The 226,704-nt window shown below is 40.8% G+C and overlaps 8 protein-coding genes across 18 annotated transcripts in view; 4 read left to right on the top strand and 4 right to left on the bottom strand.

The window, feature by feature from the left end:
- The first annotated feature begins 1,000 nt into the window (after positions 1-1,000).
- mrps18b (mitochondrial ribosomal protein S18B) lies at positions 1,001-7,665 on the top strand. Its single transcript, XM_077743999.1, has 7 exons — positions 1,001-1,156; positions 2,726-2,882; positions 2,953-3,050; positions 3,130-3,198; positions 4,393-4,459; positions 5,064-5,123; positions 7,375-7,665. The coding sequence occupies exons 1-7, from the start codon at positions 1,076-1,078 to the stop codon at positions 7,575-7,577; spliced, it is 735 nt and encodes a 244-aa protein (XP_077600125.1). The 5' UTR covers positions 1,001-1,075; the 3' UTR covers positions 7,578-7,665.
- On the bottom strand, positions 7,662-29,284 carry abcf1 (ATP-binding cassette, sub-family F (GCN20), member 1). Its single transcript, XM_077743997.1, has 25 exons — positions 29,078-29,284; positions 26,716-26,762; positions 26,552-26,620; positions 21,756-21,873; positions 21,644-21,678; positions 21,473-21,562; positions 20,581-20,628; positions 20,239-20,319; positions 20,070-20,168; positions 19,326-19,448; positions 19,131-19,231; positions 16,396-16,481; positions 16,182-16,321; positions 15,862-16,010; positions 14,843-14,926; positions 14,046-14,170; positions 13,711-13,823; positions 13,007-13,181; positions 11,738-11,812; positions 11,159-11,229; positions 11,048-11,080; positions 10,785-10,953; positions 10,611-10,675; positions 8,255-8,327; positions 7,662-8,036 (listed from the first exon to the last, which is right to left on the bottom strand). Exons 1-25 carry the CDS (start codon positions 29,136-29,138, stop codon positions 7,870-7,872), a joined length of 2,397 nt encoding a protein of 798 aa, XP_077600123.1. The 5' UTR covers positions 29,139-29,284; the 3' UTR covers positions 7,662-7,869.
- On the top strand, positions 29,277-42,071 carry c21h6orf136 (chromosome 21 C6orf136 homolog). Its single transcript, XM_077743998.1, has 8 exons — positions 29,277-29,365; positions 29,832-29,916; positions 32,570-32,724; positions 36,426-37,106; positions 38,064-38,152; positions 38,230-38,430; positions 40,170-40,239; positions 41,313-42,071. The coding sequence occupies exons 3-8, from the start codon at positions 32,626-32,628 to the stop codon at positions 41,454-41,456; spliced, it is 1,284 nt and encodes a 427-aa protein (XP_077600124.1). The 5' UTR covers positions 29,277-29,365; positions 29,832-29,916; positions 32,570-32,625; the 3' UTR covers positions 41,457-42,071.
- A 6,377-nt stretch (positions 42,072-48,448) lies between these two features.
- On the top strand, positions 48,449-61,993 carry LOC144215104 (regulator of G-protein signaling 5). 2 transcript variants are annotated; one of them, XM_077743898.1, is made up of 7 exons: positions 48,449-48,905; positions 51,562-51,848; positions 51,984-52,049; positions 56,503-56,552; positions 56,707-56,840; positions 58,994-59,160; positions 60,193-61,993. In XM_077743898.1, exons 2-7 carry the CDS (start codon positions 51,597-51,599, stop codon positions 60,361-60,363), a joined length of 840 nt encoding a protein of 279 aa, XP_077600024.1. In that variant the 5' UTR covers positions 48,449-48,905; positions 51,562-51,596; the 3' UTR covers positions 60,364-61,993. The 2 variants fall into 2 exon arrangements, with proteins under 2 accessions (XP_077600024.1, XP_077600022.1); XM_077743896.1 differs by having other exon boundaries at positions 48,453-48,905; positions 51,562-52,049.
- Positions 61,994-69,704: 7,711 nt separating this feature from the next.
- atat1 (alpha tubulin acetyltransferase 1) lies at positions 69,705-97,129 on the bottom strand. Of its 8 annotated transcripts, XM_077743403.1 has the most exons (14): positions 97,004-97,109; positions 96,715-96,765; positions 94,778-94,838; positions 93,732-93,823; positions 89,308-89,365; positions 89,094-89,207; positions 88,919-89,020; positions 85,108-85,153; positions 82,180-82,225; positions 76,500-76,574; positions 76,025-76,232; positions 71,913-71,991; positions 70,682-70,766; positions 69,705-70,498 (listed from the first exon to the last, which is right to left on the bottom strand). In XM_077743403.1, the coding sequence occupies exons 4-14, from the start codon at positions 93,752-93,754 to the stop codon at positions 70,222-70,224; spliced, it is 1,113 nt and encodes a 370-aa protein (XP_077599529.1). In that variant the 5' UTR covers positions 93,755-93,823; positions 94,778-94,838; positions 96,715-96,765; positions 97,004-97,109; the 3' UTR covers positions 69,705-70,221. The 8 variants fall into 8 exon arrangements, 6 of the variants coding, with proteins under 6 accessions (XP_077599529.1, XP_077599527.1, XP_077599530.1 ...); XM_077743401.1 differs by having other exon boundaries at positions 96,715-97,129; XM_077743404.1 differs by lacking the exon at positions 96,715-96,765 and having other exon boundaries at positions 97,004-97,116.
- Positions 97,130-100,756: 3,627 nt separating this feature from the next.
- tnfa (tumor necrosis factor a (TNF superfamily, member 2)) lies at positions 100,757-111,333 on the top strand. 2 transcript variants are annotated; one of them, XM_077744072.1, is made up of 5 exons: positions 100,757-101,116; positions 108,592-108,834; positions 108,959-108,986; positions 109,076-109,132; positions 110,788-111,333. In XM_077744072.1, the coding sequence occupies exons 2-5, from the start codon at positions 108,664-108,666 to the stop codon at positions 111,246-111,248; spliced, it is 717 nt and encodes a 238-aa protein (XP_077600198.1). In that variant the 5' UTR covers positions 100,757-101,116; positions 108,592-108,663; the 3' UTR covers positions 111,249-111,333. The 2 variants fall into 2 exon arrangements, with proteins under 2 accessions (XP_077600198.1, XP_077600199.1); XM_077744073.1 differs by lacking the exon at positions 100,757-101,116 and adding an exon at positions 107,513-107,595.
- Positions 111,334-120,661: 9,328 nt separating this feature from the next.
- On the bottom strand, positions 120,662-204,260 carry gabbr1b (gamma-aminobutyric acid (GABA) B receptor, 1b). 2 transcript variants are annotated; one of them, XM_077744075.1, is made up of 18 exons: positions 203,357-204,260; positions 181,386-181,520; positions 179,264-179,434; positions 176,986-177,087; positions 173,650-173,715; positions 171,737-171,928; positions 168,949-169,194; positions 168,730-168,793; positions 159,343-159,420; positions 143,710-143,860; positions 140,985-141,117; positions 136,446-136,562; positions 133,451-133,558; positions 131,630-131,723; positions 127,294-127,421; positions 122,923-123,051; positions 121,849-121,992; positions 120,662-121,206 (listed from the first exon to the last, which is right to left on the bottom strand). In XM_077744075.1, the coding sequence occupies exons 1-18, from the start codon at positions 203,618-203,620 to the stop codon at positions 120,919-120,921; spliced, it is 2,610 nt and encodes an 869-aa protein (XP_077600201.1). In that variant the 5' UTR covers positions 203,621-204,260; the 3' UTR covers positions 120,662-120,918. The 2 variants fall into 2 exon arrangements, with proteins under 2 accessions (XP_077600201.1, XP_077600200.1); XM_077744074.1 differs by lacking the exons at positions 120,662-121,206; positions 127,294-127,421.
- Positions 204,261-212,415: 8,155 nt separating this feature from the next.
- The window catches only part of sh3bp5lb (SH3-binding domain protein 5-like, b), a 22,722-nt gene continuing 8,433 nt past the window's right edge, over positions 212,416-226,704 (bottom strand). Inside the window, exons 2-6 of the mRNA XM_077743676.1 lie at positions 226,324-226,386; positions 226,065-226,193; positions 224,536-224,697; positions 219,405-219,578; positions 212,416-214,015 (exon numbers count right to left, since the gene is read on the bottom strand). Of these exons, the coding sequence (XP_077599802.1) occupies positions 213,437-214,015; positions 219,405-219,578; positions 224,536-224,697; positions 226,065-226,193; positions 226,324-226,386 (1,107 nt within the window). The 3' untranslated portion in view covers positions 212,416-213,436. The remainder of the gene's footprint in view (positions 214,016-219,404; positions 219,579-224,535; positions 224,698-226,064; positions 226,194-226,323; positions 226,387-226,704) is intronic.

Genomic DNA, 226,704 nt, shown 5'->3' with positions numbered 1-226,704 from the left:
CGCATATTCTTACTAGGAAAACAATAAAATAGACATATGAGCAGCACTTTTAAACTTTTCTTGGTATTTAAAGGCTTTTTAACATCCACATTGCTGGTTTCCCTATTGTTCAAAATGGCGGTTGATTTTAAAAGGACAAGCTTTACCCTAAAGCCCTCCCATCAGTGACCCATCCGCCCCTCCCATTCTTATCTTTTGATAAATACTATTCATAAAGAACGTGCCTTTAAAACTTTGAAAATAAAATTATTGATATGGGATGTGGTATTAAAAAAAATTGTGCATATGCTGGTTTCTGTGCAAGCAAGATCAATACAAAAATTAATACAAAATTCACACAAATTCCACTATGGATTAGTTGTGTTCAGGTACCCTTTTGCCTTCAGGGACCAGCTCATTCTGGAGTTTCATTTTCCTCTCACTAATGACTAGTAAATTAGAACAGTCACAGTTAATGATCTAATAAAATATCTGTTAATTATACATAACGGCAGGATTCTGGGGATCGGGGGTTTAAGTAAATCAGGGGTAGCCAACTAACAAAGAAAAACTCATGTCTGCATGCCAATTTTAAACATGTTTTTCTCATGCACATCACCAACTACGATCACTTTGTGGAATACTTTTCATGTGAAATAAAATATTTAGAGTAAAAATTATAAGATTTACAGGTAGGAATCTAACAAAACAGATAAAGGACAAAGGGTGGGGTGTAAGGAGCTGTGCACGATGTTTGAAAATGTTAAGTAAGGACAGTAATATAGTAATATACAATTAAATCCAATTATAATGTGTAAAAATATCAGAAAATTTAATTATTATTATTATTATTAAAATTGTTATTGTCGTCGTCATTAACATTATTATTAATATGATGATTAAAGTGAGTAAGTGAGAGTTAAATCATTCCATATTTATTGGAATTTCTAATATCAGGATGGAACGATGAACAGTTTGGCTTTTTAAACAATGCAGTAACAAAAATCAATCAGTAGAGGCAGCAAAGAGCTACCAAATTTGTAATAATGTTACATTGACGAAGAAGAATAGGTTTTCGTCATCATCTGCGTTCAAAATGGCAGCCTCCTTCCGAAGCGTCGTGAGGACAGTATTTCGCTTTACCCCCTCAATTTTATATACGCCTCGACAATATCAGGTAATACCTTACATATGCCACTCAAGCCACAAGCCGTCTTTTTTTTGTCATTCATCATAAGGTGCATTAAAGTAAACGACGATTCTTTGGTTGCCAATCGTCCCTTGAAATTGGCATCCTCACATTCAGAAACATTTGTACATATAGTGCTAATTTAGCTGTATTAACGTGGAATTGAAATTTAGTGTTCGCATTGCAGAACGAGCGAATACTGGCAGAGATAGTTTTAAGATTATGAAAGCCAATGTATTCCCCGCCTCTCTCTCTGTGGCCAATGAGCATACGACTATGAAAACGATTTACAAAATCCTGCTTATCTCATTGGTCGAGGTTACGGAAGACAACACGTCTCCATAGCTGTTAAACTTATAGGAAACAAAATAATAACCAAAACAAAACAGGAGTAAGGGTTATATTATACATTTTAAATTGAGCAGGGCAGGTATTTTCATTTTATTCATTTATAAAATAAGTATTGTGCTAAAATACATGACTGAAATTTATAGTTTGTCCACATAGTGATACGGAACACATATGTACCAGGTTTGAGTCAAATAAATAAAAAAAGGTGACAGTTGTTGAGTCGGTCAGCTCTACTGATGACATGTGCCTCATTATTTTTTCGAGGACTTGGAACCCCTTTTTATTTAGCTGTGGACCTGACAATAATAGTTCGGGCATTATTTTGTGTACCGTATTTACTCGCATATAAACTGCATTTGTCTGACATAAAATTATGACTGAATCAAGGGTACACCTGATATGTGCATAAAAAGACATGCACAAAACTGCAAGGTGACAAAGACGAAATGCCATAACGCTAGACAATGCGGCCAATACGGTAATTTAGTTCAAAGTGGAGAAAAGATAAACAGATAAAACTATTTACGAATTACCTTAGCATTACAGTGTTCGTTGATAGCGCTGGGATACCTCATCTACACAGATACTCCGTTCAGACAGTGAGACGAAGAGACAGATGATTTATCAGCTCCCTTTATATGGATTCTAATGAATTCATATAAATCACAGTCAACTTTTAGACAAACATTGAAAAGTTCGGTAAAAACGTTCGCGGTACTCCGTGCAAAAGAACTACAACTATAGGACCCCATACTGCCTAAACAACATTGCATGAAAACGTAAGGACCCTGAGCTCCCCCCCCCCCACTTAAGTGCCTGAATGAAAAGAAACAATATACTAACTTGCCTTCTAATGAAAACACAACGGAAAACAGGAAATGTACTACATTGTGAAATTGTAATTTCTGTCATTAAAAAGCACCAGGTTCTCATCAAGATGGACTTATTTCCCTTTTAAAATTGAATAATTTGATATTTTGCATTTACAAAGACAGGCATATTGACTTCTTTATAATGTTGACCCTAATAATATGCTTTTGATTCATACAGTATATCAGAAATACCCTTATATGCGAGTAAATACGGTAGTTGTTTCCTTCCCCATAATTTATTTAATATATGAGGGGAACTGTTTGGATATTTAGATGCAACGCTGTTTTGATTGTTTGAAACAACACTGATTGTTTAACTAAAACTATTTTACAGGTGACATCATTAAGATTGTGTCCAGCACTTCAGCAATTTGCCCTTCCAAGCCACTCTTTCTGCCAAGCAGTGACTCTCCAAGACAATTCTACGATTCAGGCTGCTGAGGCACTCTCCCGCTACAAAGATAAACCATGGGAATATCTGGAAAGTGAAGGTATCTCATATGAGGACAAACGTATTGCATAGAGACTTTTATTTACGTAAGAATTAAAACTTCTTGGCAGAGTACATTGAGCGCTATGGTGCCAATCCAGTGTGGCTTGGTTACAGGAGGAACCACAAAGGAGGAATTCCTCCACAGAAGACTCGCAAGACCTGCATCGTAAAGTGGTTTTCATGTCATTTGTAAATGTCTTGACATACACTCGGAATCTAATTCCCTAAAAATACTGTTTCTTTAGAGAGGAGACAAGATATGTGGAAACCCATGCCCAATTTGTAGAGATGCAAACATTATGATTCATCATCAGGTATGTAGTTGTTCATTTTGATGAAATTAACACTTTTAGATATTACCAAATTGCAATGGCATTCTGCAGTGGTTAAAATCCAACTGATCAAAAGCTTAAAACAAAGAAGTACAGTCATACCTCTACTTATGAATCCCTCAAGGTCAATCTTTTTCAAGTTACAACATTTTTCCTATGCAAATGAGTGACTCGAGATAAGAAAAAGATCCATGTTATGAAATCCCCGCTAAAATTAAATATATTTCCTTATCTTGTCACATATGCATTGATTCTCACTTTAGAGACCTCGCTACCCTCCACTGGGCTCTCATTTCATCGCTCTCATTCTATCTTATGTAATGACAATAAAAGCATTCAATTCAATTGGCTGTCTCACAACTACCACTATCCTAATTCAAGATTCTCTCTTAGATTACCTGTCCACCTCAGCTAAATGCTTCCCTTATTAATGATTGCAATTGCCCTTATTAAGCGATTAAAAGCCGTACAAATAAAACACGGCAAATTTTCAAACACATATATAAGGCACACTAAAAAGTCTAAAATGTACATAGTACTACAAAGTGGACGGCTTTCGGCCCTGGTTGGACGGGCTCTTGCTGCTATCTGGCGGCCCAAAATAACGGCTGCGTAGGGAAACTATTTCAGTGGCGCAGGGCACATTTTTACAGGGATTTTTGGCCATTATATTAATTTTAAGACATTACTAAATCATTTTTTAAAAATAATTGTCTCTCATTTTTGTGTGGTTCTCACATCTTCCATACAAAATTGGGACACTTTAGGACCAATTTGAAATAGTTTAGTTGGTAGTTATGTGAAGACCGTGGAACGAATTAGAGAATTTACATAATCTGGAACCAATTAAGCACTGTACAGTAAATGTGTCACAATTTTCAGACAACAGTTGCTGATTGTATATATATATAGTTCTCAAACCCCAATTGTGGTTGAGTAGGATATTTTTAAAATTTGTTTCATAATCTTGTTTATATATCACTTGATTTGTACAAATGTTGTGTGAATTGTGAGTTGTAATCCTAAAATCATTTAGTGCTTTGTCCAGGTTAAAAAAAAAAAAAAAACATGGATGATTGCCTGCGAATCCCCAGACGATTGGACTTTAGACATGTCTGTTATAAAGGTTGAGCTGTGTGTTATTGTTTTAACACCAATCTCGCCCCCTCCTTCCAGAATGTGAAGCTATTGCAGCAGTTTATAAGCCCCCATACTGGTATGGTGCATGATCCAACTCGAACTGGTAAGCCCTACCGTATCATGCATTTAGCTTTAATAGTTAAGCAGAGCTGCCAAATAATAGGAATCTTCTGTAGTTTGCTTAGACAGTTTTGATCATAGTACCAAATACACATTTTGGATCAAAACAAGCATTCTTTTTTTGTTGCAAAAAGTTTAAATGTTTTAAATTTTCATTTTTGGCTCGCCATTTAAACTTACTCCGATAGTTTCAAAACACAATTTTATTCTAAATAAATTTGTATTTTGCACATTGTCTCAAAGGTCAAATTATTTTGAAAGTTAGTGTGCTCACTTCTTTTTCATCGACACTGACAGTTGTTTTAAACTGTATAGACAAGTTTGCTATATCCACAAAATGAAAATGTGAGTAATAATTGATTTGCTGTTTTTTATTCCTTTAATATGCTACGATTAACTATAAAAAGGAAGCGATTAGAAAAGCATTAGAAAATTAGATAATATTAAGCTTTATTTTGGTAAAAGCCACCAGGAAAAGGTCACAAAATCTAAAAATTCTCTTTTCACCACGAAAGATGCCTTTGATATTTGGCAGATCTGGCATAGTGATCATCCCAGTTGACTCACTATTTATATTTTTTCCACAGGAGTGTGTATGAAACAGCAAAAGAAACTGAGTGAAACAATCAACACAGCACGAGATCATGGTATGGCAGTTGCATTTTGGGACTAAATGCTATAAAAGTCAGGAAAAATATGACAGATAAATTCAAAGGACATTAAAAACAAAGGAGAAAACAAAATACAGTGGTACCTCAAATATGCATTTAATTGGTTCCGGGACGGAGCTCGTAACTCAAATGAACGTTTCCCATAAAAATGAACTAAAATCCAATACATTTGTTCCAACCGTCTGAAAAAACACCCAAAACAGGATATTGGATTGGGAAAATCATTTTTATTTGTTCTAATTCACCATCTATTAACAAAGTAACAAATAACTAGTGGTCTAATAGTACTAAAATTAGACAAATTTAGTGTAGTGGAGAGAAGGGGGACTTTTTGCACGGCAACGTGCTCGCAACATAACAAACAAATTTAAATGAACTTGGGTTATAATGCAGACACTCAAAAATAAATTTAATCTAACCTTACACTAAACTTAATTCAAATTTTGTTTTAAATTTGTATACTTGTATTTTCCCGGGTTGGCTCTATTTGCCCCGCCACCACCCTGACTTTCAGGTGCAACCTATTGAGAGTTGTTTGCTTTTGTTGTCCCTTCAAAATATTCCCAAAATGATGCACACAATTTCCTCACAATAGGATAACGCATGACCACTTCCCAACAGGAAGTGGTATATACGCCATTCGCACTGACAAATGGGAAAATAAACATTGAAAAAATGCAACGCTCCGTCCAGTGCTCGTAGAGACATTACACGAGGGAGTTGCGACCAGAGAAATTACATGAGGGAGCTGCGGGGAGGGAGACAGTCTCTCGTGTCCGCTGTATGCTCGTATATCAAAATTTGTCTCGTATCTCAACATAAATATTTGCCCAGAATTTGTCTTGTATCTCAACTATTCCCAAAATGATGCACACAAATGTCCTCACAATAGGATAACGCACGACCACTTCCAGCGAGAAGTAGTATATACGCCATTTGTACTGACAAACGGAGGAAAAAAAACATGCAGAAAAAAATGCTCCGCCCAGTGCTCGTACAGACAATACACGAGGTAGTTGCGGCCAGAAAGACTTTGCCCATGATGTTTGAGCAGCCTCTTGCGTCCGTTGTATGTTCGTATATCAAAATTTGTCTCGTATCTCAAGATAAACATTTGCCCGAAATTTTACTCATATCTCAAATTGCTCAATGTCGGGGCACTTATATGTCGAGGTACCACCAATGTTCCCTCTAAGGTGCGCTTGTGCGCAATTGCGCACTACTCTCGTCTTCTCTGCGCAGCAATCCTATGGCACGCAGTAAATAAAATCTAAACTTTTTATTTGAATTTTTTTTTTTTTACCCCTTTCCCCATGATGGCGCCGTTTACACGTGTGCCCAGCGAGCAATGATGTCGCTCACGCTGGTACTGAAAGCGTTCAGGGAGGTTGTCTTTCTGCCCAGAACAACGAAAAAATTGTGGGAACATTGGGTACCACTGTAATTAAAAACAAAAAATATAATTTTTGTTTTGTTCTGAACAAGGGCGGCTGTGAAATATATTTGTATTCTTACATTTAATCTTGCACCCTTTTCACTATGATGTATTAAAAGTTACTAGAATAGAATTTAATTTACACCTATTGGTTAAAATGTGCACTACACCTTTTGCACTCCACCTCCTTCATTTGTATTAACGCCTCCCATTTTTTTGACTTGTCTTATCTCAAATAAAACCACCGTTGAAGCAGCTTTTCGGCAGGATATAGCTTCGAGGAGCTTGGAGAGTAGTCACACTCTCGGGGCTCAAATTGTCCACTTCCCTGCCTCTGCAGACGCAGCCTTAACTTTCATTCTATCTGCCTCAGTGTGTGTTTCTGTGTTCGAGTTTATTTAAGTGTTGGCCAGTAGCCCCAACAGCGGCCCAGTGGAGCGAGCGGTTAGCGTGTCGGGCTCACAGCTCTTGGGTGCTAGGTTCATATTCAAATCCTTAAGTACTTAGAACAGCTGTCTCCCACACAGTCATTTACACCAGGTGTTCTTTCCCTTTTAAGATTGTGAGAAAACCATTATATATTGTCTCCTAAATTGAAGTTTTGTTTGACTAGTTTTCTGGATCACCAGCTAATTTCTCAATACACAGATGGTCCTCAACCAATTTAAGTACAAATTTTGCAAAGAAATGCTGCATCTTTCTTTGATCCTAAAACACAAGGGTTGAATAGTAGATTTTGCAGAGAGAATTGCAGCTCAACACTAAAACAAGAATTCACTTTTGTTATTTCAGGCTTTCTTCCCTCTCAGATTCCCCACGTTGACTTTTCAGGTGAAGATTACTCCAATTGTCATGATGCTGTGGGTTTGACGCCACCTGCTCCATTAACATCTGGTGATGACTGGTATAAATGGTATGGAACAATAACTCCTGATGAAAATGAAGTGGCTAAAGTCAGGAAAACCTATAAAGCTTATTTGAAGCCAGGTTTATGATGACACCAATTTTATAACATGTCATTGAAATCTATTACATCATTTTCATGGATGAATATAAAAAAATAAATTGGGAAAACAGTGGAAAATGTGTTTCATTTATTTTTTAATCTTAGCCAACATACCATGATTTAAAGCATTTTATCTACTATATTTATAAGCAGTGGATGGCCAGGTTTACACCATTATCTGACCCAAATGTGTGATAAAGTCCAGAAAAAAATGGTTAGAAAGCAGTCCAGAAGAAGGGTATAGCACGGCATCCTGTTTCTCCCACCAGTGTTCTGGGGAATCATGGGTTAACCTTATTGACCATAGTCTCTCCGAGGGACTCCAGAACTTCCCGCTTGTAGTCGTCGAAGTCTCCATCAATGTGATTGATTGATCTATCCTCCACTACCCACAGCTGGCACTGAGTTTCAGTGATTAAACGGGCATCATGGCTCACTATTATCACAGCTAAACAGGACAAGAACAACACACTGATAGTTATGAAGATATAGTTGATGTTTTCAAGTAGGAATGTGCTTCCTGTTTCACATAAGGCACAAAACTGAATTGTTCAAGCAGTTTGAGTAGGTCAAAAAATATAAATTGACATGTAAGAACTCAATTAAGTAATGTTCCATAATACAACTCGTCAAAGTGAACAAGTATTTTCGACATATAACACATACCTCCTTTATATTCGTTGATGGCCTCTGATAATGCATCAATTGACTCAATATCTAGATTGTTAGTGGGTTCATCCTGAAAGAGCACATACATACATATGTTTGTATTACCACTACAGATTTCAAAAGATCTCAATTATGTGGTTGTAACTAGTGTCGCAGCGGGTGCTGGAGCCTATCCCAGGTGACCTCGGGCCAGAGGTGGGGGACACCCTGAATTGGTGACCAGCCAATCGCAGGGCAGAAGGAGACAAACAACTGTTCACGCTCTCAGTCATTCCTAGGGGCAATTCAGAGTGTCCAATCAGCCTACCATGCATGTCTTAGGAAAGAGGTAGGAAATCGGTGTATCTGAAGACAACAGGGAGAACATGCAAACTCCACACAGAAAGGTTTGAAGCTGGATTTGAACCCAGGTCCCCCCACTGTGAGGCCGACGCACTAATCACTCATCTACCGGGCCGCCGGTTGAAATGATGAAGACTAAAATGAGTCTTTAGTGTGTGTGAAGTAGATGTCAATTATCAACTTAGTCAAGTACTGAACCTATATGATTTTGTCGCAAGTTATTTTTGCAATCGGGCAGCCAGGTGGCGTGAGTAGTTCGCACTTCGGCCTCACAGTGGGAGACCTGGGTTCAAATCCAGCTCGGTCAACCCGTGTGGAGTTTGCATGTTCTACCCGGGCCTGCGTGGGTTTTCTCCAGGTACTCCAGTTTCCAAAGACATGCATAGTAGGTTGATTGGACACTAAATTGCCACTAGGTATGGGTGTGAGTATGCATGGTTGTTTGTCTCCTCGTGCTCTGCGATTGGCTGGCCACCAATTCAGGGTGTCCCCCGCCTCTGGCCCGAAGTCAGCTCGGATAGGTCTCAGCACCCCCTGTGACCAATGTGAGGATAAAGTGGTTCAGAAAATGTAATGAGAGATTTTGGCATACCGATGACTGGTGGATGTTATGTACAATTAGCCTAAATATATCAGCCAATTATGAAGAATCACCATCCTCTTTTATATGAACACATTGAAATTGTCCTTGTTCAGGGACAAAATACAGACCTTGTGGTGTGGACTGAATGTAGGAAATTACTTGATCTAGAAATGTGTGTACAGTCGTACCTCTACTTACAAAATTGACTGGTTCCAGAACTTGACGTGACTTGATAATTTCATAAGTACAGGTGTACTTTTATGTAAATTCTCTAATTCGTTCCACAGTCCTCACAAAACTACCAACTAAACCAGGGGTAGGGAACGTATGGCTCGGGAGCCATATGTGGCTCTTGATAGGTGCATACGGCTCTCCGCTAAATTGTGAATTAGGAACCGCTTTTGAGAGAGCTCAGTCCTGAATGCATCAATAGGAGCGTTACGTGATCATTGTGACACTACCTCTAATGCGGCTTTAAAAAAAATCCATTAGATTCTTCTGCATGCATACTCTCATTGATTATTACTGATGAGCAACAGCACGGCAATGTTGTTAAAAGATCTCAGAGATCATTTGCACTTTAAAAGTGGTGACACTACAAATGGCACACATTTTTTTATTGTATTTTTCCTTTCAAATTTTGAGTATGACCCTCAAGGAATAACATTAAAAAATATGAATTGTTTCTGGCTCTCTGAAGATCTAGAAACATGGATAGTGGTTGCTCTGAGATAGCCAATTGAATTGAATGCTTTTATTGTCATGATATGAGATAGAATGAGAGCAATGAAATGAGAACCCAGTAGAGGGTTGCGATGTCTTAAGTAAGGGTGTCAGACTCGGGTTGGTTCGCGGGCCACTTTAATTTCAACTTGATTTCACGTGGGCCGGACCATTTTAGATATATATTTAGATTTTTTTTTTATAAGTGGATTAAAAGAACTGGATAAAAGCCCTGAAAATTCAGTTTATTTTAGCTTTTTTAAATATATTTTTAAGCTTAAAAATGATTTTTGAACAAAATAAAATGGATTAAAAAATGACAATTATTGATTTAAAAGGGGGAAAATCAGGAAATCTAATATCCTTAATTTGATCCTACAACAGAAAGTCAGCACTCAAGTTTTACTTTCCCGGGCCACACAGAATGATGCGGCGTGCCAGATTTGGCCCCGGGCCGCCACTTTGAAACGTGTGTTCTAAAGTGAGAATCAATGCATTTGCGACAATATTTTCAAAATAAAATAACGGATAAGGAAATGCATTTACTTTTTGAGGGATGTCATAACTTGGATATTTTTTGTATCGCGAGTGACTCATTTGCATATACAATTTTTAGTAACGTAAAAATTTCACACCCAGAAGCATTCGTAAGTAGAGATATGACCGTACCACACTATATATTGCCCAAAAGTATTAGCCACTTACCAAAATCAGTACATCCGGCTGGCGGCAGGAGAGCTCAGCAAACACAACTCTAGCTTTCTGACCACCTATTGGATAACAACAAATCATTGGAGTACTTATATTTTAGTAGGTGCTCATATAAATTAAAGTGTTTGTTTTTCAACGTAAAATGCAAACAATGTTGCACGTTCATACCAGACAGTTTGGAAATCTGAATAGTGTGTGCATGGCTCTCCAACCCAAAACGTCCCAAACACTTTCTGCCATCTTGGTACGGGAGGTTAAAGTTCCTCATCAGATACTCTGTTGGGTTCTCCTCCATATTCAACTGATCTGCATACTGTTGGTTGAAGAAGCCAATTTTCTGTAAAGAACACACATTGATACTGTTAAAATGGATGACTGCAAAACAGTTACGAAAGACTAAGTATGGAATGCTCGATTTACTAATCACTCACCAGTCGATGATTTTTCCTCATCTCACCCTTGGTCTGAAAAACAAAGGTTTCACCCATTGTTGAAATGAAACTTCTAGTATGATCTAATTAAATTTAAATTGATATACGTACAGGATTTAGTTTTCCAATAAAAAGCAATAGCAATGTACTCTTTCCAACACCGTTTGGGCCAACTATACAAACTTGAAGGAGAGAAAAAAAAACAAGAGAAATTTTGTAGTTAATGCTAAAATGCAATAAACTGTTATGCTTTCGACATGCCTCTTCTGTCTCATAGTATTACTAAGGTCATTAAAGAAACCTACTTAAGCACCCCTTCCACAAATTCAAATTTCAAAGTTATTTTCAACTGCAAGTGTGTACAGAAAGCATTAGCAACACTATTAGCAAATGCTGAAAATATACATTTTATGTGTGCATACAAAAAAAATCAAATTTGCAACCATTCGCCAACACATGTGGGAACACTAATTCAGAATGCACATTTAAGGTTGGACCTACTCATTTTAATATTGAGGATTCAATTTTGCTGCTTTTTCAAAGTAAAACCAAATGGGTGTCCCCCACATCTGACTTGAACTCAGCTGGGATAGGCTCCAGCACCCCCCCCCCCCCACCCAACACACGTAATGAGGATAAAGCGGTCCAGAAATGAGATGAGATGTATCATTAACTTTCAAGCTTTCTTACTTCTAGAATCCATGTCAATTCCAAAGTCCACATTCTTGAAGAGTGGCTTCTGACTGTCGTAGCAGAAATCAACACCTGGAAAAACAGAAGAAAAAAATATATACTCACTTCGTAATGATGTCCCAATTAAATACTCATTTGATGGTTATGGGACATTCAAATTTGGTCACAAGTTCGGATATGATTCAGTATTCACGTGTTATCAGGAACATCACTTTTTGGCTGCTTTAAATCAAACCAAATATCTCTGTGGGACCACCGCATTTACTCGCATATAAGCCACACCCTTAAAATTGTTGAATTTTTCAACTTTTTATATGAAATCCCCCCGCCCCCCTACACAATTGACAATGTTAACCTCCATATTCTTGGTTTTAACAGGGAGTACAAATGTGTTACTTTGAAGGGAGATATGGAAAACAGACCGGATAACAACTCTCAAGGAGAGTTGGCAACCCCTGCCCTAGCATATTTAAAAAATCAATTTGAAGCTTTTCCACAACTCACTCTTACCGGTGCGTGTTTGTCTTTTCAGTGCTATTGTCTTTAGTTTATCCTTAAGTTGCTTCTCCAGCAGAAGATTATTAATAGGGCGGCGTTCAGGTGACGTGCACAGAGCATACTCTGGCTCTGTGCCTCCGCATCCAATTGCAATTACATTACAGCGCCTTGTCTATCCAAGTTATTTATTTAATAACAAGTATTCCTTAGTTTAGTATCCACACATAATTGTGTAAACATTGTTTTTCAGGGAGAGAGAAGTCCGGTGCGACCTGAACCCGAAGTAATGATTGATTGATTTTCGGCCCATCCCAACCCGAATTTCGGGTCGGGCTAAAAATCTCACCTCTATGCCAGAGACCTCAAGCAACTAATTCCACAAACAGCTGCACTGGCTGCAGTTTTTCATTCCAACCTATTGATTACAGACAGTTGGACCAAAGGGTATGTGAGAGTAGCACCTGAATGCAATCAACTGAGTACAATTGTATATTACAAGATAGGTGAAAAGTTGTTCTGTTGATAGCGGTGAATAAAAATCTGCACCCACTGCGGGTCTTTCTGGAATTGGTAGAGGCACCCTTGACATAAAAAAATAAGGATTTCAGCTTTTAAAGAACAAAAAAAAAAACCCCGAAATAAGCATAAAAAAATGCAGGCAAAACAAAGTATATAGTTATGGTGGACCCTGTAAAGTCAGGCTGATAATTGGATTTTGCAAACAGAAATATATGTATGACGTGTGATATGGAGCCAAAGGTATCTTACTGTGCAGCCCCAGAATAGGTGGTGAAAGAGGAGGAGGGTTTGGAAAGGTGAACTTCACAGTGTACTCTTTGGGTCTTTTCAGTAGCTCTGTGCTCTCCTGGGTATGCTCCTCTTGACCTCCTTTCTTCTTGCCTTTTTGTTGTTTTCTGGTCAGCGCTTCTTTAGTTTGCTTCTCCTGAGAACAACATTTGAAGAAATATGTAAGACAGGCGAACAGAGCGTTGAGAGCTTTGGTGACATTTTTTTCAATCATTCGTTTTCTGAACCGCTTTATCCTCACTAGTGCCGCAGGGGGTGCTGGAGCTGATCCCAGCTGACTAGCCAGTGGCGGGGGGGACACACCCTATACCGGTGGCCAGCCGATCGCAGGGCACAAACATTCGCACTCACACCCATACCTAGGGGTAATTTAGAGTGTCCAATAAGCCTACCACGCATGTCTTTGGAACGTAGGAGGAAACCGGAGTACCTGGAGAAAACCCATGGAGGCTCAGGAACAACATGCAAACTCCACACAGGTGGACCGACCTGGATTTGAACCCAGGTCAGCCAGAGCTGTAAGGCCGACGTGCTAACCACTCAAGCTGCCGTGCCTGCCGCTTTGGTCACATTTAAATCAAATATGTTCCAAATTCTACAGTTAAAACTTTGGGTTTAACGAGTCAAATCAAAAGGATCAAGTAATGTGGGTAACCCAAACTCACAGCTTGTTTGGTGGACTTGCCACCAGCCTTCAGGTCCTTTAGTTTCTTCTCCTGCTTGTCATACATTTTCTGAAGCTCTTTTTGTTTCTGGACATACATTTTTTTGAAGGTCACTGTTGGAAAAAATAAAAAGGAATTAAATAATGTTATGCAAGACCTTTTCCGACATTGGGGCTGTCACTGATACCAATTCAACTGTGTCTCTGATATCTACTGAACTTTCCATTTCCTTTTCTGTTAAGACGGCCCCTTTTAATTGTAGATTGAACCCAATATGTAAAAGAAATCATGTTTTAATGCACATTTCAGGTGAGATAAGAGTATGGAATACTTACAGTAGTTCCCTCTGTAATAGTATAGTTTCTGGTTGTCTAAATGCATGATGTCTGTACACACGTCATCAAGGAAACTTTGGTCATGAGAAACTATGAGCAGTGTCTTCTTCCAGCCTTGAAGGTAACTGCAAAAGGTAAAAGACATGATAAGCTGTATGAAGAGAACTGATGAAAAAAAAACTAGCCGTCGCAATGCGCATACATTTTTCAAGAAATTTTTGCAGTATTTTATTTTGAAAAAAATTATAATTTTGGTATTCCTGATTGAACAGGAGAGATTTACTCTTATTTTACTTCAGACAGTGAGATACAAAATGCAGTGTATGTCAACTCCTGACTTCAAATACAAATTGAATATTACACAAAGTATAATTTTACCTTGTAACAGTTGCAATCTGTCCAAATATAATTGTTTAATTCCGCTGATAATACTGTACAATAATGATTTTAAATTTAAACCCATTTGGATAATTTAGGAAATTCATCTGTTCAAACTATTATTTACAACTTTAAACGTCAATGCAAATGATGAACAAAATTGATAATTTACTACATTTAGTGGCTCACACATTCATATTTGTATATTTAGTTGTCCAACTGGTTGTAGTAATGAAAATAATTGTGTTCGGTGGTAAAACAATCTATGACGCCTAAGGTGGAGTCTGAAACCACTGTTTTACCTGAATAACCTGTAACTTTAAGCAACAAAAAAAATCATCTGTGAAAAACATAAGCTGGCAATTCTTAAAAAAATAAAGAAAACATTAAAAAGAGGGCAACATGTCTGTTTTGTGTACTTGTTAAGCCAGATGACAGCATTCAGGTCTAGATGGTTGGTGGGTTCATCAAGCATCAGTAAGGTGGGTTCCATGAATAGAGCCCTGTGGATGTGATGAGATGAATGAACAAAAACTCTATGACACATCAGTTTTATACATAAGGCTTACCGTTCCACTATTATCATTTTTATTTAGACTAAGCAATAGTGTGTAAAAGTACGTATTAAAAATAGTTTAAGGACTCACAGAGGTGTATGTATAGTTAGTTTAAACACTAAACAATATAACTGACATTTAATAGTGTTCCCTCGCTTATCGCGGTTAATGGGGACCGGACCCCCCCCCCCCCCCCCCCCCCGCAATAGCTGCGTATCCGCGAAGTAGGCGGGCCCCTTCAAAAATGCTTTAAGAAACGTGTAACACGTGCACAAAAGCACCACCAAGCAAAAACATCATGGTAGTCCGGATGGAGGATCTTCTGCAGTTTTTTTGCACGTAAGAAACATCGTTATTGGGAGTTGTGAACATGTTTTTTTTTTGGGCGGTGAAGATGCGCCTGTAAACAGCCATGACGTCATCAATGAAATTCATGAACTCTCACCATGTTATTGACCATTTCTTTGGCCTTTTTTTGATGCAATTACTAATTCTTATTGAATATTTTGTTTCCACCTCTTGTAAAATGATGTAATTTAGAATTTTAATTTAATATCTTTACATTTTTTTATTTATTTTTTTCCTGAAAAAAATCTGCGAAGCTCTGAGTCCGCGATAGCTGAAGCGCGAAGTAGCGAGGGAACACTGTATTACACTTCTTTATATTGTACAGACGAGAAAAGATGTATGATATATAGATTTAATAGAGGTGTTTCCTCTTCGCGGTTTGTCTAGTCTACATTAACTGTTCTATTTAAATGTCACTCAAATCTTGAGTTTTTATGTTATGATCAAAATGACTGGGGATTGTGGGTCAGTGAAGTCAAATCTATTTGATTCAATAATGAACTCTAACAGAATAATTGCATTTTAAAATCTACCTGGCAAGAGAGACTCTCATTCTCCAGCCTCCTGAGAACCTTCTGGTGGCTCTATTCTGCATCTCGGGAGTAAATGACAAACCAGCTAAAATTCTTCTTGCCTTCGCCTCAGCTGCTGCAGCTCCAATCACTCTAAGCTCCTCATACACCTAATAGGAAGGAATAGCCAGATCAGTCAATAGATATTGGCACAACGCAAATTAAAATTAATTTCGTCGCCAGCGAATACAAATCAGAAAAAAAATGTCTGACTACCTCAATGCACTTTTTCTCAAACCCAGATTTGAATGTATATCATCCTCACTAAGGAACTGAATTACCTTTTCTAATCTTTCTGTCACACTGTCCTCTCCCTTCTCCAGAAGGGCCTGAAGTTGCTTCTCCTCCTCCAGGAGCTTCAAGCGGCGGGTGTCAGCTTTTAGCACAGCCTGTACTGCTGGTGTGTCGTCAGCCACAACCTCTGATTGCACACAAACACATTGCTACGTGTGAGTGGGACAAAGCTCACTGCCATAATGACGGCAATGCTCTTACCTTGCTCACAAAGCAGCACATCAATGTTGGGGGGAATGCTCAGAGCTCTGTTGGCTATGTGCTTCAGCAATGTGGTCTTACCTTTCCTGAAGGAAAACCATAAAAAAAGGGTTATTAATAAGCTAAACTCTGGCATAGTACTCATTGATGAAAATGAAATAAAATGACTTTTTGTAATTTTACATTGGGGGGATGTTGCCAAATGGGTATTGGAGGTGCTTTATTCAGATAAAGTAAATTCAACTGTTGTTTAACTCATTGTTAAGTTATTTTTAAAAAAAACAACAATACACTATACAATTATAGTACAGTGTTACCTCGCTTATCGCGGTTTATGGGGACACTTGCACAAAAGCACCACCAAGCAAAAACATCATGGTAGTCCGGATGGAGGATCTTCTGCAGTTTTTTTGCACGTAAGAAACATCGTTATTGGGAGTTGTGAACATTGTTTTTTTGGGCGGTGAAGTTGCGCCTGTAAACAGCCATGACGTCATCAATGCGATTCCTGAACTCTCACCATGTTATTGACCATTTATTTGGCCTTTTTTCGATGCAATTACTAATTCTTATTGAATATTTTGTTTCCACCTCTTGTAAAATGATGTGAGTTATAATTTTAACTTAATATCTTTACATTTTTAATTTTTCCTGAAAAAAATCCGCGAAACTCTGAGTCCGCGATAGCTGAAGCGAGAAGTAGCGAGGAAACACTAATACCTTGACATACGAGCAATGTTCCCTCTAAGCTACGCGTGTGCGCAATTGCGCACTACTCTCTCGCATTCTCTGTGCACATGCAGCGCACAAAATCAAATTGAATTCAATGCTTTTATTGAATTGTAAAAAAAATAAAAAGACATTACACCTTTTTTCTGTGTCATTTTGAGTCGCACCTCAGAGGATGGCAGCCTGTCACCGACCGACAAACGACAACAAAAGGTCATTTCGGATGAAACTGACAAACACTGTGTCCAGCTAATGATATGATGCGGTTCAGGTCACGTCGCGTGTGTTTACTTCCGCGGCATGAGTTCATTTTGAAGGTTAGCATATAGCCAACAACATGGTGGAGCTGCTGCCAAGCCTTTTTCATGGCCAAACGAGTCAAAGTAAAAAATAAATGTGGTTCTTCTAAGATGGAATGGCTGTCGGAGCAAATAGAAGAATAAGCGGTGAAATTAGGTGAGAACTGTCGAAAACTTTGCCAAGTGTCCATGTGTGTGTGTGTGTGTGTTGTATATGTCATTGTTTGTCTTCAATTTACACGATGGACTATAGATGGAAATTAGCCCATGGCTGCAGTCTTACATATTTACATATGTATGTTCATGAATATGTGCTGTCCCTTATGAAATAAATCAAATCAAAAGAAAGTTCTCTGCAAAACATACAGCGAAGCTAAAGTTGTAAGCGAGTTTTACGATGGAAAAATATTGCACATAAATGGACGCTTCACGATCTCGAGTGACACACTCAGAATGAGAAATGAGAAGAACAGATGTGAAAAATGAGGTCAACTTAAAGTCAGATTCTAGTGTCATTTATCTAGATATTTTATCCACAGATATGAATCATTACATTTTATTAGGACTAGATCATTTATGGCTAGTAGACACATACCTGTAAAGGTATGTTTTTTGATCATTTCAAATTGTGTACGCTGTATACAGTGTTCCCTCGCTACTTCGCGCTTCAGCTATCGCGGACTCAGAGCTTCGCAGATTTTTTTCAGGAAAAAAAAAAATAAAAAAATGTAAAGATATTAAATTAAAATTCTAAATTACATCATTTTACAAGAGGTGGAAACAAAATATTCAATAAGAATTAGTAATTGCATCAAAAAAAGGCCAAAGAAATGGTCAATAACATGGTGAGAGTTCATGAATTTCATTGATGACGTCATGGCTGTTTACAGGCGCATCTTCACCGCCCAAAAAAAAAACATGTTCACAACTCCCAATAACGATGTTTCTTACGTGCAAAAAACTGCAGAAGATCCTCCATCCAGACTACTATGATGTTTTTGCTTAGTGGTGCTTTTGTGCACGTGTTACACGTTTCTTTAAGCATTTCTTGAAGGGGCACGCCTACTTCGCGGAAACGCAGCCATTGCGGGGGGTCCCGGTCCCCATTAACCGCGATGAGCGAGGGGACACTGTAACAACCTTTATATGGGAGAAAACGGTTTCCTTTTTTAAATAAGTTTTTACAATCTCGTTTTTCCCATTTCAGCTGTAATGCGGAACGTTTCTGTTGCCGGTAGCAGAGGAAAACAGCATCGTCAATTGCTAATATTGTCAAGCAGGATATGCGCATGTGCATTCCCCTTCTTATTTAGTTCATTTCTAAGGTAAACGTTGACTTGAGATACGACCAAATCGACATACAAACGTATCGTATTTCAAGGTACCACTGTACTTGTGCAGTGCCAGTGCAAACCAATTGTAAAAGTGGTTTAAAACTAAGCACAAAAAAATGACCGTTTAAAAAATTAACCCTAACCCACATAAAAATGAATAAAGAAAAAATAAACACATTTTACTGCCCACAAGCACAATGTCCACTTTGTTTTCAATGGCTTATTTGAAACCGAGAACAGTGTGGGATTTGTGTACGTAATAGGGTAATTTGCGATGTTTCATAAGGGAAACCTTGGGCTGAGGTTGACAAGTATGTAATTGGCTACAGCTTATTTCATTCCACTAATTTTCATCCAAAAGAAAAATATTTACCCATTTGGTCCAACTAAACCATATCTTCTTCCTGCCACAATTAGGAGGTCCGCATTGACAAAAAGCTCTTTGCCATGAGCAGAAATACTGAACCTTTCCAGCTATGTAACAGAGAACAGGACTTAATGTGAGCAAGTGAAATTAGAATTTGATTAAAAAGTCAGCCCTTCCAGACGTCATAAAGTAAAAGTTAACCTTGATATCAGAAGCATTCTCAAGCATGGCCTGTCTGGAGGACATTTCAGCTTGGGAAACTGAGAAATCTCCTTCCATTGCACTTTGAGCACGGAGGCTTGCCACCTGACGCTCATACTCCATCTATAAACAAATGTAAAGGACATAGTAGTCTCATTAGAATCAAACAAAACAAATTTAAGCAAAGACATAAAAAACATCAGAGTGATATTTTGTTTTCTTTTCATTATAGTATTGACGAAAGCTTCTTTGAAGCTGTCTAGAAGATGGTCTCCATGGCCAAACTACTTTTTGACCACTTTTTGAGCCTCATTGCCCAACAGAGCAATGTGCCAATTGGCCAGCTGGTAGCCGTCAGCCAACAATCCCAGAACCTGCTGGTCGACACCGGCTGTAAGTGATGCCGTCAGGCTGAAAAATTAAATTGAATTGCTTTGTGGAACAGGATAAAGGCGTTCAACCATGTTCCACAGGTAGTTTTGTGGGGGGTACTCAGGGAATATGGTGTTCCAGAACACCTGATAAGCGGGGTCCGGTCCCCATATGACTGGTGTCAGTGTCTGGTCCGCGTAGACAGCAGTAAGTCGGATCCGTTTCACCAATTTATTTAATAGTTTAAGTTAATCTGCTCCCAGATACAAAGTTAGTCTGGAGCCCTGTGCCTTTTTATGGTTAAGTAGCTATCTATTTGTCGATAATGAAGTACAAATCTTTCCCCTTGGAAAACAATGTAACTAAATTTACCATTTTTTTCTTCTTCTTTTTTTCCTTCTTACTGAGATTAGAAAAGGGGTCATCGTCTAGTTGCTCCTTATTCTGCTCTGCGATTCCATCCTCCGCACTCTGCTTAAACAGACAATTTTTAAAAACATATAACTAGGGAGAAAAAAAGGCACAAATATAGCGTACAAACCATCATCATCTCATTGCCGTCACTTTTGTCCCCTTCGTCTTCATCATCATCATCTTCATACGATTGATAAGGTTTCTTGTTCTACATGGATTTTGAAATCAGCATTATAGAGAAAAAAAAATTCACACAATGCAGGAGGGGTGGGATGTTTTTTTTGTTAAGCAGTGTTTTTCTCCTTTGGCTTATCATTATTTTATGGTGAGCTAAAAGGAATAAAAGTTTTAAAAAATGTAATAGATTAAAGAAAAAAAATTAAAAACCAGTGGCATGAAATACACAATAGAAGTGATAGCTGTGCGTGCATTTTTTTAAACAATAAACAGTACAGAATTAACCACCCACCTTCACTTTAGGATTAGCTTTATCTTGTTTCTTCCCCACCTCAGACTCCTGAAAGATGCATAAACTATACCATTATAATCAGAAAAGGAAAGTTGAGTAGTTTGTTATACATCTAGAAAACATATATGGTAATATAATGTAAAGGCCAGTAAAAAATATATAGAAAAAACAAAACAAGAACAGTTGCTTTCCTTATCGAGATGACTTTTATTTTTAACTTCACCCCTGAAAAGGTGTACAAATATTCCTTTAATTTCTAGAGGTTGGAGGTGAAATTGAAGTACCGTATTTTCACGACTATAAGGCGCACTTAAAAGTTTTAAATTTTCTTCAAAACAGACAGTGCGCCTTATATATGGAAAAAACTCAAAATCAAAAACGAAAAACCACCAGTCGGATATTTAAAAAACACAAACGCCTGAACTGAAACAATACTGTTAAATATGCAGATGCCATCTTAGTTTACAACATCTTCCATCATATAGCTCCTCCCCCACTTCAAGATTTTATACAAAAACATCCAAAACATCAACAATGGCGGGCTTTAGAGCTGACTGTGTAGCGAGTGCTTTATACCTGAAGGTCAATAGAAATTACCGTATTTTCACGACTATAAGGCACACTTAAAAGTCTTAAATTTTCCCCAAAATAGACAGTGCGCCTTAAAATACAGTGCGCCTTGTAATACAGTGCGCCTTATATATGGAAAAAATGTAATTCATTGAGGGTGCGCCTTATAATGCGGTGCGTCTTATAGTAGTGAAAATACGGTATATCAATGTCTAAGCCTCACTAAAGATCTACATCTTCAATATTTCTCCGATCTATTTGACTACTTCCATATTACTGCAATGCATGTACTAAAACTAAATTGAAGCAAAGGAATTTGTACCTTTCTTTCTTGTCCGTCTTCCTCATCCAAGTTGGAGTTGTTGTCCTCATCACTCATACCCTGGCTGAGAGCTGCAAAAATGTTTCCTCCCTAAACAACATTATCAATACTTTACCCAACAAGATTAAAAATATTTTTTGACAACAGTATTGCTAAAAGATGATTGCACACCTTGCTCTTCTTGTTTCCTTTCTTGGGGGTGATAACTGGTGGGAAGAAAAGGAAGCTTTAATTACAGTGATAAGTTCATTTGAAACAACAATTACGCATGCATTCTTCCTACTATCATCGTCTTCCTGATCACTAGCTTGTAATGACAGCTTTTTTAACTTCAGCATCTCATCTTCATCGCTGTCATCTCCAGCCTTTCCTTTCCGCCGATCCTTTTTCTTTTTATGAGTCTGGAAAGATGAAATCAAATACTTATTATAGCTATTAAAATTCAAGAACTCAACACATGAACTTCTACAAAACAAAGACCCGTACCATAATATGCATAAAAACATAACAGATCGCTCTCCCTCTTGCCACTTTGTGAGTAGGTGGTGAATTAGAACAAAAAAAGAGATGTTTTTCCGTTGTAACCTCCTGTTTTTTGGGCTTTTTCAGAGGGTGGGAACGGATTAATTTGGATTTAGTCGTTTTATCTATGGGAAAAATGGATTCGAGATACGAGTATATTGACATACGAGCCCGGCCCCGGAACGCATTATCCGGAAATAAAGCTCCCAGAGGGGACTGGACGGCCGGGAGCCCCGGTGAGGATGGATTTTTCCAGAAATGCAAGCTACGGGCGACCTTACCTTAGAGCCCTCTGAGCAGACAGGATTCCTGGGAGCCTCGGGGTATCAGAACTGAGGGTGGATATTCCCACAAATTCAAAAAAGAGCTTAAGTCGTCTTCATCCAAAAATAGAGCACTCCTAGCTGACTAGATGGCCGAGAGCTTAACACGGAAGTAAGTTCTTAATTACTTTGCGCGCTAAATCACCATTTTCAGCATCTTCAAATCACCTTAATCATACTGCACAGGTCTTTCATCATTTTTTTTATTAAGATTAAGCAGAAAATTGAATATTGATAGAGAGATTGTCAGAGGTGCGTACAGTATTTACACGTCTATTACAAATACATTGTATTTATGAAGATTATTACATTACAGTATTATATGCATATAATTTGTAACATTTATTCGCATATAAGCTACTTTTGTCGGACAAAAAATGATGACGATTCGAGGGTACGTCATGACATAAGCGAATGCGGCCGCTACGGACATTTATTTCAAAATGGAGAAAAAATAAACGGATAAAACGCTAAACAAAATGTATTTTGACATCTATGAATGAAAATTCGAGAAAAAAAAACATATGTATCTCGCATAAAACGAGAAAGAAATTGACATTCCCGTCACTGCTCGCTCAGGACACAGCCATCTTACCTAGGGTAAGCCATGTGGGGGACATAGCAAAAATGCAACGCTACGCTCAGTGCTCGCGAAGACGTTACAATAAGGTAGTTGCTGTAATATATTGATACTAGAACAGTAAATTACATCAGGTTATACAAGTGGGCTTAACCATCGCCACCCGAGGGTCATTATGTATTACCGAGTAACCCGGATGTTGATGTGTTATAAGGGTGTCTGTGAGTGTCAATAAATAGCCTACGGCACGCATGCAAGTTGGCTCTGTCGTCTGTACTGCAAAGTTATCACAGTGGCAATGAGGATGGGATCCCTTTCAAGCCGGTAGGGATTACCAGTTTCAGTATGCGGAAACTAAGGCGTTACACGGGGGTAACGGGACTTTGCAAAGTTGCCTTAGAAAGAGTTGTCAAGGTAACGGCGGCGGGGCACCATGGCCAGGTTCATTGGAAATCTCGGCAAATACAAAGAAGGTCAAGAAGACTTGGAGTCCTACTTAGAGAGGTTTGAGCAATGGATGATTGTAAACGAAGTGGAGCAAGCCAACGTTTTCCTGGCGGTAATACGTGCAGAAGCTTACGGCCTGCTAAAAAACCTCTGCATTCCAGAGAATCCAGGAAGCCTCTTGTATTATGTATTAAACGGAAAATTATCATCACATTACAAACTGAAACCGCTGGTGATCGTGGAGCGATTCAAATTTCAAAAAAGGAATCAGAAGGAGTCTGTGTCAGATTATGTTGTGGCGTTAAAGCAGTTGTTCACCCACTGTGAATTTGGTCCTCATTTAGATGAAGCACTGAGAGACAGATTTGTTAGTGGATTGAGCGTGGAGGCTATTCAGAGAAGGTTACTTGCAGAGCAAGATCTGACATTTAGAAAAACATGCGAACTGTCGCGATTGATGTAAATGGCATCAAAATGTACATTGGAGTTTGCCAACAAAATGGAAGGACCTGCTACAGTGAATAGGATCAACAAGGAGAAAACGAGCAAAGTTGCGTGAAATACTAACCAACCACCAGCAAATGGAAGAGTAAAACCACAAGTGAAAATTTCGGAGCAGAAAATCACCAACCATGTTACCGATGTAGCGGTAGCAACCACACAGCTAAACTATGCCGATTTAAAACAGAGACATGCTACAAGTGTTCCAAAGTAGGGCACATTGCAAGGATGTGTAAAATGAAAAAATATAGGCATGAGAAGCACAAACTTAGAATATTACCAACACCTTGGAAATAGCTGTAACCAGCTGTTTTGAGGTCTTTGACGTAGTCATTACTCATAGTTCTGGCCTCATTCTCAATTTTCTTACGGTCATTGAGAGTCAAAGAGATGATATCTTCCGCAGAACAATTGGTTTATATTGACTGTCACGTTTAGCTTCTTCCATTTTAAATTGATTGCTCCAAGAGTTCACCATTTTTCACCAAACCACATGGCAATTTCTCCATAACCCTTTGCCTTGTGAAAGTGTAAAATTTTGTCCTTCTTGTTTTTGAACAGCTCGTTGGTCTTGGCCATGTTACAGGTTTGAGTCTTATGGATTGTATGGGGTAGACAGGTGTTTGCTGTTCGCAGAACTTGGTGCCCAAACACATTACAACACAGGAGAAGGGACAAAAAAAAGGTGTACAAGCTGTAGGGATAACCATACCCTGGAGAGAATTGAGAAACAAAACCAATTAACAAATGTGGGTGAGATTCACAAAGAGTGGACTTCAGTTGGAGTCAGCACTTCAATAAAGAAGCACAGAAACCATGGTGCATGAAGTCAAGTGTAATGTTTCCACCCACAGTGATGGTGAGGGGTGCTAAGTCATCAGCGGGTTCTGGCCTACTGTTTTTTAAGGTCCAAGGTCAACGCAGCTATCTACCAGGACAGTTTAGAAAACGTCAATTCTTTTTGTGGCTGACCAACTTAATGAAGATGCAGATTTTACAGATTTCCAACAGAACTTGGCACCCACACATAGTGCCAATGTCACCAATACCTGGTTTAAGGACCATGGTATCCTGTCCTTGATTGACGATAAAACTCATTTGACCTTAACCCAATCGAAAAACTATGGGGTATTCTGAAGAAGGTGCTATACTGTAGACCAGGGGTTCTTATCCTTGATAGAGCTAGCGAACTCCACCAGTTTCATATGGCCATTCACCGAACTCGATTTTAATGTAAAATAAAATGTGATTTTTTTTTCAAATTCAAAATATATAAATTCCCTGTAACACTGATTGGCCAAGGAATGACACAAGAACATCTGCAGCCAATGATGGTCAAGCGAGGCATGTTTATTGCGAATAGACATGACGAGTTGATGTGTCTTGACCTCTACGGCAGACGCTCCACCGAACCCCCAAGACCTACTCACCAAACCACTAGGGTTCGATCGAACCCAGGTTAAGAACCACAGCTCTAGACCAAACAATGCAGAGGAATAGAAGGACTACCAGAGGAACCTCGGCACTCATAACACATGAACAATACTACAGACTGATCGACTCCCACGCCTTTTTACAGTAATACAGTAATTGCTCATAAAATGAGCACAATATATTGGACGCAAATAAACATCCAAAAAGGGGGTGCCAATCATAGAGGGAGGCTACTTGTTAGATTAGTTTTATGCAAGAAGCAGAGTACATGGCGTGAACGTATGATAAAAAACAAAGCAATGTGCTGCTTTGGCACATTCTTTTTGAGGCAGGGACAGAAACCCTGACTCCATTGTTACGCCTCTGGTGTACCAATTTACTAAGAATGCAACACAAAGAGAACACTAATTGTCATTTACAACTAGTAATGGTCAAATAAATGTATTATTTTCATTATTGTTCCCTGCAACAATCTATCATCCCATCCTGCCTGAAATCTGCCACCACTATGCCTGTCCCTAAAAAGCCAACCATTGACAGCCTGAATGTTGTTGCACTTATGCATGTGATCATGAAGTGCTTTGAAAAGTTGGTCGCGCACCACATCAGGGATACAATCCCTCCCTCAGTTGACCCTCACCAGTTTGCTTATAGAGCAAATAGGTCCACTGAGGACGCCATCACTGTAGCTCTACACACAGCACTGAGCCACCTGGAGCACCATGGGAACAACTTGAAGATGCTTTTCATTGAGTATAGCTCAGCCTTCAACACTGTAATACCGGACATTCTGGCAGAAACTCTCCGACCTTTGTATGATGACAATAAAGGCTTTTGATTTGAGGATTTTGTGCAATTGATTGTTTATTCTGCTCTTGAAGGAATGGGCACATATCTAGTCAAGTATTTAAGAAAAATCTTCAAATTTTGTGGCCTCTTCTAGAAAAAAAAACCCTAAAGGCAATCAAACACTTCTCATAATTTATCTTGAAATCCAAAATGCTAAAATATTGTTAAGACAGAAAGTCGTAATACATTTTGTCAAATGCCCAATCCAAAATCTCCCCAAAATGGAGTCCTTCTTGTCCTGAATTAGATTGTTTTCAACCTTAGTCAGGTCGTTTTTACCATGTAAACAATGGAAAAGTATTTCCGTTAAATGTTATTTCCATCAAGGAGATAAATGGTCTGATGGGCAATAAGATCCACAGATGAAATTAAAGGACATTCAGAAGAATCCATGAGGAAGATTTTAGGGCAAGCCGTGATTACCTGTTTGCCATCTTTTACTGGAATTTCCTCTCCTTTTTCGGGTACTTCTGTCTGGAGTTCCTCAAAAAACTAGTGAAACAATTCACAGCAAATCAAATAGGTTATAAATGTCAACAACTGAACTATAAACCAGATAAAATGGACACAGTGATGCAAGTACTCACATTCTTTTTTCCCTTTTTATCTTTCTTTCCCTTTTTCACAGCTTTTTCTGTGGGTTGAAAAAAATTAAATTTCAAAACGGGCACACATTTGTGAAAAATTTGGTTAATGTGAAGATAGTGGAATGAAATTTTAAAACAATTGTATCAATATCTTAGAAGATATTCTAACAGCTGGCATCTTTTCAGACAAAAGATTTGTACAGTCATGTGTACAGGCATGGCCAAAAGTATTGACAATGACACAAATATTGGATTTTCACAGTCTGTTCATTCAGGGTTTTTAGGTGTATGGCATATGTTTTTATGGTATGATGACATACATTCAGAATCATTTCACAAGTATCAAAAGCTTTAATTGAGAATTACATGCAATAGGTCAATATTTGCAGTGTTCACCCTTCTTTTTCAAGACTTCTGTAATTCTCCCTGACATGATGTCAATTAACTTCTGAACCAAATCCTGAGTGATGGCTGTCCATTCTTACATAACCAATGCTTGGAGTTTGTCAGAATTTCGGGTTTCTGATTGTCCACCCGCCTCTTGAGAATTGACCACAAGTTCCCAATGAGATTAAAGTCTGGAGAGTTTCCTGCCGAAGGGCCCAAAATATTAATGTTTTGTTCCCTAAGCAATTTTGTTATGACCTTTGCTTTATGGCAGGGCACTCTATCATGCTGGAAAAGGCATTCTTCATCACCAAATTTCCTCTGGATAGTTGGGAGAGAGTCAATTGATGGCAAATAGGCACAAGGGCGCCCAAGAGAGTCCAGCAAGCGACAAAACCGTCTGCTGAAGTTGTTTCAGCTACGGGATCGGGCAACGACCAGTACTGATCTTGCACAGAAATGGGAGGAGGCAAGTGTGATTGCATCTGCAGCTCAGTAAGGCAAAGAGTTTTGGAGGAAGCCCTGGTGCCAACAAGCCACTTCTCTCCAGAAGTTTGGTGATGAAGAATGCCTTTTGCAGCATGATGGAGCACCTTGCCATAGAGCAAAGGTCATAACAAAATGTCTTAGGGAACAAAACATTAAGATTTTAGGCCCTTGGCCAGAAAACTCTCTAGAACTTAAATCTCAAGAGGCGGGTGGCATGGCAGGCGCAAGAACATGTAGTATGTAGTATGTAGTAATAATAGGGGTGATTCTACTTTCCGATCTTTCAATTATTGCGGCCAAATGTGATCTACATTCTCTACGATATTTGAGGGATTACTCTATTTCCAATTTTGCAGTGGAAAGGTTTTCATTAAAAAGTACCAAAAAAAGAAGAAAAATATGAAAAAACACATAGAACAGGGTAAAAATAATCTGTATAAGGCCCTCTCTAAAAATTACATCAAATTTAAAAATAAAAATTGTAGAAAATAAATCAAATTATTTACAAATGCCCTTTATGAATATTTTCAGTGATGTAGTGTTAGGTCTGACGAGCCCGAAAAGAAAAAAAAACTTTCTGGTGCTAAAAAAACACCCAGAAGCAACATCATAATCACAACAATTCGACTGTGAATTGAACTTTATAACCCATATTCATATTATCTATTTTAGATATATTAGAAAGACATTAATTATGCAATTTAGGCCATTGAATTAGTGTTAAATAAGACTACTTGCAATGACATGAAGATCCGCCAGGCGTCCCTATTAGATACCAGAATACCTACTATAATACTAACATATGCGTCAGTACATTCGACTCGTGTCGCGATGCTTCCTGGCTAGGTAATTGATGATCAGGATACGTTAAAACTTGTTTTAGGGGTCTTCAAAGACAGACTGAAATGAGTTCAGTCAACATTTATACTGTCAATGCAAGTGTCATTATCCATGCTTACAACTGGATTGCATCATTTTCATGATTCGATAGACGTGTTACTGTTGACGATAGGTTTGTTTAGCTCACTTTCGTAATATTATATGGAATGACATCTTATTCAATGCAAATCATTATTACCATCAAATTGGCTCAAAGTAAATATGTTGGTATAGGTACAGCTTTGGGCTACCCCTGACTTAAAACATACATAACTGAATTGTTTTGTTGAGTAAATAATAGTATTTCATATACATATATATATTTAAGGTATGTGAAATACTATCTAGCCTATTTATAAGCTTTTGTTATTTTTACTAACTTTTAAGCAAATAAAAAAAAACAGGATAGTTTAAATACACCAATGATGATTTTATCGAGTTAAGGCCAAACTTCCCAATAAAATTATAATCATTGTACGATGAAAATATCACTACTTCGGAAATTCCAGAGGTAATATTCTACTATATTGTTTTTCCAGTAGTAGTTTGAGCTACAGACACTGGCTGCTAGTTTGGCTATTTAGCCACCCTAAGCATATTTTCTAACCTGTTGTCGGGGTATCTTCATCACCCACCCACTCTGCCTCTTCTTTCGCTTTCTTGGGCATTTCGTTTCGTATTCAGAAAGTTGGATAAAAAGGGTAGTTTCTTAAACCGGCATTAAAGCCTGAATTGACATGCGGCCCTTCGGCGTGAAGATACTTCTTCTACGCTTTCTGCCTTTTTCTTCTTCGGCGTTTTTTTACTGGGGTTAAAAAAAAGATTGGTGGTGCTTGGTCGCCTCCAGTTTCATTTTTGTCCCAGGAAATTAAACATGGATCGATCATTTTAATCTGTGAGCATTTTTAAAACGTACTTTCAAAAAAAAAAAAAAACCTCGCTAAATTACATCATTTAGAAAATATGTAATCATTTTACTTGCCACATAATGTTCCTAACGTTTCATTAATTTCGCTTCATTTACTCTTTGAAATATTGGATAGACAGATATGACAAATCGGAAATAATTAGTATATTATGCAGTCATTACCATTGAAGTGCTCGGTTTTTTTTGCTTTTGTAACGACCGGAAAATGCAGGTACGTCGAGTGCGTATTTTCCAATTTGCCAGAATAAACACCCTTGTTTTCGTCCTGACCATAGACTGTAAAGACTAAGTAAAGAAGACACGCTGTATTGACGTCAATGACATGAAAGACGTTTCAGTGAAATTGGAAATTTAAAAACAGTCACGACATAGCTCTCGCACATCCTCCGCCATGCTCTAATTTTAACTGATAGGCATTGCAATTCTCCCACAGTCCCTAAAGCTAGCATTACGCCTTCCTGTCAGAGGCGTGCTTATGTTTGGACGGGCAAGGACACACAGGACCGGGAGACACTTGTGTAAGTCAGATGAAATTAAAATGTATGACTTCTATTTACGATGATTTGTCCGTGAATGCTGATAGCATGCGATCAGTAAAAACTCTGCGGAAATTATAAAATTCTGGCGGTTTACTTGGTTGTCGCGACTATGACCGGGACGTTTGTCTGTCAGGACAAGCTTGCTGCTAGTTAGCCTAGCATTTGACTGTCCCGGTAGTCTGCTAAAGCTATGATTTATATAAACAATTTATGATAGTTTAAAGCGAAAACATAAAACATATTCGATTCGCTTGCATGTGTTTTTGCTCGTTAATGTAATTATTGACGAATCCTATTCTAAATAACGGCATTTATGTTATCCCATAACCATGTCATCACATGTTCCAATGACAGCACATGAATTTTGTCACTTAGGACAATGTATAAAACTATATAACAATAGTTTTACTTAGCATCTTTCTGATGTGATAGAGCGATATAAATGTATTGTAAATATTTTACTCTGGTAAGTATTTCCCAACAAAATAGGACATGCCCTTCAAGATACCAAAATAATCACAAATCAGATTTTTGTGTGTTACTAGGGTTGTCCCCATACTCACTTTTTTTATCAACATAGGTTGCCGATTCGGATCCAATGCCCATATTTTTAAACCAGTGAAAATAAGGCAATATACAATGTAACCGGTAAATTGATAAATCGTTTGTTTGTATTAAAGTCAAGATATGTTTTGTTTCTGATAATATACGATGATCCTTTATTGTCATTAGTTTCTAATGCTTCCCCAGTGTTCTGATTTTCAGCAACCTAAAAATACAATAGTTTTGAAAACGTGCAACTCCTGGATCGTAACCGATCTTGTGACCAAATGTGATACTCTCCGATACTTCAAAATAGCCATATTGGGCTTTGATACCAATACTGAGTATCACATCGGCACATCAGTATCGTTTACTTTCCAAGAGTTAAAATATAATCAAAGTATTTTGGGCAAATTTCCCAATTTTCCTCATATTTAAAAGATGCTGCATGTAAATCAACTAGTTGTAGTTTGCTCCTGGCTAGCTAATTCAATTGTAGCTACCATTACTGGTTCTTATTATAAGCTTGTGGTCTGCCCCAAGTCATGTGTTAGTTGTATTTGAAATGGCAGTGCAATAGTGTATACAAATCTTAGGGAATTTTTTTTAACCTTTCCCATGATTTACCTAGTTGTCAGAACCTTTCAATTTGCATATGATTTTTTGTATTGTACTGTATTAACCTTCCATACTGTATCGAGGGTACGGTTTATATGTGCACAAATTACACTTGACTGGCACGAAACTGCAATGTGACAAAGATGAAACGCCATAATGCAAGACAATGCTGCCGATCCGGTCATTTATTTCAAAATAAACAAAAGATCAACAGATAAAACAAAAAAAAAAAATATTTTCACGTCTATGGATGAAATTCAAGAAAAACATAAACGGTGTCTTGCAAGAAACGTGTAAAAACTTACCTCCGTTGCTCGCTCAGGGCGCCGCCATCTTACTAGTCTGCGATGAACACACTTCCTGGTTGTACTGCTCACTTGACTTCCTTTTTGAATTTGTCTACCCGCAGGCAACACCTGTTGGAATGTGCGCATTCTATTCATACAATTTCTCATAAATAGAACATGCGATGATTTTTCCTTAAGATTTTCTCTTCAAAGGAACACATTTGTACTCCCTATTAAAACCTTCAAAATGGAAATTAAAATTGTGAATGAGTGAGCGTCTTATACGAGAATAATTGTAAAATTCAGCGATTTTGAGGCAATTTTTCACCTCCATATTCATGGTTTTAATAAGGAGTACAAATATGTTACTATGAAGGGAAAATCTTAAGAAAAATCATCGCACGTGGTATTTCTGAGATAATGTGTGAATCGAAAGGTTCATCTGCTGGATTGCACATTCCGAAATGGTGTTGTCTGGTTGTGGATGAATTAAAAAAAGGAAGTCACGTGAGCAGTTCAACTAGGAGGTGTACCCCTAGCGGTTTTAGTTTTCACCAAGTCTCTGAGTGCAATAATAGCATGAGATACACATAACGCAGGTATCAAGGCTGATTTTTTAATGATCGACCGCAAGACTTTCGATCAGCCTCAACAACTATTGGGATGTGCTGACATGGTAAACACTGCAAACACATGCATCAAGGCTAATCGTGTCTGTCCAGTCAGAGCACGTTTCATTACGGTAAGATGGCGGTGCCCAGAGCGAGCAATGGCAGGCACAAGTACCATATTTACTCGCATATAAGCCGACAGTGCATATAAGCCGCACCCTTAAAATCGGCTTAAAATGTTTGAATTTTACAATTTCTCGCGTATGAGCCGCCCTCTGATTCCCAATCTTTTACTGTATGAATCAAAATCACACCATTAGGGTCAATATCATAAGGAAGTTAATATGCCTCTTTCTCAATGCAAAATATAAAATTATTTAATTCAACCCTCAATCTCAGAACTGTGAGAAGGACGTAATAATCATTCACTCACCGTGCTGCTTAATCATAAGTCAATTCATTTTATTGTTTCACTTTTTTTCTGTTCTTCAGTTCATCTAGCAAGAAATTAAGACACTGGTACAAATAGTGCAATCAAGCAATGAGCTCATTCTAAAGCATGTGGCTTTGCAGACTCTCCGTGGGTGATGGTGACATACTGACTGGGGTTGCTTTGGCCCTTGTGGTGAATGGCTGTAAGCAGAAGAGGCGTTGCCTTCTGGGTGGGTTGTGTCCGCATTCATGGAAGACGCCCACCCACCAACAAGCACATTGCAAGTCTCAGTAAGGTAATCTTGAGTATCTCTTTTAGTCTGGAAACAACATGTGTAAAATGAATGAATTGTTCATTAATTCATTTTCTGAACCACAAGACAGTTGCGGGGGTGCTGGAACCCATCCCAACTAACTATGGGCACATGGCAGGGGAAACCCTGAATCAGTGTCCAGCCATTTGCAGGGCACAAAGAGATGGACAAACATTCATGCTCACACTCATATCTAGGGGCAATTTAAAGTTTTCAACCAGCCTGCTCTGCATGTTTTTGGGATGTGGGAGGAAACTTGGGTAACCGGAGACAACCCATGCAAAACCGGGGAGACCATGCAAATTCCACACAGTGAAGACCCACTTGCGTATTAAACACTTGACCCCAGAACTGCGCGGGCCAACGCGCTAGCCACTCACCCACCGGGTAATTAATTAATTTTGTTATTTTGATAGTCATTATAGTACAGTGGTACCTCGACATACGAGTGCCCTGACATATGAGCAATATGAGATACGAGTACAATTTCGGGCAAATATTTATCTTGAGATATGAGACAAATTTTGATATACGAGCATTCAGCGGATGCGAGAGGCTGTTCATAAGTACATGAATTATTTGTTCAGACAGACAACTATTCATGCTCACACATAACTAGGGGCAATTTAGAATTTTCAACCAGCCTATCATGCATGTGTTCGGGATAGGTACGAAAACTGGAGTACCCCGGAGGACCCCCCCCCCCCCCCCCCCAAGCCCCAAAAGGGAGAACATGCAAATTCTTATTGTTTATATCTTTATCATACAGTTAAGTGCTTACTGTATTTACTCGCATATAAACCGCTTTTGTTTGAAAAAAAATGATTACTTAATCGAGGGGACGGCTTACATGCACATAAAAAGACGCCAAGATACAATGACATCACGGCGCAATTGCATTGCGTCATGATAAGGTATGCAGACAAAACTCTAAACAAAATGTATTTTGACGTTTGTTTATTATTCAAGGAAAAAATAAAAGGTATCTTGCATAAAATGTGAAAAAAACTTGCTTGTGCCAGTCACTACACGCTCAGGGTGTCGCCATCTTACCTTAGTTTAAGGTGCTCTGACTGGCCAGACGAGAGTACACTTACTTGTGCTTGCTATTGCTCGCTTGGTGCGCCGCCATCATACCGTAGTTAAACGTGCTCTGACCGTAGCGTTTACTATGTCAGCACATCACAACCGTTAAGGCTGAATTTGGTCATTATCACTCTTCTAGCATGCAGAGGGAGAGAAAGGAAAAATGGCAGAATAAAATCCTACAGGTAAATTTACCTAATGGCAGTGTCTTGGTATCAAATCAAGATTTAAATATTTCTACCGAGGAGGATATTCAAAATTTCCTTAGTGTGTCATTTAATGGAGCCCTGAAAATACTCTTTAACTTGTGAACTTGTCTTTTCCCATTGACATCATCAAAAGACATGTAGATTTTGGGAAGAACCATGGCAACATTAAGTCGACAATGCAAGTACATAGCAAAACCTTAAAATTGCAACCATATTTGACTGGACACAATCACAGTATAGGAGTAACGTGATCAAACTGTTTTGCCCTCATTAAGAGTCTCTACGGCAGTGCTTCTCAATTACTTTTCTGTTGCTCTGTGTTTCTATCCCTACAATACACATTTCCATGATGTTTGTTCTTCGTCGGTACTGTACTCCTGAAATGACCTCTGACAGTTAGCGCGACACTACCATCCACCGAGTGAATGTGGAATTACACTTTATTCTAGTCCAACAAAAAAGTTTCTTAAATCACAATCTCTCAGGTAATGTTGCATCTGAAACAGTTAGTACTAGTTTGCTCCTAGCTTCCCTTTGGTAGGGTGCACACTCCACTATTTGAGAAGCACTGTTCTATCTCATTTTGTAGCAATTGCTGGTTTTTATTAATAGACAAGAAAGCAACAGGGCATAATTGTCAAGTAAGGCAGCAAAAACGAATCGATGAAATCGAGGATTTTGTTGCCAACGAATTTCATGATCATTTATTGTCGGCAACTATTTGCAGGTGTACTCGATATACTCGAGTGCACAGGTTGAAATCAAGGTAGAGGAATGGGTGGTACACACTCTTTTACACTAGGTGTCAGTATGCACCTAATTCTTGGGTCTAATCCAGTGTTTTTCAACCTTTTTTGAGCCACGGCACATTTTTTACATTGGAAAAATTTGTGGCACACCACTAACCAAAAATTTTACAAAATGACACTCTGTATAGTATATTTACTACAGCACGGACACTGGACAATTACATCATATTTGCAGAAAACTATTAATAAATATTAATTTAAAAAAAAAGGATATTGGATAATTTCTCACGACACACCTGACAATCTCTCACGGCACACTAGTGTGCACGGCACAGTGGTTGAAAATCACTGGTCTAATCTACCACTAATCATTTATCCAGTAGGTGGAAGTATTCACTTAATTGTTGCTTCACATCTGCAATAAATCAAAATGTGAAGATGCTAAGTTCCTGCTTGAATACATTTTGCAAGACATCCGATTGGTGAGGACGACAGATCTGGCCTGGTTTGGTTGGAATGAATCTTGCATCCACATTGTGTGGAATTGTTCGGAGATCTTTTCTCTAGGGAAACATTGATATTATTTACACGGTGTGTTCGGATCAATTGTTTCACTGGCGATGTAATGAGGCATGATCTGAAAAGTCATCCAGTTTTTTGGGAGATCCATTTTTATGGAAATATTCAGTGTAAATAAACTGAAGTCTTGCACATAGAACACTGAAGTACAGGACCTTACTATTGCTAAAACAAATCATTAGTCACTATTACATGGGCCTTCAGGAGAGAGATCTGCCCTCAACCCTGATTGCAAAAGTACTAAAAGATTTATCTTTTTAGATACCAGAGACTAGGCACTGGACTATAATTGCTACAATTCACTGGGGTTTATGTTAGGTAGTTTGGGGAAGGTTCGACTAACGACTTAAAAGCTACAAGTACAATTTTATAGAATACTAGTAATATATTTCAAATTTAATATCTGAAAAAAAACATTGAAAATACCTCTTTTGTAAGTGTTCCAACAATAGGGCGCAGTTAGGAAGTTGGCTTTCAGAAGTACTTCCATAAAACATGACAGTAAAGTAGTGTGTATATGGCTGAGTGTTCATATTAGGCTAGGTTATCTATAAAAAGGCAACTGTCAGCTCTTGTATTGTATCTCATTGTTTGAGTGGTTAACTGACACCGAATATTAGCTCATTATCAAATCAAAAGCCTTTATTGTCATCATACACAGCTGCATATAAGGAAGTTGGTGGTGCTACTCCACAAGGTGCGTTTTCCCAAGAAAAAAAATAGTAGTATTAAAAAGTCACATCCCGGCTAGGTGAATTCTAAAATATTCCACAGTTTAAGATATTGCACATTGTTGTTGCACACCCCAAAGTTATTGTAAAGAAGGGATTGTGTGTCGTGCTAACGCCAGTTCAGAGTCCTGATGTCTGTGGGAAAAAACTGTTCTTAAGTCTATTAAGAAACATTACTAGTGTGGAACAGAAAAAGAGCGTAGACATGCTAAATCTTTTCATGTTCAAATGCACATCAACAATTTATACAGCATATCGAGGCATGCCAAGGCCGTTTTAAAATGTGTTCATTTTATATTCAAGATAAAAGGAGTTTGTGTGTCTTTCAGCCAGTTGACTTGCAGTGGATCAACCCCACACATCCTCTCAGCAGTGCATCTTGTGCCCTGGCTCCCCCCAACAGCTTGAGATATCAGTCAGCCAAGCAAGTGATTCCGTCCCACCCTTTACATCATGCCAACTGGTCGCAGAGGGTTGCTTACCATGAAGAGTACTGGGAGGACTCACTCAGCATGTGTGTGTTAGTGAGACCTAAAGAACTAAGTGGTGAACACACCACAGTGGAGTTCCCATTCTTCACTCAGACTAAACTAGCAGAGCTACTTGCTCCAGGGAACCATAACTCCTCTGAACTTTCCTTCCTAACAACCACTGTTGATGGCAGCAGAGAGGATGACATCAGCATCAACAGCTTCAATAGAAACAATGTACACTCACAAAATAGACAGCATGGCTGTTTTCGAAGCCTGTTTGAAGCAGAGCGGTGCCCAGCACCCTACATTTATGGCTCCCAGTTTTATTGTTTCCATTCCCCGGGAACAGAACTGATTGCCCATCGCCGACTGAACTCTAAGGAGGATAATGGACTTAAAAACCAAAAGATGATGAAGTCCCAACTGCCTCCCACCTCTCTCTGTAGCTACGAAGCAAGAACTATGGGGACAGTCAGTGATGGAGACAGTGAAGGAGAGCAGAAATTGGCCTTGGCGTATGAAAGACTGAGGACTGAGGTATGTAGACACCGTCTTTTATTTCAAGTTCAAATCACGAATGAAGTACTGAATCAAATTGCATGTTTGACTTTGTTTTTGTTACCATCCTGTAATATTTGACATGCAAAATTATGGCTGTCTAATTAAATGTTAGATGGACTTTTACTAGCATTTAGAAACAAGACCTTCACACCTCAAGACGGATAATCTGGTTGTTCCAACTTTTACTGAAAGAACAAAACAAAATAAACACTGCAATGATTTTCACATCAAATTTCAACGCATAATCATCTGAATACACTACAGAGATATGTTTGATGTTCAAACAGATGCCTGTTTTGTTCATTCATTTTCCATACCACTTATCCTCACAAGGGTTGTTGGGGTTACTGGAGCCTATTCCAGCCAACCACAGTCATCAGGCAGGGGACACCCTGAATTTGTTCCCAACCAATTGCAGGGCACTGGGAAAGAGACAACCAATCACGGTCACCCTCCCAGACAGCCCGCACCAAAGTCAGGCATCATGGGGTGGTGATGTTTTTTTAATTTTTTTTAATTTGTTTTAGTTCTCGAAAATGTATATTCATTCATTTCTTGAGACGCTTATCCTCACAAAAGTGGCGAGGGTGCCAGAGCCTATCCCAGCTAACACTAGACAGAGAGGACACTGAATTTTTTGCCAACCAATCACAAAGCTCAACCAGACGAACGACCAGTTTAAGAATATATAGCTTTTCAATTCAATTTCAAAATTGCTACAGATTCCAAACAATGCATTTAAAAACGACATTCAAAGATTGAATTGATAAAATTTAACTGGAAGTTGAACAGCTGCGCTCCACTTCAGCACTGAATCTGGATCAAATTAATCAAATCATCTTATCAATGTGTGTCTAGCTAGCTCCAGGCAGATCAGATAAAGTACCAAATACATAGTATATGAGAATTGTAATTACCTACTATATTTTGCAGCTTCCGAATTTCTTCCGTGGGAACCATGACTACACTATGTACACCCATGATCTAGAATTTATTAATGGACTTCTCAATATGAAGACAAGGTATACTTACATATTCATGTTTGAGACTACTTCATATGGTTAAACTTTTCATATATTTTCTGACCATCACACTGTAGAGGCCGTGTGATGTACCAGCTAACTCTTTCGCTGTGGCGCCTCATGTGTCTCTTCTACTTCGCTGATGCCCGACTGGAGGTGCTTAAACTGACAAAGCACATGGAAGACAGGACCATTAAGGCTCGATGGAGGCTTAATGGTCTTCCCTTCTTCACTCTGATGCTACGCTTCTACCGCAAAGACAAATCACACCTGTACAGGTAAACATCCATGTATTCATTGCAGCTATTTTCCATAGGTTTCATTTTCCTTGTGTTAATGTTAATCTATTTTCAATTACATTTACAGTTAAATACAATTGGGATGCTGGTCTACTCTGATGTAAATAAATTATGATATTACCGATACTATTTTTTTCCCCACCGTCACAATGACAACAGAGGGAGGGCGACAACTCCACCAACTTCAGAAGTATAAGGCAACTTCTGAAGTTGGTGAAGTCGTAATTGTAAAGGTAAGAGTAGAAACTTAGTTTTTTTGGTGGAGCCTCTAATCCTAAATTACAACTACCATAATTTCTCGCATATAAGCCGTTTAGTGGTACCTCGACATACGAGCACCCCGACTTATGAGCATTTCGAAATACGAGTAAAATTTCAAGCAAATAATTATTTCTAGATACGAGAAAAATTTTGAGATACGAGAAAGCCAGGTAGCCAAGACATGAGAGGCTGTTTATCATTGTAGCGTCTTTTTTCCTGCCTCTCTTTCGTGTACAGTGGTACCTCGACATACGATCGTAATCCATTCCGAGACTGAGATCACATGTCGAGCTTTTCGTATGTCGAGCTTTTCCTATGTCGAGCTTTTCGTGTGTCGAGCTTTTCGTATGTCGAGCTTTTCGTAACTCGGACGAACGTTTCCCATTGAAATGAATTGAAAACAAATTAATTTGTTCCAACCCTCTGAAAAAACACCGGGGGGACTTTATCCACGGCACTCCTAAATGGACAAACAAATTTAAATTAACTTCCATGCAGGTCAACGCCCAACGTCTTCATGTTACCTCACCCCGAAGTTATTACACAGAAGGGATTGTGTGTTGTGCTACCGCAAGTTTAGAGGTTAAGGGTCGTGCTAACGTTAGCATCCGCTGGAATATAGACAGCCATTACAATGACAACCGTTAGGTCCCTGTGTAGATAGAAGGGCCTGTACCGTATCGCCAATAGCTCTAAATCCGGGGAGCAGTGAGTGCTAATGATCCTATTGTGGCAACACCATTCGTTGTGTATGAACACGCAAAGTCCCCCTCCTTTGCTTTTTCCTGTTAATTCTTTTGAACGATCGTGTCAAAATAGCGTCCAGTTAGGTAGAGATACCGCGTCGTCGGGGATTTGTGGGTGTAGCCACGTTTCCGTGATGAGAATAATATTGCAGTTCATGACAAAGCTGTTGGTAGCAATCTGAAGTTCCAACTCATCCATTTTGTGGGTGATGGATCTGGCGTTGGTCAAAAAGTTACTCTGAAGCGGTGCCCGATGTGGTTGCCGCCTTAGCTTAGGAGCTTGGTCCGCCCGGCATCGCCACCTTTGCTTTCTTTCCCTTCGCCGCCTCCTACGTACTCTGAGTGGGCTGACTATCCACGGGGATCCTGGAGGTCTCGAGATGTCCTCTGGGATATCGTAGGTCCGTTGGCAGTCTGTTGTGATGCATCTATCGCATCTCCTTCCGAGAATAATTAAATCCTGGCGACAGGAGGAAAAAAATTGCCTCGCAGATGTTAGTAAATAACGAACGACACCAAACTGGAGAGCATTGAGCCGCTGCTCCCGTGCGTACCGCCATCTTGCATTTACAAATATGTATGATATATGATATGATATATACATGACATATGAAATATGATTTACGATGTACTGAAGCAAGGAATGCTCAAGCCGCAAAGTGGTGAAGGATCACAATCTGCTTTATTCTGAACGAATGGAATCTTTTACAGGTCCTATGATGCTTTCTCCACTTTCTACATAGGAAATGATGGACTTATTCACTGTCATAAAGTGGAAAAGGTAAAAAAAAAAGTTGTACATAGCCTGATACTTTTAAGACTTTTACTCTCATTCATGTTTGTACACAAGTCAAACTAGACGTGTAATAAATCAATAATGGTAATTATCGTCAAATCATTTTTGTCAACCATGAATAACTTTTGCTAAAGTTCGGTAAATAGGACCTGCAATTACACCACAAAAAAACCCATTTTAATTCACTGGCCTCATTTGAGGACAGCATGTAATTCTTTTCTTGATATTAAGAAGCTTCCCCATTTTATGCAAATGTTATGAAAACGTCGCAAAAATCTTAGACTTGTTAATATGGGTTAATTTCATCCAACTTTTAAATTGTTTTTAACCACCTGTGAGGTAAATTTACATTGTTTCTTTTTGGGAGGCTGCTTGCCAATGGTGATATCTTTAGCTGATTATTTAATTTACTTCATAGCAAGTTTTGGTTTGAAGACAAAATTATAGAAATAAAGATTCCTGTCAAAGTTTTATTATTCATTAATTTTCATTGAGGGAGTTGTCTTCTCTTTATTGCAGAATGACAAAAACCTTTTTTTTAAAAAAGGTAACATAGTTACTTTCATAATTGAATAACAAGTAATGAATTTATTACTCATACAAGTTTGAAGTTTCAGATAATTAGTTATGATAATATCAATACAGTGTTCCCTCGCTTATCGGGGTTAATGGGGACCGGGACCACCCGCGATAAGTGCATTTCCGCGAAGTAGGGATTCCCCTTCCAAAATGCTTAATTTGAATTTAATTCCAATTATTATTTTTTTTTACCCCCCTGTATACAGTACACCATATAGAATACGGGTAGAGAGAGTGAAATTCATGTTATAACAAAAAAAACTAAAATATGTTGTTTCAATGTAATATATTTTTTCCCCAAAAAAATCTGCGAACCTCTGCGTCCGCGTTAACTGAAGCGCGAAGTAGCGGGGGAACACTGTACCAACATTTATTTTTTTATCATGATAACACTTTTTGTCATATCGCCCACGCCTATGTCAAATACTTCACATGTATCATAAAGGCAAAGTATACTTTCATTGCAACGATCTGTGCAGGTCATGCCAGCGCAGCCTCCAGTTGTCACTAGAGTCACCTCCCTCCTGGCCAGCACTTTAGTGGCTCTGGGTTTGCAGGACAACCGACCTGCTCTCAATCTGCTGCCACTGCTCCTTTCCTCGCTGCGGCAGGTCCGAGACTGACGGCGGTTGGAAGAACAATTGCGTTGCAATCATAGGAACTACTAACGAATTCACAAACTCATTGTTGCTCCTGTATGTTCAGGTTTTTGTCGGAATAAGAACAATGTCAGGTGTAGAAAGTTTAGGTCTTCTTAGTCCTGTGAACATCTGAAATCATTCTACAAAATGTGGTTTTGGATATTTTTGCCAAATTATTTAAATAAGATTAACTCGAAGGATCATGAGTATTGAATACATAAAAAAAGTAAATACATAAAATGCTCCAAGAAAATCAATTTTCAGTGTCAATTTAGATGTTTAAAGCTTAAAAGCCTGTACATGTGCAATATGACCGCAATGAAGTAAATTAAATAGACTGAAAAAAGGTGTAAATATTTCAAATATACCTGCAATTAGCTTCACTATTTACTCCTCTGTAGTCAAAGATGTTGGTTAATTTTTAAAAGATTAACATCGTTTAATTAAGAGTGCACCACTGAATTTGCATTTATTTTTCCTGTGTTTTCTGCATGATCTTTCCCGTTGAGCCAACTGTTGCAGGAATTGTCACTTTCATCCACCCTCATGTGTAATGTTTGTCCTAAATAAAGTTCACAATAATGAAAACCAGAATAACATTTGTAAACTTTATTTCCTGTAATGTGCACAGAAATGATGAAAATTTGCTCAAATATGCATTCTGCACATTTGGACCATAATACTCTACAGTATGCCAAAGAAGGAGGTGAGACAAAAAACTAGCTCAAAATTATGTTTTTCTGTCAGTCTATCACTGTCATGTGTCCTAATGATGCCCAAAACTAGGAAGTTTTCCCTTTTGGAACAACGTTATGCTAGGCCTCTCGCACTTTATTCTTTTCTTTTCATTTTTAAAAATTAGAAGTCAAACGTCATTGGATTGATATTTCACGTAACAATTTTAAGTTGTAAATTTTAAGTGTCAGTACAGATTCCAAACGATTAGAACCGCCTGCCCATCCACCCTAATACCGTCGCACTTAATTCTTTGCTTTTCATTATAGGCCCAAGAAAGTATGGTGCGAAATTTAGTGTGCTGTTAGAAAAGTCTTGATATCGTCTAGTTGGATGAAGAATGCCCTTTTTTTAAATTAGAAAAAGTAAAATGTTTGATTGATATTTCACGTAACAGTTTTAAGTTAAGTTGTGTGTCAACGTTCAGATTGCAAACGACTAGAGCAGGGGTGTCAAACTCCTTTGGTCTGCGGGCCGAATAGAGCTTAATTTGAGATCAAGTGGGCCGGACCAGTAAACTCATTGCAAATTTACATAGAACTAACAATAAGCCCACTTTTTTTCCTTTGTATTAGTCACTAATACTAATAATTAGTGCAAAGAACGAGTAATTTATCAAAATGTTTATTAACAGAATTTTCCTTTTACATTATGAACAATATATTATGAACAAGAGAATAACATAAGAACATAAATAAATGTCAATTCATGATGTCTGCACGTACTAAAACACTGCGCCCCCTAGCGGATAATACACGAACTACAAATTTTAAAGAAAATTCCTATTTTTTTTATACAATGCAGCTATCTTCCCCAGGCCGTACCAAACCACCAGACGGGCCGGATCTGGCCCGCGGGCCGTATGTTTGACACCCCTTCTAATGTCCTTGTTTTAGAAAAGGCTGCTTCAAATTATAAATCATTTGTGAATATAAATCACTCGTTCCAAAAAAATTGACAAATTAAAAAAAATTTAAAAAAACATCCAATTTCTACCAGACTGTGTCGCTCAAGTATTAGACGCACCCAGTAATCTACGCCAAAAAAATGTTAATTGTACGGAGAGCAATTCTTCATTATGGGTTTGTAAGGTGTTTTTTTCTGATTATAACAAAAACTAAATTAATGTTCCTAAGGCTTGATTTATAATGACAGAATCTTGTGGTTATAGTATAACAACAGAAAGTGGTATCTTAGGTAATTCATTCATTCCCAATGTGGTTTTATAACTTACTTAGTAGATGCATTTTAAATTGAAACACGGTAATTCCTTCCAACACTTCTATGATCCGTAATAGTACCCCAAAAAAACTTTAATAACAATAAAAGTACAACGATTTTGTATAAAAAACAATAACAGTACACCGATTTTGTATAAAAAAAAAAATAATAAAAGTACACTATGCTAGAAAATATGGCAATACGGATTAGCAGGTCGATGATTATTCGTGACTCAAATTCATTTGTCAGCTGCATTCATAGGAAGAACATGACGTGAATGTCGTGAAAGCTTTGTTTAAAATAACCAACGGGCTTTGAAGAAAGCCAGACACTCCAGCTAAAGTCACAGTGATGGATGGTGCTGCTCTGGAATCAGAACTTCCTGCCAGCAGAGCGTTCAAAACCAGTTTATCTTCTGCATTACCCCTTACCGGTTGATGCTCAGACACACCAGACCTGTGTGTCGCTTGAATACGAATATGTGGCATCTCCTCGACAGTAATGAAAATTAATAATAATAATAATGAAATGAAATAATTCTATAATAATGTTTTATACAAAAATAAATTCATGCTGACTACATGCATGCACAAATCTCCCCTATTTAAAACAATGACGTTTAGGTAGACCTAAAAAAATAATAGACCTTTTTTGATTAATTTTAATGTCAGCTTCAGAAGAAGACAGTGCTTTATCGTAGATTATAAAATAATAGATAACTGCAAAAATATGATATGTATTTTCACGACTATAAGGCGCACCGCATTATAAGGCGCACCCTCAATGAATGACATTTTTTCCATATATAAGGCGCACTGTATTATAAGGCGCACCCCCAATAAATGATATTTTTTCCATATATAAGGCGCACTGTATTATAAGGCGCACTGTCCATTTTGGAGAAAATTTAAGACATTTAATTGCGCCTAATAGTCGTGAAAATACAGTAAGTCAGTGGCGATTATACAATGGCAACCCTTTGTAAAGAAGAGCAGCATACCTGCAGCCTGTGGATCAGAGCCTGAGTTTTCCGAAGCAGGTTCTCAGCCAGATGAAACTACATTCGAACCCCAGATAGTCATTAACTTAACAGGATAAAAAGTTTGGGGACAATAATGGACCTTTACCCCTGCGCTAAGCTAAATCTTGAATTTCTTCCAGACTCACGTACTCTAGACAGAACAGGTATCTAAAATGAACTTCAGGACACAAAGGCACATATAAGTACCTAGCACCACACTTAATATAACATGTTGTAAAATTTTATGGACCCATGTTGACTCCACAGATGACAAAGATTAGTTATGTCAACAACAACTATCTGTTGAAGTTCTATGGTGTTAATTGGGAGAATCATGTAACTGCTGCCATCTTGGGTTGTCACTGAAGAGATGATAATGTGGCGTCGGAAGTCATCTACACTCTTTACTAGATATGTTAGCACCCCCTGAATCAGACATGGTGATTTGAGGTGGGGCATGATCCACCAAATGAATGACCTTTCCATCTACATCTGAGAGATTAAGTAAACACAGCGACAGGACGGACCTATTAAATCAGTCTGACCTTTCAGAGTAAGGTAGGGTAGTTATGAGAATACACTTTGCTTCAGTCCAATAAACGTTCATATTGCTTTTGCATTTCATCTCATTTTATGGTTTGATTTACTGTATATAGTCAGTGTTCTGTCATCTTGTAGCACTCTACCCTGGTAGATGAGCCTCTGCTTGTCAACTGGGATTTGCACTGATGATGCTAAATGCTCCTTCAACTGCTTCACTGTCAACTATGGCTGACGAAGGGAACAATGCGCCATGTGAAGGTGTCATAAGCTTGGATGAATTAGAACACTATTTCAGTGTTTCCCAACTGTTTTTGAGCTGCGGCACACTTTTTGCATTGAAAAAAACTCAAGGAACACCACCATGCAAAAATCTTTTAATTTAAATCCATGCCTCCTATATGTAACAATGGTCATTCTCATCAAAGTTTTTATCCGCACATAAACCTCCTAAATTATTCTAAAATCTAATTTTTCACAATGACCTAATTTCACCAAAAGTTGATGTCTGCGGACCTTGAACAACCTCGGGTTGTAATGTCATGTTTTTAATCGCATTTAATGACTTTTCTCCAAATATTAAATCTCCTAATAGTGAACAAAAAAAAATTGTGCTCACACAGACTTTATGTCGCCAAAAGTTGATGCCCTAGAAACCAACTTCAAGTTTAAAGCAGTTGGGAAACAATGAAATATTTAATCTATGTTTTGACATTACCTTGCTTCTGACTACAGAAGCGCAATTGGCCTTTACTTTAAAAATAAAATCAAAATGAAAAATAAATCTTATTAATTTATTTTTGCATCGTTTTTTAATTATTTTACAAAATTATTTTTTTTCTCATTTATTTTCTGGGATTTTTTTTATTTAATTTTTTCTCATTTATTTTTGGGGAATTTTTTTATTTAATTTTTCCCCCAATTCTGGCTTTCTAATTATTTATTTTTATTTAATTTTTATTTTTTTCCCTAACTCCTTTTTCTCTGAATAATTTATTTTAAGGTTTTTTTTTTTTAATTCGTTTTTTTTTAGGGTTGTTTTTTGAATTCTCATATTTTTTAAATAAGAAATAAATGCATAAAACAAGACAGCAGCAGGTGTAAGATTCTTGGAAGTCTCCCAAAAGCTGCTTTTCGCAAATTTTAGACAGGCACCTGCTCGCGTACACACTTGGTTCCTATTAATAGTCTTCTATTCAGCGCAAATCAAGTTTTATTTAGATATGGGGCTAAGACAGTGGAAGATAGCCCAGCCATTAAATCACATTAAGGAGATATTTCTTATAGTTTGTCGACCTTACGCAGACAACCTGCGCATATGCGTATCTTGACGAGAAAGGGTCATTCATATCTACCAGAACCACATGTTGCAATGTTTGCCCAAGGATAGTTGAAATCATTCAGCTTTGTCAATGGATACCAGATGATGCATTTTAAATGCATTCATGTTGGTTACGTTGTGACTCAACAGACGACTCGGGGCTGTTGAAAATACATACTGTGCCCACACGGCATGCAACTGAGAAGCTGGACTTTAAGTATGCCAACGGTTCATCTTGATTTACAGTACACTGGTCCCTCGCTACTTTGCGGTTCAGCCACCGCGGATTCAGAGCTTCACGTTTTTCGGGGGGAAAAATAAATCAATAAAAAATACCACTATTACATTGAGACAACATATTTTACAGTTTGTTTTTGTCATAACATGAATTTCACTCTCTCTAAAAATAAAAAAATGAATTAAATTAAAATTAAGCATTTTTGAAGGGGCATCCCTACGTTGCGGAAATTCACTTATCGCGGGTGGTCCCGGTCCCCATTAACCGCAATAACGGAGGGATCACTGTATATAGTAATACGTTGACATACGAGGAATTTAAAATTCTGAGAAAATATTTACCGAGATATAAGACACATTTTGAGATACGAGCATATGAGACAGCCCAGTGGCCGAGACATGAGAGGCTGCATATAATTTATTTCTTGCCACATCTGCCCCGTGTACAGATCTCTACGAGCACTGGGTGGAGCATTGCATTTTTTTCCATGTTTTTTTTACGTTGGTCAGTGCAGAATTAAGGGAAACACAATGGGTCTAGGGCAGCCCAATGGCACGAGTCCTTAGTTCTAGAGTCCTGGGTTCAAATCCAGGTCACGTTCATTTGCATGGAGTTTGCATGTTCTCCCCGGGCCTGCATGGGTTTTCTCCAGGTACTCCAGTTTCCTCCCACATTCCAAAGACATGCATCGTCAGCTGATTGGACACTCTAAATTGCCCCTAGGTATGTGTGTGAGTGTGCTTGGTTGTCTGTCTCCTTGTGCCCTACGATCGTTTGGCCACTGATTCAGGGTGTCCCCCCACCTCTGGCCTGGACTGAACTGGGGTAGGCTCCAGCCCCCCATAGTGGTCATTTCTACAGCAGGTTTTTTTTGTCTTTTTTTACAGTGTAATGAGCATCAGGGTTTTTTTTGTTGTTGCATGCAACCCCTATTACGACGGGATCACCTTTAAAGATCATCTTAAACATGCACAAATCGTTTTTGAGTCAATTTAATAATAATAATAATAATCGGACATAGGCTTTGTCATCATCATTGACTCGACAAAAGCATAATTGTCACTACAGTGTTCCCTCGCTACCTCGCAGTTCAGCTACCGCGGACTCAGAGCTTCGCAGATTTTTTTGGATAAAAAATACAAATATTACATTGAAACAACATATTTTACAGTTTTTTGTTATAACATGAATTTCACTCTCTCTACCCATATTCTATATGGTGTACTGTATACAGGGGGGTAAAAATAAAAAAATAAAAAAAAATAAAAATAAAAATAATAAAAAATAATAATAAATTTTTGAATTAAACTCAAATTAAGCATTTTTGAAGGGGAATCCCTACTTTGCGGAAATTCACTTATTGCGGGCGGTCCCAGTCCCCATTAACCGCGATAACCGAGGGAACACTGTATACCCAGAAACTTGGTGGGCGCAATTCATAAAACTGTATAGAATTATTATTCAGTGTTTTTAAATATTTGAAAAAAAATCTACGTCCAATTCCCTTAATATTTTACTATGACATTTTCGCAAGCATTTTCTGTTGATGATTACCATTTTGTAGTACATTAAACCTTTTATAGAAAAAGTGACTACTTTTGATAGTAATAAAAAAAGTATAAAGTATTTTGAAATTATGATAAAGTTCTAATATGGTGTTGTTTCTTTGACTGTTGAGAATATTTTTAAGGGTGAAACGCGCTACGAGCACACCAAAATCAACTACCCCGCCACTCTTGTTTTGAATGGAAATACCGTAATATGTAGAGTATGCGGGCGTCATAAAAGTCTGCTTGACGCCTGAGCGTCTTTTTCTTAACTTTGCTATCAAGTGTGTTGAAAATATCGATTTATATTAACGGTGTTTTTTTTTAATACACCCAATTTTTATTTAACAAAATATCATTATTGTAATAGTTTTATAACAGTCTATGTTCTTTATTTTCTTTCGAAACATAAGCGTTCTATATTAATTTTCTTTCACTTTTTGTTGTAATTCCTGGTGTGCGTATGTTCTCAAACAAGTTTAGACAGATATGAAGGAGTGGCGATGAAGGGAGGAGGACAGTCGATGCCTATTTTCAAGACACTGAAATACTTTTTGTGCCGAGTGCGCGACACGCACCAATTAATCTGTTGCTATTCTCGCTCATGACGGAAGTCCTAATTTGACCAAGATTCACACCCACGCACACCACAATAAGGACACTGCTAGAAGTTTTTTTTTTGCGGCGTGAAGTCACCTGGTCGCCTGGACTCTGAGCCTTGCTTTACATACGGCAAGTGCCGCTTATGAGAACACCAGAAAACCTCATAATCGACAATGGAAAACGCCTGAAACACACCAGAGTAAAGGTAATACCCAGCTACCTAGTACCATATACTCTCTTTGATTACGCAATACCAATGCGGGTTTGAAATGTCTGTAGTAAATATGATCTATCTATCTTTTCTTATGTTACTTTTATAAGTGGACTGCGAATGTTCGTGTTTCATTGTCATTGATGGCGCTAGATGTCCAACTTATTTGGACTGAGAGACTTGGTGGCGATCATTTGCTGCCAGTCAAAATGGATCAGACGTCTACTGCTGTCAAAAGAAGCAAATGGTTCGAGTACAGTAGCCCTGAAACATGCTTTCCTATGTCACGAGTTTTCCATGATGAATGCAGTTAGGGGATTTCTGGAAAAAATAAAATTACTAAGTAACAAAATTAGAATTCAGTTTTGTGAAAAGATAGATTAAACGTATGTTTGTGTGTTTGTATATCCAGGTTAATTTAAATGAGTTTGTTCTTTTACGAGTGCGTCCCGTGGAAAGTCTCCCCCCCCTATCTGTCTCTCTCTCCCCTCCGCGAAATCCATCCAATTTTAATATACTATTAAACACATTTTATTACTATTAAACCACTAGTGTGTCCGTGTATATTAATCAAGTGTGTTGCTTTGTTAATAGATGGCGAATTAGAAGAAATAAAACATTTTTTTCCAATCCAATATCCTGTTTTTGGTATTTTTTCCAGAGGGTTGGAACAAATTAATTAGTTTTTAGTTCATGTCAATGGGAAATATTCGTTGGAGTTACGAGAAAATCGACATACGAGCTCAGTCCTGGAACGAATTAAGCTCGTATCTTGAGGTACCACTGTATGAACAATTTAGCTGTGTTTTGGCAGTTGTGAAGCTTTTACTAATTTGATCATTCCTGGCCTGTCTAGACATCCTGTTCCTTTAGTTGAAAAAAGATGTTACCGTATTTTCACGACTATAAGGCGCACTTAAAAGTCTTACATTTTCTCCAAAATAGACAGTGCGCCTTATAATCCAGTGCGCCTTTTATATGGAAATACACAACCAAAAACAAAAAAAACACCACTGTCGGATATTAAAAAAACACAAACGCCTGAACTGAAGCAATACTTAAATATGCAGATGCCATCTTAGTTTACAAAATCTTCCATCATATAGCTCCTCCCCCACTGCAAGATTTTATACCAAAAAAATCCCAAACATCAACAATGGCTGGCTCTAGAGGTGACTGTGTAGTGAGTGCTCCATACCTGGAAGTCAATAGCAATTACCGTATTTTCACGACTATAAGGCGCACTTAAAAGTCTTAAATTTTCTCCAAAATAGACAGTGCGCCTTATAATACAGTGCGCCTTATAATACAGTGCGCCTTATAATACAATGCGCCTTATAATACAGTGCGCCTTATAATACAGTGCGCCTTATAATACAGTGCGCCTTATAATACAGTGCGCCTTATAATACAGTGCGCCTATATATGGAAAAAATGTCATTCATTGAGGGTGCGCCTTATAGTTGTGAAAATACGGTATATTCTTTTACCTCAACAAATGTTTAGGTAAACGCCCACTTTGGGCGGAGGCAATGAAGGCTTTAAGAAATGGAGTCAGAACGGGAATCTCGCCTTTTCTCCAGCCAATAAAGAGAACTGGTCATGAAAGCTTCAATAATGTTTGCCTATATTTTCCTTAACACTTGTCTGACCAGATCTTTCAGAACAAATATCATCCCACAGTAACTAATGTCAAAATGGAATAACTCCTTCTGTGACTCAATTGCCAATTTTCCTCTGCCCCAAACACCAACAAAATGCTTAATTTAACAGGTTTTACCTTGCATTAATCTTGATGTAGTTGCTAGTACATTCCTGTTAGGTTCATTTTTAGTTATCTTTAATATAATATAAAAAAATAAAAGAAGACATTATATAATATAAAAAAATAAAAGAAGACATTAATTGGAGATCAATTAATTTCACATCTCTGGTGTTACTTGCAAGAGAGAATACGTTCTGACCTCGTCCTCGTCACAAATGATTATCCCGAGCGGCATTTTCTCCTGCTCAATTAAGGACCTCAAATCAAAACCAGAGGTTGGTTGATAGCCATCCACTGAATCAGCAACAATTTGAGTGTCCTTCACAGGTCTGCATCACAAACTTGCATCTGGGGAAAGGGTCAGTCATATCTTCCAGTAATCAGTCCTCGGTATGAGAGGACTCGTTGAAATTTGTCGTCTCTGTCCTGGAGAGTGACCTCGAGCTTGTCGCAGTCACAAATTAAAGAAACTCATACAAAAATGATTAAATGTGCACATATATATACAGTGTTCCCCCGCTACTTCGCGGTTCAGCTACCGCGGACTCAGAGCTTAGCGGATTTTCTTTGGAAAAAATAAAATAAAATACAAATATTACATTGAAACAACATATTTTACAGTTTTTTTTGCTATAACATAAATTTCACTCTCTCTACCCGTATTCTATATGGTGTACTGTATACAGGGGGGGTTATTTATTTATTTTTAATTAAAAAAAATGGAATTAAATTCAAATTAAGCATTTTTGAAGGGGAATCCCTACTTCGTGGAAATTCACTTATCGCGGGTGGTCCCGGTCCCCATTAACCGCGATATCCGAGGGAACATTGTAATAGTATCCTAGAATAACCCCAACAATGACCATGTTTTTCCTTTTGCAACAGTTCCTTCATTTCACTGCCCCTATACACCATCATTCATGGCGACTTTGAGGAGATTCAGCTCTGAGGGAAACCTCCTGGATCTTGATTTCTTCTGCTGGAGGAAGGTGGATATAAACCATGACAATCATCAAGAATCTGGCATATACACGAATCATGTTGCTGCAGATGGAGAGATTTCTAACATTCAGAAGCCACGTCAAGATGGAAATACATTACTGACCAAGGAGCACAGTATCAGTGCAGAGAACCTAAGACACCTGGAGAAAAAAAACAAGCGCCACCTTGAAGTGAGTGCCATGGGTGAAGGCTCTAGGGCCTACAGTGATAGCCAATTGGCCCCGGTTACAAAGGGAATAATCGAATGCGTGGAAAAAGATGACATACCTTCTCCATCTGACTCATCATTCTCCCCCAAATCCCAGCAACGGCACCACCACAGGGCCAAACTGGCAGCTGCGAAATTGCATCTCAAGAATCTGTTTGGCCATGTAAGTCAAATTAAGATTTGCATAATGTCTACCATGTGTAACACCTGGGTGATATGACTAAAAATATCTCAATTAAAAAAAAAAGATCAGTAGATAATTATCACGATAACTGTCACATTTTTTTTTCAAATTTGAAACCAAACTTCTGTAAATAAGTAAATAAAGGGGTTTAATTGTTATTTATTTATGCAAAAGTAATTGTGTTGTTCTGTTGTGCAATAAAGTTAACTCTACCCTTACACTATGAAAAGTAGAAAAAAAATCAAACCTGCAGAAATGTTGACAGGGCTCTTTATTTTTTATAAATTTGCCTCCAAACCAAAGGTTGCTGGGCAATACGAAATAAATGAAATAATCAACTAAAGACATCATAACTATTGGCAATTAGACCTTTTCAGCCTCACAAAAAGAAAAAGTGTAAATTTACCCCACACGGCCATTTACAAAATAAATACATAAAAAACTGTGGATAATCTAGACAGAGACGGCGCAATAATCAAAAAACTGCAAAGCAGGATCACCCCTATTATTACAACATACCATTCTACAGTAATTTCTCGAATAGCGCAGATAATGTAGGCAAAAAATGTCGCAATAATAAAAAAACAGCGAAGTAGGAAACTACAATTATTACTACCATATTACCGTATTTAAAGGAATATAAGCCGCCTGTATAATTCGCACCCTCATCCAAGGTTTCTGGTTTAGGTATGCCTGGATGGTTTTCTCAACAGTGACTGTAGCCACGCAGTACTCAATATAAGCGTGTCCCCATGGTGGAAAGTTTCTCATTGTCTCTGGTCAAAGCAGTCTTTGATTCGGGGGAGCGCATCGTCAGTCCAAGTGATAATGGTTTTGCCTTTGGGGCTTTGTTTGTTGGCTCATTGGGGGTGTGTGCTGGAGCCAAGAAAAGGGGCCAAGAAAAAAGAGACGTGGTCTGACTATCCAAAGAATGAGAGTGTTATGGCTCTGTATGCATGAGTAAACATGCTCTTGTTGGACATTTCACATGCTGGTAACATTTTGGCAAAACGAGTTGTGGGAGTGGCCGGTGACGGGGCGTGGGAGTAACCGATCCGGTGGGCCTTCGTGCCGGCCGGTGACAAGGAGTGGGAGTTGCCGGTGCGGCAGGCGTCTGTGTTGGCCCTTTAAGTGATGGCCGAGCGCCCTGCCCTTAACAGACACCAGAATTACAGAAATATTGTCGCCAACCTTACCTTGGCTGCTCGGGAGGCCACCGACCCCCGGTGGGCCTTCGTGCCGGCCGGTGACAAGGAGTGGGAGTTGCCGGTGCGGCAGGCGTCTGTGTTGGCCCTTTAAGTGATGGCCGAGCGCCCTGCCCTTAACAGACACCAGAATTACAGAAATATTGTCGCCAACCTTACCTTGGCTGCTCGGGAGGCCACCGACCCACTCTCCCAGGGGGCCCGAAGAGTTGCCGACGCCGAACCCCTCGTCCAGAGGGCCCGGAGAGTCACCGCCGCCGAACCCCTCGTTCAGGAGGTCCGGAGAGTCGTTGCCGCTGACCCCCTCGTTCAGGGGGCCCGGAGAGTCACTGCCGCTTATGGCCGGGCAGGAACTTGGGGGTCAGGAAGTTTCCAGATGTGTTTTCATATTGAAGCATTTAACCAATCACATTTCAGCCATTATTTGTTGCGGCTCAGAAATCTGCCTCAAGGCCTTCACAATCAGTTTTGCGGGCTCTGCTGCATTAAACAAGCGTCGATAAGACTGTTGCTTTATCCAATCAGAATTTGATTTGGTGACGCCAAGGCCATTTTGCAGGCATAGGATACATCATCGCTTCACCAACTATGATTGGCTAGTAGGGGGACCAAAGCCTAAGTGAGCCAGCCAGAATTCGCAAACTCCACCCACAATGGCCGGCGGAGGAAAACAAATGGATTTGGTTGCAGATTTGGTCACAAAGCTATTTTCTAGACTGACTTTCCCAGAAAAAAATGGACATCATTAAGAAAGGGAGGTCAACTCCGAAGTTGACGTATTCCTGTCGTATTGCCAAGCGAGCTCAGTAACACGTGCCCACTCTCACGTTTTTGAATTCGCCTGTTATTTGCAGAACTCTGCCGATCCATAGTAATATTGTTTACCTGGTATGTAAATGTAACCAAAGCGGGAGAAAAAGCGGGCGGGTGGGGAAATACAAAGTCCGCCCAGTGGTCGTAGAAATATTTCATACACGAAAGAGATGTAAAAAAGACACTGCCATGGCCACCTGGATCGTATCTCGGGAAAATTATTCGTTCGAAATTTTCGTCGTAAGACAAGAATGTCATCTGACGATCGGTCGTATCACAAGGTTCGACTGTATTTGGCGCGAGCTGCACATGCAAATATATTGTGTTGATTTAAAGCCATTTTCAAGATGGACTATGCCAGAAATAGGACAGGACAGGTTGGACTTTCATCATTAACTTCGATGGCGATAGAAAAGAAGGAAGAAAGAAAGGAGGATGGATATTGTGTACAGTTAAAAAGGATTTTTGGTGAGTAAAATATGGCTATATTCCTAAATAATATGTCAATTGTGGGCCCGGTTCTGATATAGTATCTGTAGTTATCTGAAAAGCTCCAGTGTTTATATTTAATCACTAAATGCTGCTAGGAAGTTTTAGTGCAATTTTTGCCATTTCGCCATTGACGTCCATCACTGTCTTTTCCCGGGGAAATCACCCCCTGGCCTGGTTGTAATGTCCCAAAAGCTCCAGTATTTGTATTCAATCAATAAATGCTGCTAGGAAGTGGATTTTACCCCATTTTAGTGGATTTTTTTGCTGTTTTGCGTATGGACGTATATGGAGTATCAACGTTCTTTGCTGTCTTTTTCCCGGAGAAATAATACTCCGGGCCCGGTTCTGATGTCTAAAAAGCTCCTGTATTTGTATTTCATCAATAAATGCTGTTTTCGGCTGGATTTTACCCAATTTTCCGACAAAGTTTGCCCGTACGCCATTGACGTTCATTGCTGTCTTTTCCCGGGAAAATCACCCCCCAGACCCCGATGTCTGAAAAGCTCCAGTATTTGTATTTAATCATTAAATGCGGCTAGAAAGTGGATTTTACCCCATTTTTGTGCATTCATTTATTGATTATTTTTTATAGAAAAGAAGGAAGAAAGAAAGTAGGATGGATATTGCGTACAGTTAAAAAGGATTTTTGTCGAGTAAAATATGGCTATATTCCTAAATAATATTACAATTTTGGGCCCGGTTCTGATATCTTAAAAGCTTCAGTGTTTGTATTTAATCACTAAATGCTGCTAGGAAGTTGATTTTACCCAATTTTTGTGCATTGATTCTTTTTTTATGTCGCAGCTGTAGCTGCAGTAGAGGTTTTATTGCCATATAATGGTTTTTGAGGGTTGGATTGATTCGTTGAAGGCGCTACGAGGAAATGCATGGACCGCCTCTGCTTCCTTATGATATTGACCCTAATCATGTGCTTCTGATTCATACAGTATCACAGAAATACCACTTGCGATGATGTTTCTATAGATTTTCCATTCAAAGTAACATATTTGTACTCCCAATTAAAACCATGAAAATGAAGTTGAAAATTGTGAATAAGGGGGCGGTTTATACGCGAGAAATTGTAAAATTCAACAATTTTAAGTCTATTTTAACGTTGAGGCTTACACAGGGCCGTTTATACGCGAGTAAATACGGTAATTATTGTTGGTCATTTTTTACCCATAGGTCATTCAGGGTTATGGCCTTTTTCATGTTTGCTGACTAACTTAAAAAATATCTTCTCTTGTGGATAAAGCATTATACACTTTTGGATTTATTTTTTAAATATCTGTTCAACACTTAAGATAGCTTTCCACACCTGTGTTTATGTTGTCTTTCTATGTGTTGTCTATTTCATCCAACAATTTATATACAAGGTATTAGTATTTACAGGTAATTGCAGGTAGAAAGAAATCATAGATTGAATTATTTTTTTAAAACTCAAATAGCCAAAGCAGGGAGAAAATCATGTATAACTAATTTATAAGAAATATAAATTAGCCTTATCCCTTCAATTTGGTCTATAGTCATTGTCTCATTAGTTGACAGGTGTTCATTTAATTAAATATTGCATCTTTCTATTATTGTTAAATACCTTAATCGTTAGTATAGTTACAGGTGTTGTTTTTGCTTACGCAGTTGGATTAATCAGTAAACTTGTATTTTTTTTGATTTATGGCTTTAAAGCCGTACGAGAAAGTACTGTTCGGGGAGATACTTTGGAGATCGGGAGGAAGTCTTGAAGTCTTGACGTATCTACCCTTATAAGTTTCTTGTTACCAGAGATGCAAATTATTTAATTAAATAAGATGTCTGCCTGCAGTGATTGATAATTATAGAGAAGTGTAATTATTAATGAACCTATTGTAAAGCATTTATAGTTTGAATTTAAATGCTTAAGTAAATAATGTGATGTCTTTCAGAGTCCAAATGCGTCAAACTCCAACCTTTCAAACACGGAACAAAAAGACAGGTAAGAATTAGGTAGTGTACAGTAGTTTATTAATAACACAAAGAAAAAAAAGTTTGTTCTCAGTTTAATTTAGGTTTCTAAGATAGTTTAGAGTTGGCTTTATAAGTGAGAACTTTATCCTTAGTATAAACTATTTCATTTGTGTGTACAACAGTGCAAAAGAGAGGCGGTCACGTCTGCTCTTCATGCACCAGTGGAGCCCAGTGGGCCACAGCAATAAACACAAAATAAATAAAGAGGAATTGGAAAAATGGGCCGAGGACCTTGATTACCTGCTTGCCAGTCAAAGTAAGTGTCTATGCTTAAAGGTGACATTGGTGTCTTGCCAAGATGTTTGACCTGCTTGAATTGCAGTGTTCCCTCGCTACTTCGCGCTTCAGCTATTGCGGACTCAGAGCTTTGCAGATTTTTTTCAGGGAAAAAATAAATAAAAAATTTAAAGATATTAATTTAAAATTATAAATTACATCATTTTACAAGAGTTGGAAACAAAATATTCAATAAGAATTAGTAATTGCATCAAAAAAAAAGGCCAAAGAAATGGTCAATAACATGGGGAGAGTTCAGGAATCGCATTGATGACGTCATGGCTGTTTACAGGCGCATCTTCACCGCCCAAAGAAAAACTGTTCACAACTCCCAATAACGATGTTTCTTAGGTGCAAAAAACTGTGGAAGATCCTCCATCCCGACTACTATGATGTTTTTGCTTGGTGGTGCTTTTGTGCACGTGTTACACCTTTCTTTAAGCATTTTGGAAGGGGCACACCTACTTCGCGGAAACACAGCGATTGCGGGGGTCCCGGTCCCCATTAACCGCGATAATTGAGGGAACACTGTAGTCATATTTGTTGTTTTTTATTTGATTACAATCAATTTTTGAGTCGCCAAACGGGTAGATTTCAAATTGGTGAAAGAAAGACTGACATCTTATAGTGCCTTACAGGGTATGCTCAAAAGTTGACATTTTTTTCAAAGCAAATATTTCGGAAACGACTGAAACTATTATGGTCTATCTTGAACAGCTGAAGTGTTGAACATCTTAGGTTTTATTCATTCTAAATGGAAAGACAAATTCAAAGATTTGTAAATTCTGAGACTGTCCTCAAAAGTATTTAATATTCACATGTCAAGAGTCAATTTCTATCATGCCCCGATCTTCCAAGTTTTGGGTGCCAGCTCATTGTTTTTTCTTAAGTTTGGCATTGAATGCTCTATGTAAAATTTGTGGGCAAATATGGCCTTGCAATCTTTTGGGTTACCAGTTAAGTGCTTCACAATGGAGAATCTAGCTGCGTTATCATACCAATTTTCCATTTCAATCAGAAAAGACAGAGGCTAACAAACTACACATTGATATTAGACACGATCTTGTGAACATACAGCATTCAAAGTGTACAACTCTAGATGACATCCGAATGCCGCTACACAAACTTCACTAGAAAAGTTGCCAAGGGTGCTATTGTGCAATGTGCGTTCTCTGCAAACAATAAAGCAGTAGGTTAAGTTCGTCTAATCCTAGCAATTCACACAAAAGTCAGTGTATGAGGTTAACTCATATTCTGCCATTGACGTCAATAGGCGTCCAATCCATTTTCATTGGCAGTTAAAGAGCCCATTCATTCAATGCGCTTGTCAACAGAACATTTCAACCAGAGGTTCCACATTAAATGGATTTGTCGTCTGGCAACTGCATTTGAACTGCACTTGAGTTTGAGTTAGATTGATTGGATAAAGGGGGTATACAAATTAATGAACATATACATGTAAAAATGTCAAATTATAGCCACTGGTTGATTCCCTTTTTGAAATTAAATGGCATCCCTCCTTAATATTAAGCCTCTTTTTTAAGTACATTCTTACACCACAAAGTTTTGAGAGCGAATGAATCCGGCGACGAATTGTCCATTCAACCAAACGTCCGTTCGACGAAATGTCCGTTCTTGTACTTGTAAAGAGAAAGGAATTGGCAAGATGTAAGGCATCTAGCCTTGATATGATATTCTATTCTGTCTCCATTTTATATTCCTTCTTCGGCACTGAGAGATGAAGCGGTGCCCTGTTTTCCGCTATTTTTAATCTGTCTTCCAATTGCAAGTTTCAGTGTACTAGATTTACACATTTTTATAAACTTTTTTATATATCTCAGAAAAAATCCATGATTTATTGAAGCCGCAAAGTGACGAAGGATCACAGTATATCATATTGTCATAAGAATAAAAACTCAAAAGTAGTCTGAGCCATATTTAATATGTGGCATATCAAAATATAATCATAGGTGCATACTAATGCAACAAAACAGCGACCAAACGGCCAGAGCTATTTTTTGCTCCCTATGTCCTCTTTAGATTTGATGCATTGTTGCATCACTGTTATTATTATTACAGCTGATATATGTGACTGGCCGATTATAACTGGCATTATCTTTTCCGTTTTTTAAGCTGGGCTTTCAGTGTTTGCCGCATTCCTGCGTTCTGAATTCAGCGAGGAAAATCTGCAATTTTATCTGGCCTGTGAACAGTACCGTCAATCATCTAACAACTTCAGTCTGCAGAGGCGGGCAAAGGACATCTGCACTACCTACATCCAGCCAAATTCACCTAGGGAGGTATGCTTGATTTTACATTATTTTTGTTGAAATTACTCCATGTAATGTTCATTAAATTACTTTTTGTTTCAAATCATCACAAAAATTAGCATTACTGTAATTCTTCCCTTCGCGGGTTCAACTTCCGCGTCTTCGCCGCAATGTGGATTTTTTTTCTGAAAAAAAAGTTGATGCAAAAATGTGAAAATCTACGCTGGAACTCGTAAGCGGAAGCCACTCCCCTGTCTTCCGCTTGCCACTGTGAAAATGGCGAAGAAAAACAAGGTCAAAGTCACTCAACTGAGGCGCATGGAAACAGAGCACTTTGGCCAGCGAGGATGGCGGGACGTCGAGGTGGAGCAACGTGGAAGTTGAGATTCTATTTAAGTTGACGTTGTTTCACTTAGCCGAAAATAAATCTTCCAGGACGGCTACTTGACGGTTGGATGGCACGAAGGAGCACAGTGGAAGTTTCATTTCCCGGTCGTTGTGTTTTATGCATGTTAAAATCTGCTTTAGAAAGTTCAAAAATGTTTAAAAAGATTTGTAGCCCATCCTTTTTTGCTTTTTTCTTAATATATAAATTATTGTATATAATCAAGGGCCTCTTAAGGAGTATGTAAAATATAAAATAATGTGATCATCAAAGTCAAAAGTCAAGTCAAAAGCCCTTATTGTCATTATACAACAACTGCGTATAACGAAATTAGTGGTGCTATTCCACAAAGTGGGTGTTTCACAATGAAAACCTAAATGAGTAATTTAAAAAAGTCATGTCTGGGCAAGATTTTGGGAAAAAAACTATATCTTAAAATATTGCACATTCTAAAATATTGCACATTGTTATTGCACACTCCGAAGTTATTGCGCAGAAGGGATTGTGTGTCGTGCCACTGTAAGTTCAGAGCACTGATGGCTCTGGGAAAAAACTGTCCCTAAGTCTATTTGTGCGTATTTTGTGAGACATGTAGCGTCTCTGCCAGAGGGCAGCAAGTGGAACTGTCCTGGCCATGGATTTCAAGTCTTAACCACCGCAATACTATATTTTTCTAGGTAAACTTGGACAGCAAAACAAGGGATCTGACCATCCAGCTGCTGCAGGATCCCTCCGACACGTCTCTATCCCTTGCACAGAAGCGCATCTACTCGCTCTTGGACACAGACTGCTATCCCCGCTTCATCCAGTCTGAAATCTACTTATCTTTATTACGGGAAGTCGACTAACTGACACATGATTATTACATGCAGAGACTGTGCATGCAGCAATGATGGCTTTTGGTATTTCCTGTATTTCCTTCATAACCAACACAGCCTTAGTACAAATATTTAGTCAAACTGACAAGAAAAAGTCAAGAATGAAGTAGCGGCGTCACGAGTATAAAGCTGTACTATTATTAGCGGCAAATAATCTGATTGATGGTGAGAAAATGAACGCACAAAAAAGTGACTTTCATTTGAACAACTGTTGTCGATTTTTTAATTAGCCGCAATTCCTGCAGTCTCCAGTATTTCAGGCTTAAAACATTACTTTATTCCAATAGTTATTTTCCTATCAATTGTACGTGCATCAATTTAGCTTACAGTGTTCCCTCACTACTTCGCGGTTCAGCTAATACAAATATTACATTGAAACAACATATTTTACATTTTTTTTGTTATAATGTGAATTTCACTCTCTCTACCCGTATTCTATATGGTGCACTGTATACAGGGGGGTAATTTAAAAAAAATGTAAAAAATAATATAATTAATTTTAATTTTTTTTTGGGGAATTTAATTCAAATTAAACATTTTTGAAGTGGAATCCCTACATCGCGGAAATTCACTTATCGCGGGTGGTCCCGGTCCTCATTAACCGCGATAACCGAGGGAACACTGTACATCCAAGAGACTGCCTATATGAGGGGTGACCAAGTCCGGTCCTCGAGAGCACCTATCCAGTCTGTTTTCCATGTCTCCCTCAACTAACACACGCTTTTGAACAGCTTGCTGAGTTGATTATTTGATTCAGGTGTGTTAGAGGGGGAGATATGGAAAACAGACTGGATAGGGGCTCTCGAGGACCGGACTTGTCAACCCCTGGTCTATACGGTGGACTAGCTACAAGTAAACTGCTGGGCATGTAGTTCCACGACCACCTACACAACTATTATTCACTTAGCCTAAAAAATGGTTCACATTGACAAACAACCTTTTACTCTCAGAATCACAGTTCTACAAAGAATTTGGAGTGTCCAACCTAGCAGAAATTGGGATGAGGCGGGATCCAAGTAGAAGAGAAGAAAAATGCAATTGCTCCTAAAACCCTGCAAAGTGCAGTCTTCCTACTAACTTCAAACATGGAGAACACACGGGCCCTAGAGGCTTACTCGAAAACTACAGGCAACAATAAGTCTACAGTTACATATTGTTAGGCCTGAGACAAATTATTTTAAACCGGCCTCTGGATCAATCAGGGTCCTTGTGTCATGTTGTTTTACACAAATGCCGTACCCTAAACTTGGCCCAAACAAAACCAACATTACCTCAATCAAAAATGTTGCCTTAAACAAAAACAAAACAAAAAAATCACTTCAAAACATATTCTTCCAATTAAGAAAAATAGTTCGCATTTTTGTCCCAACTTCACAATTGAAAACCTTTTTCATTGGTTATTTTTTTTATTCTATTGAGGGTTTGTTTGATTGAAACATTTTTTTATTGAAGCAACATTTTTAAAAATTGAATATTATAGACATAATTCTTCCCTCATAGGTTCTCACTTTTTTTCATGGCAAAAACTCAAGCACTTTTTAAGGGCTTTGCAGATACATTTTGCAGGTTTTACAGAAAATAATAAAGGTAATTCCAATGGGTTTGTCTTATGTTTTTCTATGGTAGGGAAAAAAATCAAACATGTATGAGATGAGCTGCAGAGAGGTGGGACTCAAAGCAGAGATTTGTTATATATCAGTGTGGTGAACTCTTGAGTGCCTCCGATATAGTGATATCATTTGTGTTTCGAAAGATGGATCCACACAAGTCATGGCCGAAGAAACCCTGATAAATTAGCCTTTTTGATGTTTCCTAAACTTCATCACACTTGTTAAATGGACCTCAGGTCTCTTCTTACTAAGCTAAAGGCTATCTAAATGCATATGTATATATCATAAGGGGAGAGAACTTGATATGAATCTATAAGCTATGATATAGTGCAGCGGTGGCGAACAAGTTAGACACAAAGAGCAACAATTTTAAACTGTGGAAAGTAAAAGAGCCAAACTTCGCAGTGGCCCATTCTTCCAAAAAAGTCTTGTGTTCTTCATACTTTTGTTCAGTTTTGCATTTTGTCAATTTGATGACAAGGGTAACAGCCTGCATGTAAATTTTAGTACTTAATTTACCGTGATTGTACATAACCGGGCGACCCGGCAGTTTAAGTGTTTAGCGTGTCGGAATCACAGCTCTGGGTTGAAATCCAGGTCGGTCCGCATGGATGGAGTTTGCATGTTCTCCCCGAGCCTGGGTGGGCTTTCTCCAGGTACTCTGGTTCCCTCCCACATTCCAAAAACATACATGGTAGGCAGATTGGACACTCTAAATTGCCCCTAGGTATGGGTGTGAGTGTGAATGGTTGTTTGTCTCCTTGTGCCCTGTGATAGGCTAGCCATCAATTCAGGGTGTCCCGTGCCTCTTCCCTTACATCAGAAGCCGCATTTAAAAAAAACTATACCAAATTCATTTTGTATTTCTCTTACAAACAAACGCATGCATACATAAACACTTTTGTACTACTAAAAGTCTATTTTGCCCTCCAATATAATAATAGATGCTACAATACTCACCCTGTTATATGCATTTTCAGGCCAGCACTCAGTTGTAGAGAGGTGGTGACACATTATTGCAAATATAAAATAAACTCATTACCACAGCATGTTAAATTTAGGTCACTATATTCCTGTTTTCATGTTCAAGCATAATTATGATCATATAATGATGATGTGGTGGTGGTTCACTGGCCTGACCTAGGTATGGGGAAGCATGAGATCGGTTCCCGATTGGTGGTGTGATTTTGAGTCTAAATGTTTGTCTGTCTCTGCGCTACGACTGACTGGCGACCAGTCTAGGCTGCCCAGAAGATCGTCGGCTGCTCTCTGCCCTCACTGGAAGACATTTCCAGCCCTCGTTACCTCAGCAGAACCAGGAACATTGTCGGGGACCCATACCACCCTGGTCACAATCTGTTCCAGCTGCTGCCCTCTGGAACGCTATAGGTCTCACAAAGTACGGACAAATAGGGTTAAGAACAGTTTTTTTCCTATATCCACCAGGACTCCGAACTTGTGGTAACACGACACAATCCCTTCTGTGTAATAACTACGGGGTGAGGTAACATGAATAACCAGAGGCGGTCCGTGCATTTTCTCACAGCGCCTTCAACGGATCAATCCAACCCTCTAAAACTATTTTATGGCTATAAAACCTAGACTGCAGTTACAGCTGCGACACAAAAAATGAATGCACAAAAATGGGGTAAAATACACTTCTTAGCAGCATTTAAGGATTAAATACAAATACTGAAGCTTTTCAGACATGGGTGCAAGGGGGTGGTTTTCCCGGGAAAAGACAGCAATGAACAACGTCAATGGCCTATGGGCAAACATTGCCTGGAAATGGGGTCCAGCCAAACAGGGTTTGTTGATTAAATACAATACTGGAGCTTTTTAGACATCAGAACCGGGCCCGTAGTATCATTTACCCGGGAAAAAGACAGCAATGAATGTTGACACTCCATATTCGCGAAACGGCAAAAATTGCACTAAAATGGGGTAAAATCCACTTCCTAGCAGCATTTATTGATTTTATACAAATACTGGAACTTTTCAGACATTACAACCAGGCCAGGTGGCGATGGATATCAATGGCGAAACGGCAAAATTGAACTAAAATGGGGTAAAATCCACTTCTTAGCAGCATTAACGTCAGTCTGTGATTCAGATTTTTTTTTAGGCCAGGAGAGAAGGCCTTGCAGGCTCTGACGGTCCACCACCGGTTGATTACCTCGTTTATCGTCTTCTCACTTTTATGTCCTCTTTTTCCACAAGAAACCTTGGCGCTGCAGCTGCAGGTGAGTGACATGCAGTGGCGGGTCGTCAGGGCCTTCTGCGGGCCTAAGAAATATCTGAATCATCTATTATATTTTGTCCATCAATAATTAAATAATTCCAAATTGTCTATTAGCTTCCTTTCATTGCTTTCCACCTGGTTGCACTGCTTCCAGAAGTGTGTTTTCATATTGAAGCATTTAACCAATCACATTTCAGCCATTATTTGTTGCCAGGGTCAGAAATCTGCCTCAAGGCCTTCACAATCAGTTCTGCAGGCTCTGCTGCATTTAACAAGCGTCGTTAAGACTGTTGCTTTAACCAATCAGATTTTGAGTTGGCAACAACACAATGCCTTGTCGCAGGCGTGGGGATACGTCATAGCCTTCTCACAGGCGTAGGGATACGTCATAGCCTTCTCGCAGGCGTAGGGATACGTCATTGCTTTCACCAACTATGATTGGCTAGCCAGAGTGAGCCAGCTAGAGCTCGCAAGCTCAACCCACAATGGCCGACGGAGGAAAACAAATGGATTTGGTTGCAAATTTCCTGGCAAAGCCGTTTTCCAGACGGACTTATCAAGAAAAAAAGCTGGACATCATTAAGAAAGGTCGAACAACTCCAAAGCAAGCAAGCCTGTCGCAACAGGGAGCAAACATTTTCACCAGTAATTCGAATAAAAACGAATGCCAGAAATACGACAGGATAGGCTCAACTTTCAGCATTAGCTTCGATGGCGATAGAAAAGGAGGATGGATATTGTGTACAGTTAAAAAAAAAAATTTGGTGAGTAAAATATGGCTATATTCCTAAATAATATTTCAATTGTATGAGGTTATTATTGATGATTTTTTTGTGTCGCAGCTGTAGCTGCAGTAGCCATAAAATAGTTTTTGAGGGGTGCATTGATTAGTTGAAGGCGCTACGACAAATTGCACGGATGACAGTTAATAGTGGGTATTAACAGCAACAAAACAATTATCTCACCCTCCAATGCATAGTGCTAGCCTGAATAGCCTTCAATTAGCCTGGCCTGCTTCTTGTCAACAGTGGGAGTGCAACTTACTATTGAGTGTGAATTATAGTCCGAATAAAGCATTACAAGCTTAAGCATTCCTAGTAGTAATTGACAAACTATATTATTATTTCTCCCCTAAAGCCTAAACACTTGCTGAATGGTGACTTTTTTTTAAAGCCAATTTTCTCATTGGAAAAAGAAGCAGTAACACTTTCCATTGCCTGTGAAAACGCGCAATGCCTAAATATTAAACTTTTTTTTGTGTAGCCTGGCGGCAATGAAATGTTTTCACTTGCACCAGGAAATGGTGGCTAGTCTACTTTTGGCGATGGACAGGAAAAACATGTTTAGCAAGAACATATTCTTAGTGAGAATGTTGTTCCGTTTTAATATCAGCTACAGTGCATCAAACCGACAACTGTTTTTAATGTTCTCTTGCCAAAATGTGAGTTGCACGTAAGCCACATTCTTAGCCTCTGCTCCTTGGCAGTCATGTAAATGAGCCATTTAAACATTTGGTCTTCGCTCAAGGATGAGTCACTCTGGAAAACTGCCAAAGGGCCTGTCACGTGTTTATATACTAGCTAAAGGAGATTAAAGTTTCTCTTTTTGACAAGATGTATTTATATCATTTATAGCGTACTCCTATACTCAGTATGAAAATTTTCCATGTTAGTTTATGATGTTCAGAAAATACCTTAAATGCAAACTGCATTCAATTTGGATGTCTCAAAATGAACAATTTACCTATAAGTTGTCATGATTTGTCGGGTTTTAGGTGTGTTTTCCCTTGTGTGTCCTTTTGTTAAATATTACAGCTATAAGCATATGAAAAGACTGTAATGTATTAATATCTTAACATAATCTATATATAAAAAATGGCCCAGTGGATGAGTAGTTAGCGTGTTGGCCTCACATCTCTGGGGTCCTGGGTTCAAATTCAGGTCGATCCACCTGTGTGGTTTCCATGTTCTACCCGTGCCTGTGTGGGTTTCCTTCCTCATTCCAAAAACTTTCAAAATAGGCTGATTGGACACTATAAATTGCCCCTAGGTAAGAGTGTGAATGGTTGTCCGTCTCCTTGTGCCCTGTGATTGGCTAGGCAGCGATTCAGGTTCTGGCCTGAAGTCAGCTGGGATAGGCTCCAGCACTCTCTTGTCCTCACAAGCGAGTGCTGGAGCCTATCCCAGCTGACTTCAGGCCAGAACCTGAATCGCTAAAGCTGTTTAGAAAATGAATGAAGGAATATAAAAAAATACTTTAAAATACCGTACTCACAGTGAAAATACTTTCTCTATGCTTACTTCCGTGACTGGACATTTGGTCGCCGGTCTATTGGTCCCCTTTGGTCGCCAGTCAAATGGTCTTAGATTCTAAACAGTACTTAGATATTAAACTCTCTCTCTCTCATAGATATTAAACTCTCTCATGAATGTAATTTTGAGAGCTGGCTTCAACAGTAAACTCTGTCACCATTTGACTGGTGACCAAAAGACCGGCGACCAAATGTCCAAGCACCCTTACTTTAAATAAAAATAACTGGTTATTGGGATTTTTAGTCCAAATCTTCTTTTGTCAGATTTGAGAGGCATTAGATTATTGATGGAATCTTCAGAAGGCGCAGTAGGGGAGCCTTTCAGGAGGAGCCTTTGCGAGAGGTTTTCGGCACACAAAGAAGATGCTGATGGGGAGTTGTGACCGTTGTTTCGTTTTTGCTCCAGATATGCTTTTGGTCAAGGCCATGACACTTGTCAAGGTAATTCCCATATTCGATGGCTATGACAATGTCATCAATTTATGGGAAACTTTGAGCCATTTTGAAAGTTTCTTGCCAATTTCGATGAGATTAGATTAGATAACTTGACTCATCCCGTATTCCATGTCCCTCATCTTTATTGCTTGGTTCCTGCGCACCATCCAGCTTCGCGATCCCAAGGCTCCTCCGTACAGTCCGCTGAGCGAGTTTTATTTTCGCTTATAGGCGACGGCGTCCGCCGTAAGGGCGCCCAGAGCTCGCATATCTGAAAAAAATCCAACCTCACCGAGGTTCCCTGTCATTCAGTTAGCTGAGCATGCTCTATTTTCAAATAAGTGTGACAGCTTCTGCCATAAGATTGTCCTGAGAGTATACCACATGATGTTTTGCCAATTTCAATTCCAGTCCATCAAATTCCTGGGGGTCCAGGTCACAGACAAGCTCTCCTGGTCTACCAACACCGCGGTAGTAGTAAAGAAGGCACAAAAGCGACTCCATTTCCTGAGGGTACTCTAGAGGAACAACTTCGGGTAACCTTCTATAGAACAACTGTGGAGAACATCCTGGCATACTGCATTACAGTGTGGTATGCTGGAAGCACGGCATCAGACAGAAAAGCCATGCAGAGAGTTTTAACTGAGAAAATGCACTTTGTGGATTAGAACCACCAATTTCGTTATACACAGCTGTGTATAATGACAATAAAGGCTTTTGACTGGCTTTTGAATTTCATAAGCTTTTTCAATCATAAGAAAAGAAACATACATTTTTTGTGAATGGCAGGAATTGTTTTTATTATGCTAATTGGACTTGGTTGAAAGTAGTAACATTGGACATTTGGGTTAAAAAGATTTAAAATGTTTTGTGTTCAGGTTTGATGAGCAGACTGTTACAATTAGATGCCACTATATTGGGTATTGGATTGGATAACTTCATCCCGTATTCGGGAAATTTCTTTGTTGCAGTAGCAAGAGGGTGAGGATGCAGAAATAGGAAAGGCATTTTTCACAGATAGGTAGTAAATAGTAAGTAAATAAATTAATACATGAATAAATATATAAATAAATAACCGTGTTGCTGAAATATATATATATATATATATATATATATATATATATATATATATATATATATATATATATATACATATACATACACATTCATATATAAAGAAGCACATGTATACTTTATGAGAATTCAGTAGGTCCTAACCCACAGCCATTTTTATGTTAAAGAGCCTGACAGGGAGGAAGGATCCGGAAGCGCTCCTTCCTGCAGTGAGGGTACCGCAGTCTACTGCTAAAAGAGCTTCGAAGGGACTCCACCGACTCGTGCAGGGGGTGGAGGGGCTGTCCATGATGGACCTCATCCTGGTCAGCATCTTCCGCTCTCCCACTTCCTCCACAGAGTCCAAAGGACAGCCCAAAACAGAGCTGGCCCTCCTGATCAGCTTGTTCAGCCTGTTCCTGTCCCTCTCCGTGTTCCCACTTCCCCAACAGACCACTGCATAAAACACAGTAGATGCCACCAGTGTCGTAGAAGGTCCTCAGCAGTGACCTGCACACTCCAAAGGACCGTAGGCTCCTCAACAGGTAGAGGCGGCTCTGGCCCCTTATTGCAGATGTTTTATACATGACTAAATGTTTCACACTGGTGGTATAAGATTGTGAGCACGGCTAGTCCTTTGTCTCTCTAAGTGCCCTACGGCTGACTGGCGACCGGTCTAGGATGTAGTGTGCCTTTCGCCCGTAGTCATTTGGGGTAGGGCTCCAGCAAACCCTGCAACCCTTTCGAGGTATGAAAAATGAATGGATGAGTCTAAGGAACAGTTTGGCCATAAATATTAAGGGATTGTTTTCTTTTTATATTACGGTTGCCACAATTTTCAAGTTAATAGTTTATAAAGGCAGTTTTCCGAGTAGTAATGTAAATCTTGTTTTATTTGACTTTTTTCAGAATCCTAAACAATGTTGTAAGCCACCTCCTTGGGAAATATTTTTTCTCTTCTTTTGAAGTTTACCAGAACTGACTTTGCATTCATTTAGATTTTTGTTAACACATTTTACCAAATTGATTTGATTTGCATGTGACTAAATCAATTTGGCAATTGATTTAGTCACATCTCAAATAAACTGTCAATTGTTTTGATGTCTTTGATTTTGAAGTGGATAATCAGTAGAAATCAGAAGATTCACTCGGGAGAGCAGAGTTGAAAGCGAGCAACCAGGTAATCTCTCGCTTTCTAAATTATAATTGAGAGAGAGTGAGTTTGTAATTGCATTGACAATGTAAAAGCATTAATAATTAATATCGCGGCAGATACGTTTTATCTGAGGTGTTGTACTATGTTGCTTTTGATTCTTCAGCTCCAGACTACCGAGGGATTGTGTGGACAAGCCTGGAAGAGTGATCCTGCATATTTTCAACCTCGGTCTCAGTCTGCAGAAGTTCTTTTTCTTGTGTCTGTATACATTTTTGCTACTTCAACCAAGATGCGGCTTTTCTATCTTTTCAATTGCATTTTAAAATTTCTTAATGCTTCCCATCTACTTTGTCCTTGTGAATTTTTGGTTTGTTGTTTTGCGATCTTTGCGACTCTACCCCACCCAGTCTTGTGGCTTTCTACCGCAACCAAGGAAATTTCCCAAATACGGGATGAAATAAAGTTCCAAACCAATCAAATGACAGGAAAAACTGGAAAGAAAACTTGCAATGCACGGGATCTTTTATTTCCAAATCTTGTGGGATTATGAAATCCTGCGCTTTGTAAATATGCTGATCATTTTAGTGGCATTACAGAGTGCCTTCTGAGCAGGGACGAAAATGCTGTATATTGAACAATTTATACAGACGTCGCTACATTTTGGCACAAAGTTTAATGTCGAACTATTTCGTCTTTTTTCTTCGTCGGCGATTTTCTTTGATGTAACAGTATAAACAGCAGCACTGAATTTGAACATCAGAAACTAGTCGTTGTGCTTCATATTCAATCCTGAATTATGGAAAACTGAGCTGTGGTGGGATGTTCCAAATTCTTCAACATTTCTCTAATTTTGTGGAAAAAATAGTTATAATTTTAAGGGCCTTCTAGCCTTCAGCCATTAGAGGAGCTTTATCATTTTTTGGGGGGATGGAGGGGCAAATAATATATAATTAATTAGTGCTTATGTGGCTTCCAATGTGGATTTTTCAGCACTGGTGATATATTTGGACAAACTAAGTCATCACCATGGACAGGTACTCCTGCTTAACAGTGTCTGCTTCACCTGCTGGGCAGAGAAGCAGCTTTTTCCTACAGTCCAAGACAATCCAATCCTTTCTCTGTCTTGCTCTTTCACCAATAGGTGTTTGTTGTTTTCCGAAAATTGTCTTGTTGTGCTCCTGGGAACTTTGGAAGGAAGGCATTCCAATTTGGCATTGGCCATTTCAACGTTTGTTCCTCGATGTAAATTTTTGTTGTTTTGGCCCTTGTTTGTTGATGGATCTGAATGTGTGAGAAGCCTGTGGTGAAGAAATGTGACCAGTCAACAACTTTGGTAGCAATAAGGTAAACAGAGAGTTCTTAATTTTCTTATATTTTTTCATTCAAAAATCCAAGACCATTTTCATTGGCAAACAATTTGGTCAGCATTAGTTATTGAGCACTTTCAAATAATTGTGCCAATGACAAGAGTTAGTAAATACCTGCTTTCTGGTGAGGGATCACTCGCCAACTTGTATGTTTCGGTATGACCCAAAAATTGTGGTTGGTCACCCTTGAATCTCAGACCTGAGTAAGCACAGATTGCTTAAATGAGGGGTCGCAAAAACACTCATTTCTGTGAGTTCAAATGTATTTACCTTATTTCTAAATGTCGGGAATGCAATTTTTTATGTTTGTAATAAAAAATGTTCAACCACACAAAAAGAGCCAGATTTTCACAAGTTAATTAATACTCATCATGCATTGTGTTTTAAGAATTAATTTTAAGTCACAGGGCAGCCCAGTGGCGGGAGTGGTTAGCGCATCGGCCTCATCTCTGGGGTCCATCTGTGTGGAATTTGCATGTTCTCCCCGGGCCTCCGTGGGTTTCCTCCGGGTACTCCGGTTTTCTCCCACATTCCAAAAACATGCATGGTAGGCTATTTGAACACTCTAAGTTGCCCCTAGGTATGGGTGTGAGTGTGCATGGTTGTCCATCTCCTTGTGCCTTGCGATCGGGTGGCCACCGCCTCAGGCCCAAAGACAGCTGGGATAGGCTCCAGCACCCCGTCACGACACTAATAAGAAAAAAGCAGCTAAGAAAATGAGATGAGATGTTAAGTCCCCATTTTAGTTTTAAAAAAAAATCAATAAAGTTATATTCATAAATAATAACACAATACATAACAATTTTAAGATCATCATACCCTTGAGCATTGTAGCTGAAGAAGAAAAACTTAACTTGTTCCATAAACTAAACACTGGAATGAAGTTCCTATAACAATGTTGGTAATTAAACCTTTATTGTCGATGTCTTGCGTTGTACAGGTTCGACATTACAGTGTTCCCCCGCTACTTCGCGGTTACGCTATCGTGGACTCAGAGCTTCGCGGATTTTTTTTGGAAAAAAATAAAAGATACAAATATTACCTTGAAACAACATATTTTACAGTTTTTTTTTTTGGTTATAACATGAAATTCACTCTCTCTACCCGCATTCCATATGGTGTACTGTATACAGGGGGGTAAAAAAAAACATTTTTTTTCTGGAATTAAATTACAATTAAGCATTTTTGAAGGGGAATCCCTACTTTGCGGAAATGCACTTATAGCGAGTGGTCCCGGTCCCCATTAACCACGATAAGCGAGGGAACACTGTACATTGTGTCAACGGTATTGAATGTATTTTTCAAGTAACTGTCTTCTACATTTACAGATATCAGTGAACCTGACCTGATAGGGGTCCTCCTAGACTTTCAAAAGATTTGTTGTCCATGTGCCGACTGTATAGGCCGCCTCTTGCAACTTGACCCTGTTGGCTACCAGAGAAATGCAATAACGAACATGGGAATGGATGAAAAATATAGAGAATAGGGCAAAAAGGTAAAGGTGGAACAAATAAAGTGTGTTGGTCAAAATGCCAGTCAAAATAGAAATAACAAAAACGAAAGTTAAAATGAGCAAAATAAACAATACATTTTAAAGCTGGACAAATGTGATGTTGACAATTAAAGAAATTGTATGAAAATGAGATTGGTCGATAAATAGAGCAATTTAAAGCTTTTGTGAACTCGGTTTCTTATGTTGTGTGCAATATAGAAAGGCTGGAATAATATGTAGTTTGTGAATCTGGAAGTTTAATGCATTCAAAGGCAAATTCTACACTACAATGTTTTTTCTCTTAAACCTCATGAAAACATTTCTATCACAGTGACATCATTTTAACCAAAGCACCTCTTCCATCTGTCACGGTAATGTGTAGTCAAATAAATTGGACGCTAACGTCTTTGAGAAACTACAAAAATGGCGCTAGTCTTAAGGAAGTCAATAGAATCCCAGTTGAGATCTATTAGGGGAACTGTTGTAAGTAATGAGCATTATGAAAAAAATATGAAGCAGGGATGTCATTTAAAATATATTAAAATAACATGGGTAGAGAAATAGGTGAACAAAAAAGTGAAGGAAAAGAGACAAAGAGACAGTGTTAAGAAGCAGTAACTGAGTGCAGTTTTTTTTTGGTGAGTGTTCATTATCTATACATATTACTATTTCTGAAAATGTGTGTGTGTTAGTGTTTGTCCGTTAACATCGGACGAAATGGACATCAAATCTGAAAGCAGTTTTGAACAAACAATTGAAAATGTACGGCTCGACGATGTTACCGTAATAGATTTTTGAATTGAGGCCCAAATTTAAAAAAATAACATACGCTGGCAGATAGCATAACATACGCTAGCAGATAGCATAACATACGCTTTTAGCTAACATAACACAGGTACGCTAGTGGCTAGCATAACATATGCTAGCGCCTTTTCAAACGAAGCGTCCTATGTATTGACAAAAAACTGAAAATAGACCTGCAAATGGAGACTGTGCCCTATCACAAAATACGGTATTTCAGTGTACACCATTTAACAATTTTGTATGGGAATTTTTTTTAAGTATGTTTTTTGTCAAACCGATCTTGTTTCATATAGTTCGGCCCTAATGGGTATTGCCCCGGTCGCTGGTAGCAGATGAAAACGTCATTGTCGACTGCTAATATTGTCATGCTTAAAGCATGATATGCACATGCGCACTCCCCTTTTACACGTTTGCCTTTTCACAATATAAACACAGCGTGTCACACAATGTACCCAGATGTAAAGCGGTCAGCACACAGCAACATCTACAGAATCTTGAATTTAGTGCATACAAAAAGCAGACCAACTGATTGGGCACTATATCCACTTTTAAGTGCACCCTATGCGAGTAAATATGTGCCACGTTGCATTTGCGCGGTTTATTATCGCTTAATAAGGGGAATTGCAATCATTATTAAGGTGATGAATTGGCCAAGTTTGACAGGTATGCAATAAGCAAAATGTGGGTGCAGTTCCACTCCGTCCATTTGTCAGTCGCAGTCAGTGTTTGGATGCACGAGGAAGCTGTTTCCCATATCCCCAGCACAAGTGCTAAATACCGTATTTTCTCACAAGCTGTATTTTTCGCTAAAATATTATGACTGAATCCAGGATATGGCCTATGTGCGCATAAATTAGACTTGACATAAACGAAATTGCAAGGTGACAAAGAAGAAACGCCATAACCCAACACAATGCGGCCGATACGGTCATTTATTTCAAAATAGAGAAAAGCTAAACAGAAAATAGGCTAGACAACATTTATTTTGACGTCCATAAAACGTGAAAAAACTCGCTCGCTCAGGGCGGCGCCATCTTACCATAGGTAAATGTGTTCTGACTAGAGTTACGGCTGTCAGCCTGGACACACACTATGTAGGAGGTGTGTGCTTTCTTTTATTTAAAGGTACCTGCAGCTGTGGCTCCACCCCTGTGACAAAGCCCTGCCCAGGCCAACACAGCTGTGACTACTTCCCCAATCATCCCTCCTTCAATCAAGATTCACTTCCTGCCCTTATTTAAACCCTTTTCATTTGTGAGTTCACCCTTGCCCTTGATGCCTTGATGCCTTGCTGACTTGTAGGCTTGTGAGTACGTTACTCCCCGTTATATTTTGTATGTGTTGACAAAGTTAATGATTTTGGGTTGCATAGGGGGACTTGAGATAAGTTTAGACACCCCAGGGTATACATATAGTTTGTGCATTTAGACACATAGTTATTCCCCTGTCTAGACTTTATTACATCAGTTTGACAGTGGCACCCTTCGGTCTTATTTCCTGTGTTTTGTGAGTGTTCATTTGGACACCTGTCTGGCAGTGGGTTTTACCGTGTTTATTTGAGGGTGCCACTTTAATATCTCGTGCTTCCCCTATGTTATCCCGTAGACCAGTTTTATGGACTTTATTGTAAATAAAATATAACTGAAGGCTACTTGCAGTGTTTGTCCGAACTCATCCTTGACCGAACCCGTCTGCTGTGATAGTTGCGACTCCCTGGTATATCTTACCCCAGGGGGAGTCGTAACACTAGCTAGACGCGAGTAGCCTCGATAGATGGGTTTGTAGTGTTTACCAAGTCAGCCCATATCAATAGTTGTTAAGGCTGATCAAGGGTCTTGCGGTTGATCATTAAAATATCAGCCTTGATACGTGCGTAATGTGTACTTCATGCTATTATTTATAATTGTTATTAGCACCTATTTTGTTCAATAGCTCCCAAGCCATTTGACAAATTGACACGAAATATACAGAAAATGTAGGCAATTACCTTGTGTTTAAATAACACACTCCATTTATTAATTATTCATTTATTACTGTTATTAGCACCTAATATCTTTGATAGCTCACGAGCAATTTGACTTACTGATACCTAATATCTTCAATAGCTCAAGAGAGCAGCAAGCTAACATATTTCAGGTCAGGCATACTCATTGAAAATACTTGCAAAGGATGAAAGCTAAAGTTTACACACTTGGAGAAGATAAAGAAATTCGATCAATCGTCTATTTGGATCCGACAGCCGTTTCTGGCCACCTTAATGTCAACTCTCTCCGATGCAGGGTTTAGACAAAAATAGCGTGAGCATATTACCATAACACCTCCACCCATAAATCACGCTTTATCTATTCTTGCTCCCCGAAACACTTTTTCCCCCTGTCGTGATGGAAAGACTCAGCGAGACACGGTGGTGTTGGGTGTGCTGACCCAAAACGCTTTTTTCAAATTTCCAAACGTCATTTTGGGGAGAATTACCGCCAGCGAGTTTCCAGGTGCAAACACACATCCATCCGTACATCACGCTTTCTTAGGATTAGAGAATAGATAAAGCATGATTTATGGATAAGTGGATTTTTTATAACTCCCGTCACGACAGAAAAAGTGTTTCGGGGACCACCTAGAAAGTCATACATCAACTCTGGGTTCTGTTATAACAAATAAAAGTTGAGTTTACACACTTAGAGAAAGTGAATAGATTCAATCAGTCCATTAGGACTCGACAGCCGTTTCTGGCGACCCAAAGAAAACTCAACTCTCTACGTTGCATTGTTTGGACAAACGTAGCGAGAGAATCTTAACACACAAACTCACAATTCACGCTTTATAAGGATTATAGATGGTCTATAATCAAGATGGCGCCGTTCAAGCGGGAGCCAGTGGAAGTAGCTCTGTACACTTTTATGTTTAAGTGGTTAAGAAAATGAATGAATGGATGAATATTAAGTTATTATATGAATCTGTTAAAATGATTAACCAGAGCAACATGTCCGCCCCATGCTGCTAAACCAGTATTTTACATGGTGTACTCTTAACTGTTGATTGGGCTGTATAAAGAAAACAACTTTCTTTTTACAGTCCTTACAAATGCTCAGCCTGCCCGCAGAGATGTTGGCAGTCATTTTAGAAAGAATTTTGGAAATATTGTGTCTGTGTGTGTTGTTTACCTTGTGCCTCTTTCCTTGGATCGTTCGAATAGGGGAAAGTTTTGACTCTGGTTCCTGTGTAGCCCAGGGACAGACGTTGTGGTGGACTGAGGGGGCGGCCTGGTGGGGGAGGATCCCATACTGAGGGAGCACTGGGAGGATACCAACCGCTGGGGAGATTGGGGAGTGGCAAACGGCCACGGAAGGTTCCTCTGCTCCTGACGCACAGCTGTAGAAAAAGTAATTTTGTCAATTGATGCTATATCAGTAACATTGTTGAAAACAAATCATATTATTAGCTTGTCCGCACTTTGTCAACAACATAACAGTTGAACAGAAGGGGTTAAGGTGCAAAAGCCTATTCAAAACATTTTGAACAACATAATTTGAAGCAAGTGTAAGTAGTCTGGGCAAGTAATAGTACATTATTTATTCACCTAGTCATTAGTCACAATCTAAAAGAAACCATTTTGGCTGCTGTGTGATCATACCATACCTTCTCTTTCCATTATGGAATAGGGTTTGATCTCGCTGTCTTGCTTTTTTAGGGGAATTGTTCTCAATGGGGCCACTGTAGAGGAGAATGCATTGAGATTATTGAAGGTTGCAACGTATGCTAGGTTTCTTTACCAATGGTAAATATTTATAAACAGGGTATTTGCAGGGTTGCAGGAGGTAAAAAATAATGCTTTGCCAAATTGTGATCACGATTCAAATAACGTAATAATTTTACATGCATACATAAAAAAAAGACCCCACAACTTTCTCCTAACGAGCCAAAATATAGTTGTTCTCGCATACAAATACAATAGAATACTACAGTGATACTTCTACTAATTAGTTCCAGAAGTGATTAACTAATTTGGACTTTTCGTGGGTAAAGATGCACCTGACATGTTAAAGTCCTTATTCATTCCAAACGTTCCAAGGTCCCCGATATTACCCTTGAAACAAATAAAAATAATAAAGGTTTACCAATTTTCGATGCAATATGTGCGAGGGAAAAGGAGGCAAACGTTGGGCAGTTGTGGAAACATATGTACACTTGCACATAAACACAAAACTTAAAATTGTTACGTTTGGTGTAATTTCGAACCAACAATGATTGCCCCGATACAATTTTCCTGAAATGCGAATTTGACATCAAGCTGGGCAATAGCAACACTTGTGAATACTGATAAAATCCCTCCTCTTATTTTTACTTGTACCATAACTTTTTGGGCTAAAAATTATGAAGATCACAGAATAAAACTAATTTGAACAGTCTAGGGTAAACTCCAAAAAGCAACGTGTCATAACTCAGTGACGAACAAGGTTAGAAGGCACACAAATCATTTTTTTAAGTTCTTTTTTAGGGCATCTTTAAAATTCAATGTTGTCTGAATAACAACTTGAAGCCCAGTATGGTTGATGCGTAAATCTTAAAAAGCATTTGGATTACGATGATATCAAAAATTAAAACAACAGACCAGAAATGGGATTCATTCAAACAATTAGGCAAAAAAAAAAGTAGCCGGCTGGTTTGGGTAAATTGACTGATTTTAGAATAGGCATAATTTCCCTAGGCCTGGGGGGACATGGAGTGTTTTGCGTGCACGGAAGACTTTCCCTGTTCTGTCCTGTGCGTGTGGAGTATACTTTATCATGCGTCACATTGATGACTATTCGAATATACACAGATTTCATAAGCATTGAAAAATTTATTTCTGCTTTCTATTGGTTTAAAGGCCTACAAATTAAGACAACTGAGGTTTAACACTTACGGACTTGCAATTATAGGGTTCAATGCAGCTAAATGACAGTGTACAGATGTAACGATTGGCAGGGACAATATGAGAAAACGGGAAATAGACGATTTTCCAAGCTACAAAACCTCTAACGGAGACATAGATTATGTTTGTCGCTTTTGGGTTTGACAAACTTTAGTAGTGTATTTGTTCTAGAATACTTTGGGACTGTGGCTCCCATTTCTAAAACAAATTAGAGGAAATTTGTAAATTTGCTCTATTTCGCACTAGATGCCCAAGATTTACCAGGCCTTTCATGGCATAAAACAAGTGTTAGTGTATGGTCAACATTTGCACTTCCAAATTATTATATATCAACCTCTGAGTAATGCAAAATTCTCTGCATAGAGACGGGTTATCTAAGAATTAATGGAATGGGAAAAACTCGAACAGGATAAAATATATTGACCGCTACTGAAATTTTAGAAGCCGAAACTTGGGTTCAATCGAACACTAGGTGTTTGGTGAGTCAGTCTCGGGGGTTTGGTGGAGCCCCTGCCACGGAGGACAAGACACATCGACTCATCATGTCTATTGACGATAACATGCATCGCTGACCATCAATGGCTGCAAATGACCACGTGACATTGCTTGGCCAATCAGTGCTGCGAAGAATTTATATATCATGAAATTTTAGAAAACCATATTTTATTTTACACTAACAAAGGATTCGGTGATTGCACATATGAAACTGGTGGGGTTCAATGAATGCGCATAGGAAACTGGTGGGGTTCGGCAGCTCTGACCATTGAGCTAAACTGATAGCATTAACAGAGGTGTATTAGATAACTTTATTCATCTTGTGCTGAAAGTAACTCCAGGTGTATTTCCAAACAAGGTTAGAATTAAAACAAATGGTTAATATGTTTGTGCATGTTTTCAATGTGTTACGGTTTTGCCCATTATTTTTGCCAAAAAGCCCTTTATGGGGAAGGCAGCCTCCACTTGTGATGAAAATTTGCATAACACCGATGTATGGTTGGACGGCCCAACAGAATGGTGGTTGGAGCATCGACCTCACAGTTCTAAGATCGACTACTAAATGTACCAGCAAAGTCCAAATCTGAAATTTAAGGTGTGGATGAACAAATAAGCTGCTCAGCGATGTGGGGATTTTTGGAGCACTGATGGAAAAAAGACATTTGCTTTCTTGGGTAGGTTGCTCTATTGACTCATGGGAAAAGCCTCATGTCTCAACAAGGAGGTTGTTGGGCCAAGTGCAGTGCCACTACGTATACAAATTTTGGGTTAATTTATTTGCTAAACAAAAAATCTTTTTGAAGGGATTGTTTGATCTGTGCTGCTCAAAATCCCCAGGACAAAACAAGACCAAAGTGTGGTCAATCCCGCAAAACAATATATCCATTTCAAAGACTCCATATGGAAATTATCAATTTAAATGACAGTGAGGGGAAGAAATATTGTCTATTTATTGTATATTGTCTACTTATTGTAAATGCTTTCTTCAAATGGGTTGAAATTTTGCGACAAATTGTACTTGGTAGACCATACAAATTGCCATTATTCACTACGCAATGGGAATTAGATGACAAGGCAAATTTGGCTATATTGCAAAATCTTTGGAGAAATGCATCAAATTTAGTTGTGCTAGTAGGAAGGTCCATAACAAGGGTTACTGACTGGATATCTTTACAAATTAGACAAATATGAAAAGAACTTCAGATTAGGAAAATCCCAGACCCGCTATTGTAAAATTAAAATCTAAAATCTCCAAAGATAATGATTTTTTTCCGTAACATGGATTTCCCAAGTTGGCAATAATAAGTTGCTGTTATGAAACTAGTAAATGACAAGCCAATTTTTCCACTAATATTGCCATTGCTAACTTTACCTGTTTTGAACCTTACAGCCCAGGTTCTGAATCTGGGGTCGGTCAATGAGACATGGTGTACCTATGTTCCAAAACAGACTGGGCCACTGATTCCATATTTTGACCTGTGGTGGTGATGTGATGCAAATAAATTATGACTCCTGTCAAAAAAAGCAACATGACTATGTGCATTGGTTTCACTGCTCTTACCAGTATTTGTTTTTGCATCTATTGTGGAGGATACAATTGGCGGCTGAGCTTCGGTGCGGCGGCTCGCCTCTCCCGACGGGTTTGGGCCTCATAGAGGGATGGCGACATTGCAGTATCCCCAGAGGCGTACCAGATGATAAGTTGGTTAACCAAATTGACGCAGGTTGGAAGTCTATTTTTCTTTGGTTTACTCCGATAAACAACATCTATTACAATGTCCAAAACTTGGAAATTATGCTGAGCAGGGATTTGTAGCAATGAGGGAATAGCTGGCAGCCACCAGTCTCATAGCTTGACCGTAAAACAGTTCACATGTCGACAATACGGGGAAATAAAACGAGAAGGCAGGCGAGGAGGAAGCAGCGAGCATTACAACAGAAAAAAAATCTAAGAAATGCTGGAGATATTTAATGAACTTTCTGTCCTTGTAGAAAAATAACCAGAAAAAGTGTCGTGTAACCGCATTTCTTTTCTCAAAACGTCCGTCAACCAGCATGGCAGAAGGGCAAGTCAAATCCAAACAGGTAAGGCTAATAAAACAGGTGAAAATATAATTCCAAAGAAATCATAAAACTTTAATGTTTGTTGATGAATAATGTTGTTGTTTGAATTCTTAATGTTGTATTTATGAGACGTGTGCTTATGTGTCCGTGTGGTTGTCAATGTCTTGTTTGAAGTTTTGGGTGGATGTGTGTGTGTTTGATTTCTTTCCTATTGTGGTCCCGACCCACACCAACTGGAGAGACAAAATAAGGACAAAAGCAAGTAAACACACACGCACTCACGCACAGACACACACAACCACCCACCCACATTCGTACAAAATTGGAACATCAATTTTAAAGGATTTAGTTTGGAGTTCTGTGAGGACCGTCGAATGAATTAGAGAGTTTACATATAAAGTACACCTCTACTTACGAAAGTTTCAAGTTACAAGAAAAGTTATGGAACCAATTAATTTTGAAAATAGAGGTACGACTGCACTTAGAATGCATATTTGCAAAATCAAAAGGCTTACGTAACACATTTGTACAAACGCACAATGGCTATTAGACTACTGTCAATAGACATAAAGATCAATAGAGCAATGGTATATTGGATTGTGTATTGATCATCTAAAAGTACTGGTCATATAAAAAGATGGATAAAATACTATTCTGTTGCAGACGGAGAGCAATGTCAGCTAATCTCATCTACCTCGCAGTCTTGTACAGAATTTATTCTGGCTCAGATGTTCAAATGTATACAGTTATAGGACACATGAGAAATCAAATAGCATTCACTCTGTGGACTTTATATTGACAGCCGGCACAGGAGAAGGGTGTGGTTTGACCACAGGCAGCGGACACGCCTAGAGCACCCAGTCCAGAAATGGTGTGTTAAGTTTATCATGATTATAAATTTGTTTGAAATATAATCAATATTACATGTGTTTGCAATGAAGAACGCTTTGCCCTATTTTGGATATTAAACATTACATATATGAACGCTTGTTAGGAATGTTAGGTTCATCATTATCATAAATGTGACAATAATACAGGGCATTTTAATACATCTCTTGCAAAAGAAATGCTCGCTCCAAAGTTAACCAAAACACCTTGGAGGTCACGTCTCAACACCGGGACTTCTCGAGACTATGGTTCACAACAAGCTCTTGGGAACTGTGGATTTGTTTTGGGCTTACCAGGTTGGTTCACATCGAAACTCTCTTGGGAAGATTTAACAGACCTACAATAGTTTTGAGAATTGAGATAAAATGCTATGAGAGTCTAAATAATGTTTAGACTTCTGTGATGCATGTTGTTTGCTTATGAATATATTAGCAAAGGAGACATCAGGGTATTCAGAATCATCTGACCGGAGGCGCGTGTGGTTTTTCTTCTTGCAAGAATAAAAGGAGATGATTTCAGATGCCTCCTTTTGGGGGAACCTATGAAGGCACCTTGAAACTGTTTGTGGATAAACAGTTATTCTCATATTACAATTTAGAGGCTAACATCGCTGCGAGTCACCGGTGGTTTTAAAAATGGTTTGCACTCTGAGAGCACTTCGAAAAGCAAAATATTAAGCTCAAACATTAACTTGTCTACCTATCAGGTGACCCAAAAATTTTGGGTGAGTGCACTCAGAGAAGATTGCTGAATTCTAATTATTTTTAGAAATTGTGACAGTTTCATGCATAAGTATTCGCAAGTATGAAATATCTAAATGTGACAGAATGTGACATAAACTGATAGCTAAGAGTTTAGAGAAAGGATAAGAGAGGTGCAGTAAAAAAGAAACAAGGAACAAAAGGCATGGGTGAAGGCACTGGGGATATCAGAGAAAAGAAATATAAAAGTCCTTACAAAAAGCTGTAAATCCCCTGATCCATCAGAGGACACGAAGACGAGCCTGGGAGTTTCATGAAAAAAAAAACAATTGGGAACTGGAATAAGTTGATCACCTTTCATGGGTCAAAAGGGATAACCTTTTTCCTCTACCTGCTTTTATCATCTTTCAAAAGGTGTAAAAACCTATATTATTGATGGAAAAACTAATCCAAAATTCATAGTACATGCTGTTCATGAATATGTTGACGAAAAGGCACCAAATGAGATGTTTATTTAAACTTCAAAACATTGGATTAATACCAATTTGTGTATATATACATATTGTACTGTAATACCTTGACATACAAGTGTCCCAACATATGAGAAATTTGATATACGAGGAAAATGCAGGCATGTGAAAAAGATACCGGCGGAACCCTTCAAATCGAGCTCGTTCAAAAAACGTTTAAAAACCAACTGGGATACACTCGGTTCTGAGGCATGGAGACGCAGCAAGTTCTGACTCATAAGCCGTGGTGTCTTGATATCCAATGTTCCAAGTTTTAAAGATTTCTTGCGTAAAGTGCAGTGTGCTTCATATGCAGTCCCTCCAACAGCTTCAACCATGCACTGAACTAGTTTTCATCCTGAAGCCAAAAATCATTAAACTTAAGTTGACCCATAGATCCATTACTGTAATTTAGTTAAATTTACACTTTATTCCACTACTATGCTATTTAAGTTGTGAACATGCAACTGTTTGTGCACAGTAATGTGGTCTTTGATATATATATTTGATATAACCCAGTACAAAAAGTTTCACTTTTAGGTTGCGTTACAACAGGGGTGGCCAAGTCCATTCCTTGAGAGCCCCTATCCAGTCTATTTTCCACATCTTCCTCCTCTACCACACCTGAATCAAATGAACAGCAAGCTGTCCAGAAGCTTGATGCCCAGCCAGATGATTTAATTCAGATGCGTTAGCGGAGGGAAATATGGAAAACAGATCGGATAGGGCAGTGGTCTCAAACCGGTCCTCAAAGGGCTGCAGTGGGTGCAGGTTTTCATTCCAACTCAACAAGGATACCTTTTGCAAGTGCAATCAGTTAATTAGAGTCAGGTGCTACTTATTTTAAAGACACCTCATTGGTTAAAATGTCGGCACTGGATCGATTGAAACAAAAACCAGGACCCACTGCGGCCCCATGTGGAACCAGTTTGAGACCACTGGGATAGGGGCTCTTGAGGACCGGACTTGGCCACCACTGCGGTAGAATGTTCTCAAAAATCGACAGTTTCAAAAGGGAATACGTTTTATGCATACTTGAAATCAGGGGTGCTCATAACAGCGATTGTGTCTCCAAGATGCGCACATTCTCAAAATAAAGTGTGCACTGATCAAATAGAATTCGACTCCACAGACGGACTTTCTGCCACTGTTTTGTCCTTGTACTGGTCATTGTTGTCTTTTGGCACCGGGGACACAAATGGAATGGAAGAAGCGGGAAAAGTACATCTGCATCTTCCACCGTTTTTGTAAACAAAAGACAGCCAGGAAGAGAAGGATGGTGATATTCTCAAGCATAACAGAACTTTCCATGCTTTAAAATAATAATAAGTAACGCTATACGAATAACATTGATTTGCGGTTGTACAACGTAAAACGACCTAAGTTGTAAGAATCCTCAATATATTTCTTAATAATATGAATGTGGGGTGGCCCGGTGGAACGAGTGATTAGCGCGTCGACCTCACAGCTCTGGGGCCCTGCGTTCAAATCCAGGTCAGGTCCACATATGTGGAGTTTGACTGTTATCCCCGGGCCTGCGTGGGTTTCCTACTACATTCCAAAAACATGCATGGTAGGCTGATTGGACACTTTAAACTGCCCCGAGATATGGGTGTTTGTGTGCATGGTTGTCTGTCTCCTTGTGCCCTGCGATCGGCTGGCCACCGATTAAGGGTGTCCCACCCCCCCTCTGGCCCGGAGTCAGCTGGGATAGGCTCCAGCACCCCCTGCAATGCTAATGAGGATAAAGTGGTTCAGAAAAAGAAATGAGATGAGATATATATGGGTAGAATAGATAATTTTGAATAGGTCATTTCTTTGGTATAACAACATACGAAGTGTCTCGGGTTGTGCTGGTTCCAGGCTCTTGGAAAGCTTTCCTGACCAGAATGTCACCTTTTCGTTTGGCAGGGTGACAAGGCCTATTGGATCATAGAGGCCTGGCTACCTGGCTTAGTAATTGTCTCATATTCAGTCGTTTGGGAGATTTTTTCTCTCACCTCTTCTTCCAGGAGGTTTTGACCCACTCTCATTTTCTTTCTTCTCTTTAGGAAGTTAACTGAGGTCATTGGGTACAGTTTGTCACTTTTGACAAGGTTCAAGGGTCCAAGAGCTTTGTCATCTTTTCTTCTGTGATTTGGTAGAATGAGTACATTGCTGGATCATACTCCTGATGCGGGCGTCTCCCTCCCAATTTGACCTGGTTTTGACCATGGTTTTACATATATAACTTCTAAGCTTTTTTTTGTGAAACCAGGAAGAAAGGGTACAAAATTGTGAGAGGTTGGCTCCTTATAAAGTAGATCTTAGACCAAAAAAGTGTGAGCACCCCTGTTCTAAATAAAAGTAACATCAATAGATTTCAAATTGTATTTAAATACTTTTTTTTAAATACATTTTTAAAGAACTTTAAACATTTTTAGGCCTTAAATTAAATTTAATGGAATAAAAACTTTTTAAGATTCCACAGATACCCAGTGGAATATTTTTCTCATAAAAACTGTAAAACCTGTAAAACTTTCCTCCCATAAAGGATTTGAATTAGAGCATGATTTTGAAAGTCGACTGAAGCAATTTCAAACTTCAAAAGAAGGAATGAATCCTGTGACATTATGTTTCAGAAAATACTGATACAATTTGAGATTTAAGCATGCATCATTAACTTAAAAATTTACCTGATTTGTTGATGAAGAAGCCATCAAAGACTACAAAGTGATTGACCTAGGAACACAAATGGCAATGTTACAAAATACCAGACAGAAGAATAAAACATCACACAAAATCTTTCCAAAACAACCGGCGTAAAACAAAATGTATAAAATGCCTTAAATAACCGATAACAGGTGACAGTATCTTTGAATAATATGAACCTGTATATACTGGATTTTGTACATCAATCATATTAGGCTTAACTTACAGCAGTATTTTATTGTGTATTTTGTAAATTGTACATTGATTGTTTCAGCAATGCTATCGCAGACATGTCAACATAAAATTTGATGTTGAAACTTGAAACTTCTGGAGATAAGTATAAATTATTCACTTTTCTCGTTATGCAATTATTACTGAAAAAAAACATTAAAGAATATTTTTAAAGTGTTTTTGGTTTTCTGTTTTGCAATAAAAACAATTCCCTCCCCTCCATACACTATGAAAAGTAATGCATAATAAAACCTGCAGAAATTCTGACAGGCATTTTTATTTTAAAAAAATTGCATTCAAAGCAAAAGTTGTTATTCAATATGAAATAAATAAAATAATCAATTGAAGATGTCATCACCATTGGCTATTTTCAACCTAAAAACGAAATGTAAATAAAATCACGTGGCAATTAAAAAAATTAGAACTTAACCCATTTTAACCGTAGTTAAGAAGTTTTAGATTTTTTCAATGTTTTCATTAAAATTGAATAAAATGGGGGTTAGCTCCTTGATATCAAGTAGAAAAAGAATTACAGACTGTCCTTAAATTTTCACAGAGGCTACTGTTTGTGCAAAGGTGTTGATGATGCATTTAAAAAAAAGAATGAAATTCCTTTCGTGTGTTTGTTTGAGGAAGCCCGAGCCTATTAGAATGTCTCTTATTAGCTGACATCTTGCCCTATGTTAGCCAATCAATGCTGTATATACACATTAGAAAGAGAATTAAGACAGTGGACTGATGTCTTAAACCTGGACCTGCAGGCTTGGGAGAATATGTTGAGTGCAGGTTCAATCAATCATTTTTAATCTCAGTGTGCCGCATGTGCGTTCATATGTACTGATAATGTACACCAGTGGTCCCCGACCACCTGTCCATTGACTTTTACAGATCTGGTGCCGCTCCGTCAGAGATATAAATTTTAACCCCTCCCTACTTGAAATCAGAAAAGCCGTTACAATATTAATAAATAATTTCTCTTATAATTGGGACTTGTTTTTTTGCCATTGCAGTGCTTGTCTGTGCACAATTAACCACACACACAAACAAACATTTATTTGAAGTTGTCAGCCACACAATACGCCAATACGCGAGCAAATAGGAAGAGCTTTACCAGTCCGCAGGGAAATAGGAAGAGCTTTACCAGACCACAGGAAAATAGGAAGAGCTTTACCAGTCGGCGGTGAAAATAAGGTTGGGATACAGTGTTCCCTCGGTTATCGCGGTTAATGGGGACCGGGACCACCCGCAATAAGTGCATTTCCAAGAAGTAGGGGTGCCCCTTCAAAAATGCTTAAAGAAACATGTAACACGTGCACAAAAGCATCACCAAGCAAAAACATCATATTAGTCCGGATGGAGGATCTTCTGCAGTTTTTTTGCACGTAAGGAACATCGGTATTGGGATTTGTGAATATTGTTTTTTTGGGCGGTGAAGATGCGCCTGTAAACAGCCATGACGTCATCAATGCGATTCCTGAACTCTCACCATGTTATTGACCATTTCTTTGGCCTTTTTTTGATGTAATTACTAATTCTTATTGAATATCTTTTTTCCACCTCTTGTAAAATGATGTAATTTATAATTTTAACTTAATAACTTTAAATTTTTATTTATTTTTTACTTGAAAAAAATCTGCGAAGCTCTGAGTCCGTGATAGCTGAAGTGCGAAGTAGCGAGGGAACACTGTACTTCAATTGGAGCTTTTAGTGGGTAGCATTGGTGTTGTCCTGCATCTCATAATCGTTTATTTTGGCAGTTTTATAGTCCATTCACTTTCACACTGTGTGCGCTGCTCTATTTCTAAACCATGCAAAATGATTAGCTGTTCATCACAATCTTCTTTATCTACTGAATGTTGGTCCTGAACTAGCCCTCACATTGCATCAGCACCCCTGTTCTTTATGGTGTATTTGTTCATATGTATCCACTTTTATCAAACGTTTTTATTATTGTTGACAAAACATGGGTCGGATTACTTGTTACGGAAGATGGCGCATCGCTGGTACTTCTCTTCATCTGTGATCTGGTCTGTACTGCTGTGAATGATTTTCTTTGGAGTTTGTTGACTCCTTCCCTGGCATAGGCAGCAATTTCTTTGGCAGACTTCTTTGGCCACTCTTCTATGGGCAGGCTTAATAATTGAGGTCCATCCCGCGAACACCTCTTTAAGATCCTATGGGGCTGCCCCTCTTGTTAGGATGTCTGCTACATTGATGTCTCCTTGGATCCACCACCAATCCTCAACGAATGTGGTCTTCTGAATTTCTACGACTCTGTTCGCGAAGAAAGTTTGATATCCGTAACTGTTTCTTTGAATTTCTCTTAACACAGTTTGACAGTCTAGTAGGTGGAATCATTTCTCAATCTCTATTCGATTGTGCTTTTTGATGTATCTTCTGAGGCGAGCCGCATAGACAGCACCACATATTTCACCTTATACTGGTTCTCACTTCTGGTCACGTGGTGTGAGCTTTGCCTTGGACTCGATGAGTCTGACTTTAACGTCTGTCACGGTCTCCCATCTGAGGTACACCATGGCTCCATAACTCTAATCACTTCTATACGAGAGCGTTACTCCCCACAGTTTTCGGGTCAAGTTCCGTTGTGTGAGGCTTCTGTGGAAGGTAACTTGGCTGAGGCAGATGTGTTCTTCCAATAACTGGATTATTTCTTCTCTCAGACTTTTTGAAAATGGTTTGTCCAAAGTGTCTTGGGTTGTGATGGTTCCAGGCTCTTGGAAAGCTCTCCTGACCAGAATGGCACCTTTTTGTTTGGCGGGGTGACAAGGCCTATTGGATCATAGAAGCCTGGCTACCTAGCTTAGTAATTGTCTCCTATTCAATCATTTGGGAGTTTTTTTTATCTCAACTCTTCTTCCAGGAGGTTTTGACCCACTCTCATTTTCTTTCTTCTCTTTCAGAAGTTAACCGAGATCATTGGGTACAGTTTGTCACTTTTGACAAGGTTCAAGGCTCCAAGAGGTTTGTCATCTTTTCTTCTTTGATTTGGTAGAATGAGTACATTGCTGGATGTTACTCCTGATGTGAGCATCTCTCTCCGACTTTGACCTGGTTTTGGCCACAGTTTTAGTAAGAATCTGCATGCTTTCAGGATCTTTTTGACTTTTCTGGTGCATTCATCCAGTTTTTCCAAATCGTTATGAGAGGTAAGCACATGTCCCATTTCCACCAGTTGGGAAATTCTTTGCCTGTAACAATGCTTTTGGTTTCGGGTTTGAATTCCTCTGATGCTATGAGTTCTTGGTATTTTCCAGCTATGGCCCTGATGGACCGTTCAAAGTGTGTTTTGGATGTGCGAGCTGCCACTCTCTCCTCCTCAAAGAGGTCTGGGTGTATTCCACCACGGTCTTTCCCAGTGGTCCATCCCATAAGACGAGGTCTCCACTTTCATCCTCTGTGGTGCAAGGACTTTTCGCATGAAAATACAGTCTATCATTTTCATCTTAATGATTAGGTTTACCACTTTACGTGATAATTTGGACAAAAATGTTTAAACAGATCTGATAACATATATACCCTGAGTCATTAAAATGGCGCCTTTACCTGAGGAACAATTTGTGTCAGGCGGTAATGCTTGGCCAGGAAAGACAACAATTTAGGAGAAGGCCTGTCATATGCCATCAGCACCGGATCTAAACTCTTGTGCTTTAAAGAGAGAGAGAGAGTATTGTCACGAGTTATTTCCTCCCTGATGAACACAAAGATGTGACTACTTCACCTGCAACATGAAATTAAACAGCTGCAGTCCATATCCATTTCGCTGCAAATTCTCAGATATGAAGAAATCCAAAACACATAAAGGTTCTGCCTCTTTGTGCAAACCTTGTTGGTCCTATGGATAATATAAATTATGGGACAGTTAGACAGCAATAGATGTACAAGTTTATACAATTGTCACAGTAAGAAAGGAAAAAAATGTTGAAGTTACTCACTAGTAGAAACAACTTCTTGTAGCCCACTTTGAGAAATCCCACAATTGTGCCACACCCTCTGTCAGTGGGAAAGAAGTGAGTGAGGGTTTGTGTGCCAGTAAGGCTCAGTACACTAGATTTTAAACACAAGGATTTTTTTGATCTTTTTTTCAATTTCAGTTACAGACATGAGGAAACAAACACTTCATAGTAGTGTAGTAATACGTTGAGATACAAGCATAATGCGTTTCGAGACCGAGCTCGTAGGTCAATTTACCTGTACCGTATTTTCACGACTAAGGCACACTAAAAAATCCTAAATTTTCTCCAAAAATAGACAGGGCGCCTTATAATGCGGAGCGCCGTGTGTAAGCACTTCTTGCCTAAACGCTTCTGAGAGAAGGCAGATGTGGGTGGGGTCAGACACTGAAGGCACGCCCCTACCAGGCACCCGTATATAGTGTGGGCATGTGTGTTTATTGCAAAACAATTTTGGTTTGGTTTCTAAGGCTCCTTGAAAATTAACAATACAAATAGACACACTTTCGAAGCTCAGTTCAAACTTCAAGCCATCAATTGTGCAGGTGAACATGGGAATAGTGCACCCACGAGGGAATTTTAGATCAACGAATCCATGGAGCAAATGGAGAATGAGCTTCGCCAAGTCAAGAAGAAGAAGCTGAGTTGATTTGCGACGCCATGTATGCCGATTACCCATCTCACAGAAGCGTTGAAAAACCAAATCACGAAAATGAACAATGAGCTTGCCGTCATTCCCGGAGGCTTAACTAAAGAACTCCTACCGCTGGACATCGGCATCAACCGGGCGTTCAAAGCAAAGTTGCGAGCGGCATGGGACACAATGGATGGTAGATGGCAAACACAGCTTTATGAAGGGTGGCAGGCAGCGCCGGGCCAGTTACGCCACTATTTGCGAATGGATTGTGGCCGCTTGGAGTAACGTGTCTGCTTGCACTGTTGCCAAAGCTGTCGAGCCACATGACCATGTGAGTGAATCTGACAACGAAGAGAGGGAACCCAGCGTTTTTGATGAATCATTTGGACAATTGTTCAATTTGGACACAGAAAGAGGACTTTGATGGATTTGTGGGTGATGATTGATCAAAAAACGTGAGTACATTGTAAAATGGCTAAATGAAGTATAACCGAACTCAGTTTTGCTTCCGTTGCCTTTTTAAAAACGGGTTTTTAGCATGTTTGTATGTTTAAGCTGGTGTTTGTTTTGCCATGCCTAACTGCGTGTTTTGGTGCGGTGCGTCCTTTGTGTGTCAAATAGAGAAATAGCACTTGTTACTGACACTGCGCCTTTAAATGCGGTGCGCCATATAGTTGTGAAAATACCGTATCTCAAATCAATTTTTTCATAGAAAATAAATAAATACAAATGAATCAGTTGCCACCCCCTGAGAAAACCACAAAACAGGATATTGCAATGGAAAAAAATAATTTTATTTGTTCTAATTAACCACATACTCACAAAGTAACAAATACCTATTTGGTGGCATAATCTCCCACTGATGAGTCATCACTCTATCGTGGTGGTGGTTGTTTTTGCATATACACCAAATGGAAATTCAGAGTATCCACTCTTTTTGGAGTACGCAGAAGGGCTGTTGCAAGAGTGCTCCTTCGGAGGACTCCCTCGTTCTGCTGGGGGACTACAAAGCTCATAAGGGCAATGACAATGAGACCTGGAAGGGAATGATTGGGAAGAATCGCCCACCTGATCGAAAGCCAAGTGGTGTTCTAGTGTTGGATTTCTGCACTCGTCGTGGATTGACAATAACGAACAAGCACAAGGGTGTCTATATGTGCACTTGGCACCAGGACACCTTAGATCGCAGTTCGATGATCAATTGGTTGTATCATCGGACCTGCGGACGCATGTCTTGGAAACTCGGGTTAAGAGCTGGGCGGAGCTGTCAATTGATCACCACTTGGTGGTGAGCTGGCTCCGATTGTGGGGGGATGATGCCCATGTAGCCCATGAGACCAAAATGTTTTGTGAGGGTTTGCTGGGAACACTTGACGCAGTCCCCTGTCAGAAGGAGTCACAGTTCCTACCTCCGACAGAGCGCCTCTCATGTCTGGGAAGAGACGGGGGATATTGAGTCCGCTTCTATTGCTTAGGCTGCAAACCGGAGCTACAGGCGCAAGGTGGTCGGTGCATGTCGTGGCGGCAACCCCAGAACCCGCTAGTGGACACCGGCGGTAAGAGATGCCGTCAGACTGAAAAAGGAATCATATCAAGCTTTTTCGGCCCATGGGACGTCAGAGGCAGCTGACGCGAACTGGGTGGTCAAGCAGCACGCGGCTCTGGTTGTCTCAGAGGCAGAAACAAGGGCATGGGAGGAGTTCGGTGAGGCCAGGGAGAACGAGTTCTGGGTGGCATCAAGGAAATTTGGTGCTCGGACGTTTGGTTGCCGGTCTTTTTGTCGCCTGTCTTTTGGTCCCTTTTGGTTGCCGGTCTTTTGGTCGCCGGTCAAATGGTGACGGAGTTTACTGTTGAAACCAGCTCTCAAAATTATATTCATGAGTGTTATGATCGCGTCATGGCGCGATCGGGAAAGGAGTTGAACCCAGTCGCGGGAAGCAGGAGGGGAAACGAGGCAAGTAGCTTCAAAGCAACATCTTTAATAACTCAGAAAGGATCTTTACAAAACAACGAGAACTTGGGAAACCGAAGCAATACCAAACCGGAAACGGGAGGACGAGAGGTATCGAGTAGAAAGGAAGCGGGGCTACATGGCTATTGACATCCAGGAACATGCTGGAATTGTGCAGGAGCATTGCACCTTTTAGACAGTCGTGGATCAATCCACATCATGTTGTTAATCAGCTAATGAATATTCATTTTTGTGTTACTATAACCGGGCAAACTCGCGGGGGGACACTGTTTTTCTCATCCGCCGCTGCGTACAGAAACGTTCAGCGGGGTTGTTACTTGGGAGGGGGACCGGGACCTCTGTAGAGATCAATTTGTCAAGAATAAATCATCTGTGGATTAACTCGCTCTGGCCTGGTCTGTCTCCTCCGATGCTGAACGCGCTCCATCGTGAGACGGGATAAGACAGAGTAAAGGAATTGAAGTCAGGTGCTAAAACTAAACGCCTAACACTGGCTAGCCACGAGTAGCCTTGATACGTGTTCGTAGTGTTTACCACGTCAGCAAATCCCAATAGTAATGATGGAAGGTTGTGCGGTCGTTCATTAAAATATCAGGCTTGCTGGTTGTACTGCTCACGTGACTTTCTTTTTTAAATTTGAATTGGTCCATGTGCAGGCAATACCCTTTAGGAACGTGCCAGCATACGATCCTTTCAATTTATACAGTAACTCAGAAATACCATTTGTGATAATATTTCTCGCAATGTTCCCTTCAAAGTAACACATTTGTACTCCCTATTAAAACCATGATTGTGGAGGTGAAAATTGTGAATCAGGGGGCGCCTTAAATGAGAGAAATCGTAAAATCCAACGATTTTAAGGCAATTTTTACGTCTTATATGCAGAGGCGGTCAAAATGCAAGGAAAACGATAAACGAACTTTGATTACGATACGCACTTATAGTACATTTTAATCTTACGTCACACTAAATTTAAACCTTCTTGTGCAATAACTGAGGAAAAGATTTTAATGTATTCCACCGCGACTTTTGAGTTGGAACTTCCTGATTCTCCATGCCTAAGAAACCGAGTGTATCCCAGTTCGGTTTTTAAAACTATCGAACCAGCCACGACTCACTTTGAAGAGTGGTGTCTTTTTCAAAACCTTGCCTTGCTTTCAAGTCCATGTAGATTCTGCTGGCTTTTCCGCAGCTTATCAGCTCGGTCACGCTATCTCCGGTAAAAAAATACAACCTGTACGGCAGTGGTCTCAAACTGGTTCTCAAAGGGCCGCTGTGGGTGCTTATTTTAAAGACACCTGATTGGTGAAAATGGATCAGTTGGAACAAAAACCAGGACCCACTGCGGCCCTATGTGGGACCGGTTTGAGACCACTGCTGTACGGCCTGGTGCTCATAGATATCTTCACGCGAGGGAGATGAGGCAAGAAAGACAGAGCGATGCTGTTCTCATAAGCAACCTCTCGCATACTCAGCCACCAGGGCGGCCGCATCGGGAAACATCTTGTATGCTCGTATCTCAAATTTGCCTCGTATCTCAACGCAAAAATTTGCTCGGAACTTTTCACAAATTTCTCGTATGTTAAGACAGTCGTATGTCAAGGTATCATCGGTGCCTGATAAGCTCACCACTAAACACTACACATTTCTTTATTAACAAGGATCTAGAAAATGTTCTCTTAAGCAAAAATCCATCAAACAAAAAAAGGCAAGAACATTGAGTACCAGTTATTGTATATAGCACGGACTTTTGACTTTTCTAAACAGAGCTGAATATTTTTCTACGATATACAGTACCCTTGGCTATCTCCATCCTTCATCAAGTAGAGTTCATGATTCTGGGACTGCAATTTGGCAGTAGTTGTGACAGGAGTGGTCAACTTTTGGGCCTGAAAACAGAGTGCATGTATTAAAACTTTCTATCATGCATACATGTAGACACATTATTATTAGTTAATAACCAAAATAACATTTGGACTAGGACTTTAAAAATCCTCACGGAGAGACAAATCTGGTCTGATGGTCAAGCTGTACCATGATGCCAATAATGTGGTAGAAAACAGAATGATGGATTATCTCTCTGTGTCCTGTGATTGATTGGCAACTAGTTTGAGATATGCTGCCTCTTTCTTACCTGTAGTCATGAAAACGTTTAATATATTCAGTGATACCTTGAGATACAAGCTTAATGCGTTCCGGGACTGAGCTCGTGTGTCGATTTACTCGTATCTCAAATCAACGATTCCCATAGAAATTAACTAAAAACAAATTAATTCGTTCTAACCCTCTGAAAAAACACCAAAAAAGGATGTTGGAATGGACATTTTATTTGTTCTAATTTGCCATTTGTTAACAGAGTAACAATAACTAACTAGTGGTTATGAAGTTTAATAGTAAAGTGCTACCTCTGCATACGAGCTTAACCCTGACTTTCAGCTGCAGTTTTTAAAAGGAATCTATCGAGGGTTGTTTACTTTTGTGTTCCCTTCAAAATATTCCAAAAATGATGCACATGTCATCACAATAGGATAACGCACGAACACTAGCCAACGGGAAGTTGTATACTACTCTCATACTGCTGAGCAAGCTCCGCCACGATACACTGACGAACGGGGGGAAAAAGTGTAAAAAAAATGCAACACTTCGCCTAGTGCTCGTAGAGACATTTAAATGAGGGAGTTGCAACGAGAAAGACAGCAGCCTCTTGCGCCGGCTGTATGCTCGTATATAAAAATCTGTCTAGCATCTCAAGGTAAATATTTGCTTGTATCTTAATAGCCATATTAAATGCGTAGCTGTCCATGGTCACAAGACACTTGACCTGGGGATGAGATGAGACTCACCTTTGCAGAGGCTTTTCCCAGTTCATCAATTACAGTGGTTACTTGGGTTTGAAGATCTGGCCTTTTAGGACACACAAAACAAAGGGATTCAAAAAAACAAGGCAACAGTTAACCCCATTACCAGGAGTATATTTCTATTTATCTCATCTCATTTTCTGAACCACTTTATCTTCATTAAGGTCACGGGGCGTGCTGGAGCCTATCGCAGCTGACTCCGGACAAGCGGCGGGGGACCTCCTGAATCGGTGGCCAGCCGATTCCAGAGCACAAGGAGACGGAAAACCATGCACTCATACCGTGGGGCAATCTAGAGTGGAATGTGGGAGGAAACCGGAATACCCGGGGAGAACATGCAAACTCCACACAGGTGGACCAACCTGGAATTTAATCCAGGCCGACGCACTAACCACTCAGTCAACGGACAATGTGCAATATCTTAGATTGTGCAATATTTTAGATTTTAGCTTTTAGCTTATTTTACCTTGCCAGAATGTGACTTTTTATATAATTATATTACTTATTTATATTTTTACTGGGAAAACTAATAGCACCACCAATTTTGTTATACGCAGCTGTGTATGATGACGATGAATGCTTTTTTAAAATTTGAAATTACCAAAATATCAAAACAATGTGTAAAATGAGCTGGAAAATTGGTCAATTAAAAAAAATCTATACACAGATTAGTATGAGGTTTGATGAATAATATATTCATTATCGCACATGATGTACCAATCTAAAACAGATCTTTTTCTTTAAATGACACATTTAAAAAATAAAAAAATCCAAGTCAGTCCACCTGTGTGGAGTTTGCATGTTCTCCCTGTGTGTGGGTTTTCTCCTGGGTACTCCAGTTCCCCCCCACATTGCAAAAACATGCATGGTATGCCGATTGGACACTATATACACCACGGCAGTAGCAAAGAAGGCCCAGAAACGACTCCATTTCCTCTATAGAGCCACTGTGGAGAGCATCCTTGCATACTGCATCACACTGTGGTTTGCTGGAAGCACGGCTGCAGATAAAAAGGCCATACGGAGAGTGATTAACACTGCCCAGAAGATTGTCAGCTGCTCTCTGCCTTCACTGGAAGACATTGCCAGCCCTCATTACCTCAGCAGAGCCAGGAACATTGTCGGGGACCCATACCACCATGGTCACAACCTGTTCCAGCTGCTGCCCTCTAGCAGACGCTATAGGTCTCAAAAAGTACGGACATAGGCTTAAGGACAGTTTTTCCCATATCCATCAGGACTCTAAATGTGCGGTAAAACGACACACAATCCCTTCTGTGTAGTAACTTTGGGGTGAGGTAACATGAAAAGATGTTGGGCAGTGATCTCCCTCCTACTGGCTGACTGAAGGTAAGTGAGAGACAGTGAGAGGTAAGTGATCATCTCGGGGGGTGATTCGATGTATCCATCGCGGCAGAATGCCAACGATTCTGAAATTATCACTTATTTGGGTCTTTTGCCGGGAAAACGGACCTTATGTAGAACCACTATCATTTTTTTCATACACAGCTGGGTATGATGACAATTAGGCTTTTGTCGAGTCAATGATGATGACAAAGCCCATGTCCGATTATTATTATTGTTAAATTGACCCTAGGTATGAGTGTGAGTTTGTAAATGGTTGTTTCTCTCCTTGTGCCCTGCGATTCGCTGGCCACCAATTCAGGGTGTCCCTGCCTCTGACCCGAAGTCACCTGGTATAGGCTCCAGCGACCCTAGCGAAGATAAAGATGGTGTTTTGTACAGTGAAACAGACATCACAAGTGAATTTCCTAGTTGAGACACAAGCAGAGCCCTTTTCTACAGATGAGGACAATGCTAAACGGATGTTTTTGTTTGTTTGTTTAGAAAGCTGAATGTTACCATTGCAACTATGGTCACCATCATCACAGAGGCTCAGAAGAATAAAGCAATATATTTACCTTTCCGTAAATACACGACCTGCTAAAAGGGTCTTGTCCAAAACGGAGAATCTTTCGGGAAATAAGTGATGAACGTTAAAAGGGAACTCCATAGCCCGTCCTTTCTTTCTTTGGATCGGCAATGCTTTAGCAGGTACCTCCTAGTCAGCGAGCTAAAGGGTAAGCGATGCTTTTCTAGCAAAAATAACTAAGAACTATTAACTGGTCAGCACAAAGCTAATTACTTGATTTTAGCCCTCCTAAAACTTGTATTCTTTGAAACGGAAAGGAAATGACACAAATAACTCACTATGGCCAAGAAGAAAGACTGTTTATTCAGTAGAACGTCAAAGAACCTTCATTGTGTACGAGACAGCCAGTGAGCCGCGCTCGTCGCGTACAGCGACATCTACCGTAATTTCTACAAACAAGAAATCACCCACTTTCTGATTCAGGATGACTAGAATAATTTCACAATTAATCATTTTTGTCTACTTTACGGTAATATATTAGGCGGAAGTACAGAACCATCAATATCTCCCATGCAGAGAAAAAGATGCAAAATCAGCTCTGTGAGCCAATCAGGACAGTCGTTATAACTTGTAGTCCGTTTTATGAAGTTATTTTTATTTTGTCTCTTTGTAACATGCAAAGATGTTAAACATGCCCCCCCTGTATCTTGCTTGGTATATCGTCTCAGCACAAGGAATATAAAAAAATAATTCAACTAAATTATAATTGTATATGACTTATTATTACACTTCAACCAAATATTTTACTATGGTAGGCCGAAAAATACTCGGAATTGCGCAATTATTAAGCGAAGAGATCAGTCTCAAGAGCATGAGTGCCCTCTTCTGTCAAGTGCGCACACATGCACAGATAACGAACGACACGATCTACCACTAAATTAAAATCAAAATCACCAGATCAAATTTCGATTCTTCTTGCGCTCAATGGGAAATAGTTCATTTTGTACGGAACTTTAAATATGTGTTAAGTGTTCGTGCATTTGAGGATAAGCAGTAAGGAAAATAAATGAATAAATTATTATACAGTGGTACCTCTACTTACAAACTTTCCACATGGAAAAATTTCAGGTTGGGAAACACTGATCTGCAAATCAATGTTCCAAAGTACGAAAAGGTCTCCAATCTACGTAAAATCTTACAAGTGCAGACACTTATAGCAGATTTAGCAGCTCTTTAATGCAGGCTCTCTTGCCACTCACCTCTCACAACATCCACATCGCACAAGTGACACTATAATATAGTTTCTGTATCCTATATATTTTTTCTTTTTAAATTGTCTTGCATGAGTTGGTTTTCTATTATCTCCCAAAACTTTGCTGGCCTCCCATTTGAGTGGCTCTATGAATGTGCAGGTTTTGTATTCTGTAGAAGCCAGGCAGTTTAGCAGAAGAGCCACCACGTCATAGGATAATTCAGTGGTGTCAAACATACCGCTGGCCGGATCCGGCCCGTCTGGTAGTTTGGTACGGCCCGGGGAATAAAGCTGCATTGTATATAAAAATGAATTTTCTTTAAAATGTGTAGTTCTTGTATTATCCGCTAGGGGCAGAGTGTTTTAAGTTCCACAAGGCTGGTACTAAATGTTTTTGGAACATTGTTACTATTTCTGTGATCAGTTTTATGTACAACACACTTAAATATATGTTTAACTGTGTAAAAGTGTTGTTAAAATTGCACATACTTTATTTATGTTCTTATGTTATTCTCTTGTTCATAATATATTGTTCATAATGTAAAAGGAAAATTCTGTTAATAAATATTTTGATAATCTACTCATTCTTTGCACTAATTATTAGTATTAGTGACGAATACAAAGGAAAAAAGTGGGCTTATTGTTAGTTCTATGTAATTTTGCAATGAGTTTACTGGTCCGGCCCGCTTGATCTCAAATTAAGCTGTATTCGGCCCGCGGACCAGTTTGACGCCCCTGGGATAATTAGTGAGTCAATATATGACCCTCCTTGGTTCTTTGATTCTTTGATGGTGAGTTCCAAATGCTATTGCCACGCCTCGTTCGTCACTGCTCAACTCACAAAAAAATGCAAGGCACGAAACAAGTTCTGGAATCAATTAATTTTGTAAATAGAGGTACCACTGTATATTATTCAAATATAATTGCCTTGGCACGTTTTTTCACACTCTCTTTCTTAGTAATGTTGCAATAAACCTGACATTTAGACCAGAAATGCATGTTCAACATTCTAATGGCCGCTTTCTAAGGTTAGATATGAAAATACAGTTTCATCTACATCAAAATATTGCATTCCTCAAATATATTCCTTAATTTCTCTACATGATGCATCATGTTTCAATAGTCTCATGGACATATGACAAAAACAAAATAAATCATGTAGTGCGTCAGCATAATTTTTGTTACCATTATTGCATAACGATGGTGTTTCCTTTTTTCCAAATCTACAACATCATCGCAAAATTCACGTCTTGTTCAATTTACGAATCCAAACTTGCTTGGATCAGTTTACATTTTCATTTCCGTGTTAGAACGAGGCCTGGTTTAGAACTTCTGTTTGTCTAAAAGTGTCTTTTCTTATCATTATAGTTATCCAATTTCGTCATACGCAGCTGGGTATGATGACAATCAGGCTTTTTGTCAAGTCAATGATGACGACAATGCCTATATCTGATTTTATTTATTTTTTATTATTATTATTATATCTTAACATGTATTTAAAATTTGGCTGAAGCTGCAGTTGATGCATTTTATGTCAAATTCAAAAGAAAGGAACTAAAAATGGCCCGTATTAGCTAAATGTCAGGGTTTAACAACAAATCTTTAGGTGAGACTTGTTAGGATTGTGATAATTTGGAATGTATTTTGGACTTTTTCCATCATGATCTTGTTTTTTCCTCTGTCTGCCTTCACCTGTAGGTGTGTGCTCCCTAAACCCCTTCCTTTCACGTCATCCACCTGTTCCCCATTGTCTCATCAGTGTTTCCCAACCACTGTGCCGCGGCACACAGGTGTGCCATGATAGGTGGTCAGGTGTGCCTCGGGAAATGACAAGGCATGGATTCAATTGAATTGAATTGAATGCTTTTATTGTTATTATACAAGTTTAATGAGATTTAAATCTTTCACCGCATAGTGCACAAATAACAACAACAAACAGAGAAATAAGTAATCAATAAATAAGAAATAAATAAATGAGTTGTCCAAGTGAGATCAGCAGTGCTGTGTTCCGACAACAAGTACAGTGTTCCCTCGGTTATCGCGGTTAATGGGGACCGGGACACCCGCGATAAGTGAATTTCCGCGAAGTAGGGATTCTCCTTCAAAAATGCTTATTTTGAATTTAATTCAATTTTTTATTTATTTATTTATTTATTTACTTTTTACTTTTAAAAAAAATACCCCCTGTATACAGTACACCATATAGAATACGGGTAGAGAGAGTGAAATTCATGTTATAACAAAATAAACTGTAAATATGTTGTTTCAATGTAATATTTGTATTTTTTTTTTTTAAAAATCTGCGAAGCTCTGAGTCCGCGGTAGCTGAACCGCGAAGTAGCAGGGGAACACTGTATACAACTTTGTACAATGCACTTTAGATCCCACAGCCATTTCTGGCCACCATAATGTCAACTCTCCACGATGCAGTGTTTGGACAAAAGTAGCATGAGAATGCTTACACAAAACATCCACCCATGCATACATCACGCTTTTCCCGTTCCCCGAAACACTTTTTGCCCTGTCATGACGGAGAGACACGGCGAGACACGATGGTGCTAGACTCGCTGACCCAAGACGCCTTTCCACATTATTTTTACAAATGTCATTTTGGGGAGAATTTCTGCAGCGAGTTTCCAGGTGCACACGCACACATCCATTCATCATGCTTTATAAGGATTAGAGAATAGATAAAGCTTGATTTATGGATGGGTGGATCTTTTACAACAGAAGAAAAAGTGTTCTGGGGAGCAACTAGAAACTCACAAAACAGGCTTTGTTCCTTTCTTTTAAAGGAAGAGGACGTTCAAACTTCTTGATTAAGGCCGGCTTTACCATGAACCCAGCCATCATCCCCACACATGGAAGAGCATCAGGTGATCCATGTGATCCCTAAAACATTCAGTTCATTTTTTAATAAGAATATCGGGCAAGGCATTCTCTTCCAAAATACTTGTTTCTGCCTGTTCTTGCAGGGGCCGGGTCGCAGCGCACATCTCGATCGCCGCCACATCCCTGGCCAACACTGCTGGATCACCTTAGCTCCACTTTTATGCCATTTCGTCGCTCTGCAATGGGGAGGCCGCTCTCGGCTCGCTAGGGCCTAGATGACGCTGGACGCTTAGCAAACATTTTCAGCGGTGACAATCCAAATCCAAACAAAGCTGGAATTGACTCACAGTTATTCTTTCTCCACGAGGTACGTACAGTGTTCCCCCACTACTTCGCGGTTCAGCTATCGCGGACTCAGAGCTAAGCAGATTTTTTTGGGAAAAAAATACAAATATTACATTGAAACAACATATTTTACAGTTTTTTTGTTATAACATGAATTTCACTCTCTCTACCCGTATTCTATATGTTGTACTGTATACAGGGGGGTAAAAAAAAAGGAATTAAATTCAAATTAAGCATTTTTGAAGGGGAATCCCTACTTCGCGGAAATGCACTTATCGCGGGTGGTCCCGGTAACCGCGATAAGCGAGGGAACACTGTATAATGTACGAAATGGGAAACCCAACCCGCTGGAAACAAGAAGAGGCTTGGTGTCGTGTTTCGCACATATATATATATATTTTTTTGCGCCCATTCTTCCTCTGTGGTATTCGCTTCTTCAAGCGCTTATGGCCAACCATTTCAGAGCTGAAGAAGAAGCGGTACCCTGACATCTGCCATGTTTCACTGCCATTTTTTCATCTGTCTTCCGGATGTGAGTTTCAGTGTACAGTGTTCCCTCGGTTATTGCGGTTAATGGGGACCGGGACCACCCGCAATAAGTGCATTTACGCCAAGTAGGGGTGCCCCTTCAAAAATGCTTAAAGAAACGTGTAACACGTGCACAAAAGCACCACCAAGCAAAAACATCATAGTAGTCCGGATAGAGGATCTTCTGCAGTTTTTTTGCACGTCAGAAACATTGTTATTGGGAGTTGTGAACATTGTTTTTTTTGGGCAGTGAAGATGCGCCTGTAAACAGCCATGACGTCATCAATGCGATTCCTGAACTCTCACCATGTTATTGACCATTTCTTTGGCCTTTTTTTTGATGCAATTACTAATTCTTATTGAATATTTTGTTTACACCTCTTATAAAATGATGTAATTTATAATTTTACTTTAATATCTTTGAATTTTTGATTTTTTTTCCTGAAAAAAATCTGCGAAGCTCTGAGTCCGCTGTAGCTGAAGCGCGAAGTAGCGAGGGAACACTGTAGATTTAGACATTTTATTAACTTTTTTAAGAAAAAAATTGCAATGTAGTGAAGCTGCGATGTGAAGAAGAATCACAGTATACATAGAGCTTGCAAGAATGCCATGACTTTTTATTTTTACTTTAAGATGATTGGAGACTATATGAGCCGTGAAAAGTGATCTGCTTGTTACATCAAGGGTGTGGAGAGTTTATTGTAATTTATAAACCACCAATGAAAGCCCTTTGAGAGATCAGTCAGACTAACAGCCAGAGTTTGAAAGCCCCTTTTCGAGTGTACTATAGTTAAAAAATGCCCTCTCATTCTACACAGTTAAAGTTTGACTGAGCTGTCTATTATTGGTAGATATACTAGTGACAGAAAGGGTGGGAATTGGTGAGAGAGGCAATATGTGCGACTACAATTTTGTTTACATCTTCTCCTGCTAATAAGTTACATTTAATATTTTTTGTTAAAGATTTTTTTCTCTACACTTAAGACCACTTGAGATTGTTAATGCGCAAATACGTTTTTAAAGTATTTGTATAAGTAATAGAGTGCACGTGTCAAAAAGGGGATATTTTCTCTGTGAGTCAAATTATATTACAAACCTCTAATCTTTCCACTTGCTTTCCTAAAATTTCAGCTCAAAGGCTACTGTATATCATGTGAAATAATTCAAGTCTGGAGTCTTGCTATAGATGATGAAATACCTAAAATCCTTGCAAATGCACACTGCTTTTCAACTGTAGGGCTTTTATCCCCCTCTCACACAGATTTTAAAAATTGGGGAATTTCCCGCTCTCTCTTGTGAATAGTTGAGCCTTGCGTAAATGCTTCGTTTTTTTCCCACAATCCGGACAGTCACCTGTTCGTACCATTCACATGTGAAATGTTTCAAACATGTCTTTTTTTTCTCACTATTGCACAACTTTTCCACTCATTTGTTGCCGTTATCATACACAATTTTAAAAATCTTCATCATTTTTATTTTTGTTTTGTTTTTTTAATATCATAATTTACAAGATGTGTAGATGCGTAGCAAGTAATATATAATATGAACTTCAACTCTATATCTATGGAAAATGTCATTAAAAAAATCAACATGCAGAGAGAAATAAAAAAAGAACAATAATGACGACAACAAAACAAGAAAATGATACAAAAAAACCACATTGGTGTGTAGAGATTCCCTCGATAAATAATTGAAAATCATTCATCTTCCATACCGCACATCCTCGAAAGGTTTGCTAGAGCCTAATCCAGCTGACTTTGGTCGAAAGGCAGACTACATCCTAGACTGGTCGCCAGTCAGCCGTAGGGCACAGAGATACAATTTGGCCCACTTTCTTCACCAAAGTCAGGCAAGTGAACCTCTACACAAAGAAGTGGCTCAAAGATGAATGGATGAATAAATAAAATGAAATAGGTGTAGAGTAATAATGAATCGTGTTGTCAAAAACTCAGTGCTGTTTGGTGTTGTGGTAGGCTTTTTTACCCTCAAATCCAGGGGTGGGCAATTGTTTTTTCCACAGAACACATAATGAACACAGAATATTGTGGAGGGCCGGACCACACCATGTCAAAACGTCCCGTGCATGGACCGCATTCCTGACAGCTCCTCCGTAATCTTGGAAGTCCGTTATCCCCTAGGACAAAGACGAGTAACTGGGCTATGTCCCCATGTAACGCAAACTCAGGGACTCCTGACAACCTCCCTAAACTCCAGAAATCCTAAAAAGTGTCACCAAATGTTTCTTTAAGCAACCATTTCCAGAGCTGCCAACTTCTGCGGAAGTTCCCTAGTTGACCCAGACAAGTAACGCAAACTTCGGGACTCCTGGCAACCTCCCTTAACTATAGAAAATTTTCATCTCATCTCATCTCAGTTTCTGAACAACTTTATCCTCATTAGGGTCACAGGGGTGTTGGAGCCCATTCCAGCTGATTCCGGGCCAGAGCGAGGGGGGAACCCTAAATCGGTGGCCAGCAGATCTCAGGGCACAAGCAGACAGACAACCATCCACACTCACGCCCATACCTAGGGGCCATTTAGAGTTTCAAATCAGTCTACCATCCATGTTTTTGGAATGTGGGTGGAAACCGGGATACCCAGAGGAAACCCACGTAGGCCTGGAGAGAATATGCAAACTCCACACAGGTGGACATGACATGGATTTGAACCCAGGAAACCAGAACTCTGAGGTCGACGCGCTAACCACTTGCGCCACTCCCCAAAAAAATGTCACACATTTTTCTTGAAGCAACTATTTCTGATAAAAAACCCAGACACTCGCAGAAATTTGTAAGTCCGTATTTGGCAAAATATCCCATTGAAGCCGTCAGAAAAAGTACCGACATTTGCACATTGCACAAGATTCAAGAGTGGGCGAGGGACCGCCTGAAAAACGCATGTTATTGTGGAAATTTGAATTTGCCATTAAATGATCAACAAATTATACGTTGTTCACTTGTTATACTTATTTTAAATAGTTTGCGAAAACACAATATTTCAATTAATGTAAAAACATGCTGATAACCGTTGGATTTAGATGTTTGTTTTTTTACATTTCGTATTGATTTCGCGTGAATTGCATTCTTTATGGAAAAATTCTGGAAATGGGGTCAATGGAGGTTGGGAACTCTGCATTTTGGAGACTTTCCAATTTAAATCCCTTGAAGTTCACACCATCGCTATGGCTTCCACCATTTTGATTCAACTGCACTTTAAACTGGATGAATTCGGTAACATGAGTGCATTGTGAATCATCCGAGTTACAAGTTATGATGAATGATTTGTCTAGTGCGATTTCAGTGTGGCAATCGAATCAATTGTATATGTAGCCTCAATCTCTTTAACATTTATGTTTTTATCATAAGGGAAGTAACTATTATTAAGGCTGTTTCAAACCACCAGTCTTTTGTTTTGAAACAAATCCTATCTTTTCCGGGGAGGGTTCCAAATGGTAATTTGAATTTGCCAATAGCAAATCAACAAAGTATACTTTGTTCACTTGTTGTACTTATTTTAATTTTGTTGTACATTTTCAATGGTTTGCAAAAACATGATCAAAACAGTTCTATTTAAATTGTCCTATTTTATCTTTCTTTTACATTCTATATTGATTATGCGCGAATCGCATTCACTCCCGATAAAAACATAAAACTCCGGAAATGGTCCAGGGGTAATCCTGAAATGGGGTTCGACGGAGTTCTGCAGCTCTGGTGATAGCTCCAGTGGTGAAGTTATGCTTCAGAACATTTTTAAGCATGTAAAATCTCATTAAATTCTTGGCTCGGTTAAAGAATATGCCAGAGATTGACATGGAGGAGCTTTATAAACCTGAATGCATGTCATTACATGTGACGGGAAGTCTACAAGTAAGAATGGATCCCCTCGCTTAGTGGTTCTTAACTGAGGTAGGAATACAGTGTTCCCTCGCTTATGGCGGTTAATGGGGACCGGGACCACCCGTAATAAGTGCATTTCCGCGAAGTACGGATTCCCCTTCCAAAATGCTTAATTTGAATTTAATTCCAATTTTTTTTTAATTTAATTTTTTATTTTTTTATTTTTCCCCCCTGTATACAGCACGCCATATAGAATGTGGGTAGAGAGAGTGAAATTCATATTATAACAAAACAAAACTGTAAAATATGTTGTTTAAATGTAATATTTGTATTTTTTTTTCCAAAAAAAGTCCGCAAAGCTCTGCGTCCGCGTTAACTCAAGCGCGAAGTAGCGGGGGAACACTGTATACCACCAGTAATACGTACGATCTATTTAGTGGTATAAGTGAAAGTGACTGAATAAAGAGTTAAAAATTAATGATTTTAATAAAAATTCCCCTACAGTGCATTTATGAAGTACTGTAAGTACTTATTTTACTTAAGTACTATTCAACTTAAACATTTACTGTTCTAGTAGAGATTCTTTGCAGATATTCAGGAAGAACTTCAAAAGGCAATACAATTCTACTCAATCCTTGAGTACAGGCATACAACAACTGAGCAATAATGTGTTTTGGGTAGAATCCTCACAGCATTTTGCCATCAAATGGTAATTATCTTAACAAAATAGATTTAAGGCTTGAGCCAAGTAGAAATTTCCATCTTTCTTTCAGAATTTCCTGGACCGTTGTTAAATTTCATTTTCATGTCACTAAATGAAAAGGGGAATCAACACTTTAAATTGTGTTCTATAAATGTAACAAAGAACTGAAGTGTTCCTCTTTCCAAGTACTGGATTCTAATGTGGTAATGAATACACCCACAAGGAAGTGTGACGGTTTATTTTCTAATGGCCTTCTAATTATCAAATATACTATAAAAAAATCCTCTTTATGTATCAACTTAGGGCATCAAGCTACTCATTTATCATGGCATGCACACCTGTCTGCTAGTCTTCCACACACACTGAGTCATGCACAGTTATACTGTTGACAGAAACAGTGACATTTTCACCCTGTCATCAAAAACTAGTCAAAACATACAGAGTAAACAGGATGTCAATAAGTGAATTTCTTGAATTTTTCAAGAGCATCAAAGCAATTAAATAAAAAAGAAAACCTCCTGACCCACTCTGCAAATATTCATCCCCAAAGTCTTAGAGAATTGTTCATAGCACCAAACTGGGTAGGGAAACACAACAGAATATTAAATTGGGTATAATTATGTATGTAATTGCATGCTGTAGGTGACTCCATTGCATTTCAACTGCAAATATACGGGTTCGACTAATGATGCTTTTCCAGATCTTATAAAATTGCTTTAAAAAATCCACTAGTTAAAATCTCAAAACAATTTCCAAATGCTTAGAATTTATTTTAAAAAGCTGAATTCTTAACAATACAGTTCTGCTCAGTGAAACATCTCATTGCAAGCACAGAGTTACACTATGGTTACACCTGGCGCTCAAGAGGCGGAGTGTTAACAAGTATGAATATGTCATTAATGGGTCCTGCCTGGGAAGACGAACTTGTGGAGAAGCACTATCCAATTTCGTCATACGCAGCCGGGTATGATGACTATTAGGCTTTTTGTCAAGTCAATGATGACGACAATGCCTATGTCTGATTTTCATTTCATTTTTCATAAACTGGAAATGATGGCAGGAAATGCTGTTGTGTCTGTGTTTTATGACTAACATTAACCTGTGTATGCATGTAGGTTTCGCAATGTTATTTCTGATTACACTCGTTTTTATGTTGTGTTTAGTCATGGTTTTCCTCACAAGAGCTGATGGAACCTACTCGTCCAGGTAAATATGGTTACCAGGAGGGGGAGGGGGCAGAATTGTTGGCCAGCCAATCAGAGGGCACAAGGAGATGGACAGACACTCACACTCATACCTAGGGGCAATTTAGAGTGTTCAACCCGCCTACCCTGCATGTTTTAGGGACATGGGAAGAAACTGGAGTACCTGGAGAAAACATGCAAACTCCAGACAGTGAGGACCAACCTGGAATCAAACCCTCGAGAAAATACGGTACGGGTTGACCATGTTCATTAATACAAGGATTCATTGGCTGACATTGTGAAAGACCGTGACTTCATTTTGGACATCAGAGTCAATATTTCTGATCACATTGAGAAACTTTGGGATGCGCCAGAAAAGTTTTTTTTCACAGCAGTCCAACGCTACTAATATCTAGGTGAACAAATAATGCAACATTGTATGAAAATAAATGTTGTAACATCGCTAGAAGCTTGCCAACAAGCAAATACGTACTGCAATATAAGATAAAAGCAGTTTTAGAAAATATTAGAATGTATGCCCTTTTTTTTTGGTGGTGACTTTTTTGGCCATGCCTTGTAGTATCCACGGTCAAATAAGTTTGAGGAAGCAATAGGTTAAAAAAAATTCACTAATATACTAATAAGTCCTTTAAAAAAATAAAAGTTTCCCATTTTACATCATTACATAGTTCACATGTAGTATGTTGGCAAATGGGATGAGGCAATTCGATGATTTAAAATCACTCATTACTATGTTAGATGTCTAATGTTACAGATATAGGGAAGTAACACAGTATACGAAAACCACAACAATGACTCTACACTACGTATGTTTAGCATTTGGATACAAATCTAAAACAACAAATGGATATGTGGTTTTCAACTCAATGATGTGTTCGTATATTTTTTTCCTCCCTATCTAATTTCAATTCATTTGATCTACATAAATATGGCCAATGTCAATATATACACAGGTAATGTAAGCATGTGGGTTGATTGTTTTAATTATATTAAAAGTGTTTAATCTACCTTGTTTTCGCCAATCTACATTATTTCTCAATATGGTATAGTGTATTGCCATGTGTTTTATTGCTGGAGTGTTTTAGCTGTGTGTGCGTAGGAGTGTCAACATCAGTTTTGGTTCCCTCTTCCTTACTCAATCACCACTCACTAACAATGAATGAAATCATTGGACTTCCCCAGAAGGACCTGACAGTTTTATAAAGAGCTTCTCTGTTCAAATCAGGCATTCAAAATACGTGAACCTCAGAAGGAAGATACACCCTCAGAAAAAGACTTACTCAACTTGAAGTGAACAATGGAACCGGACTGTAAAGTGACTGTAATTGCTTCAATGGATGTAGAATCAAGGAAGCTGGCAAAACCTGGTGCTGAAAATGGCTCAAAGATTACCATTGCTCTGTTGGGTCTAACGATATTTCTTGCCATTACTGCTGCTGCTGTCTTTATCTTCAAGAGTAACATCAAGGTAAGAAAATAATACAGAATTATCATTAAATTATGGGATTTATGGAGTTCTCTCAGAAGCACAAAGACCTGATTTATCTGAATTCATTTGGTTGAATTTCTCTCATTTAATTTTCTTTATGCAGAATCCAGGACGAAATGAGGACGATTTCGGTAAATAATAATATATTTGTCCCTCATTATAAATATTGAACATATTAAATTAGTGAAATGAATAAAATCTCCATCTTTCTAACTTTCAGATATTCACCACACTTTGCGGCAAATATCCAATGTCCGAGCTGCCATTCATTTAACAGGTAAGACCATTTTATTTTAGATTAAACAATGATAAGGTGATTAAAATTATTAGTAACTACGATTAACACTGCCTAGACCAGGGTTGGGCAAACCTTTCGCCCCGGGGGCCACATTGACTTTAAAAATTTGACAGGCGGGCCGGGTCAGCACAAGATACGATACATATAAAAAACTGCATCCGTTAACAGTACACATGAAACATAAACAGAAAAAAAGACTTAAGTATTAACATAATCATCACTCATCTGGGATTTATGGAGTGCTTTCTTGGTTTTCATCAGACTAAAGATCTGTTCACCCACATGTAGAGCCAAATAACACCAGAATCCTCTGTGCCATCTTCTAGATGTTTGGAAATTTGGCTGCACTTTATGAAGTATAAAACCTTTTTCAAAGAGTTGAACTTGTCACATTGGAGATCAATATGTTCCAACTGCAACTCCTGTGGAACCGTTTCCGGGTCTTGTGAGAATGGACATGACAGCAGCTGTCAATTTTTCCAAAATCACAAAACCGACGGCAGAATTGCTCATGCAGGTCATCCAATGATTTCCTGTAATTTTTTTCACATGCGGGGGCCTCTTTTGATGCAACCAGTGTGAGAAAATGAGCAAATGGCTTGTCTGATATTTGCTTGAAAAATAAAACCAGTTTGGTTTTGAAGGCGGAAGGTTTGCTTGCTCATGCACAAACTATTTTTTTCTCTTGTAGCTCACATTCAGCTCGTTCATGTGTGTCAGGATGTCCTCAGTATAAGTTAAATGATTAGAAATGTGTCCAATAACGAACTAATCTCCTGTTTGAGCTCCCACACACTTTTACATACTTTTACTAGATTGGTGTGCTATCTATCAGGGACTAGGGTATTGCATGGAAATGAATGAGGTCATTGATTTTTACTATAATTTGGACAACGTCGGCGGGCCGGATTAAAAAGCCTAACGTGGCCCGCGGGTCGTAGTTTGCCCCTGTCTGGCCTGGACCGTAGGTGTTAAACTCATTCCAGAAAGGGCCGAGTGGGTTCAGGTTTTCGTTCCGACCCACCAAAATGACACCTTTTCACCAACCTGTACTCTTACAACTTTAATCAGTTGATTGCAGTCAAGTGCTGCTTCTTCCAGAAGACCTCCTCATTGGCCTAACTGTTTCTCCTATTTCACTAGGGGAGGAAACTTGACCCTTTCTGGAATCAGTTTTACACCTGTGGCATAGACCTTTCATATTTGCGTAGTTGTGTTTGTCGCATCGTTTCTACGCTGCATTCTAGTCTTTTGTTATTAATTTCATCTTGTATTTTTAAACCCAACCTGCACAAGGGACTAAAGATGGAAATTAGTCTTTGGCTATAATTTTACATTTTTACATGTATATTCTCATTAATGGGCGGCCCGGCAATTGAGTGCTTAGCGCGTCGGCTTCACAGTTCTGGGGTCCTGGGTTCGAATCCAGGTTGGTCCACCTGTGCGGAGTTCTGGTGTTCTTCCCGGGGCTACATGGATTTTCTCCGGGTACTCTGGTTTCCTCCTGCTGATCGGACATATGAATACTTGCACAGTAAATTATATTACAGTATGGGATCCCAAAATAGGAAAATTTCTTCAATACTACTACGCTTGTCAAACATTTTTCACTCAAGTCTATCTCCTCTCTACAGGGCAGTACAATTCAGACATTGTCGACTCTGTGGAATGGATAAATCAAGTCGACCCATCCCATTCTCAAGGTGGCCTGGAACTCAAGAACAATGAGATTGTTATCCCTCAAGGTGGCCTCTACTTTGTTTACAGTCAAGTATCTTTTCGGGTCAGTTGTCGCATGGACGAAAACGACGACGCATCCGCAACGTCAATGATCCACCTTACTCATAGAGTTAGACGATGGTCGAGCTCATTTGGGAATGACAAATACCGGACCATCCTACACTCGGTCCGTACTGCCTGTCGAAAAACAGCAAGTGGTAATGCTGAAGAGGAGGGCAAATGGTACTCTGCTGTCTACATGGGGGCTGTATTTAACCTGAACAAAGGAGACAAGTTAAAGACTGTAACGGAGAAAATGTTGCCAAACCTGGAGGAAGAGGCAGGGAAGACTTTCTTTGGCGTGTTTGCCTTGTGAAAACATGAAAGGCAGAGCCAAATACAAAAGAACATGAAGAAATGGATGGATTTTGACACCTTCCTGTAAGGTTAGCACCATTCGCCCCCCCCCCCCCCCCCACCAAAAAAAAAGAATGTTATTTAAACATGCTGTGATAAAAATAGCTGACTAAACAAAATGGAAATAGTAAGGCTGCTCATACTAAACTGTTGAAAATTTTCTTTAAATAGCCTATTTTTTTAGGCTTTGGAACACATTATTTCTTCTTTTATTTCTAATAGATTAAGATTTTGAACAAATTACTCTGCGAACAGACTTCTGGTCAAGAATCGAGGTACCACTGTAATCTACTATCTCTGAGCGATAAAGAGGTTTTAATATTTGTACTATGTACTATGTACTATCCAGTGTCAGTACCTTTTGTTGTACTACAATGCACAATTGAAATGTTCAAATGTATACAATTTAGTATTGCTAATACATACAAGGATAACACCATGCCAATCCTTCGATGATTCATGAAAATGTACTGTAGTGCATGTATTTATTGAACCTATTTAATTATTTATTTACAGTTACTATATGTGGTGTCATAATATCAACACTGTAGACAGTACCACTGTATATTTACTGTAGTTACATTTTTGTAAGCTGTTGTGACATTTTTTATATTTGAATCATTATTTAATAAATTATTTATTTATGTATGCTGTATTTTTATCGGCAGTCTCTCCTATTTTTTATGTGAACCGAAAACATTTGAATATGAATCAAAAAGATGAATATGAGACAATAGACAACATGTTATGCACCATCTACTTTCCAGTGTCAGTACCTTTTGTTGTATTACAATGCACAACAGAAATTGTCAAATGTATACATTTTAGTACCAATAATACAAGGATAACGCAATGCCTATTCTTCAATGATTCATGAAAATGTACTGTAGTGCATGTATTTATTGAACCTATTTAATTATTTATTTACAGTTACTATATGTGGTGTCATAATATCAACACTGTAGACAGTACCACTGTATATTTACTGTAGTTACATTTTTGTAAGCTGTTGTGACATTTTTTATATTTGAATCATTATTTAATAAATTATTTATTTATGTATGCTGTATTTTTATCGGCAGTCTCTCCTATTTTTTATGTGAACCGAAAACATTTGAATATGAATCAAAAAGATGAATATGAGACAATAGACAACATGTTATGCACCATCTACTTTCCAGTGTCAGTACCTTTTGTTGTATTACAATGCACAACAGAAATTGTCAAATGTATACATTTTAGTACCAATAATACAAGGATAACGCAATGCCTATTCTTCAATGATTCATGAAAATGTACTGTAGTGCATGTATTTATTGAACCTATTTAATTATTTATTTACAGTTACTATATGTGGTGTCATAATATCAACACTGTAGACTGTACCACTCTACATTTACTGTAGTTACATTTTTGTAAGCTGTTGTGACATTTTTTGTATTTGAATCATTATTTAATAAATTCTTTATTTATGTATGCTGTATCTATATCGGCAAACACTATTATCTTTCACCGTCCCTCCTATTTTTTATGTAAATAACGCAATGCCTATATATATATATATATATATATATATATATATATATATATATATATATATATATATATATATATATATATATATATATATATATATATATATATATATATATATATATATATATATATATATATATATATATATATATATATATATATATATATATATATATATATATATATATATATATATATATATATATATATATATATATATATATATATATATATATATATATATATATATATATATATATATATATATATATATATATATATATATATATATATATATATATATATATATATATATGTGTGTGTGTGTGTGTGTGTGTGTGTGTATCTATATATATATATATATATATTTTTTTTTTTAAATATTATTTATTGACCGTTGGGTCATACCCAATGGGCTTTCCCATTGGATATGACTTTGGGGACAACCGCACTGAACGGGTGGCCCTCTGACAGTAGTGGAGTGGAGCTGTGGACGGAGGCAATTCCCCTCCGGCAACCACCTGGAGGAAGCGTGTTTTATATTTTGGACTGGCCAGAAAATCCCATAGTTCTGGGTCTCCCTTGGCCAAGAGAACACAATGACTGGTCAGGTTCCAAGGTGACTGCCTGGAGTCCAGCCTGCCACACCAGGTGTCTCCAGTCAGCCTGTGTGCCCACACGGACCCAGCTAAAGCAAGATGAGGGTTACATCTCGGACGCCCTAGCGGCAGGCCTCCTCCCAGTTGGGGCAAGAATCTTCTTTGTCAGTCTGAAGGACAGCTTGCTACCCCCCTGCGTTGACTACCGGCCTGCATTCTTACCAAGTTGAACCTCCCGTATCACCTATCATCTTGTTTGCATTCGGGAAGGCGATGAATGGAAGGCGGCTTTTACCACCCCCCTGAGCCATTTTGAGTACCTGGTGATGCCTTTTGGCGTCTGCAATGCACCAGTGGTGTTCCATGGCCTCATCAAGGATGTGTTAAAATGAGATATTTTAGACGTATTTGTGTTCATATATCTGGTACATATCAAAGGACTGTGGATTGTGGTTTCGATAAATCCAATATATATATTTTTGTTAGGTACCCACTTAAATGATAGTGGGGGTTTAAAATAACCCTGCCCTAGTGTTAGGTCTAATTCCAACATGTGAGAACTTGACCTTATGCCACATTCACTGACACTATTAAATGTTTTTAAAACTCTTCCAAACATGTCTTCTTGGCTACCAGACGACATTACGCAATAACAAAATAAAACTCAGGCATACAATGGGTAAACAGTGAAGCTTACTCATGTGGAAAAAGTGGGTGGAATTGTAAAACAAAGGCAGCTTTGATTTTATTCCCACACAATAATATAAAAATAGCTGCTTCATTAAAGTAGATTTTGACAGCCAGCTTATTACTGGTATTTACCAACGTATACAGTGCACAGGCAACACCAAATCTTTCAATATGAATAAAAACTGATATCATACACAATAAACAGCTCATACATGACAAAAAAAGTAATTTCAATGTGCAGTGGAAATTGTTATGATTAATATATAACCTTTGTGTAACCACCTTTGTGTTTCTCCAACCACTCCACTGTTGACACAGCGTGGAGTGGCTCATCATGAATGGAAATATTTAAAAGGGAGTCCTGCTGTAAGATTGGATTTCCCCTGCGGACACCTGCAGCTTACAAAGAAGAACACGACATACCATTGGTCGAAGGTGCTGAATTTCCCCACCTCTAAGCATTATGCTTGTTCCTGTGTATGAATACTAGTGTATCATAAGTTGTGGATCAATCTATTGGAGAAATATCAAGCCCTGGCGTGACTTCAATGTTGACTGATTGTTGCACATTATTCTTTTTTTAATATTTTTTTTATTTAAATTTGGATACATCCACATTGGTCTATGGTACTTTTCAAGACGTATATGGACTTGAGTCATGAATCTGATGACTTGATTTGCATTTTTATACATACTACGTATACATGCGCACATGCGCATGTGTGTGACATAATGATAAATTAGTTAAATTATATAGTCAATCCTCTCTGGCCAAAACATATCATCTTTGATACATGCGTTATGAACAACGTGTATCGATGACATAAACTGATATAGCAACCATACTAATGACAGCTGCAATAATTTCACAACCATTATCCAGGACACAGTGTTTATGTTCAAAATTAAAATTAAAACAAAAGCAGCAAATAAGAATCACCTCCCATGGTTAAATGAAGAAGTTAATGAAAAAAAACGAGACCATACTCTCAAAATATCATCTAGTAAAACAAAAAGGATCAAAAGCAGACAGACATTTACTTCTCTAAGAAGGAAAGTAATAAAAGACATTTTAACTTTTTCATTTATTCATTTTCTGAACTGCTTCATCCTCACAAGGGTGCTGGAGCTCACCCCAGTTGACTTCAGGCCAGAGGCAGTGGACACCCTGAATCAGTGGTCAGCCGATCATAGGGCACGGGAAGATGGACAACTATTTACACTCACACTCATACCTCGGGGCAGTTTAGAGTGTCCAATCAGCATACTCTGCATGTTTTTGGAATATGGGTGGAAACCGGAGTACCTTAAAACCCACACTGAGCTTCAACAAAGCTTCAGCTCTGGTTGCAGACAGGAAGCAAGACCTACTTTATTGAATAACACGGCGTCTTTTAAACCTTGATGTTACGTCTTTAGGAAGACGTCAAGGCAAGGTTACAAGGAATAGTGGGGAAGCAGGTGAGGACGTCGGAAAGAGTGCTCATACCAAAACTTTAATAAGTATAACTTTAATAACCTCGTCCAGGGGGCCCAGAGGGTCGCCACGCCGACCTCCTCGTCCAGAGTCCAGAGTCGCTGCCACTTATGGGCGGATAGGTACTTGGCGGGCCGTGACGAGCCCGAGTCCATCGACGGGCTCGTGAGATTAGCCATCAAAATCAATGGCCGACTCCAGCAGCGCAGCGGCTCGCACGAGGCTTCGGCGTCTGTTTCTGCTTCTCCCTACGGCCCGGCGCTCGCTGCCTCCTCTCGGAAGACAGCATAGCACGCCCCAGCCACGCGGTGGCCCATTGTACAGAGCCAGCGGACACGGGGAAAAACCTCGCTGCTGCGCCTGCCCACAAAGACATGACGGGCAGTGTTCGAAACTTCTACCTGAGCCTCCCTACCGACCGCCACGTGATGGCCCATTGTAGATGGCCAGCCGACACGGGGAATGCAGGTCGTAGTAATCGGAGAAAAATTGGGGTCAAGATCCTCCCGGGGGTGTATCGAAGTCCGAATCGGCTGAGGAAATCACAGTCCAAGTCTGAATCTCCAGCCCACAAATCAATTAACTTTGGACCGCCCTCGCAGTCAGTCTGCATCCAAATAGAGATAACTAGGGCGATCAACAGGGGACGATGGAGGCTGAGGACTCTCTCTCCGTTGAGAAAATGAATAGCCTGAGTCCGAATCCAGGGAGCCAAGGCGAGAAACAGGGGCCGATGGAAGCTCAGGACTACCTCCTAGTTGGGAGAGTAGCCAGGAGAGAGGGAGTGGGGGGCCAATAATCGGGGGAATGGGAACTGGATGGCTGGCGTCGGCGAGAGCATCGGCGAAAGCATCGGCGCGAGCGTCGGTGGCTTCCCACTGGGTCCATGCTGGACGGATCGTTCAGTTACATCTCTAGGGAAATGTCGACGTGAGGTTAAGATGAAGATGACCCAATCAGGCAAGGATGAGGGAAATAGTGCTTATACCAAAACTTTAATAACTTAGGCAGGATCTTAGAAAATAACAGACTTAGAAATCAAATCATAAAACCAAACCTGACTAGGAAAACAAGGTGAATCGGGGAAAGAGGTAATGGAGACACATGGCAAGGGAAGTAAAGCAGACGGTCTAACAAATGACATAATAATCAGTGGGGTTTAAATAGACAAAACAGGTACTAATTCTAAACGACACGCAGCTGCAAACAACAGTAGGGAAACATCAGAATGCAGGGAAAAAGCAATGGAAAAACGATAACAAGGTCATCCTAACATTTGAATATGGAAGAGTGAAGGACATCCGCTGTCCTTCGCAATCGCGCAGTACAGTGAGAACGTTAAGGACCCCTGCCCTCCTTTGTCATTGTTTCAACAATGCCTGATATATTTAAGGCCAGCCCAACCCTGGCTCATGAACACATGTTGCTATGTGCCACAGTAGGTGTTATCTAGATTAACAGGCACCTAAATATTCCACTATACCTTCAGTCTATGTTTCCGCATCTGTGTGTCTCTCAAATAAGAAATCCCCCGGAACTTAAAAATTAATGTTGCACCCCGCATTTGCAATTATTTGCTTTAAACGCAAGGAGAAATAATCATACAGGTCAGTTGTTGTTATCTTCAAGCCAACTTTTACTGCAAAGACTGATGATCCCCCGCGCTTCAAACTATATTTACCCAGACCTAAATAATCAAACACCGATACATACTCTTGCTATTTAGCTGGAGGCATCAATAATCGAAGACTGATAAACATCCAATCCCAAAACTTGTTTTACATCACACATGCAATCATTTATAACTTAAACACTTTTAGCATATCACCCTCTATCATTAATAACTTACACACTTGCCTGTCACATTAACACTAATAAGTGATGACCCCTTCTTCTGGTTTGTTTTTACCAATTAACATCTGTTGATTGTGTGTACAGGAAGAAAAGACAAAACGAGGTTAAGGTGAGGGCAGGCTGAGATTGTCACAACCGAGTGAGTTGAGATTATCACATTTAGCAAGAGCGGTGAAATATTTACGACTCCTGATAAAACAATCAGTCCTGAATCCCGCCGTGCCACAACCCTGATCCACCATGCCTTTCCCCATGCCAAGGGGATCAATGCAGGCCAATTGGCGGTTTGACAGATGTCACAACCGAGGAAACAACACCCCCCGCCTTTCAGTGAATGTAATCAGATTCCTTTGAAATTGTGCAACGCATTAGACAATTAAAAAGACTATTCTGTCTGGAGAATCCAAAATGAGCAGTGAGATGGTCGGATTGATTAGACCAGCTGAGGACATTGGATGTTCCTTTTAAACTGAAACTCACTTAAATATGGACACTAATTCAATGCAGCAGACTGCTACTGCCTCATATTGTCTGTTGTACATGATTGCACAGAAGAGACATTTCAGGGAAACTAAACCCTTTATTAAACACAGACATACATGTAGTTCAGCCAGCGTCACACACTGCAGGCGTTTGTTTGTCATAGGCACGTATTTGATTGACAAGTGGAAATTGAACAAGTTGTAATTTGAGAAAATTCAGTGGACACTTTTTTCATTGCACTCTCTGGACAAATATTAAGATTTTAAATAAAAATAGATCCTAACTGGGCATCAGAAAACCCTTGAGTAATGGATAAAAACCTCACAAACCTCTCCTGTCCAGAGATAAATTGCTGCTAAATAACATTTGAGCAGAGTTGTAGTATTTTCTAATGGTGTGATTAGACCCAAGTTCATTTGGTATACAGTCCTGACCTTGTATGAGTAATAAAAAGCACGTTTAGTGCTTTGCCAGGCATAGTATTTCCTGACTTTTAATCTTATTCAAGATTTATTTATCTAATTTATTTATGTATTTTGATTGGGAATAAAATATATGGATTTCTGATTGGACAGCAGTCAGCAAATAATAATTGGTGGCCGAACAATCGGAACATCTCGCGAATTCACTTTATTCGGAATCAGCCTACATTTTTTATCTCTTGTGAGTTTTAAATGATGTGTAGACTCCTTGTTATATTGTTTTTTTTATTAGAAGCTTGGTTCTTTCTAAGCAATAAAGAAATTAAATGTTCATTACTGTAATGTAACTTTCTTTTGTAAATTAAATGACATTAAGGTATGAGGTAAATGTATCTATCCATTTCTTGTATAAATTATATCTATCAATTTCTTGTAAGACAGGGAGTGTGGAACACAACTTTGGCTGGTACCTAACAATTCTCAGCAATAAATCGCATTGGATGTTACAAAAAAAACAGACAAATACTTTTTAATTCACACCTAAGGATAATTCCGTCTTCAGTTAAATAGTAGGTTGTTGAAATAGCAACATAAACTACTCAAGAAAATGCTTAAGGGGCAGGAGCCTATCCCAGCTGACTTTGGGCAATTGATTGATTGGATGCCAGTCAGCCAAAAATGGTTGGTGGAGGAATAATCATAGCCTCTCGTGAATATAATAACATTTTTTTTAATCTATTTTTGTGTGTTTTCCATTAAATGTTTTTTCGCCAGCCAATGGTAGGGAAGAAGGAAAACCATTCATGCTCACACTAACTATCTAGGAGCAATTAAGAGTGGTTAACCAGCCTACATGCATGTTTTTTGAATGTGGGAGGAAACTAGAGTACCCTGAGAAAACCCATGCAAGCAAAGTCCACACAGTGAGGACCAAACTGGGATTGAACAACCGACCCCAGAACTGTGAGCACGACACACTAATCTCTCACTAATCACAAACCCTAACCCATACCACGCATCCTCGAAAGGGTTGCGGGCGTTGCCAGTGTCTATCCCAGCTGTCTTCTAGCGAAAGGTAGATTACACCCTTGACAGGTCGCCAGCCAGGCCTAGGGCACACAGAAGAACAGATGATCATCTGCACTCACACTCATACTGACACTAGCAGGAATCGACCCCGCGCCTGCCGCACCAAAGTCAGGCGAGTGAACCTCTACATCGGGGTTTAGGAATCTAAGAGAACCATGAAGAATTTAAAAGAAAGGATAAATGCACCCATTTTTTTGTCATTTCAACACTAAAGTACAATAGGAATTTAAATTCTCTTAATAACATTGTTACACTGTTGCTAATCAATGAGGAAATGCAGCACGCATAAGGCACTCTTATGAAATGAAAAATCTAAAGCAGCGCTAGAGTTAGTGCCGGTGACATTTAAGTTTTGATGTGCCAATGTGACGCTCCCATTGGTCAATGGAGTACATTAAAGGTAATGATGCAAACACGGAGTTATGCTAAAGAGGTGCTCCCGTTGGTCGATGCAGTAGCGCTAGAGTTAGTGTCTGCTTACTGATGTGCCAATGCAAAGCTGCCATTGTGTGTAGTGGTGGTGGAAGTAGTGTTGCGAACAAAGAGACGTTCCAACGAGTCGCTCCGATTGGTCAATGTAGCAGCACTAAAGTGAGTGTCGACGGCACTTTGATGTGCGTTCCGGACTCGCCAGCGGTTTCAACATTTTAGCTCATATATCAGCAGAGAGCAATATAGCACCTATCAACAGACATATCTGGCTCGCACGCCATATGTTCCATACTCCTACTCGACATCATCAGGTGGTTTTTATGACCATTATTTACTTGTAAAATAAAATTTAATACAATGTTGAAATTTCAATCGTATTCTCAAATGGTTCCATGTCTACCCAATCCAAGTTCAGAAAAAAAGGTGAAATCGTTTCAAACTTGAAAAAAACCTATGTCGCTCAACTTGAAGTGACTAAACTAAATATGCATCAGACAAAATATCCCATGGATCCAGAATGACAGAGTACCTATCTAAACATCCTTTATAAATGAAGCTAGTTTTAGAGCTTTGTTGTTACGTGTCAGTGAACTACTTCCCACTTTCCCTCTGGGGTGTAAGAACATGAGAATGATTTAGGCTCCATTAAAACTGCTAAATTATTACCTTTATATTGGATCAATACCTAGAGGCCAATCCAAAATAAATTATGGATAGAATAAGGAGTTAGTTATGAACTTTCATCTTGTTGAGGTTTAGTTCATATGTTGGCACATAAGGGTTTCATTCATTAAAATTCCCTTTTTATACCATTGGACTGTTTGGCTTTGACATGAGCACAGTTCTTGGCAACAAAGAAAAATGACAGGCAACTCTTTGCCCAGCTACTCAGACATCAGAATTTTATTTTTTTTTAGACTTTGTAACAGCGAGGCCAAAAGATGAATGTATTGCTAGAACAAAAGTCTCAGCAACAGCACAGTCCGTAAGAAGAATAAGCTGAACACAAGGTCAACGTTAAACGGTAACCCTTTATTCACATAAACGCTATTTGTAGAGCATCTGCAGGCGGTTGGTGTGACAGTTATTGCGACTAATTTTGTTGTCAGGCTGGTAGAGCCTAGAGGAATTCCCGAAGCAAGCAGGGACCGTATGCAGGTCAGAAGTGGATGTAGGGTAACCTGGAGGTGCCACCAATGATCTGGGGTCAGCTGGGGCAGCTGTTAGTGGAGGTGTGTTGTGGTTTTGATTGGAGACAGTGGATGGTCTACTTCTTGATCGTAGAGCTCGTCGCTCATAAAGCTGGTTTCTCAGCTCAGATACACGTTCTTCTTTCTGAAGCCACAGAGAAGAGAGACTTATAAAGTACACGTTCACAAATCAAAATTTATACTTGGAAGTCTTGGAAACCAATGTCAAAACATGTAAGTCTGCTCATTATTTCTTTACCTTTGGCCGAACCTTGAACATTTTTTTGGGACTCATCACTGCACATTTAATCAGTACCTGTTTTGCGGCATGAAAAGTGTATTGACTATTAACGCTACACCTAGAGCAGGGGGTGTCAAATTTCATTAGTAAAGGTCGGACAACTCCGAAACAAGCAAGCCTGTCAAAACCGGGAACGAACATTTTCAGCGTTAAATCAAATAAAAACATGTGCCAGAAATACATTAGCTTCGATGGCGATATTCGTAGTGACAACCATAGGATGTATATAAGTAAATATGAGGTCAGATAACAAAAGAATAAAAGGTAGTTTATTTCCTGTTACCCAGCACTTTAAAGTATAGGCACTCTGGCTCCTGGTCATCTTAAATCCTTACATTAGACTTTTCAAACTTAGGAGGGAAAGTGTGGAGACTTTAGTTATAAATTTCGCATTGAATAGAATATCGATTCAAGATGCATTTATTCAGTCAACAATATGGATATGAATTTATCAGTTCAGTGAATAAAACCATAAACTTGACTTGCCTCTTGTATGATTTTTTGTAGCTCCTTGTTTTCTCTTTCCAATTGTCTGGATTTCTCCTCATCATTGTTGTTCATTGAAGAACCAGTCTTCATTGCCTCCTGAGTATCTGATTGCCACTCACCTCTTGTGATTAAACGTCGCATCTATAAAACATGAATATGCTCTTTTAAAAAATATATATATATTTTTACAAATGGTAAGTTCAACACATGACTTTTGATTAATTCAGCTATTGTGACCTTCAAACGGACATTTTTGCAGTGAGTACGCTCATTTTAAGAGATATGAATCCCATGCTCCTGTTAGACCGTGGATTTTGCCATTAAAAAACAACAAATGGGTCAATCTAGAATTGGAGAACATTTTACATATCATCCTTCACATTGGGGCAGAGTGGTTAGCGCGTTGGCCACAAAGCTCTAGTGCCCTGGGTTCAAACCCAGGTTGGTCCAGTTGTGTGGAGTTTGCATGTTCTCTCCGGGCCTGGGTGGGTTTCCTACTAGTGCTCTGGTTTACTCCCCAAAAAAACATGCATGCTAAGAGGATTGCAGTCTCTAAATTGCCCCTAAGTATGGGTGTGAGTGTGCATGGTTGTCTGTCTCCTCGTAGCCTGTGATCGGATGGCCACTGACTCAGTTTGTCCCCCGCCGCTTGCCTGGAGTCAGCTGGAATAGTCTCCAGCACCCTCCACAATCCAAATGAGGATAAAGAGTTTCAGAAAATGAAGGAATGAATGAATCCTCCACATTTTATATTAAATCAAATAGTCTGGAATATATGGTAACTCATAAACAAAATAGCAAAAGGTTGCAGTTTCTGTGACCAAAAGCACCAAACTACTTAATAATAAAATGATTAATTAGAATTAAAACTAAAAAATAATAGAAGTTTTTAGGCATTGAATGCAGCACGGATATGTGACTACTGTTTGTATCACAAGATTTGTTGTTTGTTTTCTGTTTACTGCAAGATTTTCACAGCTCACTGCCCTGATATATTTTTTCCCGTCTTCCATTATGATGAACTATTTCTTAAATACTTAATATAAAAAACTTGATGTACTGAAACCTTACCTTGGGAACAAACAGAACCACGAGGGTGATGTAGACAGAAAAAACGATGGCCAAGGAGGCGAAGGCAAATGAGGCATCCTGCTGAGAAGACAAAATCATGGTGACAGGCGCTGTGATCAAACAAAGCACCTGAGAACAAGATTTGAGAAAACATTATTAAAAAGACATGAATGCTTCAAGGAATAGAAGTGCACATGCCAAAACCCCCATAAAATATTTGCGCAACCTATAAAAAGTAGTTGCACCACTACATTCTGGTGAATGGAAATTGAGAATAATTGTTAGTAATTCAGTCATTTTCTGAAATGGCGTTATCTTCACAAGGGTTGCGGGGAGTGCTGGAGTTTATCCCAGCCTACTCCTGGCAGGACACACTGAATTGGTGGCCAGCCAATCGCAGGGCACAAATACACAGACAACCACTCAAACTCATATACCTAGGGGCAATTTAGATGTTTTAATGTTTTTGGAATATGAAACGGAACTGGACGACCTAGAGAAAACCCACGCATGCCGGGCATAACATGCAAATGCTGCACAGGTGGACCGACCTGGAATCGAACCCGGGACCCAAAACTGTGAGCCCAACGCGATAACCAGTCATCCGTCGGGCCACATGAAATGTTAGTAATTTATTTGGAAAATCCTTTGTTTCATAACCTACCAACCTATTGCACTACACATTATGATTGTAATATTGAGTTGGACTTTTGTTAATCTTGACTTTGGCAGTGTTATGTCAAGATGTTGTAAGTTGAAGTATTTCCGGGCAGCAATATAATTATTTGCTAACTTAAGCAAATCATGTTGCCTCACAGTATTTAATCATTTTTTTTCCCTCGCTTTTTCCTTCTCGCATCCTGGGTTCTGTATCGCTACACACCTGAAGGAGGTACATCATCAAAGCCTGATGGTTTAGTGTTTTACATATTTCCCTCCACCAGGTAACCTTAATCAAATAATTGAACGGAGCTTGGCAGAACAGAGCTTGCCAGACTGGCACTTGGCAGACTGGTGCTTGGCAGACTGGCGCTTGGCAGACTAGCGCTTGGCAGACAAGCGCTTGGCAGACAAGCGCTTGGCAGACTGGCGCTTGGCAGACTGGCGCTTGGCAGACTGGCGCTTGGATGACTGCCAAGCATATTGACGCTTGTTTAATGCAGAAGAGCCTGCAGAACTGATTTTGAAGGCGCTTGACAGACTGGTGCTTTGCAGACTGGCTCTTGGCAGACTGGCGCTTGGCAGACGGGCGCTTGGCAGACCGGCACTTGGCAGACCAGCCGGCACTGGAAGACTGGTTCGTGGCTTCGGTACGGGTGCGACTGGCGGCCCCAGTGGCACCGGGAGTTCTTTGAGTGGCTCTGGCACAGGAATTTGGGAAGGTTGGAACGGCGTGGTCGGGCGAGGCATCTGGACAGGTGTGGTCGGGCAAGGAGTTTGGACGGGCGGGGTCGAGCGAGGAGCTTGAGTGTCCAAGTCCTCCTTTCGGTCCGGGAAGATGGCACAGCACCCCCGCCGTGACATGGTGGCCCATTGTAGGTGGCCAGCCGACCATGCAGATGCTGGTCGGGGTAATCCCGGTAGGAGTAATCGGAACAAAGTAGGGGTCATCATCCTCTGGTGGAGCCAATCGGGGCCCGAATTGGTCTAGAAAAAATCAGAGTCCCTCCATTGAGAAAAGGATCCCCTGGATATTGACATCAGATAATGTTGGGTTTATTCTGTATTACTTTTATAATAGTCGTATTAATTCATTTCTTTGTTAAATCATTCTCTTTCTATTCTCTGTATTAATTCCTTTCTTTGTTTAAATCATTCTCTTTCTATTTTCCAAGTGTTGCGAGGTCACACCAAGTCATCTTTAACCTGGACGGCCTGTTCCAGGCTGGTTATACAAACAATCCACCCAATCTGGGTCCTTGAGATTTGGTGGGCCCTTGGTGACGAGGCCAGGGCTATTCGGCCAATAACAAGAATATTGTTATCGTTATGTAACCGTGCACTTCGGGTTTTTCTGTATGTAACGATTATATGATTATGATTATATTATATGATTCTTAGGTCAAGGAGGTTGTATAATTACTCTAATCTAAATGTTGTTAGGTCTAGTCTCCTGTTTTTGTTATTGGTAAAATACTTTGATTGTTATTGTAGTCCCAGATGTTGTTTTTACTCATACGTGATGGAATGATCAACAACTCTGTAAATTGTTTTGATTCATGACCATAAGAGTGGGACGAAAACGTCTATTCGAGGAGACGTTCGGAAGTTGTAAGGTGACACTTGCTGTAACGCTCCCCTTCGGAGGCTTTTATCTGTTGTATCCATTTCTATTTAATTAAATGTCAATAATTGAATAAGATGTCTTCCTGCAGTTATTGATAATTACGGACGAAGGTAATTATTAATGAACCTAACAGATAACATGGGCGATTAACTGTGGCTGTCGGCACCTGGGTATCACGATTAACTGTTCAGGCAGCCCAGTGCAATGGGCTGAGCGGTGGGAGGGCGTAGGGGTGGATGGAGGATTTTATTAAAGGGCTTTCAAAAAATCTGTACAATTCCATGTATACATATTTACCAGTGGTGTGCCATCAGGGCGTTCAAGGCCTTCTCTGCTGGCCTAGCGAGCTCTGGCTAGCTCACTCTGGCTTTGGCCCTCATACTCTATCACTAGCCAATCATAGTTGGTGAAAGTGATGACGTATCCCCACGCCTGCGAGAAGGCCTTGGTGTCACCAAATTGAATTCTGATTGGTTAAAGCAACAGTCTTTTTGACGTTTGTTTAATGCAGAAGAGCCTGCAGAACTTATTTTGAAGGCCTCGAGGCAGGTTTCTGACCCTGGCAACAAATAATTGCTGAAATGGCAAACTCCACCTACAATGGCCGAGAGGTCCCATTACAACATGAAGAACGTGTTTATCACCATTGGTTTGTTCATTTAGTGTTGTTTGAATAGGAAACTAACTTCATTGGAGAAAAGCCGACATTAAACAACATTCATTAATCAGCGTTACATAGGAAATAGACTGAATTACTTCCCTAAATCATTGTTCTACTGGTCAGTCAGCACCATGGACAGAGGTCACATCTGTTCAAACTGGACAGATGACCTCCGAAGCCCTGCTGTTGCTACACAAACTCAAGAGACTTCACTAGAAAAGTTGCCAAGGGTGCTATTGTGCAATGTGCGTTTTCTGCAAACAATAAAGCAGTAGATTTAGTTCGTCCGATCCCAGCAATTCACACAAAAGCTTTTTTCCAACATCAAGAAAACATAACTATTCCCTTTCTTCAGAAACTCAGAGTCGATCACTTAGCGTCGTAACTAAGAAAACACCCCGGCCTAGTTCCTTATTTTGTTTGCGGAAAAATGTCTACATAAATGTTTTGTGTACAGTGTGTTTGTCCCTTTTAAGTCACATCAACATTGCAAACGTGTCAGGGCAAAAAATAGCCCCTAGGTATGAGTGTGAAAGGTTGTCCATATCCTTGTGCCCGGCAATTGGTAGGACACCAAGTCCGCTTCCTCGTGGGCCAAACCGGCCAGCCAGCCGCTTCCTCGAGGGCCGGATTGGATGATTACTAGACCGGCCAGTTAGCCGCTTCCTTGAGGGCTGGCTTCCACGTCCACCAGACAGGCCAGCCAAGCGTCTTCGAAGGCCCCACCGGATGACCGCCGGACCTGACAGCCCCCCGCTTGCCCGTGGGCCCAACCGGACGACCGTCAGACCGGACAGCCCCCACCTTTCTCATGGGCCAGACCAGACGACCGCCCAACTGGCCAGATCAGCCCCGACGTCCACCATAAAATGCGTTGGGGCTCTTCTCCCCGTCTAGTGTTTAGGGTTTCTTGTTTTGTGTTGTTCTATGCATCTGGAACCCATCCCTTAGGTGGGGTGGTTATGTTAGGGATTGGTTTTCTTATGTTTTTCCTCTGCGTGACCTGTTACAGTGATTGCCCAATGAGTTCACCTGTCATTTTCCTGCACCTGTTGTATATCCTGCTAGCTGTCTCCTGTGTCATCCAGGTTTTTCCTGATTGTTTTGTTCAACCAAGCCTGTCTCTGTAAACCCTGTTTGTCAGTCCTAGTCAGATCATCTCCGCTTGTCTTGCTCATTTCCATGTCCTGTGATCCTCATTTCCCCGCTTCCTTTCCACCAAGTTTGATTTTGTTACTTGATTTTGAAGTTTGTGCAATATTTTACAATCTTTGCCATATTTTATTAAAGTTCTGTTAATGGACTCAACACCCTGACTTTGCCTGCTTTCCCCGTTTTGTTCCGACCACACTCCACGACACCAAAAACTTGACAATAAAGCACATTTTAAAACATTTCAAGAAGGAATGTTTGTCTGACTCACAGCGACATTATAGATGGCCATGCCCACAGCTCGGTGGTCGTTGATTTTCTCTGTTGAAATGGATTTGGTCTCATAAGCCAGGAAGATGCCAAGCAAAAGCAGTAAGCCTTTGTAACCATACACAACACCTACAGAAAGATTGAAACAGTTGCTGAAACACAACTGGCATTTTTAGTGCATATGATTAGTGAATAGCATTTTATTCATGTATATTTATTCTGCTTTGGTTTAATATGAGTAAATGTCACCCATGTATAAACAACCACTATTAGTGACAACCACCATTTACTACATAAAATTGTTTATTTTTTGTAGTAGTAATCTACATTAAAATACTTTAGTGATCTATTGAAAAACACATTTTTAGTATCGTAGAAACATTCATTCTCTCCATTCATTCATTCACCGCTTATTCAACCGCTTATCCTCTTAAGGGCTGCAGGGGGTACTGGAGGCTATCCCAGTTGACTATGGACACCAGCCAGCGTACACCCTGAATTGGTGGCCAGCCAATCGCAGGGCATCAGGAGATGGATACTTCATACATGCTCACACTTATACCTAGGGGCAACTTACGGTGTTCAACCAGCCTACAATGCACGATTTTGTGATGTGGGAGATTATAAATACTAATTACTTGTTCAGTATATAAATTACTTTTTTCATAGTGTGAAAAAAAGTCACCATGTTGTTTAGTGCATTACAAAATACAGCAAATGTCCATATCAGAAGGAATAAAATAAGATTTGTTCAAAAGCCACACACATTGGAGATCTGGGAGGCTTTCTTCTCCCTTTTAAAGCCTTATTACAATCACACATTTTTTAAATGAATCCGAGTGGATCATGTTCTGTGCTTCTATTGCTGAGGCGGCAGATCGGAGCTGTGGCCGCAAGGTGGTCGGTGCATGTCATGGTGGCAATCCCAGAACGCGCTGGTGGACACCAATGGTGAGGGATGCCGTCAGGCTGAAAAGGGTGTCCTATTAGGCCCTTTTGGCCTACCGGGTGGCTTTGGTCGTTTCTGAGGCAAAAACCTCAGGGTGGAGTTCGGTGAAGCCATGGAGAACGACCTCAATGTGGCTTCAAGAACAATTTGGTCCACCACCTGACGTCTCAGAAGGGGCAAGCAGTGCACCATCAACACAGTGTATAGTGGGGATGGGGAGCTGCTGACCTCGACTCGGGATGTTGTGAATCGGTTCGTCGAATACATTGAAGACCTCCTCAATTCCACCGACATGCCTTCCCATGAGGAAGAGGAGCCGGGAGAGTCTGCGGTGGACTCTCTGATCTCTGGGGTTGAAGTCACAGAGGTTGTTAAAAAGCAAGGCCCCTAGGATGGATAAGATCTGCCCAGAGTTTCCAAAGGCTCTGGATGTTGTGGGTCTTTCTTGGTTGACACGTCTCTGCAATATAACATGGACATCGGAGCAGCCCCCCTCGATTGGCGGACCGGAGTGGTGTTTCCCCTTTTTAAAACGGTGACCAGAGAATATCTGATCAGGATGCCCCCCTGTGTGTTCCCCTCTGGAAGTGATCCAGGCACGTCCCACCGAGACTATGTCTCCCGGCTGTCCCGGGAACGCCTTGGAGTACTCCCGGAAGAAATGAAGTGGCTGAGAAGAGGGAAGTCTGGGCCTCCCTACTGAAGCATCTTCCCCGGGCCCCGACTTCAGGAGAAGATGAGATTAGAGTTATATGCATATGAAAAGACTGTAAATGAAATAATATCTAAATATAATCAATACATAAAAAAATGTAAATACTTTAAGTACTGTACGGAGTGAAAATAGTTCCTTCTGCTTGAGTTAAATAATAATGAAAAGGTGAGCGGTTTTTAGTGCACAAGGAGCATGGCGACTGCTGTTTCTTTTTTTGTAAAATATGCTTTGATACAAGGACATGGCAGTGTCAAGAATATCTTGTCTCATGGTGTTATAGGCTGAGCTGTAGTCGTTGAAGAGCATTCTGACGTAGCTTCCTCTTTTCTCAAGGTGGCTGAATGCAGTGTGAAGGGTGGTGGTTATTGCATCTTTGATTGGCATCGTCGTTGTCCTCTCCTTTCGCACTTCTGTGTTGACGTCCACTCGTCATGCCAGCTTCACTTATCCATAGCATAAATCCCTCATAATACTGGTTCTTTTTTCATTCATAGTGGTCCACTCACTTAATTTTATTTATTTTGTTATATATTGTGGCCGTCTTTTGAAAGTTTGCTTCCTTTTCCTTGGTAAAATGCATGGTAGATTCATTTGTGCCACAATGGCAGATCTTTAACAATAGCAACATCACTTTACTTGGTCATTTTCATCATGTCTATTTTTTTCCTGGACTCATTGGATGCCAGGAAGCTTAGGGGGGATATTCAATGGCGACTCAAGATCCAAAAAACCCTGGAATAGACTCGCGTAGTCTTTCTCCACAAGCGATGTGCGCAATGGGAAATTCACTCGCAACAAAACAGGAGAAGGCAAGATGTTGGCCTTTTTATATCGTTCTTCTGCAGTCAAATGTGACTTTTTCTTCACCACTGAGTGCCACCCAATTCATCGCTGAAGAAGAAACAGAGGCCTGACTTCCGCCATTTTTTATCCCATCTCCTCTGCTTGCGGTTCTCAGAATTTTGACATTTTTATGAACTTCTTTTTTACACTAAAGATACAAAAACATGATGAAATGAAGCCACAAAGTGGTGTAGGATCACTTAGGCTTCAGCATTCCAAAAACCTCAATGTTAGGTTCTTTGATGACTGAATTTACTAACTGAATTGAATGCTTTTATTATCATTGTACAAGTAGAATAAGATTTAAAGATTCACGACAAAAAGCAAAAATAACAACAACAAAGAGACTAATAAATAATCACTAAGTAAGTACTAAATGGTACTCGGGCGATTTGCCCAAAGACGTTTGGCCGACGGATGTTTGGCCTAAAGACATTTCGCCGAGGGGGCGTTTTGTTACGATCGCGCCGCGTCATCGTGGCGCGCTCGGGATAGGAGTTGAACCCAGTCGCGGGGAACAGGAGGGAAATTGAGGCAAGTAGCTTCAAAGCAACATCTTTAATAACTCAGAAGGGAACTTTACAAAACAACGAGGACTTGGGAAACGGAAGCGATACCAAACCGGAAACAGGAGGACGAGAGGTATCGAGGAAAATGAAGTAGGGCAGCATAGCTATCGAATCCACGCTGTGATAGCCGGGAACATGCTGGAATTGTGCAGGAGCATTACAGGAGTATACGGGAGCATGCCTAACGCATGCAGGAACGATCCGACAATGATCCTAGGACTCATTGACATTTAAATACCAAAACCGGAAGTAATCAGCAGATTGACTGCAGCTGCTCTTCCCTGACGGCACGCCAGGAGGGACAAAACGAGCCGCTCCTGACACGTTCGGCCGAAAGGATAGTTAGCCGAACAGATAGTTAGCCAACCGGATAGCCAGCCGACCGGACGTTGCGCCGACGCGCTCACCCCGCTCACCCCGCTCCCGGTTGCGTGTGTGTACATGTTTTTCAACCTCGGCCCGCGGGCCATATACGACCCGTTACAGATAACATTCATTTAGGAATAAGAAGGGCATTCAGAACAGAAGAAATAGTAAAAAAATAGTAGAAATCCTACTCCAGAAAAATGATATATATTTCCTAAAATAATGGGAAATTATTTAAGAAGTGAAAGTGTGCTTTATGGCATGGTATTATTCTCTGAACCCCTCTGGTCCGTCCAAGGCACTTCGTATTTAGAAATATGTCCAGCGGGGGCCAGTACTGCATCACTAAAGCTAAAACTCAAAGAAAAAAATAATTCTTAGAATGGCAGCTTATAATGGTGAGCCCATTTCTATGGCGGTTATTATAAGATCTCTGTGTTTGAATGGTATTTCATCAGATAACAACATAATGTCCATACATGTTCCCCTAGAAAGAAATGAATCACATTTCCAACAAGCAAGAACATTTTCATGGCTTATAGTCAGAAAGGACCCAAAATTAATGATAATGAGCTCTGAACAATCAATTTGTTGGAATTACAATAAGACACATTGAAAGCTAGGTGGTGATGCACGAGATCAGGAGTAGCGAACCTCTGGCTCAGGAGTCATATGTGGCTCTTTTGATAGGTGTATATGGTTCTCCGCTAAACTTTGAGGTAAAATATGGGAAACACTGTTGAGAGAACTCAGTCCGGAATGCAACAAAGGGAGCGGTAGATGAGCATTGTGGGGCCGACACTATCTCCATATGGCTTGAAACATTTCTTTCCATTAGATTATTCTGCATGCAAATGTAGAAAAGAGCATTGGAAATGTCAACAATTCAACCTACCGAGCCAGGTGTTCATTTTTTCGGAGCTGCAGTGCTCAAGTATTGGTTGGATTAAAACATCCAGGTCTCCTTTTGGGGTTTCTCTGGTGAATTTCTGTTTACATGAAAACAACACCAATAGATAAAAAGTACAGATGAGTATAGTGTATTTTTAGCCTGCTACACCTGTGGGAGAATAGGCCATTGGACTAGTGACCGCCGTTTTTGGCAGTGCCCTCAACAATGGACTAACCGAGGGATGAAACTAAGCCAGGATGGGGGGGGGGGGGGGGGGGGGGATTCCCGTAACGAGCAACGCCAGCTAACGCCTCCCCAATACGCATTTGTGAAATTTCCTCCTGCTTATTATAATGACCCAAGGACCTCCACTGGTGGCCAACCATAGCAGCCACCTAACGAAAAAAAAATTACCTCGCTCTGCCGAACCCCATGTGCAATATGCCACTCCCCAGGGGAAGTACTCACAACAATGATGATGCCCTGAATCCAGTAACTAAAAGCTGCAGGATCCTGGGATGCAAGGGTGAAGAGTTCATCCTGCCTTTAACCTCCCCAGTATCCACTATGTGCTAATCACAGACTCTCACTCATTCCTTCATCTATGCTCCGAAGTACCGTGTCAACTTGATGGGCCGTGATCTTCTTATCAAAATGTGTCCTGTCATCAAATGCAGCCCGGAAATGCACTTTCCAGATGAACACTCATTCTTTTGCAGTCCTGATTATTGTCCTTGGTTCCAGCTTCCACAACTCCTCCAAGACTCTCCTGCAAAGCACCAACAAGCAATGGCCCCAATCTCTGCTGACATATACTTGGCTTGCTTGTTATAGCGCTGGCAAAGCTATGGATATAGTCCTTTTGTCAGTACACCCAGGTTGACGGCTGTGATAACTTTGCAATAATAGTATCAATATAGTACAACGGCGAACACACTAATTTGGTGCTACATACACCAAATGCATGCTACACCCGCACGCTAAAAATACGTATTTAAAAAGGCAACGGAAGCAAAACTTAGTTCGGTTATACTGTATTTAGCCATTTTACAATGTACTCACGTCATCATCACTCACAAAACCATTAGAATCCCCATTTTCAGTGTCCGAATTAAACAATTACCCAAATTAGTCTTCCAAAACGCCAGGTTTTATATTTTATATTTACATTTTAAACCTTTAACCATGTCCAGATGTTTCGTCGATGGACGTTGGGTCGACGGACACTTGGTCCCCGGACCTTTGTCGAACGGACGTTTGGTCGACGGAATGTTTTCTCTCTCTCTCTCTCATGATTATAATTTTGAGAGCGAGAGATTACCTGGTTGATTTCTTTCAACAGTAAACTCTCTCTCATAATTATAATTGTGAGAGCGAGCGAGTCCGGCGACCAAACGGCCGTTCGATGAAACGTTCAGGGACCAAGTGTCCGTCGACCCAACGTCTGGTAACGGTTATAGCTTTAAAATCCATATACAGATAAATGATACACATAATAATTAACTTTAGATTTCCCACCTGTTTAATTAACATTTTCTCAATCCTAATTTTCTTAATAAAACTTTCCCACAGCTTTATTTTATTAATCCTTTCCCATGAAACAAACATATTTACACTCAGAGGTGAGATGCTCTCAGTATCCCCAAGTGTCTGTCGACCAAACATCCGTCGACCAAAAGTCCGGGTACCCCTTTAACAGTTTTTCATAATTTTGTCATTGCATCATAAACATCCCCTATCATTTGCAGTTAAAATAGTTTTTTTATCAGGGTTTTTTTAATGCTCATACCCAAAACTGATGACAATATATTTTGAAAATCGTACCTCCACTGTGATATGTAATGGATCCACAATCTGCCAGATTATGAGAGACAAGAAGTCGATTCCAAGCAAGACGCCAACCGTAGTATAGAGCTTCCACGGCTCCAGGTGCTAAAGAAACAAGGAAAGGAAGAGGTACAAATCCTTTCTCTTTATCTAATATTGCGAAAGAAAAATTTTTGAAGCCACAAACAGACCCATTAAAGTTGCCCATGAAACAATAACTAACATTATAAACCTACAAAGCAATAATCCGATGGAGCAATGAAAAAAAAATGAAAGACTAATGGGACTATGTATATTTAACTGGTTTGTTTAGCGAAAACAGGTGTTGCTTTGCATTTCAGGAGATAAAATTTTTGTTTGAAAATGATAAACAGGAACTACATTTGTTTTTCCACAAAATTAAGGTCTCTGATTATCAGATTATTCAAAAGCCATCAAAGAATATGAAACCTCTCTTCGAACAAATTCATATGTTATGCAACTACTTCTCGTTAACCACTACTAGTATATATTGACTATGGAGGCTTATGGAGGCGTTCATTCATTTTCTGAGGCCCTCATCCTGAAAATGATCATTAGGGTTTCTAGAGCCTATCCCAGCTGACCATAAAGCATGAAGCACGGAACACCCTGAATTGATGCAGCAGAGGCTACATTTCTTGTGAGTACTCAGGAAGGAGCAACTGGAAACCAACCTGCTGTTAAACTTCTACCGGTCAGCCATTGAGAGTGTGCTAACCTATACTGTGACAGTATGGCACTCAAACGGTACCGTGGCCGGTCCACTTGCCGAAAGACATTTGGCCGACTGACATCTGGTCGACAGCCAACTCGCCAAAAGACCATTTGGCCGAACGTTGAATTAGCCGAACTAGCCCAGGGGTCTCAAACTCGCGTCCCGCGAGCCCAATGCGGCCCGCGTCTTTATATGCAAGATTAATGACCGTGCGGCTCGCAAGATTGATATGAATGACACTGTGTTCGGAGCTGGATGAACCAATCACAGTGAAGTATACGGCTCTGTAGGGTGGGACATTGGCCGGGCTGTCCAGTGCCTCGCTCACTCCGCTCGGCTCGGAGAGCTGCTGTAATCCAATACGATCGGAGACCGAAAGTGCGCATGCGCCACAGACCCGCGCGACTGAAAGTTAAACGGTCAAATCGAAAGTGCGCATGCGCCACAGAACCGCACGACTGAAAGTTAAAAATTCAATCCGAGACTCATTCCTAGTGTAAACACATATTACAGCCCCAGAGATGTCTGTTTCAAAGCCTGCCGTGAAGAGAAAGGTCAGTGATGAGCACGGACAGTTTCATGAAAAGTGGGGAGTGCAATATTTCTTTGTTGAATATGGGGATGTGCTCTACTTCACTGAAGTACGTTGGCTCAGCATGGGGAATGTGTTGAAGAGATTTTTTTGAGTTGAGAGCAGAAGTAAAAGATTTCATGGAGATAGGCGGGGTTGCTGTTCCTGTGCTAAGTGATCCCAAATGGCTCATGGACTTAGCTTTTCTTGTTGATATCACACATGAGCTTAATGTACTGAACAAGAAGCTACAAGGCTACAAGGGGCAACTTGTCAGTGCTGCCTATGACAACGTGAGAGCATTCTGCACTAAACTTTTGTTATGGAAAGCCCAGCTCTCTCGGACAAACCTTTTCCATTTCCCAGCATGCAAGTCTCTTGTGGATGCAGGCACACCATTCAGTGGTGAGAAATATGTGGAGGTCATTTCAAAGCTGCAGGAGGAATTTGATCACAGATTTGCAGACTTCAAGACACACAAGGCCACATTTCAAATTTTGCGGACCCCTTCTCCTTTGATGTGCAAGATGCCCCTCCTGAGCTTCAAATGGAGCTCATTGACCTGCAGTGCAACTCTGCACTCAAAGCAAAGTTCAGGGAGGTGAGAGGAGAAGCAGACAAGCTTGGGCAATTTTTGAGAGAGTTGACCCCCAGTTTCCCTGAACATTCCCGAATGTTCAAGCGGACCATGTGCCTTTTTGGGAGCACAAACTCATCTCCACCTTGAACTTCAATAAGTCCAAGTATAGGTCCAGACTTACTGATGAGCATCTTCAAGCTCTATTGAGGGTCTCCACTGCTTCCTCCCTCAAGCCAAATGTGGCTCAGCTATGTGAGAAGAAGTGCTGCCAGGTCTCTAGCAGCAAGAAGTAAAAGAAGCTGTGTCCAGAATATTTTGTGTTCAATGTTCCATTCAAGTTCAGAAAGTTAAAATATAAAGAGCTGTTCATACAGACATTTGAAACAGAATAAAAATAATTAGTTTTCTCTACTTAGCCAGCCACTGTATATCTACTGTGTTCTCATTATTTTTTATTTTTTTTATTACTTATTGATTTATTTTTTATTAATCTTTAAGTTAATTCATTTAATCCATTACTTTTTGTTAAAAATAAAGATATTTGATAACGTTGGAATGTTTTATCAGCACTTTTCTTGTGGAAATCTTGATGCGGCCCAGTCTCACCCAGACTCTGCCTCTTGCGGCCCTCAGGTAAATTGAGTTTGAGACCCCTGATCTAGCCGAAAAACATTTAGCCGACGCGCTCGCCCCGCCCCCGGTCGTGTGAGTTTTTCAACCTCGGCCCGCCAACATCTAGCCGCAGGATTTCTTTTGTAAATACAGCCGAAATGACGGCGAGCACCAAATTTGTTCGCTCACTGTCATACTGTTTTTTTTCTTTTTTTTTTCTTTGTACTCTGGCTTGGCACAATGACAAATAGATACTGCATAACGCTCAAGGGCAAGTTGTGGGCCAGTTCTTAAACCATTGGGTAACTTAATGTAAAAAGATTATACTTGATTGGGGGATATATCATAACTGCTAAGGGAGCTTGCCCTTCAAAGATATGACGATTAAATAAAGCTGAATTCTGCTGCTTGGCAGAAAAGCTGGGGTGAGATTTAACTACTTGTGGAAAATGTGTTTAATAAATCCCACCTATAGCTTTCCTTTCACAATTACCTTCTTCTTATCCTTCTTCTCATCCTTCTTAGTGAAGACAGTGTGGACCCACCATATCTTGGTAAACATGCTGCCATATGCAAGGCTGAAACCCAGACCAAGTAGCCAGAGTCGAAACTGTAAGGCACAGAGACAATAATCTTGGATTAATTTATCAAACAAATGGACCAAATTAGTTTCACAGACACTTGCCATCTTTAAGCCTTGTCTCAGTTAATAAGACTTTCTGAAATGACCTTCAAATGAAATTATAATTTGGAGAGGCTTTCTCAATTGTTACTGACATGAAGCTGCTTTGGCTGTAGTCATGCGCAACACAACCTTCAATAAGGAAAGAAATTAAAATGGCAAAGGTAATTACGGAAACTTCTTAGACAAGAGGGTGGTTTTACAATTTAATTAGTTAATTTGTACCCCTCTCAGTCTCAGAAGAAAAGCTGTAACCTCTACATCGGTCACTTTCATGTCAATTGAAGGCTATCTATTTCTCTAAGTCTTAGGAGAGTCTTTTTTTCTGGTAAATTCAATGTTAACAAATTAGCATTGGTACTATGATTAGTAAATAGTGCACTCACATAAATATCCTGAATGTCGCGGAATTTACACTACATACAACTAAAGTTTAAAGACCCAAAAAATAAACTTGAATGTGTGTGTTGAGTGATGATGTCAGATTTCTAATATCTCATGATGGAATTTTTGTTTTTTGAATTACTTCACTTCATGAAACTAAATTCTAATTAGTAGGAAGTCGAGTGAGCAAAAGACAGCTGATCGTTAATTAAAATTCACTGTGATTGGCTGGCCACCATTGAAAGGTGTCCCCACCTGGTGCTCATAGTGTGCTGGGATAGGCACCAGCATCCTCCATGATCCTTGTGAGGATAAGCGGTAAGAAAAATTAATGATTAAAAACAAGGAAATAGTTGGATTTGCACTAGTGTATGTTTCCAGAACTATACTGAGTGAGTTTCATACAAGTCACAGCCGGTAAAAGCACATAAGTACTTCTAGTCCCATCTCTCCATCTCATCTCATTTTCTGAACCGCTTTATCCTGATTAGGGTCGTGGGGGTACTGGAGACTATCCCGACTGACTCCAGGCCAGAGGCGGGGGACACCATGAATCAGTGGCCAGCCGATCACAGGGCACAGGAGACGGACAACCAGGCACACTCACACCCATACCTAGGGGCAATTTAGAGTGTCCAATCAGCGTAGCATGCACGCTTTTGGAATGTGGGCGGAAACCAGAGTACCTGGAAGAAACCCACGTAGGCCCAAGGAAAATATGTATGCCCCAAACAGGTGGACCAACCTGGATATGAACCCAGGATCCCAGAGCTTTGGAGCTGACGCGCTAACAACTCAGCCGCCGGGCTACCCTGAAAATATCAATGCTAATATTTTATTACTTGCGGTATATAGTCTGAGGTAAAGTGAGTATAGAGCTACCCCAGATGACAGACAATTTCAGAAGTTGAAGTGTTTTAGAGTTGTAATATACACAGACATTTAGATGACAATCGTTAGCGTTTTTCTGAAATAAATCCACGATCCGCTGCCTTCAAAATCTCATTGGGGCTTGCCGATTTTGCTAAGTGTTGGGTTTATTCTGTATTACTATTATAGATATATGTGTAGTAATTCGTTTCTTTGTTAAATCATTAAAAGTCTTCCTATTGTTCGGCTCGAGGTCATAAACTGCTGCCTAGTCAACTCTTACATGGACTCATCCAAGGCAAAGACGCCAAGGTCTAACAACAGATACGGATATCTGCCACTTCCATAACACTCGGGACACTTCGGGCTTCTTTATGTAATTGTTATATGATTGTTAGGTCAAATGAAGGCGTGATTGTTTTTATTCAAAATGCCTTAAAGCTGTACGCGAAATACGGTTCGAGAGGATACTTTTGAAGATCTCCTCCCTTAAGGTTTCTTATCCGTGATACAATCTATTTAATTAAATGTCAATAATTGAATAAGATGTCTGCCTGCAGTTATTGATAATCACAAACCAAGGTAATTATTAATCAACCTATCACTAAGAAAAAGGGGGCATAAAAGGGGATGAGTCATTGTTTACAGATAATTTCATAATGGATTGATATTGAAAATGAAAGCCAATTCTATTCATCGGAGCAAAGATTTCCTAAAATGTTTTTGCTAACAAAAAATAAACCCTATTTCCTGGAGGGTCCCTTTACGAGTGGAGAATCGCTTTTGAATTGTGAGGGATATTTAGAGTCTTTCTGCTGTTTTTTTAAACAATTCTGAAGAATCTTTAATAATTAACTTTGTTGGTACAACACTGTCATCATGGTGTGCATAAGCCCTGTAATTCCTTTGTATTTGCTTAAACATTAAAATGGATATTGACTTACCGCCGGGCCCAGTGATTAAAGTTGAATCTTATAAACTACTCTACCTGATTCACTAGAGTTAAGTATTCTTGTTAACAACAGCCTAGAAAGCAACAAGGGCCCACCCCTTTATATATTAAAAATCAATTGCAATCTCTAAATGTTTTTCACAGAAAACAAAAGAAGTTAATTCAGCTGCATGGTAGTGAATGTGAGAAATTGAAGCTTTACAATATTCTCCTTATAGAGGCATTTTTTACCTTTTGGCACTTAGGAAAATATGCTAACGCAAGACTTAACATATAATGAAAAATGTTACCAATAGTCCTTTCACTAATCTTTTGGCTGTTGAAAAATCTTCTCTAAGGATTCATAATAATAATGGGTAGTCTTCTGCAGTGATGTAAACAGACCTGAATTAGATAACATTTATTAGTTCTATAATGAAAAATTCAATTATGGCCATTCCAGCAGCAAGTGTTTAAATTAAAAAAGAAAACTAAGGAGACAAACGCAAGCAAGGAGGATACTAAAACTCAGACTACACTGAAGTGAGAACTGAGCTGTCTGTGGACAGTCTTTCCAGATTTATGCTGCCAAGTGTTGTTAAAATAAACTAAGGAATTAGCTATATGTATACCTACAGGCCAAACAACTTTATAGAATCCTCTTTATTGTACTGGCATCCCTTAACCCTGGTGTCTACCAATGAGCCGGATGGCTATCTGATTGGAATCACGGCGGTGGGTATCATGTTGATAGGTATTGGTGGAACCTTGGCAAACCGCTATATTGGGAAGGCATTGTTGAAGCTCTTTGAATGGGATCAGGTACCCAAATTGGTCAAAGACTCTGCCAGGGTTGTTTGGGTTTTGATGGGGGAGGGGGAGCTGTATCTTAAGATGGATGCAACAACTGACCAGACTGTGAGACAGATGCCAAGTAGACATGGATGGGCAGCTTAGTATGAAAAAGGCCAGAAAATACATGGATTTTTGTGGCATTGGACACATTGCGGGGCTGTAATGCTAAACATTTTGTCTAAAATGTATCTTTGGCATGGGTGCCTATCTTTTAGAAGGTAATGTGTCCCAGCTCCCCATCCCTTCTCCTCTCCACCACACCGAACTTTCTCCCCTGCCACATACTAGTGACAAAACACCGTCAAACCCTGTCCTTACCTTTTTTTGGTGTCACGTTCCCTACTTGTGGTGTCTAGTACTGCTTCTAAGTGTAGGTCTTTCTTCCATGCCTGTGATTTATCTTCATTTGAACGGGAGGCGCAGGTAGTTTTTGAGATTTGGCAGTCAGCCTGCCTTGTCTCTCGCCAATCCAGTATGTGATGTTTTCAATGTCTTGGTCGGGCTGTATCTGGAAGGGCATTTCCTTGTACTTACAATGACAAAGAAATGTTATACCTTGTACAGAGCCCAAGCTTTGGAACTGAGATCAACTATATCTTGACAGAACTTCTTAACCTGAGCCACCAACTCAGGATTCATCTCTCAAGGACAGTTGACATTCTGTAGGCAGGGACCTGAATGCCTAGAGCCTTGCCTTTAGCAGCAATGCAGCTCTCTTCGCACATAACCCAGTTGGCCCCTTAAACAGGTGATGGGCCAAAGGGATGAGGGACCCACATATCCTTTTAGGCTTATGTCCTACCGGGCTTCGTTGGTGCAGGGTTGGCCACCAGATTATTTCTAGTGAACCTCACCTTGTTGTTTAAGGGAAACATCTGTTGATTTTTTTCCATCATAGGAGCCCTTTGAGCCATATATTTATTCTTCTTCCTCACCTAGGAACTGTTTGCCATATGGTATCATGTGGCAGTCAACATAGGTCCTAGGATTAGTGAAACACACAAGCATACAAATCTCACCTCTATGATAAAGTAATGGTTCATGGAGAGAAGAGCCATCATTAAAAATGAAAAACATACCTGTAGTACTGTACATCTAACCTCTAATTTGAGTTACCTAACATCTGAGGTTTCTTAAGACACCCTAATGGTAACAAAGATATCAGCCAGGACTTACCTCACAGCACTAATAGGACCCAAAGCAACAAATAAAACCCACCATAAATGTCGAAATAAAGCTCTGTTTCCATGGTAACTGTGTGAATGCTGTGCATTGGTGCATTCAGTGTTTGAAAGAAGTCAATAGTGTACCTGGCAGACAACAGGGAAATGCTTCCTGTGGACATGAAGGCCATCAACACCCAGAGGGAAAATTGCAGCGAGAGCCATCATGCAGCCCACTGCAGTCATGTTGTTAAGGTATGGTTGGGAATTCTGAATATACCTGTGACAATAAAACAAACACATTCAGGGCATTGAATAATCATTTCTATAAGCAGACACCATTTATTCATTCAATATCCAGAGATAATTGAAGCTTTCAATTTTAGTTACTGGCTGGCAAACCAAGACACGGAAGATTCATTGTACATAAAGACGCAAACAGCTTTTAAGTGTTACTGTACTATTGAAGCACCAGTAATGTATTTTCTTAATTTTATTATAAATTGTTGTTCTATTTATAATCATCACAGCAATCCCCAGATGCTGTGCAACTATAGAATGATATCTCTCTCAAAAATGAAGTTATGCTAAAATAATAATAATCCTTATTTTTTAATTTATTACTTGCCTTTGCCTTGCCTCTGGTGCCCTTAAAAAACTTCGATATCTTGGAACCAATAAGTGATGAGGAGTAATAGCTCACTTTGAGCAAATTTTGTCTGTTTGTAACATCTTTGAATATATTAAGCAATATCTCTTAGGAATTGCACATTCTGGTAGTTTTCAGAAGAATATCTTTTAGTATTCCCAACCAACACACGTATCTCTTACGCACATCTAGTTTCACAACAAATAATTATGATAATTTTGCCGTTTGTCATCATATTAAATGTAAATAACACAGACACATCTTAGCTTATTTCTTTAGCAGTATTCAAAAAACTGTTTGGAAAAATCTTGATAATGGCTTGGACTTTTGCTTGGTCTGTTTAAAGCTTTGTTCACTTATAATACCTACCCAGTAGGAGTTGAAAATTGCACCCCAAGGAAATGAGTGTCAACCAAGACTGTAAAAAGGCAATATTACTACTAAAACATCTGCTATCAACAATTGTTACTAAATCCCTTTTAAACAAAAGTCATCAGGAAACAATATGCAAGCACAACCCCAAAATAAATTATGTTCATCAAATATTCAGACTTCAGGGTGTCACCCGCCTCTGGCTCGGAGTCAACTGGGATAGGCTCCAGCACCCCCCACGATCCTAATGAGGATGAAGCGGTTCTGAAAATGAGATGAGAGAAATATTCAGGCTTTTTGAGAAAACGGCATACAAACATTTATAATAATACAAACATTTTTGACACTGTCTAAAATCTAAATGAATTTGCACCATCATTGAACAATTCTCTCATCTCATCTTCTGAGCCGCTTTATCTTTATCCTGGCTGTATGTTAGGACCTACCGTATGCATGCATGTACATCTGTTTTATGTATATATGTGCTTTCATATATAATTTTTTTTTCTGTTTGTTTCATATGTACTGTTAACGGATGCAGTTTTTTATGTATCGTATCTTGTGCTGACCCGGTCCATCTGTCAAATTTTTAAAGTCAATGTGGCCCCCGGCCGGGTCCAAAAGTTTCAATACCTGCAATACCTGTTCAATGACTGCAACCTTGATGACACAAAAACACTTAGCAACAAACACTGACAAGTTTGAGAGGGAGCCATCTAATTGTGTAGGGGTTCACTTGCCTGATTTTGGTGCAGGCAAGCGTGGCATCGATCACCGCTTAGTGGTGGTACTATTATGAGTGTGAATGTTTTTCTGTCTCCCTGTGCGCCCTACAGCTGACTGGTGACCAGTGTGGGGTGTAGTTCGCCTATCGCCTGAAGTTGGATGGCATAGGCTCCGGCAACTCCTGCAAGGCTTGAGTGGTATCGATGACGGGAAAAAAAGTAAAAAGTGACTTCTCGGAGTGCCCTCTACTTCTGAAGTTTTTCAAGATTAATACTGATGAAGAGTTTGATGGATTTGGAGTGCGATTGAAAATTTGGTAAACATGTTACATTGGGTTGTTTAGATTATATTTATGGATAACTGTTATGTATTATGCTTAAAAACACCTATTTTGCATTTGGTTGGCGTTAATTCGGAGATTTCTCCTTCGGAGTGATCATGTTGAATAGGATTAGAACTGAGACAATACATTGATGGTTTTGACATGTCTAGGGGAGGGATATGGACTATATAAGTATATAAGGATGTTGAGAGTGGAACTACAAGGAATTAGGCCTAGTGGTCGACCTAAAAAAGGACATGAAAGGGGATGGTAAAGAAGAGGAGGATGCAAAAGAAATGGTGAAGTAGAAAGTGGAATTTGAAAAGTTAATTTGCTGTGGCGACCCCCTTAGGAACAAACATGTTGTTCTCCATTTAATTGTTATCACTTTAACATGTAGGGCTTTTTCTTGGTCTATGCTATTAACATTCCCATGATAGGAATTATAAGACAGTGTGACTGTGTTATTTTTGAATTTTATGTTTTTCCACTTCATTCTTTTTTTGTGGCTGGTGCGACTAGCGATAAGCTCTGAACTTAATCATAATAACAAATTATTTACATTACATAACTTCTGTGATTGGTTAGCAACCAATTCAGGGTGTCCCCCACCTACTGCCTAAAGTTGGGTGGGATAGGCTATGGTACCCTTGTGACCTTTGTGAGGATAAATGGAATGTAATAAATGGATGTATGAATACTTCCATCACTGAACTCTAGTTGAAACTTTGTAACTATCCATAAGGAAAAAAACATTTAAATAAGATTCATGGTCATCAATATTAAAAGATGAACCCATGTACCTGACACTGCTGTTGTAGATATTGAAAGTGAGGCAGATAATGCCCAATAAGATTCCCAAACCAGAAAAAACTGACATGGACACAAATAGCTTCTGAGACAGGTAGCGGAACTCCTCGATGACCATTGTCTGGTCTGCAGGGGGTCCAGAGCCTATAAAGGAAAGGACAATAGAAATGTACAAGTTGTTTTGGTAATGTTTTTTTTTAATAAATCAGAGACCATGGGTTCGGTTATTATTTGGTGTGTGGCTCAGATCGACTATTTAAGCAAGAAAATAGTGCCCGCACGAACTTCATAACAGGAAGCCAAATTGTTCAACTGTATCACATTTTCCGGAGCCATACGTCAAACACTGTGTAGCACACAGCCGTTCCTCTAAATTGGAGAATCTTAACAAAATGTGGATCTTATTAAAAAAAAAGTGGTCACATTGGTTAAATTGCATCAGTTAAAGTAGCTATTTTGAGTGTCGAAATTTACTGTCAGGAGATAACAGGGTGATTTAAGGCTTTTCACATCTTGGTCACTTAAGTAGTTAACTAGGTAATGATTTCTGATCCGACCTATGTTTATCGCTTAATTGCTTAAGAAATGAATTGAGCATTTTTAAGATTAAGTCGTGGCAAATTGTGTGGCATTGTTGGAAACCAGATGGGAATTTTAGCATACTATGAACTAATGGTAGTCTATATTACTTATAAAGCGTGATTTATGGATGTGTGGGTGTGAATGTGTGTCGCTATGTTAGGTTTCTCTCACTATGTTTGTCCAAACCGTACAACACTGAGTTGATATTTTTTATGGTGGCCAGAAATGGCTGTCGGATCCTAATAGAGAATTGAATTTCTCCACCTTCTCCAAGTGTGTAAGCTCAATCTTTTATTTGTTAAATCTGGAAGCAGAGTTAATGTATGAATCATTGTTTTTACATGATGTGTCTAAACGCACCGCATGGCTGATTGGTCGTATGGTAGGACGCCTTTTCACGTCTTTTACAAAAGGAAGAATTTCCCCCAGCGAGTTTCTCGGGGCACACGCACATACACACACATCCATAAATCACACTTTATAAGGACTATAGACAACCAGACTACCATACCAACCACCAATTACCATGAATCAAATCTGTATAACATGTACAGGGCCCCGACCTCTCTTAAGGGTGACCCTAAAATGACACCTGATTGTAAATGGTGATGACAAAACAAAGCTTGTGTCCTTTTGTAAACAGAAAAAGAAATTGTGTCTATCCTCTTATGAAAGCAGTAAACGACATGACATTGTTTCCACTAATATTGCATTTGGTAACTTTACCTGTTTTCAACCTTACAGGCTTGGGTCTGAATCTGGGGCCACTAAATGACACATTGATTCTATGTTTTGACCTGTGGTTGTGGTGTGGTGCAAATAAATTGCTGGGTTGTCTTCATCAATTCACTGCAATGTACCCTCTCGCGATACCTCCTTCTTTGCCACCTGATCTCCGACCTCTTGTTTTGTTCCCAGGACCTTGACCACGCTCACCACCAAGGACCACAATCTCAACCACAACGAAGCATATTGTACGTGCGCTTAGGAACCCTCTACGGACCTCTAGGCCAGGGGTGGCCAACCCGCGGCTCGCGAGCCGCATGCGGCTCTTTGCCCGGTTTCATGTGGCTCTTACGTCCATATCAAAGTTTGTATTTGTGTTTTATTTTTATTTGCGTGTGCGCTTCGCTTGAGTTCAATACGGTATTTTCGTCCAATGCGCATGTGCTTGGGATGAAAATACCTCAAAGTTTCCCAGTAGGAGCAAGGTCATTTGAGTAAACGTTTTTAACAGAGTGGGAGAGCTCCCGTGAACCAGAAGCGACAATGAACAGCGTCGCGCACACAAAAAGTATCCCAAAGATCGAGCGTCGGCTGAAAAAGCCACACCCCCCTGCGAAGCAGACCAAGGCGAGAGTGCTCAGCCGGGAGCAGCCAATAGGAGAGCGAGGTGGACACCCACGTGGTGGGCGCGCTAGTTAAAAGCCATTCATAATAAATGACAGCTCACAAGGAGCGAACGTTGCGCAAAAATAGGCTCTGATTTTATGACAGAAGTCCCACTAAGTAACATGCATAGAAAAAGAAAAACGCTATTGTAAATTATTATATTTTTGTTTGCGGACTTGGTTGAACTGAGAGTTTGTCTGTGTGAGACAGTGCACACAATGTTCATTGTTGATAATGACTGGCCTGTGCTGTTAGTACTGTAGGAGTCAATTTATGTCATTACTATGCTGGTGTGTGACATTTACAATAAATCTGTGTGATGTGGCTCTTTGCGGTAACACAGTAAAAAATGTGGCTCTTTGCGGTAACACGGTAAAAAATGTGGCTCTTGGTCTCTGACTGGTTGGCCACCCCTGCTCTAGGCTATCGACCTCCACGCTACGCAAGATTACTCCATTACGATTCACCCCTTGTCCCTTTGCCTCATCCAACATAACAGCCACTCAAAATAAACATAAAGCTCCACGTCCAGCTTGTGTGCGTTTGTCTGCTTCGGGGTCCTGCACCCATGACCGTAATAGCAGGATCCATCCAGGTATGGACCCCGCAGGCTCTGACCTAACTTCCACTATCCGGCAACGCTCTAAGATCAGTACAGCCAAGCGATTCATTCCCCCTGACTGAAGTATCTCAGATTTTCCAAGCGTTAGTCAATGCAGACAGAGTTACCGCCGTCACTTCATGTACAACAGACACAACCAACCCCAATCTTGCTAGCTCAGGCGATAACCCTGTCGCCTCCGCTCTGCGAACTCATATTCCCGACGGCCGCCCCATATAATGGCGACCTCGGCGCGTGTCAGCCTTTCTTTGTCGAATGCAGCTTAATGTTTGAGCAACAGAGCCTCACAAACAGCACGGACCGAGCCATGATCGCTTACCGCATCGACTCTTCACGGTGAAGCTCTGTTATGGACCACCACCGAACTGGAGAGAGGCTTGAATATTTGCTCCTCATATTCTGACTTCACAGCGGAGATGCGTAAACTGTTCGATCACCCACTGCGCAGGTGGGGACAAGCGAGGTGCTTGATGTCTCTCCGCCACGGCGTCCAAAGCGTGGCGGAATATTCAGTCAAGTTTCGTACCCCGGCAGCAGATAGCGGGTTCAACAAAGTTGCCCGTATTTATCTGGTGCTTAAGCGAGTCCCTGAAAAATGAGTTGGCAAGCTGAAAGGAACCCGGATCCCTCGAGGCGTTCAGGAGTTTGGCCATAAGAATAGACAGCGGAAACAGATCTCGCACAGAGGTCCCACATGCAAGCTGCAGCAACCATTTCCAACGTCTCCTCCGGCTGAGAACCCCACGATGACATCAGAGCCAAAGCAACTGGGTTGCAGCAGGCTATCAGAGGAGGAACACTCTCGTCGTCTTCGCTCGGCTTTGTGCTTTTACCGTGGCGAGACAGGTCATCTCGTACGTGCGTGTCCGGTTCAACCAGTAAAGGAGGGTTCACCAAGAGAGAGGGAGTTGTTGGTGACCCTCGCCACTGTGGGATCTTTCCATCATCTTGTGCTGCCGGCCTCCATCTTCTGGGAGGGTCAGACGCACGGACCACAGCACTGGTCAACTGTGGAGCAAATGAGAGCTTTATCGACCGCTCCATGGTTTCACGACTCGGCACCAAGACTTCCCAGTGGGTGTACTTTTGAGGACCACCGCAATAAACGGTTGGCAGGGTAGACGTCCGGACGGAGCTAGTTCACCTCTGTTTATCCGAGAACCTACAGCAAGTTACGTATTTTTATGTTTTGGACTGCTTGGAAAAGCCCATAGGTATTGACCTTCCTTGGCTCAAGGAACACAATCCAGTCAGTTTATTGATCAAGCCCCAAGGTGACAGCCTGGCACATCTCTGATGCACTAGCAGCAGGGAGACAAAGTTGGAACCTTCACGAGGTGTCTCCTGAGAGGCCGCCCGTCGCGGCCTTCGAATCCAACAAATACCACCCAGAACTGCCAACCAAGAACGTGGCACCCTACATTTTTCATCCAGCCGGAGATATTCGACTGCCCCACACCTCCGGCTACCCCCCGGATGAACTAATCCGCGTTCCAGTGGCAGCTCTAGTGCGGTCGAGGGTAACCCCTAGGCGCCTGGGTGGCCTAACAACAACAACAAGCACTAGCAGCAGGTCTCATCCGATCATTCTCTTGCCTAGTTGCGGCAGGATTCTTCATTGTGGAAAAGAAGAACGGTTTGCTGCACCCCTGCGTCGACTACCATGGTATCCCCATCAAAAAAAGGACCTTGCCTCTCAATGAATCAGGTTTTATCTTTAAAGGGCCCACATTTTACCAAGTTGGACCTCCGTAACGCCTAATATCTGATCCGCATTCCGGAGGGAAATTAATGAAAGAAATCCTTCACCACCCATCTGGGGAAATTTGAGTATCTGCTGATGCCTTTTAGCATGTGCAATGCGCCAGCAGTTTTCCTTTGAGACGTGGATCAGTGTGTGTTTTTTTATCTGGACAACATTTTAATTTTTTCTCACGTACCCCCACAATGCTGCAACGCCTTATGGAGAACCCCCTGTATGTGACGGGGAGCTCCGGATGGACCCTATGAAGGTGGCGGCCATTGCTAATGGGCGCAGGCGTGAAGGTAGGAAGGAGCTTCAGCATTTTTGTGTTTCGCAAATTTCTAGAGATGGTTTAACAGGGACTATAGCTGCATTGCCACCCCCTCAAAGAACTCAAGTCAACAAAGTCCCTGTTTCAGTGATCAGAGGCAGCAGAAGCCTCTTTCAGGGATCTTAAGACCCATTTTACCTCCTCTCTCGTGCTCACACACCCAGGTACTGACCTACAGTTCATTGTGTAGGTGAATGCCTCGGAGGTGGGGGTCAGGGCTGTCCTCTCTCAACGCAGAACAGGGGATGGGAGGGTGCACCCATGCACCTTCTTTTCCCGTAGGGTGATTCCAGACGAACGCTATAACGGCATTGTGGACCGCACTCTGGTGGTGTTGCACCAACGTTTTTAGAGGCCAACAATGAGGGAGGATTCCCGCTCCTTCCTACTCTCTCCCATCCATGACCATAACACTTCCATCCTTATTGAGTATGCAATCTGACTGTTGCTGTGACATCGACAGAAAACGCAGGACCCCGAGCAGATGTACCTACAACGTGACCTAAATACCTAATCTCATCTCTTTTTATGACCCGCTTTATCCTCATCACTGTCACACGGGGGGCTAGAGCCTATCCTAGCTGACTCCAGGCCTGAGGCAGGAGACATACTGAATCGGTGGACAGCCGATCGCAGAACATAAGGAGACGGACAACCATGCAAACTCATACCTATACCCAAGGGCAAGTTAGAGTGTCCAATAAGCCTACCATGCATTTTTTGGAATGTGGGAGGAAAATGGAGTACCTGGAACAAACCCATTTTGCCGTATTCACCGGTGAGTCTTGTAGCAGGCACTCCGGGAGTATGGGGTTCTGGAATGCCTGATATGTGGGTCCAGTCTCTCTATAACCGGTTTCATAGCCTAATCCACGTAGCCAGCAGTAAGGAGGATCCGTTTTCAGTAGGAGTTGGACTCCGCCAGTGCTGCCTTATGTTACCAATTCCTTTCATAGCTTTTATGGATAGAATACATAGGCGCAGACGTGGCATCGAGGGGTTCCGGTTTGGTGACCTAAGTATTGCAACCTCTGGTTCTGTTGGCTTCATCAAGCTGTGATCTCCAACTCTCACTGGAACGATTCGCGACCTAGTGTGAAGCGGTCGGGATGAGAATCAGCAGCTCCAAATCTGAGTCCACAGTCCTCAGTCGGGAATGGCATCCTCATCTACGGTCATGAGCTGTGGGTTGTGACCGAAAGAACACAATCTCGGATGCAAGCGGTCGAAATGAGTTTAATCCGGAGGTTGTCCGGACTGTCCCTCAGAGATAAGGTGAGAAGCTCAGTCGTCCAGGAAGAGCTCAGAGTAAAGCCACTGTTCCTCTGGATTGAGAGAATTCAGATGAGGTGGCTCAGGCATCTGATTAGGTAGCCCCGGAATGGCTTGAAATCCTCCCAGACGAGCTGGAGAAAGTGGATGGGCAAGGGGAAGTCTAGGCTTCTCTTCTGAAGCTGCTGCCTCGCATAAGCGGAAGAAGATGAGATGAAAGAGATGGTTGTAATTCATTTTTATAAATAAATTTTTTTCTATTTCCATTTTCTCTCCTTTTTGGGTTTCTCACACAATTGGGACACTAATCTATTTTAAAGGGTAGATTTTTTGAGAATTGTGATGTGGAAAATCCAAGTTACATAACGGGTTCTGAAACCAATTCATTTCGTAAGTATAAGTACCACTGTATTACTTTCCTCTATGATGAATAAACACAAAGAGTTTTCTCCTGGGACTCACCACCTCCCTCTACATCCCAAAAACATGCAGGGCTAGCTGGTTGAACACTCTAAACTGCACCTAGGTATGAATGTGAGCGTGAATGGTTGTCTGTCTCCGTGTGCCCTGCGACTGGTTGACCACCAATTACAGATGTCCCCCGCCCACTGTCCACAGTTGGCTGGGATAGGCTCCATGGTGATAGCAAGCTCGCTGCTTTAATGAATTTCAGAACTACATGTAATAATAGAGTACCCATTCCCGATGGCTTTAATAAATTAGCGAATTTGTCTGCACAGACATGCAAGTAATAAGCCAATATCAAGTGAGCAAGCCCTTTACAAAGCCATTGATTTGTCGATAATTTGTAATAGAAATAAAAAAGCAATTGGATGAGTAAACATGCATTATTTTATTAACATTACCAGGTTGTGTTCTCCTTCGGAAATGTGTGTTTTGTCAGCCTTTTGAATCCCTCATCGTTGTTAAAGCTAACCTTCCTTATTTCAACTATTGCCACTGCTTTAATATATGCACATATTAACCCATTAAAACAAAAGCTGGTCCGGGGTGCATTTTAAATGGAAAACAAGATGCATATTGACAATAGCAAAACTATCTGCTTCCCAAAGCAGTTTGTTTTTTAAACACATGGGACTTTAAAACGTCAACACATTTTTTATGTTATGGTGAAATGGGATGAGTTAGCTAACACTATTCAATAATAACCCTATCTAATCTTAGACAATACATTTTCTCAGTAAAGATAAATGTTATGTTTTGTTGGATTGTTTTGTGATTGAGGATGTTTTGCCACTTGTGTGCTTTCCACATGATTATGAATGTTTCACCTGCTTCTGGGGCTTGCTGGAGCCCATCCCAGCTGACTTTGGGCGAAAGGCAGACTACACCCTAGACTGGTTGACCGTTAGCTGTAGGGCACACCGAGACAAATGACCATTCGCACTCACAATCTTACTGACACCACCGGGAATTGATCCTGCACATTTCAATCACACAGTAGTGATCTCTGAATGCCTTTAGTCTACATAGTCTGCCACACTGTTTCACACACCCATGGCTTTCTCATTTTAGCCCATCTTTCAGTGTTTATGCTTGTCAGGGAACAGATAAATGTGATCAGAGCCCAATTTTTCCACAGGCATTTGACTTCTGAGTGACCTCAGCAATTAATAAAATAACTTTACTCTGCTTTATTTCCGAATTCAACTTGGAATCAATCTCAAACTTAACAGACAAACTTGAATCAACCAGTGAAGCCTCTTGGATGTATGCACCACATATTATGAGAACATTCTGAAGATCAGAGCTTCTAAATACTTTGTAATTTTTCCTCTTATAACAAGTGTTGATTTCCCAATGATTTGACAGTGGTTTCCACTGTCAGATTGTGCCGGTGGGGGAAAAAATACAAATGTATAAACACAATGTACACACAACCATGAGTGAACTCATGCATCCGCAAATGTAGTACATGTTTGTTCATAGAGCCATGACGTGTTTTTTTGTGTTTAACCTGCAGGATCATTTCACTGAGGTGACAAATATGGAAAAAACAAAAAAAAAGTTCATTTATTCATCTTCCATACCGCATATCCTCATAAAGGTTGCGGGGGTTGTTTGAGCCTATCCCAGTGAAATTGGATAAAATCGAGACTACACAATAGACCAGGGGTCTCCAACTCTGGTCCTCGAGGGCCCCTATCCAGTCTGTTTTCCATATATCCTGCCACCAACACACCTGAACCAAATAATCATGATCGTGATCAGGGCCTCTGTACAGCTTGCTGATTAGTTGATAATTTATTTCAGGTGTGGTAGAGGAGAGATATAGGGACCAGACGGAGTTGGAGACTCCTACCCTAGACTGATCGCCAGTCAGTCATAGGGCATATAGAAAGACAGTGATGGTTTGCACACCCAATTATGTCACCACCAAGTGGAAATCAATCCAAATCTTGCCCACAGTGAAGTCAGGCAAGTGAATCCCTACACCATCAGATGGCCAAAAAAAGTTAGGTTTTAAAAATGTTGTCTCAAGCAAGTAAGTACAATACACTCTTTACCTGTGCATGTTTGTAGGTGGGTAAGAAAGAGAATTGTGTTTATGGCAGCGTGTATATTTAACATCTGCAGATGTCCTGTGGGAAGATGTGTTCATTAATAGTAAAGCCTCTCCTTGCCCTTGACGGTGTGCTCGAGATGTATGTTACCATGGCGACACGCCCCGTACTGGTTATCAAGGCAATATGAATGCGGCAGCGGTTGCCAAGGAGAGTAGAGAAGAGATTGTGAGCAAATACTATATTGAGGTGAGACTGAGAAGGAGTCAAGATACAGCACAAACAGATTATACAGACTGCAATGGATCAGCTCTTACACATTACAGATCCAGGAATTATTGTAAGTACATCTATGTAATAGAGCACAAGGCCCTGAAACAACAAACAGACAAGCACACAAACAAAATTAGAAAAGCATTATTGCAGTATGATATACATACTCATGAAACTGGAAGGTTTTCTGTCTTCTGAAGCTACACAATTGTTTACCGTTTATCAATGCAATCAAATGATTTCTGTATCGCTCAGCAAGACCACAGCATCTGTCATCAAGTGTCCCAACTGTGGTTCAATACCATAGTTCTGACATTTTAGTTTACTCGCCGATTCGGTAGCGTTACCTTTGTTGTTCTTTGTGATACTGACGTTTTTCTCTGTGTTCTTATTTTGTTAATAAATATAATTGTGCATTTTGATTCCCTGTGCCAGAGTTTGTAATTAGAGCAATTTTTGAATGGCTTGCCGTTTACAGCAAATAAGAGTATACACTCTGATTTTAGTTTTGTCACAACTCTTATTGAACAAAGTATGACATTTTGAAAGCACGTCATAGTGACTGGCTGTCACACAGCAAACATTCACTAACTAGATCGTACACTGTACAAAAGCATCTGTTGACCTTCTGTCCAGATGGTACAAGCAGAAGGTCTTGAGGCTGCATGAACATGCAGTAAATAACGAAAAGTTTTTGAGGTCAGTGGCTCAAGTTTTCCTTCAGGTTTATCACAGCAAAGCGGGAGGGTACTTGGATGACCTTGTGTGATTGGTGGCTTGGTTACAAAAAAAATGTTTTTGGCATGTAGCCTTTAATGCAGGCAAGGTTGTGCTGTCATTGAAATCTCTTAGCGACTGACAGTAGTACATTGAGATAAGAAATTAAAGTGTTCCGGTACTGAGCTTGTATGTCGATTTATTCGTATCTCAAATCAACGTTTCCCATAGAAATGAACTAAAAACAAATTAATTTGTTCCAACCATCTGAAAAAAACACCAAAAAACAGGATATTGGAATGGATTTTTTAAAATTTGTTCTATTGACAGAGTAACAAATAACTAGTGGTTATGATGTTTAATAATACTAAAATTAGACAGATTTCGCAGAGGGGAGAGAGAGAAAGGGACAGAAAGAGAGTGAGAAAGACATTTTGCCCGGCAACAAGCTCGTAACATAAAATAAAAAAATTCAAATGAACTTGGATTACGATACAGATGCACTCAAAAATAAATTTAATCTAACCTTACGCTAAACTTTATTCTAATTTTGTTTTAAATTTTTGTAACTTGCGTCTCCCGGGTTGGCTCTATTTGCCCTGCTTCTATCCTATCGTTCGGATGCAATTTTTAAAAGGATGCTATCGAGAGATGTGGGGTTTCCTAATAGTGATTCCAGCTTTGCCGAAAGCTAAAACTACAGTGCTCACCAGCACTTTGGCCCAGGCATCGACAATCCATTCCAAATCATCACCTAACTTGTGCAATGCTGCTTGCCTGTCTTTTAGGGAGGCCCTGGGAGCACACGGAAGTCAATTACCTTCCCACCAGTCTGGGATATTTTGAATGGATTTACCGTAATGCTTGAAATACGCGAGGAGGCTATTTTTATGGTGAACGTCTGCTGGGTTCATCGTAATAGGTAGTGAGACGGCAAGAAATGAAACCAGTCAGTCAAGCAGTCGTGGGCATACAAAATTTAGAATTTTGCCCATAAACAACCGACTGATTGGGCGCCCGTCCATTTTAAAGAAAATTGTAGACTTTTAAGTGTGCTCTAAAGGTGTGAAAATCCCATCTCATATTTCAAACCGCTTTATCCTCATTAGGGATGCGGGGGCTGCTGGAGCCAATCACAGCTGTCTAGGGGCTACAGGCCGGAGGCACTGTGAATCGAAGGCCAACAGATCGCAGGGCACAAGGAGATGGAGAATAATATACACTCACACCCATACCAAGGGGCAATTTACAGTATCCAATTAGCCTTCCATGCATGTTTTTGGAATGTGGGAAGAAACCGGAGACCCGGAGGAAACCCACGGAGGCCCTGGGAGTAGACTGACCTGAACTTGAACCCAGGACCGCAGAGCTGTGAGGCCAACGCGCTAACCACTCACTACCACCCAGGTGTGAAAATACTGTATTTTTTATTCACTTTGTATGTTTGAAATGGTGGGTCTGTTATTTCAAATGATCAGTGTGAAATGTTGTTTAGGATAGGTCAGTTCAGTTCAGTGTTATTTTTTTTTTAATCCTTAATTTTCCAAACCTGCAGGTACTGGAGCCTGTACCAGCTAAATATAGGCGCCAGGCAATCGCAGGGCACAAGGAGATGGACAACCTTTAACGTGCACACTCATACCTAGGGGTAATTTAGAGTGTTCAACCAGCCTACTCAGCATGTTTTTATGATGTGGAAAGAAATCGGAGTACCTGGAAAAAAAGCCACCCAAGCCCAGGGAGAACATGCAAACTCCACACTGTGAGAACCGACCTGTGGACGAACACATGACCCCAGAACTGTGAGGCCGATAGTTGAAGCACTTGGCGCTGAGCCAGTATATAAAATATTTACCACCCATATTGATTATCTTTTCCTCTTATCTGTTCAACTGGCTGCTAATGAAATGCAGAGCAGCATGACCATAAAACATATTTATTCTCAAGCTTTTTGTTGCAGATTCTACCTGTACTTGCAATGTAGAAAACTGGAAAATGTCTGTCAAATTACCAACAAAATCTGTTTTATCAAATTATTACTTATGAATTGCATACTATAAATGTTATTTTCCATCAAACCACTGTAAAGACAAAAATAATCTCTTAGTGTTCTTGTTAATGTTCTTCCCTTTCTTTTGCTGGAGTGTGAACCCACATTTTGAATATATCTGTCAAGTTTGCTGACTTCTCTTTTAAGCAGTTAGGGAGCCATGTTTTCCGGCACACGGTCTACTTGCCGAAAGACATTTAGCTGACTGATGTCTGGCCGAGGGCCAACTCGCCGAGGGGCATTTGGCCAAACGTAGAATTAGCCGAACGACTAATTAGCCGACCGACTAGCCAGCCGACCGACTAGCCAGCCGAAGGTTAAATATGGTGCTGCTGCTTAATCAAAATATTCCTCAAAACTCTTACCGTGAGAAAAGTATACAGGAATATTTTGTATATTTATAATATTTATAATGTGCTAAAATCATAACGATTAAATACAGATACTGGAGCTCTTTGGAAGCTGAAACCAAGCCCAGGGTAGTGATTTCCCTGATAAAAACAACAGCCATGCGAGGCAAAACGTCTAAATGCGGCCGCGAAAAGCCTCAAAATGCACAAAAATGATTTCAAATCCAACCGAAAACAGCATTTATCGATGAAATACAAATCCTGCAGCTTAAATACAAAGACTAGAGCATATAGAAATACACTAAAATGGCTTTAAAGCCAGCCTAAAACAGCATTACATAAATAAATACGAATACAGCAGCATAAATAAAAGTACTAGCGATTTTTAGAGACCATATCCGAGCTAAGGATGCTTGATTTCCCGGTAAAAAGTGCTCCTTTAACCCGGTACCGGACCCAATTGCAGTAAAATAATTTGTCCATCAGATGGAAGTGTTCTGTCGATTCAAAACCAGTCTAGAGTGCGTACGGGTGTGTATTAAAAGCGGGTCCACTCGGGTCTGATGGGTCATTTTGCACGGGGAATGTGTCTAAAATGTTCTGGACTATGATTCCTGGACTTACTAAAATATAGACTAGAGGGCTTAGAGAACTATACCAGAAAATGCTATTGAACACACTTACTTTTAGTGATGTGTGCCAATAAGAACAATATTTTTACTTTAAATAATTTCCCATTATTTTAGGAAATATATATATATACATATATTCAAAATGGTTTCAATGATTCAAAGATTAATCTCAATGTTTTATATCCTAGTGTAAATTACAGTATCTACTGTTGTAATGCTTTTTTCTTCTGTCATTATTGTACTTACTGTTATGACTACTTTGTTTGGCCGTGAATAAATGTCCTGTTTATTCTAAATGAATGTTGTTATCTGTAACTTGTTATTCTAAATGAATGTTGCTATCTGTAACTTGTTATTCTAAATGAATGTTGTTATCTGTAACTTGTTATTCGATATGAATGTTGCTATCTGTAACTTGTTATTCTAAATGAATGTTGTTATCTGTAACTTGTTATTCTAAATGACTGTTATCTGTAACTAGTTATTCTAAATGAATGTTGTTATCTGTAACTTGTTATTCTAAATGAATGTTGTAATCTGTAACGGGCCATATATGGCCCGCGGGCCGAGGTCGAAAAACACACACACGACCAGGGGCGGGGCGAGCGCGTCGGCAAAATGTCCTTCGGCTGGCTAGTCAGTCGGCTAATTAGTCGTCCGGCTAATTCTACTTTCGGCCAGAAGTCCCCACGGCGAGTTGGCCCTCGGCCAGACATCAGTCGGCTAAATGCCTTTCGGCAAGTAGACCGGCCACAGTGTTGGCCAAACCTACACAGATCCTCATATCGTATCATATCTGCTTGAGTACCTCAGTAGTTAGCATTCTGTATGTAAATGTGGGGTAGGTACAGGACCAAACAGAGCAGGCTAGAAACAGGCATGACCACCGGACACAGGGAGAACACCAGACGATCCGACCAAGACAGACAAAAGCACAGGGTTTGAATAGTCGGACGTAGGTTCACAAGAAAATCAGAAATACCTGGGTCACAGGAGAGGGACTGATCAGAAGATACACCAGGGGCGGGGAAACAACAGGTGAACTCAATGGGCAATCACAAGGACAGGTGACGCAGGGGAAAACAACCCCAACAAAACATCGCAGTAGCAATCTCTTACAGTTGTGGGTTTTAATCAGTGTCAGGGCCTTCAAGGCCTTCTCTGCTGGCCTAAGAAATATCTGAATCATATAATTTTGTCCATCAATACTTATTAAATTATATCAAATTGTCTGTTAGCTTCCTTTCATTGGGTTAGGGTTAGGGTTCATTTTACATTGCCTTCGAAGCTAATGCTGAAAGTCGAGCCTGTCCTGCCGTATTTCTGGCATAGTCCGTCTTGAAAATGGCTTTAAATCAACGCAACAATATTTTTGCTTGTGCAGCCCACTCCAAATACAGTTTGATAGCTCTGGCTAATGACTACCCCAGGGGTGGGCAAACTTTTCGGCCTGGGGGCCACATTGACTTTAAAAATTTGACAGATGGGCCGGGTCAGCACAAGATACGATACATATAAAAAACTGCATCCGTTAACAGTACATATGAAACATAAACAGAAAAAAAGACTAAAGTTTTAACATACTCATCACTCATCATTAAAGTAAAAAGTATAAAGTACAAAGTAAAGTAAAAAGGAATGTATTAAGAAATATAAAAATGTAATAAAATAAATAAGCGTGGACAGAGCTACTGCCACTGGTTTCCGTGTAACGCTGCCATCTTTGGAAAAAATAAAATATAATTTAGACAACATCGGCGGGCCGGATTAAAAGGCCTAGCGGGCCGGATGTGGCCCACGGGCCATAATTTTCCCATGTCTTGACTAGCTTCATAGTTGGTGAAAGCGATGACTATCCCTCCGCCTGCAACAAGGCAATGATGTATCCCCACGCCCTCGACAATACATTGTGGTGTTGCCAACTTGAAATCAGATTGGTTAAAGCAACAGTCTTAATCGACCCTTGTTTAAAGCGGCAGAGCCCGCAGAACTGATTGTGATGGCAGATTTCTGACCCTGGCAACAAATATATATTTTTTAGAGTGTCCAATCAGCCTACTTTGTATGTTTTTGGAATGTGCAAGAAAACCGGAGTACCTGGAGAAAACCCACGCAAACCCAGGTAGAATTTGAACCGAGGACCTCAGAGCTGTGAGGCCGACGCACTAACCATGCAAGCTGCCAGGCCACCCAAAAAGTGCAAATGCCAAGTAAATTCCTGCATTTCCTATTACCAGAAAATGCTTAGTCATTCTCAAAATAATTCCAAGATCAATGTTTTTCACGTGACGCTTTATACATTGAGAGTAAATGACGTTAAAAATGCCATAGCCATTCAGTGGCTGAAGGGTAGAAGTGAAAATGGAAAGCCTTTCTCATTGTCTATTGATGAAAGTGGATGAACGTATTAGATCATGTTCCTTAAATTGATTAAGTGACTTAAAAGATGTGTTCTGGGTTTTTATTAGAGTGGTTTTATTTTTATATCAGTAAAGCCACTGCGAAGGCTTTTTTTTCTAAACAAGTGTCAATTTCTGAGCAAATTGAGGAATTTGTTAACTTATTTTCATTCCACTTATAGGTGCATTACCAAAAAAACTCTATTACTACTTTCATTTCTGCCTTAAAATCACAGATATGTGAGAAATAATGCAAACACATTGCCCCTATACCGATTGGGAAAAACATTTTAATTCCTCAAAGTCATGGTACTGGGGCCCAAAGCAATTCCCTCCCAAATTAGTATTCTCTTGTGATCTTGACAAATCTATTCATTATCACTTCCATTGGCTTGAACTTGCACATTTCAATGCATGTTAATAAGAGTCAACAAAATGGAATATTGTTTCTAGACAATGTTACTTAACTATGGTTTTCGTTTGTTTTGGTTGTGAAATGACTCATTAATGCTATAAATAATAAAACTGGGATGATCAATTGATGAACATTAAAATGAAGTTGGAATGTAGTTGGAGGCTGAGGGAGTGCGATAAAGGATGAAGGATTGGAAAATTAACGGAAGGGCTGCTATGGGTGCAGGGTCAGATAAAATGAGAGATTAAAAGGTAAAAGAAGGGTGGGAGATAGTGAGAAAGAAAGAAAAAAAGGTAGGAAAAGAAAGATGAATCCCTCTTACCAATCCATTTGTCATTCCCATACCAGGATAGATTCCCTTTAGTGCTGTCATAGTATCCAATCTTCTTATAGCCCCCTCCTGTGAAATAAAGAGGGAGTGAACTTGGTGCCTCTATGAATGTCGAAAAAGCATTTTAATTTTATACTCTCTGTCCAACTCAATACAACATTGCTCATGCTGATTCAATACTAAGATTATTGATTGACCATTGAAGTTTCAATAATGTCTTTTCTATTTTTTTGTAACTTGTCTCAGAAAATCCTTCAGAGCGAAAATAAGATCTAAGAATATCCATTTAGTTAACCCTTTGCAATTAATCACCTTTGAATAAAAAGTGATATACAACAGAGCCAACCTGTATGTGGTTTTGACATGCCCACTGTACTTGCGATAGTACAAATCAAGGTTGCGTTCGTGTGTAAAGCATTGGGTCACTAGCCATGGTCAGACAATATGATTCTAAATAAATAGTAATCTATATTCTTTATCTTTATAACTGCTAAACATTTCAGGAACAGACTTCTTGAAGCTTTTAGACACTGTTGGTAATCCATTACAAAGATTAAATGATTCAGTTAAGTAGTAAACCTAACATGTCACTGATGTCAAAATGTGTAGTAGTGATGCAAGCTGAGAATTAATTGTACAAATATCTGAAATTTTAATTACACCCAGAATTGTGGGTGTTGTGTCGGGAAGGACATCAGGCGTAAAAAGAAAAACCTCTGTTCCAATTTTATAGAGCGATGCTACACTTTTTCTGTGGCGATCCCTGTGAGAATAAGCTGCAAGTCCACCGCCATCTGTGGGAAATCCTGCAAGATTCAAAGGCTCCACCCCAATATGGCTATTTTTAGAAATACAGGTGTGGTCAAAGGTTTACATACACTTGTGAAGAACATAATGTAATGGCTCTCTTCAGTTTCCAGTTATTTCTACAACTCTGACTTTCCTCTGATAGAGTGATTGGAACATATACTTCTTTGTCACAAAAAAACATTCGGGAAGTTTGGTTCTTTTAGGACTTTATTATGGGTGAACATAAAAAAGTGATCAAATCTGCTGGGTCAAAAATATACATACAGCAGCGCTGTTAGGAGCAGCCAGCTTTTGTTTTTCCCGACTTTCGTTTGTCCCCCCTGCCTTGCCGTTGTGGTAGCACAGCTGCGCGTGATTCAAAATCAGTCCCTGATTTGTCCATTTAAACCCTAGAGTTTAATATCACTGTCGGATCGTCTGCCAAAATTTCCTTAACATGCATCCATGTTGTGATAACTTTGCAGTATAGACGACAGAGCCAACTTGCATATATGCGTGCCGTAGGTTGTTTATTGCAACTCTCAGACAGCCTTTTAACACATCAACATCCGGGTCACTCGGTAACACGTAATGACCATCAGGTGGCGGTGGTTAAGCCCACTTGTATAACCTGATGTAATTTACCCTTATAGTAGCAATATACTACACTCCTCCCCCTTTAATTTTGAAGTCCCCCTTAAGAATTAACACTCAACGTCAAAAATTGTAATTAAATTATTGCTGCTAACACAACCATTACACCCAATATTTCCGTTTTTGACATTTCCATCTGAGGAAACTTTTTCACATTTTAGTAGGAACCGGAACTCTTTTATTCCAGGAAAAGCGTTCCTCACAACTGATCGATCACAAATTCAGTCGCTTCAGATGTGCTTTTACTCTTACTGGGTACTTGCTCCCAAAAACCTCGAGGGAACTGACCATTCTGTGGTCCGGTGTGATTCTCTTGTCACAGGCCACTGAGCCTGGTGAAGGTGTTACCTGTGTCTCTTTAGTCTCCATGTTTCAAGAGTGTCTCTTCCGGCGAGTACGGGCTACCACCCACCGCTCCAGATGTGCCTTTCCCCTCCACATCTGCGTGTATTTGTATGTGACGTCCAGCTGCTCATCCAGAAACTGCAATGTCTCTGATCTGGATGGTTGGTTGTACAACAGGTGTTCAATGTGAACTGAGCGTCGGCTCGCTCCATTCCACACTAGGTAAGTGACTGGTCCGAGTCTCTTTGCCACTGTTCCTCTTGTCCACCTTTCCTTTTCTCCGTGGGAATTCCGGATCAGGACTGAGTCACCCTCAGACAGATGTCTCAGCTTGGAGGCGGTTTTATCATGGTAGTTCTTCTGGTTTGTTGTTTCGCTTCCACCACTCGACGTTTGGTGGGATAGGTCTCCTCTTCCACACTCTGATCCCCTGTAACCTTATATTCTCCGCAGATACGAAATGACTTGTCTGCTTTCGGTAAAACCACTATTGGCGCAGCCCACTGACTACGTTATTTTCTAGAGAAAATGCCAGCTTTTTCTAGGCAATTTAACTCGTTCTCCACCGCATTTTTTAGTTCATAAGGTACTGGTCTGGCCTTCCTGAAGATTGGTTTGGTATTTGGCTTTACTGTAATGTTTGACTTAAAATCACGAATTGTGCCTATCTCCTCAGAAAACACTGCTTTGTGTCTCCGCAACACTCCCTCCACATCTGAATTGTCACAGCCCCTTGCTGGTATAACTGAGAAGATGCTTGCCCAGTCTATGTTACGATCTCGCCGCGTAGTGCGACTGGATCGGTGGAGAAGTTGAACCCAGATGCAGAGTCGCCGAAGTAAATGGAAAGGTGAGGCAGATCTGTAGCTCTTGTAGGTTGATTTAATAAACGGGGTAACATAACTTAAATAACTTGGCTTGACCACTCATTACAAACGAAAAGAACATGCGGCGTGGCGTCAATGGAAACAGCAATGACTACGAGGATTAACAGGAAACGAAACCATAACAAAACCAGAACGATCCGACGGCGTCCACAGAAAATCATAATGCTTAAATACCAAAAATAATCTAATGACGTAATTAGTGACAGCTGATAGTTATCGTGACGTCATGCCAGGAAAGGCAATCCAGCCACTCCTGACAGTACATCCCCTCTAAGGGACGGATTCTAGACGGTGGTCCGGTGGTCTTCCACACCAACCCAAGAACAGACGGAGAGGTCGCTCCGGCGGACGTCCGCGCCAGCCAGAAACGAGACAAGTCAGTGGCAGGTCTGGCGGGCGTCCGTGCCGGTCAGAAACAAGACGGGGCAGAGGCAAGTCTGGCGGGCGTCCGTGTCGGCCAGAAACAAGACGAGGCTGTGGTCGCTCCGGTGGGCGTCCGCGCCGGCCAGAAACGAGACGAGTCAGTGGCAGGTCTGGCGGGCGTCCGCGCCGGCCAGAAACGAGACGAGGCTGAGGTCGATCCGGCGGGCGTCCGCGCCGGCCAGAAACGAGACGAGGCTGTGGTCGATCCGGCGGGCGTCCGCGCCGGCCATAAACGAGACGAGGCTGTGGTCGGTCCGGCGGCCGTCCGCGCCGGCCAGGAACGAGACGAGGCAGTGGTCGATCCGGCGGGCGTCCGCGCCGGCCAGAAACGAGACGAGGCAGTGGTCGGTCCGGCGGGCGTCCGCGTCGGCCAGAAACGAGACGAGTCTGAGGTCGATCCGGCGGGCGTCCGCGCAGGCCAGAAACGAGACGAGGCTGTGGTCGATCCGGCGGGCGTCCGCGCCGGCCAAGAACGTGACGAGGCTGGTCGGTCCGGCAGGCATCCCAGCTGGTCCCTTAAGTCTTTGCCAAACTGCCTGCCTTCAGGAAATATTAGAAGTTTAGTACGGTCGGGCACCTTACCCTGTTTGCTCGGAGGTGGACAACCCTCTTCTCCCAGGAACCCGGATCATTGCTTCTCTGGACGTCGCCGGCCCCGTCCTCCAGGGGCACCGGCGAATTGCCACTCTCGACGTCGCCGGCTTCTTCATCCAGGGACTCCGGTGAATTACCACTCTTGACGTCGCCAGTCCCTTCTTCCAGGGACTCCGGCGAATTACCACTCTTGACGTCGCCAGCCCCTTCTTCCAGGGACTCCGGCGAATTACCACTCTTGACGTCGCCAGTCCCTTCCTCCAGGGACTCCGGCGAATTACCACTCTTGACGTCGCCAGCCCCTTCTTCCAGGGACTCCGGCGAATTACCACTTTTGACGTCGCCGGCTTCTTCATCCAGGGACTCCGGCGAATTGCCACTCTCGACGTCACCGGCTTCTTCCTCCAGGGGCACCGGCGAATTGGCACTCTCGACGTCGCCAGCCCCTTCCTCCAGGGACTCCGGCGAATTGGCACTCTCGACGTCGCCAGCCCCTTCCTCCAGGGACTCCGGCGAATTGCCTCTCTCGACGTCACCGGCTTCTTCCTCCAGGGGCACCGGGGAATTGGCACTCTCGACGTCGCCAGCCCCTTCCTCCAGGGACTCCGGCGAATTGCCTCTCTCGACGTCGCCAGTCCCATCTTCCAGGGACTCCGCCGAAATACCACTCTCGACGTCGCCGGCCCCGTCTTCCTCGAGCGCCGGAGCATCGTCGCCACTCCTGGGCGGGCAGGCGCTGGACGGGCAGGCGCTTGGGAGAGCGGTGCTTGGGAGAGCGGTGCTTGGGAGAGCGGTGCTTGGGAGAGCGGTGCTTGGGAGAGCGGTGCTTGGGAGAGCGGTTCTTGGGAGAGCGGTTCTTGGGAGAGCGGTGCTTGGGAGAGCGGTGCTTGGGAGAGCGGTGCTTGGGAGAGCGGTGCTTGGGAGAGCGGTGCTTGGGAGAGCGGTGCTTGGGAGAGCGGTGCTTGGGAGAGCGGTGCTAGAATGGCCGCCCGTCACCAGAAACCTGATCCGTGGCTTCGGTACGGGTGCGACCGGCGACCCCAAAGGCAACGGGAGTAATTTGCGTGGCCTTGGCACAGGAGCTTGGGGCACTTGAAACGGCGCGCTGGGCCGAGTAACTTCGGCCACTTGGACAGGCGTGGTCGGCCGAGTGACTTCGGCCACTTGGACAGGCGTGGTCGGCCGAGTGACTTCGGCCACTTGGGCAGGCGTGGTCGGCCGAGTGACTTCGGCCACTTGGGCAGGCGTGGTCGGCCGAGTGACTTCGGCCACTTGGACAGGCGTGGTCGGCCGAGTGACTTCGGCCACTTGGACAGGCGTGGTCGGCCGAGTGACTTCGGCCACTTGGACAGGCGTGGTCGGCCGAGTGACTTCGGCCACTTGGACAGGCGTGGTCGGCCGAGTGACTTCGGCCACTTGGAACGGGGAGGGCTGCATAGTCCTTAGGAGCTGCTGGTACAGCGTGGTCGGCCGAGTAACTTCGGGCACTTGGAAAGGCGTGGTCGGCCGAGTGACTTCGGGCACTTGGAAAGGCGTGGTCGGCCGAGTGACTTGGGGCACTTGGAAAAGCGTGGTGGTGGTCGGAAAAGGAGCTTGGAGGGATGTGGTCGGAAAAGGAGCTTGGACGGACGTGGTCGGGCGCGTAACTTGGACAGTAGTTAGTGTGTCCAGGTATTGCTTTTGCTTCGCTCTACGGCGTGGCGCTCGGCGCCTCCTCTGGGAGGATTGCACAGCACCCCCGCCATCACGTCGTGCCCCATAATTGGTGGTTAGCCCACTCTGTAATTGCTGGTCGGGGTATTTGTAATAGGAATTATCGGGGAAACAATCGGGATAATCCTCCTCCAGTGGAAGGTCTCGGGGTCCGAATTGGTCAAAGAATTCATCATCGGATTCCGAAACGCCAGCGAAAAAATCAATTTCCTCAACGATGTCCTCCTCACCAGAATCTTCAGGCTCCCTCCATGGTGAATCAATACCTCTGGGCATAGGCATAAGATAACTTGGGCGGTCTCTGGTGGTTGTACGCACCTGGGCATCATGATGAAACGGTAAAGGCTTCCCAGGGCGACGTGCATAGCAGTGGTGGGGCGTATGAGTACGCTGCGGCTCTAACTCTCCTACCAGCTGTGGCTCATCTCTAGAAATGATGTGCCTGAGAGCCCCGCACCACGGTGTGTTCATTACAAAATTCCTAAACGATTCTGAGGGGTTTCTTATACATTCCAAGCAGTCCGGTGTCTTCGAGGTGGATGGTTTGCGTCGCCGAGTGCGTCGGCGCGAGCGTGGGTGGCGCTCCGCTGGGTCCATGATGGTCGGATCGTGCTGTTACGATCTCGCCGCGTAGTGCGACTGGATCGGTGGAGAAGTTGAACCCAGATGCAGAGTCGCCGAAGTAAATGGATAGGTGAGGCAGATCTGTAGCTCTTGTAGGTTGATTTAATAAACGGGGTAACATAACTTAAATAACTTGGCTTGACCACTCATTACAAACGAAAAGAACTACGAGGATTAACAGGAAACGAAACCATAACAAAACCAGAACGATCCGACGGCGTCCACAGAAAATCATAATGCTTAAATACCAAAAATAATCTAATCACGTAATTAGGGACAGCTGATAGTTATCGTGACGTCATGCCAGGAAAGGCAATCCAGCCACTCCTGACAGTCTAGTTTGAAAATTTTTAGCCAGTTACGGCCAAGGAGGGCTGGTCTGCCACTTCTTGCGATTACCAGTGATATATCACCACTCTGGTTCCCATATTCTACCTTAAGAGTCACTAATCCCACCAAAAGAATGTTCTCTCCGGAAAAGGTTGAGAGCTGCACTTTACTTACTTTTAATGGCAGATGCGAGAGATGTCTCCTATATTTTCTTTCAGAGACAAGTGTTACCACAGCTCTTGTGTCCAGTTGCATTTGTAGAGGAGTTCCTTCTCATTTTAACTGTACCGTCATTTCCTTCCTCCAACTTCCGACAGTATTTGCAGGATACACGGCATTCAAGGGATATGACCCAAACAATGCATCATCAACATTTCCTGTTGTCTGAGTTACATACCGTGTGTGTTCTGGTCTAGTTATCGTTTTACACATTCTTGCTATGTGCCCTACTTTGGAACACTTGTAGCATGTCTCTGTCTTTAACTGGCATACTTCGGCACGAGGAATACTATGCGTGACTTCGGCATGGATACGACCGGTGGTCCAGCCGGCACGATGAATACTGTGCGTGACTTTGGCATGGGTGCCACTGGCGGTCTAGCCGGCACGATGAATCTTGTGCTTGGGTTCGGCACGGGTGCGACTGGCGGTCCAGCCGGCACAATGAATCTTGTGCGTGGTTTCGGCACGGGTGCGACTGGCGGCCCTGCTGGCACAGGGAACGTTGTGCGTAGCTTTGGCACGGGTGCAACTGGCGGCCCAGCCTGTCCGCCTAGTTCCTGCCCACCAAGTTCCTGCCCACCAAGTTCCTGCCCACCAAGTTCCTGCCCGCCAAGTTCCTGCCTGCCAAGTTCCTGCCCGCCAACTTCCTGCCCGCCAAGTTTCTGCCCGCTAAGTTCCTGCCCGCCAACTTCCTGACCGCCAACTTCCTGCCCGACAAGTTCCTGCCCGCCAAGTTCCTGCCCGCCAAGTTCCTCCCCGACAAGTTCCTTCCCGACAAGTTCCTGCCCGCCAAGTTCCTGCCCACCCATAAGCGGCAGCGACGCTCCGGGCCCCCTGGACAAGAGGGTCGGCGGCGATGTTCCGGGCCCCCTGTATGAAGGGGTCAGCGACGGCTAACCTTAACCCCAAGGAGCCAGGGTAAGCCGCCTGATGACTTCTAAAATTCTGTTGTCTGTTAAGGGCAGGGAGCTTGGCCATCACTTACAGGGCGAGTGGGGACAGGCCACTCCCAATCCCCTCCCAATGCCGGCATGAATGCCCGCTAGACCGGCTACTCCGATGCCTTGTCTCGGGCCGGTGCGGACGCCCGCTGGACCATTCACGGGCTGGTGCGGACGCCCCACACTGTGTTAGAGCTAATATCCCAACCACCATCCCTGCCTGCGTTTCTGTTTCATGGACATTCGGCATTGCTAATATTTGGTAATATGTTCTTGGCCATTTTCACTTCAATGAGGGGCTTTTGGTAGCCATTCACCATCTTCTGGCAAGCTTATGGTTGAATCTTTGATCACTCCACTTTACACAATTGGTGTAGTTCCGTAAAATTTAAATAATACCACCACCGTAAACACACTTTATGAAACGGTTCCTACGTTGAGCGCTCCACGTTTGGAAAAACCCAATTCACTGATGGGATTTTTATTTTTTAAAGAAAATAAAACAGCACAAACTTGCTCTATTTTTCTTTACTAAAGAAAATAAAACAGCAAGAACTCGCTAGACAACACAAACACATTAACATTTGGGCGTGTGCACGTACTAAATGTGCTCGTCTCTAAACACACTATGCACGAAACGTTGAGCGCTCCACGTTTGGACAGACCCCAAAAAGAATCCACGTGACATCTGAGTTGTTGTATCACGTTGATTCTTGTTGGGGTCTTTCCAACCTTTAGAGACAAGCACATTCAGTACAAATGTTAATGTGTTTGCGTTGTCGAGCAAGTTTTTGCTGTTTTATTTTCTTTAACAAAGAAAAATTAAAAACTCCCGCCTGTGAATTTAACGTTGAGCTTACGATTGGCTGACCAACAGTTCATTCAGGGTGTCCCCCACCTGGTTCTCAAATTCAGCTCGGATAGGCTCCAGCAGTCCCGCAAGGTTTGTGAGAATAGTCTTTTTCTATCGTGTTCTATACAGACTCAGTGGTTATTAGTATTATTATAATTATTTATTGATAACCACTGTCGAATCTGCCCGTTAATACTATCATTCGTCTATGTCACTTCATTTTGAAAACAGCATATAATTCATCTCAACTGAACAATTCATGCCAGAAGGCTAGTTGCGACAGCATTAGCTTGGATACATGCAATGGCGTAGCAAATTTAAACACCCAGTTGGTGCAAAGTGGCAATTTTTAAGGTTGGTTGGAAGGCCACTCCCTGCCAAAACGAGTCTGGTCCCAAGTCCTTTGTTTATTCTAAACTTTAATAAAATAATTTGTTTAAAAGTCACAAAAAAATGGAAAGATGGCAATCCTCAATTAAAATGCTTGTATGCTTGTAACATAATCCTTACAACAAATATGATTACAAATTGTGCCATATTTCATGTCCAAACGTTCATTCATTCATCTTCTATGCGCCTATTTGAAAGGATTGCAGTGGTTGCTGGATCTTAACCCAGCTATCTTCGGGCAAAAGGTAGACTACAACCCCTAGACTGGTCCCAGTCAGTTGTAGGGCATACAGAGAGACAGAAGACCACCCGCAACCCCAACCAGCGGGAATTGAGTCCACTGCACCAAAGTGAGGTGAGTGAACCACTCCACCACAAGGTGACGTGTGCAAACATATTTTTTTATGTAGTAATTAAAATGCACACATGATTGATTACTTTTTTACCAATCACTGTATTTCACATTTTCTTACACTAGTGAGTCAAACTATCGCTAAATGCTCCCATAAGAAACACTTTGTAGTAAAAGCAATAGATTGATATGTTTGCTTCTTTTTCTACCTCAATATTGTAATATAATTCCAATTTAAAGAAGAAACAAGCGGCAGCCTACCTTGAAGCTGTTCAATTAGAGTCCAGGCCATGCGCGAACCTTGGGCATCAAATATTACATGCCCCTGTAAGAGACAGGCAGAATTTTATTGATTTCACACCCTTTCCTTCTATTAACTGCACTTGGCCCTTCAAACATCTAATAATGTCTGGTTCCTTATCCTTCACTCACTCCCATCCATCTTCATGTTTTAATTTTCTCTGGAATGTTTGTACTTACTGAAACTCCTTCGAAAGAGCTGGTGTTTAGGGCACGGTAGATTTCAGCTGTTATATCTCGGTTGTTGTAATTAAAATCTTCCAAACACCGACCCTTCGCCTTTAATGGGCCCACAGTTTTGTTGAGAGCCAGTGCGAGAGCCCACACAGCATCATAAGCTAGGGGGGCTTCCTGAAACCCCCCAGTTTCTTCTGAGTTTTTCCCACCCAACTTTGACATCAATTGGTCAAGAAATTCCTGAGAGGTCTGCAATAAAAGATGAGCACAGTAAAATAAATTACAATTTAGGTATTTACTGAATTCCTGATAGGTTCATTAATAATTACCCTTGTTTGTAATTATCAATAACTGCAGGCAGACATCTTATTCAATTATTGACATTTAATAAAATAGATTGGATCACAGATAAGAACCTTAAGGGAGGATGTCTTCAAAAGTATCCTCTCGAACAGTATATTGCGTACGGCTTTAAGGCATTTGGATAAAAACAATCACGCCTTCATTTGACCTAACAATTATATAACAATTACATAAAGAAGTCCGAAGTGTCACGAGTGTTATGGAAGTGGCAGAAACAATATCTTTGTTATTGGCCAGTGACCCTGGCTCCGTTGCAAAAGAGAACAACCGATCTCGAAGCCCCAGATTGGGTGAGTTGCTGTATAAACAATCCTTGGATAAGTCCATGTGAGAGTGGACTAGGCGGCAGTTTATGACCTCGAGCCGAACGAAAGGAAAAAATGATTTAATGATTTAACAAAGAAATGAATTACTACACATATATGTATAATAGTAATACAGAATAAACCCAACAATTCCTTTCAATGATCTAGAACAGGGGGGGGGGGGGGCTCAATACATTGATTGCGATCTACCAGTAGATCGCTAGGGTACTTCTGGTAGATTGCACAACAACAACATTTGATGCAGTATGTCAGTTCCCTTAGCAATGCTATTATGAATTTGGAAAATATGCAGTTAGTGCATGAATTGGGAGTGGATTTCACCCAGTTCCCTCCCACTCCCATATACATGTTGATAAACCTCGAATACATAACTGCTGCGCTTTGTCAGACCCTAGAAAAAAGGTAGATCGCATCAGGTTGACTCCTTGAAAAGTAGATGTAGGAGCAAAAAAGTTTGAACATCCCTGATCTAGAATAACCGAGCTTTGATGTCACACATATTAAACAATTCTTTATCAAGGTTGTCTTTTTCAGGAATACTGAACTCTATGAGGATAGATGTAAGAATGTATGTGTACACTTTCATTACAACATGGGTCTGGGGTCCTGAGTTCAAATTGGGTCCTCTCTTGAGAGTTGAAGCGTCCATTGTAACTAGGGTCCTTGAAGTTAATAAACAGCAAAAAAGGGGTGTGAGGTGAGAACAGAGTGGGGACTGCTGCTCACCGGTTTGTTTTCCTTGCAAGAAAAATCCAGAAGATTGTCTTTTTTCTTTGTTTATGCGTGCATTTGGAAATGACTATTGATGAACCTATCAGGCAGTGTTTTTCTCATTGTAGAGTCATGAACATTGACCTTAACTGAGACCAGTGAGGTCTGCAGTTTTTTTGATGTTATAATAGGTTCTTTTCTGACCTAATGGATGAGTCATCGTCACACTATTGGAGTAGTTTTAGCTGGCTGACCACTCCAGAGAAGGTTTGCCACTGTTTCCAGTTCTCTCAATGCTTAGACAATCCCGTTGACAGTGGTTTTCGGGAGCCCCAAAGCCTTGGAAATGGCTTTGCAACCTTTCCAGACTGAAAGATGTCCATCACTTTTTTCATGTCTTTTTGAATTTCTTTGGTTTGTGGCATGATGCTCTGATCTTGGAGCTTTTTGAGGGCAATTGCTTTTTCCACAGATGGCCAGACAAGTTTGGATTTTCTTCTGCCTTGGTAAATAAAATCATCATTTAGAAACCGCATTTTCTCTTTCCTTGCGTTTTCTCTGTATTATACGAAAATTGATTTGACGATCTGAAACCTGTGTGATAAATATGCAAAAATAAAACCTGACAACCGTTTGTTCATTTTATTTTGCTATCACAAAAAAAACTACTGAATGCATTTCTTAAAACAATTAATTATAGTAGCAAGATACCCCAAAAAAACCCAACCTCTTGATTTAAAGGATTTTCTACCTCTACTTACGGAATTTATTGGTTCCAGAACTTTTTTCGTAACTTGAGAATTTTGTAGAACAATACTTTATATGAAAATTATCTAATTCATTGCACGGTCCTCAGACAACTGGAAACTAAACCCTTTAAAACTAGTTAAAGTGTCCAAATTTTGGATGAAAGATGTGAGAAAAACAAAAATGAGAAAAATGATTGATTTATGTCTTAAAATTAATATGCTGGCCAAAAATCCCAGTGAAAATATGCCTTATGCCACTGAAAAAGCTCCCTTGCTTTGGACCTACTATTGTGTTTCTCTTAATTCTGCACTGACTAACGCAAAAAAAAAAAACACGAAAAAACTGCAACACTCCGCCCAGTGATCATGCAGATCTTTACACGAGGGGGATGTGGCTGTCTGTATGGTCATATCTCAAACTTTTTCTCGTATCTCAAGTCAAATATTTGCTCGGAATCTTACTGGTATCTCATATTTCTCATAATTCATAAGTTTTACTGTAATGTACTGCATAAGCATATTTTTTTTCCTTTATTGTCATAACTAGGACAGACATAGACAGTAGATGACTGCAAACAAAACCTCAACAGTGAACCTGTTTTTAATCTTGTTAAGCAATTTTATTACCTACCCATGTCTTACCAAATTGGAGGCTCCTCGTATGGTCTCTGGGTTAAGCATGACAATCTCAGTGGTCACATGACCTTCTACGGCTTCTGTCATTTGCTCCACTGTGCAGTTTATGGATGGGTCATTAATTTTAAACCAGTTGTCAGCGTACCAACCGATAAGGAACCACACATATTTTTTCCCATACAGCTTTTCCTTGTAGACCTGCGATGGGAGAATGTAACATTTTAGCAATTAAAGAAGATTATTAATAAAATAAAAAAAATAATAAGAAATACAATATTTTGTTTTCTATGTATAGTTATTTTTTTTTACTCCTGAGGAAAAGGGTCATTGTCCGGTTGAAACACCCAACTGCACCCAAGACCCAATCTTCGGGCTGATGACTTTGGGTTATCTTGGAGAATTTGAAGGTAATCATTTACTCTCTGTAAAGCACCAGTTCCATTGGCAGCAAACAGCCCAACAGCATAAAACTACCACCACTGTGCTTGACAGTAGGCATGGTGAATTTGGGGTTAAAGGCCTCACCTTTTCTCCTCCAAACATATTGCTGGGCATAGTGACAAAACAGCTTGATTTTTGTTTTGTCTGACCACAGAACTTTCCTCCAGAAGTTTTTATCTTTGTACATGTGATCAGCAGCAAACTTCAGTCGAGCCTTAAAGTGCTGCCTGTGGAGGAAGGGCTTCCTTCTTGCACGGCAGCCTCAGTCCATGGAGATGCAAAACACGCCTGACTGTGGACACTGACACCTGTGTTGCAGCAGGTTCTAATTCTTAGCAGATCTGCTTTTTGGTGATTTCCGGTTGAATCTTCACCCTCCTAACCAATTTTCTCTCAGCAGCAGGTGGTAGCTTGCATTTTCTTCCTGATTGTGGCAGTGACAAAACAGTGCCATTCACTTCATACTTACAAACAATTGTTTGCATTGTTGCTCTTGGGACCTGCAGCTGCTTTGAAATGGATCCAAGTGACTTTCCTGATTTGTTCAAGTCAAGGATTCTCTTTTTGAGATCGTTGCTGAGCTCCGTTGACTTTCCGATTGTAGCGTTTGTGGGCATTTGCATCCAATGAGCCCTATTTAAATGTCCTCAGACAAGTCACCAGCTGTAGTCACTCATATCCACTCACAAGAAGTTAAGAGGCCATGCTGTGAATCTCATTTCACTTACACAACTAAGTCACCAAAATTGCTAATTCAAGTTGCTGTATGTATATTTTTGACCCAGCAGATTTGATCACTTTTTCTGTTAACCCATAATAAATTCAAAAAAGAACCAAACTTCATGAATGTTTTTCGTGACAAAGAAGTTTCTGCTCCAATCACTCTAAAGAAAAATTAGAGTTGTTGAAATAACTGGAAACTGAAGAGAGCCATGACATTATGTTCTTCACAAGTGTATGTAAACCTTTGACCACAACTGTATTTCTAAAAATAGCCATATTGGGGTGGACCCTTCGAATCTTGCAGGATTTCCCACAGATGGTGGTGGACTTGCAGCGTATTCTCACAGGATCACCACAGAAAAAGTGTAGCAGCGTTCTATAGAATTGGAACAGAGGTTTTTCTTTTTACACCCGATGTCCTTCCCGACACAACACCCACAATTATGGGTGTAATTGAAATTTCAGATATTTGTACAATTAATTCTCAGCTTGCATCACTACTACACATTTTCACATCAGTCACATGTTGTGTATGTAAACTTTTGACCACAACTGTAACAGTGAGGCAGAGATGCCAACCACATCCAGTATGTCTTGTTCATCATTGAGACAGTTAGCATAGAACAACCTAAAAAATCCACAGTAATTGGTGCAGTACTGTATTGAGAGACTCAAAATTTGCATTTTTTTCAATCTAAATCTGACAATATCAATGACTATGCAGTGTAAAAATAAATGAAGAAAGAATATATTACCTCGCAAAAGACCTTTCTGGCTTCAGTTTCATAGAAGAGGCCAACAATGATTCGAGCATCCTGACGCTTGAAAGAGAAAAACAATCACCCACAGGGGCTACACATGAGAAGAAAACTAACAGGCCTCACGTTGTGGATAACACAACAGTAACCAGTAAAACTGTAGACCTTATATCACCAGTTATAATATTGCTGTTGCCATGGTTTCTATTCCAATAACTAATTTATCATGCACAATAAATCTAGCCCAACATTCATGCCAAGGTCATTTTTAGGGTGTGCGTGTGTGTGTCCGCGTGCATGTGTGCACGCATGTGTGTGTGTTTGTGTCTGTGTGCATGCGTGTACGTGTGTGCTGCGCATGTGTGTGAGTGTGTGTGTGTGTGTGTGTACGTGCGTGCGCATGCATAATTGTGTTTGTGTGTGCGCAAACACATTTTTGTGTTCAAAATTCAAAAGCAAATGTAGGGTGACAGGTGGAGGACAAAGGAGGCAGTAAATGAATGACAGTTTTCTTTCACTTTCAGTGAAAAGTTCAGTAAACAGAAAAAATATGCGTTTCTGCACATAGTATGTATACAGAACTTTCTTTTTTCATTGCGGATAAATTGACTGTGACACCGCACTAGTGCCAAATGTATTCCATAACGTCACAATGCATTGCAATTGAGTTACTAAAACTTAACATTTGGAAGATTTCATTGAAATAACACAAAATATATATTAAATCTAAATTAAAAACTGGGTGGCCCGACAGATTGTGGTTAGCGCGTTGACCTCACGGTTCTGGGTTCGAGGGTTGGTTCAAAGGATGGTCGGTCCTTTTTGTGTATTTTAGGGCATCCACCCCCTCCCCCTGATACCTGCATCTCTTGAAGCAGGTCTAAGGATTTCAATTTGGTTGCAGGTCAGACAGGTGGTGGGGCCAACGCTGAAATCAATCATCACCAGCATCCTTTAAGACCGCAGTGTACGCACCACCACGTCGCTCGATCAACTAAAAAGTAGTTTCATGCGTTTCTTGGATATATGTGATTCCTTTGGCTAATGATCTTCCTCTTGCTTCTCACGACCTGTTATTGCGCACCCCCTGTAGGGTACCTTCACCTTGCTTCCCCGTCACTTCTTGAATACATTATCCTGACCTCTGCATCTCCAGAACGGAACTATCATATTTATTCGATTATAACGCAATACATTCCAAACCGCCTTCTTCAAATCGCCCAGCTCGTGCAAAGACACCGACAAGTTGACAAGAAGTGGAGAAAGGCAACTGAGTCAGAGAGAGAGGACCGAAAGTTCTGTGGGAGGAGGTAAGGCAAAAACTATCCAGGCTTTGCAGAGCTGAACGCATCTGCAAGCGTAGAAAATGGAAGCAGAAAGAGCGAGCGAGCTTCTACAAGGACCCTTTCAAGCCCGCCAGACAACTGCTGGAGGAGAAGAAGTCCGAAAAGCATGAGACCACCAGGGAGCTAATGGAACAGCAGATCAGAAGGCAGCACAGTGATGAACTAAGAGACGTCCCACTGGTAACACCAGTGTACATACCCCGGCCCTCACCACCAACGGTGGTGTTTAACATCATGTAGATCCAACTTGGAGGTGAACGTCTCCATAACCAGAGAACTCATCCTGGACAACAAGGCTGCTACGTCGCCCCTGTATATTAATGGCGAATATGTGGAGCAAGTGAAGACTTTTAAAATACTAGGAGTCCACATCTCTGCTGATCTCAGTTGTGCAGCAAACACCAGAGCACTCGTCAAGAAGGCGCATTGGAGGCTACATTTCCTGAAAGTACTCAGGAAGGAGCCAATGAACACCAACCTGCAGATGGTGATCAACACAGCCCAAAAGATCATCAACTTCTGGTGCCTTAGAAGAGTAGAGAGCATTTTAAAAGACAATGCGCATCCCGGCTTCCACCACTTTAACCTGCTGCCCCCTTGAAGGCGCTACAGAGCCATAACAGCCAAGACAAACAACTCACGGACAGTTTCTTCCCAAGAGCTTTCACCATGCTCAACTCGAGTTCTACACCTATGACATAATCAAGACTTATTACTACTACTTATACTACTTATTTAATATGTTGACCAGTTATTTGTCTATTACTATTTATTGAATATTTATTCATCATTATTATATATTTATTATCTATGTATTTGTTTGTTTCTTGTCCATAAACTCAGCGAGTTGTGCGCTCTCAACAACTTGGCACTGAATGTCCCCAAAACCATGGAACTCGTCCTGGACTTCAGACGGAGCAAGGCCGCAACGCTCTGTTCATCCCACTTGGACAACATATTTATTCATTTCTTATTTAATGATTATTTATTTGTCTGTTTTTTGTTTTTATTTGTGTACTTTGAATCACATTATACCACGGTAACGACAATAAAAGTGTTCAATATAAGCTATAATGCAAGACAATGCTTAACAAAATTAATTTTGATGTCTGAATTAAATTCAAGAATAAAATAAACCGTATCTTGCATAAAATGTGAAAAAACTAATTTAATTACCGCCATCTTAGCAAGGGATGAAAAACTAGACCACTACGGACAAATTGGTCTTAGTGCTCAAGTGACTTCCTTTTTGAATTTGTCTACGTGCAGGCAACACCCTTTAGGAATGTCCATTCATGCAGATGATCCTTTTGATTAGTAGAGTATCTCAGTGTGCGATAATTTTACTTAAGATTTTCCCTTCAAGGTAAGACATGTGGCGGCTCAACTGGCCACCGATTCCGGGTGTCCGCTGCCTCTGGCCCGAAGTCAGCTGGGATAGACTCCAGCACCCCCCACAATCCTAATGAGGATAAAACAGTTCAGAAAATGAATGAATAAGTAACACATTTGTACTCCCTATTAAAACCATGAATATGGAGGTGAAAATTGGGTATGGATATATACCAGAAAAATTGTAAAATTCAACGACCTCAACTGCTTTATCCACACTAGAGTTGCGGGGGTGCTGGAGACTATTGCAACTTACTTTGGGTCAGAGGCGGGGGATTCCCTGAACCGGTGCGAAGCACGGGGCGCAAAAAAAACATTCACTCGCACACTTATACCAAAGGGCAATTTCGAGTGTCCAATCAGCCTAGCATGAATGTTTTTCAAATGTGGGATGAAACCAGAGTATCCAAAGATAACCCACCAATGCCCAGGGAGAACATGCAAACTCCACACAGGTGGACCGACCTGGATTTGAACCCAGGACCCCAAAGCTGTGAGGCCGACGTGTACGTCGCCGGGCCGCTGATGTGGCGATTTTTTAACACTGAATGAACTCTATGAGTTTTATGTTAAAATAATTATGAGTTTGAGGCACCTTGAGGTTTTTGACAGCAACGGCAGGGTCAGTTAGGAAACTTTGACGAACGCTTATTTCAATCCCAGCCTCTTTAACCCTCTCTTCCAGGTCATCCAGGGTCTGTCAAAAACACAGAGCAACGATATAGTAACACAGAAAACACTGAAATAGGTACATTGAGAGAAGATACTTAGTAAATAAAAGTTCACTAAAAGTGCTAAGACAATAAATTCACACCTCATCATACAGTAGGGTCATATTGAAGGAGTTTCAATTCCCACCTCCAACAAAGTTTCTCTCATGTCCGGAGCATTGATTCCGAGTGGACCACTTCCGCGTCGCTAAAGCAGAGGCGCAAGGTGGTGCCTGTCAAGAGCCATGCAGCCACGCTACCTTTCTCCTCGATACCACTCATTCTCTTGTTTCCGGTTTAGTTTTGTTTTCCGTTTCACAAGTCCTTGTTGTTTTGTAAGATCCCTTCTTAGTTATTAAAGTGGTTGCTTTGGACTCCACCAGGGCTGCCCTATGTCACTGATTCTGTTCATAACTTTTATGGACAGAAGATCTAGGCACAGCCGTGGCATTGAGGGGGTCCAGTTTAGTGGCCAATAGTTTCACCTGCTGTGTCTCTCGTGCTTACCCTACCTTGTGTGAGCCTGGTGTTCCTAATTGTCTTGTCTGTTGGTGTATTTAGACCCCATGTCTCACTTAACCCTTGTCCGTGTATTTATTATATATTACGAATTTTCTCTTGTAATTTACAATTAGAAATTTGTAAAATTATAATGTATGACTTATAAATTGTATTATTATGACTCCAATCTCGTAATATAACTAATCTCTTGGAATGTTACAATTTAAGAATGTTTCGAAAATAATTTCACACGGCAAACGAAACCATCTTCCACAGTGGTTTGGAACACTGAAATAAGCATTGTGATAAAATTGTAATAAAAGATTGTGATTTTATTTCTAAAAATTTGCGACCCGATCCACCCTTCGCCTGAATCAAACGGTATTATTTGAATACAATGTCAACCAAAGTCTTCGCAAAAAGCGGTATTAAAATATTCTTGAATTTATAATTTTGAAATATTTTGCACAATATATTGCAAATACCCAAAAATTCATTTTTTACCCCATATTGTTCAGCCCAAAATAATGTTGCATCACAGTTCTTGTGTGTTATGGTGCCGGAATATTCTTGATTGTAACCATTGTAAGGAATAATTTAATACGAATATCTACAGGATTTTAAGTTATAGTCTCATTTTCTGAACCGGTTTATCCTCACTAGTGTTGCGGGGGTACTGGAGCCTATTGCCTGGTTGCATTGCTTCCATATGTGTGTTTTCATATTGAAGCATTCAACGGATCACATTTCAGCCATTATTTGTTGCCAGGGTCAAAAATCTGCCTCAAGGCCTTCACATTCATTTCTGTCCAAGTTCTGATATCTGAAAAGCTACGGTGTTTGTATTTAATCTCTAAATGCTGCTAGGAAGTGGATTTTACCCCATTTGAGTGCATTTTTTGCCGTTTCACCATTGACATCCATCGCTGTCTTTTCCCGGGGAAATCACCCCCCTGGCTTGTAATGTCTGAAAAGCTCCAGTATTTCTATTAAATCAATAAATGCTGCTAGGAAGTGGATTTTACTCCATTTTAGTGCCTTTTTTTGCCGTTTCGCATATGGACGTATCAATGTTTATTGCTGTCTTTTTCCCGAGGAAATGATACTCTGGGCCCAGTTCTGATGTCTAAAAAGCTCCAGTATTTGTATTTAATCAATAAATGCTGTTTTTGGCTGGATTTTACCCCATTTTCGGGCAAGGTTTGCCAGTACGCCATTGACGTTCATCGCAGTCTTTTCCCGGGAAAATCACCCCCTAGGCCCGGTTGTAATGTCTGAAAAGCTCCAATATTTGTATTTAATCATTAAATGCTGCTAGGAAGTGGATTTTACCCTTCGAATGCGCTATGAGAAAATGCACAGACCGCCACTGGGTTATAGGCTGGCCAAGTGGCACACAGCCCAAGGGAGGAGTTCAGTGAGGCCATGGAGAATGACTTCTGGACAGCTTTAAAGAAATTATGATCCACCATCTGACACTTGAGGCGGGGAAAGCGGTGCACCATCAACACCGTGTTTGATTCTTTCCACTTGAATACAATTACTACATAATTATACAAATGAACAGCTAACAGATTGTAATATAAAAACTATTTTTTTTCACCCAAAAATGCAAATTTTGCGGTGCAGAACTACAAAGCTTCATTTAAATATATGACTCACTGATGTAAAAACTTCTGTTGTTTGCTGAATAGTGGCAATCTTGGTCCATTTCCACTTCTGGAAGAGCTGGACTCGAGTGGGGTTGTGCAATGTTGCAGATGGATGAGTTCGAAAGAAAGTAGGAAAGCGTTGGCGATTAGACAGAGCTGGAGAACTGGACCCGTAGGATAACTGAAAAGGAATGAAGGTGTATTGAATAAATAACTGTTATTCTTGTCTTTACACAGATCCACGGTTATGAAAAGTGCAAGAGAATGAACCAGTTACCAGTAACCAAGTGCTTAATTGTTCTCATCTTTTCTCATTTTCAAAACCGCTTTTTCCTCATTATGGTTGCGGGGGGTGATGGAGCCAATCCCAGCTGTCTCCAGACCAGAGGCGAGAGACACCATGAATCGGACAACCTAGCACACTCACACCCATACCCAGAGGCAATTTGGACTGTCCAATAAGCCTACCATGCATGTTTTTGAAATGTGGGAGGAAACCAGAGTACCTGAGGGAAACCCACGCAAGCCTGGGGAGGACATGAAAACTCCAAACATGTGGATGTGAGCCCCAGAGCTGTGAGGCTGACACGCTAGCCAATAAGCCACCAGGCCTCCTTAGTTGAATATATTTTCATATTTTATGCAGGCTTGATACCTCTTCTTTTATTGTTTTTCAAGTCACACTCATAGCTAGGGCCAATATAGAGTGTCCAATCAGCCTACCACGTTTTTGAAATGTTGGGGGAAACCGGAGTACTCCACACAGTTGGACCAGTCAGGATTTGAACTCAGGACCCTAGACGTTTAAGGCCAACGCGCTAACCACCCAGAAGGAATTAAATGCACTTTATTTACATGACTTGCTAGAACATGCAGGACTTCCAGATTTGTTTTTCTTTTTGTTTTCTCTACCTATTTATCCATCACATCTAATCCACTCAAATTCCCCCAATGTAAAGAAGTCTAGGTCATCTGTCATCAAATTTTAATACTGATTTAGCCGTATTTTAAAACACTCAAATATAAATATAGCCAAAGTAATATTTTTACACAATATTTTTTGTGATACCATACACAGACAAATAAATTTATATCCAGTTAGGACTGTGTTATAACTTTTACATGGTTGTATGGACCAACAAATGAGATATAAATTGGTCTGCCTAGTAATTTAATATAAAAACATTTTGCCATTAGGTTACCTTCTTGGCAGGCAGTTTACTCTATATGTGTTCACACATTGATTTCACGCTTTATAGGTTTGCAAAGAATTCTTTGGCTTCCTCCCACTGTTTGACGGCAAGCATAATACTTCGTTGCCATTGTTAAACGGAACAAAAGGCATGAATGGTGTAAATTGTAGATTAGAAATGTGGATAAAAGGTACAGTTATCCAACCATCTAATCCAACCACAACAAAGCACTGTATTGTGACTAAACCTACCCATTTTCAACATTGCTTATCCTGTCTTCAGTCTACCATCACACCTCCCGTATGTGAACTATACTAAAATAAAGGGAACATAGTAAGCATAATCGACCGGAGGCGGTCGATCAGGTTTTTTATTTTATTTTGGTGACTATTTTCATTGTATGCTTTTTTGTGTTAAAATTGCATAGAATTACGTAGACAAATATTTTTGTAACTATTTTTTGGAAATCTGCAATACTAAAAATATATTTTTGTATTCCCGTGATTGAGTATGATTTCAAATTCCTAAAAAGAACCATAAACCACTAAAAATGGACCAATTGAAAGAACCATTCATGAATTTTATGACGGGTTGCAGACACTTGTAGAATCCTAGCAATGTAAGAGTTCTGTTGATCGCCGATGCGATACCGTAGTGACGCAGCAGGGGGTGCGGACAATCTTGCGAGTCAAGTCAATGATGACGACAATGCCTATGTCTGATTTTCATTTTCATTTTCATTTTTTCATTTCATCTAGTGACCTCATCTAGTGACCAGCCAATCATGAATTTTACGACGTGCAGACGGGGCGCAGACACTTACAGAATCCTGCCTATCAACGACCTCCAGTCGAATAAATTATTTTTGTCAGGTCCATTACAGATGATATGATATAGACTTAATGTCTCTCATCATGAAGGTGAATGTATGAATCTTACCACTATAAGGTTCCACATGCGAGCAGCCTCTGCAACAAGTGTGGAAACAGAGCTGCAGCCAGGCATCAGTACAATCTTGATGGGTTCAGTATACAGAAGGTCATAAAGCAGTTTGGTGGCCTCTCCAGGATCACACTGTTAACACAGAAATAGCATTGGCTTTCAGTAAATACAGTTTTGTTTCCCAAACTCAATTTATCAAGCACATATACACATCATACATGAGAAAAATCATGGCGCTCCTATGAACAAAAATGACAAAAAGCACAAAAATATATGTATATATTTAATGTACAATAACCCCTGATGAGCCATCACCTTATCGTGGTGATGTTTCCCAGTGATCATTGGAGCTATGTTGTCTGGGGCGTTGTGTCCCTGGTAGAGTCAAACTGGTCTAAGGTGAGGGACCAGAAAAGGAATGGCTCAGAAGACCTCTTATAATGAGAAAGACCAATAAATTGAAGGCCTGGAAGAGGGGCACATTGGTGAGCACCTGGTGGCTGGGATCCTTGGTGGTCCGATCACCGGGTGCAGAAACTGGCTTTTGGAATGTAGAATGTCATCTGTCTGGTTCTGAGAGAGCCTGAGCTAGTAGGGTAGGTCAAGAAATTCCGGCCTGTTCAGCAGTTCAGACTACCCACCCTTTTTGGAGTCCTTGGAAGGGGAGAGTGGGTTCAATGTTAGTGCCCCCCAGGAAGTTAATGGGGGCCTAAGCAAATCCATGAAGGACAAGTTTGTATGATGTGTCAATTTGGTCATAAGAATTGACAGTCAACTCTGAGAACGCCGAAGACAGCGGCGAAAGAGCCTGCACATGGTCTCACAAGAGAGCTCTGGCGACCAGTTTCGACGTCTACAATTGTTTCCGCTCAAGCATCAAGCTTTTCTGCAGTAAGAAGGGCCATCTTGTACGGGCGTGCCCAATTTGAACGTCCAGTAAATGCAAGGGCTCACCACAAGAGAGGGAGGTGTTGGTGAGCCTCGCCACTGGAAAATCCTACCATCCTTTTAGGCTGCCGGCCTCTCTTCTGTGAGGGACAGACACACGAGGCCACCACAATGGTCACCTGCGGAGCGGACCAAAGCTTTATCAATCGTTCCTTTGTCTCACAACTGGGCATCAGGTCTTGATCATTGGGCAGTTAATATAGAGCAGACATGGCTGCGATAATCGAATTAGGGTCACCTCATTAGAATTATTTTTTTCTTTCAGTCCTGACTACTAGTACCAAGAGTAGTTGTCTCCATGCCGCCCCCTCAAAGCACTCATGTCAACAAAGTCCCCGTACCATTGGGCAGAGGCAGTAGAAGCCTCTTTCGGTGGTCTTAAGGCCTGCTGTACCTCAGCTCCTGTGCTCACACACCTGAACCTTAACCTACAGTTGTGGAGGTGGATATCCTATCTCAACGCAGACCGGGGTGCACCCTTGCACCTTGTTTTCCCGTGGGCTGACTCTGGCTCAACGTAATTATAGCATAGCGAACCGCAAATTGCTTGCTGTGAAACTAACTCTTGAAGAGAGCCGGCGTCACCTGGAGGGTTTATTCACACTATTTGTTGTTTGGACCAACCTGTTACGATCTCGCCGCGTAGTGCGACGCGATCGGAGGGGAAGTTGAACCCAGATGCAGAGTCGCCGAAGAAATGGAAAGGTGAGGCAGATCTGTAGCTCTTGTAGGTTGATTTAATAAACGGGGTAACATAACTTAAATAACTTGGCTTGACCACTCATTACAAACGAAAAGAACATGCGGCGTGGCGTCAATGGAAACAGCAATGACTACGAGGATTAACAGGAAACGAAACCAGAACTACCAGAACGATCCGACGGCGTTCACAGAAAATCATAATGCTTAAATACCAAAAATAATGTAATCACGTAATTAGTGACAGCTGATAGTTATCGTGACGTCATGCCAGGAAAGGCAATCCAGCCACTCCTGACAGTACATCCCCTCTAAGGGACGGATTCTAGACGTCCCATGGTCAATTACAACATGAGAAACGGGAACAAGCAGGGAGGGTGGGTGGGAGATCTAGAATTGTCTGGTGGTCTTCCACACCAACCCAAGAACAGACGGAGAGGTCGCTCCGGCGGGCGTCCGCGCCAGCCAGAAACAAGACGGGGCAGAGGCAAGTCTGGCGGGCGTCCGTGTCGGCCAGAAACAAGACGAGGCTGTGGTCGATCCGGTGGGCGTCTGCGCCGGCCAGAAACGAGACGAGTCAGTGGCAGGTCTGGCGGGCGTCCGCGCCGGCCAGAAACGAGACGAGGCTGAGGTCGATCCGGCGGGCGTCCGCGCCGGCCAGAAACGAGACGAGGCTGTGGTCGGTCCGGCGGGCGTCCGCGCCGGCCAGAAACGAGACGAGGCTGTGGTCGGTCCGGCGGGCGTCCGCGCCGGCCAGAAACGAGACGAGGCAGTGGTCGATCCGGCGGGCGTCCGCGCCGGCCAGAAACGAGACGAGTCAGTGGCAGGTCTGGCGGGCGTCCGCGCCGGCCAGAAACGAGACGAGGCTGAGGTCGATCCGGCGGGCGTCCGCGCCGGCCAGAAACGAGACGAGGCTGTGGTCGATCCGGCAGGCATCCCAGCTGGTCCCTTAAGTCTTTGCCAAACTGCCTGCCTTCAGGAAATATTAGAAGTTTAGTACGGTCGGGCACCTTACCCTGTTTGCTCGGGGGGTGGACAACCCTCTTCTCCCAGGAACCCGGATCATTGCTTCTCTGGACGTCGCCGGCTTCTTCATCCAGGGACTCCGGCGAATTACCACTCTTGACGTCGCCAGTCCCTTCTTCCAAGGACTCCGGCGAATTACCACTCTTGACGTCGCCAGCCCCTTCTTCCAGGGACTCCGGCGAATTACCACTCTTGACGTCGCCAGTCCCTTCCTCCAGGGACTCCGGCGAATTACCACTCTTGACGTCGCCAGCCCCTTCTTCCAGGGACTCCGGCAAATTGCCACTCCTGACGTCGCCAGCCCCTTCTTCCAGGGACTCCGGCGAATTACCACTCTTGACGTCGCCAGTCCCTTCCTCCAGGGACTCCGGCGAATTACCATTCTTGACGTCACCAGCCCCTTCTTCCAGGGACTCCGGCGAATTACCACTTTTGACGTTGCCAGCCCCTTCATCCAGGGACTCCGGCGAATTACCACTCTTGACGTCGCCAGTCCCTTCCTCCAGGGACTCCGGCGAATTACCATTCTTGACGTCGCCAGCCCCTTCTTCCAGGGACTCCGGCGAATTACCACTTTTGACGTCGCCAGCCCCTTCATCCAGGGACTCCGGCGAATTACCACTCTTGACGTCGCCAGCCCCTTCTTCCAGGGACTCCGGCGAATTACCACTCTTGACGTCGCCAGCCCCCTCATCCAGGGACTCCGGCGAATTACCACTCTTGACGTCGCCAGTCCCTTCTTCCAGGGACTCCGGCGAATTACCACTCTTGACGTCGCCGGCCCCATCCTCCAGGGGCAACGGCAAATTGGCACTCCCGACGTCGCCAGCCCCTTCATCCAGGGACTCCGGCGAATTGCCACTCTCGACGTCACCGGCTTCTTCCTCCAGGGGCACCCGCGAATTACCACTCTTGACGTCACCGGCCCCATCCTCTAGGGGCAACGGCAAATTGGCACTCTCGACGTCGCCCGCCCCTTCTTCCCGGGACTCTGGCGCATTGCCACTCTCGACGTCACCGGCTTCCTCCTCAAGGGGCACCAGCGAATTACCACTCTTGACGTCACCGGCCCCATCCTCCAGGGGCAACAGCAAATTGGCACTCTCGACGTCGCCAGCCCCTTCATCCAGAGACTCCGGCGAATTGCCACTCCCGACGTCACCGGCTTCTTCCTCCAGGGGCACCGGCGAATTGGCACTCTCGACGTCGCCAGCCCCTTCTTCCCGGGACTCCGGCGAATTGCCTCTCTCGATGTCGCCAGTCCCATCTTCCAGGGACTCCGGCGCAATACCACTCTCGACGTCGCCGGCCCCGTCTTCCTCGAGCGCCGGAGCATCGTCGCCACTTCTGGGCGGGCAGGCGCTGGACGGGCAGGCGCTTGGGAGAGCGGTGCTTGGGAGAGCGGTGCTTGGGAGAGCGGTGCTTGGGAGAGCGGTGCTTGGGAGAGCGGTGCTTGGGAGAGCGGTGCTTGGGAGAGCGGTGCTTGGGAGAGCGGTGCTTGGGAGAGCGGTGCTTGGGAGAGCGGTGCTTGGGAGAGCGGTGCTTGGGAGAGCGGTGCTTGGGAGAGCGGTGCTTGGGAGAGCGGTGCTTGGGAGAGCGGTGCTTGGGAGAGCGGTGCTTGGGAGAGCGGTGCTTGGGAGAGCGGTGCTTGGGAGAGCGGTGCTTGGGAGAGCGGTGCTAGAATGGCCGCCCGTCACCAGAAACCTGATCCGTGGCTTCGGTACGGGTGCGACCGGCGACCCCAAAGGCAACGGAAGTAATTTGCGTGGCCTTGGCACAGGAGCTTGGGGCACTTGAAACGGCGCGCTGGGCCGAGTAACTTCGGCCACTTGGAACGGGGTGGTCGGCCGAGTGACTTCGGCCACTTGGACAGGCGTGGTCGGCCGAGTGACTTCGGCCACTTGGACAGGCGTGGTCGGCCGAGTGACTTCGGCCACTTGGACAGGCGTGGTCGGCCGAGTGACTTCGGGCACTTGGAACGGGGAGGGCTGCATAGTCCTTAGGAGCTGCTGGTACAGCGTGGTCGGCCGAGTAACTTCGGGCACTTGGAAAAGCGTGGTCGGCTGAGTGACTTCGGGCACTTGGAAAGGCGTGGTCGGCCGAGTGACTTCGGGCACTTGGAAAGGCGTGGTCGGCCGAGTGACTTGGGCCACTTGGACAGGCGTGGTCGGCCGAGTGACTTCGGCCACTTGGACAGGCGTGGTCGGCCGAGTGACTTCGGCCACTTGGACAGGCGTGGTCGGCCGAGTGACTTCGGGCACTTGGAAAAGCGTGGTGGTGGTCGGAAAAGGAGCTTGGGGGGACGTGGTCGGAAAAGGAGCTTGGAGGGACGTGGTCGGAAAAGGAGCTTGGACGGACGTGGTCGGGCGCGTAACTTGGACAGTGGTTAGTGTGTCCAGGTATTGCTTTCGCTTCGCTCTACGGCGTGGCGGTCGGCGCCTCCTCTGGGAGGATTGCACAGCACCCCCGCCATCACGTCGTGCCCCATAATTGGTGGTTAGCCCACTCTGTAATTGCTGGTCGGGGTATTTGTAATAGGAATTATCGGGGAAACAATCGGGATAATCCTCCTCCAGTGGAAGGTCTCGGGGTCCGAATTGGTCAAAGAATTCATCATCGGATTCCGAAACGCCAGCCAAAAAATAAATTTCCTCAACGATGTCCTCACCAGAATCTTCAGGCTCCCTCCATGGTGAATCAATACCTCTGGGCATAGGCATAAGATAACTTGGGCGGTCTCTGGTGGTTGTACGCACCTGGGCATCATGATGAAACGGTAAAGGCTTCCCAGGGCGACGTGCATAGCAGTGGTGGGGCGTATGAGTACGCTGCGGCTCTAACTCTCCTACCAGCTGTGGCTCATCTCTAGCAATGATGTGCCTGAGAGCCCCGCACCACGGTGTGTTCATTACAAAATTCCTAAACGATTCTGAGGGGTTACTTATACATTCCAAGCAGTCCGGTGTCTTCGAGGTGGATGGTTTGCGTCGCCGAGTGCGTCGGCGCGAGCGTGGGTGGCGCTCCGCTGGGCCCATGATGGTCGGATCGTGCTGTTACGATCTCGCCGCGTAGTGCGACGCGATCGGAGGGGAAGTTGAACCCAGATGCAGAGTCGCCGAAGAAATGGAAAGGTGAGGCAGATCTGTAGCTCTTGTAGGTTGATTTAATAAACGGGGTAACATAACTTAAATAACTTGGCTTGACCACTCATTACAAACGAAAAGAACATGCGGCGTGGCGTCAATGGAAACAGCAATGACTACGAGGATTAACAGGAAACGAAACCAGAACTACCAGAACGATCCGACGGCGTTCACAGAAAATCATAATGCTTAAATACCAAAAATAATCTAATCACGTAATTAGTGACAGCTGATAGTTATCGTGACGTCATGCCAGGAAAGGCAATCCAGCCACTCCTGACACAACCACAAGAATTTAGAATATATCAAATCAGCCCGGAGGCTGAACCCCCACCAGGACAGGTGGGCTGTGTTTCTGTAGGTTTGATTTTACATTGTCCTATGTCCCAGGATACAGGAACCGGAAACCCGATGCACTATCAGGCATTTTCTAACACTCGGATTCTGTGGAGGACCCCACATCCATCTTACCACCCTCCTGTTTAGTGGCGACTGACCTTGAGGCCAAGGTCCTGGGGGCCCAACCTGTCCCCTTTTGAGTGTTTCCTCAGATATCAACATTCCTTGTTCCCGTCTCTGGAGATAGATATTGTTGTGCTGTCCGTCCAGGCACACCTTGCCAAATGTGCAAGCATCTGGGACCAAGCCCTGGCTACACTACAAGGCTACTTCATGCACAACTGTCAAATGAATCTTGACTTGAGTTTATTTTTTTAACTCTTTTGTTACCTGGCATTGGTAATTCTGAACTATTGACATTGGATGGCCTGAACTGCTCACAACTCAGTCACATGACACGTACAAACCTACAACTATTTGCACTCACATTCACACCAATCATGAGGTGAGAAGTCAGGTGAATGTAATGCCACACACCTATAAGATCATTGACTCTCAAAAACATATTGTGGGAGCAATATATATGCTTCACATGGATCTTTCATGACCACTGTGTAAGGTAAACCACAGTGATTGCCAATAAAGTAAGGTATTGGCAAGCACTTCAGGGGAGACTCTTTTTTGTGGATGCTGGGGAAAAACATTTATTCACCAGCCAAGTTTCATTATCTCAAGGCACAAATTACAAATGTTAAGCCATTTACAACTTTTAGGGAATGAAAAATAAATATGTAATTAAGTAATAGCAGTACTTAGGGTATGTATACTGTCCCCTAATCAGGCAGGAGAGCACAACAGAGGTTGTCATCTTGGCTAGATGGGAATGGAAAGGTTTTCAATTGTCATTTATTTTAATTTCAGTTGTCATGTCAATCCATCGATCATTCAAAACTAAGTTGATTCATATTCCATACTGTGTATCCTCGTAATGGTTACATGAGTTGCTGGAGCCTATCCCAGCTAACTTTGGGCGAAAGGCAGACTAAACCCTTGACTGCTCGCCAGTCAGCCGAAAGGCACAGAGAGAGACGACCATTCAACACAAGCAGGAATTTAGCCTGCGCCTGCTTGCACTATTGTCAGGAGATTTAACCACTCCACCATCAAGTGGCTCCAAAAGTATATGCTAATTATTTTATTTAATGAGAGGTTTTAAATAATTTTTCAATTTTTTTTTTTTTTTTTTTTTTAAATAAATAGGTTTTAAATAAAAATAATATAATATATTAAATGTCATAAATTAATCATTCAGTTTCAAGCAATAAATGTATGAATTATTTGACGTATACTTAGAGCGTTGGTAGCAAAGTTCACTGAATGTTGGCTTGCAAAACTCACCAGCCAGCATAATTACAATACCCCACAAAAATGAATACACCCCTCTAATTTCAGCAGTTTTTCTGTTTTCATAGAACAACACTTAAGACATTACACTTTGATACAATGTAAAGTAATTCTCAGTTACATAACAACAGAAATTTATTGTTCTGTCAAAATAGCTCAAAACATGGCAATACATTTGTAAAACGCTGCTAACAAAAGTACAGCTCAAGTGAAAATCTAACAATTAGTCAACAATTGGGAACATTTCCCTTCCCTGTTAAATGAGAGTAGTTAGTGTAACAAGGTTTGAAGTGTCATTAGGGAACGGATGTATTAAATCCTGTATTGTCACTCTCACTCTCTGTATTGTCAAACATGCGGCCCGCGGGCCAGATCCGGCCCGTCTTATTGTGAGTTCTATGTAACTTTGCAATGAGTTTACTGGTCCGGCCCGCTTGATCTCAAATTAATCTGTATTCGGCCCGCAGACCAAAGGGAGTTTGACACCCTTGGCCTAGGCTATAAGTCGATCGTCAACACCCTGAAACTGCGGGGTTCAAGAGGATAAGTTCCACTCAAAATAGGTGTCACTATGGGCAGTCAAAGGTGTTGGATACGTGCGCTCAGCGTCATATCTAGAGGTTGTCTTTGGAAAACAGGCATATGCGTGCTGCCGGCATTGCTGCAGAGGTAAAAGGTTGTCAGTTTGTCTGTGCTCAGACCATATGCCATGCATTGCAGTAAAAAAAAAGTCACTTCAACATTCACCATTTCCATGATATCATTATGGAAGAGTGGAAGAGAATTCTAGTGGTAAACTGTGAACCACGGGTCAACTACATACCATCAGGGGTTGCAGGAAATTAATGGTAGCCACTGAAATTATTGACACCTTGTTTCCAATTTTGAGAAGTAACTTTAGTTGGCCGCATATTAAACTCTCTGCTGTATTTTGAGTGAAGTAAATACATTTCTGTTACTATATCCAAGCAGTATGCCCAGCGGCCGAGTCTTTGGTTTCATTGTAGTCCTATTCATGATGTCATTTTTTGGGGCGAGTGGTTTACCCTTCTGATCCAGTCAATAATTTTTACAAGCTTTATATCTAGAACGCATGTGATTATCGCTCAGCCAAATTGGTGACTTAAACGTGACCTTATTTGTAGGCCTGATATTCAATTGCTTTGATGAATGGTGAACAGCGGCAATGCTACAGTTTATGGGAATTCGTATATTACATTAAGTCTTACTATGTAATGCAACACAAAATAAATCAACAGTAACATCAAAACATTTACCTTAATTATTTTTTTACAAATGATTTGGAAAATTAAATATAAATATTGGTTTAACTAAATAGTGTCAAGAGTTAAAGCCTGCTTCTATGTTCCTCTGCACATTAACGTGTGTAACATCCCATCATAGCATCTCAGAGCACTGATCTTTAATCAACCATTAAAATCTGAGATTGATTAATATGCTGCATCAGGGCGATTATAATTTTGTTAATAATTCTCACGAAGGGCAGCCAGGTGGGAGTGTGGTTAGCATGTCTGCCTCACAGTTCTGAGTTTAAGGATTCAATCCCTGCAGTGTTCCAACCTTCGTGTGTGAAGTTTGCATGTACTCCCAATGCCTGCATGGATTTTCTCTGAGTGCTCTGGTTTCTTCCCAAATCCCTCAAAAATCTATGATAGGCTGGTTGGACACTTTGCCCGGAGGTGTGGATGTAAGCGTGAATGGTTCTCAATCTCCTTGTGCTCTGCGATTGGCTGGCAATCAATTCAAGGTGCACCCCCCAGCCCATAATTATCTGGGATAGGGTCCACCACCCTCTACAACCCATGAGATAATAAGTGTTACAGAAAATGAATGAATGAATTCTGATCAACTTATATGTGTGTCTGTTTTTCTCTTTTTTTTCATTTTTCATCAGTCATGCGTCAGTCAATATTTCTGCTAAATGTATTGGATTTTATTGATCCACATCATTTTTTTTTAAATGGCAGAAAAGGTGATTTATATATATATATATATATATATATATATATATATATATATATATATATATATATATATATATATATATATATATATATATATATATATATATATATATATATATATATATATATATATATATATATATATATATATATATATATATATATACATACCATACTACATGTTTTTGCACAATTAATAAGTATAATTATCAAGAAATGTATTTAAAAATAGTAAAATTATAACATATTTTAAAGTATACTTTAAAGTACTATGATGTATTAAAATCTAAATATCATGTACATATAATATTGTAAATACTTTAAATGTACAACCAGTCAATGTTCCCTCTCAACTGCGCGCGTGCGCAATTGCGCGCTACTCTCGTCTTCTCCGTGCAGCAGCAATTATATGGAACGCACAAAATAAAATCCAAACTTTTTTTCCCCTTTCCCCATGATGGCGCCGTTTACGCGGCAGCCAGTGGCAGTAGCTCTGTCCACTCTAATGTTTTTCGTCTTTTGCAGCCCTTCTATCTTTTTTTTAAATCACATTTTAATATTTCTTAAATTCTTTTTTACTTTACTGGGCAAATAGAAGAACAAGCCGTGAAATTGGGTGGTAAGCTAATATTATATAATATATATTATATATAATATTATTTAATGCTAATGTAACACTTTCAAATGTGTTTAAACCAGTACTCAAGGATCGACCTAGAACAAACAGTTTAACCAATCAGGTTTCTGCTAAAACAAGCAGCACCTGACTGCAATCGACTTACACTTATAATACACATGATTGATGAAAAGGTGTCATCTTGTAAAATGAAATGGGTCAAATGAAATCCTCTGCCTACTGTGGGCTTTTGTGGAATAGTCCCCTGGTCTATAGTATATCAGGGTTGTGGGATGATGGATGCATATCCCAGCTGAAAAGTGCACTAAACCATAAATCAGTGGTGTGCCGTCAGGGCATTCAAGGCCTTCTCTGCTGACCTATGAAATATCTCAATCATATATTATATTTTGTCCATCAATACTTATTAAATAATTCCAAATTGTCTGATGGCTTCCTTTTATTGCTTTCACCCTGGTTGCGCTGCTTCCAGATGTGTGTTTTCATATTGAAGCATTTAGCCAATCACATTTCAGCCATTATTTGTTGCCAGGGTCAGAAATCTGCCTCAAGGCCTTCACGGTCAGTTCTGCAGGCAATGCTGCATTAAACATGCATGGATAAAACTGTTGCTTTAACCAATCAGAATTCAATTTGGTGACACCAAGGCCTTCTCGCAGTCATAGGGAAACATCATCACTTTCACCAACTATGATTGGCTAGTGATAGAGTAGGGCAGGGGTGTCACACGTACGGCCCGCGTGCCGGATCCGGGCCGTCTGGTGGTTTGGTACGGCCCGGGGAAGAAAGCTGCATTGTATAAAAAAATATGAATTTTCTTTAAAATTTGTAATTCTTGTATTATCCGCTAGGGGCGCAGTGTTTTAGTACGTGCAGACAACATGAATTGACATTTATTTATGTTCTTATGTCAATCTCTTGTTCATAATATATTGTTCATAATGTAAAAGGAAAATTCTGTTAATAAACATTTTGATAATTCACTTATTCTTTGCACTAATTATTAGTATTAGTGACTAATACAAAGGGGAAAAGTGGGCTTATTGTTAGTTCTATGTAATTTTGCAATGAGTTTACTGTTCCGGCCCGTTTGATCTCAAATTAAGCTGCATTCGGCCCGCAGACCAAAGGGAGTTTGACAACCCTGGAGTAGGGGGACCAAGGCCAAAGTGAGCCAGCCAGAGCTCGCAAACTCAACCGACAATGGCCAACGGAGGAAAACAAATGGATTTCAATACAGATTTGCAATTTCCAGACAGACTTTTCCAGAAAAAAATGGACATAATTAAGAAAGGGCATTCAACCCCGAAGCTAGCAAGCCTGGTACAACCGGGAAAAGGGTTTGCCCGCCACTTTCAGTTCGCTAACTATGAGCGCTACCCCTGGCTCGCGGGCTCCGAGGAACACTGCAAATTGTATTGCTGAGGGTAGTTTCTATTTTCCACCAATCGACATGGTGTTTGGAGCAACACTGAATTTGCAAATTTGACTTCTTTAACTAAAGCAGCAACAAGATACCAAAGCTCTGCCGGACACTCACAAGCAACAGTGCTCTCCAAAACTTTTGGAGAAACCCGAGAGGAGTTAAAATTCAACAATCAAGTGCACAGGGAAACGGAGCGCCACAACGAAAAGGTAAAGAAAAATAGGGAAATCGTACAAAGTTTGATAGACTGCGTAATTTGTTTTGGGCAAGCAGAAACTTTCATTTTGGGGACACGATGATATCGCTGCATCCCCAAAGAAGGGGAATTATGTGGAATTTCTTTCTGTCATTGCTGAGAAAAACAGATTTACATTACCACCAGTCCACTAATAAAGTTTAGTGGCACGTCGGGCAAAATACATAACGACCTGATCACTGCTGCTGCTGAAGTGATAGATGAAGAGATCAGAAGGGTAATAAGTACTGTTTGTCTCTGTAATGGTGGACGAGATGACAGACGCGAGTAATGCAGCACAGCTCGCACTGCGTTACGTCAAGGGCAAAGGTGTCAAGGAGCGGTTCGTCAGATTTGAAAATGTTACTAGTGGGAAGCGAGCCAATGACATTGCAGGTGTCATCATTCAATTTTTTGTGGAAAATGAATGTCTGAGTAAAGTTGTGGCACACTGTTATGATGGTGCAGGGGTCATGTGTGAAGTATGAATGTATTTTATGCTTATTATTATGTCTTTTGGTTTATATAGTGTAGTAACTAGAATAGAATTTTGCATGACCCAGTGGAAACTTCCATCATGACACCTTTTAGTTAAGGGGGTGTCATCTTTCACGACACCCACTTCTTTGTCTACTTCTTCCCGCCTTATGTTTGTATCTAGGTCACATGACCCTTTGTTAATAAAACCAGCTCAACTGTTGGAGGGAGGCAGGGATTGGAACTGGTCAGGCAAGGAGATGGACTCGTCTCCAAGCGCTTGCACCTCCCGACCCCTCCCTCAGCTGATGTCTTTGAAAATCTCATCAAGCCGACTCTGCGTGTGCTACCTCTGATCCGAATTATTGAATGTATATGGTTCTAAACCTGACATTTTCTGGTGCCGAAAAACCCGGGGATTCATTTCTGAATTTCTCGGACCGCGGTGGACTGAAGGCCAAGAATTACTGACGTCAGCCCTCTTACTTTGAAAGAGGGGGCTTTTCGGTCGATCGCGGCCCGTTTGAAGAAGGAACCCGGCCGGAGAGAGGATGCACGCACAAGAGACGGTAGGGCTGTTTAAAATTTATATATAACAAGGCTGGTGAAAATCCCGTTTTTCCTCTCGTGAAAAAGTCGAAGAAAAACGTTCCATAAATAGGAAATATTTGCATATCGTTGGGGAGTATGTATGTCAAAAAAAAATAAAGGGAATACACAAGATATGCGGCGAATGTACACTTCGGCCATAGGTGACATTCGTAAGGAAAACTGGTGACGCGGTTTAGACTAGAGGGTGAAAGAATCCCTCGTAAAGGATTTTTGGAGATTGTTAAAAATAAGGGAAACCTTCCAAAAATACAGCACCTGATGAGTAAAAGCGCTTGATAAAAGTAATCTTCATATGAAGTATATATATATATATATCAACCGAAAGGATATATATATATATGAACCTGAAATATGCCGTGACGCAGTCATAAATCTCGATGATTGCCGCGCAAAATAAGAGTATAAACGACTATCTAGGCGGGTAAATAAGATAATAAATTAGTTGGGACGTCCCTAAAAAATCCTAAAGAAATATATTAATAGAGTAACATTTGACCATTGTTTGGAAAAAGTTCAAAAAATCTTCAAACAAAAGAAAAGTTGCAAAAATGGGTTTAACAAACAGCAAAGAACTCTCAACCAACATGAAGTTTATGCTAAAGCATTTTCCAGGATAATTGCACATATATGAAAGAGTGGAGGAAGAATAAAGACAAAGGGTGGGGGGTGAAAAGGGCAAAGCACATGTGAAGAAAAAATGGCTGAGCCGAGGACAAAGGAAAAATGGCGGCCAAATGGAGAGAAAAAAGCCTTCTTTCCCTAACCCATCCCAAAACTCGCCAGCATGACAGGTCTGATGGATGCCAGGCCTGCTAAATGACAGTGCCCCCCTACTATCCCCCCTCTCGTACCAGGCACGGGGGGGGGGTCTCCTGGAATGCCAGACAAGATGTCTCAGGTTACCTCGCATCAACAAGAGCAGAGGGAGATAAGAATTTAGAAGCAGAGAAGACAGAAATGGCATTCATCCAAATTATTAATGATATCAAACAAGAAGTTTACAATGCAGAAATGGCATTGATCCAAAGTATTAGGTAAAGTTTAGATAAAAGTTGAGATAAAATAATTAATTTAGGATAAGCATGATTTCTATAGGATGGAATAAGATGAATCATGTTTAGTGCACGAAATATAATTCATTGTTTTTCCATCACTAGATGAAATATGCTTTAGTGTGAGTCATATTAATGACTATTAACCTAGTTCTTTTGAGAACAATTAGTGCTGATAGGACAGCAAAAGGTGGTTAGCTGCCAATAAGCCCTTTTCAGGGATGGCGCTCTCCACTAGTGAAAAAAATGCAGACCACTGATGTCTGATTATGAATGCGTGTGAGCGTGAATGGTTGTTTGTCTTTTTGTGTTCTTGATTGGCCAACCACCAAGATATAATTGATCCCTTAGATATCAAGGTGGAAAATGATTTAGCAAATTGGAATCAATTTCTGAAACTGCCAATAAGCCTTTCTGGATGGCGATGAAAAATCAAGGAAAATTGTTTAGTCCAAAGAATTTTTTTTTGATGATAATGCATTGGATTGGAGGAACAAATCTGCAATGCGAAATTTTGAGCACTGAGAAAAACAAAAACAGTGCATCATATGAAATTCCAAAGTACCATTGATGTATAGGGATAATGGCATCCAAATTGTGTTAACAGATTAATTGACTGAATTGACAAAATGTTCCATATTTCGTTACCATACCAAACGCCATTATTCACTACACGATTGGAGCTGATTGATGAATCTAATCTGACTATCTGTATAAAAGAAAAACTTTAAAGAAACGCACTAATTTTGAGTTAGCAGAAGAAGACTGTGTTTTTCAACAGGAAACATGGAGAAGACGCACGAGCAACCCAAAATGAGAACGTCCGTACAACTCTTGCTGACCAAACAGCAGACATGAAAATAGCGGAGGATGCAGATCCATCTTTGCACTGTAAGGAGGTTCTCTCAGTTGAAACGTTTGAGGAGACAGGTAAGATAAGCTTATTGACGCGATCAGACGTAATGGAAAGCATCCAATATTGATTGGAAAGATTATTGCTCGAGGAGCAATGCCATAAACCATAAGGAACTTTTATATTGGTTTTATTGTCTCCATAAAAAGTGAAAGCGTTTCAATTGAGAACAGACCTTCTTACAGATTTTTAAAGTAAACAATTAGAGAGAAAAAGAGACTACAATGGATAGATATGTAACTAAATTTTGATTTTATGCCTGACTATTGGAAAATGTTGATTAAGAAAGTTTTAAAGGAGATGATTGGCAAACTCCAAAGACAATGGAATGTTACATTTGATAAAAAAGACTACTAGTTTGGGATATTTTGAATTTCAAATAATTGAGTCTAATATGCAACGCGATACACATTGTTAATTGAATTGGGACTTGATTACTAAGCTTTTTATAAGTAATGAATTTTAATTGCCCTAAAGGAAAATTATGCTAGAAAATATTAACCCTGATAAACAAGGGGTGGTTACAGTTTAGTGGGTTCAATTCTTTTCAGAATTATAAATGTTTACATTTGTTTCTGGATATTAATTGATGTGAATGTCACTGTTGCAGAGAGCGGGAAAGCTGTTTTCCTGAGGAGAAGGCAGCCTGGTTTGCTCTTTGTATTTTTCCTATTTTTAGCATGATTAGTTAATTTGTGTAATTGCAGGAAAGGAAAAATCAAATATAGTTTTTGATCTTAACAAGGAAGCAGCAATCACAATAGAATAACAGCTAGTATATCTACTTTTGAATGATAAGACATTTAGATTTTCGCAAACAAAGTGATTGAATAAGTAAGATTGTTGTGATTTTTGTTCATTTGAGAATTAAGCCCAACCAAGTGGCCGTATGCAGGTGTTGAGCACGCGCTAAAGACGACAGCAGCTAAAGCAGCAGCGCAAACACTTACTGCACAGTATTCACAACAACAAAAACTGAGTCGAAAACAGTATTAATTAATATGCAAAACATTGCATCACAGAAGGTAGAGATGCATCTATACAAAAAGAACACAGAACAGTCTGCAGAAGACCTGTACACAGCTAAAGGCCTAGCGTGCCTCCCAAAAATTATTCCAAAATTGACCCATGGATTGAACCATGTCTCAACAGGGGGGATGATGGACATGGTACAGCGTGTGTTCCATGTCCCAGAGGTCTAAATACCTACTTTTAAATTTTTTGTAGGAACCGTTTGATTTGTTGCAGACCTGGTGTGCAAGGTAACCTCAGGCCCAAACGAGGACAACGTCCAAAGAGTGTGGGACTGGTAGAGCAAACAAATGTTCATGGAAGACCATTTCAACATCCTCTATGGGAAAGTGAAACATGACAAAAGGCTAAGGGCAAGGCAGACCTAATCACAGAATGGATGGTAACATGTTTGGAGAAACTTGTCCAAAGAACATGTTAGCTGCCGTGATCCCCTTTTGTCTACTTTGCAGGAGGTGGTGAAGCCAGGTGACTGGATGCTGATCCGAGTCATAAAAAGGAAGTCCTGGTTCTCTCCACGATGGGAAGACCCATTCGTGGCCCAACTCACCAACCTCCACTGCTGCAAAGATTTTTGAGAGGTATACGTAGATTCACCAATCTCAGGTCAAGGTGGTTCGAAACATAGGGGACTGTGAGTAGACTGCAAGCCGGACGGTACCAAAACCCTTGTCCGTGGAACATCATCAGACGTCTACTCACCTGCCCCGAGCGCCCCTCGCTTAACTTTGACATTTCGTAGACTTAGCATTCCCGCGCAGAAGCCAAAATGAAAGCTGCCTCCACCCTCATCACAGCGACTCTACTATCAGCCGCAACCTGGGCATGGCTGGATGCCCTGCCCACTGAGACTCGAGCAGGAAATCGAGATGGTCCCATGCTACTGTCGCAAAAAAAAAAAGACTGAGGTGGTATGAAAAGAGTGATCAAAAGAATTATTATGAAGAAAATGTGTGGTATAATTTCATGATGTTTCAGAAGAAATTGTCCGGTGTGAATGAAAATTGTTGCGTGTAGTCGTATACCTATTTCCACAGGCACCCCGCCAGTTTATCTTAAGCCAATTAATCCCTACGACTATGACACCAACACACCTCCATGGTACCTAGAAGCTGCAATTAGAGCTAAAGTTCCCCAAATTAATCCGACTGTACCACATTTGGCTTTTACAAGACTCCTAAAATACAATTGGACAGATCTTGCTATGTTGAACGACGTCCCATACCCACGTGGTTTTAAAGCCGTGTGTTTTGCCAGTATCATGTCCCTTTTTGGCCACTCCATGCCGTTGGGGGAAGTCCCCATGAAGTGCTGCAGTCAGGTAATTACCCCGTGCACGCGAAACACCACTAACAAAGACCAGTTCAATGCCACAGGAGCGCCCCCGGGTGCCACCTGCAGGGATTATTACACTCTCCCTGATGTATTGGGCACTAATCCTCAAGATGATGGGTATTGGCTATGCGGCCATACAGTGTTTTTGAGTTTGCCCACAGCATGGACAGGTCGGTGTGCAATGGTGCAGATGGTCCAGGATGCCTTCCTTCTAAGGGGAGTAAAGGCAAGGGATAAGAGATCAGTGCAATTCATACCATATGACTCAATTTGGGGCATTGATGTTCCTGATGACCATAAACTATGGTCCACCCCCCAAAGAAATTCATACTGTCACTACTTCCTCAGCTTGGAATTGGTAAAGTTATGCTCCGAGTGGAGACATTGAATTATCGTATGGGACTGTTCATTAACCAAACTTTCAAGGCTCTACAGGGCATAGCAGATGAATTACAAGCCCTTAGAGAAATGGAGCGCCAAGACCAGATGGTCTTGGATTTGATAGCAGCCAAGGATGGAGGTGTGTGCGCCATGGTCGGAGAACACGGTTGTACTTTCATCCCAGATGAAATCGGTGACGTAGGTAACATTATTCGTGCAATAGCTGAAATGAAAGCCTTGGCCAACGCCATGGCCCAGGATCACTCAGCTATAGGTGCATCACTTTGGTCGTGGTGAATATCCGGGTCGTGGTTCGCGATCTTGGTTAAATTTTTAACACCGTTACTTGCAATTATGTTACTCTTCTGTATTTTCTGTATTTTCTCAATGTGTATAATCCCTTGCATGAAAGCTATGGTTTGAAATACTATCCAGCATACGCTGGTAGCTTACAGTGACATACAGTATCACCGCATGACATGCCGCAATGAAGATTCTCCCACCATTTTGAAATGCGACGAGTATGTCGAGTCATCCGGGTAATTGTACATGTCTTAACTTCAAAACTGTGTTCGCTCATAAAGAGGGACACAGAGGGATTTTCTTATATAACCTTAAAGCTACCTCACGTTTTTCAGCTGCGCCTTCACAAATGATTTTATTGTTTTCCTATATAACCTTAAAACTATCTCACGTTTTTCACCTTTGCCTTCACAAATGACTTTATTGTTTTCCATACTTTTTGATAAGTACCTGCTGATGATGTTTATATTCTAATACCTAGATAGGAGGGATATAAATTGATGTTTAATGAAAATTCTTTCAAAGTTACTAAAGGGGGGAAATGTGAAGTATGAATGTATTTTATGCTTATTATTATGTCTTTTGGTTTATATAGTGTAGTAACTAGAATAGAATTTTGCATGACCCAGTGGAAACTTCCATCATGACACCTTTTAGTTAAGGGGGTGTCATCTTTCACGACACCCACTTCTTTGTCTACTTCTTCCCGCCTTATGTTTGTATCTAGGTCACATGACCCTTTGTTAATAAAACCAGCTCAACTGTTGGAGGGAGGCAGGGATTGGAACTGGTCAGGCAAGGAGATGGACTCGTCTCCAAGCGCTTGCACCTCCCGACCCCTCCCTCAGCTGATGTCTTTGAAAATCTCATCAAGCCGACTCTGCGTGTGCTACCTCTGATCCGAATTATTGAATGTATATGGTTCTAAACCTGACATCATGTCTCCTGGATTAAATGGGGTGCAGACTAAAGTTAAGGAGAGAGCACCGTTAGCTTTATTCATACACTGCCATGCACATCAGCTCAATTTAGTCCTGACTCAGGGGGTCTCAAAGCTTAAAGATAGCAAAAAAATCTTTTCTCACCTGAATGGCTTTGCTGCAAATTTTTTTTCAAGATCACCTCGACGCACACAGCTGCTGGACGAAATCTGGCAGCGTCGTTTGCCTCGTGTGGAACCAAGACGGTGGCAGTACGTATCCAGAGAGGTCAATACGGTATTTGAGAAGAGAGCTGCACTAAAGGAACTGTTTCATCACATCCTGGAGCATCATGACGAGTACGACGAAGTGTTTGCGGTGTGCTGATGGATGTAAAGCGTGTCTGGATGATTTTGAATTGTTTTTAATGGCATTTTTGAGCATTCAGACGTGCTTTTTTACTCCAGAACAACAAACTGGATGTACAGGTTTGTCCTGCAGGAGTAAAGGAGTTTTGTGACACAATTGAGCGCAAGAGGAGCCGATATGAGGAAATCTACAAAGCCACCGAACACAGTGCGGGTGCTCCAAGCGCACAAAGAGGTCAAGCGCACGATTCTCGTGTGCACTACCAACAACTTCACGACAGGATTCTGGAAGATAGTATTTGCAAGACGCGGACCAGATTTCAAGAGCACGAAAGACTGATGTTTCTCTCCCTCCTTGACTCGCAAATATTTCGGGAATACCACAGAAACTTTCCCACATGCAGTCTTCTCCACCTTAACGCAGAGCCACGGAACACATTTCAATCTGCCTCGGGTAAGAACAGAACTGATTGTAATGTATGCCATGGATGATTTTGCAGGAAAATCTCCCACTGATCTCTTTGACTTCCATCAGCAGAAAAATATGAGTGAGAGCATGGGGCAGCTGTACACATTAGTGTCCACTGCTTCAGTCAAACTGACTTTTTCAGCCCTAAATAAAATCAAAACTTATGCCAGTAAAACAACAGGACAGACTCGACTTTCAGCATTCGCTTTGATGGCAATAGAAAAGACATTTTTGATGGACCTGAAACGCACGTGTAATCTGTACAACAGAGTAATTGAAATCTTCTTGAGGAAAGAACGGAGGGTGGATTTTGTGTATAAATACAAAAAAATTTGGAGTAAAATGTGTCTATTTTCCAAAATATTTTTTTAGGTTTATTATTGATTCTTCTTGTGTCAAAGCTGTGGCTGCAGTAAAGGTTTTATAGACAGAATACTTATAGAGTAGAGTTGGATTGATTTACACGTAGCACTACTGAAGGCCCAGGTGTGAAATGCACTGCCATAATCTGGTTGCACACATAAACAGACTCACAATCACACCACTACTAAATACAAATACATTCTACAAAGCATGTGCCAAAGTCAGGTGAAATTACTACTACACCACCAGGAACTACAGTTATGATTAAAAATATCATATAATGTATTGTGTTTTCAATTTGAAACTTAGGCGGGATGGTGATGAGTGGTTAGCAACACAGCTTCACAGTTTTGATATCAAGGGTTCAATCAACAGCTGGTTCCAACCTTCCTGTGGGGATTCTGCAAAAGGGCCACACTGGGTCCTGGTCTTTGTTTCAACCGACAGTTTGACCAATGAGGTGTCAGGTAAAATAAGTAGCACATGAATTCCCTCAACTGATTACACTTGCAAAAGTAATTGATTAGCTGGGAACCAAATTCAGGATTTACCCAGCCTATTGTCCATTGTTAACTGGGATAGGCTACAGCACCCCTTGTGAGGGTAAGCAGAATACAAAATTAATAGATGAATGAACGAACAAACGAACGAACTTTAGACATATAGCTGATGTTGCTATATTAATTAACCAAGATTCCAGCGGGCAGCCTAGTGGCGTGGCAGCCACACACCTCTGGGGTCCTGGGTTCAAATCCAGGTCATGTCGACCTGTGTGGAGTTTGCATGTTCTCCCCGTGCCTACGTGAGTTTCTTCCGCATACTCTGGTTTCCTACCACATTCCAAAAACCTGCAAGGTATGCTGTCTGGACACTCGAAATTGCCTCTAGGAATGGGTGTGTGTGCACGGTCTCCTTTTGCCCTGCAATCGGCAGGTCCCCGATCGAGGGTAACCCCTGCCTTTGTCCCGAAGTCACCTTGGATAGGCTGCAGCTAACCCCGCGACCCTAATGAGGATAAAGCAGTTCATAAAATGAAAAAATTAGGTGAGATCCTGTCTTTATTGCCCTTCGATTGGCCGGCCACAGATTCCTTCTATTCCCTGCCTGGTGCCCATAGTTGGCTGGAATAGCCTTCAGCACCAGCGACCCTTGTGAGGATATGTGGTTTGGAAAATTAACTAATGAATTCTCTCTTTATGAACCCTAGTTTTAGATTGGGAAGCCTTCTTCATATCTTGAAAATTAAAAAAAATAATAATTCAACAGTTTAGATCGGTAGTTCTTAACCCTGTTGGAGCTACCGAACCCCACCAGTTTCATATGCGCATTCGCCGAATCCCACCAGTTTCACACACGCATTCAACAAACCCTAGTGTAAAATAAATATGATTTTTTTCAAATTCAAGATATTGAAATTCCTTGCGACACTGATTGGCCAAGCAATGCCACATAATCATTTGCAGCCAGTGATGGCCAAGCAGGCCATGTTATCATTAATAGACATGATGAGTCGATGTGTCTTGACCTCCGTGGCAGATTCTCCAACGAACCCCTGAGACCAACTCACCGAACCCCTAGGGTTCGATCGAACACAGATTAAAAAACACTGGTTTAGATGTTGAGATGGCTTTGCTTGTGTTTAGATTTATTTCCTGACAAACTATTATTGGTATTGTCCTTTCCTTTTGTCATTAAGTTAATATAAACTCAAGAAGTTACTTTCTTTGTTCCGATATACCATATGTAATAAAGACTTCTACTCCCGACCGCCCAGCCCATAATATTAGTGTTAAAATTTGGTTATATCATAAAGAAATATATTAATGGTAAGATGGTAATCACAGAAACCATTCAAATATTGTAGAATGAAATAAAATTAAAAATTATTTAAAGTTACTCACCATACTGTCATAATGTATGAGCTCCAACTCGTAGTCCGGAAGGATATCGGCCCTTTCATTGACCAGTGCCAAAGCCATTTTAGCAGCAGGGAGGCAGGCTTGGCCCCCGGGCCACCCTCCACTCATTGGAAAGAGAGCTCCTATGTATAGCTTCTTCTTGCTGAAAGCTGGATTCAAGCAGAACAGGAGTACTGCCAGAGTCAGGGTCACACAAAAGACAGGGGTAGACCTGCTGTGAGGGAAGCATTGGCAGACTGTAGCCATTGTACTTGTGGTCCTGTGGTTCTAGCTCTGAGGTACTTGGTTATGTAGAGTATATTTTACCAGAACTTTGGATATGGGATGACAATTAACCGACTTGGATTTTTAAAAATTAATTTCTACCTTGTTAGGAAGGTAGGTAGAAAAATTTATAGGTAGGTAGATAGAATAAAATCGAATAGTCAGTGGCACAAAAGTTAAGAGTGAGGAGCAGCATAGAGTTGGTCCCAACTTGGATATTAAGTTTAGATTCTCCTGCCAAGTTGCCTATTCTGGTATGCTGAAATGATCACATTTAGAATTGGTCCTAAGAAATCTCAAGTGAGAAATTCTTTAGGAAGAAACAATCCTGGAATAGTCTAGTTCTGCTCAAATCAGCTCTGGAATAGTTCTTCAGCCCGCCTACATTCTCTGCTCGCTGGTCCAAAGACGCATTACGACACACATTGGCTCGGGAGCACCGCGACACACGAGCATCATCTGTTGGTTTCCATTCAAAGCAGCCAAGTAAAATGATTTGATCTCGAGGTGGTCTGTCGAGGTGTCAAAATGAAAACACATCCCAGTTGTCGAGTAACAGAAGAAGATGAACAGGATGTGTGCAGTTCAACGAGTCCGAATGAGGTTTGACTGCAGCAGCACAGCACCCGTTTGTGGCAGCGCATGAGAGGCGAGGAAGAGAAGGAGGGAGAGGAGGAGGGATGTTCTGTTTCACAAACCACTTTGAATTTTCAATCCTATAATACGGCGCCACATTAATCTTCCACCCCCCCCCCCCCAATCCCTTTTCACTCACTCACGACCTCCATCCCACCTTCCTGCCCTCATCACCAAATTTTTTTATATAGTATATATATATATATATATATAAAAAATAAAAATAAAAAATAATATATATATATATATATATATATATATATATATATATATATATATATATATATATATATATATATATATATATATATATATATATATATATATATATATATATATATATATATATATATATATATATATATATATATATATATATATATATATATATATATATGAATCTTTGAATCTTTCAATTGTATCGAAAAACACTTTTTTTGTCAGATTATTTCTGTGTTTTTTGTTATCAAAATTGTAATTATGAAACACTGCCTCTGTATCTTTGAAACCGATGATGTAGTTGAAGGCAAAGATCTGGCAGAGGGAAAATGACTCAATGGAAAAAAGTAGTTGAGATGAGTTGTCTTCATCGTATGATGAGTTGGAACACAAAATTGAAGTGGGTCAGAGGAGGAAGAACCTGAGTCCCGAAGAACATGATGCCAAGTAGATTTTATTGCAAAATTCAATTCAATTCAAAATAATTCTAAAAGCAAGCATAGGGACCGAAAAAACGTATTTCTCATTTGAAAATAAATGAACCACTGGTGCAGTTTTGGCAACGCTGGACCCAATGGCGGTGGCTAAAGCCTCGTTGTTTTTTTTTGAGTGATTTTTTAAATGTTTTTTATTTTGACACCAAATTCATATGTTACTGGAAATTAGTTAATTATGGAAAGTGTAAATGGGACATCACTGATTAGGACTTTGCTTTCCACAGTGCTGACCTGGTATCATTTGTATGTCAAATGTAGTCCTCCTCATAGAGCAAGCCAATGTACTGAGTAACAGAAGAGACACATGGTGTCGCACATCCTACTGCAGGAGCACGTCATACAGAGTGAATGTGACCCTCAAAGGTGTGTGTGAACGTGCGTGCATCCGTGTGTGTTTGTCTGTATGTGTGTGTGTGTGTGTGTGTGTGTGTGCACATCTAATAAGCACTTTCACAACTAATTCTGACTCTAGCATTTCATTTTCATTATTCGTTATTTTTTTCCATCTGGTAACCTTGATCTGTTGTCGTTTGCTTTTTCTACCCTGATGTCGATAATTTTCTGATGAAGGTCAATAGCTGTGCAGTGCGGCACTTGCAATTCATTTTCATTATACATCAATCCCTCAAATAGTATTATGGATAATGTAGACCAGGGATGGGTGCGATGATCGAAAAAACAACCGCAAAGTAAGATCTTTATTACTTCCACAATACATGTTTTTGCAAATACAAGCACAATTATCAAAAAGTGTATATTTATTAAATATTACAGCTTTAAAAGACTGTTAAGTATCAATATCTAAATATAATGTGTATTTATAAAACTGTAAATACTCTAAATAATGTAATAAATAAATAATGTACTCACGGTGAAGTTTTTCTCGACTTTGTATAAATTAAAAAAAAACTGGTTAGTTGGAGATTTAGTCCTTTCTTCTTCTGGCCATGGAACCATTGGCTCTGATATTCGAGGAGTTACTGTACATACTTGGCTGACTAAGCGTGGGATGAAAACATGCCAGGGAACAAAATGACCTAAAGAACACCATTGTCTCTTCTGAACGAATAAGTCAAAACATAGGCTTTGTTTGTGTTTTTACATCATGAGGATGGATGAATTTGTTGATTAAAGCTGGCTTTGCCATGAAGCCAAGTAGCAGAATTTCCACACATGATGATGAATAAAATCAAACCTGACGGGGAAAACACAAGGGGACTTGGAAAACAGGCAATGTGGAGATGTGGAAACATGGCAGCTTGAAGCAGACGATCCGACGATGGCAAAAGGGTACCCGGACATTTCGTCGACGGACACTTGGTCGACGAACACTTCGTCACGGGAGGTTTTGTCGAATGGACGTTTGGTTGCCGGACAATTCGTCCCCAGACATTTAGTCCCCAGACATTTAGTCGGCGGACAAATCGTTCCCGGACATTTAGTCGGCGGACAAATCGTCCCCGGACATTTAGTCGGCGGACAAATCGTCCCCGGACATTTAGTCGGCGGGCAAATCGTCCCCGGACATTTAGTCCGCGGACAAATCGTCGCCGGATTCGGCGCCAGACATTTCGTCGACGGACAATTGGTCGCCCAATTCGCTCGCTCTCAAAATTATAATCATGAGAGAGTCAATGGCAGCCGATGGGTTAAATGAGTGCTGAGTACTCTGCACCTCACAGTCAACATGAATCGGACGTCTACCGCCGTCAATGGCAGCCGATGGGTTAAATGAGTGCTCGAAAAGGTTAAAAAATAATATAATTCAGTGTATCAGAGGCTTAGGTGGAAGCTCTGATCTAACCACTTTAACAGGTGTTGTGACATGACAATAATAGTATAAAATGTGGGAGCGTCACGGGCGAGGGATGTTTGTCTATACACACACACGAGAACAGGACGTTTCGTTCCTGTCAGCCAGGAACGCATAAATTGGAAATCATGTACACATGCCAATAATACGCAATTTATTGATAATTTTGATATTAGGTATTTAAATATTAATGACCTGACATTGTCAATGCACTGACAAACTCTATCTCTCTCATGATAAGAATTTTGAGAGCGAGAGATTACCTGGTTGATCGCTTTCAACAGTAAACTCTCTCTCTCATGATTATAATTTTGAGAGCGAACAAATCCGGCGGCGAATTGTCCGTCGACGAAATATCCGGTGACGAAATATCCGGTGACGAATTGTCCATCGACGAAATGTCTGTTTGACGAACTGTCCGGCAACCAACATCTGTTTGACGAAACGTCTGGGTAGCCCCAAATTCAGGCAAGCAAGCGGACATGGGAAAAGCAGGTGCAGTAATGTAACTTTAATAACTGACTTATTGATAAAAACAACAAAGCCTTAAATACAACAACTGGGAGAAAATCATGGAAAACACGGGGAACGAGGACTGGACGTTAGGTAGAAAAAGTACATGACTGAACAGGGCAGGGTAGAAACAGGCATGAGACCTGACAATCCAACCAGATCTGAGAAATACACGGTTTAAATAGACAGACATTGGTTGACGAGACAAGTAGAAACACCTGAGTGACACGAGAGGCAGCCAGCAGGATAGACACCAAGGATGAGGAAATGACAGGTGAACACAATGGGCAATAATAAGGACAGGTCACACTGGGGGAAAAGCCCCAAGCCCTAAAACGGCAACAAAACATGAAGGAACCAATACCTAACATGAGCCCTAAATTGCTTTGAGGCAAAAAGGAAATGAGCATCCCAAAACTTCTAAAATTAATCTTGTTTGATTTAACTCGACTTTAACTTTGATTTCCTCACCAGTACAAAGTATCTTGAATGGTTGATTTTTAACATCTGGGTACAACTCACAATTGAAAACTCATGGCAGAGCAATGTGTTAAAATTAAAAACATTTCTTGTTACGGATACAGCTGGAGAGGAAATTTTGGAGGAAAAAGTGGCAGCTTAACTAAAAGATCCCAACTTTATGGATAAGATGCAAAGGGCTAAACAAAAATAAAAGGTATGAAAATTTGTTTACCATAAGTTTTAGAAATGATGGCTCGTCTGTGCTCTACTGCTTAGAATGGTTTATATTTTCTAAGCTCAATTTGTCATGTCATGGACGTAGAACCTGAGTATAGGGTGTAACTTGTTGGCTCACAGGAGGCCTATAACAGAAAATAATAGTTTATTGAATTCAATTAAACACTTTTATTGTCATTACACAAGTATAATGATAATTTAAAGCTTCATCACAAAGTACACAAATATCAACAACAAACAAACATTAATAATCAATGGATAATAAATAAATAAGCAACAAATAAGTAGTCAACCACATTAAGTAGGGAAGTGCACAAATATAAAAAAACATATATATATATATATATATATATATATATATATATATATATATATATATATATATATATATATATATATATATATATATATATATATATATATATATATATATATATATATATATATATATATATATATATATATATATATATATATATATATATATATATATATATATATATATATATATATATATATATATATATATATATATATATATATACATCACATATACGCATATATACACACATACGCTTATATACACTCATATACGCATATATACACACATATACACAAATATACACACACACACATATATACACATATACACAAATATACACACACACATATATACACATATACACAAATATACACACACATATATACACACATAAACTTATATACACTTATATACGCATATATACACACATACACTTATATACACTTATATACGCATATATACACACATATACACATATATACACACATATACGCAAATATACATATACATACAGTTGTGGTGTGAGGCCTGTTAAGTTTCTTTTCATGTGTAGCCCATGTGGGTGACTGTTTTTCTCTTTCAAATGTGAGGATGCTCGAATCATTACTGGCCTCTTCTAGACTGAAACAAGAAAGGTCTTTTGCGAGGTAATATATTATTTCTTCATTTCTTTTTACACTGCATATTCATTGATATTGTCAGATTAAGCTTGAAAAAATCAAAAATTTAAGTCTCACAATACAGTACTGCACAGATTACTGTGGTATTTATTTAATTTTTAGGTTGTTCGATGCTAACTGTCTCAATGATGAACAGGGCATACTGGGTGTGGTTAGCATCTCTGCCTCACAGTTACAGTTGTGGTCAAGTTTACATACACTTGTGAAGAACATAATGTCATGGCTCTCTAGTTTGGTTATTTCTACAACTCTGATATTTCTCTGATAGAGTGATTGGAAAATATTCTTCTTTGACAAAAAATATTCATGTAGTGTGGTTCTTTTTGACTTTATCATGGGTTAACAGAAAAAGTGATCAAATCTGCTGGGCCAAAAATATACATACAGCAACACGAATTAGCAATTTTGGTGACTTAGAAAGTTGTGTCAGTGAAATGAGATTCATAGCATGGCCTCTTACCTTCTTGTGAGTGGTTACGAGTGATTATTCTTACTGGGGACTTCTCTGATGCCATTTAAATAGGGCTCATTGGATGCAAACGCTCACAAATGCTACAATGGGAAAGTCAAAGGAGCTCAGCATGGATCTGAAAAAGCGAATCCTTAACTTGAACAAGTCAGGAAAGTTACTTGGAGCCATTTCAAAGCAGTTGCTGGTCCCAAGAGCAACAGTGCAACCAAGTGGTTTTAAGTCTGAAGTGCATGGCACTGTTTTGTTACTGCCACAATCAGGAAGAAAACGCAAGCTACCACCTGCTGCTGAGAGAAAATTGGTTAGGAGGGTGAAGATTTAACCGAGAATCACCAAAAAGCAGATCTGCCAAAAATTTGAAGCTGCTGGAAGACAGGTGTCAGTGTCCACAGTCAAGCATGTTTTGCATCTCCATGGACTGAGAGGCTGCCGCGCAAGAAGGATGCTCTTGCTCCAAAAGCGGGACCTTAAGGCTTAACTGAAGTTTGCTGCTGATCACATGGAAAAAGATAAGACCTTCTGGAGGAAAGTTCTGTGGCCAGACGAAACTAAAATTGAGCTGTTTGGCCACAATGCCCGGGCAATATGTTTGGACAAGTACACCATGCCAAATGTCAAGCACGGTGGTGGTAGTATAATGCTGATGGGATGTTTTTTTGCTACCAATGGAACTGGTGCTTTACAGAGAGTAAATGGGATAATGACAGATTCAAATTCTTCAAGATAACCTAAATTCATCAGCCCAAAGATTGGGTCTTGGACACAGTTGAATATTCCAACAGGACAATGACCCCAAATACACATCAAAAGTGGTAATGGAATGGCTAAATCAGGCTAGAATTAAGGTTTTCGAATGGCTTTCCCAAAGTCCCGATTTAAACCCCATTGAGAACTTGTGGACAATGCAGAAGAAACAAGTCCATGTCAGAAAGCCATTCAATTTAACTGAACTGCATCAATTCTGTCAAAAGGAGTGGTCAAAGATTCAACCGATGGCCACCAAAAGCGCCTAATTGAAGTGAAAATGGCCAAGGGACATGGTACCAAATATTAGCGCTGCTATGTGTTTATTTTTGACCCAGCAGATATGATCACTTTTTTTCTGTTCACCCATGATAAAGTCATAAAAACAAACTTCATGAATATTTTTTGTGACAAATATCTGTTCCAATCACTTTTTCAGAGAAAAATCAGAGGTGTAGAAATAACTGGAAACTCATGAGAGCCATGACATTATGTTCTTCACAAGTGTATGTAAACTTTTGAACACAACTGTAAATATATATATACATTGGATTGGATAACTTTATTAATTTTGTATTCAGGAAATTTCATTTTGACAGTAGCAAGAGGGTGATTAGACAGGACAGCAAAGCAAAAGCACAAAGTACAAAGGAAATCAAAGTAAATTGAATCATCAAATCATTAAGACATAAAGGCAGCAAAAACACAAAACCAGCAAGAGTGGACGGAGCTACTGCGGCCGCCGGCTGCCGCTTAAACAGCGTCATCTTGTTTGCGGTAGCTTAAACAGATACAGACTCAAAAAGACATTGTAAAGTTGGACATAAACTGGAACCACACAGGAAGTCTTCCACAAAATGGGGAACTTCTGCAGACTGTGACCGAGGTAGAGAATATGTAGAGTCACTCTTCCAAGCTTATCCGCACAGTTCCACAGTAGACGGGAGCCGAAGACAACAGCAGCAGACAATATGCAGACAACTGGAGCCTTCCCGCGGCGTGTCGTGTCAAGCCAGCTCTTCGGAGACGGCTATACAAATCCAGATCTGCCACACCCAGACTGCCACAAGGGAGAACTCACCGAGTTTTTTCGGCCGACGGAGCTGCACGTCCCGCGCTGCATCTCCGTGATCTTCTCCTACTAGTGGGCGACATCGAGAGTAACCCGGGCCCACCATGTCCATGGTGTGGCAAGGGATTTCGTCATGACCAACCTCCAATCGACTGTCCGGGTTGTCGACGCTCCTTCCACAAACGTTGCACTGGCCTGACTTGACCTAAGCAAAAGAGTCCCTTCGGGTTCTTGTGTCGGCTTTGTCGGGGGGAAACCGCCGAACCACGACATCAACCTACAGTCGCCAACGACACTCGATGCTCCGTCTGCCCACGAAAGATTCCGAGAGGAACCACCCCCATCTTCTGTCAAAATTGTCCAGACAGAAGATCCTCGCTGCAGATTATGCGGCGAGGAGGAGGAATCGTCGGAACATCTCTGGCTGCCGTGTCCGGCACTGCTCGCAGAACGACACCAACGTCAGATCGGTCAAACAATGTCAGAACTCGTCTCCCTCCCCCAAGGCAGTCTACCGCATCTGAGGACCATCCTCAGGCGGCTGAGGTGATTTAACAACAACAACAACAGCAGCAGAGCAGAACTCGACTATGTATACATACGGTAGGTCTTAACACTCAGCCATTTGTTTTGTTAAAGAGCCTTACAGCTGATGGGAGGAAGGATCTGCATAAGCGCTCCTTCCTGCAATGAGGGTGCAGCAGTCTATTGCTGAAAGAGCTTTGGAGGGACTCCACTGACTCATGCAGGGGGTGGGAGGTGCTCTTCATGATGGACATCATCCTGGTCAGCATCCTCCGCTCTCCCACTTCCTCCACAGAGTCCAAAGGACAGCCCAGAACAGAGCTGGCCCTCCTGACCAGCTTATTCAGCCTGTTCCTCTCCTCTAACAGACCACTGCATAAAACACTGTAGATGCCACCAAAGTGTCGTAAAAATAAGTAGTCAATATAATAAGTACAGTGGTTCCTCAAGATACGAGCTTAATTTGTTCCAGGAGTGAGCTCGTATGCTGATTTACTATTAACTCAAATGAACGTTTCCCGTAGAAATGGACTAAAAACAAATCAATTTGTTCCAACCATCTGAAAAAACACCAAAAACAGGATATTGGATTGGAAAGACATTTTTATTTGTTCTAATTCGCCATTTATTAACAAAGTAACAAATAAATAGTGATTTGTAGTACTGAAATGTTTGTAATGGTACTAAAATTAGATGGATTTCGCAGAGGGGACGGGGGAGTGGGGTACACCTTTTGCACGGCAACGCGCTTGTAACATAACATGAACACATTTAAATGGACTTGGAGTACGATGCAGACACACTCAAAAATATATTTAATCTAACTTTACACTAAACTTAATTCTAATTTTGTTTTAATTTTTTTTACATTGACTCTATTTGCCCCGCCTCCACCCTGACTTACAGATGCAACCTATCGAGGGTTGTTTGCTTTTGTCTTTCCTTCAAAATATTCCCAAAATGATGCACACAAATGTCCTCAAGTTTGGGTAACGCACAACCACTTGCCAACGGATAGTAGCATATACTCCTCTCGTATTAACGATCGCTCCGCCATTCGCACTGACTAATGGGGAAAAAAAATACTGAAAAAATACCACGCTCCACCCAGTGCTCATAGAGACATTACACGAGGGAGTTGCGACCTGAGAGATTACACGAGGGAGTTGCGACCAAAGAGACACTACATGAGGGAGTTGCGACCAAAGAAACATTACACGAGGGAGTTGAGACCAGAAAGACAGTGCCCATGATGTTCTTATGACCAGCTTCTCGCGTCCGCTGTGCGATAAATGCGATTCTTTTTTGTGTTTTTTTTCAATTATCGTGGCCATGGTCTATGGGGGCCCCGGCAGATGAGTGGTTAGCACGTCGGCCTCACAGTGGAGGATCTGGGTTCAAATGGGGGACAATCCACCTGTGTGGAGTTTACATTTTCGCCCTGGGAATGCATGGGTTTTTGTCAAGCACTCCGGTTTCCATTCCAAAGACATGCATGGTAGACTCGCTCTAGGTATGAGTGTGAGCGGTTATGGTCTCCTTGTGCCCTGCGATTGACCAAATTAGTATGAATTTCTTATGCAATGAACTGGATCCATTTAATTTATCAAAGACTCAAACTTCTGTGGTGCTTTTTGACAACACTCTCCTCCTCTTTATTAACTTGTTCAGTCTGTTGGGGTCTATTAGTAACTTCTGCCCTGTTATTGGTCCTAAGTGGGGTCTTACTATCCCAGTCGCAATATTCACCCCGTGCACTTCCGCCATCGCTAAAGTCACGTAAGTGTTCCACTGAATCACATTTTTCTAGGTCAGATGCAATAGTCTGCAGGCTGATGATGGACATGCGGTCTGAACCAGAGTGCTCCCGTTCCAGTTCCTCTCTCTGGCCCCAGCCGTTCTCCCGGTGCTTCTCCACCCAAAGCAGTGTTTTGTCACTGTCCACCCAATCACCTTCTACCTTACCCATTCCATCAAAGCTACACGACGGTACCTTCACTGCTAATTTAGTCTCAGCCTCAGCACCAACTGGAGAGCTACGTCCCCCACATATAGCTGATCTCCCTCTTCCTCGTTGCGCATGGATCTGCTCACTGATCTGTTCGAGGTTCCGCAGAGCCACAGAGTAACGTGTTTTTACTTTTGCTACATTCTCCTCCAGCTGTACTACTTTGGCCTTGTGTCCCTGAAAGACATAATTGGGAGAGAGAAATAAAAGAGATGCATAGTATTATTGAGTTTGATTTATTTAATAAGGGACATCACATATTAATCAACATATTCTTATTCACGTCAATGAACATATATATGTAAGATTGTAGCTTCCATCTTTAGTCTTCTGTCTAGGTTGAAGATGAACAAGGAAGGACACGTAGTATACACCAGTGGTGTGCTGTCAGGGCCTTCAAGGCCTTCTCTGCTGGCCTAAAAAAATCTGAATCACAGACTGATGTTAATTATACTGATATAATTGACGACTGACTGATATAATTTTATATTTTTAATTGAATACTAATTAAATAATTCCAAATTGTCTGTTAGCTTCCTTTCATTGCTTTTCCTTCTAGTTGTACTGCTTCCAGATGTGTTTTCATATTGAAGCATTTAACCCATCACATCAGCCCTTGTTTGTTGCCAGGGTCAAAAATCTGCTTCCAGGCCTTCCCAATCAGTTCTGCAGGCTCTCCTGCATTAAACGAGTGTCGATAAGACTGTTGCTTTAACCAATCAGAATTTGAGGCCTTCTCGCAGGCGTGGGGATACGTCATTGCCTTCGCGCAGATTTCTGACCCTGGCAACAAATAATGGCAATGAAAAACACAATGAACATCAGTCTGTGATTCCTAACCCTAATCCCAGACCAGCTGCTGTCAAGAATGGACAGTACACTAGAACTGTCAATTTACTGTTGCTCCCACAGACAATGACAACTACTAGCGGGACTTAAAGCGTCTTCAAGAAGAAGCTTCTCTATGTTTAAGAGAAGGAAGCAGAAACATGAAAACAGCCAGACAAAGTATGATTTGATGGTCCTATACATAGTTACATTATATATTCCTGCAGTTACACGGACACAAGAGAGCAGACTCAGGATCTGTAAAAGCACAACAACATGTGTTTTATTGTTTAAGTACAGGGTGACCCAAAAAGATGCGCACCCATATTTTATTCGATAAAAAAATCAATGTATACAATGTATACCAGGGAAACCCATAAACAATTGAGGAACTGAAAACTGCAATCACAGCAAAAATAAGAGCCATCCCGAAAGAGGAGTGTGTAAAAGTGATTGACAACTTTGTCAGACGAGTACAGGTTTGCTTGCAACGGAATGGTGGACATTTGGAACACATCTTGGGAAAGCCATAAATTGCCTAAAAATTGACAGAAACAGCTGAAACTCTGGTGAATGGTCTTCCATAAACTGAATAATGTGTGGTTGTAATTTGAAACAAATAGCTTTTTAATCAAAATCAAAATAGAAATTTTCATGGGTACGCATCTTTTTTGGGTCACCCTGTAAAACAGAACTTACAAATAGGAAGAATAGATTAATCTTTTATGAAAATGAACCAACCAACCTATGTTCATTACGTTATAACATTCAGATCTTAACCAGGTATTTGATTCAAGTGATGATTCCTGATCACCAGATTGATTTTTATAAAATTATTTTGTGATTCCATTGTCATTGAAATCAAGAGAGAGATTGAAGATAAATAGTTCTTATAACTACATGTATTCTTTCATTGCTTTAAAATAATGTGTATATGTATAATATATGAGTTTTTAATTATCTTTTGGTTTGGAGACAGAATTTCAGTGGAATTTAAGCTTTTACCAAACAAATTCAGTTACCATTGCAAGGGGGCCCAAAAGGAGATGGAATGGTGGTTGCTCTGTACCTGGTTATTGTAAAGAGCAAGACAAGTTCACACCTTTTTGTTCTCAACTACTGTATTTTCACGACTATACGGCGCATCAAATTTTAAGCCGCAGTGTGAGTAACGCGTGTTATTTCTGTATTTGACACACACAAAGGTCGCACCGTTAAAAAAGACGCAGCCAGGCATGGCAAAACATACACTAGCTTAAACATACACACTACACCCACACGCTAAAAATACGTATTTAAAAAGGCAACAGAAGCAAAACAGAGTTTAGTTGTACTTTATTTAGCCATTTTACAATGTACGCACGTCACCGTAACCCACAAATCCATCATAGTCCTCATTTTCTGTGTCCGAATTGAACAATTGTCCAAATGAGTCATCGAAACGCCGGGTCCCCTCTCTTCGTTCTCAGAGTCACCGTCATTGCCATATGGCTCCACAGAGATGATGCCGTTGGCAAAAGCTTGAACAACCGTGCAAGCAGACACGTTCGCCCAGGCGGCCACAATCCATTCGCAAATAGTAGCTAGCTACTAGCTAGCGTAACTAACCCAACACTGCCTGCCACCGTTCGTAAAGCTGTGTTGATGTCGCTGTCCAGGCCACAATCCATTCGCAAATAGTAGCTAGCTGGTAGCTAGCGTAACTAGCCCAACGCTGCCTGCCACCGTTCGTAAAGCTGTGTTGATGTCGAATTCCAGGCCACAATCCATTATGTCAGGCCCTAGACCAGACTGGTGGCTGGTTGCACCTGTTATCCAATCACAGGCCCAGCCCCAAATAACTCGAGCGATTCCTGGGGTGAGTCATTAGCCAGCGAAGGGTATTTGAAAGCTTTATCGGTCGCTCCGTGGTCTCTAAGCTTGGCATCGGGACTCGGGCTATAGATAGACCCCTGAAGATAACGGCTCTGGACATGTACCTTAGGAAGAGTGGAGCTATGGACGGACCCTATTCTACTCTGCCTATCCGTTGAACCACCAGCAGATGGCGTGCTTTTACGATTTTGACTGCCCGAAGGCGACTATTGTTCTGGGCCTTCCCTGGTTGAGACGGCAAAATCCAGTGATCGACTGGGGCGGACCCAAGGTGGTAGCCTGGAGCCCGGCCTGCAGCACCAAGTGTCTCCAGTCAGCCCACAACGTCACCTCCGAGGCAAGACCCCCCTGACCTTGTCCAAGGTGCTAGGATGGGCTGACACCTCCCGCCTGACCTGCCACCCGGGGGTTGCCCGCACACAGGCGGTATTGCGCCAACACTTTTTGTGGCTGACATTAACAGCAGCTACACGATCTTTCGTATCTGCCTGCCAAGTGTGCGCGCGCAACAAATCCTCCACCAAGCCGAGCTCCGGTCTACTGCTCCCACTCCAAATTCCTAGGCGTCCCAGGTCTCATATTGCAGTGGACTTCGTTACGGGCCTTCCTAAATACCAGGTGTTGGGGTTATTCTGGATGCTTGATTCAGGAAGGGGTTAGGGGTACGGTCATGAGGAGCGCAGCTGGGTTCCTGCCCACCACATCATCTGCCCATACCTCATATGGGACTTCCACCGGGGCCCCTTTGTAGGGGAGGAGTTACTGTCAGGCCCCAGACTAGACTGGTGGCTGATTGCGCCTGTCATCCAACCACAGGCCCACCCCTAATGACTCGAGGAGTATTTGAAGCCACCAGGAACATGACCATGCCGCTGGATCGTCTTATCAGTTCACTGTTAGGTACCCTCTTGCGTTTTCTTCTTGCCTGCCTTATTGATCTACTACCTCTTGTTTGCTCCCAGGATTCCGACCACGCTCTGCCCCAGGACCACGGATTACAGACACGGACTTCGCCTTCGACCTTGTACCCTCCACTCTGAACTTCACGGCTACCGACCTTCCTGCTACAACCAACGATTCGCCCATGTCGATGTCCAGGCCATAATCCATTCGCAAATAGTAGCTACTTAGTAGCTAGCAGCAGGAGTCCTTTTGTAGATCCAGCCGAAATGACGCGAGCACCAAATTAGTGAGCCCGCCGTCATACTGGATGTATTGACAAAATAACTATATCCCAGCAGTCACTGCGCAGTAAATTTATGTCTTTACGTCTTTTTGAGTCCGATTTAGCTACCGCAACCAAAATGGCGCTGTTTAAGCGGCAGCCAGGGGCAGCTCTGTCCACTCTTGCTCGTTTTGTGTTTTTGCTGTTTTTATGTCTTAATGATTTGATGATTCCATTTACTTTGATTTGCTTTGTACTTTGTGCTTTTGCTTTGCTTTTATGTCTAATCACCCTATTGCTACTGCCACAATGTAATTTCCCGAATACAGGATGAAAGAGAAAAAGTTATCCAAAATAGTAGAGTCGGGGGCTGCTTGGCGTAGTTGTGAGAGTTGTAGAGGCTGGTGTACCCTATCGACTGATTTATTTTACTTTATCGTGATAACAATATTAGTATTGGTCGATATATGAAGCGCACTGGATCATAAGGCGCCCTGTCTATTTTGGAGAAAATTTAAGACTTTTAAGTGCGCCTTATAGTCGTGAAAATACGGTAATCTCCTTGTAACAAGAGATGACTTGAGTTACACCCACTTAAAAGTGGACGTGCCTTGAGAGCATATCCCTCTCTGAGACCCAAAAGCCACTGAAGGGTGTAAGGAGAGGGGGCCCACTCTGACCCAGCCAAGATCAGGGCAGTGGTGCAGTGGCCAACCCAGAAATTGTGTGAAGACCTCAAAAAGATTCTTGGCTTTTCACATTTCTATAGGCGGTTTATGCGCAATCATACCATGAGGGCCGACACACTTGGTTGGCTTTCCTTTAGCATCTGGAAGTCCAGTAAGCCACATGAACCTTAGTGCATTGGTCTTTTTCTGCAATACAAATCTGCAGCAAGGCCTTGGTGATATCTGGCACAAGAGCGAGGGGATACATCCTGAATCTTACTAACATGTTCAAGAGATCTTGGTTAAGATTGGGCAAGTAGACAGTGAAAGTCGCACTCATTGGACGATACATCGAAAATGTTTCTCCTCTCTTATAATATGATAAGGTACCAAGTACTCTAATCTGTTGTTCTCAGGCTTTTCTGTCTCCTTAGACTTAGTAATATATACCCTCACATAATTAAATCTTCTAAACAGAGTAAGATACGCCTTTTGTTTTCTCTTCAGTTCTTCAAGAGTTTTTCAAGTGATTCTCCAATTATTTGGGAGTTCTGGGGCATCTTGTTTTCATAGTAATTCTAACTCATATCGCCCGTATTTAAATTTGATGGAAGAAATTCTGTTGTGCTTCTATGTCCCCTTCATTATTTTTGGCTTACAGTGCTGGAGATGCCAAATGACTCCATTTCCTAGGAAGCACGCAGTTAGTCTGAAATGCATGTACTTTCTTCTATGCCAATCTTCATGCATTAAGCCTCACTCATTGGTCCGCGTACTTGCTCATACAGCGTTTCAATGGCAACAAGTGAAACTGAAAGTATTTTTATTTCACCAAAAATGATTTTCAGCAGCTATCAGCACGGAAAGCTCCAGTTCTTCCTATAACAGTGCCTCTTTTTTCAGCAAATTTGTTGACTTCACCACTCTACCAAGCATCAGTAACATACAAACAGTGCATTGCCACAAAGAAAAGTTGAAGAAGTTGATTTTAAATATTTGTGTGAAAGCATTATTGGTTACCATAGCATACCTCCAGGATGTGGTTGAACTGAGCCTTTAACTCAAAGTATGGTTTGGACTTAAGGATGACTTTCTTCAATGACTTTTGGAGGCTTTGGACTTTAGCCTCAGCATCCTGACAGAGCTGCGTCACTCGCTGATGCTCATGTTCACTGCGAAAGCGCTCCTCCTCAGCCTTGTTCACCTGGTGAAAAAAATGATAAAAACTCATTATTGAGCATGGTAATACTGCACAATTTTGACAAAAACCTATTAGGATTGTCCTGAAAAATTACATATTTGCTGTTATCCTTCACCCCGAAACATGATGACAGTGACCGAAAAAGTGAAGTTGCTAGATTTGCTTAAGACGGCCAATAAGTACAGTAAGTACAGTATCACGGATATTGTAGACCAGACATGGCTGTAATAATCAAAAACCATGCCACGGCAACGCACTCGTAACAGAACAAACTAATTGAAATTAACTTGGATTAATATATACCGACACACCTAAACATATGTTTAATGTAACTTTGCATAAAATTTAATTCTAATTTTGTTTGAATTTTTTTTACCTTTGTTCTCCGTTGTTGACTCCACCCGGACATTCAGCCGGAGTTTTTAAAAGGAACACTTCAAGAGTTGTTTGTTTTGGCCTTCCCTTCAAAGTATTTCGAAAATGACGCGCACAAATGTCCTCAAAATACGATAACGCGCGACCACTTGTCAGCTTGTCAGGGTGCCTCTTTTCTACAAAATTAGAAAACTCTTGCCACTTCACTAGCATGTCTGTGAGAACCTTTGTAGCCAGGCGGCCCCCCTCTTCCACCCACTCCTCGCTACTGAGTTCCCGCAACACCTGCAAACGTTCACTCTCCTGGAGCTTGATTAAATCCTGTCATCAGTAGTTCGTGGTGCTCGGCGATTAGATCATTCACATCTGCCTCATTAACCTCCAGCCCCAAGGAATTTCCAAGTGACACGATATCATCCGTGACAACAAGCAAGCTCTGTGACACGTCGCCCACTCTTATATTTTTCAATTATTTCGCACTTAATGTTGATTATCAATGTTCGCCTTTTGTTTGAACAATTCTTCATTCCACCTGTTTGCTTTGGATCCATTGTTGTTCACTTTGTATTGTGCATTGACTATCGGGGAAAAACAACACGGGAAAATGCCAGCTCCACCCAGTGCTCGTAGATATCTGTTGTGCATGAAAGAGATGCATTTTTTTGTTCATTTCAATGGGAAACGTTCGTTCGAGTTACAAGAAGATCAACATACAAGTTCAGTTCTGGAACGAATTAAGCTTGCATGTAGAGGTACATGTTTTCGCCCCTGTACAGAAATACAAATACACAAGTAAAATTATCAAGAAATGTATTTATGAAAATATTACAATTATTAGCATATGAAAGTACTGTAATGGATTAATATATATATATATATATATATATATATATATATATATATATATATATATATATATATATAGATAGATAGATAGATAGATAGATAGATAGATAGATAGATAGATAGATAGATAGATAGATAGATAGATAGATAGATAGATAGATAGATAGATAGATAGATAGATAGATAGATAGATAGATAGATAGATAGATAGATAGATAGATAGATAGATAGATAGATAGATAGATAGATAGATAGATAGATAGATAGATAGATAGATAGATAGATAGATAGATATATATATATATATATATATATATATATATATATATATATATATATATATATATATATATATATATATATACATACAGTATTCCCTCGCTTATCGCAGTTAATGGGAACCGGGCCCCCCGCAATAGCTGCATTTCCGCGAAGTAGGCGTGCCCCTTCAAAAATGCTTAAAGAAACGTATAACACGTGCACAACAGCACCACCAAGCAAAAACATCATAGTAGTCCGGATGGAGGATCTTCTGCAGTTTTTTTGCACGTAAGAAACATCGTTATTGGGAGTTGTGAACATTGTTTTTTTGGGCGGTGAAGATGCGCCTGTAAACAGCCATGACGTCATCAATGCAATTCCTCAACTCTCACCATGTTATTATATCTTTGGCCTTTTTTGATGCATTTACTAATTCTTATTGAATATTTTGTTTCCACCTCTTGTTCAATGATGTCATTTATAATTTTAACTTAAAATATCTTTAAATTTAGTATTTATTTTTTTCCTGAAAAAAATCTGCGAAGCTCTGAGTCCGCAATAGCTGAAGCGCGAAGTAGCGAGGGAACACTGTACACACACACACACGCGATATTCAAGGGATTAATGTACTTGCCTGACTTAGTCCTGGAAGGGGAGCCCCTTTCAGCAAAGTACAGCTTCGCATTCGTGATGAAACAGTTGTTAAAGGCTTTCATGAACCAGGCTTTCCGGTTGCTCATCCACGATAAAGGCAGGAACGCTTTGTTCTTAGTTGTATGGAGTTCATTTTGTCTTCTTATGGCCATGTCTGGTCTACATTATCACGATATTCAAGGGATTACTGTACGGTTCTTGCCTGACTAAGCGTGGGATCAAAATATGTCAGGTAACAATACGATCTAAAAAACAACATCGTCTGTTATAAATCTCATTCTGCTTGTATAATGACAATAAAAACATTTGATTCGATTCAATAAATGAATCAGTCTAAACAAGCTTTGTTCATGTTTTTCAAAGCATGGTCGAACTTGATTAAGAATTTACCATGAGACCAGCAAGCAGCATCCCCACACATGAAGAGCATTTGTATGAACCTTAGCACATTCAATTGATTTTCATCCTCTTAAAAATAAACTTGTCGCTACCTGTTCCGGCCGGAGCCGGATAGCCGGGCAGACCTCGCTCGCCGCAGGATTTCCGGCTTCGGCTCACTATAGCTCCGCTTCTCAGCCATGTCCTCGCTACGCAGGCAGGAGGCGGCGCGTCCGCGCTGGCCTCGGCTCGCTGTAGGTCTGCTTTTCTACCACCTCCTTACTACGAAGCGGGCGATGGCTGTCATTTTTATCTGAATAGAGAGCCTTCTGAGCGGCCATGAGCCCCAGTGAGGGTGGATATTTAGCAGAAATGCGAGCCCCGTGCGACGTTAGGCCGTGGCGCTTATTTGAAAATAAAACTTCTCGGCGAATTCGATGGCAGAGAGCATTATCAAAGGGCAATTTTTTTTTCGAAATGTAAGCTCAGGGCGAGGCAATGCCGGACGCAATCGGCCTTGTCCGAAAATAAAGCACTTTGGCCGGCGAGGATGGCAGGACGTTGAGGTGGAAGTTGAGATTCCATTTCAGTCCGAGCAGTGGGCTGACGTTGTTGCACTAAACCGAAAATTATTATTATTTCTTTTTTAAAGTTCATAGAAATGTGAAAATCCACACCGAAACTCGTAACAAGAAGCCACTCTTGCTACTAGAACTGAGCACTGAAGAATGTATTTTTTATTTTTTTGATACGGTTGACCCTACTTTTGCGGTTTTTCGATTATCGCGGCCATGTCTGGTCCACATTACCCGCGATCCAATGGATTACTGTATTTGTGTTACGTCCTTGTCGTCAAATGACGTGGTGGGGATACAAGGAATAAGACCCAATCGCAGGGAAGCAGGCGAGGGAAGTGGTGTCCAAACGAAAACTTTAATAACTTAAGCAGTAGGCAAGGAAAGTAACAAAAGACTTGGCGAGAAATAACGAAAATCAAACCTGAACTGGGAAAATACGGGGAAACAAGTAACGAAGCAACTTGGAACATGGAACGAGACAACGTGGGAACATGACATGGCAAATCAACAGTATAATCCGATAATGACAAAAGAATTACTGGAGTTTAAATAGGCAAAACAGAAACTAATTCACAATGATGCGCAGCTGCGCAAGAGCAAGATAGAAGGGACAAACAAGAGTAGGGAAACGGACATAAAATCACACGGAGAAAGCAATGAAATGTGTGTACATACATAACAACAGGAACATGAAGTGAGACAGATACTGTAGACTGTGGACACCCGGAAGACTGCTGGCCCTGACAGAGTACATGGGAAGGTGCTAAAAGCCTGTGCTGACCAGCTGTCTGGGGTTTTCACAAAGATTTTCAATTGTTCCCTGCAACAATCCATCATCCCTTCCTGCCTGAAATATGCCACCATTATCGCTGTCACGACAAAGCAAACCATTGACTTTGAAAAGTTGGTCGCCCCCCACATCAGGGACACAATCCCTCTCTCAATTGACCCTCACCAGTTTGCTTATAGAGCAAACAGGTCCACTGAGAACGCCATCGCCGTAGTTCTACACACAGCACTGTGCCACCTGGAGCACCAGACAAAGTATGTGAGGATGCTTTTCATTGACTATAGCTCAGCTTCAACACTATAACACCAGACATTCTGGCTGGCAAACTCTCCCACCTTGGACTATCCTCTTCCATCTTCTGCTGGATTAAGAATTTCTTAATCAACCATTCACAAACTGTCAGACTTGGTTCCCACCTCTCTTCCTCCATTACACTGAGCACTAGCTCCCCCCAATCGCAGGAGGGATGAGTCTGCCTACAGAGATGAGGTCAACAAACTGTCTTTGTGGTGTTTGGTGAACAATCTCACACTAAACACCACGAAAGCTAAATAAATAATCCTGGACTTTCGCAAACGCAGCACAGATCTGGCCCCACTCCTCATAAATGGAGTATGCGTAGACAGGGTCCAGTCCGTCAAATTTCTGGGGCTCCACATCACGGAAAAGCTTTCCTGGTCTACCAACGCCACGGCAGTGGTGAAGAAGACCCAGAAGCATTAAAGTGACTGACCTGAGAGTAATCGGGAGGAACAACTTAATAATAGTACTAATAATAATAATCGGACATAGGCCTTGTCGTCATCATTAACAACACAAGCCTACTTGTCATCACACCCAGAAATTGCGCGTGACGAAATTGGTAGTGCTTCTCCAACGGGTGCGTTTACTCGGCAAAAAAACGAAATAAGTGATAGTTACAGACTAGTAATTTGGCATTCTGTCTCGCATTATACACAAGGCTTTTGAAGTCACCTGGGATAGCCTCTGGCAACCCCCACTAACCTTTACAAGTATGTGAGGTACGAAAGATGAATGAAATACTGCACATATTTTTACTCAATGCCTTCGGATGTACCTTAGCAGTAGCGTGATTGAGCATCTCCTGCCAGGTTGGATCCATAGTGTTCCTGTCAGCCGACAGGCCTTGTTCTGCCACGTACACCATCTCCCTGGCAGCAGTGTGCATGGACACCGCCCTTTCATACCTTAGAGCAGCTTTCTGGGTCTCTTGTTGTGCCTGAAATGATACACACCCGGTCATTTATATTATAAGCATATTTATTGCCCGGTGTTTGTCTGCCAAAAAAGGCGTGGATCAAAGAATTACAGTGTTCCCCCGTTACTTTGCGGTTCAGCTATCGCAGATTTTTTGGGGAAAAAAATAAAATAAAAAATACAAATATTACATTGAAACAACATATTTTACAGTTTTTTTTGTTCTAACATGAATTTCACTCTCTCTACCCGTATTCTATATGGTGTACTGTATACAGGGGGGTAAAAAATAAATAAAAATAAATAAATAAATAAAAATAAATTTTGGAATTGAATTCAAATTAGGCATTTTTGAAGGGGAATCCCTACTTCGCGGAAATGCACTTATCGCGGGTGGTCCCGGTCCCCATTAACCGCGATAAGCGAGGGAACACTGTACTACAAAAAATGCAATCCAGTACGCGTACTGTTTTTTTTTTTAACTATTTGACATTCAGTCCATTTGCTAACCACACAATTACTGTATTAACTCTTTAAGATAAAACTATGAAAATATAAAAGTCCTGACGGCCCAGCGGGATGAGTGGTTAACGCATCGGCCTCAGAGTAGTCTTTGGTTAAAATCCAGGTCACGTCCACCTGTGTGGAGTTTGCATGTTCTCCCCGGGTCTGCGTGGGTTTCCTCCGGGGACTCTGATTTCCGCCCATATTCCTAAACATGCATGGTAGGCTGATTGGACACTCTAAATTGCTCCTAGGTATGAGTGTGAGTGTGCATGGTTGTCCGTCTCCTCGTGCCCTGTGATCGGCTGGCCACCGATTCAGGGCGTCCCCCGCCTCTGGCCCGGAGTCAACTGGGGTAGGCTCCAGCACCACCCGTGACTCTAATGAGGATGAAGTGGTTCAGAAAATTAGATGAGATGAATATAAAAGTCAAACTTAAATTAATAAATTCCTGGATGGGGTAAAAGTAAAGACTTTTTCAACAACTCTGATTATTTTGAATGGATAAAAAATAATGAGTAAATGAAATAAGTAACGTGTTGTCATGTCAGTGCAAGGCGTGTCAGGGCCGACAGTCCATCACAATCCCGGCGCAATGATGCCAATGTCAACTCTGTGCGCATCAGAACCAGAATATTCCAAAGAATTTTAAATAATTCTAGAGAGAATAGAGCGTTTTCTAAGGCCGAAGGAATCTAAAAATTAAGAAGAATTATGATAAAATTCCATTTTCAAACTATTCCGCTCACTTTCATTAACAGATTTGTTTCATTACCAACAGCAATCATTTGAGAGTCAAATGTTCTCACAATTCATCAGACCAATTAATCACAACTTTTCACTGACAATACAATCATTGGAACCACTACAAAATTGGACACAAACCTCTTTGGCCAGTCTTCGAGCTTCGTAGTAAGGTCGTGCTTTCTCAATGCATGCACCAAGTTGCGATCCCTGAGCATTCAGCTTCCTGGCAGAATCTGTGAGGATCTTTCTGTAGCCAGATCTCACATCCTAAAGCGAAAATACATAAGAAACCTCATATAAAATTTTATTAAAAAGTCAGTGAAAACTCGAATATATTATCAGTTTAACAGTACAGCAAATCAATGAATTCATAGTGTAGATATAAAAACCTTCTTACATCTAGATTAAGCTCCAGCTTGTTGATCTCATCACTGGCCTGGTTGAGGTGCTCTAATTCTGCCTGGGAAACAGGAAGCAATAAATATAAAAATACACTCTTATTGTAGAATTTTACAGTTAATGTGGTACATTCACGGTACGTGAGCGCAGCATTGTCTTGACCTGTTAACTAGGCTTCCATTAGCAGGTTTGATGGTCAGTCACAAACATCTAGTATCGCAAAAAATAAAAAAGTATCATCCATTACTTGCTTTGCAGGGCTCATCGCTCATTTTCTCCCACTTATGTGAGGTCACGTCGCTGGAGCTTCAGCAGATGGACTGACCTGGATTAGAACCCAGGACCCCAGAGACGAGAGGCTGGCGTAATAACCACTCAA

This window comes from Stigmatopora nigra, chromosome 21 (assembly GCF_051989575.1).
Source record: "Stigmatopora nigra isolate UIUO_SnigA chromosome 21, RoL_Snig_1.1, whole genome shotgun sequence".
NCBI lineage: Eukaryota > Metazoa > Chordata > Actinopteri > Syngnathiformes > Syngnathidae > Stigmatopora > Stigmatopora nigra.
The sequence above is the reverse complement of the archived record's forward strand: the minus strand, read 5'-3'. Positions and strand labels throughout refer to the sequence as shown.

Coding starts and splice junctions, on each gene's coding strand:
- mrps18b (XM_077743999.1), top strand. CDS start 1,076: ATGGCAGCCTCCTTCCGAAGCGTCGTGAGGACAGTATTTCGCTTTACC. Junction 3,199..4,392: donor ACATTATGATTCATCATCAG/GTATGTAGTTGT, acceptor CCCTCCTTCCAG/AATGTGAAGCTATTGCAGCA. Junction 5,124..7,374: donor CAACACAGCACGAGATCATG/GTATGGCAGTTG, acceptor TTGTTATTTCAG/GCTTTCTTCCCTCTCAGATT.
- abcf1 (XM_077743997.1), bottom strand. CDS start 29,138: ATGCCCAAGAAAGCGAAAGAAGAGGCAGAGTGGGTGGGTGATGAAGAT. Junction 13,182..13,710: donor GCAAGTCCACCAAACAAGCT/GTGAGTTTGGGT, acceptor TGTTGTTCTCAG/GAGAAGCAAACTAAAGAAGC. Junction 10,676..10,784: donor TCAGATTTCCAAACTGTCTG/GTATGAACGTGC, acceptor GTTATCCAATAG/GTGGTCAGAAAGCTAGAGTT.
- c21h6orf136 (XM_077743998.1), top strand. CDS start 32,626: ATGGCTGTAAGCAGAAGAGGCGTTGCCTTCTGGGTGGGTTGTGTCCGC. Junction 38,431..40,169: donor GACAAATCACACCTGTACAG/GTAAACATCCAT, acceptor AATCTTTTACAG/GTCCTATGATGCTTTCTCCA. Junction 40,240..41,312: donor ACTGTCATAAAGTGGAAAAG/GTAAAAAAAAAA, acceptor CGATCTGTGCAG/GTCATGCCAGCGCAGCCTCC.
- LOC144215104 (XM_077743896.1), top strand. CDS start 51,597: ATGGCGACTTTGAGGAGATTCAGCTCTGAGGGAAACCTCCTGGATCTT. Junction 56,553..56,706: donor AACACGGAACAAAAAGACAG/GTAAGAATTAGG, acceptor TGTGTACAACAG/TGCAAAAGAGAGGCGGTCAC. Junction 59,161..60,192: donor AGCCAAATTCACCTAGGGAG/GTATGCTTGATT, acceptor ATATTTTTCTAG/GTAAACTTGGACAGCAAAAC.
- atat1 (XM_077743401.1), bottom strand. CDS start 96,806: ATGGAGTTCCCTTTTAACGTTCATCACTTATTTCCCGAAAGATTCTCC. Junction 89,366..93,731: donor AAGGATGGAGATAGCCAAGG/GTACTGTATATC, acceptor TCCCACTGACAG/AGGGTGTGGCACAATTGTGG. Junction 82,226..85,107: donor CTTCTTCATCAACAAATCAG/GTAAATTTTTAA, acceptor TGAAACTCCCAG/GCTCGTCTTCGTGTCCTCTG.
- tnfa (XM_077744072.1), top strand. CDS start 108,664: ATGGAACCGGACTGTAAAGTGACTGTAATTGCTTCAATGGATGTAGAA. Junction 108,987..109,075: donor ACGAAATGAGGACGATTTCG/GTAAATAATAAT, acceptor TCTAACTTTCAG/ATATTCACCACACTTTGCGG. Junction 109,133..110,787: donor AGCTGCCATTCATTTAACAG/GTAAGACCATTT, acceptor TCCTCTCTACAG/GGCAGTACAATTCAGACATT.
- gabbr1b (XM_077744075.1), bottom strand. CDS start 203,620: ATGGCTACAGTCTGCCAATGCTTCCCTCACAGCAGGTCTACCCCTGTC. Junction 171,929..173,649: donor CCAGAAAGGTCTTTTGCGAG/GTAATATATTCT, acceptor CTCCCATCGCAG/GTCTACAAGGAAAAGCTGTA. Junction 121,993..122,922: donor TGGTTCTGTTTGTTCCCAAG/GTAAGGTTTCAG, acceptor CATGTTTTATAG/ATGCGACGTTTAATCACAAG.